This window comes from Bos indicus, chromosome 8, assembly GCF_029378745.1.
Source record: "Bos indicus isolate NIAB-ARS_2022 breed Sahiwal x Tharparkar chromosome 8, NIAB-ARS_B.indTharparkar_mat_pri_1.0, whole genome shotgun sequence".
NCBI lineage: Eukaryota > Metazoa > Chordata > Mammalia > Artiodactyla > Bovidae > Bos > Bos indicus.
This window is the reverse complement of record NC_091767.1, coordinates 43960879-44208631: the sequence shown is the minus strand read 5'-3', so window position 1 is coordinate 44208631 and position 247753 is coordinate 43960879. Positions and strand designations below refer to the sequence as shown.

General features: G+C 41.0%; 1 protein-coding gene and 1 pseudogene across 4 annotated transcripts; both read left to right on the top strand.

Annotated features, from left to right (window-relative positions):
* Positions 1–5053: 5053 nt before the first annotated feature.
* On the top strand, positions 5054–238551 carry DOCK8 (dedicator of cytokinesis 8). 4 transcript variants are annotated; one of them, XM_070794610.1, is made up of 49 exons: positions 5054–5623; positions 6132–6661; positions 58931–59033; positions 72333–72508; positions 75170–75241; positions 94885–95008; positions 99198–99410; positions 103446–103531; positions 108663–108729; positions 111415–111564; positions 114887–114967; positions 116310–116469; positions 118352–118482; positions 120017–120110; positions 120838–121000; positions 151905–152022; positions 155736–155806; positions 156866–157004; positions 157604–157705; positions 160793–160888; positions 161529–161763; positions 164798–164962; positions 166067–166236; positions 168884–168979; positions 173412–173507; positions 178808–178957; positions 180794–180907; positions 184999–185154; positions 187006–187145; positions 192581–192750; positions 196226–196368; positions 198343–198525; positions 198863–198995; positions 199925–200012; positions 203734–203830; positions 205864–205998; positions 206991–207143; positions 208194–208352; positions 208972–209072; positions 209830–210022; positions 214595–214738; positions 216155–216286; positions 216742–216876; positions 218502–218591; positions 220620–220856; positions 223315–223458; positions 224693–224799; positions 234270–234440; positions 234815–238551. In XM_070794610.1, exons 4-49 carry the CDS (start codon positions 72381–72383, stop codon positions 234873–234875), a joined length of 6093 nt encoding a protein of 2030 aa, XP_070650711.1. In that variant the 5' UTR covers positions 5054–5623; positions 6132–6661; positions 58931–59033; positions 72333–72380; the 3' UTR covers positions 234876–238551. The 4 variants fall into 4 exon arrangements, with proteins under 4 accessions (XP_070650711.1, XP_019821592.2, XP_070650712.1 ...); XM_019966033.2 differs by lacking the exon at positions 6132–6661; XM_070794611.1 differs by lacking the exons at positions 6132–6661; positions 58931–59033.
* Positions 136097–146735, top strand: LOC139184543 (tetraspanin-3 pseudogene; annotated as a pseudogene).
* Positions 238552–247753: the final 9202 nt, after the last annotated feature.

Sequence of the window (247753 nt, the reverse complement as noted above, 5' to 3'; positions counted from 1 at the left end):
ACTGACATGTGGGAACCACTTGATAAATATTTTGGGAATTAAAGGAAGGTACATAAATGATGAGAGGATTCATTCAATCATTCACAAATTAATCCAAGGTCCTTCTTTCTAGTTATAAAATGCTATAGCATGAATATTTCCTATTGATGAAATAGCATTGTATATTAGAATATGGCCTAATTTATACTTAAAATACTTATATATAGTAACATAATCGCATAAGATACATACATACATATATGTGTGTGTGTATACAGTAGTTCCCCCTTATCCAAAGGGGATATGTTCCCAGACCCTCAGTGGGTGCCTGAATCTGTGGATAGTATTGAACTATAGCTATACTATTTTCCCTAAACATACATACTATGATAGTTTAATTTATAAATTAGGCAAGTCAGAGATTAATTACGACTAACAATAAAATATAATGATTATAGCAATGTACTACAATGAGTTATGTGAATGCAGTCTCCTACTTTTTGCACAAATTTAATGGAGTTTTCATATTCATAGCACATATCGTGTACTGTGGTCATAACTTTAGTAGTTTAAAGTGTGACAGCAAAACTAGTGTGAATTTCTTTTTCCTTTTTCACAATTTTATGGATAGAATATTCGTTCTTACCACAGATCTTACAACCTCAACACGTGATTTTTTTTCTTTCCTTATTAAGAACTTTCACCTTTTGACTTAAAAGCAGCACTTTGTGGCTTCTCTTCGGCATAGCCAAATTCCAGATAGCTCTTCTTGCACTTTGTGACTGTTAGTAAGTCAAAAGCGAAGCTTGAACACAGGCACTGTGATACTGCATATGATAACCAAGAGAGTTGCCAAGTGACTACGGGGAATACACTGAACAAAGGGATGATTCATGGTTGAGGTGGGAAGGAGCAGGGCAGCGGCAGATTTCATCATGATACTCAGAGCAGTGTGCATTTTAAAACATGCTTATTTCTTGAACTTTTCCTTTTATATTTTCAGACTGTGGTTGACTGAGGGTAACTGAAACCATGAAAAGTGAAGCTGTGAGGAGAGGGACTAATATGTACATATTAACGAAGAGTTTCTTAGTTTTATTCTTTTCATATTTGCAGATTTCTTTTGATAACACAAGGAATGAGGCGGAGGAAGTTAGAAGTTCCAAATTCTAATATTTGCACCATGGCTAGATTTAAATGCTAGCACACAAGTCTTTCTGTATCTGTCCTCAATTACAAGAGGACAGTAAAGAGACTGACTTGCTAGCAATAATCCATGTGCTAGTTTGATTTCTCAACTCAAGAAATAAACACAAAACAGAGCTGTAATATATTCATAAAAAGGTACAACCAAAAAATTCAAGAGCGTAAAAAAGGCTCTAACTTCCTCCTGAAAGGCACATGAATTTAGCCACTCCCATTCAAATTCAATTTAACAAATATTTATTAAATGTCCACTCTATGTTCAATACTGGATCAACTCTTCATTCATTTATTCCACAAGAATTTTTTGAACATTTACATTGTACCAGGCATTACTGCAGATAATAGAGATATAGAAAGGAATAAAAATCCCTGCCCTCATGGAAATTATATTCTACAAGCATGAGAGATAATAAAGTTGCAAATAAATAAAATATGCAGTATGTCAGATAGTAACAAGTGCTATGGAGAAAAATGGAAGTTGGAAAAAGAGCTAGGGAAAAGGCATTGCAATGTTAAGTAGATGGTCACAGAAGGTGATATTTGAGTGAAAGCTAACGGAGGTCTTGAATGGCTTGGGTGATGTGGAATGAAATGTACAAATGCCACCCTTTTCTGTATAGACCTGCGGACTTTGCAGCCCACTAGACTGTGGAACGACCTGGTAATGACCTGCTATTTACTGGTAATGATGTATTCAACTAAACAAAGGGTGCTGTCAGACTGAATGAAATGCTCCTTTAGGCAGAAGTGGACCTTGACAACTTAACTCAAACTTTAAAGAATCCAGAGAGACTGCATATGATTTCTGGTGAGGATGGCAAGAAGAATGATGTAAGTAAAGGAGATTCCAGGCAGTAAGAACACTGATTTCTGTAGTTGAAGGTCTTCCTTGCTTCAACAGAGGTAACGGATAGTGGCTCAACGGTAAAGAATCTTCCTGCCAAGCGGAAGAGTTGGGTTTGATCTCTGGGTTGGGAAGATCCCCTGGAGAGGGAAATGGCAACTTACTTTAGTATTCTTGCCTAGAAAGTCCCATGGAAGAGGAGCTTGGCAAGCTAGTCCGTGGGCTTGCAGAAGAGTTGAACACAATTTAGCGAATAAACAGCAGAGGCAAGGGATAGCATTAGTTACACGAAGTGGAGAAACCACAATAAGTCAGTTGAAGAAAGTCACACTTGGTCATAGAGGCTATTGGAAGCCACCAAAGTTAATTGAGAAAGGAAGAAATATGATGAAACAAGTATTTTAATAAAATTAATATAGCAGTAGAGTCAGTTGGATCGGAATAAGGAGAAGATAGAGGCAAGGAACCACTTAAAATCTTATTTTTGTTTGTTATAAGGGTGGGTCAGAATGGAAGCAGTGAGAACAATAAAGCAGTGAAGTTTATACAGAGTAAATGGCAGGCTTAGTTAGCCGATTAGATGTGAAGGGTAAAGAAGAGTAAGTTAGAGCTGACACATTATAAAGAGGTGAGGAGATGGGGTCATTCTATGACCAAGAACTCTGTAATCCAAACAGGGTGTGACTTGCTCAGGATTACATAGTTAGTGAAAACCTGAAGCCAGAACCCAAAATCCATGCTTTACTCTCCATTAAATGATGCCAAGGCGTTTAAATGGCAAGTGGAAAATAGTGCCTCCGACAGAAATGAGTGATTATGGAGGGATAGCAAATTTGTACAATTGAGCAGAGAAGATGGAGAGTTCCTGTTTTGTATCTGTGGAGTTTGGAGATATTTGAGTGGAAAAATCTGGGAGACAGGCAACCCTTTAGGGCTGGAAATGCCCTGTAATAGTCTGTGATCTTGCTCCAGTCACTTAACCTCTCTTAGCCTTGGTTTCTCCATTCACAAAGTGAGATAATGTTATTAATTAAGGGTTGTTATCAGTTAATTAATATTTGTAAAAAGTTTGAAACAGGCCCTAGTACAAGATAAGTGTTATTTAATTATTTGTTGTAAGAAATAAGTAAGATGCAATGTAAAGAAAGACAGTGGCTTTCTGGAGAGGTAAGAAGAAGATATGGGGAAAACTATAGGAGAATTTGAGATCATTGGTATAAAGTCTGTCATAGAAGGGAGGAATTTTATAAAGGTGAGAAACAAAACCAAATGATGCAAAGATGCAGAGAAAGAGGAAGGTCAAGAGAGGCTATACAGTATGGAGAGAAGGAGGCCTTCCAGAGTAGGTTGATTTTCAACAGAGTAGCAAGTAGGAGAGAAGCCCTAGAGGGAAATCGGGAAGAGTGAGAAAGGGAAGCAAGGTTCTATAGTATTTTTCAAATTTGCCATCAATTTGTGACTGTACCCAAGAGGAGATAAAATTTAAAAATAGGCATTTGCCTAATTTAGTGGATGACACATTCATGGTGAAAAACTAGAAGGCTATTAAATTTGGAGTCATTTCTAGCCATCATTTCTAACCAGGGAATTAATATGTTGGAGGATAATCATGCTGACCTTACTTTTCATAATTGTGTACCAAACACCAAGGTCAATGACCTGAATGTAGCATGAGCTGACATAAGATGGGAGATTTTAAGATTTCTTCCTCTCCACACACAAAAGGTTTCCTTAACTGCAAATTCTGAAAATCTGAGATATTTCTATTATACTTTATCTTTGTGTGCACATCAATATATTTTGCTCTATATGTCACAAACACACAGAAACAGAGAAGCCCATCCAAAAGGCTGATTTAGCACACAGTGGACTGAAGATTCCAGAGTAAAACAATTTTATACAAATCATTTATTTGTTCCCAGTTTGAAGAGGTACTTGAATTGTTCTGTTAGTATTTTTCTACATAAATCTTTGCTTATAAATTCCAGTGTGGTAAACATACCTGGGAGAATTTTGAAAGTCAGAAACTCCACATTTCAAAAACCTTCTTTCCCTTTGGATCTCACTTCATAGTCTATGTAATGTTAGACTTATTATCTTTGTCTTATACAGTTCTTATAGGCATTGATGTCTGAAGGGGATAGGATATAACAGCTCTGAAGAATTATTATACTACCTGAGAAGCTGAAACCAGAGAAAAAAAGATGGTAGGCAAGATATAGAATTCAGTTTCCAGGCATTTTAATATTAGGTGGCAAACTAGGGACTATTGGACCAGCACTATCAAATAAGGATATAATGTGAGCTAATGTGCAATTTAAAATTTTCTTTAATGAGAGCCACATTTTAAAGAGGGGAAAACAAATGAAATTTTGTATTTACCTAATAATATATGCTAAGTATCATTTTGCCATGTGATCAACGTAAAAATCAGTGACAGGATGGTCTGCATCATTTTTTCTGCACTGTCTTCAAAATTCGGTATGTATTTTACACACTCAGCACATCCCAATTCAGAATAACCGCAATTGCAAATGGTCCATAGCCACATATGGCTAGTGGCTACCACACTGGACTGTAGTGCAGTTCTGAACCAAACATATCTCGCTTTTGGATTTTTTTAAGCGTCAGCTGGCAAACAGAGGCATTATATAGGGAGTGCTCTAGTACAGTAAACCTTAGGGCAAGTCGGTAAGCATGGACTTTTCCACTCCAGTAAGCACTGGGACTTTCTGACTTCTTTCTTGAGTTTGGGGTTGAACTTTTTAGTACACTTCTCAGTATGCAGCAGAAATAAACAGTGCTGCAGCATACTCTTGAACCACAGGAAAGCGCTGTGGACCGTTCCCCCAGAGAAAAGCACTTACCTCCAGTTATTTAAAAAATTGTTTATTCCTTGCATGGATTATTACATTTATTTAAGTCACCCCAATAAGGATGTCGGATATATCGTTTGCAAAAGTTGGTATGTATCTCGAAGTTTCTACCAACTTTTTTTTCTTTTAAGTTGCTTTCCCCCGGGCATGGTGTAGATACTTAATAAGGCCTAGCGCAAAGAATTCCAGGGTTGGTTTCCCGACCTCGCCAATTTTGCGGGGCGGAAGGCGCGGGTTCCCAGCTCTTGCCCACAGGCCCTGGCAGCCTCACAGCTTAGGGCAGATGGAGTTTCCGGCCTCGCTCAGTGGTCACCGGGTCATCCGCCTGCGCTCCTTTCTGCCTGAGGTCTGGGCCCCGGGGAAGAGCGCGCCGGTGGTGCAAGCATCCGGAGGGCAGTTCCGCGGTGGGTCCACACCCTCCTCGCGCGCCGCTCCCTGCGAGTCAGGCCGGGTGCCGTGTGGCCCAGCTGGCCGCCGCAGCTCTGATGTTGGGCCCTCCCCCGGGGTGATTTCAGCGCTGAAGGTGGAAATACGGAAGTTTCCAGCTGCGACTGACAGATGAGGCTCGCGTCCAGAGCGGCATGCGCTGCAGCGGCTCTGCGGAGTGCGGGGGCCCGGCTGTGCGCATCCTGCGACCCTAAAGGCCTACGAGCCGCCGGCGCGCCATGGCCACGCTGCCGAGCGCAGAGCGCCGCGCCTTCGCGCTCAAGATCAACAGGTGAGACGCGCCCCGCAGCGGACTCGCTGCCGCACAGCCGCGGGCGATGGAGCGTAGCGTCCCGGCTGCTCCGAGGTGTGGGGGTGGGGTTGAGGACGACGCCCTCAGGGTCCCTGGGAGTCAGCCGGCGGCGCCCCCGAGACCCGGTGGGGCCCGGAGCCCCCAGGCGGCTGTAGTGGGGCCACTGAGCGCAGTGGCCCGAAAGCTGAGCTCAGTCCTGCTGGTAGCCCTCAGTCTCCAGCGTCTCTACCCGGAGCCACCTCCCCAACCCCGCCTCGCCCGCGCCGCCTCGGGGTTGACAGGTGGCCGGGCCGGGTAGTGCGAAGGGCGCGGGGTTAGCAGTGCAGGGCCCGCCGCCGAGTTTCTTGTAAACTGCTCCTCCTTTTGAGGCTGCCCTGAGAAGGGGCGAGAGAAGTGAGTAAAATGAGGCGAGTTTTGCTCAGGCAGCTGCTTCAAGACTTGGGTTATTCTGAGGAGGGCTCTTTCCCCTCTCTTTTTATTTTTCCAGAAAAGAAGTTTGGCTCCTACCGACATCGCTATTTTTATTCTCTGGTCCAAAGGAGCCATGAAGTGGAAAAAGTGATTTTTTAAAAATTCTCCATTTAAATAAACAAGAAAGGAATGGCCTGTGGCTGACATTTTTACATTTCTAGCGCTCCAGTAAAGAAGGACATAGATCTAACCCACCATCCAATTCATAATAAAAATTGCACAAACTAAATGTAAGCATATTTACTGCTCAAAGTTCTCACCAGAGGTGCTTTAACTGCAGTTTTTTTTTTTCCCTCCACTGAAATTTGCTGACAAGTGTTTGAAGACATTTTTGTCATGCCCTGAGAAATCTAGACTGTCTGGTTAAAAGATAATATGAAATTCATCCCGAAGGGTCAACTTATTATTTTACGGCCCTCACGGGGCTAGGATTAGTCAGTCTTTGAGCCGAGCCTGTGAAAGGCTGGTTCCACAGTCCATTTTTGTGCTGCTAGACTTTGAAGAGGTTTGAACGACCAGGAATTGGAAGCCCAGAAAAATAAGGTGGTAAGGACTTGCTGAGGGCATGTTGAGCTTTATTAGGCATTTTATTTCCACCTGTTGTGTAGCTGTGAGCAAACCATTTCTTTTACCTTACTATTTCTTATCTTTAAGGTAGTTAATTAGTATTGTGTACTGTGTATTAATGTTGTATTAAAGGTAGTCAAAGGTCACAAAGTATATTTCCTTGTGGCCAGTTTTTCTCCATTAGTTTTCATGACTGTTGCCACTCAGGAGGGGCAATTCGTTTAGGGGCTGAGGGGGATCAAACTGAAGTTCCTGATGGATGTACCACTTGCTATAGCTGCTGCTGTTCTGTCTCTGTGAATTTTAGGTCAGGTGGTGTAACTCTGACAGAAAGATTTCTGTCGGACGGGTGCAGTTAATCTAAGGAGAGCTGTAGGACCGGTGCTAATCACTACAAAGGATAGTGAAGTGGCTCAGTCGTGTCCGACTCTTTGTAACCCCATGGACTGTAGCCTACCAGGCTTCTCCGTCCATGGGATTTTCCAGGCAAGACTACTGGAGTGGGTTGCCATTTCCTTCTCCAGGGCATCTTCTCGACCCAGGGATCGAACCCAAGTCTCCCGCATTGTAGGCAGACGGTTTACCGTCTGAGCACAGGCAGTCTCTAAAGCAGCCGAGGGGTTGGTGTAGTCTGAGGGTTAAGAGTAAAGGCCCTGGGTGGAATCAGATCTGCTTGCTGATTGGCTCTGTTTCAGACTGGACATGCTATTAATATTTAACGCCTCTACACTTTGAGTTAGTGTCTGTGGAATGGGGACACTCCTAGTACCTACCTTGTGTGACTGTTGAGAGGATTAAGTGAAATAATATATACAAAGTGCTTGTAGTGCCTGGCTCAGAATCAATGTTAAATAAATGTTTGCTATCCTCATCCACATTACTATCAGTTTTATCATTGTCATCATCATCTCCGTTGCCACTATCTTTAAGATCTTAAGAAAAAAAGTTAGCAAGGAAAGCTGAAGCTGGAGAACTTCCTGTGCAGAGATTCCTTTGGGCTAGGTGTGATGATGCCAGTGGCAGGTTGGAGTTGCCTTGGGGTGGATGTTCTCTCTCAAATGGCTCCCATCTCTGTGCTGAGAATGCCAGACACGCCTTGTGAAACAGAATGTGTGATGGATCTGAGCAAGAAGAGCCCCGCTTAAGTTAAATAAAATATCAAAGGCTCCCTAATACTCAGGCAAGAATAAGGATTGGATATTCCTGTTTGGGGGGGGGGGGGTTCAGTTTTCCCTTTGGAAGCATTTTGTATATTGGGTAAAGAGTTATGCTAAGGAGCTTGGCAGAAATTAATGTTCGATGCAGTGGATTAATATAGACATATGTAGTATTATTAACATAGTATTAAAATGTACCACTTTTTGTTCATTTACTATGTCTCATACACTGTGTTATGTGCTTAACAGATTGTATCATTTTATATTATATATTATATTATATCATTATTATATCATTAGATTCTTACAAAAACCCTATGAGACTCACCTGAAGTCTCCTATAAAATAGGAAGATGAAGCTTGGAGATGTAGTTGCACAAGGCCATATAATTTGTTCAAGGCCATGCAGACAGCAGAGGCAGAGCTAAAGTGCTCTAAAGTATTCTTAACTGGTCATGTGCCATTTTGAAATTCTTAAGAATTTCCTTTAAAAGCAAACAAGGAATTGATTTTTAAAAACACATCAATTCAGTAGCAGCATTGCAAATTGTTCTAATCAGTGTTTAATATGTAAATAAACCAACAATGTGATGTTCTGCAATTTTGAAGTTGAAAAAGAAAATATTTTCTCTTGCATGCCTATGTACTATTTTTTAAAATAAATCGACTTACAAAAGTAAGGCAGTGTTGAAATATGGCCATCAGTACATTCAGCATGGGTTCATATTTTTTCATCTCTCTACCCCGAATGATACAAACTGCCATTAAAAAATGTTTGTGGGGGTAAAATCAATGTGTTTCCTATCAAGGAAATATCCAAATCTGATATATTAAAATTTTTACTTGTAAAGAGCTTGTTCTGCCCACACCAGCCTCAAAAAAGAGTGAGCACACTACCTCACAGTAGGAAAGGAATGATCCCCACTGTTCCCAAATTCTGTAATTTCCTGCAAGCAGCATTGTTCAGTCTAGGGACAGGGCCAAAGCAAAGGAGGAACCTGGGAATGTCCGCTAGTGCCTGTTCCTCTGTGATTGCCCTGGCTATTTCATATTTTTTTTCAAAATTAATTAATTAATATTTATTTTTGGCCGTACTGGGTCTTCGTTGCTGCACAGACTTTTCTCTAGTTGTGGCAGCGAGCGGGGGCTACTCCTCAGCTGTGGTGCTCCGGCTTCTCATTGTGATGGCTTCTCTTGTATTGGAGCACGGGGCTCCAGAGCACCTTGGCTTCAATAGCTGGGGCACGTAGGCTCAGTAGTTGTGGCTCTCAGGCTCTAGACCATGGGCTCAATAATTGTGGTGCATGGGCTTAATTGCTCCATGGCATATGGAATCTTCCTGGAACAGGGGTCGAACTCCTGTCTCCTGTATTGGCAGGAGGATTCTTTACCACTGAGCCACCAGGGAAGCCCGCTCTCATATTCTTATGAAGCCTAAATTTCCATGTGTTAGAAATCATCATAGGCCATTTTGTGTTTCCTTTTGAGCACCAAGTATAATTGTATGATGTGGTTGTGTGACTTAGAACAGTCGAACGTTTCTCTAGAACCCACAGTTTAGGGAGATCCAAGAGAAAAGATCCACCACTGAATTTTTCTGAGCTTAGATTCAGTTTCTTATAAGTGTTAGATGTTTGCCTTCATTTCAGTTTAATTGTCACTGACTTCCTGTGCACAAAGGAAAGACTAGATTTGAATTAGGCAATTCATAATAATGTTTGCATTGGGGATTTCAGGCACTTCTGCATTCAGTGTCGTGATACAGTCCTTGTATGAGTGCCAAGTCTCACCAACTACCCTTTTTTTCTTAGTAGCATTTAGGGCTTTTATGTATTATAAAAATTATTATTACTCTTCTGAAAATTCATTAAACAAAATCTTAGATTCTTTCAAACACAGAATGGATACAGAACTAGATCAAATATTAAAGTAAAGGACCTTGGGTAAAGAGAAAAGAAGTGCAGAATGCAGAAAAAACATTAATGATCCTTTGGACATTCAGTTGAAAGGATAAATAATAATGGCTTATGCTTATATAATGGTTACTGTATGGCAGTCTCTACATGTCATAACTTATTCACCCCTGTGAGGTAAGAACAATTACTGTCTCCATTTTAGAAATGGAGAAACTGAGTACAAAGGAGTAATGAAAACCGTTCAAAGTCACACACAGCTAAGGGCAGAGCTAGGAGACAGATGCAGGCAGCTTTGCTGCAGAATCCTCTCCCTTTACCCCATCTACCATGCTGTCATCTCAATTTTATTTTAAATTTTAAAGTAATTTAAAATTTTAAAATTTTATTATTTTAAAGTAATATTTATTGACTACTTTCTATGTGCCTATTATCATCTGGGCTTTGTATAACTTTATTTCACCATTATAGAAAAGGAGCAAAATGTGATGTATGATAAGAATCATTAGAGAGTGATTTTATGGAAGATAAAACCAAGCATCCAAAAAGACATATTGTTTTCAAGAACAATCCTAATAAAAGATAATTCTAACAATCCTAAAACAAAAAGATACAAATGAAACAGACCCACAGACATGGAAAACAAATTTATGGTTATCAAAAGGGAAAGGGAGGAGGGCTAAATTAGGAGGTTGGGATTAACACATACACACTATTATATATAAAATAGATAACCAACAAGGATCTACCATATAGCGCAAGGAACTATACTCAATATTTTGTAATAACCTACAATGGAAAAGAATCTGGAAAAGAATATATATATGTGTATATATACATAACTGAATCACTGTGCTATACACCTGAAACTAATATGATATTGTAAATCAACTATACTTACGTGAAAAAAGAACAATTTCAATAACTTTTGGCATAAAGACCAGAACAGGAAGAAGATATTGCATTGTTCCTGAGAAGTGTTCGCTGATTTTGTCCGTAAAAATGATGCAAGCATTAAAATACATGTATTCAAATGTCTAAATGCATGTTTGCAATGGAATAGTGCTATTCTTTTACTAGTGATGGCATATAGCACGGTGTGGTTGCTTTCAGGAATTACTGCATTTGTCTGATGTGTTCTAGACCAAAGACCATGAGAAGAGGCTTCAGGCAATTACACTTAGAATTTTGGTCTTTCACATTCAGAATCACTGTTTTTTTTTTTTCCCAGATTCTTGGAAAAGCCCCACATAAACTTTAGGAATCTAGTACAATTGAAAGAACCTTCTGCCAGGGTGAACTTTTCAATTAGAGTTTTTTGAGCTCTGACAATTCACATGTATGTATAGAGCCAATGATTACTTTAGCATAGAAAAGAAAATATAATTACATCATGTGGTTACCTAGGAAGAGAGGGAGAGCTCAGGGAACCAGGTCTCCCATTTCTGCTTTCCACACAGAGCTAGTGATGGAGTGAGATAATGTTAAAAACACCTCAACCTTCCCTCCTCCTAACAGGCAGGGATGTAACAATACCCAGAGTTCTTGCTGGAGAATGCTAAGATAAAAGAGTGCTTAGTTCTTTTCAGTGGTGTACACCAGGTGCTTATTGCTGTTGTGGTCAATAATAAGTGGCTAAAGCAACAGGAATGTGCCATCCCTGTTCCCACAAATGTTCAGTCTGATTTGTTACCAGTCAGTAGATACAAAGGTTCTCTGCTGCTGCTAAGTCACTTCAGTTGTGTCCGACTCTGTGCGACCCCATAAATGGCAGCCCCACCAGGCTCCCCCATCCCTGGGATTCTCCAGGCAAGAATACTGGAGTGGGTTGCCATTTCCTTTTCCAATGCATGAAAGTGAAAAGTGAAAGGGAAGTCACTCAGTCGTGTCCAACTCTTCGCGACCCCATGGACTGCAGCCTACAAGGCTCCTCTATCCATGGGATTTTCCAGGCAAGAGTACTGAAGTGGGGTGCCATCGCTTTCTCCAACAAAGGTTCTCTAGGCTCCAGGAAAATACAAGAGTTTATACACTGTGGTTATGCGTAGTTCCTGTGCTTCTAGAGTTTGCACTATAGTAGTACACTTTGCTGTTTGGGGTACATAGAATAAAAACAGAATAATATCTCTGAAAATATATAGGAAGACATCTGTATGCAGGGTTCAGTGAAATCAAATAAATTGGTAAAGTTGGCCTAGGGTATAAGATCATTATATCGTGTCCCACTGTGTTCAGATCAAAGGCAGGATTAGAAAATCAGAAATGGCAATGGTAGAACCAGTGTTTTATCTTTGTTCTGTTCTTTCATCTGTGTTCATCATTAAAAGTAAGAAAGTACAACAAGCAAAAATTTGTTTTAGTTACAGCTGTTAATATTTGGATGTGTCAATGCATCTTTCCATTTTTACAAAAATAAGATCATACTGCACATCCTGTTTTATGCTGTATTTTTAAATTTAAATATGAGCGACTCTTCATCCATGTAGGGCTACATTATAATTTACATAGGCTGTGTAAAATTGTGTTGATTAGTATGCAGTGATTTATTGAATTAATTCTCTATGATTGGGTTTTAAGATGCTTTCGAAGTTTTTACAATAATGTACATAGCTTGATGAATAGCTTTATGCATACATCTTTATGTGTTAGTGCAAGTACTTCCTTCACATTTCTAGAAGTGAGATTCCTTGCTCAAAGGAAAGAAATGTTTTTCAGACGTTTGATACACATGACTGAGTTGTTTCCCAGTTCAGTAATACCTCTTTACATTCCTGCCACTGGCCCTACGAGCTCTCATTTCCTCACATTCACACCCCTGCCTGGTTTTATCATTCCTTTAAATCTTTATTAGAAATCTTGACCCTTTCTCCTTAATATGTCTTACCTTTTCCTGTTCAGTTTCTCTCCCAGATCCCTGTATGACCTCTGAAGTCATTCTTTAGGGATTAAAATAGTTGTGCATTTCTCCTTTTTCCTTTGCCTTATGTATAACTATTGACGGTTTTAATTTCTGTCTTTCTCGCTTTCTGTGAGAGATTCTTTTTGTACAGAGAATAGGTGGATTAATTGTAAAGGTAGAGTGTTCTAGCAACTTAGTTCTTCTTGCTTCTTTTTGAGACTCTAGTTGGCCACACTTTCATTTACTTTTACTTTTCTTAACGATCTAATTCCATTTACCCATCCTTTACATAAACTAGCAATTTTAAAGGAAGTAACAAATAGAAAATCAAGGTCTGTGTTCCTCACAAATATATTGGAGTGGGTAGACTTTCCCTTCTCCAGGGGATCTTCCCAACCCAGGGATGGAACCTAGGTCTCCTGCATTGCAGGCAGATTCTTTACCAGCTGAGCCACAAGGGAAGCCCCTGACATAGCTCACTGGATGTGTTTTCCCTTGGATCACAGTATAGAGACAGGGACTTCTTTCATGCTTTGGGAGTTTCCTCTTCCTCTAGGATTGGATTTGGGGCTTACAACATGTTAGTATCACTCTGCTCAGAAACTTCAGAAGGCTTCAGGAGTTCTCCTATCATTCTCATTATACAACTGATAATTTTAACTGTTCTTCCCTGTGAGAAGCCAAATGTTAAAATAGCAGAAGATTAGGCTAAAGAGGAACTAGATTGAGAAATGCAGAACTGTAAATAATCACCCCCTTCTTCTTCCTCCTATCTCTTGACTTTCTGATGCACAATAAGTTAGTAGGCTTGTAAATCCTAGGTTGGTTAGTTTGATCGTTCATTCTTTCATTCATTTACTCACTCCAGCTATTGAGGGTCACTATGTTCCAAGTGCTGTGCTGGGCCTTGGTAATACAGAGCCAAGCAAGTCATGATATTGCTGGCAAAGAACAAAACAGTAACTCACAATATGGATCAGAAAAAGATGGAGCTGTCCCTTGCCTCCTAACCCTTCATCTGGGTGTTGTGCCTTCAAAGTGGGCCTCTTTAGGGATGTGCCATTTATTCTAACGATACTAGCATTCTCCAAAACATTTTGAAAATCCTTTTAGGATTCTGCTCAGAGAATGGAGTGTATTTATTTTAAAAAATAAACTCAGTGGTATAAAATCTTTTCCCTTTGACAGAGAATCTATTTTTTTCTTGTTTTAAAATGTTTCAAAAATAAAGACTATATAGGTGATAATATAGCAAGTACCTAAGGGCCCACTGACCAGATTTAACAACGTTAACATTTGGTTCTTTTTATTTTAGATATTTTTAAATGAAAAACTAGAACATTACAGATAAATTTGAAGTCCTCTGGTATTCTGTTCTCCAGTTCTGTTCTCCCTTCTCCTTCAGAGGCCAGGATTATCTCCAGGTTGTACACTTAGTGTATATGTGTGTGTGTGTTTGTTTGTACATATCAATAAATAATATATTATGTAGTTTCTGGAATGAGCCACAATCATTAGCATTTAAGCAAGTCTGTTAAATTAAGTAATATTCGATTGAGTTAAATGGAGCCGTGTTTTTAGATTACTCTTCAAATGGCTCTGAAAGCTATTGCAAGGAGGACTTTCAAAAGTGATTACAGGAAAACAGCTCTATCTGAATAAATCACATGGCACTTTTTGTGTAAATTTATAAAGAACAATAGTTATTTAGATGTATACACTCTGGTAATGTTTTTCAATCACCCCTTACATTACAGTCACATTACTCATTTCCTGCAGTGACCAGGAAATTTTTCAAAAACCTTTTTTTCTCCATCAGATGAATGTACCTATGATTTGCATTTGACCTCAAATAAGCAATGAAGTTGATAACATATTTATTTTTAATTACATGGTTTTAAAAGCACAGAATAAAGAAATCTTCTCATTGCCTGGACAGTTGATTAGGGAAGGTAGCAAGAGGGTATGATATTTCCTCAAAAATCTTTATGGGGCTACTTGTGAGTGAAAGTTGCTCAGTCATCTCTGACTGTTTGCGACCCCATGGACTATACATACAGTCCATGGAATTTTCCAGGCCAGAATACTAGAGTGGGTAGCCTTTCCCTTCCCAAGGCCCCAGTTGGGCCTTGGTAGAACAGAATGGTTGGGCTGGATTCTCCCATTTGATCAGGGAGATGTAGTTCCTCTATTGTCCCATACCTCAACTTAGACAAACTGAGAAGAATGTCCTTGGAGTAGAAAGGCTTTTCTCCAAGTCTCTCCTTTGCCTTGTGGTTTCACAGGGGCAACTCTCAGGACGGAGCAGACACCTTCTTGGATGGAACTGTTTGTGTTCTCTACAGTCAGTTCTGTGCTGTGTACTCTGAACACTCAGGAGAAGTTGGAGTCTCACCAAGAAGTTACCACCCTGAGGCCCTGGTTGTTAGGGAGGCAAATTAGAGTTGCCCACGGAGAAGGCAATGGCACCCCACTCCAGTACTCTTGCCTGGCAAATCCCATGGACAGAGGTGCCTGGTAGGCTGCAGTCCATGGGGTCGAGAAGAGTCGGATTCGACTGAGTGACTTCACTTTCACTTTTCACTTTCTTGCATTGGAGAAGGAAATGGCAACCCACTCCAGTGTTCTTGCCTGGAGAATCCCAGGGATGGGGGAGCCTGGTGGGCTGCCATCTATGGGGTCGCACAGAGTCAGACACAACTGAAGTGACTTAGCAGCAAGGAGTGCTACAGAGAAGGCAATGGCACCCCACTCCAGTACTCTTGCCTGGAAAATCCCATGGACGGAGGAGCCTGGTAGGCTGCAGTCCATGGGGTTGCTAAGGGTCAGACACGACTGAGTGACTTCACTTTCACTTTTCACTTTCATACATTGGAGAGGGAAATGGCAACCCACTCCAGTATTCTTGCCTGGAGAATCCCAGGGACAGAGGAGCCCACTGGGCTGCCCTCTATGGAGTCGCACAGAGCTGGACACGACTGAAGCGACTTAGCAGCAGAAGAAGGAGTGCTAGTCCTCATGCAGTAATTTACACCAGAATGACCATCCTCTTTCCCTTAGGCTAGGAGAACAGCCTCGGGTTCAAAGTCCACTAAAAATGCACTTTATCCTGCTACATAACATATATGTTGCTTCAAGGCAATGCTGGCCATCTGTTCTCTTCCTGTTGACCTTCTATCTGGTTTGCTTTACCTACTGGTGTTTCACTCTTTGATACCTGTTCTCATAGCATCCCTTTAGAAGCGATCTTCAACTTGCCTGTTTTTTTAAATTAATTTTTACTGGAGTATAGTTGATTTACAATGTTAGTTTCTGCTGTACAGCAAAAGAATCAGTTATACACATACATAAATCCACTCTTTTTTAGATTCTTTTCCCATATAAGCCATTACAGAGTATTTAGTAGAGCTCCCTGTGTTATACAGTCAGTTATTATTAGTATTTTATATATAGTAGTATTTATGACTCCAGTTTGCTTGTTGTATCTTGTTGTGTACCCAATAATTTCATTCGGCTCACATGAATTTTTTGATTGACCATGACTTACTCTAGGCATTATGAGAGACAAATCCCCTCAAACCCCCGACCCAACAAGTTTTTGCCTTCAGAATTCAGCTGGAATGAGCCGATTAACATAAGTGAAAACTGGAGATGGAGCTGAATTGTGTGGCCTGGTAAGGGTTAAGGGCAGGAATGGAATGTTGACATAACTCAGAAGGGAAGGAAGGAAGGTGTAGCAGTCCTTGAGGGTTAGGAGGTAAGGCTTCAGCCAGGCCCTGAAGGACAGGGTGAGGATTGACAGCTGAAACTGGTAGAGTGGGAAGAAGGGGTAAGAGGGGCTCCATGAGAGGGAAAGGGAGGCAGCCACAGTCATTCTGATGGGAGGTGATGTCTGGGATTAGGTTGGGGCAATGAGCATGGAAAGAAAGGGGTCTGTGTCTACAGATACTTCAAGGGCGATCAGCTGGACTTGAGAAACAACTAAATATTCATTCGCTCATTTCGTGAATATTGACTGTAGTTGACACTATGTCTGGCTGGTGTGTGTTTTAAGAGGTGAGGATAGAGCAGTGAATAAGCTGACAAGGTTCTTGTCTGAAAGAAGTCATTTTATAATGGGAAGATAATAAACAAATAAACCAGGAAATAACAGATAAAACAGGTGCTATGAAGAGAATGTAAAAGGGCCATGTCAGGTGTATGGGTACCTTAGAATGGTCAAGGAAGGCATCCCTGAGGAGACGACCTACAGGCCTGGATCAGGCAGGGGAGTTAGCAAATGCCACACCCAGGGCAAAAGTAGGGCTGATGTGTTGGGAGAAAAGACAGCCAGTGTATATGGATAGACTGAGCGGCAGGTGGGGGCAGAGGGGAGAGTGGGAGAAATGAAGAGAAAAGGAGGCAGAAACAAAATCGTAAAAAGCCCTTAGGAGCCAAGCAAGATGTTTAAATGTTATTCCAAGTGCGATGGGAAGGTTTTGGGAACACAGGCACATTGTGATTGACCTCTGTGTTTAGAAGGTCAGTTTGGCTCCCTTAGAGAAGTGGAGAGCAGAAGCAAGGTGAGCAGGTAGGAGGTAGCACAGGGCCCAGGGGAAAGGGGATGGTGGCAGGACTGGGGAGCTGAGAAGAGAGAGGGAGAGAAGCCGAAAGCTCTGCGATGTATTTCGGAGATTGAGTTGATGTATTGGATGTGGCGTGGAGGACAGTGAGAGGAAAAAATGAATATTGATGGATATTGATGCTTTTAACAGATAAAAAGACTGGATGAGGAACAAGCTTTCAGGCTGAATCATGAGTTTAGTTGGGGACGTACCAAGTCTAAGATTCATATTACAAATTCAACTGAAATTACCTACTAGGTAGTTTTATTCAGGAATCTGAGGTTCAGGGAAAAGGTCAAAGCTGATATTTAAATTTGCAAGTCATTGCCCTGTAGATGCTATTTTAAAATAATCGGGGGTGGGGTGGGGTGAGGAAGAAGACATTAGAGTTATCTTGATGAATTTTTTAATAGCCACAAAGCTAAATGTGTAATGTGATATCATTTTTATGGCAAAATGTGTATATCTCCCTACAGAGATTAAATAGATTGATATATGTGATAGGGATATGAACAGGACATGTGCCAACTTGTGATAAGTGTTGAATACCTGGGTGTTAGGATTATTAATGATTTTTGTTTCCTTGTATGTGACATGTGTATTTGTATTTTATATATACATGTAAAATTTATAAATATATTTTATTTATATATGTGTATTTTACAAGTTTTCTTCAAAGAGTGTTTTTGTAATTGGGAAAGGTAAATTTTATAAAAGAGATAACAACACCAAGATTTATATTCTAGGAAAATTGGATACAGATGATGCCAATGAGAAATTATGAAAATTAGAAATTTCAGTTAGTGTTAGGATGACTCTGTACTTCTCTTGTAGAGTTTTTGTTTAACAGGCTATAGTAGATTTCACATTTCTATGTATTTGCTCTGTCTCCCTGCCAGAGGATTTTCCTTTTTACCTTACAGAATTTGATGTGGTCACTTTGCGGTGAGCTTTCAGAGCTGGCCAGCCCTTTGTTATAGCATCTCTTCCTATTCTGTACAACCAGCATTGTTCTAGACAGAGGCTCATCTCTCAGGTTGTGTCCTGGTAGGTATGTGTGTGCTCAGTCATGGCCAACTTTTTGCCACTCCAGGGACTATATCCCTCCAGGCTCCTCTGTCCATGCAATATTCTAGGCCAGAATACTGGAGTGGGTTGCCATTTCCTACTCCAGGGGATCTTCCTGACCCAGAGCTTGAACCCACATCTCTTGAGTCTCCTTCATTGGCAGGCGGATTCTTTACCATGTCCTGGAGTAGAAACAGAGCAGAGCTACAGTGGCTCTCTGGAAGTCCTTGTTTTTATAAGCCACTAAGGTATTTGGATTATTTGTTATCACAGCAAAACCAAATCTACCCTAACTAATACAGATGAGCATAACATATAGAAAATTTCTAACGAGTGGCTTGAGATTGAAGCTTAAGGCTTGAATGATAGGTCAGGATGGAAACTATTGCGTAGAAAGTCATCAGTGAGGTGAGGATGAGAATGGAGAACAGACACATTTGCTAAGTAGGAAAGTAGAGTGGGAAGAGGAAAGAAATGGGCCTTGGGAATCACTGCAAGTTAGTGTAAGAGAAGAGCTGCACAGAGAGGAGGAAGCATTTGGCCAAGATATGGCAGTCTGGGTTGGTATTAGAAAAGGGAGCTAATGAGGCAGTTAAACAGGTCAGATGCCAAATTAGGAGGACAAAGAAAGCCATCGAATTTGCCATGACGATGGTCACTGTGAACCTCTGAGACAGCAGTTTTAGTGTAGTTGTGGGGAAGGAAGTCAGACTTCACAGGTTAGGGAGGGAGTCAATGCAGAGGAAATGGAGGAAGCTGGCGGAGACCACTCCTTCCAAAAGTTTGGATCAGGCAGGGGAGAAGTGGGGCAGCGGTAACAGAGGCTCTAGCGTGGCTTTGACTTTTACAGAAATATTGCGCACAGTGCTAACAGAGGACTCTTGGATCTTAGAGGGAAAGCACATGTTTTTCCACCCCATAAAATAAGTTTTACATGTGGATAAAGATACTCACCCAGTACTGTCTAATATATCATAAACTTTGCTTGACACTAACAGCAATTAAAATAGTCTACTTAGATACTTTCTTCCTGAGAACTTTGTAAACTTGCTGTCATTGATATATATTATCTTTAAGAACATGTTAATCCTTTCTATTTTATTTTCTTTATATTTATCTTCATGTGTCTAAAGTACAAAAAAATTGTAGAATAGAGTACCAATATTAGTTACATTTTGCTGTTTAACAAACCATGTGTTGTGGGTTGAATTGTGTCCCCACAAAAGATTCCTAAGTCTTGGTGTCCATGAACATCATCTTATTTTGGAAATAAAGTCACTGTAGATATAATCAAGTTAAGAAGAGGTCACAGTGGATTAGGGTAAACCCTAAATCCAATCACTGGTGTCCTTATGGGAAGAGACACGGAGCCACAGGGATACAGGGAGAGGAGGCCATGTGAAGACAGGAAGAGATTGGAGTTACGCCACCATAAGCCAAGGAACACCATGGTCTGCCAGCAACCACCAGAGGCTACAAGAGCCAAGGAAGAATTCTTCCCTTGAGCCTTCAGAGGGAGCAGGTCCCGCTCACACATTGATTTTGGACCTCTGGCCCGCAGAGCAGTGTGAGAATAAATTTCTGTTGTTTTAGGCCACCAGGCTTAAGACAATTTGTTATGGCTGCCCTAGGAAACTAATAGAGTACCCCAAAGTTAAGTCACTTAAAACAACAGCAGTTTAGTGTTTCTCATGATGCTATGGGTTTGCCATTTGGGTTGGGCTCGGTGGGGCGGTTTTGTTGGTCCTGCTGTGCTCATTCATGTGGCTGCAATTCCCTGATGGCAGGACTGAAGCTGGAGCGTCTAAAATGGCCTTACTCACAAGTCCAGAGCCTTGCGGGGCGGCGGTGCTGGCTGTCCCTCTGTATGTGGTCTCTTTTCCTTCAGCAGTCTGCTGCATATTCCTTACATAGTGAAGGGAACATTCTCAGAGGATGAAGGTGGAAGCTGCAAGATTCCTTGAAGCTTATTCTAGCGTTCATACAACAACACTTAGACACCACATTCCTTGGTCAAAGCAAGTTAGAAGGCAGCCCACCTTCAAGGAACAGGGAAACAGACTCAGTCTCTTGATGGGGGGAGCTGCAAAATATTTTTCCACTTTAATCTATTACAATACCCAACAAAGAAGGTGATCATATCCCATTTCAAACCTCACATATTTAAGCTAAAGGTCTTGTCATTCTCCGTTCAGATCATGATACCCATTTCACTGGCAGAGAAGCTGAGAAAAGATTAAACTGACTCCTTCAGAGTTAACAGTGAGTCATGCTTTGTGAGAGACTTTTTTGGCCCGTGGAAGACAGCTGTATGTCTGGAAGAAGTAACCACAGCCTTGCCTGGAGGCAGGTGAATGGACTTAATAATTTCTTCGGTTTCTCTTAAATCCCATAATTACACTGATGGAGCCCAGATTGCAGAGCTCTATGGTCCAGAGATGAAGCAGCAGTTTGAGGATATCAGGGAAAGAAGGTGCTTGAAAATTGCTATGTGGCATTCAAAGGAATAGGATTTGAGGCTAAATTAAATGATGAGGAAAATGGCCAATGAGCTCTTTATCCAAAGAGATACCAAACAGGCTTAGAAATTCAGTGATTGCTCTGGTCCTGTGTAAGTTCTGGGTTGGAAAGAATTAAAGTGAGTAGAAGAAAAGGATGGAGCAGAGAGGCAGAGACATCAACCTGTCAGGTATGTGCCATGGCCTGTTTTAGGAGGTTCGCTCTTGTATAAGTTAGGATTGCTTTTTAGCTGCTACAACAAATAGACAACCCACTAAACAGTGGCTTAAATAAATTAGGGGTTTATTTATTTTTGTTGAATAAGGAGAATTCCAGTGGTTGGCAGTCTAGGCTTGGTGTGATAGCCCAAGATACCATTGGAGACCCAGATTCCTTGTGTTTTTTTTGTCCCATCATCCTTACTGTGTAACTCTCATTCTCATGGCCAGAATATGACTCTTGAAACTGTTCCACATTGAAAGAATATTGAAGACAGGAAGTGGGGAAAGGCCAATGAGGCATATCAGATAACTGTTCTTTTTTCAGAAACTCACACAATGACATTTGCTATATACCTCCTTGATCATATCTGTGTTACTTCTACTTACAAGTGAGTTTGGCAAATGTAAGTTTTTATCAGTCCAGCACATTACCACCTCCAACAAAACTAGGCTTGAGTTAGAAGGAAGGGGATAATGTCTATTGATGGGCAACTTAATGGTCTCTGCCATTGCTCCCAGAAATTACTGTGGGTACATATGAGTGACAGAATTTCCATTATGGCAACATGCAGCCTCCACCCCTTGAACCTCCAGCAGGTTCAAGCTCCTCTAATTCCCTGACATAATGAGGAGGGATATCCAGGCTTATAGGTCTAGTATTAAATTGGCTGTTCTAACAAGTAATCCCAAGATCTCAGTGGATTAACCCAGCAGAATCTTACTTCATACTCATGTCATTGTCTGATACAGGTTAGGAGGCTCTCCTCCAAGCAGTGACTCAGGGACCCAGGCTGCTTCCACCTTACGGCTCTGCCATCTTGGGACTTTTAGATTTTTCTGGTATCATCAGCTGTTGACCAGGAAGAAGAAAGAGTGAAAGACTGTGCCTCCAGTTCTTTAATACCTCAACTCCATAGTACTTCCTCTTACATCCCATTGATGAGGACTACTTACAAGTCCACTGACGTGCAGAGAGGACTGAGGAATATAGTTCTTGTCTGGCAGCCACTTAACAGCAACAGATCATCACTGTGAAAGGGGACATGTTCTTTGGGGGTCAGTTAGACGTCTCTGCCACAGGGTCCCAGTCACAAAGGAGGAGCCGTTACCAAAATGTCAAGAAGCATGTCTAGGCTTGTTTGCTGTGTGCACTGTGCAGTTGGTGGATAGATAAGAGCCCTGTGGTCACAGTCACAGCATGGATGTGGAAGTTCTAAGGGAAGCAAACTCCAAAAGCATATGCTGAAACACCTGAAATTCCAGAAGGCAATAGGAATGCAGGGTACAATTATCCTGTGAGGCAGGTAGGTGAAAGTTAAACTACAAAATTAAAATCTAATTGCAGTCAAGGCCACCAGAAACGTCATGTGCAACTGAACACTCTGAAAACTCTGAAGACTGACAGGAGCCAAGTTGCTCAGCCTGTCATTGTTGTTTTTTCCTTTTCTGAGAACAATCAGCTCTAAAACATTTTAGGAAAAACCACAAGATGAAGATATTTTTTAAAGCTTTTGAGTGACATGGTTAGAATGAATATTTCATTTGAGAGGAAACAAGATGTTTCGGATGTTAGAGAAAGAGGCATTATAAAACACTGCACTCCTACTGAGGAGTAACGATACCATAGTCCACCCTACCCTCTGTGACAGAACTTTGATGAGAAACTGAGTCACTTTACTTTTTGTGACTGCTTCCCTTTGAGTTGGTTGAGTTCTTTTGTTTATTTGCCTTTTAATGTTTTAGTAATCTGTGAAATCAGTCTTCCTTATTCATGCTAATAGTGTACTACTAATATTAACAACCCACAGGGCTTACACTGCAGAGAGAAAACAGGTTAAACCTTGAAGTAGGGATTTGAGGAGGCAAACAAATCTGATTCCTATCCCAACTCTACTGATTCTCAGCAGGAGCATCTTCCAAAAGTTCGTTAACTTCCCTGAGTCTTAGTTTTCTCATTTGTAAGATATAAATATTAATAATAGCAATATCAATAGGGTCAAATGAAGTTATATCTCTAAAACTGCTCCATAAATTAAAGACCACTGAACACTTATTAATGAAATACCTATAAAATGGGAATAAGTGCCATGTTTCTGTAATTACTCGATGAAGTAACATATGTCACAGACCTGACACAGGGTCTCACACTTGGTCACATAGGGTCTTAAAAAAGAAAACTAAAAGCAAATATGGACAAGTAAAATACGCTGGAAATGAGAGATGGAGAAATGTTAAAAACAGACACAACAATGTAAGGAAAGGTTTTAATCTCATTTGCAAAGCTAGTGCCCCTAAAGCATACATGCATATATATGTACTTTTTCCCAAAATAACTTTTATAGAAAATGTTGGCAGTTATGTAAGATTACAGAGGGAATTTGTTAGAGTAATTTAGGTAATGCATGTCATGTGATCACCAGGAATGTTTATATGTGAGACGGAAAAGAAAGTAAATGTTGAAAAAGTAGAACCATTCAGAAGAAATGATTCATCCTGAAAAACAGCGATTATACTTACAGATTGGTGACCCATAAACATGTTTCCTATCCTTTTCTAAAGTGAAATTGGCTTTTTATTACAAAAGCTATATATGTGAATTACAGAAAAAGCAGAAGTTCAGATAAGCAAAAAAATTATTTCCAGTTTTTTAACCTATAATCACTTTTAATAGCTTGATCTATATAGTTTGCATACATATACACATACATGCATATTTTCTATAAAATTAGAAGCATGCTTATATACTGCTTTTTATTTAAAACTATATCATAAGCAATTTTTCATATCACTGAATATTTTTATAGTACACTTCTGAATGAATGCATAACATGCCATTGTAAGGCTAGTTCATAATTTAACTAATTCTCTTTTTATCTATACTTATTTCCAGTTATTCACCACTAGAAATATCACTTCACTAAGTAAATTTATGCACTTAAATTTACTTACATTTTTAATGATCCCTTATGATAATTGCTAGAGATGGAATCCCAGACTCAAACATATTCATTGATATATATATAAAACTCCATATGGAAAGAGAGAGATGGAAAGAGAGACACACACAGAGAAAAATACATAAATACTTCCTTTATACTGTTGTCCTTCTCGGAGGTTTTGTGTGATATCTGTCTTTAAAAAGAAATTTAAAAATATTTGAAAAAAATGGCATCCCTGAACTTTGCCTTAATTCTTGGGGAAGGTTATTGAAAGATGATTTGTTTTCAAATAAGTATAAACTGGTAAGGTCAATATTTTATAAAATACATAAAAATTAAAATTAACCTCAGAACTGAACTGAACTGAAACCATTATTATGGTTCAGTCAGTGAAACTAAAGGTAAATTTGATTTGGACAAATACTATTAATTCGTTAGGTTTCCTTGTGGCCTCAGTTTTTAAAAATAAATGCTTCTCTGGATAATCTCGGTCCTTTTAGAGGCTATCTTCATAAATTTACTAACATTTCCAGCTATAACCAGGAATCAATAAAGTATCCCTTTTAAGTCAGTGAAATGTGTATTTTATTGAAGAGTAAAAATTATACAGAAATGTAAGATCACCTAGAAAAACTATGAATTTGTTATATACAAATTATTTCTTATTGCCATTTATGTATTATTTACATTTACCTGATATTTAATTTTCTATTATATCTCCTTCAGTTCAGTTCAGTTGCTCAGCTATGACCGACTCTTTGCAACCCCATGGACTGCAGCACGCCAGGCTTCACTGTCCATCACCAATTCCTGGAACTTACTCAAACTCATATCCATGGAGTCAGTTGAGGCCATCTAACCATCTCATCCTCTGTCGTTCCCTTCTCCTCCTGCCCTCAATCTTTCCCAGCATGAGGGTCTTTTCTAGTGAGTCAGTTCTTTGCATCAGGTGGCCAAAGTATTGGACTTTCAGCTTCAGCACCAGTCCTTCCAATGGTATTCAGGACTGATGTCCTTTAGGATGGACTGGTTGGATCTCCTTGCAGTCCAAGGGACTCTCAAGAGTCTTCTCCAATACCACAGTTCAAAAGCATCAATTTTTCTGCACTCAGCTTTCTTTATAGTCCAACTCTCACATCCATACATGACTACTGGAAAAACCATAGCTTTGACTAGACAGACCTTTGTCAGTAAAGTAGTGTCTCTGCTTTTTAATATGCTGTCTATGTTGGTCATAGATTTTCTTCCAGGGAGCAAGCGTCTTTTAATTTCATGGCTGCAGTCACCATCTGCAGTGATTTCGGAGCCCCCCAGATTAAGTCTGTCACTGTTTCCATTGTTTCCTCATCTATTTGCCATGAAGTGATGGGACCAGATGCCATGATCTTAGTTTTCTGAATTCTGAATGATGACTTTTAAGCCAACGTTAAGTTTTTAAGTTTTTTAAGCCAACTTTAAGTTTTAAGTTTTTTAATTTTCTTCTTTCACTTTCATCAAGAGGCTCTTTAGTTCTTTCTGCCATAAGGGTGGTGTCATCTGCATATCTGAAGTTACTGATATTTTTCCTGGCAATCTTGATTCCAGCTTGTGCTTCATCCAGCCGGGCATTTCGCATGATGTACCCTGTATATAAATTAAACAAGGAGGGTGACAATATACAGCCTTGACATACTTCTTTCCCAATTTTGAACAAGTCTGTTGTTCCTTGTCCGGTTCTAACTGTTGCTTGTTGCCCTGCATACAGATTTCTCAGGAGGCAGGTAAGGTGGTCTGGTATTTCCATCTCTTTTAGAATTTTTCACAGTTTGTTGTGATCCACACAGTCAAAGGCTTTGGCATAGTCAATAAAGCAGAAATAGATGTTTTTCTGGAACTCTCTTGCTTTTTCAATGATCCAGCGAATGTTGGCAATGTGATCTCTGGTTCCTCTGCCTTTTCTAAATCCAGCTTGAACATCTGGAAGTTCATGGTTCATGTAGTCTTGAAGCCTGGCTTGGAGAATTTTGAGCATTACCTTGCTAGCATGTGAGATGAGTGCAATTGTGCGGTAGTTTGAACATTCTTTGGCATTGTCCTTCTTTGGGATTGGAATGAAAACTGACCTTTTCTAGTCCTGTGGCCACTACTGAGTTTTCCAAATTTGCTGGCATATTGAGTGCAGTGCACTTTCACAGCATCATCTTTTAGAATTTGAAATAGCTCACCTGGAATTCCATTACCTCCACTAGCTTTTTTCATAGTGATGCTTCATAAAGCCCACTTCACATTCCAGTATGTCTGGCTCTGAGTGAGTGATCACACCACTGTGGTTATCTGGGTCATGAAGATCGTTTTTGTATAGTTTGTATAGAAGATCTTTTTTGTATATCTCCTTATTAATTCACAAATAACCAATTTATTCATTCATCTATCCATTCATGTGACAAATATTTTTTGAGCAGTTACTATGTGCCAGGCACATAGTACATAGTAACCTGATGCAGAGAGTCAGCTCTTTGCATCAGGTGGCCAAAGTATTGGAGCTTCAGTTTCAGCATCAGTCCTTCTAATGAATATTCAGGATTGATTTACTTTAGGATTGACTGGTTTGATCTCCTTGCAGTCCAAAGGACTCTCAAGAGTTTTCTCCAACACAGGTATTTGATAAATGTTCATTTCTCTTTCCTCTTCTCTTTTAGAAAAGGGAAAATGATTTGATATAAATAATTGAATTCTCTTTTGAGATTAGGAAATAAGTACATTATTTATTCCATATTAAAGGAAGGGGTAGGTACATTTTTAAAACATTGTTTTGTTTTCTGAGCAAACTTAAATAGCAATTGCTCCTCCTCCACAGAGGAGGATAGCCTTAGTCTTCATACCAAGTAGTCCTGGTAATTCAGGTTTTATTTTGCCAGAAGAGAGCTGTCTTGAGGGGCTGCACACTCCACTGGGGCTTAGAAAACGCATACATTTCATCTTTTTGGTTCTCAGTTTCTTCAAGACAGAGTTATGATAGATGATTTCTACAATCCCTTTCAGAGTTAACATCACTTTTAAAATATTTATTTATTTGGCTGCTAAGGGTCTTAGTTTGGCACTTGGAATCTTTGATCTTCATTGGGGCATGCAGATTCTTTTAGTTACAGCATGTGGGATCCTTCAGCCTTGGCATGTGGGATCCAGCTCCCCAATCGGGGATTGAAGCCCAGCCCCCACACTGGGAGCACAGATTCCCAGCCACTGGACCACTAGTCAAGTCCTTGTTTTATTTTTTTTAAATAAATGCTTACCATACTAAATCCACTCAAATGGATGAATGCCAGGTTCCAGAACAAATTTGAGACCCATACCTATAAAAAATGATAACTATATATATATATAACTATATATATATATATAACTATATATATATAACTATATATATATATATAACTAACTAACTATATATATATTTTTTGAAATTCTGTTTAACTGTGAAGAAGTAGACAGATCAACTGTATAATTTGTTTTCATTGCCAGAGGAAGACTGTCCATTGGAAACTGAGAAATCAGTGGTATATTTCCTGTCACATCAGAAGGAAAGAAATAGACACAATATGATTAATGATCACTATTTAAAAAAATGAATTCTTGTTTTTTTGAATATTTTTTTACCATGTCCTTCACATGTGTTACTTGTATAATTCTCATAACAGCCTAAAAGGTTAAAGATGTTTTTATTATCTCTAGGATGTAGATTTGGAAATTGAGGCTGAGTGAGGTTATACAGTTTACCCAAGAATGTAAGTGGTAAGCTGTAGAAACGTAGGTCTAGCTGAAACCAAAACCACGTTCTTAACCACTTGCTGCTTGCTACTGCCAACTAACCAGCTTTCTCACTGAAATAAGTTTTCATCATGGCCTTGCCATGGAATATGTCACAATTGTTTTTTCCATATGCCGTAATATGTTTCATTTCACCTCGGATGGGTCAGAGGATTAACTTTCAAGAGAGATGGACTGTGTCCACTCTAAACAGAACTAGAGGTAGCCTTACAGCATCTGCAAATTCTGTGCTGGTGTCTCTTCATCACAGCTTGAATATGGTCTTATGAGTTTGTTTGTTTGTTTTCTATCTTAGAGTAGTCCAAAACAACTTGATTTTTCTCTCAATTTAGCTGTGAACACAGATGCATTTTCAAGCTAAAGGTTATTTATTTATTTATTTTTTGCCTCCTCCACATTATCAAAACTAGATACAATCCATTAAAAGTGGCTGCCCAGCCTCAAGGGCTTAACCAGCTTAGTGGCATAATGCATGATATTTGATTTTTCAGGTGGAAGAGAGAATGTTTGGGATGCTGGGAGGTGTTGGGAGACCTCTCTCTGTTTTGGTGTGACATATAGAAAAGGATGGAGTTATTTCATTTATCTTGTTGCCCAAAACCAGATGACTCTGACAGCAAAAGTGTTTGCCATCCTACCCTCTAGAAAGGACCCCCTTTCTCTCCACAATTCTGTCATCCATCCTCAGAGATGATCTGCGGTACCTACCACTCCAGTCTTGGTCTTGAATATTAGCTTCCAAAGTTTTTTCACCACTATCCACAGAAAGAAATGCATGGTACGTCACAGTCTCTCCTTTTCATACACACAGAGCACTCTATTCCCCTTTCCAGCATGTATCACCATTTGTAATCCTAAATTTGTGGGATTGCTTATTTCATGTCCCCTGTCTCCCCACCTGCCCCTCGTGGACTGGAGGCTTCAGGAGGGTAAGTTTTGCTAACTTTCCAGTGTTTAGAGCTTAGCATGCATGAGTGCATTCTAAGTCACTTCAGTTGTGTCCAACTCTTTGCAACCTTGTGGACTGTACCCTCCAGGCTTCTCTGTCCATGAGATTCTCTAGACAAGAATACTGGAGTGGGTTACCATTCCCTTCCCTAGGGGATCTTCCTGACCCAGGGATTGAACTTGCGTCTCTTGTGTCTCTTTCATCAGCAGGCAGGTTCTTTACCACTAGCACCACCTGGGAAACCCAGAACTTAGCATAACACCTACCATATGTGGTGGCTCAGAACATCAAGAATCTGCCTTGCAGGAGACCTGAGTTCGATCCCTGGGTTGGGAAGATCCCCTGGAGAAGAAAATGGCAACCCACTCTAGTATTCTTGCCTGGAGAATTCCATGGACAGAGTAGTCTGGCAGCCTCCAGTCCATGGGGTCACAAAGGGTCAAATACGACCGAGTGACTAACACACACACACACACAATTCCAAATAGTAGATATTTAATAAATATTTATTAAAGAATTAATAAACTAATTTCTGTGGCCAGCCTTCCCTAGGTCTGCAACATTCCTTCATAGAATTCTACCACTCTTCTCACGTCTAATGTTTGCTCCCAGCTATGGAAGTTTGAAGCCCAAAATTATTGTCAGTGCTTCCCTACCATAGCCCCTGAAGACCCTACTGGTGTTTTCTTCCTGGTCCAGCTGTGGTTGGTCATGACATGTGGGCCAGTGAATTTGGAAGGTGACTGGCTACTGTCTCACGGAGTTCTTAGGGGCAGGTGCATCCCTCCCAGGGAGCTGATGGAAGGGCTCTCAGTGCAGGGGACAGACCTCTAGGAGTCATAGGACACCTGGGTTTTCTGACTGCTGGCCATTTGTTTTGCCTACATCAGGTTATCATTAGAGGTCACACACCTTCTGAGGCTGCTTTTCTGATTGCTGACTTCACGTCCTAGGCTGCTAAGGCCTCACCCAGCCTGACATGTACAGCATGGTAGGCCATCTTCAGTTAACAGCATGGGTTCTTTAGCCTTTTAGGATACTTGCTTTTTTTAAAATAGGCAGCTCTCAGAGTATTCATACTACACCTCTCCTGATGAAATCACTAGGCATCTTGAAAAACAGTGAAGAAGCTGAAGGGTTCTGTCCGTAGGACTCCAGTGAGGCTGACCTCTGTCCTACTCCCTACCGTAGGCTTGCTGCATTTGCTGTATTGCTGATGAAAGGAAGAAACTGATAAATTGAAATACCTGTGCAAAGTATCAGGCATTTCCCCAAATCTCTCTAACCCTGCACAATTCCAGATCATTGGCAGAGTAGAAATGCCATCCAACACATGTTGTATAGCACTAAGATACAGATGTTAAAACTGCAAATTCACTAGACCAAGTGATATAGGACTTTAAGGTGATCATTCAGATAATTTCGGCAAGCAAACAAAACAACTAAAAAGAACACACAAAAAATGTGATTTTTTTGTACCTGTTTTTTATATGACAGGGCAGGAGAGGCAGAGTAAATGGACTGTAGGAATACTTAAGGGATTATTTCTTATGGTGGAAGGAGGGGCAAATTTGAAGGCTTTACAATATGCCTATAAAATGATTCCACTTTTCTAAGTGGTCTTGCTGTCGAATCCAGAGATTGTGGGTATGTAATTCACAAGTAATTTATCAGTTTTTAAATAAGACCTTCAACAAGTCCAAGAAAGTTAGGTAAACTAGATGATGGTATCATAGGAAAAGTGAAATTTACCAGTACTTTTTCTCTTTGAGGTTTCAATTTAGAGTCTCCTAACTGGCATTGAAAATCACATATGAATATTGAATATTTAAAAGGCTTTATGTGACCTGAATATTTTCCCTTTGACAGTAAAAATATTTTATACTTACAGCCAAAATAGAGTATAATAGGGCATATGTTGTCATTCATACCTGATGTATGAAAGAAGTATATTTCCTTATTTAGCATACGATTAATTTGAATTTGCTGTTTACTTTTAATGTCTGTTTGTCAGCTGGAGAAATAGATTATGAATTGCTATTTTGTACCTTTTCAATGTTTCCACATTTTGAAAATTAATCAAATATGGCAAGTTACTGAACCTGTAGAATTTACACAAATTTTCTAATCTTTTCATCAAGAAGGGTATTTTTGACAGGAGATCTTTTTTGGTGTTTGTCATTTTAAAAATATTCCTACTAGTTTTATGGCAGAGAAATCTTTGTTTCAAAAGTGTGGCAGTCTCTGGGGGAAATAAATATTTCCAGCTTAAATTCTGTTGATAGTATTGATGTTAATAAGTAAACTAAAGTATTTCTAATTCCATTCTGTTTCCTCCACATGAAGTATATTAAAAAGTTCTTTACTGATCCTCTATAAATTAAAAACAAAAAGGAAGAAAACAGAGTCAAACAAGCAATCTGTGCAGACTTTGTGTTGAGGTTCTTCAGGACCTTCGAGAAAAAGAACCTTGTTCCCTGGTGACTGTGGAGAAGGGAATGGCTGCCCACTCCAGTATTCTTGCCTGAAGAACTCCATGGACAGAGGAGCCTGGTGGGCTACTGTCCATGGGTTGCAGAGTCAGACATGACTGACCGACTAACACCAACACTTGACTTTGAAGTACTCTGGTGGGGTGGGGCCTTACTTGAGGTGACTTTTATTGGGGATGCCAACACTGAGATGTGACCTGCTGCCACACTCCCTCTCCCCTCAGCCTTGTGTCTCTAGAGCCCCAGAAGGGAGCCCTCGGTTCTCCTGGCTGTCTTGTTTTTCCCTACACTCTGTTTTTTTTTTTTTTTTTCTGCACTCTTTTTGACCTATGCCTTAGACAAAACACTAACATCATCCTTTCTATCATCTTGTGACCTGACTCATTACCAGATGTACTTGGTCAATATTACATTTCTTCCTTTCAAAGAAATACCACTTAATGTCAAGTGGCTCTTTTATTTTTTCTCTTTTCTCTGATTCAGTTACAGGGTCTGAGGAAAACTGAGACATAAGTGATGTTGATTTAGATTCTCCACCTTCCTATTCATCCCTCCTTGGCTTCACCCACTTCCAGCATCTTCTTGGATTGTGATCCAGACATAGCCTGCAAGGGCTCTGTCTTTGTGTACCTGCCTTTCTTCTAACTCAACCATCTTCAAAACCACCACTCAGCCAGCCCATTCTTCAACATGAATTGGTTCGCGGCTGGTGAGCATATAGTGGGTTATTGCTCATAGAATTAGTTGCATTTTCACTGAGATAAAGTTCTTACCAAATGCAGGGTCACGCTTGAGCCAAAGCAGAACTAACTCTGGAAAATGGGACTTTCCAGAAACATCATAATCTCGTGGAAGAGAATTTGTGGCCTGATACCATTACTTCATTCGAGAGGACAGAGTGAGGTGAGAGCAAAACTGAATGCAGTTTATGCCCCCAGGCCAGGCAGGGGACAGGGAGCTCAGACCCTCCCAACTTGGACCCAATGTCCCAGCTTCTCGTTTCTCTCTTTGTACCTGCTTGTGTTTGTATCTATTGTCACTGCTGTAAACACTTGCCTTACTGGGCACCTCGCAGGGTGAGGCGAAGGTAGAGGCAAAGGACTGCTGGGAAGTTGCCAGCTTCTTAGGCCAGTGCCAGGAAATGGCAAATTTTCATGTCCAGAAATAGCCCTAAGACATGACTTCCAGTAGTCATATACAGATGTGAGATTTGGACTATAAAGAAAGCTGAGCACCAAAGAATTGATACTTTTGAACTGTGGTGTTCAAGAAGACTCTTGAGAGTCACTTGGACTGCAAGGAGATCCAACCAGTCCATCCTAAAGGAGATCAGTCCTGACTATTCATTGGAAGGACTGATGCTGAGATGACACTCCAATACTTTGGCCACCTGATGTGAAGAACTGACTCATTTGAAAAGACCCTGATGCTGGGAAAGGTTGGAGGCAAGAGGAGAAGGGGACGACAGAGAATGAGATGGTTGGATGGCATCACCGACTCAATGGACATGAGTTTGAGAGAACTCTAGGAGTTGGTGATAGACAGGGAATCCTGGTGTGCTGCAGGGGGTGTGATCCATGGGGTCGCAAAGAGTCAGACACGACTGAGCGACTGAACTGAACTGAACTAATGACTTCTGGGGAGAGAACTGCCTCCACCAGAGTATTCACATCCTAAATTTGTTGTGCTGATATTTACTCTTCAGCAGTAGCCTCTTTAAAGCTGTACACAGATAAGTCACCATCCAAGGCTTAGCCTGCCTCTGACTGCCATCCACAAAGGTAAATGAAAAAAGACCAGTCAGTGATGTTTTCTGTACTGTCAGCACCAATCTGACAGCCTCAATAAATTTCCCTTCAAAAACTTAATGTATAACATCAAACCTTTCTTTGTTCCTGGTTGGTCAGAGTGTATCACATCTACCAGGCCATTTTTGGCTTTTCTAAGGATGCTGCTGCTGTTGCCCTTTAGTCACTAAGTTGTGTCTGATTCTTTTGCGACCTTGTGGACTGTAGTCCGCCAGGCTCCTCTGTCCATGGGGTTTCCCAGGCAAGAATACTGGAATGGGTTGCCATTTTCTTCTCCAGGGGATCTTCCCGACTCAGGGATAAAACCCATGTCTCCTGTTTGGCAGGTGGATTTTTCTAAGGATGTACTATTTAATTGTAGCGTCGAAAGAATTTGTTACACCCCGAAAACTCGATAAAGTTGCTATTGGCATATGATCCTCTCTGTTATTTTAAACCACAGGCTTTGTAAGCAGGAGTCATGGCTTGTGACCATCTGATCTCCTTGACTGTATCCCACACACTAAGGATCTTTTAAGTTGTCATTATGTCCTGACACAAGCATTTACCATATCTTTAGGAGCATGTGTGGTTCAAGATGAGAGAGCAAGAAAGGGCTGTATTGTTTATTATTAAACTGACAGGAAACAGCCATGGCTCATGCACTACTGGTTTCAGTTGGGCAAAAGAGGATAAAATAATTGCTTTATAGAAATTCTTTTCTGCATTCTTTAGGGAAAAATTTTCTATGTGGGCCAAATTATTAAACTGGGCAATTTTGAGTTCAATAGCTTTGACATTGTCCCTTGGAGGAATGAAACAAACAACTGATTTCATTTGAGGAAAAGACCATTTATAATAATCTATCTACTTTGCAGATAATATTCACAGTAGACTCATCACAACAGAATCCCCTAATAACCCCATAATACTGGGGTTTTCATTGTTGGGACTCTCCCCTTTTTTTCTTTCAATTTAAATGCTTCCTTGTGTTTGAGGAATAAGATTTACTTACCTGGAGCAGCTGCTGATTCTTCTCCTCTCAATCCCAAATTTATTCAAATACTATCGGTTGGGAATTAACAACATCTGGCGTGCTGCGATTCATGGGGTCGCAAAGAGTTGGACACGACTGAGCAACTGAACTGAACTGAACTGAACTGAAAGGACATAAAGGGGAGGAAAACCAATTTTAAAAAGTAAGGACTGTTGGCTAGGAGGGTTGATGGTATGTGTGTAATTCCAGGGAGGGGCTTCACGAAGGATGGGGAAGTGTGTGATGAAAAGAAAGGTCAACTTAGAACAGCATGGAAAGAGGTCACTAGCTGCCTAATGTATCAAAGACAGCTTCTGCACGGAAGCCTGGATTAAGGATGGGAGGGACTGGAGGAAGGGAAGGCTGGGTGGTCAGGGGATGAGGAGAGATAGGGAGCTTGAGGATGAAGGGAAGGTTTTCTTCTCTGATAGAACTTAGTTGAGCAAGTTTCTAGGAAGAAGTGAGGAGTTGAGTGGAAAATGCTCGTCAAGATTGTATATGAAACATCTGATGAGGAAAGATCCTGAATGAAAACTTGAATGACAATTCTATTTCAGTACGACTTTTGCCTTCTCCATCCCACATCACCCCACCATAAAACATTTGGTGCGTGAACAGATTTTGGATTTCAAAGGACTTCACTTCGAGATTTGTTCCTTGGTGAAATGTGAAGAGACAGCTCTGCACAAAAAAAGAGAATCATAGTTAATGAAAAGTCAACCTTCAGAAATTGCTCTTAACTCTTTTACCCACTGCTAATATGGGTATTTGAATTATGTTTGGAACATATTCCAAAACTACTTACTTGTGGAAGGATTAATGATAGTGGAGCTGGGTTCAAAGTCTCAGTGGCAAGCTAAAACCTGTTCTCTTCAGTAGTCAGGGTAAAGTTTAATAACCCTTCTTCAGAAAGCCTACACATGCTGGGCTTTCCATTGCTAAGCTGCTGGAACAGGAAAAAGCCAGAAATTTAACCCTTACAGCAATTATCTTATGCAAGTTACTTAACCGTTGTTGGCCTCAGTTTCCTAATTTGTAAAGTGAATATAACACCTATCTCCTAAGGTTGTTGTAACATTAACTGGGCTAATTAAAACAGTCCCTGTCAAACAGCAAGCACCAAATAATTGTGAGCTAGCCTTATAATTGTAGCAATAATAGTTGTAGTTGTAGGCTTCTCCAGGTTACAAGGATTATGGATACTAATTACCTCTGGTAATGGTGAAGGACCAGGATACCTGTTAATGGTGAATTCCTTTAAGGATACAACACAAAGTAAGGAAAACTATTGGTTTTTAGCCCGCACATTAGGTCTGCACGCCCAAGGGAAGTTGTTTTTTTCCCCTAGCCAATACTTACAAACTGCAGATTTCGTATGAAAATTCAGATGTCTAGTAACACTAGGTGTGCACTCCTGTGATGGCCTGAAGCCAAGTAGTCCCTCACTTCTCCAGATAGGTCTGTGGTCTCAGCTTTGCCTAGATTAGTGCCAATCCCTACTATTAGGCATGGGCCTAGGACCTCCACATAAGGCTGTTCAGGTTGCTCACTGCACAAGATACCCAGCGATGGAGCCAAATAAGGGCTGAATTCCTCCAACCTGCCATGGCATTTCTTATAGCCTGACAGGTTTGGGACTCAGGTGTCCTTCTTTCCTCCTTTTCTCTACCTGTTCCTCCTTCCTCCTCTGCTAGAACCACTGACATTTTTTTCATTTCATGGCTTCTGCTCACCTGTGGCTTCTACTGCTTTACAACTTCTTCTTTTGGCCTCGTCTTTGTGTGTCTCTGTACCTCTATCTACACCACCATGTTCAGCAAGGTCAACTAATTTGCCAAAGATCACACAATTATTAGGTGATGAAGCAGGATTTGAATCAAGGTTATCACTTGTTGGAAAATTATTACTATGCAAGTTAGCATAAGGATATTGAAGGTAAACTTCTTATTAAATATTTTTTATTAAAAAATTCCTATGTAGACTTCCTTGGGAAAATTAGGACAAGTTTTATTGTTGACTTTTATTCCTAGCAACATGCAACATGCATTTAAACTAATTTGTTATTTCCTAATCTAAGGAATACTGGAAAATGGACGAAATTGGTCCTAGAGTGTCCCAAGGCACGTGTGTTTGTTCTGTCCCTGAGACAAAGGTTTGATTTAAGATGCATGTCTGAGACTAGCCTTGAAAGCTTGATTATACTTTCTCTACTGTCCATCCCTCTTGGAAGAAGAGTGGACTCCCATTCCCACCATTGCTTTGTGGGACTCGTTATCTCCTTCAGACCCCTGAGCTAACCATGGGATGGTCTGGCTCCATTTCTTCAGTGTCCCTGTATGAGAGACTGGAAATAGATTAAACTGATACAGTGACCTGACGTCACAGTAGGTTTGGTGCGTGTGTGCTAAGTCACTTCAGTCATGTCCAGCTCTGTGTAATGCTATGGACTGTAGCCTGCCAGGCTTCTCTGTCCATGGGATTCTTCAGGCAAGAATACTGGAGTGCGTTGCCATGCCCTCCACCAGGGGATCTTCCCGACCCAGGGATCAAACAAGCATCTTCTGCATCTCCTGCATTGCAGGCGGATTTTTTATCACTGAGCCACCATAGTAGGTTTCACTTACATATTATTCTCTCAAGCGACTACAGTGAAACACTTCCTGTAATGCTTTAGAGTGGCAGAAGTTACAAGCACAGCAAGCTACAGTTGGTCAGGGATTTTTGACCCCTTTAAATCGTAGCACCCTGGTGTCTGCCTGTTGTCTTGTGCCTCCTTAAAGCAACTTTCTTAAGAAGAGAAAGACCATAATCTACTTTCTGGAGCATTGAGAGAATTGAGTTCTCAGCTGAGCTTTGCCTCTTACAAGGCTTGTTAGCTTTAGGTAGTAGCTTAACTTTGCTCTTTGCTGACTTGTCCCTTAACTACCTCCCTGAGTGTTGTTGACTGGTCTTGCCTACTTCATAGGCAGTGAGGCTCTGGATGGGGAAGGAGAGCCTAGTAAAGCTCTAAAAGTTTTGCCAAAATAAGATACTGTCAGAGGTGGATACATGTTCAGCAGCCTTCTTATGGAAACACATTGCCCTTGACCAAAACGGATGCCACAGGATGGGGTGTGTGAATTTGGCCCTGTGCCCATCATGGGGTACCTCCACTAGGTATGAGGGCTTCATGTCACAAACTTGTTTTAGGTTTTTTTGTTTCCAAAATCTCATTCCTTTTAATTGCTATATTGTAACTTACCCCTAGTATATTTTGTGCAGTCACCTGGTACAAAGGCATTCAAACACTTTTAGGAATTGTAAGTACATACTGATGCTTTGAGCAAAGAGGCTGGGTGTGGCCAGGATTTTGAGATGTGTTCAAATGCAAGAAGCTCTTAAAACATAAAGTGTTCTAGAACTTCAGGAAGCTAAAACTAAGAGTTTTTCCCTTGTAGAAGGCCAAAAGTAAGGCTGTTTTCAGGAAAGTGCTTTTTCATTAGAACCTGTATAGGAGAACAGTCTAATAGGAGCCAAGATATCAATAGTAAGATACTTATTAACGTAATAGGCAGATGCAGAGCAGAATCTTCAAACCCTTGGTAGGCACACAGATGACTGGAGAAGAATTTGGTCATCAAAATCTTACTGAGAGATGCAGTTCCACTCCATCATTTGGTATGGATTACGATTTCTGAACAAGACCATCTTTCTAAATGCTCATGGACTCTGCAGAAAGTATGAGGCCAGAAAATGAATAATTCCAAACTCTTACTATTAGGTTACTAGACAGTATTCTGGATTAGCTGAGTAAATGCCTTCTGAAGCAGACCCTGTAATTATTCAGACCCTGTAATTCTTCTTTTCCATCTTTCCTCCTTTCTCCTTCTTAACTTTTGTAACCTAAAACCACCTGAACTTGTTTACACGAGTGAGAGGGAAAATATTTACTTAGATTATCTGGGGAACCTTGACTTTACTGCCTTGTGTATAAATCATTCCCCTGTTGGAGGAAGTGGGAAATTACAGACTGGACCGCATAGATACACATTTTCCTCCTAGTTCCATCCAAGTGAGCACCAAATAGGTATCATTACCTGAGATTTTAAGGTTGTTTTAACATCTAGGTTTCCCATTGTCTTTGAGGTCATTGCTTGTTCTCAAGTGTGCTTAGATGGACAGCTCTGGAACCTTTGTGGCTGTTGAAAGTGCAGATTCTAGCCAGCTCTGACACACATGACGCCCAGACACCTACACTATTGACCAGTTTCCTGACTGATTCTTATGTATACTCAAATTTGAGACTCACAGTTGGAAGGAAAAGGATTGCAGGACAGAGATAGCAAAGGAGGTGTTCAAATTTTGGTCACGTTATCCTTGTTGTTATGGTATTAACTTGAATATCAGAAGGTTTCATATTAAAGTTTTCTAAAAAAGAAAAAAAAATCTCACTACATAAAAGGAAAGGTTCATATATGGGCCTAATTATAAATATTTTGCATAATTTTCTAAGCATCTAAACAGAATGTGTTAAGGTCATCTTTATAATTCCTTTGAGACTCTTTGAACTGTTTTGATTTTAAAATGAGTAATAAGAAAGAATCATCAATTAATGGAGGAAGAAGGAAATTTCTTTCTATACAATCCTTACTTTTTACCACTGTCTCTTTAAAAAAAGTTCTCGTAACCTTACTGTGCATGTTCTCTAGTTGTTCTTACTTCTCAGTATTAAGAATATACCCAATAGTGTAAGTTTTTTGCTGTACTTTCATTCAGTAAGTACGGTATCGTTTTTCTAATATTGCACACGGGGGAAGTACCACATGAGGAACCTGTTCTCAGGAGTTCCCTGGTGGTGCAACGGTTAGGGTTCCACACTTCCACTGCAAGGGGAGTGGATTCAGTTCCTGGTTGGGGAACTAAGATCCCACATGCCACATGGAACAGCCAAAAAAGAAAAAAGAAACCTCTCCTTCCCCAAAATTAGATGAGCTAGATCTAGTATTTTTAGCCAGTATTCTTGACTTGAACTATTTCTTGGTCTATAACTCAGGCTTTGCAATTTTGACAAAGCAACTACTCTAATAACCATCACCTTGGGTAACTGTTTAGTGCACAGAGTATGCTCACAATTATTAGGGAGTGATTTAAGGGACTTTTACTTCTGTGTATATCACACTAACATGCCCAACATTTTAGTAAGGGATTAATAAAGGAACTTATTTTTTTTTTTACTTAAACTTTTTATTTTGTATTGGGGTATAACTGATTAACAATGTTGTGATAGTTTCAGTTGAACAGCAGAGGGACTCAGCCATACATACAGATGTATCCATCCTCTCCTGAACCCCCCTCCCATCCAGGCTGCCGCAGAACACGGAACAGAATTCCATGTGGTATACAGTAGGTCCTTGTTGTTTATCCATTTTACATATAGCAGTGTGTACAAGCAACCGTAAATTCGTAAAGGAACTTATTTTTATAACTGGATAGGAATTTTATTAAGGATATAGCTTTAGGATTTTTATGCAAATAGTGGACAGAGTCCCCAAATGAGTCTCTTTCTGAGACCAGCAGGAAAGAATATTTGCAAAAGTGATAAAAGACATGGTGGTTTCCTAGGAAATATTGGCAGAAGACTGGGCCTCGCTTCTGGAACAGGACGAGTGCTAAAGCTAAGTGAATGTAAATATGCCCATTTGGCAAGGAAAAAAAAAAAAAAACTGGGAGAGGAAGACTTGACTTTTTAGGTCTGAACAGCCTCTGCATCAGAACTTGATCCAGTTACCCAATTCTTCTCTAATTCAGTGTCCTTTTCTGGACATGGGAAGAGGTTATGAGGACAGATTTGGATTTGTAGAATGTATGTGATACTAGGAACTTAGAAATAAAATTCAGAAACCTCCTTTGCTCTCTAAGAGGCTAAATTTGAATTTACTTAGTTGAAAGGAGTCTGATTACCTTCCCTTTTGAAACAATTTCCCCTCACTTTGGCCATCTCTTCCCCTCCCACAAAGGCACCTAAAGATTGCCTTGCCTCAGACACCTACTGTCATGAACCTAGTAGAAACATGAGCTGAAAAATCACTGAATAGGGCAATGCTTGGGACCCACTAATGGTGCAGAAGCTCAGACATCATTGCACATTCAAATGTTAGCTTCCCAACCTAGATATTCGTTGATAGATGAATGGATAAAGAAGCTGTGGTACATATATACAATGGAATATTACTCAGCCATAAAAAGGAATGCATTTGAGTCAGTTCTAATGAGGTGGATGAACCTAGAGCCTATTACACAGAGTGAAGAAGTCAGAAAGAGAAAGAAAAATATCATATACTAACGCATATATATTGAATCTAGAAAGATAGTACTGATGAAATTATTTGCAGGGCAGCAGTGGAGACACAGACATACAGAACAGGCTTACAGACCTGGGTTGGGGGAGGAAGGAGAGGGTGAGATGTATGGAGTAACATGGAAACTTACATTACCGTATGTAAAATAGATAGCCAATGGGAATTTGCTGTATGGCTCAGGGAACTCAAAAAGGGGCTCTGTAACAACCTACAGGGGTGGGACGGGGAGGGAGATGGGAGGGAGGTTCAAGAGGGAGGGGACATATGTATACCTTGGCTGATTCATGTTGATATTTGGCAGAAACCAACAAAATTCTGTAAAGCAATTATCCTTCAATTAAAAAAGAAATAAAAATTTTCAAAAGTCGGCTTCCTAACAGCAGAGAGTTTTATCTGCTTTCGTCTCTGTAGAACCTTGAGCAGTAGGTGCTCAACAAATATTTGCTGAAAGAATAAATCAGTGTCAGACTTCTGGGCTTACACCTCATCTTTCCTTTCTATTCTTTTCAACCAAGACATTTTCTTCATTTTGCATCTCTTCTCACCTTGCTCTTTCTCCGGAATCTTTCCCTTCCTAGTCTCCACTGCCCCTCACTTCAGAGCTTTTTCCTAATGTAAACAGTAGTTCACTCTTAATAGCTTAGTAACTTAGGAACAGTGTAGTTTCTTTGATTTAAGGGAGCACTGTTCCCATCCTCCAATCTAAAATAAATTTTGAGCAGATGGTTGGGCTCAGAGGAAGAAGGGACTGGGAGAGGTGGTTATTTTGGGGTGCAATAACAATTTGTATAAAGTGGCATATTTTAGTTAAATCTGATCGGGTAGATATTTAAGCATCATTAGATGAATGTCTATCAGAATCTTGATCTTCAAATTAACCAGCTAGGCAGAGTTAGATAGACCAAGGAAGGGTGTGTGCATGCTAAGTTGCTTCATTTGTGTCTGACCCTTTGCGACCCCGTTGACTAGTGCACCAGGCTCCTCTGTTCATGGAATTCTCCAGGCAAGAATACTGGAGTGGGTTGCCATGCCCTCCTCCAGAGGATCTTCCCAACCCAGGGATCAAAGCCACGTCTCTTATGTCTCCAGCATTGGCAGACAGGTTCTTTACCGCTAGAGCCACCTGGGAAGCATCAAGAAGGATGATCACATGGCTAAGTCCAAGGTCTGAGGGGAAGCTAGCAGGTAGAGCTGGGATTTGTCTGCTACCATAGACCTGAGATTCTCAGACATGAGAGCAGTCAGAATCACCTGGAGGGCTTGTTAAAACATAGACTTCTGGACCCCACCGCAGAGTTTAGCATTCAGTAGGCCTGGAGTGGGGGCTTCCCTGGTAGCTCAGCTGGGAAAGAATCCGCCTGCAATGCAGGAGGCCCCAGTTTGATTCCTGGGTCAGGAAGATCCCCTATAGAAGGGATAGGCTACCCAGTCCAGTATTCTTGCCTGGAGACGCCCCATGGACAGAGGAGCCTGGTGGGTTACAGTCTGTGGGGCTGCAAAGAGTTGGATGCAGCTGAGTGACTAAGCACAGCACAGGCCTGGAGTGAGGCCCAAGAAGGTGCGTTTCTAACGGATTCCAGAGGAATGTTATGTTTTTGTTCTGGGGTTCACACTTTGAGAACCATTGTGATATAGGGCATGCAAGAAGATACAACCAGTCTTACCGTCCGTTTGTGCGGCATAGGTTGAGGCTGTGTTCAAGGGTAAACCAAAATTTTCTCAGTCACCTCAATAAATTAAGCTAAATTCCACTTAGCTTTGTGTGAGAAACTCACAAAAAAGGAAGGTGTTAAAATCACCCCATTTTATCTCACAGTAAAAGGCGTTTGTACTTCACAGCTGCAGTTACATGGGTAGCAGAGTCCAGAAGGCTGTCAGGGTCTTACTGAAGGAGCTGGGACAAATAACTTAGATAAATCACAGATCAGAGTGGAGAAATGAGGTGCTTTTAACAGCACCCAAAAAGATTTGTTGAGATTAATTGAATCCAGATGATCAGGAGTGGATACAAGGGCTCAAAATATACTGACACAGTTTTATTTATAAATTGCAAGAGGCTCAGAAGCAAAATAATGATTAAGGGGGCCCTCAAGAGACTCTTAAGATAATTTAGACTCATTCCTGTGTGTCTCAGCAAAAGAATTTAAAGTACTCAGAAAGTTGACACACGGGAGGTTAAAAATACGTGTGTGTGTGTACATGATTTGTTATAAGATTATGGCAACCATAGCATAAACAATTTGGAAAAAGAAAAGAAAATGAGGGGGTAAAACTTTTATTATCCTGCCTCTCTAATACAACTGTGAATACTATTTCCTTCTAGTGGTTTTTATTCTGTATATTTTTAAATAGTGCACTTAAATTTAAATACATTTTTTTTTGAGCTTATGTAATCATAGTGACTAAGAGCACAGTCTTTGGAGTCAGATAGCCTTGGGTTCAAATCCTGACTCCCAGACATTTCGAGCCCTGATAAACTCAGTTTCGAGTGTTGATGTGAGGATTCAGTGGGATGGCACGCATCAGTGCTCAGTGCAGGGCCAGGCATAATGTAAACACTTATAAATAGCAGCATGGTTTTTCTGTTCTCACTAAAAAGCTGTGTCATCTTTCCACAGTCCTAATAATTAGGATGTTTTTCTCAGCATTTAGAAACCTATTTTTATTTCATGAGTTTGCAAAATTTTGTTCCATAAGTTCTTCTGTGTTCAGACACTGCTTTGAGAATCCTTTATGACTGGCTTATTGGGAGCTCTTGTGACCTGGGTTTTCTCAGAGTAGACTCCCTGAAGAGGACTCAAATAGCAGTTGGTTCAGTTGCTCTCTAGCAAGGTTGTATGGCTTTGCTCTAGGACCGCAGTTTCTGACCACATCACTGCAGGTACCACATACAGCCATCTGTGTGATGGGTTGCTAGGGAAATGAGTGAGAAACCATAGGTGGAGAGGTATAGGGCTCTCACCCCTGCTGGGAAAACAACCCCTAGCTCAAACCTGACCAAATTTACATCTGCCACCTGACCTCTCATAGTTCTGCATCAGACTGATTATCCAACTGCCAACTTTGAGTCCTTTTCATTGAGACCACAATCTCAGTATATATAGATCAAATCTTCAGTCTGATGGGAGGTAATCAACCTTAGAGCCCTGAACTTTACAGTTGCCCTGTAAACGAAGGGATTAACTTCATTAGATGACAGCTTCCTGCCCACAAAAGGCAGAAAAGCTCCTCAGTGAAGATTTTGGTTTTGTTTAATAATGCAAACAGATCTTGACTCTACAGGGTAGTTACAGATAACCATAGGCAGAATAGCCAATTAGTTCATTGACTCTTAAATTTGATGAAACTATTTTGTATATTCTTACATTGCTGGCTCAAGTATTGGTAAAATACTAAGAAGGACAAACACAAATCCTTTGACCCAACAGTTCCACTTGTAGGACTTTATTCCAGAGATATACTTATAAATGTATAAATTAACAAATGTGCAATTTATTGAGCATCATTTGTGCTGGCAAAAGTATAGGGACAACACAGGATGTAAATTGGTACAGCCAATTTGGAACACAGTATGGAAGTCCCTCAAAAATTTTTTTACATGCTGCCATTTGTGACTGACTACACAGACGGATCTTGAGGGCATTATGTTAAGTGAAGTAAGTCAGAGGACAAAAAATACCGTATGGTCTCACCTATGGTAGTTTAGTCTCTAAATCATGTTCAGCTCTTTTGCAGCACCATGGACTGTAGTCTACCAGCCTCCTCTGTCCATGGGATTTCCCAGGCAAGAATACTGGAGTGGGTTGCCATTTCCTTCTCCAGGGGATCTTCCCGGCCTAGGAATCAAATCAGGGTCTCCTGCATTGCAGGTAGATTCTTTACTGAGTTACCAGGGGAGCCAGATCTTATCTATATGTAGAACCTAAACCAAACAAACTCATAGATACAGAAAACAGATTGGTAATTACCAGAGGCAGAGGGTGGGGAGTGAGCAAAATTGGTGAAGGGAGTCAAAAGGTACAGACTTCCAGTTTTAAAATAAATAAGTCATGGGGATGTAATGCACAGTATAGTGACTATAGTTAATAATACTGTGTTGCATATTTGAAAGTTGCTAAGAGAATAGATCTTAAAAGTTCTCATCATAAGAAAAAGATTTTGTAACTATATACGGTGACAAATGTTATCTACTTATTGTGGCAATCACTTCACAATATTTACAAACACTGAATCATTATGTTATATACCTGAAACTAATATAATTTTATATGTCAGTTGTATCTCAATTAAAAAAATTAGAAACAACAAAAATACATAAAAGACACTAGTTGAGAAATCATTTCCCATCTGTATAATAGAATACATATACAACTGCAAAAAGAATGAGGGCATTCGTAACGTCCTTATCTATTAGGGGAAAAAAGCATAATGCTGATCACTAGTGAATGGATAAACAGGTTGTAGTATATCCATATGATGTAATGCTTCATCAAAAAAGGGATGAACTATTGGTACACATTACGACATAGATGAATCTCAAGTATTCTGTTCTCATTGTGTAAAGAAAATGAAGGAAAGCATATATACATGTATTGTATGTACACTCCATGTGCACAAAAGGTACCCAAGAAACTTATATGGATTGTCTGTGGGGAGGGAACCTGCATAACTGGCAGACAAAATTAGGATGGAGATATTTTGCAGTGTTCTTTTTAATACTTTTTATATTTAAAATAAGAAAATACTACATACTCAAAAATGGAATAGTTGATAACTATTACTATGTCTAGATATTATATATGATTTTTCTTTTTTTCTTTAGTTTTTAATCAGTTTTTAAAAATCCATTTATTCAACCTGTGTGCACAGACATAAAGAATATGATGCTTAATATTCTGCCATTGGCAAGAATAAGAAAATACTTACAAAACTAGCATGTTTTTGTTGACTTCTAGTTTAATTCCACACCACTGTCAGACTACGTGCTCTATATATGATTTCTCACTTTTGAAATTTGTTAAGATTTGCTTTATGGTCCATTATATGGTCAATTTTGGTAAATTGTTCATTGTACACAAAAAGGATGTGTACTTTGTCACTAGAAGTTGTGTTTTCTATGTAAGGTAATCATATCAAGTTTATCATGTTCAAATCTCATATATCCCTAATTTTAAAAAATATATCGCTTACTGAATGAGGTATGTTAAAAGTTTTTCACTGTAATTGAGGATTTGATATTGTTCCTCTTCTGCAGTTCTTGCTATATACATTTTGAGCCTTTATTATTTTGTATATACATATGTAGAATTGCTATATCTTTCTGATGAATTGATACTTGATCATTTAGGAAATGTCCTCTTTGTAGTTATGTGTCTAGCCCTAAAGTTCTTTTTGTCTGGTACTATGGTGATAGTCTTCCCTGGTAGCTCAGTTGGTAAAGAATCTGCCTGCAATGCAGGAGACATTGATTCAGTTCCTAGGTCGGGAAGATCCCCTGGAGAAGGAAATAGCAACCCACTCCGGTATTCTTACCTGGGAAATCCCATGGACAGAGGAGCCTGGCTGGCTACAGTTGATGAGGTCATAAAAGAGTCAGCTACAACTTAGCAATTAAACCAACAATAACAGCTACTATAGTTGCACAAGCTTTTTCTTGGCTATTTTTGCATAACTTTTTCCTACTACTTGTAAACAGTTCATCTAGGCATTTACCCAAGAGAAATGTAAGCGTATGTCCATATAAAGACTTCCACAGCTTTGTAATAGCCAAAATCTGGAAATAACTCAAATGTCCATCAACAAGTGGATAAACAAATTGTGGTATAGTTATGCAAATGAAATATTTCTCTATAATAAAGGGGAAGGAACTATTAATACACACTATAACATTGGTGGATCTTAAAATAATTAAGCTATTCTACTTATTTCCCTAGGTCATTTTGAGGAGTGAGATCATTATACATAAAAGTCTCACTATGTTATAAATCATTACAGTTTTCAGTTTCTTTCCTGGTTTTCAGAAATAAGCAAGATGAATCCTAGGTAAAATTCTAAAGTAGATGTCCCTTTTATATTGCTATACTTTGAAACTGGGTATGATGTCCTGTTCTTTTAACCTTTGACCTGCTTCGCCCATTTCTTCCATCCCCATGCCCACTGTCAACCACTAATCTGTTTTGTATTATCTATGAACTTGGTTGTAATGGAGTTTTTGCTTGTTTTAGATTCTACATATAAGAGAGATCCTGTGGTATTTGTCTTTCTTTCTGAGTTATTTCATCTAGCATAAGGCCTTTGAAGTCTATCCATGTTGTCACAAATGGCAAGATTTCATTCTTTTTTGTGGCTGAATAATATTCCTGTGTTTAATTTCATTAATCATTTATCCATTGATAGAATCTTAGTTGTGTCCGTATCTTGGCTGTTGTAAATAATGCTGTGGTGAAAATGGCGTTTACTTATCCTTTGGGATTAGTGTTTTCATTTTCTTTGGATGAATACCCAGAAGTGGAATTGCTGGATCATATAGCACCTCTAGTTTTAACTTTTTGAGGAAACTCCATACTGTTTTCCACAACAGCTGCATGAATTTCCCACTACCAGTGCACACAAGGGTTCCCTTTTCTCCGCATCCTCACCAATGCTTCTTATTTTTGTCTTTTTGATTATAGCCATTCTAATGGCTGTGAGGTGCTGTCTCATTGTGGTTGATATGCATTTCCCTGATGATTAAGGATGTTGAGCACCTTTTCACGTACCTTTCTTTTTTGGAAAAACATCTATTCAGATCTTCTGCCCATTTAAAAATCAGATTATTTGTTTTTGTTGTTGTTGAGTTGTTTGAGTTATTTATATATTTTTGGATATTAACCTCTTATCATATATATGATTTGCAAATATTTTCTCCCATTTCTCTCATCAAGTTGCCTTTTCATTTTGTTGATTGTTTCCTTTATTGTGCAGAAGCTTTTTGGTTTGATATAGCTCCACTTGTTTATTTTTGCTTTTGTTGCTTTTGCACTTGGAGTCAGATTCAAAAAGACATCACCAAGACCTATGTCTCAGAGCTTATTACAATGTTTTCTTCAGGAGCTTTATGGTTTCAGGTCCTATGTTCAAGTCTTTATTTGAGTTTAAATGTACACTCCTACTTTGGGGTTTTTTTTTTTTTTTTTCTATTTTTTAACCTAGTCTCTTGTTTCCATAGGATTACAACACTATATACATGACTTATTAAAATTCTAATATTAGTATTTTAATCATTTTGCACACAGTATAAGAACCTTAGAACATATGAACCCCATTTTGTGTAATTGCTGTATATTTTAATTCTATGTATATTTAAAATTCCATATTATTATCATTTTGTTTTATAGTCACTATCATTTAGATTTACTCACTTATTTACCCTTTTGATGTATTTCGTTGCTTTCAGCACTTCTGTGCCTCCAGCTGGGACCACTTTCCTTCTGTCTGAAGAACTCTCTTCACTATTTCTTTGAGTATGACTCTGTTGGTAATAAATTCTCTCAGTTTTTATCTGATGAAGTCTTATCTTTTATTTATGAAGGATATTTTCACTGGGTAGAAAATTCTATTTTGGTAGTTGTTTTCCTTCAACACCTTAAAGATTGGTTTTGGACTTTACTTTTTCAGTTGATAAGTCAGTTATTAGTTTTATTATTACATTTCAAAGGTAACATGTCTTTTTCCCAGATGTTTTTAAGAGTATTTAAAACTTCTCTTTGATCTTCAGCTTTTACTATGATGGTTTAATTTTCTCTGTATTGCTGTGATGGAAGTTTGTAGAGCTTTACAAATCCATGTCTTGGTTATTTTTCTCAACAATATTTCTTTAAATATTACTTCTGCTCCTGTTATGTCTTTCCTCTTTGAGAACATAAATTTACCTGTGTTAGATCTGTTTCTTTATATCTCAGCACATTTTTCTGGGGAACACCCCCCTTTTAGCCAACAGTTACAAATAAAAAACACTCAGTATTTACAGGTGTTTTTTTTGGTGCCTGTGCTCCCTCACTAGTAGGTGGTGTTAATGCAGGAGAGAAACTAACTTACAAGGTGGTATCTGGGGACTATGGGGAGGAGATCCTTTGGTGAATCGCTGAAGACAGTGAGTGATCCTTCTTCTTTAGGCTTGCTGCAGGAATCCTCAAACACTAGTCATCTAATAAATATTCTTCTGTATTCAGAGGAATTTTCCGAGTGAAAGGGATCTGGGACTCCCCTGTGAGGAAGAAACATAAGTTCCACAACTTGTTAATAGGGGCAGACTTCTCTTTGTAGTCCTGTTTCCACCTGTTGAATCATCTTTGCAGAAGTTGTACATTTATGGCATGTCTATGAGAAGAGGGGGAAAATATGAGAAACTCTAAAGCTTGAAATATTTATTTTAAAGCCTCAGACTGATGGACTTCTGAGGAATTCATTATTCAAAATGTACGCATTTATGTATATGCAAGGATGGAGATAGATGTATACATAGATATAAATAATATGTATAATATTATTAATAGATATGTAATATATAATATATCTATCTATATATTATATATGTTATAACATTATATATTATATACATATAAAATTTGTTACAGAAATTAATTTTGTAACCTTTCAAATTTAAAGGTATGCTTCACTGAAAGTATCTGAGGATACATCTCAGAAAAAGCCTTAGATCATTTTTGTAGGGTCAGTTCCAGGAATTTCTCACTCTGTGCTAGCTTAGTGCTATCAGACTTTATCCATGCCCTGAACTGTGATCCAGCTATGTGTTATTTACATCATTCAGAGCTAGTTTTTCCTACATACATACAACAAATTTTAAAAGCTTTATTATTGCTTTTATATGACAGTGCCCTAACCTTATACTTCAGGAAGTTTGGGGAGGGACATTCTTTCACCGTTTATTTGGTGTAAATCATTTCCAGTCCTGAAAAATGGCTATTCGGCAAGGTTTAATTATACTCTGTGCTTGTGACTACATCCGTATATATGCCACCCACTAATGTCTCTAATTATTATTTATTACCAGCTGTGTACTTTACACTTTGTAGTTGTTGAGTGTTTTATAGTCAGTAGTTAGTTACTAAGAATAACTATGGAGATATCCCACATCCAAGGGCAAAGGAGAAGCCCCACCAAGATGGTAGGAGGGGCAAAATTGCATTTAGAATCAAACTCTATACTCGGCAGAGACGCTTAGAGGGCTCAAACATACCTTGTGCCCACCAGGACCCAGAGACTGAGAAAGTACTGTGTTTGGGTGTCTCCTGAGGAGGTACGAGTCAGCACTGGACTGCTGTGGGGGCAGAGGCTCTGGGTGCAGTAGACCTGCAGTGGCCCTCTTGGAGGAGGTCACCATTAACCCACCATAGAGCCACCAGAACTTACACAGGACTGGGGAAACAGACACTGCGAGGGCACAAACAGAACCCTGTGTGCACTAGACCCAGGAGAAAGGAGCGATGACCATACAAGAGACTGACCCAGACTTCCTGTGAGTGTCCAGGAGTCTCTTGCAGAGGCGTGGGTTGGCGTTGGCCTGCTGAGGGTCGGGGTCACTGAGTGAGGCAGTGCCTGCATGGGACCTTTTGAAGGAGGTCGCGGTTATCTTCATTACCTCCACCAGAGTTTGGCCTCAGGTCAAATAACATGGAGGGAACACAGCCCCGCCCTTCAACAGAAATTAAATTAAAGATTTACTGAGCACAGCCCTGCCCATCAGAACAAGACCCAGTTTCATGATGGAGAGGTCTGACAGAATGTGTTCCACTGGAGAAGGGAATGGCAAACCACTTCAGTATTCTTGCCTTGAGAACCCCATGAACAGTATGAAAAGGCAAAATGATAGGATACTGAAAGAGGAACTCCCCAGGTCGATAGGTGCCCAATATGCTACAGGAGATCAGTGGATAAATAACTCCAGAAAGAATGAAGGGATGGAGCCAAAGCAAAACAATACCCAGTTGTGGATGTGACTGGTGATAGAAGCAAGGTCCGATGCTGTAAAGAGCAATGTTGCATAGGAACCTGGAATGTCAGGTTCATGAATCAAGGCAAATTGGAAGTGGTCAAACAAGAGATGGCAAGAGTGAACGTTGACATTCTGCTGCTGCTGCTAAGTCATTTCAGTCGTGTCCAACTCTGTGTGACCCCGTAGACGGCAGCCAACCAGGCTCCCCCGTCCCTGGGATTCTCCAGGCAAGAACACTGGAGTGGGTTGCCATTTCCTTCTCCAATGCATGAAAGTGAAAAGTGAAAGTGAAGTCGCTTAGTCGTGTCCGACTCTAGTGACCCCATGGACTGCAGCCTACCAGGCTCCTCTGTCCATGGGATTTTCTAGGCAAAAGGCTGGAGTGGGGTGCCATTGCCTTCTCCGTCGACATTCTAGGAATCAGCAAACTAAAATGGACTGGAATGGGTGAATTTAACTGAGATGACCATTATATGTACTACTGTGGGCAAGAATCCCTTGCAAGAAATGGAGTAACCATCATGGTCAACAAAAGAGTCTGAAATGCAGTACTTGGATGCAGCCTCAAAAATGACAGAATGGTCTCTGTTCGTTTCCAAGGCAAACCATTCAATATCACAGTAATCCAAGTCTATGCCCCAACCAGTAATGCTGAAGAAGCTGAAGTTGAATGGTTCTATGAAGACCTACAAGACCTTCTAGAACTAACACCCCCAAAAGATGTCCTTTTCATCATAGGGGACTGGAATGCAAAAGTAGGAAGTCAAGAAACACCTGGAGTAACAGGCAAATTTGGCCTTGGAATACGGAATGAAGCAGGGCAAAGGCTAACAGAGTTTTGCCAAGAAAATGCACTGGTCATAGTAAACACCCTCTTCCAACAACACAAGAGAAGACTCTACACATGGACATCACCAGATGGTTAACACTGAAATCAAAGTGACTATATTCTTTGCAGCTAAAGATGGAGAAGCTCTATTCACTCAACAAAAACAAGACTGGGAGCTGACTGTGGCTCAGATCATGAACTCCTTATTGCCAAATTCAGACTTAAATTGAAGAAAGTAGGGAAAACCACTAGACCATTCAGGTATGACCTAAATCAAATCCCTTATGATTATGCAGTGGAAGTGAGAAATAGATTTAAGGGACTAGATCTGATAGAGTGCCTGATGAACTATGGACTGAGGTTCGTGACATTGTACAGGAGACAGGGATCAAGACTATCCCAATGGAAAAGAAATGCAAAAAAGCAAAATGGCTGTCTGGGGAGGCCTTACAAATAGCTGTGAAAAGAAGAGAAGTGAAAAGCAAAGGAGAAAAGTAAAGATATAAGCATCTGAATGCAGAGTTCCAAAGAATAGCAAGAAGAGATAAGAAAGCCTTCTTCAGCGATCAATGCAAAGACATAGAGGAAAACAACAGAATGGGAAAGATTAGAGATCTCTTCAAGAAAATCAGAGATACCAAAGGAACATTTCATGCAAAGATGGGCTTGATAAAGGACAGAAATGGTATGGACCTAATAAGCAGAAGATACTAAAAGGAGGTGGCAAGAATACACAGAAGAACTGTACAAAAAAGATCTTCACGACCCAGATAATCACTATGGTGTGATCACTCACATAGAGCCAGACATCCTGGAATGTGAAGTCAAATGGACCTCGGAAAGCATCACTACGAACAAAGCTAGTGGAAGTGATGGAATTCCAGTTGAGCTATTCCAAATCCTGAAAGATGATGCTGTGAAAGTGCTGCACTCAATATGCCAGCAAATTTGGAAAACTCAGCAGTGGCCACAGGACTAGAAAAGGTCAGTTTTCATTCCAGTCCCAAAGAAAGGCAATGCCAAAGAATGCTCAAACTACTGCACAATTGCACTCATCTCACGTGCTAGTAAAGTAATGCTCAAAATTCTCCAAGCCAGGCTTCAGCAATACGTGAACCATGAACTTCCAGATGTTCAAGCTGGTTTTAGAAAAGGCAGAGGAACCAGAGATCAAGTTGTGAACATCCACTGGATCATGAAAAAAGCCAGAGAGTTCCAGAAAAACATCTATTTCTGCTTTATTGACTATGCCAAAGCCTTTGTGGATCATAGTAAACTGTGGAAAATTCTGAAAGAGATGGGAATACCAGACTATCTGTCCTGCTTCCTGAGGAATCTGTATGCAGGTCAGGAAGCAACAGTTAGAACTGGATATGGAACAATAGACTGGTTCCACATAGGGAAAGTAATATGTCAAGGCTGTATATTGTCACCCTACTTATTTAACTTATATGCAGGGTACATCATGCAAAATGCTGTACTGAACGAAGCACAAGCTGGAATCAAGACTGCCAGGAGAAATATCAATAACCTCAGATATGCAGATGATACCACCCTTATGGCAGAAAGTAAAGAACTAAAGAGCCTCTTGATGAAAGTTAAAGAGGAGAGTGAAAAAGCTGGCTTAAAGCTCAACATTCAGAAAACGAAGATCATGGCATCTGGTCCCATCACTTCATGGCAATTAGATGGGGAAACAGTGGAAACAGGGACAGACTTTATCTTTTTGAGCTCCAAAATCACTGCAGATGGTGACTGCAGCCATGAAATTAAAAGACTCTTGCTCCTTGGAAGAAAAGTTATGACCAACCTAGATAGCATATTAAAAAGCAGAGACATTACTTTGACAAGAAAGGTCCATCTAGTCAAAGCTGTTGTTTTTCCAGTAGTCACGCATAGATGTTAGAGTTGGTCTATAAAGAAAGCTGAGACTGCAGAATTGATGCTTTTGAACTGTGGTGTTGGATAAGACTCTTCAGAGTCCTTTGGACAGAAGAGATCCAACCAGTCCATCCTAAGGGAAATCAGTCCTGAATATTTATTGGAAGGACTGATTCTGAGGCTGAAACTCCAATACTTAGGCCACCTGATGTGAAGAACTGACTCACTGGAAAAGACCCTGATGCTGGGGAAGATTGAAGGCGGGAGGAGAAGGGGAGAGCAGGGGATGAGATGGTTGGATGGCATCACCGACTCAATGGACACGAGTTTGAGTAAACTCTGGGAGTTGGTGATGGACGGGGAGGCCTGGCGTGCTGCAGTCCATGGGGTCCCAAAGAGTTGGACAAGACTGAGCGACTGAACTGAACTGAGCTGAACTGAAGCGTAACTATATGTAAACTCAGAGTAAATTATATGTTAGCTTTTCTTTATCCCAGTCCTTTCACTGTTGTTTAAAACATGTCAGATTCAGGAAAATCCTAAACCTCTTTAAATACTTATAGACAAGGTTGGTTTTTCTTTTTTTTCATCACTTATAAAAATCCTTCCAACCTTTTTGGCTGCTGGCCACACAGGGATAGAGTGAAAGAATTTTCCTTTTGGTATGAAAGCCAGAGAGAAGCCTTCTGGAGCTGTTCAGTTTCCTAGCACAGCTGCTGATGTAGATGACAGTGCTCATTGTTCCGCTTGGAAAGTCTTAGGCATCTTTGCCAGTTAGAGCTGGAAAGGTGCCCAGGAGATCATATAGCCCAGCCCCTTCATTTCCCGAGTAATGAAACGAAGACCCAGCTTGGTTAACTGATGTACTTGAAAACAGAACAGCTGGCAAATGGCAAAGCTCAGGACCAAGTCACTGAGTTCAGACTCTTTTTCTTTGCTCTTCTAGCTATGCCTCTTGTTAAGAATAACAGGGTAACCCAGTGGTTAAAATACTTGAAGTAGGAGTATAGAAACCTAATGTCAATGAAATGTTAAAAAATGTTAAAAATGCTTGAAATGCATTGTTTTTTTCCCCCATCAGTCTTATTCCTACTGACTTCTTTTTTTTCTTCAAAATATGATCCCAAAGTTTCCTTTTCCTGGAACAGGAAGCATTCCTAAGTATTCCACGGCTGAATTATTAACTCTCCTCTTTGCTCACAAAGCACTGTGCACATTCCTGCACAATATGCATATCGTATTGTATCCAGGAGCAGCAACGGTGTCTTATTGGACTTCACTCCCTAGCACTTGACAGAGAGTCTGGCACTGTGTATGCCCTCAGTGTTTTATGAATTAATGAATCAACCAACCACTCTCTCATAGGCTTGCACAGCAGTGAATCTTAGGCTTTCTGGGACATAAAAATCACCTGAAGTTCCTGATTAAAAATTTATTTTTCCAGGCCATACCAGGAGACATGTTGATTCAAGACTGGGGTGGGGGTCTAAGAATCTGCATTTTTATTAAGCAGCTGATGATTTGGTGCAAATGGTCCATGCTGTGAAGTGTGCTTAGTTGCTCAGTCATGTCCAACTCTGCGAACACGTGGACTGTGGCCAGCCAGGCTCTTCTGTCCACGGGGATTCTCGAGGCAAGAATACTGGAGCGGGGTTGCCGGGCCCTCTTCCAGGGCATCTTCCCAACCCAGGGATCGAACCATGTAGGTCACATTTAACAAGCTCTGCTCAGTCATTAATTCTGCTCATACTCAGTCCCAGCTGTATATAACACAACAATGTGTCAATCTGAATAAAAACATGCAGCTTTGCTACCCACTTGATTTCACCATTCTGACCCCAGATCAGGGGTATTGATTGATATTTGTGAAAATAAAGAAGATAATATTTATAAAGCAGTTCAAGTTATTAGAAGAAAGGTATCTTAGCTCATCAAGGAAATATGATATAAATCTAGCATCCTAAAAATTATCTTAGACATATTGAATTTGATCTGAGTCTCAAATGCAGAGGAAATAAAACCCCCACATAATACATGGATGGACACCATACCTGTATGAGCTCTTTCCTTGGTTGGGTTCTCTTATTTTTTGTTCCATATTAGTAAACGTAATAGCTAATGTTTACATAACTTTTAAAAAAACCCAGTAGTACATCTAAGCCTGCATGACACTTTATATGTGTATACTCTTTTTTTTAAATGATGACCTTAAGCAACTTTATAGGAGAAAAAGCTGAATTGGGGTAGTTATTAAACTCCTTTTATATAACTACTAAAAAGATTTCTGAACATTCTGGGATATTTATTTGTACACGTGTTGTTGAATATTTGTATTCAGTTCCTCATGTTACGTTTTACTTGTAACTTACTTCTTTATGCACATTTCTATACAAATATTTAAATGGTCAAATAACTTTACTTGTATTTTATCCTGTTACATAGTCAGTGTTCACCGTAATGTTCTCCACAATAATGTTGGTTATTTTCAATTATTTGCTATCATATACAGAGTTCTTATGCTCATTTCTGTTCAAATTGTATTTTTGTATGAATTCCAGGGAGTATGTTCCCCAGGTGCGATTGATTAGGTGAAAGAGTAACAAGTTTTGGAGCTCTTGTCACCTGTTACAGTATTATCTTCCAGAGACACTGAACCAATATAGAACCCACAGGGGTTTTCCCATAGCTGGGCCAACATATTATTATCCCAGCTTATTTTGCTAGTTTAAATGTGCATAGGGCCTCTCCAGAACTATTTTATTTGGAAATTCTTTAAGTGAACACAAAGCAGTTCCTTTCTGTGTGGGAAAGTTCACTGTTATAATTTTCAGGACAAACAGTTCATCTCCTTATTTGACAGTTTTGAAGGGACAGGTTTAATTGCCTTTTGTAGAGACAGGAAATAGGATTGGGGCAGGCTTGAGAAATAGGATTGGGGCAGGCTTGATGTGTCAGGGAACAAAATCAGTTGCATAGCTCTGAAGTGGAGGATTGCAGCAGGAACACCAGCTGTTTATGTTGGGTTGGGGAGCAAGCACATTGTGATGACATGATGAAAAAATTATTGGGCCTTTGTTGGACAACCAGTTTTACTTCAAAATGAAAGCAAGAACCTGTCCCTCCCACCATTGTGTAATTCTCTCACGATGCCACTTTCTTTCATGAAGGTTTTCAGATATTCAGGTGGACCTCTCTGGTCTATGACAGGAAGGACTTTAGAACGGCCAGAAAACTAAAACTCATTATTTGAGAAGCCTGTTGGGGAGGACCTGGAAGCAGAAGTCACAGGGTCAGTTTGTCAGTCTTACGTGTGAAAAGTCAGCTCCGAAACAGAAAAGGACCTTTGCTTAGTTCTCTCCACCCTTTGTGACTATGGCCACCTTCTGAAATAAGCAAATAAGTGATTGCTCTACTGGTTTGGGTCCCTGTGCAGAAAAACAAGATGCAGTGTTGTTTATGAAAGATGGGCCTTTTGTTTTGGATTTCTTGATTTTTTTTAAAAATTGGTGACTGTTGAATTTGTAATGAAAATCAGCCTGTTGAGCACTGTAGATCAAAATCAAAGTTTTCCTCCATTCTTGGTTATCATGCTAAATCCTTGGCTTCACTCTTGTCTCTGTAGAGCACTCACTCACTCTCTCTCTCTGTCACACAAACACATATACTTGTATCTGTTATCCCTCATGTTTATTTAGAAATTATTCAGATGGCACACAATTCACATATTTAACATGTATGAATCACTTGTTTTCAGTATATTCACAGAGTTGAGCATCCATTACTACAATTAATTTTAGAATGTTTTCATCACCCCTAAAAGAAACCCCATTCCCAATAGCAGTCACTCCCCATTTGTCTTCAATCCTCCCAGCCCTAGGCACTCATCTACTTTCTGTCTCTATAGATTTGCTTATTCTGGACATTTCATATAAGAAGTTATACTATATGTGGTATTTTGGTTTAGCTTCTTTGACTGAATGTAATGTTTTCAAGGTTCATCGCTATTGTGGTATATATCACTACTTTTTTTGTTGCTGAATAATATTCCATGTATGATATACCACATTTTGTCTTTCCATTCATCATTCAGGATTCCGGGAAGGAGAGAGAATTGTCTTGTATTGGGTTACATGTCCATCCCTTTGATTTGTAGTTTACCTGTACAACATGAGGGTGTCAACCCTGAAAGGAAACTGAGGCACTCTTGGGTTGGGAAAATGGATGCCACAGGTGGGATCAGGACAAGTTTCTTGCCTCTCTAGATGCACCACATTGCTGAGATTGGGACCCAAGCAGATTATGTTAGAAACCTCATCATGGAGGAAAATTAATAATTATGTCCTAACATACTTTATAATGGAGAAAATATAATAAGATTTTTTATAATATTTAAATATGTTAAATTATAATTTTTAATGTGTATATATCTCTATGTTGGATGTATAGCATATTACAAATATAGGTTTTCATTTGGTCTTCAATAATGTTAGTTTCTAGTTATTTTCTATAGTGGCCTCATTGTGGTTTAAATACACTTTTATGAACTAGCCTTAGAATCCAGCCACCAAAGGCTGACAATGAGAAAATGTGTTCCAAGTTACAAATGACTAATGAATGAACGCTTTGACTTTTCCCACACAAAAGTCAAGTTGCTCAGAACTTCCCCAGTGATTAAGAAACTGTCTTGCAATGAAGGGAACACAGGTTTGATCTCTGATCCAGGAACTAAGATTCCAAAATGCCCAGGGGGGCAACTAAGCTGCAAAGAGAAATACCACATACACGACGAAGATGCCTCATGCTGCAACCAAGACCTGACACAGACAAAGACATATTCTTAAAAAGAAGAAAATAATTTATTTAATCTGATAATAATAATAATAAAAGAAAGCCAACCTGTTTGTTGTCCGGGTTATTGCTGGTCAGTGCCACACGCCAGTGGGTGTGGATGGTGGAGCAGGACTAGCCTGTGCTCCTTCTGGCTGCAGGGATGTTGTCTGGGGGCTCAGCAGGGTCACTTCCACTGACTTGAAGGATCACTCACTTGGAGCAGTTTGGAACAAATACAGCCCTTTCAATTCCAGGGAGCACCTAAGGTGCCTGTGGGGAGGTAGAGATGTCCGTAAAGCAGTTCTCTGGCATTTTCCGTGATAGCAAGCAGCGACCGGAAGTGCTCCACCGCTGAAAGGAGAGTGACTGGTTCAAAATGGTGACTCTGGGCTTAAAGGACTGTCGTCTGAGGCCAGATGTCCTCGCACGGAGACTGTGCCTCTGAATGGCCTGGGAAGAAGGAGCCAAGCGCGCTGGGTCTTTTGTTTGGGCTCCAAACTTTTTTTCCTACTTGTGCTTTCATCCTTCAGTGCGTGCCTGCATGCTGAGTCGCTTCAGCCGTGTCCCACTCTTGGCGACTCTTTGGGCTGTAGCCCGCCAGGCTCCTCTGTTCATGGGATTCTCCAGGCAAGAATACTGGAGTGGGTTGCCATGTCCTCCTCCAGGGGATCTTCCCGACCCAGGGATCCAACCGGGGTCTCTTACATCTCCCACATTGGCAGGCGGGTTCTGTACCACTAGCGCACCTGAGAAGCCATCATCCTTCCAGTATTGGGCAAGTGCCCTGTCTGCAGGCCTCCTGGCTTCTGTGAACTTCTCAAGGGAGTATATGATCACCCTAAAGCTCTAGTGTCCACCCAGAGGCCACTGAGGACATTTTAGTAAGTTCTGCCAGTCACCCAGCTAAGGAATCAGTCTTCTAACGTGACATCAGAGATTGCATCTATAATTGCAGTGATGCTTTAAAATAACCACTTCATTTAGATGTTTCTGTTTTAACCCAAGGTATTCTTCTGCGGAAATAAGGAAACAGTTTACCCTCCCACCAAACCTTGGCCAGTACCATCGACAAAGCATAAGTACCTCTGGCTTCCCCTCTCTTCAACTAGTAAGTATAAGTTACAGGTTTGCTTAGAGACTGATCAAGGGCAGAAGTGCCCAGCTTATGCTTATGCTTCCTAAGTCTTCTAAGATTTTCTCACCTCTGCCTTACATCACCAACCACCAGTTCCTAATCCTGAGTCTACTTTTTGACATCAGTTTCCCTCTCTCCCTTGGTCTGCGTGCATGCCAGTCGTTTCAGTCATGTCTGACTCTTTGTGACTCTGTGGACTGTAACCTGCCAGGCTCCTCTGTCAATGGGATTCTCCAGGCAAGCATACAGGAGTGGGTCACCATGCCCTCTGCCAAGGGATCTTCCCAACCCAGGGATCCAACTTGAGCCTCCTGTGGCTCCTGCATTGCAGGTGGGTTCTTTACTGCTGAACCACAGGGAAGCCCCTCCTTCCATTAACTAGGGCTTGAAGTGCAAAGCAAACCTAATTCTGTAGTTTCTGGACTCAGTGGACTTCCCAGGCTACTTGGTTTCACCCAAATTATGATTCACATTTTGGGGAAAGGAAGGATTAGCCTGGAAACTTAATCACCATTTGTAACATGCTTTTATTGGGGGAACAAAAATTATTCCACAGTCTGAAAAGTCAAGTTATGAACCTTAAGCTTTTAAAGTAATTTTTTGGAATAATTTTATTGTAATTTACTTACAATAAATTCACTCATTTGAAGGTGTACAGTTTGAGGAATTTGGCCAGTTTATAGTTACTTTGTATAGTCAAGATATAGAATGTTTTACCCTGAATAACCCTGCTGTGCCCCTTTCTGTGGGTCTTCCCTCGCAATCCCCAGCCAGCAGCACTAGGCAATCACCAATCCACTTATGTCATCGTGATTTTGCTTTCTCTGGAACTTTGTATCATTGCAGTCAGACAGTATGGACCTTAATTTTTAGAACACCCCCCCCCCAATCTTTTAAGTTGAAGATTGCCCACGTTTTTATACTAACACCAGTTGTTGAGTGTGTGTACATATGTTATATTATTTGAGGAGTAAATGCCAGACGTGACCAGTGGGTTAAATCTAAAATGAGTTGGTTGGTAAAACCAGAAGTGAGCATTCACAAATGCCAGACGTGACCAGTGGGTTAAATCTAACTTAAATGAGTTGGTTGGTAAAACCAGAAGTGAGCATTCACTTCCTTTGTGAGAGAGCTGCAGCCTCCAGTGTACTCACTTCCTCACACACAGCAGGGCCCCACTTTCTGGATTGTACTAGTGGTTATCTTGAGGAGGTTAGGTTATTTTTTCTTTCTCACTTATTACTTCAAAACCACTTCTGCTCTTAGAAATTTGGTAACCTGCCGCTCAGTTTCCTGTAGCCGCCATTTTGTCTCCTGTGGCAATTTCCACGCCGTGTAACTGTGTATCTTTCAAAGGTATGTTTGCTGGAGGGATTTGTGATTCTTTCAGTAGGATAATTTGTGGTTTATGTCACTGATGAAATAGTAGTACTAAAAAATGTACAGCACCTTTTACTGCAAAAGATAATTTGCAATGACAGTGCTTTAAAAAAAATCTATTTATGACTTCGGTAGCATGTTCAACTGCCCTTTTTAGTTGTACTTTTTCTGTTTCAAAGTCACAGATTATAATAAAAGCATATCAAGTGCATAACATCCATGATGTATTAGATACACTTTAAGATAAATTTGGTATGCTTTTTGGTTTCATTGGTGCTGATATATATTTCATTTAAACAAATCTTTTTTAAATTTCTGACCTAAATTGTCTTATAGAATATACAAATGCAGTTAAAAAGTGACTGGATACAGTTTTAAATCTTAAACAAGGTGGGGGATGTGGGGTTTGGTTCTTTGCTTCTCTGTAAATTTAGATTACAGCTTTCTGCAGTAGCTGCCTTGAGAAATAGTGTGGACCTCACTATTAAGAGGCTTTAAGGAAGTTTAGCTCACAGACGTTAACCCCTTAGCTACACACCACCTGCAGCCTGAAATTTCTTCAGGAGAAATTTTTTTAAACTCACAAACTTTAAAAAGTTGTTTCCTATTTGCAGGCGTTCTCTTGGCAGTTACGCCTCCTCATCACTAGGTTTTGACAAACGTGAATTTGGATGAGTTATTTCATTAGCTAGGTGGTAGGATTAACGTGTGGCTTAACTACTCGTTTTCTAATAGAAGATCTCAGAGAAATAGCAAAAATGTTTAACTATACATGAGTCACGTATAATTTCTACCTGATTCTATTTGCAAATGAATAGCCTTTAAAACGTGTTTTTCCTGCTTAATTCCATTTTAGTCTTCTGAATATTCTCCCCCAGGTCTCTACTTCAGCTTTAGCACAGTATGCAGACCCTGTTTCTTCTGGTTAACTGTGTGATGAGCAGATGGCAGGAGAGGGCCAAAATCTGCCTGTGATTAATCTTTTGTTTTTTAAATGCATGGCCTACTCAGAAAAATCCGATCACCCTAATGTTTACCTGCTGGTCCTGTCGTACTATCGGAATGAAGTGGCTGTTCTTTCCCTTGAGTCATCTTTCTGAATGAAGGTTCCTCCAGCAAAAATCACCCACTTACATGATAATTGCCCTTTTCCTTAAGAAATTATTTCCATTTCATAGAAAGATAATGAGACATTTCAGGGAGATTTATTTCTGGAAAGGCAGAGGAATAGTTTATCACCTAAAGATTCTCAACCTGAAGCAGCTCTTCTTACATGAGAAGCCATAGACTGTTCATTGTAAGATTTTAGATGATTGAAAAATTTGACTAAGTGCATTTTGACTTTTATTTCCCTTACCTTTGTTTATGGAACCACCATTTCAACAACCCCACATGCTGATATAAATAATTGTTTAATTTTTAAGAGTATTGAATTGGCACCAAGTTATTTATTATATTTTTAAAATTTAATGTTTATTTTATAGTGGAGTAGAGTTGATTTACAATGCTGTGCTAGTTTCAAGTGTACAACAAAGTGATTCAGTTATACATGTATCCATTCTTTTTCAGATTCTTTCCTCATATAGGTTATTATAGAATATTTGGTAGAGTTCCCGGTATACAGTAGGTCCTTGCTGACTTTCTGTTTTATATATAGTAGTGTGTATTACTATATATACACATGTTAATCCTAAACTCCTAATTTATCTCTCCTCCACCCCCTTGCCCCTTTAGTAACCCTAAGTTTGTTTTCAAAGTCTGTGAGTCTGTGTCTGCTTTGTAAATAAGTTCATTTCTATCATTTTTTAAGATTCCATATATAAGTGGTATCATATGTTTGTCTTTGTCTGACTTACTTCATTTGGTATGATCATCTCTAGATCCATCCATGTTGCTTCAAGTGGCATTATTTCATTTCTTTATGGCTAAGTAATATTCCATTATGTGTATGTACTGCATTTTTATCCCTTCCTCTGTTGATGGACATTTAGGTTGCTTCCATGTCTTGGTTATTGTAAATGTGCTGCAGTGAACATTGGAGTGCCTGTATCTTTTTGAAGTATGGTTTCCCCAGATACATGCCCAGGAATGGGTTTGTTGAATCATATGATAGTTTTTTTTTTTTTTCTTAAGGAACCTGCATACTGTTCTCCATAGTGGTTGTACAAATTTACATTCCTACCAACAGTGTAGGAAGGTTCCCTTTTCTCCGCACCTTCTCCAGCCATTTATTGTTTGTACGTTTTTTGATAATGGCCATTCTGACCTGTGTGAGGTGATAGCTCATTTTGGTTTTGATTGCATTTCTCTAATAATTAGTGATGTTGCAAAGCTTTTTATGTGCTTTTTAGAAATAGACATTATCTAAAACCCAATCAATTATAAGCTTCTTGTTGTTTTGCAAGAGGCAGGAACTTGCAGTCAGGTGGATCCGGGGTGGAGTATAACTATCACTTACTTAGGGGGCAAGTTACTTAACCTTGACTAGGGCCTCAGTTTCTTCACTTGCACTCTGGGCATAGTAATGCTACCCCTATTAGGGTTAATACAGAAGGATAAAATAGATTCTGTGTAAATAGAGGCTAATGCTGCTGTCTGTGTATTTGGCACTATGGAGACACTGTGGGAGATTTCCAGAAGATGAATAGGAGATGCTTTTGCCTTCGAAGGACCTTATGATATATTTGGGAGGGCAGATAAAATAGAGAATCCAAACTGGCTTTGAGTATGGTAGGTATTCTGAGGAAAGAAAGATCTAAGATTAAAAAAAAAAAAAGAAGTAAAGGCTTGAAGTGGGAGGCTGAGAAGATTTAGAGGAAGGTTCGCAACCCTGGCTCTAATTAGAATCACCTGAGACCTTTAGAAACACACCTGTGTCCTCTCATAGAACAATTACAGCAGAATCCCAAATATCATTATTTTAAAGTTCCCTGGGACTTTTACATGTGGTCCAGATTGAGGATCATTTAAAGAACCTATATACATAGCAGTAGTCCAGATGTTGATAGGAGGAGGAACATAAGAAAGGCAGAGTTCCTTTTGTGTCCTGGCTGCTCTGCATTTCAGAAAGTGAGTAAGTGAAGGCTACTTGCTAATCCTGTAGATATACTTTTATATGCCTATAGTGGATTCTGTCATAAATCTGATAAATCAAATGAGAGGAAGGACGTGTTTGATTTTGTGGGTATTTGTGTGTGTGTGTGTGTGTGTGTGTAGTGTTATTGGGTTTTTGTTTTTTTAACTCTAATTGTAAATGTTAGCTGTGATGATTGTGTATACATACATTTTCAAAGTAGATAAAACAAATAAAAATTTTGCATTTTTTAATATGAAGAGGATCTACCATTTAGATTTGGTTTTATAGACAAAATGCAATGATGCAGACTTACCCTGGGTCTTTTGTGACACTCTTAATAGTCCTGTGCCGTGGGCATGTAAATAGGTTGCATACCCCCTGATGCCAATCACCTATAAAAGCAAAAAACTATGTATTAGTGTCTTCATTAAGAAGAATCTGTAAAATATTAAAACCATTTTTTCTGATTATTCAAAGTAGAAAGGAGAGTGAAATATACAAGAGTAGAAAGGTAGGTCATCTTTGCCCTAACTTAGAAAGAATTTGAGACACTATGTGCATAGTTAATAACTTAACCTACATTTTTATAGAGGGAAAATCTTATTTTTAAAAATGAGAATAGAAAAATTGTGAAGTAAAATGGAATGAATCAGCTGGGCCAGAACAGTTCTTGCTAAAGAGAAGGATGTAGAAAGCCACATCCTGGATATAAACGAAAACACCATGGTTACACGACGTGCTTGTGTATAACAGTTATGAAGGAAAAAAAGGAGGTCTCATACTCATTTTTGTTACATGTTTAAGTTTCTGTGTAATCAAGCAACCTTTTTGTTCTGTTACCAAGGATGATCTAAATGATGGATCACCTGATGAACATGGTGATCTTCTTTTATTTTTCCTTTGTGCTTCATCTTTCCAGAAGTTGGGCTGTCCTTAGGTTTCAGTGATTTAACTGGAGGGGACATGATGGAAAATGAAGATGTCATTATAATTTTCACGGACATTCACAATGGAAGGTCAAATGAATGCCACCCTGCATGCAGAGCATGAGTTTCATTACTGTCATTGTAAAGCACAGGAATCAAACCAGTCTTGGTAAGATTAGATTGATGTCCATTGTGGCATGTCAGTATCTTCTGTGCAGTGGCATCGGTGGAAGATTGCCACTGGTGGAAGCAGAGAAGTGTTCCTTAATCTAAGCCATGAAGTGCTTTGAGATATTGAAGCCGGAGAACTTTACTGCCTTATGCTCTGTTTACTTCAAGATAGTAGAAGAGCCAAGAGGATTGCTTTAGGTATTCATTCATTCAGGAAATATATATAGGTCTCACTCTGTGCCAGGAATTGCTCTAGGAGCTGGGGTTACAATAGTGAATGTAACAAAGCGTCTGTCTTCATGAGCTTGCATTCTAGAATGAGAGACATAGACAAATAAGTGAATGTAGAGTATATCGAGGGATAGTAAGTGCTTAAAGAATGAAACATGGATAGGGAATAGAGAGTGACACAGAAGAGGGGACTATTTTGGATTGAGTGGTCTGTGAGGGCCTGCAGGTCTAGAAAGGAGACACTTGGGAAGAATTATGAATGAACTTGACAAGTATTTGAAGGAAGAGTATTCAATTTAGAAGAAACAGCACATTCAAAGTCCCAAAGCAAGAGCACGTGGCATGCTGCAGGAACAGTCAGGATGCAGACAATGGGCTGAGCAGAGAGGGCAGTAGGAGATGAGATGGTAGAAGAATCAAGGCTGAGTCATAGGCCTCTAGAAGAATTTTGGCCCTTACTTGGATTGAAATGGGAATTTATTATTGGAAGTGCTGGCTTAGCACAATTTGCATTTTTATTATAAAGATTGCTTATAAGGTTCTTTTTTATAAAGATCATTCTTGCTGCTATGTGGAGATAGATTCCACATAGGTGGGGAGGGCAGTTAGGAAATTGACACAATAACTCAGGAAAAATGATGGCAGTGCTTTGGAAATGGGTAGTCGCAGTAGAAAAGGTGAGAAGTGGTTGGATCCTAGATAGATTTCAAAAGTAAAGTGGATGGGATTTTCTGACAGATAATATGTACGATGTGAGAGAGAGAGAGATCGACATTGACCCAAAAGATTTTCCCCTGTACAGCTGGTGGAATGGAATTGCCGCTTGCTGAGATGCAGAGACTTGAAAGATATAAGAAGAGCAGATCAGCAAGAAAATTAAGTAATTTTGAATTTGTTATGTTTGAGAGGCCCTGTTAGATTACCAGAGAGTGATGTTGAAGTATAATTGGAAAAATCAATCTGAATGTCAGGACAAAGATTGAGGCTACAGATACATACCTATAGTTTTAAAAAGAAAAAAAAATTATTTAAAGTCATGGACATAGATGATATCATATGGGAGTAAATTCAGACTGGGGAGAGAAGCTCTTTTAGGACGCAACCTGAGGGCACTGCAAAGCAAAAGGAGAACCTAGAAAAAGTGGTGTCCCAGAGGTGGAGTGACCAAGTGTCTGCTCCAGTTTGCTGGACTGAGGGGTTTCCTGGTACATGGACTTGCAGAACTTGGGATACACTAGGACAGTTTGTTCCTCTCCAGGTGAAGAAAGTGCTTCAAGGAGAGAGTGATTAACTGTCCAGTGCTGCAGATAAACCAGGAATGAGCAACAGCCATTGAATTTGGCGACGTGAAGGTCTTGGGTGACACTGACCAAGACTTGTCTCTCATGAACAGCCAAGTCAGTTTGAGGACCACTCAGTGGCACCCCACTCCAGTATTCCTGCCTGGAAAATCCCATGGATGGAGGAGCCTGTAGGCTGCAGTCCATGGGGTCGCTGAGGGTCGGACACGACTGGGCGACTTCACTTTCACTTTTCACTTTCATGCATTGGAGAAGGAAATGGCAACCCACTCCAGTGTTCTTGCCTGGAGAATCCCAGGGACAGGGGAGCCTGGTGGGCTGCCATCCATGGGGTCACACAGAGTCAGACATGACTGAAGTGACTTAGCAGCAGCAGCACCATAGGGATAAACATGCCTGATGGTACAAGGACACGGCACCTAGAAGAATCATGCCTCCTCCCCTACCCCCAGCCAACGGGCATGAAGCTACCCTCAAGCTGTGACAAAGTACCCGGTCCCTTGTGGTCCTTTCTGGGTGGTGCAGTGGTAAAGAATCTGCCTGCCAGTGCAGCAGATGCAAGAGACACCAGTTCAAAACCTGGGTTGGGAAGATCCCTTGGAGGAGGAATTGACAAACAGTTTCAGTATTCTTGCTGGGAAATCCCATGGACAGAGGAGCCTGGTGGGCTGCAGTCTGTGGGGTGGAAAGAGTTGGATATGGCTGATTACACACACGTACATCCTTATGATTACCTGTGTGACTTGGGCCAAGTCATTTAACCTCTCTGTTTTTCATTATCCTTATTTGTGAGATAATGACCAGATTTGTCATTTTAATCTTCTATCAGGGTGTTGACTGCTGTGCTATGGCTACATAGATTAATTTTCAACAGACATGGTTCTGGTGCTGTAGAAATTTTCAATTTCAAGTTGAATCGTACCCCATGTCAGGAGAACTAGCCATTGATGTACATTAAAGGACAAAGAAAAATTCAGACCCTCTTCATTTAAAAAATGAATATTTGTGAATAATTTAAGCCTTTAAAGTATTTATACTATTTTTGTGTATTCTAGTCTTCTGTTGATCAGACCTCTGAGGAAAAAAAAAAAATAGCTAGAAAGAAAGACTGCACAAATCTTCACTAGAGGAGTGTTGAAAATTGATTGAGGGCATTGACTGTGTCTCCTTGGCCTACTGCTGGACTGCTTAGGACACCAGTGAGTATATGTTGAAGGAGTGAAAGTAGGTGTATTCGTCTGGATTCAACTGGAGCAGTGGAGCTGGTAGGGGATGTATCTTCACGTATGATAAGGAATTGATTACAGGGCATTGGCTTAGCCACTGGTGGTGGCTGGCCAAGCAAGCCTGAGGTCCACAGGGCAATCAGGAAGACAAGATCATAACAAGCTGGAACTCCATGGGTGAGATCTAAAGCTTAAAGTCCTGGAAATTCCAGAGAGCCTCCAACCTCTTTGAAAAGGCATCCAACTGGTTAAGTCAGGCCACCCAGGCTAATCTCCTTTTTGATTAATTTAAGTCTGTAATGTCTGTAATGTCACATTACAGCAGCACTTCAAATGGTGTTGATTGTATCAGTAGGTATGTGTATGCTACCGAATAACTGCAGCCTCCCTTCTGTCCTCCAGTTCTGGCAAGAGAACACCCTTGTAGCCCACCACACCTGGAAAAATACTAGGAAGGGAATCTGGAGGAATGTAGTTCTGCAGAGCCAAGTTGACACATCACAAAGCCATTGCAGTCAAAGTCTGATTTAGGATAATTTGCTATCTTAAGTTATTCTTTTGTTTTGTTTTTATTTTGATTATTTAGGTTTTTTTCATACATTATTTTAACAAATGATAATTCCTTGGATAAGTACTTTGGACCATTCAAACTAGTCTGAGTCTCCACTGATTAGAAGGTCACATATAACTCAGTAGCAGAGAAAACAAAAACAATAAATTTTCATGTTTGACTTTTATTCTCCCAAGAGGCTGAGGGACTGATCTTAGAACATCCCCCGCTCCCCCGCCCCACTCCATTCCCAAACTTCAGCCCAGTGAAACACAATACCACTGTAAATCTCCTCAATATTTGTTTATACCTAAATAGCATTGTGTATGTGGGTATGTGTTGATCGCTTCATAGTATATAAAACTCACTCTTGAGATTGACTTCAGATAACTTGGAGAACAGAAATCTCTTTTGGTTCCTGTTTATTATTTGAGTATGCAAGAGGAGCAACTTGCTCAGAGGCCTAGTTAACAGCAGCTGGCATCTCCACTCACTTGCCAACAGCAGGGCTAGTTTATCTCATCTTTGAAACAACAGTTTCCTCCCTTGTTAGTTTCAGCATAGAAAGTGTAGGGTGACTAGTTATTTAATGCTGGCTGTGTGTAGTGTTAGACTAATGCTCAGTAATTCTATCATTATGGCTTATTTTTATAGTCTCTTCAGTCCTGAAGTAGATTCACACCTTTAGAGTATTATGACTTTATGATCAATTGTGCATATTGCATTTGGCACATTGGCCACACAGTGTTCAATGATGATACTATATACTTTTTCATAGCTCCCCCCTCCAAAGATAGCATTATTTTATATGTGAGAAAGTGTCAGACTTCCCTGTCCCACAGTTGACTCAAGATCTGTAGAAAGAGCAGCTCCATAAGGGCCAGCTCAGTGACTTGTGTTTGTTTATTTTTTTTAAAAATATTTGTCTCTATTGATTATTTATTTGGCTGCACTGGGTCTTAGTTGCAACACTTGGGACCTTCTAGTTGCAGCATGCAGGATCTAGTTCCCCAACCAGGGATCAAACATGAGCCTTTTGCATTGGGAGTGACACTGGACCACCAGGTAAGTCCCCCAGTGACATGCATTTAATAGATGTTCAGCAAGTAATTGCTGAATGAGGAAATCAGCTGTCCTTTTTCCCTGGCTCTTGGGCAGCCTGTCCAATAGGTGACAGGTGCCATTATCAGCCAGGCTTTTTTCCTAATCCTTGTGACTTTGAATTTTAAAAAGTGAAAGTATTAGTTGCTCAGTCTTCCAGTGTCTAACTCTGTGATCCCATGGACTGTAGCCTGCCAGGCTCCTCTGTCCATGGAATTCTCCAGGCAAGAATACTAGAGTGGGTTGCCATTCCCTTCTCCATAATATCTTCCCAATCCAGGGATCAAACCCGGTTTCCCATATTGCAGGCAGATTCTTTACTGTCTGAGCCACCAGGGAAGCCCTTTAAAATTTTAGGGATGTGACAATTATAATACTTAGACTGGACCTAAATTTTTTTTCTCTCTGATGATTTCACACAAATGCCATTTCTTTTTGGAGGCTTCTACTTACTAGTTAGGCAATGGCACCCCACTCCAGTACTCTTGCCTGGAAAATCCCATGGACAGAGGAGCCTGGTGGGCTGCAGTCCATGGGGTCGCTAGGAATCAGACACGACTGAGCGACTTCACTTTCACTTTTCACTTTCATGCATTGAAGGAGGAAATGGCAGCCCACTCCAGTGTTCTTGCCTGGAGAATCCCAGGGACAGGGGAGCCTGGTGGGCTGCCATCTATGGGGTGGCACAGAGTCGGACACGACTGAAGTGACTTAGCAGCAGCAGCAGCGCTAGTATCCACATTGCTGCAAATTTTGCTTCAGTGTAATTTTTCAGTGTATCTTTTCAATGCCTCTGCTTAAATAATTGATATTCCTTATGGTAAATTTAACATTAAGTATTATTTTAATAAATTACTTCACGATTATTAATTTGAGGAGCCAATCTCATGAGAAGTTCAGAGTAGAGCTTGTGGATGGTAATAAATGGATTTTTCACTGTCTTCTAAACACACTTACTGCTGTCTCATGTTTTAGTTATTTCTGGAAATCTAGGTTCCATGGAGAACCTGCAAGAGAAAGCAAAATTAGGAGTCTGCCTAGATTTGAATTCCACAGTGACTACTTCCCAGCTATGCAGTCATGCCTGGGTGAATTCTTAAATTTCTAGCCTTCAGTGTCCTCATCTGTAAAGTAAAACCTTACAGAGTTCTGGTGAGGATTAAATGAGATAATGTCTAGAATGACAACTTCTTGGCACGTAGTGCACAACAACTTCTAGTTCAGGGGTGTAAATTTAACAGTAATAAGGTGAAGTATGCAAACAGTGCAGCCTCTTCATTTCAAGGTGAAGTCATTTCAGTCCCTTTCCCTGAACTCTGTGCCATGTTGTGGTAGGGAGTGGGAAAGTCTGCTTTCTTTTTGGGGGTTGGTCTCATGACAGTCTACAGTAGATTTTTTTTGGTTCCGTGCATGTATAGTGCCTGTTGTTCCCCCTGGCGGATGTCAACAGTGTCTTTTTGCAAACTCTGTCCCCACCTGCTTCTGCATAGGCTGACCCCAGGCTCTCTGAGCCTGCCTGCTGCTGGCCCCAGCTGATTCATTTGGAGAGGCCCACTCTAAAACCTGTGCTCCTCTTCTTAGTGACCTCCAGGTCCCCAGTCAGAGCCCAGGGAGACTTCTCTGTCCCCAGTCATGCCTCATAGAGCCTTGGGCTGCCAGGGGAGTGTCTTTGCGCTCTCCTAGTGAAGGACTTCCTGTTCCCTTCTCTTCGGGCCTCTTTGATCCAGCTGCCATAGGGCATTATGTGAGCCAGCCCTTCAAGAATCTCAGACAAGGAAGGCCTGTGTTTGCTCCCTTGTCAGCTTTGCCCTCACTCTTCCCTGTGTCACTCACGTCTCCACCACCACCAGGGACACAGAGGTGAGAGGAGACGGGGCAAGCCACACTTACATTCTCTAATCTTCTTGCCTCTTCCATGACACTTTGTTCCCCTTCTCCAACCTAGAGCCTTACATCTAGTCTGGTGTATGGTTTCAGGATGATGAAAAACCGGTTTTGTCAGCACTTTCTTTGGATCTGTCCTTGTTTCAGAGCGAGACAGTACAAGTCAAGAATCTGGGGTGTTTGCTGGACTGATGACTCCAAATTGTCTGCCATAAATGAACACCACGGAGCTGCTGCTATTGCTGTTGTTATTACCACTATTTATACCACTACTACACATGTCAACTTGATCTAAATTATCTTTATTCCATTAAGGCAGTGGTTTCCTAAGTCTAAGTGAGTTTCACAAGGTAGAAAAAATATTTGTTGAATTGCCAACTTTTTCTTTTATCATCTGGTGGCTCAGAGGGTAAAGAATCAGCCTGCAATGTGGGAGACCTGGGTTCAGTCCCTGGGTTGGGAAGATCCCTTGCAAAAGGGAACATCTGGGGTATTCCAGTATTCCTGCCTGGAGAATCCCATGGGCAGAGGAGCCTGGTGGGTTACAGTCCAGGGGGTCGAAAAAAGTTGGATGTGACTGAGAGACTAACACTTTCATATTTTTCTTTTATCACCTGAGGAAAATTAATTTTTCAATTACCATCTATTTTTAACATTTCTTCCCCGCCCCCTCCCCACTGTGGAAGGATATAATTGAAGAGCAAACAAAAAAGTAAATACCAAAACAAAAATCAACACGAAAACCCCAAAAAACAATCCTTTTAAAGCAGGTACATTTAGCCTTCCGAATACTTAGCCCGTTGTCCTTAGTTTGCTCATTAACTTCAGTCAGTCAGTGACAGCTTCTTCCCTGCCGGCACCAGGCAGCCCAGCGGTATTTGGAAATCACTGCCTTGGAGTGTCCCAGCCACCCAGGCTGGTTCACTGTGGGCTGTGATTACGAATGAAGTGGTTTCAAGAATCAATGTAGAGGATGACTTGGGCCAAATAAAACACTGTACCTGAATACTCTGAGTTGAATTTACCTGAATACTCTGAGTTGAGTTTACCTGAATTTCTAGAAAATTGCCTCCAGTTCGCTGCTTCACTATATTTGGGTAAACGTGGCCTCAGAGAGCTTTGGCAAGAGAAATTATAAAAATGCAGCAAAACCTTGTGATTTCATTTTGGATCTCCTTAGGAATCCTCATCAAGATGCAATTAAACAGAGAAAAATTCTGCCTTGGGGTGTGATTTTAATTACTCACCGTGTTCTGACTTGACTCTCCACGCTGCGTTTCTTTTCCTTTCCGTATCACCGCTTCTGTGTTTGACATCAGCCCCACTTAGCTGGGAGGAGAGCGAGGGCAAGGCATGCATCTGCTGTCACCTTAGCACTTTTATCCCAAACCGTGTGGGAACGTCCTTGTCCTTTCGCTGCCCCCAGCCTCAGTTCTATGACCCAGTGGAGCCAGTGGACTTCGAAGGGCTTCTGATGACACACCTGAACAGCCTGGATGTGGAGCTTGCCCAGGAGCTGGGAGACTTCTCCGAGGACGACTTGGATGTGGCGTTCACGCCGAAGGAATGTCGAACTTTGCAGCCCTCTTTGCCGGAGGAAGGGTAAATTGTTTTCTGAAAATGTGGATGGGATTATGCCTGTCGTGACTGTTTGTGGTAAGGGGGAGATACCCTAATTCTGGACTTTCTTACAAGTGACATTACTCAGATCTATCAAGATGTGCAGGATAACTTCTATGGTACTATCACTTCCAGGTGGATAGTTTTTGAATTGGTTTGACCAAAGGCTTTGAAAAGCCACTTGGGGTCTAAGTCAGTTAAAGGACGGCAGTGGGACAAAATGGACTGCTTAAGAAGAAGTGAAGAGCGCAGATTCTAGACCCAGACTTCCCAGATGTCAGCTCAGTGAGACCTCAGGAGATCTCAGTTTCCGAAAATAATAATCATTGAACTGCTTCCATTCAGAAGCATTTTAATTGTTTCCCATATATGAGACTGGATCAAGTCACAAAAGTAAGTTCAATCCACTTTTCTTGAGCATCTCCTGTGTGCTGAGAACAGGGATAAAAAGATGAATAAGGCAAAGTTCCTGCTTTTGAAGCAAGTTTTGTCAAGTGGAAAAACAATGGGGAAAGCTCTGTAGTGTGAATAAGTGAATAGCTACTTAGGGTTGAGTTTCTCCAGTGGGTTAATCCATGTGGTTACAGGTGTAGGCATTGGTATCAAACTATGGAATTATTTTTAGATGTAACATCTTTATGTCCGTAATGTAGAAAGCAGTGTCTCTTTGGAGGTTTAGGATGAGCTTTTATTTGCATTCATTTTCTAAAGCAGATTAAGATTCACATCCTCCTGGACATTTTCAACCTTCTCTTCTTTCCCAAAAAGTCCTGGAAAGGATACCATGAAACAGGCCGCTGCCCTCATTACTCGGGGATATTTCAGTTTTAGTTTGGACTTTATTTCATCACCGTTTAGGAAGTTGGATGACAATGACATGGTATTATTTTGACCCTTTATTCTTTGTTTAGATAGTTCTCATTCACATAGAAGAGCTGACCACATTCTCGGCTCTTAACATTTTGAAGACACTCACTTCCCAGAAAACAAAATCATGGTGATCCTTGGGAAACGTTCTTCCCTGTTGTCAGTCCATTTGTTCAGATGTGACTTTCACATTGGTAACATCTATAATTGTTACCTTTGGTAGAGAATCATTCAGTTTTGTTTTTTTGTGTGTAAAATATATGGTTGTCTTCAAAAGAGATCAGAATCTGGGGAAAGCCTGTTTAAAATACAATCAGTTTACATGTAGGAGGATTCTTTTTTTGAAATTTGATAGAAGAGATAATTATGCTCAGTTTTTGAGCATAATACTGCCCTGTCACCAGAATTGATAACTAACACATTATCTGTCTGATGGCTTTCACAATCTCTACTGTTTCAATCGTTGCCCAAAAGTCTGGCGTATAATTAAAGCCCAGGAAAGTATCACCATCATCAGAGCAAACAGCAGCTGACTCCTGTTGAACCCACTTGCCTACCTAGGAACTTGCTGTTGAGGTGTGATAGTGTAGTGGGTGTAAGCCTACACTCCTAAGTGAACAGCCTGGGTCAAGTCCCTGTTCTTCCACTTGCTGAGTGACTTTGAGCAAGATGTTTTCATCTCCTCCCTCTGCAAAATGAGAATAATGTTAGTGCCTGCTCTGTGGAGCTGACTGATACTGAATTAATACACATAGAGGGATTGCCCTAGTGTCTCGTGCAGAAGGAATGGCACACGAATGTGACCTGTCACAGGGAGGTCTCACTATGTGCCAGACGCTCATCTTAGAGCCTCACAGACTTCATCTTCGTCACAGCTCTCCCAAGGAGCACTGCATGATTACTGCCACCACGTATGATGAGGAGACTGAGAAGGGCTCGGTGACGGGCCCAGGGTCACATAAGGAATAAGGAATGGGCTGGGGTGTGGGTACTTAGGGCCCGGAGACCACACATCTGACGTTTACAGTATTCCATCTAAAACTAGCAGGCAGTCCACAAGGCAGGTACTGTCCATCTTTCTACAAACCAGAAAATTATAATTTAGAGCATTTAGACCTGTTTATCTATAGTACCAACACATTTGGAAGAACAGCAAAACAACACAAAACAAAACAAAAAAACCCACCTTTGCTATTGTGGGGAATTCATGATTTCTAATTTCCAGACTCTGAAGTATTCCAAGAGTCTATCTCACGACTCACTCTATACCAGTAGACAAAAGCCACCCGACTTAATAATCACCAACCAAAGCCAGGGCCCGTCAGCTCCTGAAAACACAAGACAACTCCTCTTTCATGGACTTCCAGAAAGAAAAACATGCGTGTCCTAACAGGGTTACACATGAGCAAAAAATATGCCCAGATCACCCTTGGGACAGATTGGTGTTTATACTTATTCTTCTGTTTTCTATGTGATTACAGCTAGCTCTACCTGTCTTGTGTCAGAATGCCTTCAGGGATAGGTACAGTCTAACACGGTTCTCTGTAATAAAGAAAACACACAAAGCATAAAATGCCAACATGTTTGTCTCATCAAGGTAAAAATGTTACTGCCTTAGGAATATTTCAGATACTTGAAAGGATTGGAAAACAACACCCTTCCCATTCTCAGTTGATACAGCTTTGAAATCATGCTGCTCTCCTTGGTTATGATAAAGGATTGCTTCATTGTTTTTATCTGGTGATAACTTGTTTTATGTTTTTTCCGTCTCACTAGGGTTGAACTCGACCCACACGTCAGGGACTGTGTTCAGACCTATATTCGGGAGTGGCTAATTGTGAATCGGAAGTAAGTTCATTTTTTTCCCTCTTCACTTGTATATTTACTTTATATTGTTAGTTTTTTAAATAACTTAAAAAAATTAAACTTTAAAAAAAAGTTTAGGCTTGTAAGAAAATTGATTAGAAATACTGAGAATTCTCATATACCATGTCTTACACATTTCCCTTTATTTTTAACATATTAGGATTTTTTTTTTGTCCTTAAATGGCCATGACCATTAATTTTGGAGATTACAAATAAATTTTACCATAAAGGTAAATTTGCAAATACAATATCCATTAATAGTGAGCATTTGACTATATTTTGTATCACTCTCCTGCTCAAATACCTTATAAGGCATCCTATTTTCTGCTGTATCAAATATAAACACCACCTGCTTGCCTTTCAAGGATTTAACAATCTGGCTCCACTCTATCTACTGAAACTAATATCACCTAACTCCTGGAGCCCTATCCTTTCTCTGGGCTGACCTCTTTCTCGCCATTGCACCATGTGACCAACTCAGTCCTTCCCCCACACCTCTGCTCTTGCTGTCTCCCCTCTGGGCATGCCATCTCTTCTTTCATCTATCTTCCAAATCCTACCTGTGGATAAAAGATCAAATCAAATTTTTATTGTGCAACTTTCTCTGACTAATTTATCCTTCCTTGATAGAATTTTACCTAAGTATGGAACATTTGATACAATTGATGAGCCAGTGTTGATACATTATTATTAACTAAATTCCATAGTCTATGATAAGGCTTATTTTTTATGTTGTACGTTCTGTGGTTTTGACAAATGTATAATGAGGTTTATCTGCCACTGGAGTATCATCCTGAATTGTTTCACTGCCCTAAAAATCCCCTGTGTGCCATCTGGTCATTCCTGCCTGGCAACCACTTATGTTTCTTCCATGTCCCTCTATGTCTTTTTGTGACTTGATAGCTCATTTTGTTTTTTGCTGGATAATATTCCACTGCATGGATTTACTCATAGTTTTATTTATCCACTCACCTATTGATAAAGGACAGAAATGGTAGGGATCTAACAGAAGCAGAAGAGATTAAGAAGAGGTGGCAAGAATACACAGAAGAACTGTACAAAAAAGATCTTCACGACCCACATAATCACGATGGTGTGATCACTGACCTAGAGCCAGACATCCTGGAATGTGAAGTCAAGTGGGCCTTAGAACTACGAACAAAGTTAGTGGAGGTGACGGAATTCCAGTTGAGCTATTCCAAATCCTGAAAGATGATGCTGTGAAAGTGCTGCACTCAATATGCCAGCAAATTTGGAAAACTCAGCAGTGGCCACAGGACTAGAAAAGGTCCATTTTCATTCCAATCCCAAAGAAAGGCAATGCCAAAGAATGCTCAAACTACTGCACAATTGCACTCATCTCACACGCTAGTAAAGTAATGCTCAAAATTCTCCAAGCGAGGCTTCAGCAATACGTGAACTGTGAACTTCCAGATGTTTAAGCTGGTTTTAGAAAAGTCAGAGGATCCAGAGATCAAATTGCCAACATCTGCTGGATCATGGAAAAAGCAAAAGAGTTCCAGAAAAACATCTATTTCTGCTTTATTGACTATGCCAAAGCCTTTGACTGTGTGGATCACAATAAACTATGGACAATTCTGAAAGAGATGGGCATACCAGACCACCTGACCTGCCTCTTGAGAAACCTGTATGCAGGTTTGGAAGCAACAGTTAGAACTGGCCATAGAACAACAGACTGGTTCCAAATAGGAAAAGGAGTACGTCAAGGCTCTATATTGTCACCCTGCTTATTTAACTTATATGCAGAATACATCTTGAGAAACGCTAGGCTGGATGAAGCACAAGCTGGAATCAAGATTGCTGGGAGAAATATCAATTACCTCAATAAGCAGATGACACCACCCTTATGGCAGAAAGTGAAGAACTAAAGAGCTTCTTACTAAAAGTGAAAGAGTAGAGTGAAAAAGTTGGCTTAAAGCTCAACATTCAGAAAATTAAGATCATGGCATCTGGTCCCATCACTTCATGGCAGATAGATGGGGAAACAGTGGAAACAGTAGCTGATTTTATTTTTCTGGGCTCCCAAATCACTGCAGATGGTGATTGCAGCAATGAAATTAAAAGACGCTTACTCCTTGGAAAGAAAGTTATGACCAACCCACTCTTGAGAGTCCCTTGGACTACAGGGAGATCCAACCAGTCCATTCTGAAGGAGATCAGCCCTGGGATTTCTTTGGAAGGAATGATGCTAAAGCTGAAACTCCAGTACTTTGGCCACCTCATTCGAAGAGTTGACTCATTGAAAAAGACTCTGATGCTGGGAGGGATTGTAGGCAAGAGGAGAAGGGGACGACAGAGGATGAGATGGCTGGATGGCATCACTGACTCGATGGACCTGAGTCTGAGTGAACTCCAGGAGTTGGTGATGGACAGGGAGGCCTGGCGTGCTGCGATTCATGGAGTCGCAAAGAGTCGGACACGACTGAGGTACGGAACTGAACTGAACTGAGACAGCATATTAAAAAGCAGAGACATTACTTTGCCAACAAAGGTCCATCTAGTCAAGGCTGTAGTTTTTCCAGTAGTCATGTATGGATGTGAGAGTTGTACTGTAAAGAAAGCTGAGCGCTGAAGAATTGGTGCTTTTGAACTGTGGTGTTGGAGAAGACTCTTGAGAGTCTCTCGAATTGTTTGTCTGTTGGACTGCAAGGAGATCCAACCAGTCCATCCTAAAGGAGATCAGTCCTGCGTGTTCATTAGAAGGACTGATGTTGAGGCTGAAACTCCAATACTCTGGCTACCTGATGCTAAGAGCTGACTCATTGGAAAAGACCCTGATGCTGGGAAAGATTGAGGGCAGGAGGAGAAGGGCATGACAGAAGAGGAGATGGTTGGATGGCATCATCGACTCGATGGACATGGGTTTGGGTGGACTCCAGGAGTTGGTGATGGACAGGGAGGCCTGGTGTGCTGAGGTTCATGGGGACGCAAAGAGTCGGACCCTACTGAGCGACTGAACTGAACTGAATTGAAGGAGAAAGTTACTTTTTAAACACAAAGAATAGAGTTCTTTTGTTTCTGCTCTGATGAATTTTGGGAGGTTGCAGGGGTTAATGAATCAAAATTTGACCTCAGATTTAAAGGTAACATTTAAATTTGTGACCAAGAAATAAATTACTTGTCTTCTAGTCACTGTTGGCTCAGTCAATAAAGAAGCTGCCTGCAATGCAGGAGACCTGGGTTTGATCCCTGAGTTGAGAAGATCCCCTGGAGAAGGGAATGACAATCCTCTCCAGTATTCTTACCTAGAAAGTCTGATGGACAGAGGAGCCTGGTGAGCTACAGTCTATAGGGTCGCAAAGAGTCAGACATGACTGAGTGACTGATACTTTCACTTTCTAGTAAAAAAGGTCCTTCTCTCTTGTGTTCATCAGATGTTCTTTGATATTGTCCTGAGCTTTATGTCTCCATGCCAGTGACCTTGACAGTTGCCTCTAATGAGAAACATCTACCCACACTAGAATTCTCAGTGTGTTTGTGTATACATGTTAGGGTGCTGGCTGGGAAGAGTCAGCAATAGGGGGCATACTCCACTCACCCGGCTAGAGAAACATCAGAGAGCCTGTAACAACACATAAGTAATTTGAAATTCTTATTTCCTCACCTCTCTAATACTCCAGTAAGAATTTTTGTTCTGTGGGGTAAACAATGAAAGACTTTGGAGACCGGGTTTTATCCAGCTCCTGGAAGGGTGCCATTGAATTTGTGCTGATGTGTTTTGGAGTAATGTCAGTATGCATACTATTTTCAGTAGCTGACAAATAGAAAGCTTTGCTTGTATGAAGTAATTAAGAGAAAGATGTTAATCTATCGTCTATTCTAAAGTGAATGGAAAACCAAGTTTGCTGGGCAGTCAGATAAGATTATACTTCGCTGATAATAAATAAAAGATTTCAGAACAAGTTGTTCTCATGCTTTTAAATGTTATAATTAGAGATACTTTCTGGATATGAAGGTTCTAAAAAAATCTGAGAAGGGACAATAAATAGAAAGGTCCATTTTGCTGCATTTGGTTTTTATTTTCTGTTTGGGACAGTGCGCTTTTTCATTCTTCATGGCAATTCCCATTGGAATTTTTTTTCTCTATCTTGAACAAACTTAAAGGACTCTTCTTAGAATACTCATTGTAAAAATTTTAGAGATCATAGGGAAACAAAAAAACTCAATTTCACTGTAGACAGATAACCATCATTAACATTTGGTGTGTTACCTTTGAATCATATTTCTTTGTTTATATTTATATAAAACTTAAGTCAGATTATTATTTGCAGCATGCTTTTTCAGTCTTTGCAGTAAGTGATAATTAGCTCTTTGCTATTAAATATTTTCTTCAACACAGTTTTTAATAATTGTATAATATACATAGATACAAAGATTTATTTAACCAATTTTTGTGTTTAGATGATTCCCTGTTTTTCAGTGTTATACCCAGCAGAGCAACATTGTTGTGTTTAGTTGTGATTTTTTTCCTTTGGAATAAATTCCTATAAGAGAAGTTTCTGTGCTTAAGTGTATGCACAAATTTAAGGATTTGGGAATAAGATATCAGAGAGATTATTAACAATATATGTATGAATCCTCAAGAATATTGGATGTTTTCTTGTCACAAATTTCTAATTTTATTTGTGAAAAGGTAGTCTTTTATTTGCATTTCTTTGGTTATTTAGATTTGGTATCTTTTTTCTGTAAATTTGCTGACCATTTGTAAGTTTTCCTTGGTGCTCTGCTTATTCATTAAATTCATGTATCTCTATTAATGTTTTTGTCTGGTCATGTTTATCTTTAGGACTGCTTTCATTTGCTAAAACATTAACTCTTTGTCTTTCATATAATACAAATTCCTTACCCAAGAATACTTTTTTAACATTCAAAATTATTTATTAATGAAATCTATATTAGTAAGTTTCCTAATTGTTTATACTTTTGCTGTCATGCTTAAGTTTAATCCACAAACCTAATATTATTTACTAAGAATTTTGAATTAAACTGTTAATCTAGATAATTAGCCCCTTTGATTATTGCTTCTGTTCCCTTGTGTGTCTCCACTTGTTTTTATCTCTTCTGTAGGAACAGTAATTATTCATATATTTATTCTATTCAAGTTTTGTATCTTTTTATTTTCACAAAACAAAGCAATATCTGTTTTAACATTATGTTTGGCAACATATAAAAGATGAGACTTGTCATTGGCCCTGTTATCTTCACATTTGGCTAGTGGACCAGTTTGTTTCCCAGAAATTCGCTAATGGACAGGTTGAAATATGCAACTTGGAAACTCATTGTCAGTTTCTGGAAAGCTTTGACTAGTGTTTTGCTGAGAAAGCATCCTTTTCTACTATTTGACCCTTTGGTACGCTAAATCTGATACTCTAACATAAAGGCTATAATTCCTAGCACACACCCCTCCCAGGATCATTCTGCCCTCATGTGTATCCATAATACTTTATTTGCAAGGAGCATCCAGTACATTATTGCCAGATGCCCTTCATCTCCTAACTCTACATATGTTTTAGGCTGCTTGTTTTCTGTGAGTTGTTTCTATACGGTTGCAGATTTGATGGTAGAAAGAGAAAGGCGAGGAAGGTGGTGGTTCTGGTGATGTCAGTAAAACCAGGTGAAACCTGTGAGTGGCTTCGTAGATAAACCACTACAATGAAGAAGGAGAATTTAGATTTCTGACTATTATTATAGACATCGACTATTTAGGGACTGGCAAGAAGGAAAGTACAAAATGCTATCCTCTGTGTTCCCCTTTGGGGAGACAAAGTGTGGTACATCCTTCTTCTAGCTTCATTGGATCCACAGAAATTCTGTCTACACTTAGGCATTAAGTTTTCTGTTTTGGTGAGTTTCCATTTTTCTGTGTCTTCATAGGCTGGGAAGTTCGAGAAAGTCACATAATGGTTGCTGACCAGTTGTTAATTGGTGATTAATGAGCTTTCATTTGAATTTGTTATTTTATGTGTCAAGTAGTGTGTGCCTGTTTTGAAAGAAACCAAGCAATAAGGAGTGTACTAAGTAGAAAGAAATCAAGCAATAAAGAGTGTACAAAGTAAAACACTAGTCTCTTGCCTCACTAATCGCTTGCTTCCTGTCCTCTTCAACTCACTCTTCTTTTTAAAACTTTTTCTCAGATTTATTTTTTATTGAAGTAACATTAGTCTATAACATTGTATGTTTTACATATACAATGTTATATTTCTATGTATGCTACAGTATGCCTACTACCAAAAAAATTGGTTTCTATCCATTACCATATGGTTGATCACCTTTACTCATTTCATCTTCCTTTTGCCCCTAAGCCTCCACCACTCTGTTCTCTGTTTTGGAGAGTTTTTTGTTTTTTTCCTACTGACTCTAAACTGCATAGAGATCATTGGGTAGCCTTCCAGATCCTCTTTTGATCTCCTCACAAACACATATGAATACTTGTATTTTATATAAATATTTATATATGCCAAATATAAACACACGTACATATTTTACATACATGCATGATTGTTTTCAATAATGTGTTTGGCATCTTCCCATATCAAAGACCTATCTATCCCTTTCTTTTAAAACGCTGCCTGGCATTCCAGGTGTGAAGGAATATACCATAAATTATTGACTTCTTTTCTGTTGTTAGACACTGCAGTTGTCTCCATTTTTCATGATATAAATGATACCATAATGAAAATCCATTCACATTTGCCTCTACACATGTGTGAATATTTCTGAAGGTAGAAATGGAATCATATAGTCTAGTAAGTACTTCCAAATTCTTCTCCAGAAAAATTGTGTTAATTTATTCCATCACCACCTGGACATGAAACTGCCCTTTCTCCCCATATCCTTGCCAATGCTGGATATTATTGATTAAACTAAAATTTAAATTCCTGTAATCTTATTCTAGTTATTGTTTTTAAACTGGAAGCTGTTGCTGCTGCTGCTGCTGCTGCTATTAAGTCGCTTCAGTCGTGTCCAACTCTGTGCAGCCCCATAGATGGCAGCCCACAGGCTCCTCCGTCCCTGGGATTCTCCAGGCAAGAGCACTGGAGTGGGTTGCCATTCCTTCTCCAGTGCATGCATGCATGCTAAGTCATTTCAGTTGTGTCCAACTCTGTGCGACCCCATGGACAGCAGCCCACCAGGCTCCTCTGTTCACAGGATTCTCCAGGCAAGAATACTAGAAGCTATTATACTCACTTTAATAAGATTGTTTTCTATCATGGAGTTTTCTTCTCTTACTCATCCTAAAATCCCATTTAAATATACGTCTACCATACACCCTTTTTTCCTTTGCCTTTTGATTCTCTACTTTTCATAGCTGTTTGTAAGGGCTCCTCAGACAACCACTTTGCCTTTCTTTTTCTTGGGGATGGTCTTGATCACTGCCTCCTGTACAGTGTCACAAACCTCTGTCCATAGTTCTTCAGGCACTCTATCAGATCTAATCCCTTCAAATCTATTTGTCACTTCCACTGTATAATCATAAGGGATTAGATATATGTCATACCTGAATGGTCTAGTGTTTTCCCTACTTTCTTCAATTTAAATCTGAATTTGACAATAAGGAGTTCATTATCTGAGCCACAGTCAGGTCTCAGACTTGTTTTTGCTGATAGTATAGAGCTTTTCCATTTTTGACTGCAAAGAATGTCAGTTCAGTTTGGTTCAGTCGCTCAGTCACGTCCGACTCTTTGTGACCCCATGGACTGCAGCACGCCAGGCTTCCCTATCCATAGCCAACATCTGGAGTTTACTCAAACTCATGTCGAGTCAGTGATGCCATCCAACCATCTCATCCTCTGTTGTCCCCTTCTCCTCCCGCCTTCAATCTTTCCCAGCATCAGGGTCTTTTCAAGTGAGTCATTTCTTCTCATCAGGTGGCCAAATATTGCAGTTTCAGCTTCAGCATCAATCCTTCCAATGAATAGTCAGGACTGGTTTCCTTTAGGATGGACTGGTTGGATGTCCTTGCAGTCCAAGAGACTCAAGAGTCTTCTCCAACACCACAGTTCAAAAGCATCGATTCTTCTGCGCTCAGCTTTCTTTATAGTCCAATTCTCACATCCATATATGACCACTGGAAAAACCATAGCTTTGCCTAGACGGACCTTTTTGGCAAGGTAATGTCTTTGCTTTTCAGTATGCTGTCTAGGTTGGTCATAGCTTTTCTTCCAAAGAGCATGCATATTTTAGCTATTGTAAATAGTGCTGCAGTGAATATAGGGTGTATGTATCTTTTCAAATTAGAGTTTTCTCCAAGTATATGCCCAGGAGTGGGATTGCTGGATCATATGGTAGTTCTGTTATCAGTTCTTAAAGAAGCTTCTATCCTGTTTTTCACAGTGGCCCCACCAACAGTGCAAGATGGTTTGTGGAGACCTTTTCAAGCAATATTTCATAAGAATTGACTCTTTGAAAATTTAATGAAAATGATTTTGGTTCTAGTTTGCTTTAAGTATGCAAATGGTAGTGATAAAAAAAGAGTAGATTTACGTGTGACTAAGCTCCATCCCAGGGATGGGGGAGCCTGGTGGGCTGCCGTCTATGGGGTCGCACAGAGTCGGACACAACTGAAGTGACCTAGCAGCATCAGCAGCAGCAAGCTCCATTTTATAATATTTATTTTCTACTTTCTAACAGATTTTTGAGAGACAGCCTCATATGGGATTTCATAAACTTGCTAGATTTTTCAAAGTTGTTCTCGCCAATATAAATAGATTCAGCAACATGTATGTGTAAGCTGGTTGGGTAGGCTTTTCTAGTGTATGAAATCCTTAGGGGACTGTCCCTCGTGATTCAAATAAAAAGTTTCATATGATCTAATGTCCTGGCACAAAACCACCCAACTCAAAATAGTGGAAAATACAGGCAAATTCTAAGTTGCTTCCTAAGATTACACTGCCCTAAATGACAGCACACTGAATTAGTGAATGTTTTTCCTGAGAAATCAAATTTTAAGGGGAAAAATTCGAAAGGAATTAACTAACATTAATTTGTTCTAAGGTGGAAAGAAAACAGTGAATTAAAATTCATAGTTCACACTTGCCCTTTGTCTTTCTTAGGACATGTGCACCTTAGAGGATGTTGATGTCATAGATTCAGTGTCACGCTTCTTCATGGGGAAACTTGCATGGGCCACAGAAATAAAAATCAGGAAACAACCTAGTTTAAGACCTTATGTGTGGTAGCCTTGGAGACCAGAACTATATCTGCTTTAGCTTTCTTTATTGTTTCATAAAATACACAACTTATTTCCAAAAACGTTTACTTGTGAGTGAACCCCCACAAATCCCCTCCGCAGCACACACATAATTACAGCCATGCGCCTGCCCTCCACCTTTCTCACGTCATCTCTCTCTGTGCCTCTGTTCTCCATCAGGTATGGGCATGGCCATGAGGTGAATTCTAGGACATTTCCCTCAGATTTAAAGATAAAGAGTTATATCTATGATTTAAAGGTAAAGACTTTGTATACTATATCTGAAGAAATTCATATCAGATTTTATCCTCAAAAGAAATTTAAATCTAGGAGAAATGAGACTTCTTGGCTGTTGTTCTTTTGCTATTTTATGTAAGTGGATGCTTTCTTTTCTGTCCTTGGTTTTGTTAGAATGTTTTCTGAAGTCCTTTACATGGATCCCCAAAGACATAAAAAATGGGCATTAAAAAAAAAATGAGGTACAGAATAGTGTTAAAAATTCATTTCACAACATTTCTACTCTAACCCTGTATCTGTGCCAGCCCTCAGGGTTTGGGGATGAAAGCATGAAGACTAGGTGTATTCCATGGCTGTGGATTTGAAACCAGAGCAAACCATGCTCCCCTTCCTCATTCTAGATTTAGCATCTACTTCCCCATTTTAGCGTCTCAGAAGGTTGCAGAGCTGCCGGGTGGCAGCACGGGTAAAGCTGGCTGGAGAGGAGAGGCCAAGGGTTGGCAAGCATGTAAAGATGACTCATTTCAGAAGTGCCAGCCACAGAAGGCAGAAACCACCATGAAGTAGGTAGTGAGACTGATGGCTGAGTGCCACCAGCTACCAGAGTGCCAGCCTCATTACCCAACCCGGGCATCTGAGCCAAAGAAAGCCATGTTCCTGTTGAACCTATTTGCAGACAAGAAGAGACGGAGAAGTAGCCAAGTGGTAGAAAGACTCATTCTCATGAAAGGAACACAGTCTATTCCTTCTCCAGAGAACTGTGTTCCTTTTTTTCAAATACTGCTGCCGCTGCTGCTAGGTCACTTCAGTTGTGTCCGACTCTGTGCGACCCCCTAGACGGCAGCCCACCAGGCTCCCCTGTCCCTGGGATTCTCCAGGCAAGAACACTGGAGTGGGTTGCCATTTCCTTCTCCAATGCGTGAAAGTGAAATCGCTCAGTCGTGTCCGACTCTTAGCGACCCCATGGACTGCAGCCCATCAGGCTCCTCCATCCATGGGATTTTCCAGGCAAGAGTACTGGAGTGGGGTGCCATTGCCTTCTCCTTTTTCAAATACTACTGTTAACACATATGGGGACAATCCAAAGACTAAACATATTTTGAGAGTGTTCTCTTTAGGGATAGTGTGGTGGAGTACACAGAATCTGGACCATAGAGTCTGGGACTTGGGTCCAGATGCTGGCTCCTTATGTAATGGCTATGAGACCCTGGGCAAGTGAGCTAGTCTCTCTGAACCACAGTTTCCTCAAGTGTGAAATGCTGGAGGAAATGTTGCTCACTTTGAAAGCCTGAGTAAGGATCGGAAAACAATGCGTGTTCCTTTTCTTCTTTTTCCTCTTTCCCTTCCTATACCCTTTTCTCTTTCTTTCCTCTCTTTGTTGTACAATTTGGTGTGAAAACCACAAAAACAAGTTAGCCATCCCTGCCTCAGGATAAAGATGAGCTGAGGAGGGCCGGAATAATGAGCTGAAGGCCAGACAGGGTGAGGAGGGCACACATTTAGGAGGCCTGTCAGGCACAGAGAACCAGAACCTACGTAGTGTGAGGAGGGTGTGTGAGCCTGGGGCAGCCTGGCATGTGGTAGCAGAGCAGACGTTCTGAGTGGAATGAGGGGAGCACACACGTGGAGGAGAAGCCCAGCTTGAGGGGTCAGAGTTCGGTCAAGGATGTCCTCGTGGGGCGGGAGTGTCGCCTGGCACTAAGCGTCAGCATAGACTGGAGAGGACGTCACATCACAGGGACAACCCTGGTGCAGGGTGGCAGAGTCAGAATTTTAGGGAGGCAGCTGGATGGGGGAGGGGCTGATGTTGGCAATGGTTACATATAAGGGGAGTGATACGTATTAGGGACAGTAGGTGGCAGATTTTTCACTGCCTGAGAAGTGAGTTAAAAATATGGGAAGGAAGAAAACTACAATGGATACTGTGATGTCAGATTGAGATTGCAAGGATCAACATGAATTCCTGGCTTTCAGCCCACACATGCGTAATCACACACACATACCCTCCCTACTTAACTCTGTTCACTGAAAAGACATAGGAGGATCAATACTTCCATAGCAATAAGCACACCCAACACCAACATCTTGGCTCCTAAGAATCATTTTCCACTAAAAAGAAGCACAGTTTCTTGGAGAAATGACTGATACCAGATTTGAGGGGGAAAAAGAAGTAAGATCACCTTGGAATGTCTTGAGGTGGAAAGTAGGATGTGATCAGTGCCTGCTGGGGGCATGTGAAGAAGACGTAAGAGCAGCTGAAGGGATTCACCCTGGTCAAATTAAGGATGATTAGAGCACCAAAATAAGTAATAATAGAAATGGAGTAGGATATGTTGAATAAAATAGGAAACTATGAATCTGTAATGATACAAATAAATAAGCTGAAAGCTTGATGAGGCATGAGGCATTTACAATAATCAAACCCAAGTGGAGGGAGTTTCTAAAATATAACAGGCCTAAAATTTCAAGGTCATGAAAGTCAAGGAAACACTGAGGAACTGTTCCACAGTAAATAAGACTAAAGGCATATGATGTGCATGACTTTGGATAAGATCCTTTTGCTCTAAAAGGTATTTCACATTCGGTGAAAGCTGAATGAGGTCTGAAGATTAGGTAGTGGCGTGCTGTGATTCATGGGGTCGCAAAGAGTTGGACACAACTGAGCGACTGAAGTGAACTGAACTGAACTGAATGTGTCAATGTTAATTTCCTGAATGTGGTGGTTGCATACTAATTATGATGGATAATGCCCTTGTTTATATATGCTCAGTTTCTGGACTGTAGTCTACCAGGCTCCTCTGTCCATGGAATTTTCCATGCAAGAATACCTCTTCTTGCCATGGCAAGGTGGCAAGAATACCTATTCATGGCAAGGTAGGAAGAATACTGGAGCAGGTTGGATACTGGATCCTCTAGGGGAATCTTCCCAATCCAGGGATGGAACCTGAGTCTCTTGAGTCTCCTGCATCTCCTGTATTGGTCAGCGGACTCTATCATCAGTGCCACCTGGGAAGCCCCTGTTTGTAGAAATGACACACTAAAGTATTCAGGGGTAATGGAGAATTAGGTCAACTACTTACTCTCAAATGGATTGGGAGAGGGAAAAGGCTTTTCTAGTATATTTTCAATTTTTCTATAAATTCGAAATTGTTTCAAAACTAAAGGAAATTAATATATGTTGGGTGCCTGGCATTGTAATAAAGATCGTTAGTATGTCCCCTTTGCCATCTTGTGCATTTATTTCACAGCTGCTTTGAGTATATAGGAGCTGTTGTGCCCAAAGAAATTTGAGCAATTCACTCTGCCTCTCAGCCCCTAACCTCCCACTTTGGGTTGGTTGGTAATAAGCAGTGCCCGACTGGCACAACAGCACTGGTACAAGGGGTATCATAGTCCCATTTCTTGCCTCAAAGTGGGATAGTAGGACAACTTTGCAATGTGAACATTCCAGAGTACCCTGTGTATAATGCCAAGAATTTATCTGAGCCTGCTTCCTTAGTTGACTCCTGTAAGAGTTCCCCATCTCCCTTATAGGGTTTTCTTTTCCAAAAGTGCACACTCTCAAAAATCACATGCACTTGAGTCCTTGTCTCAGGATCAGTTTCTAAGGGATCTCAACAGACAATCACTAGTCTAAGACAATCTCTAAGACAATCACTAGTCCAAGAAATGATAGCTGTATTAGCATCAATGATAATACCATTAGATGCAATACCAGTGCACATACTATAGTTCTAAATACCCTTAATTTGTGGATATGTTGAATTTAAAATCTCCTAAAGCTAGTGGAGGTGATGGAATTGCAGTTGAGCTATTTCAAATCCTGAAAGATGATGCTGTGAAAGTGCTGCACTCAATATGCCAGCAAATTTGTAACACTCAGCAGTGGCCACAGGAATGGAAAAGGTCCATTTTCATTCCAATCCCAAAGAAAGGCAATGCCAAAGAATGCTCAAACTACCACACAATTGCACTCATCTCACATGCTAGTAAAGTAATGCTCAAAATTCTCCAAGCCAGGCTTCAGCAATACATGAACCGTGAACTTCCTGATGTTCAAGTTGCTTTTAGAAAAGGCAGAGGAACCAAAGATCAAATTGCCAACATGTGCTGGATCATGGAAAAAGCAAGAGAGTTCCAGAAAAACATCTATTTCTGCTTTATTGACTATGCCAAAGCTTTTGATGTGTGAATCACAATAAACTGGAAAATTCTTCAAGAGATGGGAATACCAGACCACCTGACCTGTCTATTGAGAAATCTGTATGCAGGTCAGAAAGCAACAATTAGAACTGGACATGGAACAACAGACTGGTTCCAAATAGGAAAAGGAGTACGTCAAGGATGTATATTGTCACCCTGCTTATTTAACTTCTATGCAGAGTACATCATGAGAAATGCTGGACTGGAAGAAACACAAGCTGGAATCAAGATTGTCGGGAGAAATATCAATAACCTCAGATATGCAGATGACACCACCCTTATGGCAGAAAGTGAAGAGGAACCAAAAAGCCTCTTGATGAAAGTGAAAGTGTAGAGTGAAAAGTTGGCTTAAAGCTCAACATTCAGAAAATGAAGATCACGGCATCCGGTCCCATGACTTCATGGGAAATAGATGGGGAAACAGTGTCAGACTTTATTTTTCTGGGCTCCAAAATCACTGCAGATGGTGACTGCAGCCATAAAATTAAAAGACACTTACTCCTTGGAAGGAAAGTTATGACCAACCTAGATAGCATATTCAAAAGCAGAGACATTACTTTGCCAACAAAGGTTCGTCTAGTCAAGGCTATGGTTTTTCCTGTGGTCATGTATGGATGTGAGAGTTGGACTGTGAAGAAGGCTGAGTGCCGAAGAACTGATGCTTTTGAACTTGGTGTTGGAGAAGACTCTTGAGAGTCCCTTGGACTGCAAGGAGATCCAGCCAGTCCATTCTGAAGGAGATTAGCCCTGGATTTCTTTGGAGGGAATGATGCTTAAGCTGAAGCTCCAGTACTTTGGCCACCTCATGCAAAGAGTTGACTCATTGGAAAAGACTCTGATGCTGGGAGGGATTGGGGGCAGGAGGAGAAGGGGATGACAGAGGATGAGATGGCTGAATGGCATCACTGACTCGATGGACATGAGTCTCAGTGAACTCCGGGAGTTGGTGATGGACAGGGAGGCCTGGCGTGCTGCGATTCATGGGGTTGTGAAGAGTCGGACACGACTGAGCAACTGAACTGAACTGAACTGAACATCCCTATTTCTGCTGAACTATGTTATTTCTATATGGGACATTTACTTTCTTACCAAAACTGAAAGTAGAACTCTGAAAAGCATTCACTTTAGGATTCCACTACTAGAATTCTCCCCCTAAACAAACACCTGCATGCAGCTGTTTTCCTGGTTAAACTTGTTCCATTTCACCCCCTCCAGGAAGTCTTTGTGGATTTCCTTCCCCAGGTGTGTTGCTAAAACTTATGATTTAAATTGGAATTGGAAATTCCAGTTTTCTGATGTGTTAGTAGCAGTGGCTCTCAATGAGGGTAGTTAAGGTTTCTGTTTTTTATCATCTCAATGACTGGGGTGGACTACTGCGTTTCACACCCTGAAGTGCACTGGACATCACACACAATGAAGGATTGTCCCAAATTCAGCATCCAACACAACGATCACATGTCTTTCTGGACTTTCAGGCCCGTGGAAGTCCAGTCTGTAAATATCTGAGCTGAGCCTGCATGCCTTCTTACAAATACTTTTGAACTGAATTTTCCAAGGAAACAGCTTTCATGTAAACATAGGGGAAATTAAGCTTCATGCTGGTTAGAGCTCTACAAGAGTTTCCCCCCATTTTAGAAAATCACATTACTGCCAGCAATGCTGCTTGGTGGCGTTTGAGTCACCCGTGCAGCATGTCTGTATTGGTTTTGCAGGTGTTCTGTTGACAACAATTCTTGCCACAGGTGCAAACAGCTATTTCATTATATTCTCTGGTGCACTCATGTCCAAGCATTTGCATATTTACACACATGCTGTTTTATGCATTATGTTTCTTTTATTTCTCAGTAAATAACAGCTGGGACATTTTTATTGACTTATAAAAATAAAAGTTGAGTTATAAAGATGGCATTATTAAATATTTGTTATAGAGAAAGACGACAGTGAGTCTGAGAGATTTGAAAACCCTTGTGTGAGAGGAGTATGATGTGACTATTTGCTTGTTAGAGTTTCATTTGTTCTCCCATTCAACAAAGGTTTAGAAAATACCTCCTGAGGAATACCCAGCAATCCTAGCTCAAAGGAATCTATGTCTTTGGTGAAGTTATAGTCTAGTGAGGAAGAGCACATATTTAGCAGGGGAGGTAAAAATTTAGACAAGTAATTAGACTGTAATATAGAGCATGATGTAAGCTTGTACGAGAAGTACAAGCAACATGCTTTGAAAATTCACAGAAGGAAGCATTTAGTTCTGGCCAGGTCAGGGAAGGCGGGTGCAAGGGCTGGCCTGTGGATTGGGCTTTCATGGGAGTGGATTTGTGGGGATGGGGAATCTGCGCATAACAGGTCAAGAGTGGCTCAGTGATTTCCACAGCTGGATTGCTGTTTGTAACTGTAGAGGCTGATGAGCCTGGATGGCTTTCCATACTTTTAGAAAGCAAATAGCTAAGCACCTTGACAGCCAGCATAAGAAATGCATGTCATAATAAGCAATTATTGATCAGGGAGACATTTTTATGGTGTTTTGGGAGTAACTGAATTATATGCACTGATGTGTTTGAATTATAATTGTTTACCAGTTCACTGGGAGTAAAATATGGAGTAATAAAACAGATGATACCCCATTCCTTGATATCCCAGCTCTCCTTGAGCATGACCTTCCTTCAGAATTACCTTAATCACCCAGGATGAAAGACAAAGTCTAAGGGCTTTTATGATGCTGCTCATAACACTCATCAAATGTTTCACTATGGATAATAGACCAAGAATAAATAGCATGTAAACAAGTTTAATTACTTGAGAGCTCCACTCTCCACCAAGACACCAAACACATTCTTAAGTTATTCTCTCTTTAGTTCATTAAAGAAAATTACAGAGGAAATAATGATTAAAATGTTTACTGTGACCCAAAGGATGGCAGTAAACAGCAATCCATACAAAATTATCAAAATATATGGGAATAAGATGAGATAAGCATGCAGCCATGGCACTGTCTATTCATTAGATTTATTGATCATTTTCAAAAATCATGAAGAGAAAAAGCATGATTTTTAGAGTGGATACAGTAAACTTTGTGCTATAGACAGTATAAAGGTAGAATGAAATTATCAAAGGCATAATTCCAGTCTAAGTAACACAGACAAACATTTCAAGTAGGAAAATATATTTCTCTCAAAAGGAAAGCATGAATTTTGTGCTTCTGTGCAATTTCATCTTTCCCTAATACATTAAAAATCTAGAAGTTTCCCCTATCCTTCATGAACACACTATTTGTCTGATTTAAAAGTCTCAATTATAGAACCTGAGTGGCAAATGTCCTATAGCATTATGAGAGTGGGAAGGAACACAAATGGCCATTACTCCACTCCCCTGCCCCCTAAGTGGGATTCAAAGCCATTATCATAGATAGCAAGGACATAAAAGACTATCCCTAGATATTACAGAGAAATGTAATATCAGCAAGGAGATAATTGAGGAATAAAAGAGCAACTAAATCAGTGTTTGACTATATGGTTATGGATAACAAAGGCATGTCCATAGAAAACTAAGTGATCAGTGTTTGACTGTGTGGTTATGGATAACAAAGGCATGTCCATAGAAAACTAAGTGGCTTCATTAAGTATGGTCCTCCAGAGAAAAGTTGTTTTTTTCCCTGTGATGCCTTAAAACATGAGATAATTTTGGGTTCATTCCTCTGACATACTGATATAAGTGCTTTTTCTGAAGTCCTCAGAATGAAAGGAATATTTTGGATTGGTTGAATTGGAACTAGAATAGCCCTAAAATACAATTCTTAAGCTTTTTCAAATCTTATCTTTATTCCATGAATATATGCATTGTAGTGCCTATCCTGTAAAATGTACCATGGACCATTGTGTTAAAGGAAATCTTCAACAACACCGAGTTGTACCCTTTTTTCCCTTTGCTTATAATATCTTATTTATTGGTCTAGTTTAGATTCTTTGTCAGTTGACAGGGACAATTGAATGATGTTCTCTAATACCATTTAATAAACATCAAGTAGTTGCAGATATTTATTGAATTATTGCCATAAGCCAAGAAATTTTCTATTTTACATATGTGAATGTATTTATTGCATGCAATAGAACTGATGAAATAGGTATTAGTTTAATTCCTATTATTCTGATAACAAAATTGAGACACACAAAAATAGAGTAATTTAGCCTAGGTCATAGAGCTTGTAAACTGTGGAGCCAGAACTTGAATCCATTTACTCCTGCTCAACAAAACCCATCATTCTGTAAAGCAATATAATAAACCATAGCAAAATATCAGACCTTATGTTTAATGAGTATTAAGTGTAAATAGTATCCTAATCAATGTTAGGCATAATCCTAAATTTCTGTCCATTGATTTTGAGGTACTTGTAATTCATGCTTTTTAGATTACAGTTCTGTGAGTTTTGACAGATGCATACAGTTGTTAACCACTATTACAATCAAGACACAGAACAGTACCAGTACCCGCCCCCCTAAATTGCCCCAGGCCTCTTGCGGTCACTGTCTTAACCCCCAGACTCTGGCAGCCACTGATCTCTTTTCTGTCTCTATAACTTTTCCTCTTCCAGAATGTCATGTAAATGGAATCACGCAGTTATCTTTTTATTTTTTTCCTGACTCCTTTCGCTTAGCATTGAATACTTGCTCTGTGCCCCTGTGCATAACCCAACATTTCACCCCTCCCAGAGAGTTATAAACTGTATTTGGATTATTGCTAGTAGCTCTCTTACATTTCCTGCTTTGTCTGTCTTCTGTTTGATCTGTGTAATAAATCCTAACCTCGTTTTACATCCCTTTACCAGCTTCCTCAATGGTTTTCTAACAGTGTGGGAAATCAAACAAGACGGGTGCATGTTTGTGTGGTTGAGTTTGCAGCATGTTTTCCAAGAAGGCTTTGAGTCATAAAAATAGGGAATGCACATGTTGGTTTCTATAGTTATTATTTGACAACTTATATCTGTTGCTCTTTTTGTAATGGTCTAACTTCTTGACACTCCAATGACAGTGCTAGACATTACATTAAACCCTTTCCATAGCAACACATTTTTAAAAAAATTGAAGTGTAGTTGATTTACAGTAGTGTGTTAGCTTCAAGTGTATAGAAAAATAATTCAGTTATATATGTATATCTATTTATATATGTATGTTTCAGAATATTTTTAATTATAGGTGATTATAAAATATTAAGTACAATTTCCTGTGCTATACAGTAAATCCTTGTTGCTTATCTATTTTATATGTAATAGTTTGTTAACCCCATACTCCTAACTTATTCCTTCCCCCTTTCCCCTTTTTAGTAACTATGTTTTTCTATGCCTGTGAATCTGTTTTTGTTTTGTATATAGATTGATTTGTATTATATTTTACATTCCATATATGTTATATCATATAATATTAGCAACACTTATTAAAACAACTTTAATGACATGCATGGAGTAGCAATTGAGGATGGTAGCAAAGATTTTCGGTACATAGATCATTTAATTCTATTTTTGTTAACCATGTCCTGCCCTTTTTATTCTTTACTAAGAACATTGATTTGAAGATTAAATGTTTTCCTCTATTTTTATCTTCAAATGACCTTTATTCCCTGCTTCTGCACTTTGCTAGATTTATTCCAGCCTCTTCCACTGGGGTCATAGTTCAGCTTCAGCTTGGAGCCAAATGCCCCACAGCTGAAATGACCACACCTCTGAAGTGGCATTTTCCCAGGCCACTCCTGCCTTTAATAGTGAGCCAGTGAGGAGGCAAGTTTGTATCTCTTTACAACAGAGCCTTGTGTTAGTCCTGGTACACAATTAGATGTGAAGAATTACAATTGGTCCTCTCTTTGCAAGATCTTTCAGAAGCATGATGGGTCTGCACTTAAGCCATTACTTTTATTTTTAGACTAATGATTTTGCCTCTCTCTCTCCCTCTCCCTCCTTCTGTCTCTTATTTAATAACAACAATGAAAGGAACCAAGGAAGCTCAGAGGTTTGCAGCTTTAAAAAGACTGGATCCCGAAAAGATTTTCACAAGACGCTTCAGAAACAGACGTTTGAGTCAGAAACCTTGGAGTGCAGTGAACCCAGCGCTCAGGTATTTCCTATCAACAAACACGGTTGCCAGGTTACTGGACTGTTCTGCCATGGCATGCTGTTGATTTTTTAAAAAAGTAATAAAAAGGCTATACTCATAGAATATTAGAATAGAAGGAGCTCTACCATTTAGTCAGTGATATTTTTTTCACATTTGTTTGTAGCTATATAAATGGGTGTTCAAATAAAAGTAGATAAAAGTGGAGGGGCTCTAACTTGAGGGGGGGATTTGGGCCCATCCCTGTAATGATTCTGGCAGATACTCAGGGGTGCCCCCATGCCTCAGGCAGCCTGCAGTGTGATTGAAAGCTCCACCCTGAGGCAGACTGCCTGGCTCTCTGTGATTCTACCACATACCTACTCTAACCTCAGACAGGATAACTCAGCTCTCTGGTCTTCAATTTCTTCCCCTGGAAAACGAGGATGATAAAAGTACACAACTGGTGAAGTTGTTTGAGTATTAAATGAGTTAATATGTGTGAAGCATTTAAGACAGTGCCAGCTCACACTGTGTGTCCAATGAATGCAGTTATTATTATTATTACCATTACAAAGTAGTTACAATTTAAAAGTCAGTACTCTATACACCTGTTTTCATAGCAGCATTATTCACAGTGGCCAAAAGGTGGAAACAACCAAGTGTCCATGGACAAATGAAGAGATCAACTAAATGCGGCATATCCATACAGTGGAGCACTGCGTGTGTGTGCTAAGTGGCTTCAGTCATGTTCGACGCTTTGTGACCCTATGGACCGTAGCCCACCAGGCTCCTCTGTCCATGGGATTTTCCAGGCAAGAACAGTGGAGTGGGTGCCATGCCCTCCTCCAGGAGATCTTCCTGATCCAGGGATTGAACCCCCATTACTTAGGTCTCCTGCATTGGCAGGCGAGTTCTTTACTCCTAGCAGCACTTGGGAAGTCACAGTGGAGTAGTTATTCAGCCTTAAAAAGGGGGGAAGTTCTGACACATATTCTGTGACATGGATGAACTTTGAAGACGTTACACTGAGTGAAATAAGCCAGTTACAAAAGAATCAATACTGTATGATTCCATTTATATGAGGTACCTGGACTAATCAGATTCATAGATGTATAAAGTTAAAATGGTAGTTGCCAGAGGCTGTGGAGAGGTAGGAATAAGGAGTTCTTATTTAATGGGTATAGAGTTTCTGTTTTACAAAACGAAGAGTTCTGGAGACTGGTTGCACAACAATATAAATGCACTTAACATTACTGAGCTGTACACTAAAAAAATGATGAAATTTTCATATTACATGTATACTTACCACAATTTACAAAAGATTTTAAAAGCCAGTGCTCTGGTCCAGTCTGTCCATTTTATAGGTTAAAAAAAATAAAGCATAGAGGAAAGAAATGTGTCCAAGTTTGCACAGGACTTCTAAACCAGTTTTCAGCTTTCAGGTGCCCGCATAACACAAGCATCTCACCATGCTGAATATGACTAGAGGTTTTAGATAATACCTATTTCAAACTACAGCCAGGCTGACTACTTATCTCTGCAGCAAAATCAGGCATCAATTCTAGAGCTGAATCTGATGGGCTTACTGAAACGTGGAATATCTTTATGCCATCCTCTATGGGAAATTTCAGGGGGTTTTCATTGGTAATTTTGACTGAATTCTGCTTTCATCATGCAGATGACCAACTAAATTGTTCCCTTGTTTCAGTCAGACAGAAACCACACTAGATATTTCCTCTGAAGAAATTTTACATAGGAAATTAGTCGAATGTATTTTTGAGGACTGAGAGAACCAAAAAGAAAAATTGAAGTCTTACAGAAATTGTAACTGCAAGAAACAGCACACCTCTCTAGGGCTGGGGTCTGTGGCAGTGAGTCTCAAACCTGAGTGTCATTGGAATCCCCCTGAAGGGCTTGTTTGAACACAGATTGCCGGCCACACTCCAGGGTTTCTGTTTCACCGCAGCTGGAGCGGGGACTTGAGAATTTGCATTTCTCATGAGCATTCCCTAGGAAATGCTGATACTGCTGGTCCCAGGACTGTGTTTGAGAACCATGGGTCTAGTGGGAGGAGCTTGGAGTTATCAGAACCTGCAAGCTCAGAAGAGAGGCCTCAGAGCTGGCACTCAAATACCTGAGGAGGGGGCATAGCCTAGCCAGTGGTGTCATCAGAGGAAAGACCTCACAAGGGCTGAGAGTCTGGACTCAGACCTCCTGGGAGAAAGAATTGCCCAGTTGATGCTGGTACCTCCAAGGAAGGTAAGATGAGGGTTTTTCTGGAAGTGCTGGAAGAAACAGAAAACTAGAAGCAACTGCCACAACCAAGATGAGACCTGCAGGCAGAGAGGAAGCAGCCAGTCCCTTCTCCCTCCCCCAGCCATGCAGAACCTAAAGGGGGAAGTAGCAAAGCAGAAACAGGATTTGCTAAATGCAGACCCAGCATCACAGAGCAGAGTATAAAGGGTGGCTTCAAAAGGTGAGGAGCAGCACACCCATTCCTCACTCCTCCAGCACACCAAGTCATTGGCTGGGTTTCAGAGGCAGGTTGTACAAAAGTGTGTGTTTTTAAGTATTAAACTAATACTCGTCATGGAGAGATGGTCAGACAGGCAGCATCTTCCCCTTTCAGTCATTCTTAGGAGCCTTTTTAAGTGGAATTGTGAAGTCAAATGCCTGAATTTACATAATTTATATATATATATATACACACACACACACACATATATATATATGATATGACTCCATAGTACAAATATATTTCATAAAAATTTGATTGTATAATATTATTTAACTTCTTTTTTCTTATTAACAAGGAAATATACTATGATCATCTTTCTCTTCTAATGACAGCATGTTCTTCTTTTTGTTTAAAGGCTGAATAACATTCTATTGTATGAAAGTTCCAAAATCTCTTAATCTCAAAACTTTCTTTTTTGGGGGGATGCTTAGGTTGTTTTTATTATTTTGTTACTACAAGCAGTGTTCCAGAGATACTCTTGTCCTCACACCTTTGCTTACTTGTCCAGTTGTGGCCTTTAAATAAATTCTGGAGACAGATATAGATGTTGGTCCTTTTAAAGAGTCTTGGGTAACCCAATTAATTTTCCCAAGAATCTTATAAATTCTAAGATGAACAAAATTTTTAATAACTTAAATATTAATATTGGTTAATATTGTGTGTGAATGTGATTGTTAACACAGTCAGTTTACATAAAATTTATGACCTAGGAGAGTAGGACTTTTATGAGGTAGACAGATATCACCAAAAAAATTTTTTTAATAATTTTGTTTTTGTTTATTTTTTCCTGTACCAGGTCTTCATTGCTGCTCAGGACCAAAACTGTTTTACAGAGTTATTGCACAGTCCATTTAATAATACTTTGAAAATAACATTTTACCATATATTTTACAGATATTTGTAATAGATCTATCTATGTTCTTACAACATATTATTGCTTTTGGTTTTATATTTTTTGCCAGGTCTCGAGTTAGGCATCCAGTTTGCAATTTCCAAGACATTTCTAATGGAATAAAGCATCCTCTTTTTGACTGAAATTTTTTCAAGCATGCTGCAGCTGAGTGAATACTGCTGAAATAGCAAGTGTTTTTTTTCCACCTCTGGTACTTATTCCTGTAACTGTTACTAAAGTCCTGTAGGAAAGTGTTCCCATGCCCACATTTCTGTCTTTGGAAACATGCTTTCGAGTTTATATAAAGTTTAATTTGGAACGCTCCTCACAGATCATCTTATTTTCCAGTTTTGAAAGCCAAGTTCTGGAGTTGAGATTAGCATGAAGTCTCTTTATTCCCCAGTCCAGTCTCTCCCCACCCCCCCACTTTTTTTTAACACCTTATTCCAGTTCTGTTCTGCTTAAGCACGAGACATGTGTATGGTTCATAGGAGGCTTGGCTCCCAATCTCCAGAAAAGAACACCCCCTCAAACTAATAGCACTACAGAATTATTGTCAAACTTTTCCTCAAGAATGGGTGTATCTACATCTGATGAGTTAATCACCTGCTTCCAGGCAGGAGAGAGACATCTAAATTTAGGATATTCAGTCCAGGAAGCTATGATGTGATTCTTGTCAGAGACTCCTTGAGGCCTGATTCTGCAGTCCCCCGTTGGAGCCATCTTGAGACATCCCAAACCCTTAAGTTCTCATTTGAAGCCCATGATCTCTCTCATGAAGCCATGTCTTTTTCTTACAGGCAGGTCCCCGCCACCTGAGCGTGCTGTGTGATGTCTCTGGGAAAGGTCCCAACACTGCCTGTGACTTCGACCTCCGCAGCCTGCAGCCTGACCCGAGGCTGGAAAACCTTGTACAACAAGTGAGCGCTGAGGACTTCGAGAAGCAGAATGAGGAGGCCCGGAGGACCAATCGGCAGGCCGAGCTCTTTGCCCTTTATCCATCAGTGGATGAGGTGGGTATGACTGTCTCCACACTGGAGAATTTCAGTGAAGACACAGAGAGCCTCCCAGGAAAATACTATTGCTTGTCATTATTGTATAGCAATGTCGGGATGCTTAATTGTGTGATTTCTGGGCTGTGTATTTCAGGAAGGCAAGCCTGTGTAACAACAGAGCAAATTACTCTCAGTCATACCCTCGTGGATCAGTGGTAAAAATCTACCTGCAATTCAGGAGGCTCAGGTTTGATCTGTGAGTCAGGAAGATCCCCTGGAGGAGGGCATGGCAATCCACTCCAATATTCTTGCCTGGAGAATCCAATGGACAGAGGAACCTGGTGGGCTACAGTCCTTGGGGTCGCAAAGAGTCAGATACAACTTAGCAACTGAGCACACACCCTACCAAGTCTGGTGGCTTACTTACTAGTGTCCTGAGTTTGCTTTAGCTTTATTTTTTTCTCATCCATATTTTCCAACTACCTTGGTTTTATCATCTATTTATTTTTTTTGCAGTGGCCTCAAATCCTCATTTTTCATTGTCAGAAGGGCTCAAATCCTCTTCTGAATGAGGAAGAATAGATATGAATAATATGGACAGTGTTATCATCCCCATCCTTCATATTGCAAAGTAAGAATCAGAGAGGTTAAATAACTTGTTCATGATTCAGCAGGCAGATTGAATTATAGAAGGGGATCACAACACATTAACTCCAAGTTTTATGTTTAACTGTTTATCTATATATGACTATACCTAATGTAAATCCAAAGATGACATAAACAGTCACATCTTGTAACTCTCGGTTTCCACCTATAGATTTAGAACTTTTTACCAAATTTGTCAAGAAATATTATATCTGACTGATACGACCTTCACATTCCTCTTCCTCCCAGTTCCCTGATGGAGGTGCCAATAGGTAATAATGACCCAGAATGGATACCAGAAGAGAAGAAACAGTTAAGGGGTGAGGAGGAGACTTACAGTGAGACATCAGCTCATTAAAATCTCTTTCACTAGATTAAATGGGAGGATATCCAGGCTTGATTACAAGGATGAATCATAGACCATTTTGAAGGAATTGTGTTTTATGGTCTCTAAACGGTGCAGAAACTCAGTTGAGACTAAAAGTTATGATCTAGCAGACATCCTAATGCGGCCTGCTTTACTAACGAGAGGACTTTGTGATTAGTGTATAGGATATTTGGAAATTGGAAAGTCTAAAATACTTGACAGCTTCTATACTGGCCCTTGAATGTGCTGAAGTTATACACACAAAAATTACATTTGCTCTTATAACTTGTACTTTCTCCAAAGAAAGTCCTGTAGAAAAAAGGGATAACTTTCTTACCTACTATGAAATGACTACAAATGCTGATTTTTTTTTGGACAACACATTCATGAAATTATTTTATATTATTATTACTTTATGTCCTTGTGAAGAAAATTAGAAGAGAGGTGAACTATTATATCCAAATTACAACTGAGTATACAGGGGAGGCAAAACTAGAATTCAACCACCAAGCTTCTATGAGGCGAGTTCTTTCCCTGATTCACTCTGATTCTGTAAAAGGCATATGCTGGTCCCTAAGAGAGGTACGCTATTCTCCAGATCATAGGGGAGTTTGCACTAGGACTCCTCTGGGTTGCAAGTGATAGAACCCAACTAAAAACAACTAAATTTTTTTTTAAAGTGGAGACTTATTGGCTTGTAATGAAATCTCAAGCAGGGAGATGTGGAGTTGGCCTCAGGTTCCACTGGGTCTGCTGACAGAAGAACCTCATCTCTCATATTATCCCTTTCTCTCTTGTGATCCTCTCTCTTTCTCACTGTAAGTATCTCTCTGTTTTCTCCCAGGAAGAGGAAAACAAGAGGTGTCCATGACTTCTGCTTCATTGACAATTCATTTTTATATCAGATAACTGTAAAAGTGCAAGAAATTCACATAGTTTAGAGGAGACTTGGGAAACATATGAACATATAGACCTTGTTTGGAACCTGAATTAAGAAACTAACTATAAAAAAAAAAAACAGACAGTTGGGGAAGTTTGGAGCTGACTACATATTTCATTAAAATAGGAAATTATTTTTAAAAATTAATAGTAGCATTATAGTATATGTTTTTAAAAGTCCTTATCTTTTAGAGGTCTCTACTGAAGTGCTCACTGATGAAATTATATGTTCTCTGTGGCCTTGTTCTGAGCTATCCAACACTGAGTGGGGGAGTAGTAAGTGAGAGTACATGCTGTGTGCTATGTTAAGCTGTTTCAGTCCTGTCCGACTCTTTGAGACCCCATGGACTGTAGTAGCTCACCAGGCTCCTCTGTCCGTGGGATTCTCCAGGCAAGAACACTGGAGAACCTTCCTGACCCAGGGATGAGACCAAATTGCCCATAAGTCAAAATTGTTGAAGCTAGATGATGGTTGCGTATGATCCATTACAGTATTTTCTCTACTTTTGTATATGCTTACAATTTTCCAAATGAAGAGCCTTTTAAAAGTATACCAAAGTTTTGAATCCACACCAAAAGCAGAGTGTTTTTATAGTGAGGCTGTTTTCCAATAAGGGGCCCCTTACCTTTCAGATGTGTCTGTCCTGATCACCCTGAAAGTTCCAGCTTGCTCTGAGGGCCTTCACCTCAGTGTGGGCATCAGAACAGCACCTCCTCTGAAACAACTCAGCAGTTCCACCCACCAAACTGTTTAACACAAAGGGGAATTGAAAGTTAGAGTGGTGGTGAGTTTACACTTGGGAGTATTCCACCAAACTGGGCACAGATTTAATAAGAAGATGACTGTATTGCTATTTAGAAAAATTCTTCTGGTTGCTATCGGGTATTCGGGATGTCATTTACAGCCCAGGAATTGAGAGAGAGTAGCACAGAAACATATACATTACCATATGTACAGTAGAGAGCTAGTGGGAAGTTGCTGTGTAATACAGGGAGCTCAACTTGGTGCTCTGTGATGAACTAGAGGGTTGGGGTGGTCGGGTGGGAGGGAGGTTCCAGAGGGAGTGGACACGTGTATACTATAGCCGCTTCATGTCGTAAGGCAGAAACCAACACAACATTGTAAAACAATTATCCTTCAATTAAGAATAAATTTTAAAAATATAATTAGACATGGACCTATTTGTTGGACACTTGTGAGCTGCAGACCATTCATCAGAGTTTGTGTACCCACCACAAGAGCAGGAATTAAAGTTCTCAGGACGACTTGCACTGTCAGTCTTTGCATCTATGACTATAATTAAGATACTGTGATAGTTCACATTTGAATTTTTTAATTAATTTTCCTTGGAGTATAGGTGCTTCACAATGTTGCATTAGTTTTTGCTATATAGCAAAGTGAATCAGCTGTACGTATACTTGATACTTCCCTTTAACTCTTCAGTCCCTATGTCGTAAAATAGACAGACATATCTCTTAACATGTCATTACTAAGCTTTTCAATTCTTAGAACTTTATCAAGTTCTAGCTGGACATGTCTATTTAGAACCTATAAATTCAGCCCCAAATCTCTATCATCTGTTTAAGGAAACTGTGAACCAAGAAAGCCACTGTATTACAGTATTAATGGTTTACAGCTTTAGGTGAAAATTTCTGATTCAGATCTCAAGTCTGAAACTCACATATTTACTGGTAAAGCCCTCGGCAGGAGAAATATTCTGATTGTGTCCTTAAAGCCAGCAAAAAAAAAAAAAAAAAGTCAACAATAGGTGTAAGATTTTGCAATGCCATCTGGTGGATGTTACTAAGCCTTATCTATGTTCACATTTCCTTCCTTCCTCTTTTGGTCTCTTTGTCTTAAATGTTTGGTTGTCTGAAAGGAGAAAAATCTTTGCTGTAAATGCTGACTTTGAAGCATGGGGGTTGGATAATAAACTCTTATAAAAGTTAATGTATTATTCTGTGATTAGAAATAAAGCAAATGCAGCTTGTCTTGCATGGTAGATAGCAGTCTTCCCTTCCCTTGGTTAACTGCTGATTAATTCACTACTGATTTCATGGGAATTCACTACTGATTTCTTTTACAATGTGGTTAATAATAGGAGGATGCTGTGGAAATACGTCCGGTACCAGAATGTCCCAAGGAACATCTGGGAAACAGAATATTGGTTAAGTTGCTGACCCTGAAGTAAGTATCAGCAAACACTACCTACTCGATTGAGATCTGTCTTGCCTTTCAGATACAAACTGTCTTTCTCATCAGAGCTTGAGTCGGGGAGGACCCCAACACACTTTTAATAGTGGGCAGCTGTGAAGTAGTAGAAAGACCAGAGTTCAGAATCAGGTAGCCCCAGATTATATTCCTGCCAGGCCTTTGACCGTCATTCTACTATGAAAAGGAAGACGAACACTAAGGTTAGATGTCTAGGTAATTAATTGAGTGAAATGTCCTGCGTTAAGAAAAATAGCAGTAAAAGCCAGTGGTGTGCTGGAGTCCACTCTAACTTCTGAGAGCTCAGTGTATGCTTCTCTTCCCAGCTCTTTATTCAGTGAAGTCACATTGGTAGTTTGAAATTAGCCATGGTATAATGGTAGAAATATTTACAATATTGAAATCAGAAAATGCTACAAGTTACTTTTTATTCTTAGAGATTTATATGTATTTCCCAACATACCATTATTAAAACACAATGAAAAATGCAACTAAAACTCAGTTTCAGTGCCAGAGGACATTAGAGTGTAGTGGGACTGTAGCAAACTATCCTCTGGGGGCGCTCACTACTAGCTTGGGCCAACTCTTGCCGTCCAAATGAACTGACCCATTTTGATCAGTTGTCTGATTTTTTTTTTTAAAGAGAAACTAGAAATCCAGATTTTTCTGCATGATTTCCTGGTTTGTTAAATATTTTCTCATTTCCTTCTTTGGTAACACACATTTCAAACAGCACATGTCTGAAATCTGGATTCATCTCATGTGTCACGTTTGCTTGAAAGCAATTCTTTTTTAGCTTTTTAATTGTATTTAAAAGTCACGCATCTTCTATATGTGTATTAATTTTGTACTTGTGTATTAAATATTATATGTATTACAAAACAAGCATAAGTGAAACATTTTGAAGGATGAACTCAATCAATTAAAATAAACTATAGTATTTTCTTCCTGAGTTCCAGTGGATTGTCTTGCCTAACCCTGGAGTGCCGGCATGCCTCTCTTTCCTCTTTATAGACGATTGCTTTAGAGAATTAGTTCTTCCACTTTTTCAGATGATAGGCACTTTTGAAAATATTGAGTTGTAACTGCTCTCAGTTCAGTTCAGTTCAGTCCATTGCTCTGTCGTGTCTGACTCTTTGCGACCCCATGGATTACAGCACTCCAGGCTTCCCTATCCATTGCCAACTCCTTGAGCTTATCCAAACTCACGTCCATAGCGTCGGTGTTGCCATCCAACCATCTCATCCTGTCGTCCCCTTCTCCTCCTGCCTTCAATCTTTCCCAGCATTATGGTCTTTTCAAATGAGTCAGTTCTTCGCATCAGGTGGCCAAAGTATTGGAGTTTCAGCTTCAGCATCAATCCTTCCAATGAATATTCAGGAATGATTTCCTTTAGGATGGACTGGTTGGATCTCCTTGCAGTCCAAGGGACTCTCAAGAGTCTTTTCCAACACCACAGTTCAAAAGCATCAATTCTCTGGCACTCAGCTTTCTTTATAGTCCAAGTCTCACATCTGTACATGACTACTGTAAAAACCATAGCTTTAACTAGACAGACCTTTGTTGACAAAGTAATGTCTTTGCTTTTTAATATGCTGTCTAGGTTGGTCATAGCTTTTCTTTCAAGGAGCAAGCATCTTTTAATTTCATGGCTGCAGTCACCATCTGCAGTGATTTTGGAGTCCAAAAATATAAAGTCTCTCACTGTTTCCATTGTTTCCCCATCATTTGACATGAAACGATGGGACCAGATGTCATGATCTTAGTTTTCTGAATGTTGAGTAAAGCCACCTTTTTCACTCTTTTCTTTCATTTTCATCTAGAGGCTCTTTATTTCTTCTTCTCTTTCTGCCATAAGGGTGGTGTCATCTGCATATCTGAGGTTATTGATATTTTTCCCAGCAGTCTTGATTCCAGCTTGTGCTTCATCCAGCCCAGCATTTCTCCTGATGTACTCTGCATATAAGTTAAATAAGCAGTGTGACAATATACAGCTTTAACGTACTCCTTTTCCTATTTGGAACCAGTCTGTTGTTCCAAGGCCAGTTCTAACTGTTGCTTCTTGACCTGCATACAGATTTCTCAGGAGGCAGGTCAGATGGTCTGGTATTCCCATCTCTTGAAGAATTTTCCACTGTTTGTTGTGATCCACACAGTCAAAGGCTTTGGCAGAGTCAATAAAGCAGAAGTAGATGTTTTTCTGGAACTCTCTTGCTTTTTCCATGATGCTCTACCTAGGCAAAACTATGTAGGCATAAAAATTTTTCATACCCTATTAGGAAAGTCATCCATCTGTTGAAGTCAATTCATGAACCTCTTAGGCAGCACTTGGTTTGCCATTAGGGCACTTGGATTTTGGATTCAAGACTGTATGTCAGCCTGGGGACTTCTCTGGAATTTTGAGTTCTTATAAGTAAAGTAGTTAGACCAGATCATCCCAAAGTTCCTACGTGCTGTAAATTTCCGATTCTAATGTGGAGCCTCCCCAATTCCTCTCCTCAGGACACAAGCCAGCATGACTGCTTACACAGTTGTGGGGCTCTCTTGGTGGTGTAGCACTCTCCTAGAGTCAATGCTACCAGTTGGTGGGGGAGTTAGGACTTTTTGTCTTGTACAGAGATGAGCAGCCAATAAGCCAGCTTTGTGTTGAGCAGTGGGTACATAAGGGCAAACGCTGGTCCCTGGGATCTGACCCAGCTGGGGGAAACTCTTAGCCCTTCAGCAGGAGGACTAAGTGGAAGTGGCTCTTCCATCCCCCTCTGCATTCATCATTCAGGAAATCCACCCTATTGTCTGAGTCTCTCACCCACTCCCACAGGAAGTGCATCAGGCCACTGTTGGCTGCAGTAACTCTGCTCTTTGGGATTGGAGGAATTCTACCCTCTGATGCTTGATACTCAGCCTCCTAGAGGTTTTCTCTAAGTAAATGGCAGCTCTTCTCACAGATGGGAAGACATGGCCACTAAGACTATTGTTAAAAAAGTAATCATGTCACTTGGATTTCTCCTGACGAAATTTGTGAAGTGTAGTTTATAATGATATTTTCCCCAAACTGCCAAAGCAGAAATTAAAGAGAACTGTAGTGTTTTCTCAGTCTTTGACCTGCTCCAGTGTCTTAAATTGTATTCGTACCAACATATACCTGCAAGAGGGGAGATGTATCTTTCACTACTTTAAATAAACTGGACAAACGAAAGCAAGTTCTTATAGGTAAACCTGGAATGTTTAAATATGAATAGTAAAAATTATGTTAATGATATGTAGTAAAAAAATATTAAATGATAGTGTTAAATTTTATTTGTGGTAAAATACAGATAACATAAAATTTGCTGTCATATCCATTTTTCACTAGTATTTCAGTGGCAGTAAATACATTCACATTGTTGTACAGCTATTGCCACCATCTATCTCCATAATTCTTGTCACTTACCCAAACTGGAATTTTATACCCACTAAACAATAACTCCCATTTCTCTCTTCCACCATTCCCTTATGGGAGTGGAATTATACAGTGTTTGGCCTTTAGTGACTGGTATATCTCACTTACACAGTTTCTTCAACATTTGTCCATATGGTAGGATGTGTCAGAATTTCCTTTCTTTTTAAGACTGAATAATGTTCTGTTGTATGCACATACCATATTCTATTAATTCACTCATCTTTGATGGACACCTGAGTTTGGTTCCACCTTTTGGCTACTGTGAATAACGATGTTCCTTGACATTGTTTATAAAGTATGTTCACACATACTGTCTTTCAGTCCTTACAACAATCCTAGGAAATGGGAAGAGTAAGTATCCTTTCCTCATTTTAGAAGTAAGTGGAACTGGGGAAAGTCAGTAACCCAATGAAGATTCCAGAATTAGCCAGACTGGGAGAGGGGAGAGAGCCCAGGTCTCTCTGACTCAGTGTCTGTGGCTCTTCTATCATGCCCACTGTCTCACTTCCAAGGTGTCATTTGACCAACTCTTTTGTCTGGTTACCTTTGTCCACATATTCTTTAAAAAATTCTCTTTTTAGACAAAGCTGTGATAAATCGATTCTCTCACATACATTTGAAAACAGAATTTGACCTAATTTGTGTGACTTCTGCAGTGGTGGTGGTCCAGGCTTGACTACTAGGGCTCTTAGCTGGTAGCATCATAGGTTGTTAGTGAAGTAAAGTTGCTCAGTTGTGTCCGACTCTGTGTGACCCATGGACTGTAGCCCACCAGGTTCCTCCATCCATTGGATTTTCTAGGCAAGAGTACTGGAGTGGATTGCCATTTCCTTCTCTAGGGGATCTTCCTGACCTAGGGATCAGACCCGGGTTTCCTGCATTGCAGGTAGACAATTTACCGTCTGAGCCACCAGGGAAGCCCTGTATGTTAACCTGAAACATTTAGAAAGTGCATGTCTGTTCCATGTGCATCCTATAGCAAGCAGGGTTGTGCTTGGGGTTGCCTTCTCTTGTCTTCAGCCCACCATTTCTGGGGGCATTGGCCATTAGGGCCAGTATGAGAGCTGCTCGTTCTAGCTCTCATTGGACCCTCACACCTCAGTGTTGATCAGCTGTGCTCAGCTCCCTGTCTCCACCTCAGTTCAGAAGCTCCCCTGGCAATGGAACGACCAGACATTCACACACATCGTAACCTTATTTCCTTCTGGCAGGTCCCACTATAAATCTAAAGAAAAGCAACTTAACTTTTCTTTTTGTACGAGCTGAAAGCCGCAGCCCTTAAAACTGAATAATAAGAGCTACCTATTCTGGCAGTAAAATGTAAACTGTAAACAAGACCTTTAGCTAAGACACACTCAGTCCTCTGAAAACCCAGCAGCTACAACAGTAAGAAGTGCCATGTGGGATCAGATGGAGAATCTGTTCCACATGCTCTCTGTTGCAGGGCCACCAGCAAGCACTTTCATGATCTCAAATGATTAGGAATTTTCTATGAACCTCTCATATTGCTCTATTAATATTCTCATATGATTCTCATATGCGTGGAGCTACCCAAATACTTCTGGAAACTACTTACATTTTTAACCAGATTATGTATCTTGGCATTTTCAAAAATCTCAAAATTATCAAAGTTAAATCCATATAGACTTTTCTCTCTTTCTCTGACAGGTTTGAGATAGAAATTGAGCCCCTGTTTGCCAGCATTGCCCTCTATGATGTTAAAGAAAGGAAAAAGGTAAGTAAACAAAAATAACTCAGCCCTGAGGGCATCGTATATTGTTCATGGAATCTTTGGGTTCATTTCTTTAAATATCATTTCTATGCAGTAAAAACACATTAGATTTGAAAGCAAATGACCTTTGATATGTCCAGTTCTATTGCCTTTGCAGTTTTTAAAGACGTGACCTGGAAATGTTTGTCGTTTATGTTCCTTGAAGAATCTTGAAGGAAAAGTTGATAGCCTGGCTGAATCAGAGAACTGATATAGTGACATATGGGGTTACACATAAAGCAAAGCAATTTACACACGGCTGTAACAAGCTCAGTGCATGTAATGTTTCCTGAGTTTGGGAGTTTTTGCATTTTATTGTGAATGGAAGGCATCTGGTGCAATAAAAGTCTAAATTTGCCATTGGGTAGAGTCCTCACCAAGTGTAACATGCTTTTAATTGAAAAGACTTTTCCATGAGTGTTTTAATGTTTAGTCATTTTGTAGCTCCTAAAGAAGGACAGAAATAGCAAAACCAGGGGAGACACTTCTGCCCCCTTGCTCAAATACTATAACCACTCAGTATTTAAGAAGTGTGTTGTGTATTTTTAAGTAAATATTAATAATTATGAAGATTTGTATTAGTCAGGATAGGTTAACTGCTAAAACAGGAGAACCCACCACGAACACACACACACACATATTCAATGGTTTAAAACTGTAGTTCTCAAATTTGTACAGGCATCAGAATCCCCTGGAGGGCTTGTTAAAACAGTTGCTGGGCCCAATGCCAGAGTTTCTGATGCAGAAAATCTAGTGGGGCCTGAGAACTTGCATTTCTAACAGGTCCCCAGGTGATGCTGAAGCTGTTGGTCAGGGGGCCACATATGGAGAACTTGTGGCTTAAGGAAGGAGAACTTTATGTTGTTTGTTTCTTAACAATCCAGGGATTTTCCTAGTGGTGCAGTAGTTAAGAATCCACCTTGCAGTGCAGGGGACTCAGGTTTGATTCCCGGTTGGAGAACTAAAGTCTCACTTGCCCCAGAGCAACTAAGCCCGCCCCTGTGCATCACGAGGGAAGATCTCGCTTGATGCAACAAAGATCCAGCGTACTGCATCTAAGACCCAAAGCTGCCAAAGAAATAACTAACAGTCCAGGGTAGGGGCAGGGGCACAGGGTCAACAGTGGTTTGCTCCACTCAGTCATTCAGGAACCCAAGCTGGCATCTTTGGTATGTGTTCTCGCAAATCATTCTTGTCACTGCCACTGCAGCTCCCAGAAAAGGGGAAAAGATAGCAGAGGGTGGAGGTGGGTAGAGTTGAAGCCTGGAAGTTTGACCCATCACTGCTCCTGCTCACAGTTCTGTATCTAGATTGGAGAGAATCTAGTTACATGCTTCCCAGGAGGCGCAGTGGTAAAGAATCTACCTGCCAGTGCAGGAGATACAAGAGACATGGGTTTGATCCCTCGGTCAAGAAGATTCCCTGGAGTAGGAAATGACAACCTGCTCTAGTATTCTTGCCTGGGAAATCTCATGGACAGAGGAACCTGATGGGTTACAGTCCATGGGGTCACATACAGTCAGGCACAAGTGAGTGCATGCATACACACACACACACACACAAACACATATACAAACACACACATATGCTTACTCCTAACTGCAAGGGAGCTGGTAAATGCAGTCTCTGCCTGGGAGCCTCTTCTTGGCTGTAAATCTATTAGTGGTGAAGGGAAAACCAATTCTGCGAGGGTTCTTAAGTAACACTGTACTATTTGGACCGCTCGTCCAACATGAGTGTGCCATCCATGGAGCTCTCATCATGTCACACTCTTGCTGAAAATCTTTAATGGATCCTCACTACCTGAAACATTAAAAACAAACTCTTCACCTTCCATACCTGGCTTTCTTCAGTATGGCTCTCACCTGCTTTCTTTCCCTCGAGAGCCTAGGCAGAGTGAAGCTGGATTTCTCAGTATTAACTAAAGTCACTGCAGATTTTCCAGCTGCTGAGACATCTGTGCTGTGCTCTCTTCCTGGTACCTGTCACCCTCCAGCTCTGCCTGGTGGAATCTTCTTCCAAGGCCTATCCATCTCACTCACCTCCCCCTTGGAAAGCATTCCCCATCTGCCCCACTGGATATGACCTCTCACCCTCAGGAATTTACACAATGCTTTTTCCTCTGAGTGTGGTCACTGTGCTGCTGCTGCTGCTAAGTCGCCTCAGTCGTGTGCGACTCTGTGCGACCCCATAGACAAGAGCCCACCAGGCTCCCCCATCCCTGGGATTCTCCAGGCAAGAACACTGGAGTGGGCTGCCATTTCCCTCTCTCCTACAGTGTGGTCACTGTAGTTAGTACATATTTGCCTTTTCCCTCCTTCTTGAGTGTAAGCTAATTGGGAGCCCAAGTAATGCCCTGATTTTCTTCAGTGCAGTACCTGGCACATCACTGTATTCAGGAGATATTGGTGGGATAATAAAAATTTAAATGTTTCAAAGAACATCTCTCAAATGACTCAAAAATACCTAGAGACTATGACAAAATATGTATCAGATTTTCCAGCAACCACTGATCATAAACCATGTCTATGATTACACTTACTTCTTGTGAAATTTGGTGGGGCTTCTTCACTCTTTTTTTTTTTTTAAACATGTTTAGACCATGAGAACAACTGTAACTCATTTTTTCATTTTGCCGCTCGTTTACAGATCTCAGAAAATTTTCACTGTGACCTGAACTCTGACCAGTTTAAAGGATTTCTGCGTGCTCACACGCCCTCTGTTGCCTCATCCAGTCAGGCAAGATCTGCGGTGTTCTCAGTCACCTACCCATCCTCGGACATCTACCTAGTAGCCAAGGTGGTTCGATACAGTCTGATTTGCACATTCTGATGTTCTCATTGTTGCATTAGTCCCAGTGCCTGTTTAGGGTGAAAGAAGTGTCAGAAAGTATTACATGTCCTCTGTGAGATTCACTTTGTTTCCCTCTCAACTGTCCTCCTTTTCCTTTTCAAGCAAATTGTGTTGGATGCTGGAATGACTCTGAATTTTGAAGTCATACAGTCCTAGGTTTCAGTCCTGGCTTTGCTACTTAGCACCTATATGACTTTGGGCAATTACCTAACCTTTCTGAGACTTAGTTTCCCCATCTGTTAAATTGGGATAATAACACCTCCCTCAATGAGTAGATGTGACTACAGAATAAAGCCTGGTATGGATGAGCACCCTTCCTCCTAACAAGGAAAGCCCCCTCGGCTATCCAGCTCTGGGAGGCTGCTGTGGAGAAAATCTTGGATAGAGTCTCCTAATCATGTTCATGATTTTGTAAAGACCCAGAGTTAAATGCCTGCAAATATCTAGGCTCTGACAGTTTGAGATGTGGGTTTTAGTTTCCAAGCTTCACTCTTCCTGTTTTTATCACCATTGTAGGCAGTGCTAAATGGAAGGACCTTTCATTCTAGGTTGTGCTCTTTACCACTGTAAGAAGGCCAGAGACTTTGTCTACACTCCAAATGGCTGGTTAGAAGTTAATGGCACACATTGAGTATTTTACCTGCCTTAAGCCAAATAATTAGTCTCATTGACTCTTGACCCTCAAATTAAACAAAGTTCAGATGTTTTGATTTCATGTACACCCAGCATTCTAGGTTTGGGACATTGTCTAGTTAGCATAGTGTTTTGTGTATATAATCTCATTGATTCCTCCTTGATCACATGGGAGTAGCATACAGATTCCAAAAAGTTCAGGTGATATTGAAGTCACTTAAGTGACAGATGTATTTCCTTTCTTTCTCCATTTACACCATTTTGAAAAGATTCTGAAGGTCATTATAGTTTGAAGGGAACTTGTGTAAGTTTTTGGAAAATATAGTTAAAATTCTGTTGCTGAAAAGACACATATGTTGTTATTAAACTTAATATGTATACTTTTCATTGCAGTATTACTTAGACATACAGGAAAATTAGCTTAAATGCATTCTAGCAGCCTTTCAATTTGGAGTTGATTTGTAAATTCTCTCCAGCCTGAGAAATCAAAGAAGCCAACACTAGTTCTGTAGATCCAAATTTTACTTCCAACTCCACTTCTCAGAGGATGACTTTATTTTGGCTAACCCATGGTAGGTAGTATACTAAATATCAGTGGTTACCTGTGGGTGACTATTGCTTACTAAATGTATTCCAAAATTTTTCAATGTATAGATGTATTCATTTGGCAATGATAAGCATTCTCTAAATTGTCTGGGTAGAGTTAAGAAATTTAAATCTGTCCAGTAAGAGTCCCTAGTTTTCTTCTGATTTGTTTTTCTTTACAGTAAACCACAGTTGTTGCTTCTTTCCCTCTAAATAGGGCTCTTTACCTCCAATAAATCCCCAGGCAATTCTGATATGCCCCATCGCCTACCTGCCATGGTTATGCGGACTCATGCATCTCTTTTACACATCAATCATGAAGGACCATATAGTAACCTGTCATATCAGGGTGCAGCTTTGACTCACAAAGTAGTCACTCCAGTAACTCACTGGAGTTAGCCTTGCCCAACTCGGTGAAGGGAATAGTGTCTGCTGGTCTCAAATGTGGATTCTCCTACTTCCAAATTCTGGAGACCCCTCTCTTGTGCCACACTATACACGTGAAGTCATAGCATTCCAGTTTTTTGCTTCAGTGTCCCAGTTAAAAGATTCTTTGTCTCTGTTCAAAGTTCATTTTAAAGACCACATTTTAATTCCTTGACCTCATGGAAAAATTAGCTTCTTTCTTTCTAATTTTCTTTATAAGCTCCTGACCATGAACTTGAGGAGAATAGGGCTCAGGTCTATCACGTTCACCACCTTGTCTCCCTAACAATTACCCTGTAGAAGGGACTCAGCAAATATTTATTTGAATGATAGGTGAATGATCACTGACTAATAGGAACACGGGTCAGTCTTTATCTCACGTGTTAAATGTCCATGGTCTCAGCCTGGCATGTCTCTCAGGAGGATCAGCCTTGTCTTCAGGCTATGGCAATGGGAAGGGGATTTTATGTTCTTCTTTGAGAAGAGAGACTTCCTGCTTGCAGTCTTCCTGATACAGATGTTCACTAAACAGCCCCATGCCACTTCCTTTGAAACTTCACAAAACACCCCTCCATCACCAGGGTATTTCTGGTTTAAATACTTTTTACCTAACTGACAATGCCTGTTAAGAATGTGTGCCTTTTAGGATATATTGACCTAAATTTCTTCTTCAAGGATTGTCTCAGCTAAAGATACAGACAAATGGGACTAAATCCACTTGTTTTTTACTTCCACGTCTAAGTTAAATTTTTTTGAACAGAGAGTTAGGCAATTTTAAATTTCTGCTTTTCTTTTTTTCTTTTTTTAATGTAAATTTATTTATTTTAATTGTAGGCTAATCACTTTACAATATTGTATTGTTTTTGCCATACATTGACATGAACCCACCATGGGTGTACATGTGTTCCCCATCCTGAACCCCCCTCCCACCTCCCTCCCCATCTTAAGGTAGTTGGAAGAAAATGCTTGATGGTGGTAGCATCCATTCATGTTACCAGCCAGTTAGCAAAGTGAAAAGCTGCACCATCCTCCTGCTTTCAAGTTCCTCTCCAAGTCTCTTAAATCCAGAGACACAGCCATAATAGGAAATACAAAGGAAATGATTACAGATAATTTATTCTGTTCATTTATTCATTTAGTGGAAGGTTTTAGTCCCCAACCTAACTTTTACAGAGGTCATATCTCTTTTTTACATTGTAAGTAATAATAAAGAAAACGAGCTATTCACTTCCTACATATGTCTTATGGGTTTTGTATTATAAAATAACTTTTATTGCATTTTTTATTGTAGGCATAATACATGTTTATTGTTTAAAAACAGAGAATACACATAAGCAATAGGAAGAAAATATAGTACATAATCCCACCATACAAAGATAACTACTGTTAACATTTGCTGTGTATCTACTCTCATCCCTTTTATACGCTTTTATGATTTTCTTTTTTATAAAACTGTATACTACTCTTCATACTAATTTTTAAAATAAAAAACATATATTGTGGACATCTTTTGATGTCATTAGATACTGTCATAAAGCACTATTTTGATGGTTGCAAAATATGGATGGATCCCCATGAATGGATTAATTCATGTCCTTTGTTTTAATATTATTTTTGTTGGTAGATTGAAAAAGTCCTTCAGCAGGGAGAGATTGGAGACTGTGCAGAACCCTACATGGTTATCAAAGAAAGTGATGGTGGAAAGGTATGCTATTTTGACTGTTGCTAATTGGTAACATTTTAGAAGAAGCAGATATCTTTCAAAAGTCTTCCACAAAATAGTTAATGGAGTTTAGTCCATAATGTGTCCCTATATGAAGCACTAATCAATTATATTAAAACAAAATAAGGAAGGGAAAATGATCAATGATGATAACTTTTTAAAGAAATAAATTGTTAAACTCAACAAAGTCCACATGTGATGATGTACACACCAGTGTCTAATTACAGAACTTGACCAGGACAAAGACACTTCCTGTTGCCTTGGTTCTGAGGCTCCAACTCAGTTGGTTGAGAGGGCCACAGACACCCCAAAACTGTACACTGCCAGAACTCTCTTAGCCTCATTACAGCATGGGCCACTGCCCTTTCTGGTATGACTATTTAAAAGTTATCTGAGACTGCCATACATCAGAAATTTATTAGTACAACATAGGTATTGAGCCTATGAAAAGGACATCTCTTCTCAGTACCCATTTCCAAAAGTTTCTAATACAAGTTTTAAAACATGGCCTTTTGGGAAATAAGACTTGCCTTACAGCATCCCTTCTCAGACAGTAAAGAATCCATCTGCAATGCAGGAGACCCAGATTCTATCCCTGGGTTGGGAAGATCCTCTGGGAAAGGGAATGGCTGCCCACTCCAGTATTCTTGCCTGGAGAATCCCATGAACAGAAAAGCCTGGCAGGTTATAGTTCATGGGGTTGCAAAGAGTTGGACATGACTGAGTGACTAACAATTTCACTTTGTTTTCACTTTCAATAGTATCCTACTGCAGACTCATAAGTAAGATTCAAGTTAAGATTTATTGAACTCAAGATACTTTTTTTAAATCTGAAATTAAAATGAATACCTTAAAGGTGTTGTCAACCTAATAAGGAAGTTGTGAGAAGCCCTTACAGATGTCTCTGGAATCTTCCAAGGCATCTTTGGAAAACAAGGCTCTCTAAGGGCTTGAGAGGTGATGTACAGAACTTTTCATCCCCACATTTCTTTATATGAATCCAATGTAGCTAACCCCTAAAAAAGGTACTTATTGATAAGCTGGTATAACAAGCCCAAGACTGTGGGGAGTTTTTTGTTGGTTTAGCTGAAAATGTATTCAATAGTTAATGCAGCCTTTCTTTTCCTTTCTTTAAATTCCCCCTTTTCTATTATGTGTTTCATCAGTGGCACTTCTGGCCTCAGTTTGCCACTTTTCTGCCTATTCACTCTTTAATCAGTAGAATGGGGGTTTTGGAGATGGCTGTCAGATCCATGGCAGAGGCAGTTGACCTGATGCTAGTGTCTTACTGTTTGTTTCTGCTGTCTCTTTCATTTTCTGCTAGAGTAAAGACAAGATTGAAAAACTAAAACTTCAAGCTGAATCCTTCTGCCAACGTTTGGGGAAATACCGGATGCCCTTTGCTTGGGCTCCCATAAGCTTAGCAAGTTTCTTCAATGTCTCTACCCTGGACAGGGAGGTAACCGATGTGGAGTCCATGGTTGGTAAGCTTTTCAATGGTGTGTGAAGGGAAGGGCTCCCCAGTGTACCAGCCATGAGGTCAGCTGCTGATTGGTGGGAGTAGGGGTGCAGTAAGGTGGGGGAGTGGGGAGGGAGAAGCAGGTGAATAGGATGAAACACAATCAGAACCGGAATACAAATGCTTGATTGGGCAGTGATCCCCAAGACAATTATCATAACTTTGTGGAATTGAAATATAGTAAGATTTTTGGTTGGAATTTTCTGTACAGTTAGACGCTTTAAAAAGTTAATTTACTTCTTAAAAGCAAATCCTTGAAAAAACAAGAAAATATAATAATACAGTCTATAGTGAGTTAAACAAAGGTACTGTAATTGGCTCCTAAATATAAGAAGAGCAAGGGCTTCTAAAAGTACAACTCTGTTTGTTCAGTAAAATTTTAGTTCCTTAAAGTTTGTTTTACCAAAAGCAATGAAAAAAAAGGGGATGCCAAAATAATATTTAGTTACTGTTCTGATTCATTTAGCATATTTCTCTTTTTCATTACCTAACCCTTCATCTGAATTACGAGCTTCCTCAACAGTTTGGGTTTGGAACTATTGAAAAGGGTTACAGAGTTCTCAAGCATATCTCCCCTCACCTAGTGCAGAGTTCCTGCTTTTTAAAATGTCTTTGTATCTAGCAAATATTTATGTCTCCACTCACATTTTTGGGACATTTCTCAGGACATTTCTCATCCATCCCTTAGTGTTGCCACTTCCAAAATGTTGCCTTTAGCAGAGGAGTGGTGGAAAAGGGATTGTATTGCTGCTCTCCTGGAGTTATTCATGCATAATTACCAGTCAAACTCCTGGGTTATTTCAAAACAAGCTCTATTTTCATCCATCCTGATCATCACACCACAATATATGTAGGTTTTTTTTTTTTTTAATGCCACTTTCTATGTAGACCCAGGTAGCCTTATTCAAAAGAGTTCTTCATAGAAAAGAACACCTTTCAACTAGATAGATAAGGCACAGAGCTTGCTGGATCCTCAGTCATTTCCAAGCAAGGAGAAATTAACCTGACTACAGAGACTGATTCTTAAGAAGCAACCAAAGATGCCGTGTGTAATCCTGAGCAGCGTGGCAAGTTTAGGGGGCTCAGTGGTAACAGGAAGCTCCAGTTCAGCATCATGACAAGAATTCAGGGTAAGAGAATGTGCAAAGACAGGGTTGGACCATTAGAGTTCTAGGCACTTTGACCATTCACAACAGAACCCCTGAGTTTTGGAGTGTAAAAGCAACAAGAGCTTCACCCAAATCTCCAAAGTGGGTAAAAAGTACTCAAGCAGACTGTGAAAGAGTTCAGATTTGGGTGTGACTCCATTCTAATTGCCGTTGGGCAGGTCAGCCTAGGCAGAAACTCAGCTCTGCTGCCGGGCCCACACTGCAAGAGCAGAAGAAAGCTCAGATCCAGAATGTGCTTAGGCTTACATAGTGTGTTTGGGTCACAATCCCAAATGCCTTCAGGGGCATTGGAGTACACACGTCTCCCAATGGAATGTAAATATACTAATAAAACAGAACTAAAGACTGTTGACTAAATAAAGCTTATTATTTAGCCAGACTCTGTTCTGGCTGCAGTTCTGGACTCCAGCTACCCTGATCTCCACCTGGGAGGGCACTGCAGTAGCTCCTGGGCTCTCACTATGATCAGAGGAAGATTAGGGGCTGCACAGAGGAGGTAGGGGGGTAGGGTCTAAGAACCAGGACAAGGGGAGGGAAACCATTATTCAAAGCAAGAATGGCCATGTTCAGTGTTGTCATTCAGTGAGTGTCAACATACCTTAGATATGGTAAAGTTAATAACTGTTATGTATTCAAACAGGAAGGCAAACTTTTGAATGACAAGTGTTTTCCTTAAAGGGAAAGGCTCTGCGGGTGAGCGGAGAACTTTGTCCCAATCTCGAAGACTTTCTGAAAGAGCCTTCTCCTTGGAGGAAAATGGGGTTGGATCCAACTTCAAGACTTTAACCATTAACAGCTTTTTCAAGCAGGTATCTCTTCATGTTACAGTGTGTCTGGAATGGTCTCCCCATAATGGCGTGAGGGCAGGAGCCCAAAGCAATAGTATATATAGTGACTAAGAGGATGAGTTACTCATCCTCACTAATTATCTACAAGACAGGGCTGATGGCACTTGCTTCTTGTGGCTGTTGGGGGTTGAGAGGACGAGACGTGTAAAGTGCTTCCCAGAGTGCCTGGGATACAGCCAGTGCTAAGTGAATGTTAGCTCTTTTAATTAAGAGAAAGATCGGTTCCCATTAATACAAACTATCCTATTTGAACTGTCATGGGCAATTCATTTATTAGGCTATGAAAACAGTCTGGCTAAAATATCCATTTCCCTTTTGGTTCAGGGTTTCTTGGCCTGGAAGTTGTCCATCTCACCCCTTTTCCAAGTGCAGGCTTTCTCCACATGCCTACTTCCTCACTGAGTATGACCATTATAGATTATATTCTTTGTTAGCTCAGAAACTTTTGAGACTACTTAAAGGATGAAGAACTTCCTAGTGTCATCAAATTCATAGAGACAGAAAGTGGAACGACAGAAAGTAGAATGAAGGTGACTAGGGGCTACAGGAAGGGGAGTTGTTTAATGGGGATAGAGTTTCAGTTTTGCAAACTCCAAGTATTCTGGAGATTGTTTGCACTCAAAAATGGTAAATTTTACGTGATATGTATTTTAGTACCCAAAACACAACTTGACTTATACTTAGTTTGACTCTGTTTTGGAAAATGTTCCGAAGCTCAAGCTGTTCTCTTGGGACATGTCAAGGGGTTATGTAAACAAGGGGTTATGTTAACTGAAGTGCAGAAGAAATACTGAGGTTTCTGCATGCCATGCCTCATGATGGAGCTCACAGGGAACTGAAAGGATCTCTATTGGGGGAATATTCACAATTGTGTTGCCTTGGGGGGCAAGGTATTTGGCATAACTAAGTCAGAGTTTTCTCATCTGTACTTAGGAATAGGACACACCTACCTACCTACCTTCCTTACTGGGCTGCTCTAAGGGTTAGCACGGAACTTGGGCACACATATCCCTTGGCAGCATGCCTGTCCCATGCAGGCACATGGAGGGTAGTGTTTATGTTTACCTTTCTTAGCCAAAACAAATGCGGAAAATATGAGGATATTTGATATATGAAAAACATGAGGGAAAAGATAGAAAGATGCTCTCTCCATCTTCAGATCTTTGAAGAAAGATATAAACTTACTCTGTTTTGTTCCAGGGAGTAAACAAGTATCAGTGGGTTGAGTTATATGGGGAGGAGCTTTTGGCCTAGATCCTCGATGGTCCTCACAATTACAGTAAAAGACCGGTCCCCAGGAGGACTGAAGAGCCAGGATGAGTTGGGAGTGGTAGAGAAATAATATTTGACAAGAGGATGACTAATGGTTTCAGAGTTGCCTTATATCTATGAAAGACATGTTACAATAAAACTTAAAAATTTTCTGAGAAGTCCTTGGTCCCAACCCCAGGAGTCCGTGATGCATCTACACTAAGCCTGACTTCTCTCTTGGCAGGAAGGAGATCGCCTCAGTGATGAAGACTTATTCAAGTTTTTAGCTGACTACAAAAGATCTTCATCCCTACAGAGAAGAGTCAAGTCAATTCCAGGTGTGAATGGCTGTCTTTATCCTCTCTGATGCCAAAGCTATTTATTTAGAACTAGGCACTTTATTCATGTAATGCTGCAGTTTTTTTGTCAAGTGAAATATAGGATTTTGCATTAGGAGTTAAGATCTAGTTCCAGGGGCAAATTTGTTAATGCTTTCTATTTTATTAAAGGGTTGTTTAATAAATAAATAAACATCATGCTTTATATTTGCTCACTCAGAAAATCAGATAACTGTGTGAACAGAGAAGCCTCTTTTATCATATTGTATGGAACTCTTAGCATAAGAAAACAGTGAAGTGCCTTGGTGGAAGGTGAGGGTGTACCCTCCTTATTCTCAGCCTGACAGCCCCTGAGGCACTTCTGCAGCTCCCTGGGGGTACCAGGGAACCCACTGTGAAAATCACCAATTTTTAGTGCTTGTGATGAAGAGAAATTACTGAATTATGCACTTATGGTGTAGTAGTTCTAGAAGGGACTTTAGAGATCCTCTAATGTTCTTACTCATTTTTACAATTTCTTGCTTTTTTAAGTTATAGAAACCAAATCTCAAAAATCGTCATGACATGCTTTTTCTCAAACTATAGGAAATAATCTGAGCATGCCAAAATTCTCATACTTGTACAACTTATCCTCATTTTCATAAAAGAAATATAGTATAGCAGTCTTTCTTGATCCTTTGTATATGATGTCTTCACTAAGACAGACCTATTTTCTCCCCAAATTTAGGCTTGCTCAAACTGGAGATATCTCTGGCTCCAGAGACCATCAATTGCTGTCTGACTCCTGAAATGCTGCCAGTGAGGCCCTTTCCTGAAAACCGGGGACGCCCACACAAAGAGATACTGGAATTTCCAATCCGAGAAGTATATGTCCCTCATACTGTGTACAGGTAAGAATAAAGGCTCTTGGAAATCCACTGAACTACAATTTTGAGTCTTGTTTGGTAACACTTTCATCATTCTTTGATCTGTTTTCCTACTTGCTAAGTTTTGGGGAAATGAAATATGATGCTTACAAAATTACAGATAATGGCTGGATCACTTTCTAAAGATGATTTATCTCAATTTTTTTTTTCCACAAGAAAATGTTAGTTCAGTCATAATTGAAATATAGAATTATAGTGGGCATATTCCTTCTAGAAACAAACAAAAAAATCCTCCTTAATCGTTACCTTGGTTTTCTTATGGGCAGAAGGATATATTGGGGAAAGAGTAATGACTAAAAGAGTTCAGGTTATCTGAAAGACAGGTTTTTAGCTCAAGATCCGCTCTGTCAGTAGACTTTAGAGGAACGATAGACATGTTCTATATGGTAGCCACTAGCCACACGTGGCCATTCAGCATTTGAAATGTACCCACTGCAGTGTAGGAACTAAAATTATCATTTTATTTAACTTTAATTAATTTGAATTCAAATTCAAGTACCTACATGTGGCTAGTGGCTACCATATTGGATGGCATGGAGCTAAGGCAGTAAAGGTCCAAAAGGTTAGGTTGCTTCAGTTTCTCGGAGGTCTTTCACATGGGGGCTCAGAGGGAGCTTGTCAGCATCCATCTGCCAGAAGTATTGCTGCTCATATACTTTTATTTTGAGAAGATTTTTTTTAACAAAGAGAGGAATATTGTAATAAGTACATTTTCTCCACTAGAAATGACATTTCGTAGTTTTGTGTGTTTTTGTTTCGTCATTCTTTTAAACTACTATATAGTGTTCCTTTCTGTAAAGAGGTCATATTTTTATCTATTTCCTATTTTCATATTGATATTTTTTTCAGTGTTGGGCTCTTGTAAACACTGTGCAGTGAGAATTGTTGTCTTTGTGTCTCTGTGCACGTATATGAAAAGTTCCCTAATTATTGGATCACAGTAATATGTACTTTCAGTTTTATTTACCCTACCGCTTGTTTCCAAAGTTGTGTCAGTTAGCAGTCATGCCCGCAGTGTAAGAGAGTTCTGATTCCCAAGTCTCGCTCCTAGATAGATAAGCATTCCTGGGATGCAGTAGTTTCTGTTCTCCATTCCCTAGAGGGAGATGAGGATGTTTGCTTATGGATGCTGTGTGTATCTTTTTAGAAACCTGTCCTATAACCGGCAAACAGAATGCTCCTGCCATTGGAATGCACTTGCACCCAATGAATTCTATAGTTATTCAACTTCCCCTTAGCATTTAATCACCCCTGGGAGACATGTACAACTCTCTGTACTCCGTGCTGCAAACATTATCCTTAATTACATCACAGCAGGACTCGGAATGCATTAGTGCACCTACTGATTCAGAAATGTAGGAGTGCCGAGGAGGACAAGTCTGAACGGATTACTCTGGACCCAACTTGGCATCATGAGAAACAGACCCACAAGTGCAAAGTGAATATTCTTTAGCTATTCTGTGCACTGTGGAAATGCCAAAGCCACCCCATTAAAAACCAGGTCTCTGTTCAGGAGATAGAACACAATACATCTCTTTAGCTTTGGTCTTCTTTTGGCTCCCACACCACCATATTTTATATCTTGTTTAAGGAAGGAGAGTTTATGGTAAACTTGGCTCAGAATCTTACTATGTGAAAATGTTAAAGAACTGAGAGAGCATCTTGTCTGAATTTCTCACGCTGTTGTTAAATTTTTAGTGTTTCTTTAGTCTACATATGCTTTGTAGTGGTTTTGATTAGGTTGGTCTTGACAGTAACCCCGTCCTAGAATAATTCTTCCCTTTCTTCCATCACCACTCCCATTTCACAAAACAGAAATGAGAGACTCAAGTCAGATCTGAACCCAAGTCAAACTGGGAAGCTGACTCAGTTTACCCTTGGTGACCTCATCTCATTTTTGTTGAAACTGTAACCTCATGACTTTTCTGTCCCCTCCTCTTTAAATCAAAGTCTCCTTTCAGACAAAGGTCTCTAAACCTCTTTACATTATGATATCAGTAGCAGGTGTGGTCTAAAGTCTTACCTCTCCCAAGACTATTATTTCAGTTGTTGGTGGTGGTCAATCAGTCGCTAAGTCATGTCTGACTCTGACCCCATGGACTGCAGCACATCAGGCTTCCTTGTCTTTTGCTATCTCCCTGAGTTTGCTCAAATTCATATCCATTGTGTTGGTGATGCTGTCTAACCATCTCATCCTCTGCCAGCCTCTTCTACTTTTGCCTTCAATCTTCCCCAGCATCAGGGTCTTTTTCAGTGAGTCAGCTCTTTGCATCAGGTGGTCAAAGTAATGGAACTTCAGCGTCAGTCTATTCAGTGAATACTTGGGGTTGATTTCCTTTAGGATTGACTGGTTTGATCTTGAGGGCCAAGGGACTCTCAAGAGTCTTCTCCAGCACCACAATTCAAAAACATCAATTCTTTGACACTTGGCCTTCTTTATAGTCCAACTCTCACATCCATACATGACTACTGGAAAAACCATAGCTTTGACTATACAGACCTTAGTCAGCAAAGTGATGTCTCTGCTTTTAAATATGCTGTCTAGGTTTGTCATAGCTTTTCTTCCAAGGAGCAAGCGTCATTTAATTTCACAGCTGCAGTCACCATCCACTGTAATTTTGGAGCCCATGAAAATAAAATCTGTCACTGCTTCCACTTTTTCCTCTTCTGTTTCCCATGAAGTGATGGGACGGGATGCCATGATCTTAGTTTTCTGAATGCTGAGTTTTAAGCCAGTTTTTTTTGCTCTCCTCTTTCACCTTCATCTAGAGGCCCTTTAGTTCCTCTTCGCTTTCTGCTGTTAGGATGTATCATCTGCATATATGAGGTTGTTGATATTTCTCCTGGCAATCTTGATTCTAGCTTGTGATTTAGGATGTATCATCTGCATATATGAGGTTGTTGATATTTCTCCTGGCAATCTTGATTCTAGCCTGTGATTCATCCACCTGGCATTTCACATGAGGTACTCTACATATAAGTTAAATAAGCAAGGTGACAATATATAGCCTTGTCATACTCCTTTCCCGATTTTGAACCAGTCAGTTGTTCCATGTAAGGTTCTGGGTAAGGTTCCATGTAAGCTTCGAACTGTTGCTTCCTGACCTGCATACACGTTTGTTAGGAGACAGGTAAAGTGGTTTGGTATTCTTCTCTCTTTAAGAATTTTCCAAAATTATTTCAGTAGGGATGGCAATTCCTGTTTTTCTGGATGTTATCTAAGAGTATGGTAGGTAGGGTAGCTTTTCCTATTGATCTTGCTGTCGCCATGTCTGTAATTCCAGTTGTTTTTGTATCCCTTAAAGGAAATCAAATAAATGAAAATTAAAATTTACCAAGCAGATCAATTTGGGAATAATTCTTTGTTTGATAGTGGATTCACCTCATAAATTTGAAATATGGCTTCACATAAAAATTTGATCTACACTGGTAGAGAATATATGTATTGGACCAAGCAAGGAATGCCTATAGTGACAAAGCCAGGATTCAGCTTTCCAATTTGTGTACCTTTTGCATGAACTTCAGAGCCCCCTTGAGTGGGGGGGAGCTATTACATGGACGCATGGCAGGTGTCTGGCCTTAAGTGTGAGTTGTGGCTAGACTCACATTTTACAGGATTCTCAGGTGGTTAGGGTTTCTGCTTAATATCATATGAATAGAACTCAGGTTCTTTACCTCTCTTAAAGGAGTAGCTGCCATGGAGCCTCAAATAAAATTGGTCTGGGATAGACTGAGCTGCCTTCTTGCCCTCAGGCTCCCTGTCCTCCGACCTCTCTAAGTGCCTGTTTTAACAGCCCTGCCCCTCCAGGTACCCTCAGTCAGGGTCACAGTGTTGCCCGCTATGGGCACCACCATTCACTCTGTATTCTCTGTGGCTGCTGCCCTGCTGCCCCTCTCTGATGCAGATTGCTTTGAGAAATAATCTATTGACAGACCAGTTATAAAAGAACTGGGCCCGGCTGTGGAAGCATCCCCATGAACCAAGGAGGGTTGATCACGCATAAAACAAACACTTGCTCTGAGGAAGAGATGAGCTTCTAGAGCCAAAAGTACCCATTCCAGGAATGGCCAGCATCTCCTAGACCAGGGGCTGGGGCTTCCACAGTGCCATGGGTAACCTCTGTGGGTCAGACAAGCCTGTCCCGAAGCAGACCCTCACCAGAGCTTTTTCAAAAATCACAAAAAGGATAGTCATTCTGAAAGCAGAGCAGGAACAGCTGGAAAAATTAGGTTTATAAACAGGATTAGCCAACTCTGAGTTTGGCATTCTTTTCTCCATGCCCAGATTAAGAAAATACTGGTTGTTAGGCTAAGAACACGTCTGAAACCAACTCCTGGCTTATTTTCCATGTGGGCCAGCAGCTGGTAACGGGAGACGCCAGCTGCCTGCTGATGGGGGCAGGATAAAAACCCTGCGGCTTGAGGCCAAGGCCCCGCGAGGGCTTTAAGGGAGTTTTATCCTCTGGCTGTTACAGGGGTTTGTGGGGAGATCACAGGCGCTGAGGTTGTAATGAGCTTGTTAAGTTCCTTGCTGTCCCTGTAACTGGTGATTACATTAGAGAAATCCACATAAAGTGTGTTTTCATCTCTCATCCCAGCCCCCAAGAGCCTCTGAGGTCTTTTTATCCAATTATCAGACTCGCTGTGGAGGACTGTGCTTGCTGAGAACAAGCATATCAGTTAGAACATGATTTCTTTGATGGATAATTAGCTGTTTTCAGGCTGCCTCCTTTTTAGCTGAATATTCTCGGACTACAAGTCTGCATTCTCAAAGCTCGCCTGCTCTCTGGTCTAACAGGGAGGTGCCCCCCGAATCACAGTGGCATTCTGAGGAATGCTCCCAGGCTTGCATCCTACGGGGCAAAATAGAATGGCATAGGATAAATGTGCAAACTGGTCTTGAATGACGAACTAGAGTTAAAATTTAGTGAATAGCATTTCTAAGGAAAGGAAGAAATGAGAAGTAATTCTGGGTGAGGTATTTAGGAAGGAGTCAGGGAATGGATGATGGCATCCTTGAGAGGAACTTCATTTTGTCCAATCTGAGCCCAGTTGTGTCTCTGTCCGGAGTGGATCTTTTCAGTCTTGGGGGTGGGGGGCAGAAGGGTAATGTGCCTTAGAGTTAGTTTGTAGAGCTTTATAGAAATGCAGGTGTCCAGCCCTACCTGGAGACTCCCATCCAGGAGGTCTGGGGAAGGCCTTAAGGGTGTAACCCCTTCTTTGAGAATCAACGCCTCTCCTCCCTCCCTTTCATGGTCACTCTTAATGAATTCTTCTGCTTCTTGGAGCCATCCAGAGGCCCCCAGTGAATCAAGTCACTGGGAACTGAGGGAGGGCTCCTTGCAACTTAATCCTCCTGACCTTGAAAGCATGTGCCTGGACCCCAGGTAGATGGCTTTGGCAAAGAGCAAGTACCTCTCTGTAAGGAATTTGCAACACCCAGAAAACCTTTCCCTGTGAGGACAATTTTTTTTTATGGTTTAATGCTCCTCATATGCTGTAAGTATTCCAAGGTTATTGCTAATCAGTGATTCATAGTTTTATGATGTGATTGACCCTGTCTAAATCACCATCAAAACAATGCCTTACTTAAATAACTATTCCAAATAATAACTCCCCATCCTTATTTGTTTCTTTAGTTGTTTGAATTTTACCTTGGAATAGGTAACCTATTCTAATAGTTCAATATTTTAAAAGTACATGAAAGCACAATGAAAATTCTCTCTACCATGCTTGACCTCCAGCTGTACAATTCCCCTCCTTGGCGATAGTCTATGTGTGTGTGTATCTGTGTGTGTGTGTATATGTATATATGTTTGATTTTATTCATTTTTTCCACAAATATTATTGAATCCCTTCAGTGTTCCAGGCCCTTGTCTAGACACTGGAGAAATACTAGTGAACAAAACATGTGAAAATTATGTACACATCACAGCTCAATTCTATTTTTGGCAGTTGGAAACAGCCATTTAAAAAATCAGTTTCTTGTTTATCCTTCCAGAAATAAGCTATGTATGTATAAGCTAGTACAACCCTGCATTTTTCCTCTCAGAATGCAAGTATAACATAATTTTCACACTTTGATTTCTCACTGAACACTGTATTATGGAGAGTACTTCTATATGAATAGAGAATGCTGCTGCTGCTGCTAAGTCGCTTCAGTCATGTCCGACTCTGTGCTACCCCATAGACGGCAGCCCACCAGGCTCCCCTGTCCCTAGGATTCTCCAGGCAAGAACACTGGAGTGGATTGCCATTTCCTTCTCCAGTGCAGGAAAGTGAAAAGTGAAAAGTGAAAGGGAAGTCGCTCAGTCATGTCCGACTCTTCGCAACCCCATGGACTGCAGCCCACCAGGCTTCTCCGTCCATGGGATTTTCCAGGCAAGAGTGCTGGAGTGGGGTGCCATTGCCTTTTCCGAATAGAGAATAACCTTGTGCTTTTTTTTATGCCTGCACTAAATCTCATCATATGGGTGTATCAGGATTCATTTAACCCCAGACTAATGAGGATCTAAGCTGCTGTTGATATTTTAACATTATAAATGATGTTACAGTGAAGAACCTCATATAAACTTTCACACATGTGCAAATGTATTTATTGTATAAATTCCTACTTTTCACCCTTTAAAGTGAAGTGAAAGTGTTAATCACTTAGTTATGTGCGACTCTTTGCGACCCCATGGACTGTAGCCCACCAGGCTTCTCTGTCCATGGAATTCTCCAGGCAGGGATACTGGAGTGGTTTGACATTCCCTTCTCCACGGGATCTTCCCAACCCAAGGATCAAACCCTGGTATATCACAGTGCAGGCAGATTCTTTATTGTCTGAGCCACCAGGGAAGCCCTTCACCCTTTAAAGAAATGTCTAACCCCGTTTTAGCTGTAAGACAGCCCCAAAACCGAATCCTTGATTTTTCTAGACTTAGAAGGCAGTTGTTTGTGAAACACAAATCTTATTATAAAGAAACACTTTCTTAAAGAAGTAGTGGTGACAGCCCAGGCAAAATCTAATCATTTGAATTAAGTGAATTCCTGGTGCCAAAATTATCCAGATAATTAAATTCCCACACTTTTCTCTGGCAAGTTGGTCTCAATAATAAGTCAGGAGCACAATCCCCACTTTTCTGATGCTTTGCTCTAAAATTCAGTCATCCTTTTTAGAAGAATGAAAACACACCCCCTGAGGGAACTGATTACCTAAGATTACTTAGCAACCATGTCAGGTTTTGCCCGGAGAAGGCAATGGCACCCCACTCCAGTACTCTTGCCTGGAAAATCCCATGGATGGAGGAGCCTGGTAGGCTACAGTCCATGGGGTCGCTAAGAGTCTGACAGGACTGAGCGACTTCACTTTCACTTCTCACTTTCATGCATTGGAGAAGGAAATGGCAACCCACTCCAGTGTTCTTGCCTGGAGAATCCCAGGGACGGGGGAGCCTGGTCTCTGGGGTCGCACAGAGTCAGACACGACTGATGCGACTTAGCAGCAGCAGCAGCAGGTTTTGCCACGGTCTCTTTGCAGTACAACATTTAGCCACTTGAGGGCAGAATTTACTCACTTTCTAGATTGAGGCCCACCTAGGTATCTTTTCCATTTCAAAGCAGATGGAGTCATGGTTTATTAAAGGAAAACAGGCATTTTATTTTTTGCCCTTGAAGCGTAGGGCCAAGGAAACTGGGAAAGTATTCCAGTGTCACAAGACATCACTGTTGGCACTTTTTGCAAAGAATTTTCTCTTGCCCTGTCAGCTTCTTTCATCATAATTCATACCTTAGAAATCTGGCACTTTGTTGAAAGATGTGCTGTATCGGAGGCTGCAGAAATATACCCTGTGGTATAGAGAGAGTAAAATCTCATTTGGGGGTTGTACTGTTCATTACTTACACATCCTTACATCCATACTTACACATCCTCCCCTCCCCGCTTCAGATATAAAAATAAAAGAATGTGGGTCCATCATCAGTAATGAAATAGTGTTAAGGAGGTTCTGTGTACACTGATGTCATTGATTCCATGAGTCACAACCTCTCACTATCTTTTTCTTATATAATGTATTTATTTATGGCTGTGCTTGATCTTCATTGCTGTGCTAAGCAGGCTTTTCTCTAGTTGCAGCAAGTGGGGGCCACTCTCTAGCTGCAGTGCTTCTCATTGCGGTGGCTTCTCTGGTCACGGAGCCCGGGTGCTAGGGCGTGCAGGCTTCAGTGGTTGCAGCTCCTAGACTCTAGAGTTCAGGCTCAGTAGTTGTGGCGCACGGACTTAATTGCTGCAAGACATGTGCAGTTTTCCCGGATCAGGGATCGAACGTGTGTGTCCTGCCTTGGCAGGTGGATTTTTTTTTAACCACTGAACCAGCAGGGATGCACCCGTTAATCTATAGTTTATACTCATTCACTTTGAGTCCATCATGCTTTAGTGTTACTGCCTGTAAACAACTGTCCTAACAAAAAGTCCTGCTCTGTTCATTCACTTGGCATGAATGTCATTTCTTTTCTCCCCCAGTGATCCTTTACATAGATTTCAGCATGAAGCTTCATGAAGCATCCTGTTTTTACCTGGGGTGGGAGGGTAAGGTTGGTGGGAGCAGAAGCAACAGAGAAAGGGTGATGAAAGGACAATGAACCTGGGTCTGCTTTTGATGATGATGCTGAATAGTTAGCCTAGATTAGAAGCATCTTCCTAAAATTCAAAAAGCCTTCTTTCTTTGATTTCCCTACTTCTGTCAGTTTTTTTAATTATTATTTTAAAATTAGCTCTTTGAAGTGGCTTGTCTTCTGATGGGCCATCCTTCGGGGAATTGTTCCATCTTATTTCTTTTGCCGTTTGGGGGAGGGAGGAACCTTCTCCACGGTTCAGTTTTTCATTCTTTGTTCTCACTTTCCTGTGTACTTTATAGAGCCACTCTTCCCATGAAGTGCTTGGCCGTCTCTCCAGTGATGTATGTCCTGTGGTTTTAGGTCTCAGACAGTCTGCCCTTGACCTCTCTCTGCAGAAGCCAGAATGCCCTGGGGTTTTGGGTGAGGGCAGTTCAGGCTGGTCCCACAGCACGAAGTGAAATAGAGCAATGAGTAGGGAACGGCTGAGTTTTGACAGTGTAAGAAGGTAATTTTTTTAAAAACCAGGGCTTATCAGTCACATGCCATGTACCTTTTATAATTAAAAAATGAATTTGATTTTTCCACTGGCCTAAAATCCAGAAAGGTTATAGAGCTTTCAAAACTGTGCTATTCCACCTCACTTCTTTAATGTTCTTTGTTGGACAGCCTTCAGAATGTAAACTAAGAACCATGTAAAATGTAAACTAAGAACCATGTGAAAATATAAATATTACAGTTTAGTGAAGATAAAAGTTGAGTGAAGTTGAGTTCCTCAACTTAATGGCTCATTTTAATTATTTTTAAGAGATTTCCATGCCTAGGCTAATAATTATATATTTAATAATAAGACCATCTCAAAGACCCTTTTTCATCTTTTTCTGGAATTACATTTTTTATTTTTATTTATGTATTTAACAAAGGAACATGCTTTTTAAAAATTAATTTTTATTGGAGTATAGTTGCTTTACACTGTTGTAAAGTTTCTACTGTATGGCAAAATGAAAAGGCATACATATACATATATCCTCTCCCTTCTGGACTTTAGAACATCCTTTTCCAAACTGAAGTGTGAGTGACTTACAACATTAGATTAATTTCAGGCTCTGGGCACGAGAGTCCCAAGCAGGATACATCTTCTGTGGTATGCTCTCTAATGTCTTCTCCCAAAGTTTAGTTGAAATGAAACCAACTCTAGCATGAAACCCTTGTGTATCCCAAGCCAGCAGCTGACAAAGCACTGCCTGTTTCTGTTTCTAAGTCAGGGAGAAGTGAAGTTCATAACAACAGCTGTTACTCAACCCTCCAGTTGGTCTGGGAGCAGGCACAGCTCCTTGTGGAGTTGTCACCCTGGTATGAGCGTGGGAGCAAGGACTCTTCCCCTCCTCTTTCCTCACCCTCTGCCATAGAGCAGGCTACCTGTCCTTTGAAAATCTTGCCACCTAAGCAGTACTTCTCACCCTATGAGTAAAGATGATGCAATCACCTAACCAGTAATTTTGAGTCCCTACCATATGCCAGGCACAATTCTTGGTGCTGAGAGACAAAGAGGAGGAATGACTACCTCTCCTTGGAGGCAAACCCCAGCCTCCTGAAGACACCGGAATGGCTCACAGCTGAGTTGATGTATGGAAAGACACATGTGCAACTTTGTCCTGCAGGCACCTGAGATCTTGCAGGTTCTCCCACCTCCAAAACCCAGACAAGCCTTCTCCCTCACTAAGTACCCAAAGCAGGGATATGTTTCTAGAAGTCGTTGGGGGCATCTGAACAATTTATTTCTTAGTAGTCCTGCTGTTTCCTTCAATTCCAATATTTTCTTCAACATGAACCAAGACATCTGCCAATATTAAAATCAGGCATTGTAAACAATAGTATTGGTTTATTCATTGGCTTTCTTTTTTTTAATAAGTAGGGAACTAATAAAGGTTCTGCCTCAAACCAAAAGAAAGAAATTCAGTTTCAGCAACATAAAAACTTGGAAATTTTCTTATATGTGTATGAATTTTTGTCAGTTGGCAGATTTGTTTTAGGAAACTATTTGCAAAGCCTGGAAAAAATGTGCTCCCTCTGCCTCTCAAAAGAACATGCAGGTTGGTTCATGTTAGCTTTCCACATGACAGTTCTGCCTCATGGCCTTTTTAAAAATGTAACCCAGATTTGGCATCAAAATGGTATCTTTAAACTTAAATTTTAAGTCTCTCACAAAGCCAAATATTGTTGAAATGTTTGTTTTGTTTGGGGGAAACTTTCATTAAAATTTTATGTTTCAAGGGAAAAGGAAGGTATTTGTGGTAGGTATTTTTTAACATTCTTCTTCACTTTTATTTGATCTGTCACAGCCTCTTTAAGAAACATTAATTAATTCAGTGAACAGAATCAAAATGAGAACTGAAGAAAAATTATTTATATATTTTTAAATGCTCAAGGTTCTATAGTTAGTAATTGGATGGGCTCCATGGAGGCTACTTTGCTCTTAAGATTATTTTCTCAAGGTAGTCGTGACATTATATCCCATAGAGAAGCAATAATAACCCTGAGGTACAGTTAAGAGACAGAAATGCTATAAGGTAAAGCATTTTTAAAGGAATCTCATGTTTAAATATCAGTGAATACCTAACATGCTTTTAAAAAATGTACATACTCATATTAGTTACTTATTGCTACTTAACTGAAACTTTGCAGCATGAAACAACAGACAGCTGCTATCTCACAGCTTCTGTGTTTTATCCAGATGTGTTTTAGCTGAGTGCCTCTGACCCAGGGCTCTCAAAAGGCCATGGTCAAGATGTTAGTCAAGGTTGGGATCACGCCAGGGGTCAGCAAGGGGAGAATTCACTTCTGAGCTCACTCATGAGGTTGTTGACAGTGTCCACTAAAAAAATGATGAACAGCTTGAGAGTTGTGGGTTAAGTTTTATTTGGGGCAAAATGAGGACTGCAGCCCTGAAGGCAGCACCTCAGATAGCTCTGAGAGACTGCTCCAAAGCGGCAGTGGGGGAAAGTCAGTGCACAAGGTTTTGTGAAGGGGGAGTGAATACCATTAAGCATTCATTTGACAAAGTTTGTTGCTAGGATCTGATGTCACCATGAAGGGATTTAGTGCTTTTCTAGATATGAGGAGATGCAAGGATTGGTATCATAAAATCTGTTCCTAAAACATCTATCTAAAGACATGTCCCACCAGATTGCCTGGTGCACAGAGTGCCTTACTCCACCCTGAACTCCCTCAGCGGGTGTTGAAGGTCAACAGCTTCAGCAGTGCAGGTTTAGTCTCCGCAGAGGCAGGTGGTGAATGCCCTTGTTGTTGTCGTTGGCAACCATCTTGGCAAGTGCCAATTTGTAGTTGACAACAGTATTCGGTTCCTCTTGGTTTGTTAAGCTAAAGGCCTTAAGTCCTCACTAGCTGTTGGCAAGAGATCCCCTTGAATTCCTTGCTATATTGGTTTCTCAGTAGAGCGGCTCACAACATTGATGGCTTCAGAATAAGCAAGAGAGAGTAAGAATATACAGCTAGGGTCTTTTTTGTAATGTAATCTCGCTTAGATTAGTAGATTAGAAAAGTTTCTAGTTAGAAATGAGTCACTTAGGTCCAGCCCACACTCAAGGGGAGGGAACTTTGGAGAGTAAGAGCAGCAGGAGTCAGGCATCATCAGGAACTGCTTCCCTAGTGGCTCAGATGGTAAAGCGTCCACCTGCAATGCGGGAGACCTGGGTTCGATCCCTGGGTCGGGAAGATCCCCTGGAGAAGGAAATGGCAACCCACTCCAGTACTCTTGCCTGGAAAATTCCATGGACAGAGGAGCCTTGTAGGCTACAGTTCATGGGGTCGCAAAGAGTTGGACATGACTGAGTGTCTTCACTTCACTTCACCAGAGTTCTTAACCAAGCTACCAAAAGTTGAGGCACTCCAGTTGTATGAATTTGAAGGAGTGTGGGGAGGTGGGAAGGTGGGTGAGGGAAAGTGGTTTACTTCCTCCAATGCTGAGGACCAGGCTCCCTGTGGAGAGTGTTCCCATCAGCCTGGTGTATTTCTAGGACATCTGCAGTACATGCTCCCTATAGAAAATTAACTGCTTCTTCACACACCCTCTAAGGTGAGAGGAGTCCCCATCCCCAGCCCTCACTAACACACCCTCCAAAGAAACAAGCCTGTTATGTGGGACGACGTGTTTTGTTTTCTTTTTTTTTCACCCAGGTTAAATCAGGTTTCCCAAGTTGTCTTAGATTCAGAGTAGTAGGGAAAAAACCCTAAGCTGTATATATTGGGTTAGCCAAAAATTTCGTTCTGGTTGTTCTGTAAGATGTTACAGAAAGAACCCAAATTTTTTGGCCAACCCAATTTTAAGGAATGGGGTCATTTATCCTGTTTCCCATCATGTAGCACCTTACCTACCCCACACCCCCTTACACCCACCACCGACTCACCTCTGAAACATCTATTTATATGCATGTATGTATATATATGTATAATTTATATAAATTTTCTGAGTGAAATGCAAAATATAGCTGTGGAGGGAGAGTTTTTCAAGATACCTGAAATGTATATTGCTAAAGTAGTTCCGATCTCTGCTTGTGTAGAATTAATGTAAAGTATTATATTACATTAATTTAAATAAAAAAATAATGTAATGTATTTTCTTTTCATCCAAAAAGAAACCCACTGAAAACAGTGTTCTACTAAACCAACTGAAGCTTAACCTATTTAACAAATTTCTGAGCCCTCCCTAAGTGAGACTTACAAAGAGTATACAAATAACATAGACCTTAAAACCACATTCTATGGTGTTAGCTGGGAGTTGGAAGAGCTGCAGTTATCCAGTGAACATTTTGACTATATTGTCAGTGTCAAGTTTAAGGAGGTTATAGAACAAATTTTGGGATAAAAAATCTGGATTTGAGAACTTTCCCAGCTTCCCCTTACTTTGTCACTCTCCTTCACACCCAAAGCAACTGAGGGTCTTCTCCAAAGCAGTGTCTCATGGTTAATAATCACCCCACAATCCTAACAGAAGCAGAAGATATTAAGAAGAGGTGGCAAGAATACACAGAAGAACTACAAAAAAGATCTTCACAACCCAGATAATCATGATGGTGCGATCACTGACCTAGAGCCAGACATCCTCGAATGAGAAGTCAAGTGGGCCTTAGAAAGCATCACTACGAACAAAGCTAGTGGAGGTGATAGAATTCCAGTGGAGCTATTTCAAATCCTGAAAGATGATGCTGTGAAAGTGCTGCACTCAATATGCCAGCAAATTTGGAACACTCAGCAGTGGCCACAGGACTGGAAAAGGTCAGTTTTCATTCCAATCCCAAAGAAAGGCAATGCCAAAGAATGCTCAAACTACCGCACAATTGCACTCATCTCACACGCTAGTAAAGTAATGCTCAAAATTCTCCAAACCAGGCTTTAGCAATACATGAACCGTGAACTTCCAGATGTTCAAGCTGGTTTTAGAAAAGGCAGAGGAACCAGAGATCCAATTGCCAACATCCGCTGGATCATGGAAGAAGCAAGAGAGTTCCAGAAAAACATCTATTTCTGCTTTATTGACTATGCCAAAGCCTTTGACTGTGTGGATCACAATAAACTGTGGAAAATTCTTCAAGAGATGGGAATAACAGACCACCTGACCTGCCTCTTGAGAAATCTGTATGCAGGTCAGGAAGCAGCAGTTAGAACTGGACATGGAACAACAGACTGGTTCCAAAATGGGAAAGGAGTTCATCAAGGCTGTATATTGTCACCCTGCTTATTTAACTTATATGCAGAGTACATCATGAGAAATGCTGGACTGGAAGAAACACAAGCTGGAATCAAAATGCTGGGAGAAATATCGATAACCTCAGATATGCAGATGACACCACCCTTATGGCAGAAAGTGAAGAGGAACTAAAAAGCCTCTTGATGAAAGTGAAAGAGGAGAGTTAAAAAGTTGGCTTAAAGCTCCACATTCAGAAAATGAAGATCATGGCATCTGGTCCCATGACTTCATGGGAAATAGATGGGGAAACAGTGGAAACAGTGTCAGACTTTATTTTTCTGGGCTCCAAGATAACTGCAGATGGTGACTGCAGCCATGAAATTAAAAGATGCTTACTCCTTGGAAGGAAAGTTATGACCAACCTAGATAGCATATTCAAAGCAGAGACATTACTTTGCCAACAAAGGACCATCTAGTCAAGGCTATGTTTTTTCCAGTGGTCATGTATGGATGTGAGAGTTGGACTGTGAAGAAGGCTGAGCACTGAAGAATTGATGCTTTTGAACTGTGGTGTTGGAGAAGACTCTTGAGAGTCCCTTGGATTGCAAGGAGATCCAACTAGTCCATTCTGAAGGAGATCAGCCCTGGGATTTCTTTGGAAGGAATTATGCTGAAGCTGAAACTCCAGTACTTTGGCCACCTCATGCAAAGAGTTGACTCATTGGAAAAGACTCTGATGCTGGGAGGGATTGGGGGCAGGAGGAGAAGGGGACAACAGAGGAAGATGGCTGGATGGCATCACTGACTCGCTGGACGTGAGTCTGAGTGAACTCCGGGAGTTGGTGATGGACAGGGAGGCCTGGCGTGCTGCGATTCATGGGGTGGCAAAAAGTCAGACACGACTGAGCAACTGAACTGAACTGAATCCTTTGTGTGTGTGTGTGTGTGTGTGTGAGACATATGGGGTTATAGTTCCCCAGCCAGGGATCAAACTCATGCCCTCTGCATCAGAAGCAAGGAGCCTGAACCGGACCACCAGAGAAATCTCCTGTCGTCCTTTTTATTTCCTTTCTCCACTCACACTACAGTCCATAAATCTAACCTTTTTGTAAGAAGAGCAGGAACTGAGTAAACTAATTCATACTAAAGTGAGAGTGAATGATATATAAACCACATAATATGTTCAATCTGCTAAGCAGAGTTTCAAAAAAAGTATTTGGTAATGTGGATATCTTAACTGGTAAAATTTCAGCTAGACAAAATATCTTTAAAAAAACGTTTCAAGCAAAGTTGGAGGGAGATATATTTTGTTCTTAAAGCAGTCAGTTTTCTCCAGCATGTTTCAAATGCTTGGGTATTTGTGATTCTTTTCATTGGGAACCTCATCTAGATAAAACCTAAGACCATAAATATCCCAACTTTCCCTTTAGGTCTTTTGTGATTGAAAACCAACTGAACTTTTTCTCAACAAGTAAGTGGGTTTTATGGAGAGCTCAGATGCTTTTAACTCTTTCTAAAAGGTAGCATTCTCTTTGTCCCAGCTTGAGGTCCTGCTTTATTTTATAAGAATACTGGCTTACCAAGCTCTCACTAAAGAGCAACTTTTAATCTATCTCATAAAAGAAGGGATGGGGGAAAAAAAGAAGGGATGAGGATTGATGTAATAGAAAAGGTAGTCTGAAATACAGGAGCTGTGAACATTTAGTTAGTTCAAGTTCAAAGACGGATTCTTTGTAGTTATAATAGGTATTCTATACAAAGACCTCATATTTGATGTTCAAATTGTAGTCCATCCATGAGAAAGTGTCGACAGTTCCTCCCCGCCCCTGCCGTAAGTCTTTAACAGTAGTGTAATGACAAGTCCTAGAGTTTGCTGTTGTTTTCTGTTTCTCTCTCTCTCATTCTTAGTCTGTTTTTGAGTGTACTAATTTAACATGACGAGTGTGGAGAGAGCATGTTGGATCATTGTAGTGTTTCTAAACAATATGGTAACATTTTGTCTCTGGCTTCTTAACTGCATTTGCTTTTTGTGGAGGTGAGAGGTAGAGGTCCCCAGTGTCCAGAATACAGTACCAGCGTTTATACAAGACATTGCAGCCTAGCCCTCGGAGCACAGGGGTGACCGAGGAACAGTTGTGACTCATTCCCAGAGTCCCCTTCCATTCTTGTGCTGAGGCAGGCAGTCCTTGTGTGGACTCTGGCTGGTGTCCTACAACAAGTTGTACATTCTATTTCTCTTGCTCTGATTTCTGAAGGTGGAATGTTCCCTTCACCCTACACAGTAGGCGTTTTCTTCTCCTTTCCATTCTTCACTGATTCCTTTGTGAGTTTGTGCTTTCATCTAAACTATAGAGTATTAGAAATAGGAATAAACATAAATTAATGGCATGAGACCATGGAATGACAAGAGAGGACATAGCAAATATTTTATTTTTATGCATGTATTTATAAACATTCTCATGGTAAAAAAAAGTATGTGAGGCAGATTACAGAGATTATATAACAAGGTATAAAATTTCTGGGTGAAAGGAAAATTTGGAGAATATACCAGGTGCTAAACTCTGAGATTTCCAACTTCATTTGCACTCAATGTATTTAAAATACCAAAACCTCTATCTAACACCTTAAGGGACAGTACTCACTCTCATCCTTAAGTTATTTTAAACTTTTTAAGCTTTTATTTTAAATTAAAAAAAAACTCTTATAATTTTCTTGGGGAAGCATCCCTTAGTGCCTGTAAACCATTTAATAAAAGACCACCTTATGATAAAGTTCTGGTGAGCCTCATTGTTGACCAAAGAAACTGTTTACTGTTCTTAGAAGCAGCAGTGGCTATGGGCACTGGATCTAGTATGAGCTGCAGGGCGCCTGGATTTGAATTGCGCTGTGCCTTTTGCCAGCCGTGTCGCCCTGCGCAGGTTATACAGCCTCTCTGGGCCTCAGTTTTACCATCTGCCTAAAGAGGCTAAATAGCAGCACTGTCATTGGTACTGTTAGCTACTGTTAGAATGGTGCCTGCACATAGTAAGAAATACGTGTTGTTAGCTACTTTTGCTGTTACATCTAAAATACATTTTTCTGGCAGTGAAATGTGAGTGATATACAAAACCGCCTCTCCGGCTTCTCACTTTGGATAGATAGCTCAAAGTAGTATCTCTAGATTTGCTTTTTCTTTGGAATGCTTGAATAAAAGACATCAGATAACTACAAGACATTACTTATATTAGTAGGCATTTGAATTTCATTCTGCTCAACTCAAAGTCTGTTGCTTAAAAGAAGTAAGAGCCACTCGCCCTTTTCTGTAGTTTTTGAATGAGGGCATCTTATTCATACAATTGGTATGCTACATTTCCACTTCAGCAAATAGTTTACCAATTCTTTGGCTCTGTCTTTGCAAAAATGGTTAGAGAGGGAGACTTTTAAAACACCAGGGAAAGAAAAAGAAATTACTTTGAAATTGCCAAAGTAGTTAGGTTGAAAGTGTTTATTTAGAAACCTGGAGAGCTTTTTATATCAAAAGCTGTTTCAGTAGTGTTGCATCAAGAGAGGTAGGTTCCAATTTACTATCCCATCTATTTCAGTCCAGTGCATATTGCTAACGGCCTGCTATTAAACCAGCACTTGTGTCTCTAGCTATAAGAAAGCTAATAAAACAGAAAAACCAATTTATCTGATATTTTATTCATCCTTTCTCCCATTTCAACAGCCATGTTCCTTTTAGGACTTCTCAAAGCACCTGTGTTGCTGTTGTTTCTCAGTCACTAAGTCGTGTCTGGCTCTTTGTGGCCCCATGGAGTTCAGCATGCCTGACTTCTCTGTCCTCCACTATCTCCTGGAGTTTGCTCAAATTCAAGTCCATTGAGTTGGTGATGCTAGTTAACCATCTCATCCTCTGCCACCCCGTCTCCTTCTACCTTCAGTCTTTCCCAGCATCAGGGTCTTTTCCAGTGAGTCGGCTGCTCACATCAGGTGGCCAGAGTAATTTAGCTTCAGCTTTAGCAGCAGTCCTTCCAGTGAATATTCAGGGTTGATTTCCTTTGGGATTGACTGGTTTGATCTCCTTGCAGTCCAAGGGACTCTCAAGAGTCTCCTCCAGCACCACAGTTTAAAAGTATCAATTCTGGGTGCGCGACGGTGCCGGGCGCTGCGGTGAATGCCTCACAGGCCGTGCAGTTCCCTGCGGGGAGGCGCCGTCGCCATTGCCACCTCACTCAGTGAGCGCGTCCCGCTCCCCGAGCAGGGCCGCAGCCGACCGCCGGCACCATGGGCCAGTGTGGCATCACCTCCTCCAAGACCGTGCTGGTGTTTCTCAACCTCATCTTATGGGGAGCCGCTGGCATTTTATGCTATGTTGGAGCCTATGTCTTCATCACTCACGACGACTATGACCACTTCTTTGAAGATGTGTACACTCTCATCCCTGCTGTGGTGATCATAGCTGTCGGGGCCCTGCTCTTCATTATTGGGCTAATTGGTTGCTGTGCCCCAATCCGGGAAAGCCGCTGTGGACTTGCCACGTTTGTCATCATCCTACTCTTGGTTTTTGTCACAGAAGTTGTTGTTGTGGTTTTGGGATATGTTTACAGAGCAAAGGTGGAAAATGAAGTTGATCGCAGCATTCAGAAGGTATGTAAGACCTACAATGGAACCAACCCTGATGCTGCTAGCCGGGCCATTGACTATGTTCAGAGACAGCTGCACTGTTGTGGAATTCACAACTATTCAGACTGGGAAAATACAGACTGGTTCAAAGAAACCAAAAACCAGAGCATCCCTGTTAGTTGTTGCAGAGAGACAGCCAGCAGCTGTAACGGCAGTCTGGCCAACCCCTCTGATCTCTATGCTGAGGGGTGTAAGGCTCTAGTTGTGAAGAAGCTACAAGAAATCAAGATGCATGTTATCTGGGCAGCATTGGCATTTGCAGCTATTCAGCTGCTGGGCATGCTGTGTGCCTGCATCGTGTTGTACAGGAGTAGAGATCCTGCTTATGAGCTCCTCGTCACCGGCAGAGCCTATGCATAGTAGAAAACTCAAGCCTGAGCTTTTTCTTCTTGTTCTGATTTGGAAGGGGGATTGAGCAGGTCCACTGCTACTGGTCTCCTGAGTTCGTTTAGTTAAAGCACACATGCACAGGTGTTGGACGGAGCAGCTTGACTCTTCATTTGTCTACCTTCTTACCTACCCACCTATGACTTTTTTTTTTCCCTTTGTTTTAGCTGACTCTCCATGTCTGTAAGTGTTTTGAGTACGGTGGTAAATGTTCTAATCTCAGAACCGTTTGTGAGTTGCATGGTGTGGTAGAATTAAAGGTTGACGTGGCCCTGCTTCTGTCACCTCCAAGCATAATGGGACTGCTGCTGTAGTATCACCAGGTCCTTTCAGTCTTCACAGTGGAGAACTCTTGGCCAAAGGTTTTGCGGGGGAGGAGCAGGCAGTCAGCTGTCTGGTTAAAGTTAATACCAGATAGTGCCCCTCATCAGTGTCCTTTTTAAAAATATATACTATAGTCCAGTAAGATAGCAACTGTACAAAATGGCTAAGATAGATTTTAGAATCATACCTCGTGTATCTTGGTTCATCTTCAAAATCAGACTGATCTTTGAAACTAGCGGTTTTTAATCAAAGCTGGCTTTATAGGAGGAGTATAATGTATGCACTACTGTTTTAAAACAATTAGTGTGAGTGTGTGCGTGTATTTTTGTATAATTGAGCCCATTCATCGTAAGTCTAAACTTGTTAGAAATAATGTACCCATGTAGACTAGCAAAATAGTATGTAGATGTGATCTCAGTTGTAAATAGAAAAATCTAATTCAATAAACTGTGTATCACCCCCTCAAAAAAAAAAAAGTATCAATTCTTCAGCACTCAACCTTCTTTATGGTCCAATTCTCACATCCATACATGACTACTGGAATAATCATAACTTTGACTATACAGACCTTTGTCGGCAACTAAAACATATTAAGATGTATCCATTTCTATATTAATTACATATACCCAATGTGTAATTTTATAACAACCTGCAAAATTAGGGGGGGGATTTTTTTGCTTATTGTTAAACTCAGTAGAGTTACTGTCAACTGATAAAATGTTGCATTTGGTAAGCATTTAATTTTAATTTAAAATTCATTAATTTTTGTCTTGAGGTTTTACTTTTTATATTTTGGAGTTAATCATTTTTGTGGGTCTCAGACATTTTTGTAGAATTCTGAGACGTTCATAAATCTTAGGCTCTGTGTCTATCATCCTGCCTACAACCGAGGCCCAGCCCAGGGTGAGAAATCATCAAACGCTTGCAAACTCAGAAGAAAATGGATTTTAGTGACTCAGTGAAACTGAAGGAGTGCCCCTACAGCAGGAGCATTTTGCCATTTTCTGAGAGATTGTGAGGGAGATAAAAGGATGAGAGAGGGTGTATCAGAAAGACACAGAAAGAGAGAAACTGAGGGACACTGAAAGAGAGTCAGAGACACATACATGGATTAAAGACAGAAAGAGAGAGAGGAGAGAGAGGGAGAAAGTGAGCACCACCAAGAGATACATGAGAGACATCAATTGAAAGATGGAGAGAGAGACCCAGAGAAATCGATCCATTCGTTAAGTGACATGTTTTAAGATCTCACTGCCCTGCAGCATGTTTAAGGTTGCACTGTAAAGTCCACTAGCTGTTTTACATTTATAGTCTTGATAGGAAAAGAATCTTCATTTGTATCATATCTTGCAATTTTCTAAGTTCTTCTTGAGTTTCATTGCATTTGAGACTTAACTCCAGCCTTTTTATGTAATGAAAAGGTGAGGAAATTGACTTGTCCACCTTCTATCTGTAGACCATTTGGTAGTTTTGCTTGCTTTTAAGATAACTGTATTTACTTTGGCTGCGCTGGGTGTCTGTTGCCGCGTGGGTTCTTCCCTAGTCACGGTGAGTGGGGGCTGCTCTCTAGTTGTGGCGTGCAGGCTTTGCGTGGCGGCTTCTCTTGTGGCGCACAAGCTCCAGGGCACTCGGGCTGCAGTGCTGGTGGCATGCGGGCTCAGGAGATGCAGTTGCTGGGCTCTGGAGCACAGCTCAGGAGTTGTGGCCCACGGACTTAGTTGCTCCTCGGCATGTGGGATCTTCCCAGGTCAGGGATCAAACCTGTATCCTCTGCATTGGCAGGTGAATTCTTTGTGACAGAGCCACCAGGGCAGCTCCATTTTGTAGTTTTTTAAAAAGGATAGTCTCACTCAGAATCTTACCTGATGAGGATCACTAATCATACAAGCTCACCTTCCCTGATATAAAAGCAGCTTAGGTTATATCATTATCCATTATCTGTCAATGAACATTTAGGTTGCTTCCATGTCTTGTTGTAAATAGTGCTGCAATGAACATTGGGGTGCATGGTATCTTTTTGAATTATGGTTTTCTCCATATATTTGCCCTGGAGTGGGACTGCAGGATCATCTGGTAGCTCTATTTTTGGTTTTTTAAGAAACTTCTATGCTGTTCTCCCTAGTGGCTGTACCAATATACATTCCCACCAACAGTGTAGAAGGGTTCCTTTTGCTCCATACCCTCTCCAGCATTTGTTATTTGTAAACTTTTTGATGATGACCATTCTGACAGGTGTGAGGTGGTGCTTCATTGTAGTTTTGATTTGTGTTTCCCTCCTTATTGCCAAATTCAGACTTAAATTGAAGAAAGTAGGGAAAACCACTAGACCATTCAGGTATGACCTAAATCAAATCCCTTATGATTATACAGAGGAAGTGACAAATAGATTTAAGGGACTAGATCTGATACATAGAGTGCCTGATAAACTATGGACAGAGGTTCCTGATATTGTACAGCAGACAGGGATCAAGACCATCCCCATGGAAAAGAAATGCAAAAAAGCAAAATGGCTTTCTGGGGAGGCCTTACAAATAGCTGTGAAAAGAAGATAAGCGAAAACAAAGGAGAAAAGGAAAGATATAAACATCTGAATGCAGAGTTCCAAAGAATAGCAAGAAGAGATAAGAAAGCCTTCCTCAGCGATCAGTGCAAAGAAATAGAGGAAAACAACAGAATGGAAAGACTAGAGATCTCTTCAAGAAAATTAGAGATACCAGGGGAACATTTCATGCAAAGATGGGCTTGATAAAGGACAGAAATGGTATGGACCTAATAGAAGCAGAAGATATTAAGAAGAGATGGCAAGAATACACAGAAGAACTGTACAAAAAAGATCTTCATGACCAAGATAATCACAATGGTGTGATCACTCACCTAGAGCCAGACATCCTGGAATGTGAAGTTAAGTGGGCCTTAGAAAGCATCACTACGAACAAAGCCAGTGCAGGTGATGGAATTCCAGTTGAGCTATTTCAAATCCTGAAAGATGATGCTGTGAAAGTGCTACACTCATTATGCCAGCAAATTTGGAAAACTCAGCAGTGGCCACAGGACTGGAAAAGGTCAGTTTTCATTCCAGTCCCAAAGAAAGGCAATGCCAAAGCATCAGACTACCGCACAATTGCACTCATCTCACACGCTAGTAAAGTAATGCTCAAAATTCTCCAAGCCAGGCTTCAGCAATACGTAAACTGTGAACTTCCAGATGTTCAAGCTGGTTTTAGAAAAGGCAGAGGAACCAGAGATCAAATTGCCAACATCCGTTGGATCATGGAAGAAGCAAGAGAGTTCCAGAAAAACATCTATTTCTGCTTTATTGACTATGCCAAAGCCTTTGACTGTGTGGATCACAATAAACTGTGGAAAATTCTTCAAGAGATGGGGATACCAGACCACCTGACCTGCCTCTTGAGAAACCTGTATGCAGGTCAGGAAGCAGCAGTTAGAACTGGACATGGAACAACAGACTGGTTCCAAATTGGGAAAGGAGTACGTCAAGGCTGTATATTATCACCCTGCTTATTTAACATATATGCAGAGTACATCATGAGAAACCTGGGCTGGAAGAAGCACAAGCTGGAATCAAGATTGCCGGGAGAAATATCAATAACCTCAGATATGCAGATGACATCACCCTTATGGCAGAAAGTGAAGAGGAACTAAAAAGCCTCTTGATGAAAGTGAAAGAGGAGAGTGAAAAAGTTGGCTTAAAGCTCAACATTCAGAAAACTAAGATCATGGCATCTGGTCCCATCACTTCATGAGAAATAGATGGGGAAACAGTGGAAACAGTGTCAGACTTTATTTTTGGGGGCTCCAAAATCACTGCAGATGGTGATTGCAGCCATGAAATTAAAAGCCTCCTTGGAAGGAAAGTTATGACCAACCTAGATAGCATATTGAAAAGCAGAGGCATTACTTTGCCAACCAAGGTTCATCTAGTCAAGGCTATGGTTTTTCCAGTGGTCATGTATGGATGTGAGAGTTGGACTGTGAAGAAGGCTGAGCGCCGAAGAATTGATGCTTTTGAACTGTGGTGTTGGAGAAGACTCTTGAGAGTCCCTTGGACTGCAAGGAGATCCAACCAGTCCATCCTAAAGGAGATCAGTCCTGGGATTTCTTTGGAAGGACTGATGCTAAAGCTAAAACTCCAGTACTTTGGCCACCTCATGCGAAGAGTTGACTCGTTGGAAAAGACCCTGATGCTGGGAGGGACTGGGGGCATGAGGAGAAGGGGACGACAGAGGATGAGATGGCTGGATGGCATCACCGATTTGATGGACATGAGTTTGAGTGAAGTCCGGGAGTTGGTGATGGACAGGGAGGCCTGGCGTGCTGCAGTTCATGGGGTCGCAAAAAGTCGGACACGACTGAGCAGCTGAACTGAACTGAACTGAATAATTAGCATTGTATAGCATCTTTTCAGGAGAAGGCAATGGCAACCCACTCCAGTACTCTTGCCTGGAAAATCCCATGGACAGAGAAGCCTGGTAGGCTGCAGTCCATGGGGTTGCTAAGAGTCAGGCACGACTGAGCGACTTCACTTTCACTTTTCACTTTCATGCATTGGAGAAGGAAATGGCTACCCACGCCAGTATGCTAGGCCTAGAGAATCCCAGGGATGGGGAGCCTGATGGGCTGCCGTCTATGGCGTCGCACAGAGTTGGACACGACTGAAGTGACTTAGCAGCAGCAGCAGCATCTTTTTATGTGCCTTTTGGCCATCTGTATGTCTTTTTTGAAGAAATGTCTGTTTCGATCTTCTGCCCATTTTTTTATTAGGTTGTTTTTTTTTTTTTTAGTTATATGAGCTGTATGTATATTTTGGAGATAATTCCCTTGTCAGCTGTATCATTTGTAAATATTTTCTTCCATTCTATAGTTTGTTTTTCTGTTTTGTAGGGCAGCTTTTCTCTTTGTTTCCTTGCACTGGATGAAGGATAGGCTAAACGGAGGAGAAACCAAAGTGATGTTTTTGGCATTGTGGCTTTCAAAGATGTCAAGGTCCCTTGAGTTAACCTGTTTTCAGCAAAAGAAATAGAGGATGATCCCAAAACCATAAAGAGCAGAGAGAGTTTTGTCAACAATTGGATCTAATAATGGTCAGATTCCACAAGTTAACTTCTGACTTCCTAGAGCTGCTCAATGCCAACAGTTTAAAAATAAGTTGAGGGGCTGTTGCTGAATCAATGGAAAGAATTTGAAGTTTCTAAAATAGTTTATAATCAAGAGAAGCCATCTGAAGTGGCTTTGAAAAGAAAATTGTTGATGAATACTAAACGTCCCCTTCTGTGCTGTGATGCACCTGACTGAAGAGAAGGCTTTTTGCCCACATTTGGGAAAAGATGAGATTATACTAAATGCCTACACTTACATCAGGCCTGTAGTTACTAAAACTTCTGAAATAACTTTGCAGTAACAAGGGATTCCTAGTTCAGTTATAGTTGACATTCTCAAAAATCATTAGATAATGTAATTCTCGGTCTTCCCTGGTGGCTCAGACCATAAAAATCTGCCTGCAGTGCGGGAGACCTGGGTTTGATTCCTGGGTTGGGAACATCCCCTGGAGAAGGGAATGGCTACCTACTGTGGTATTCTTGCCTGGAGAATTCCGTAGACAAAGGAGCCGGGCAAGCTACAGTCCATGGGGTTGCGAAGAGTCAGACACAACTGAGCAACTCACACACACACACTTATAATTTACCATATATAAAATGTATGAGGCTGTTTATCAGTTTATTGGTAATTTTTCATATCTGGTTGAGGCTCTGTGGATTACTGACCCTGTAGGTAGATCTTTCCTTCCAAGAGAAAACACTTATTTTCTTACATTCATTTCTTAGAAATCATGCAGATTTAACAAAACATATCACTTAGCATTCTTGCCAGTAAGAATTATGATGATCCTTGGAAAATGCATATTCTTAAAAAAATTCTTAGGCAAAATCATTTAACCTCTCTGGGTTAGTCAGTCTCTGGTCGACAGAAAAGGAATGTGGACTAAATTCTCTGGATGTTTCTTTCCTGCTCTGTATTCTGCAGAAAGTACATTCATACAGGGCAGAATGCTGAGTGCCCATGATAATGATGTTTGAATGTAGGGGCCAGCAACCCCTTTGGAAGCCACGTGCAAAACTGTCGACTGGTGTTGGGAGACGTGTAGGACAGGTAGGTGGTGCCCTGGCTTGGGATGTAGGAGACAAGTGTGCTGACAGCTGACTTGCTTATCCAGGCTTTTCCATTGTGATTTACACAGACCCTTTCATCTCTCTACTTCAAAGCATTTTTACGAACTCTGGCTCATTATTTCTTCTAGCACAGCATAAAGAAAGGTTGATTGGTATCTTTTCAATTAATTTAAAGATGAAGAAACTGAACTATTTAGAATTAAAAGGGATTCTTCCTGAATTGCAGAGAGGCAAGATATAGAAAGTGTTCATTCTAACTTTAGAATTGAAAAAAAGAAAAGGAAATAATCTTACTGCTTATTTTTTGAGACTGTGGAAATGATGGCACATTCATAATATGGGATAATATACATCCATTAAAATCATGTTTATTGAAACTATTTAATGACTTCCCTGGCAGTCCAGTGGTGAAGACTCTGCCTTCCAGTGCAGGCGTGAGATTCGATCCCTGGTTGGGGAACTAAGATCCCACATGCCATGTGGTATGGCCAAAAAGCAAATGTTTAGTGACACCAGAAAATGATCATAACTGAACAGTGTTAAATGACAACAAAATTTTTTTAAAAGTTTTGTGTATAAATATGTAGATAAAATATTTAACATATAGAGGGGAAAAGACTAGAAGGACATATGCTAACCTTGTCAGTAATTTTATGTTGGGATATCAAATTGTTGTTGTTTTATTCTTTCTACTTTTCTGTACTTTTGCAAGTATTCAAGATTGAAGAGAATGGATACATATATTATTTTCATAATCATGTATTTTCGTAATCATTATTCATAATCAATTATTTTTGTAAGCATATGTATGTATGATCATCATATAATTATAAAAGAGAGAAAATATGTGAATGGAGTGGCCCAATTAAGTAGGATGGGAGAACGACCTCTTTGAGGATCTGACATGTGAGGTAAAACCCCAGAGATGAGAAGGAATGAGTCAGTTAGAGAACCAGGAGATGCCCTTCTAGGCAGAGAAAACTGCAGGTATAGGAACCCCCAAGGTGAGAATGAGTTTGAAATATTCTGGGCCTTAAAGAAGGCCAGTGTGGGAAAGTGATGCCTGGTAACATCAGAGAAATTGCCAAGGGCCAGATCTTGTAGGCCCATGAGAAGACGTTTAGGAACTCTTGTAGGCACCTGACATCATCCGTTTTACACTTTGGAAAGATCCTTCTAACCAACATATAAGGAGTCCAGTGAATGGGGCAAATCTAGAAGAGAAAGCAATGCAGAAAGCACTGTGGAAATCCAGGTGAGAAATGAGGATAATCTGGAGCGGAGGGTGTAGGTTGGGGTGTGTATCTCACTTTAGCTCTGTGGAAATAATACTCATCACCTCGCTATCACTAAGTTCTTCTTCATTAACATTCCCTATGGCCCTAGGAAGTGGGTGCAATTACTAACCCCACTGGGGTTAGCTTAGGAAAGGCTTTGGAAAGGCTAAGCAGCTTGCCCAAGTCTGACTTCAGAGCCCTTAACCACTCCCCACACGGCCACTCAGTAAACATTGGCTCTGCTGGTGGGTTTGGTGGCCGCGGAGATGACGGAGAGCAAGCAGAGAGGAGTGTATAAGCCACATGGACACCTGTGTTGCCAACCATGAACTGCCTTCTGCCTTCATTACTAATCTGTGACCCTTCCTGATGGCCTCTGAAGTTCAGCTCCATCTGCCTGCATCGAAGGTGGGGTCCCTCAGTGTGACTGAGCAAGATTTGCAAGGCATCCCTGAGACAGCCATTGTAGAGTCAGCGCCGAACTGGACTCTGTGCCCACTTGGAGGCTAATTCATGGAGTGAACTGTCACTTTACCTCTCAGGGCCTCAGTTTCTCATCTGCGTGTCCATCAGACGGAGGTTCACTAGCCTAGTCCTTGAGACTTTGCAGGGTTGTGGTTATTAGTGTTGTCACTGTTGATACTGTTGTAGCAAGAAAGATCCATGGGGTAAATTCATGGATTTATGTAAATATTGGTCCAGAAGACTATTTGCTTGCATTTGTGCACACACACAATGCACACCCACAAGGGGGAGGTTATCATGAAGAGGATAGAACTGAACAACAGTGTCAGTCAAGTCTTTTTCTTTTGGTTTTTCAGTCCCTGACTACCTCTGACATCATAAATCAAACATTAAAAATTTTCTTCTGCCTAATTCTTGAGTATTGACTTTATACTTTTCCAATGGAAACCCTTTACATGTGAGTATGGACCCACTAGATGCACTGATTGTATCTGTTAAAGATAGGAAATTTGCCAGCATAGTTATATAGATTTGTAATGCAAAATTCACATGTATAGGTCAGTGGTTCTCAAGTGAGGGTGACTTTGCCGCTCCTGGGGACATGTGGCAATGTCTGGAGACATTTTTACTCGTCACAGCTGAGTAGAGGGGAGATACTACTAACATCTAGTGGGTAGAGGCCAGGGATGCTGCTAAACATCCGACAATGTGCAGGAAACTCCCCATGACAAGGAACTATCCAGTCCAAAATGTCAGTAGTGGTGAGGCTGAGAAGCTCTGGTATGGATTAATATGCAAACCCTTGTAAAGTATCATGAGAACCTTTATTCACAGAGGGAAAAATCTGGTCACCTGGTCCTCCTTCTTGATCACTGTTCTCTTGATAATCTAGTTCACACAAAGGTTGTTTTGTCATCTGAAGCCTTTGGGGCCAGAATATGTCCTTTTGGGGAGAATGTGTAATTAGGATTTAGAATCGTGGACCAAGAGTGAGGAAGACAGGAGACTTTCCCAGCATGACACAGTCAAATCAGCCTTTGGTGTACTGTTGACGCTCAGCTGTTAATGAGATCCCGAGAATTAAGGCAAGCTTGCCTGAGAGATGTCATGAATAGTCTGAAAAGGCCATTCTTATCATTTTATTTAATGGGAGCCTTATCTGACAAGAATAGAGCTTGAATAAGGTTAACAGAGTGACTCTGTATCCAGAGTGCCTGACTTCAGCTCTTGATTGCCGTTTCCTAACTATATCATTTTTTTTTCATTTGTGTTGTGGGGGTGTTGCCATGAAAATAGTATCTATCTATAGGATAATTTTGAAAATTAAAGAAACTACCCATCTTAGGATAAATATTCAGTTCAGTTCAGTTCAGTCGCTCAGTCACATCCGACTCTTTGCGACCCCATGAACTGCAGCACACCAGGCCTCCCTGTCCATCACCAACTCCCGGAGTTCACTCAAACTCATGTCTATCGAGTCGGTGATGCCATCCAGCCATCTCATCCTCTGTCGTCCCCTTCTCCTCCTGCCCCTAATCACTCACAGCATCAGAGTCTTTTCCAGTGAGTCAGCTCTTCGCATGAGGTGGTCAAAGTACTGGAGTTTCAGCTTTAGCATCAGTCCTTCCAATGAACACCCAGGACTGATCTCCTTTAGGATGGACTGGTTGAATCTCCTTGCAGTCCAAGGGACTCTCAAGAGTCTTCTCCAACACCACAGTTCAAAAACATCAATTCTTCGGCACTGAGCTTTCTTCACAGTCCAACTCTCACATCCATACATGACCACTGGAAAAACCATAGCCTTGACTAGACGGACCTTTGTTGGCAAAGTAATATCTCTGCTTTTGAATATGCTATTTAGGTTGGTCATAACTTTCCTTCCAAGAAATAAGCGTCTTTTAATTTCATGGCTGCAATTACCATCTGCAGTGATTTTGGAGCCCAAAAATATAATAAAGTCTGATGCTGTTTCCACTGTTTCCCCATCTATTTCCCATGAAGTGATGGGACCAGATGCCATGTTCTTAGTTTTCTGAATGTTGAGCTTTCAACTTTTTCACTCTCCTCTTTCACTTTCATCAAGAGGCTTTTTAGTTCCTCTTCACTTTCTGCCATAAGGGTGGTGTCATCTGCATATCTGAGGTTATTGATATTTCTTCTGGCAATCTTGATTCCAGCTTGTGCTTCTTCCAGCCCAGCGTTTTTCATGATGTACTCTGCATATAAGTTAAATAAGCAGGGTGACAATATACATTCTTGACGTACTCCTTTTCCTATTTGAAACCAGTCTGTGGATAAATATTAATGATACTTATAAATATTAGTACCGCTGTTGTTTCTTAAAGTCAGGAATATGATTAATTGAATGTATATACATTCATTCTTTTGTTCAACAAGTAATTTTTTTAGCACCTACTATGTCCCAGGCACCAGTGTAGTGCTGGGAATACATCAGTGAATCAAAAACATCAGATAAAAATCTCTGCCCTCATGGAGCTTACTTTTTAGTGGATTATAGTAGTACTAATGCAAATAGAAAGAAAAAATATACAAAGTTATAGTCAGCCTAGTATTTGTCCTATAGTTGTTGAATGGATGAGTATATTATTCATAGTGTTGTATTATTATGTTACATAGCTAATTGGGCTTAGATGAACTGTCATCTTATAAAAGAAAAGAAAGTTAAACCAGTGTAATATGTCATGACAATAAAAAAATTGAAACTGTGGGTACTTCCCTGGTCGTCCAGTGGTTAAGACTGCTCTTCCACTTGAACCAGGGGGCACAGGTTCAATCCCTGGTCTGGAAACTAAGATACTGCATGTAGCATGGTGCAGCCCAATTAAGATTCTTTTTTAGAAAAGTGCTACATGGGATTAGAAAGGAGAAATGAAATTAGGCCATTGCCTGTGGCCATGATTTCTTTTTAAAATGATCGGAACCTTTTTGTTTTCTTATCTTTGTATCAGACATATAGTTACCTCTGGGCGGATTTCCACATTCCAGGACTTTCTCAGCTGCAGCAGACACCTCTGTCTGTGTAGCAAAACAGAGAACAGTGTTGGTTATTATCAGATCACTGCAGTTGAAGACAAAGAATCAACAATAATGCATTTATTCTCCAAAGGTAGTTCACTTCTGAGAGGAAAATCTCCTTCAGAACAGTCACCTTATGAGTGCAGATTTCAGCATCCCCCGAACAACTTGGTTAAAATAGACTCTAGATCTTACTGATTGGCTCCTCATCTTTTCTTTTCCAGAAACCTTCTCTATGTCTACCCACAGAGGCTGAACTTTGCTAACAAACTAGCATCTGCCCGGAACATCACAATCAAAATCCAGTTTATGTGTGGAGAGGATGCCAGCAGTGCTATGCCAGTAAGGAGGGGAATAAACATTTGCCTCTAAGCAGGGTGGGCCGAACTTCCTTGTCAGTTCACACAGACAAAATCCAGGGCTGGTCAAGCTACAGTATGTGTTGATTCAGGCCAGTACCACTGAGGGTGTGCAGAGCACTTTGTGGCTGCTCCATTACTGGTTCCAGGATACTGGTCCCAGGATACTGATAGGGAATCCGGGTCAGCCTAAGTCGAAACTTACTCCACAGTGAGCTGTGAAATTCGGAAACGCGTATCATTTTAGAGGACTGAAAAATATCATGAATTTGTTCCAACCATCCTTACAGCATAGGAAGTAGAGAGCCCGGCCCAGGGAGTCGGCCGTGTTTGCTGTACTTCCAGTTGTATGCTGTGGTACACATCTCCTCAAGCCCCCGTCCACATTTGCCGCTAAGTCGCTTCAGTCGTGTCCGACTCTGTGCGACCCCGTAGACGGCAGCCCACGAGGCTCCCCCATCCCTGGGATTCTCCAGGCAAGAACACTGGAGTGGGCTGCCATTTCCTTCTCCGATGCATGAAAGTGAAAAGTGAAAGGGAAGTCGCTGAGCCATGTCCAACTCTTCGCGACCCCATGGACTTCAGCCCACCAGGCTCCTGTGTCCATGGGATTTTCAAGGCAACAGTACTGGAGTGGGGTGCCATTGCCTTCTCCGAGTCCACATCTAGAGATGTGAAAAAAAAAGTGATGCCTAGTAACAATAAAAATACACCATCTCAACACCTTCTAGGAATGGATCTTCATCCTGAGGTAAAAGATAAATCAAATAATAATATGTAATGCAGTGTCCCCTAAGGAGCCCCAAACCCCAGAATTTGTGTTTTTTTTAACCAGCTGCCTGTAAATGAAATGGTGGTTAGCTATTACTGTTTTAAGTCATAGAATTCTATTGACATTTTTTCCAGTGCTCCCATTCTTCAAATATTCACTTTTCATAAAACCATATTTTAATTAATTAATTTTTAATGGCCAGATTGTTTTAAATTGAAGTATAGTTGATTTACAGTGTTGTACCAATGTTTGCAATATATACAGTAAAGTGATTCAGTAAACCATATTTTAATGTCCCACCTACCTTCCCAGCACAACATATCTTCTTGCAATGGTTGTGGGGAGGAAACCCTAGGAGGAAGACTCCCCTAGTTCTCACTGCTCTCACCCCTGGCAAGTCTATCAGGGCTGCTGGGTACAACTCTGCAGATCCTGATGGTAGCCAGGGTTCCCAGCCAGGGACAAGTAGGGGCCAGACTCCAGCCTGTTCACCACTCATCAAGCTCTGGGGCCTGGCATGGACATTATTGCATCTAGAAGGGAAGGCTCTTCAAAAAATGAGTCCACTTGTGAAGTCATGGGCCTTTTGGGCTAATGTGTGTCCAAAGAGGAGTCTTTCTAAATAGCATAAATATGTGGCCAGTGAAGATCCCAATGACCAAAGCAACCTAGGAAAAGAGGCTGGAAAAGGGATCTCACTGAGGATGCAACCCTTTGACATTGCCCTGTAGTACAGACCTCTAGGTGGAGAGGCAAATGGAGAGAGCACTGGCTTTCTAGTCTCACAAGCCTGTGGCCCTCGGTCACTGATGTAGCCCCCTGGGGTCTCAGTTTATTTTTGTAGCCAGTTCTTCTGCATCAGTTGGGTCACATGTAGAACTCAGCGCTCTTAATGGGATCAAGACCATCCCCATGGAAAAGAAATGCAAAGAAGCAAAATGGCTGTCTGGGGAGGCCTTACAAATAGCTGTGAAAACAAGAGAAGTGAAAAGCAAAGGAAAAAAGGAAAGATATAAACATCTGAATGCAGAGTTCCAAAGAATAGCAAGAAGAGATAAGAAAGCCTTCTTCAGCGATCAACACAAAGAAATAGAGGAAAACAACAGAATGGGAAAGACTAGGGATCTCTTCAAGAAAATCAGAGATACCAAAGGAACATTTCATGCAAAGATGAGCTCGATAAAGGACAGAAATGGTATGGACCTAACAGAAGCAGAAGATATTAAGAAGACATGGCAAGAATACACAGAAGAACTGTACAAAAAAGATCTTCACAACTCAGATAATCACGATGGTGTGATCACTGACCTAGAGCCAGACATCCTTGAATGTGAAGTCAAGTGGGCCTTAGAAAGCATCACTACGAACAAAGCTAGTGGAGGTGATGGAATTCCAGTTGAGCTATTCCAAATCCTGAAAGATGATGCTGTGAAAGTGGTGCACTCAATATGCCGGCAAATTTGGAAAACTCAGCAGTGGCCACAGGACTGGAAAAGGTCAGTTTTCATTCCAATCCCAAAGAAAGGCAATGCCAAAGAATGCTCAAACTACCACACAATTGCACTCATCTCACACGCTAGTAAAGTGATGCTCAAAATTCTCCAAGCCAGGCTTCAGCAATATGTGAACCGTGAACTTCCAGATGTTCAAGCTGGTTTTAGAAAAGGCAGAGGAACCAGAGATCCAATTGCCAACATCCACTGGATCATAGAAAAAGCAAGAGAGTTCCAGAAAAACATCTATTTCTGCTTTATTGACTATACCAAAGCCTTTGACTGTGTGGATCACAATAAACTGTGGAAAATTCTGAAAGAGATGGGAATACCAGACCACCTGACCTGCCTCTTGAGAAATCTGTATGCAGGTCAGGAAGCAACAGTTAGACCCAGACATGGAACAACAGACTGGTGCCAAATAGGAAAAGGAGTTCATCAAGGCTGTATATTGTCAACCTGTTTATTTAATTTATATGCAGAGTACATCATGAGAAATGCTGGACTGGAAGAAACACAAACTGGAATCAAGATTGCTGGGAGAAATATCAATAACCTCAGATATGCAGATGACACCACCCTTATGGCAGAAAGTGAAGATGAACTCAAAAGCCTCTTGATGAAAGTGAAAGTGGAGAGTGAAAAAGTTGGCTTAAAGCTCAACATTCAGAAAACTAAGATCATGGCATCCAGTCCCACCACTTCATGGGAAATAGATGGGGAAACAGTGGAAACAATGTCAGACTTTATTTTTCTGGGCTCCAAGATCACTGCAGATGGTGACTGCAGCCATGAAATTAAAAGACGCTTACTCCTTGGAAGGAAAGTTATGACCAACCTAGATAACATATTCAAAAGCAGAGACATTATTTTGCCAACAAAGGACCGACTCGTCAAGGCTATGGTTTTTCCTGTGGTCATGTATGAATGTGAGAGTTGGACTGTGAAGAAGGCTGAACACCGAAAAATTGATGCTTTTGAACTGTGGTGTTGGAGAAGACTCCTGAGAGTCCCTTGGAGTGCAAGGAGATCCAACCAGTCCATTCTGAAGGAGATCAGCCCTGGGATTTCTGTGGAAGGAATGATGCTAAAGCTGAAACTCCAGTACTTTGGCCACCTCATGTGAAGAGTTGACTCACTGGAAAAGACTCTGATGCTGGGAGGGACTGGGGGCAGGAGGAGAATGGGATGACAGAGGATGAGATGGCTGGATGACCTCACTGACTCGATGGACGTGAGTTTGAGTGAACTCCAGGAGTTGGTGATGGACAGGGAGGCCTGGCGTGCTGTGATTCATGGGGTCGCAAAGAGTCAGACACGAGTGAGCGACTGATCTGATATGATGAGACCAGAGCATCCCACTGGGATGATTGTTGATTTGATTTACTCAAATATCACAGTTAATTTGACACTTTCTATACTGGCAAACAGGTCATCTTTGGGAAATCCAATGGCCCTGAATTTCTGCAGGAAGTATACACAGCTGTTACATACCATAACAAGTAAGTGTATTTCCCAATTCTAAACGTATGCCAAGCTTGTTTCGTTATCTCCTTGATTTTCTGAATCTTCTAGGTGATTCCTCCTACCAGTTTTTAAAATTCAGGGACTAGGGGACAGAGATAGCCCATGCCAGTTCCCTGATTCTGTGATGCAGACGGACAGTTTTTGCCAGTAACTGTGATCGGGAGAATGTGTCTTCAAGAACCTAATACTGTTTTGACTTTTCTGGAAACTTCTACCCTAGTGTGATACTGAGAGGTTTTATGCTGTTACATAAAGAAAAAAGTGTCCTGCTTAGCTTTGAGATACTGGAGGGGCCAGAAGCAAAATCCAGTCCTTGCTGTGTCTCCTTGTTTTCTATACACCACTCCACACTATGCCACTGCCTGCTTTAAGATTTAAGTTGACCAAAGGAGAAATGGAACACTCATTTTTATGTGGGTAAATTGAGTCACAGAATAATGTCTAAACTGTTATTCACATTTTTGGGACCAGACGGACTTGGATTTGACCCCAGCCTGGTAACCTTGGCCCATTTAAGTACTTTTCTGAACCTATCCTCTTGGACTGAGATGAGGGTTAAATGAGTAATGTACATGAAGCTGTTAGTAAACTCCCGGACTTCATAATTCAGTAAAATCAGGTCCCCTTTCCTTCCTGCATCCTTCATTTGTTTTCTCCAAATTTTTGTCGAGTGCCAGCCAAGTGTCATACCCTGTTCTTGTGGTAGAAATAGACAAGGAGGTTAGAGCAGGACTCTCTACCTCATCCCTTGTCCAAATTAAGTTGTTGGAGTTTTCTATTGTATGCAGGGATTTTTTTTTTTTTTCCTGACAAAGCTTTTAGTTTGTGAGCAGCCTTATGTAAGTGAAGTGTATCCAGTGACATAAGCTTGATCTCAAGGACTTTCAGCTAGAAGCAGGCTGATGTACAATGAAGAGTGAAACACCAAGCAGGCAAATCCTGAGGGGCAGAGGGTCCATGATGTTACAATTTATAGTCAGAGCAGCCATCATTCTTGCTAAAAGTTATTCATGTATAATGTACTTTTGAAACAGGTCTCCTGACTTCTATGAAGAAGTGAAAATTAAGCTCCCTGCTAAGCTTACAGTAAATCACCACCTCCTGTTCACCTTCTATCATATCAGCTGTCAGCAGAAGCAAGGAAACTCAGTAGAAAGTCTCCTGGGATATTCAGTGAGTTGTTTTCAACTGGCAAATTCACACTGCGGTTGCTGGTGTGTCCAGGGTACCTGCAGAGATAAGCAACTATTCTCTTCACTTGCTTTTCTCCTGTTAGAAGTAGCAGAGCGGAGATGACTTGACTTAGCAAATGACAATTTCAGGAATGAAAGGTAGTAGGTGATCGATACTGAAAGAATACTCATTTATAAAAAAGCATTACAATGTGCGTTATTTCCAAAGTGTGTGTGTGTGTGTGTGTGTGCGCGTGCTTCACATATAAAAATAACTTTTTCCTCCAAGGAGAAAGAGTTATTTCTTTAAAATATATAAAAGATAAACTGAACCTTGATGTTTAGACGCACACAAACATTAGCCTTAAAGAAAAAAATGCTACTAGTTTGGCTCTGAAAGCAGTGAATCATTGATAATACCATCTCAGGAGCTCTCTAGGAATTTAAAATGCAAAGAACTTGACAGAAATTACTGCCCAAAAGAGCCCTGGTCAATATCTAATCATCATTTAGTTGCATTTGATTATTGTGAGCTAGACAAATTGCCAGAATTATCTGCTGTGATAAATACCATTTTATTCTTTACATCATCTGTTTCAGTGGCTGCCAATTCTCTTAAATGAACGTCTTCAAACTGGATCCTACTGTCTCCCAGTTGCCTTGGAAAAGCTGCCACCCAACTACTCTATGCATTCTGCAGAGGTAACCAGCGAGCTGGCCATCAGCTGTTTCCTGTCCAGCCATGGTCTTGGACCACCTTTCCAGACCCACTTCCCATTTCTTTATACATGACCAAGGATGCTCAGTGCATTTTGGGCAGCTGTCATCTGTCAGCACAGGAGGTCTTCAGAGAGCACATTGTTCTGATAGGATGGGAGAAATAACTGACTTTACAACCTCATTCATTTAAATTATTACCAATTCAGAATGTTTGATAAATTCAAGGCAGCATTGTACCTTATATTATCTATAGCAGAGGGATTTTCAGAATAGTGTATTTTAAAAGGGAAGCAAATACAGTCCACTTTGCTAACAGTCACTCTCAGCTCCCTTCCTTATAAAAGGTTCCCATGCTAGATTCTATCAGTTTCTCCTCCGGGTCAGTTGTTACAGTCCTCAGGTGGATATTGGGGCTCTTATTCCTCTAAAGATACCAGTGTCAACAGTCTTTCCCTCCTGTTTCCTGTGCTGCCTCTTTTGCCCACACACTCAGCTGCAGTCCATTCGTTCAAAGGAGCCCAGTGAATGCTCCGTTCTGCCTGCACCAGCATCAGCTCTCATGCTTCTCAGTCTGGTTGGTGTGGGTTTACATCAATAAGAATTATTTTGAAGCAAATACCAGACATCATTTCATTTCCTGTATAAATATTTCAGTATTTTACCTTAAAAGGTAAGGGATTTTTTTTTAACTATCACAGTACCATTGTCATACCTTAAAAATTAACAGTATTTCATTAATATCCTCAAATATCCAGTCAGTGATCAAACTTCCAATTATCTCATTAATGTCATTTTTTTTAGAGTTTGTTTGTTTGTTTATGTATCAGGATCCAAATAAACTCCATACATTGCTATTGGTTGACATACATGTCTTTTAAGACTCTTAATCTATAGGTTCCTCTTCATCTCTTTTGTTTTCCTTGCATATTTCAAGTTGAAGAATTTCCGAGGAATTTGAATTTTGTTCCAAATTTAGAGTCAACTTTCTTCCCTACTCTGACTGCACAGCACCCATCCCCAGGCTATCCCATTTTATGTTTTTCTTTTTTTCCCCCCAGAGAGAAGCTTCCTTTGCTCTGGGCCACAGGCATATTCCCTCTTTAGATCAAAACTGGTCTCCTGAATGTATTCACAGGCATTCCCTAATGGCTTTTTATGATTTGGACATACAGCCCCTTGTTGAAGTCCTTAAAACCATCTTTTCAACATCAAGCTATACATTCTAACTCCCTAGAATGCCCAATTATCTTTTTAATGATGCCAAACAAACCTGGATTTGGAGACAGATAAATCTCTATTCAAAACTCAGATTCTGCCATGCCCTAGTGTGAACATGGGTGAATTGCTTACTCTCTCTGAGGTTCAAAGATGAAATCTAGCCCATATCTGCCTACAAAGTTGCTCTGAACATTAAATGAGATCATGGATATCAAGCAATGCTTAAGTAAATATTAGTTCTTTTCCCTACTTGCCCTAAGCTATCTATCAATATGCCCTCAGCATCTCCTAATATCCTTTAGACCCATACTGTCCAGTATAGTTGCTACTAGCCGCATGAGGCTGTTCAAAATGTGATTTGTCCAAATTGAATGTGCTATAAATATAAAAATGCAAACTAGGTTTCAAAGACTTAATAGAAGAAAAAGAATGTATAATATCTCATCCATCATTCTGTATATTGATTACATGTTGAAACCATAATCTTTAGGCTGTACTGGGTTCAGTGACGCTAGTATTAAAATTATTATCACATTAAATATATTTTAAAATATGGCTACTAGAAAATTTTAAGTGACATAGATGGCTCATATTATATTTTTAGTGGTCAGTATTGCTTTTTGTTTTTGTCGTTTAGTCAGCAAGTCATGTCTGACTCTTTTGCGACCCTGTGAACTGTAGCCCACCAATCTCCTCTGTCCATGGGATTTCCCAGGCAAGAATACCAGAGTGGGTTGCCATTTCCTTTTACAGGGATTGAACCCGTGTCCCCTACATTGGCAGACAGATTCTTTACCACTGAACCACCTGGGAAGTCCCTGTATTGCTTTAGCTTACTGCAAACTCCAGTGTCCACAGGAATCAGACTCTTTAATGAATGCCAGTTCCTGGTGGAATTTGTTCATGTTGGAGACTGTCTTCCCATTCAAGGTCCCTCTGCTCTTCAGATCAGTGCCATGCTGGGATGCAAGACCAATGTCTTCATATCTTCCAGTTCTCGAAAGATGTTAGAATAGCAGGCTTTCATGTGAATTTGTCTGATTTTCAAATGTTTGGCTACTAATTCAACAAAGTTTCCAACACTGGGCCAAACAGCACTTGTCTGCGGGCTGGATCAAGCTTTGGACCCCAGTTTGTGACTCTCTCTGAGATGTGTCCAGAGGTCCCCAACCCATGCATACGTCCTACCCTTGCAAGTACAGCATGCACCCTTTCCTTAAAATGCAAGAGACACAAAACCCGCACTCACATGGCTGGGTGAGCCTGGGCCCTCTTCCCTCAGTGATGTAAGATGATAATTCCCTCAGGATTTTAAGGCAAGAAATGGTCTCGCAGGACTGCGGGGCTATTGACATATGAATGGTATAAAAAGTCATTTTGAGTAATTAAAGCAGGAGCATAGAAGGACTGCTACTCAGATACATTTTGTTAAAAGGGAACAAAACTGCAGTCACTCAAAAGCATTAAAATTTCATGCCTTTTATTCTACACTTTGTTCTGGCATTGTCCTGATTAATAGAGAAATCATTAGGATATTACTTTAATTCTTAGAATCAGGATTACCATCTGCTGATAGAAGCTTAAATTTGACAGATCACTCACTTCAAACCTCTCCTTTCAGCATGAGAAAACAAAGTCCCAGAGAGTCTCACTGACTTGTCAAAGTAAAAATAATTAGTTTGGTATAGAACTGAACTTGAATCCAGGGCTCCTAACTCTAAGGCCAAGTTGTGTTTTCCAGGAATTTTTGTATTTGTATAACCCTGATATCTATTGCCAAGTCACTTTACTCTCCTTGTTAGTAATGAGAAAAGGGAATTGAATTGCTTTTATTTTTCCCTTTTAATACAGAAAGTCCCTTCACAGAATCCTCCCATTAAATGGGCTGAAGGACATAAGGGAGTATTCAATATTGAAGTGCAAGCTGTTTCTTCTGTTCACACCCAGGTAAGGAACATCAAGGTCAAGTTTAAATCAGAGCAAAAGACTAATAATGAAGATGGGGTGCAGCAGAGAGACTCCTAAGGACAGGTCAATGAAAGATCAATGAAAAGCTTTGTGCACGGATAAAACCAAAAAAAAAAAAACCTTTTAGTTCTGTGTGGGAAATTGAAAACCTGTTAGGTTTTATTTAATGTTGAAAGAAATAAAGACCTTATAAAATTTTTGAAGCAGCCTGGTACCTGCACTGTCAGATGTTTCTGTCTGTAATGCTGCCATTTTTCCTCCAGCATTTTTTTCAGTTCTACTTTCCCTTCTTTTCCTGCCCCTGACTGAGTTTTGCATCGGCTTAGGCCCTTATTTTGGCATTGTGTTTGCCCGGTGTATTTGCCCTTGCCTATAAACAGGTCAGAGTACAAATTAATGTTTCTTCAGTTAATAATTATAGAGAGGATCTATGTTATGCACACCACTCTGTGAAGAAGTCATACATAACCTAGGTCTGAAACATCCATGTCTTAGACCCCCTGCTCTGAATCACTAGATGAGTGGTTCTTACTAGAAGTTGCTATTTGATTGTATTTATGAATCCACCGGTGAGGGTTGATGGGATGAGACCCACGAGGCCTGCCATCTGCCTTCCCAGGACAACCATCTAGAGAAGTTCTTCACCCTCTGCCACTCTCTGGAGAGCCAGGTGACCTTCCCCATCCGTGTGCTGGACCAGAAGATCAGTGAATCGGCACTGGAACATGAGCTGAAGCTCAGCATCATCTGCCTAAACTCCTCCCGCCTAGAGCCCCTTGTGCTCTTCCTGCATCTGGTGCTGGACAAGCTCTTCCAGCTGTTTGTGCAGCCCATGGTCATCGCTGGTCAGCCAGGTAGGAGGTTTGGGGGGCTGGGAAGAGACAGGCAGTGCCTTATTTTAGAAACATGGGAGCAGGGCCAATGGGATCTATCGAGGCTGTGAGTCCAGAGGAGACAAAGTCCACTGCTGTTTTTTTTGAGACTCCCTGGGTGTTTGAAAAAAGAAACATTAATATAGGATGCTTAAAGTTACAGATTTTTAAAAAAAAAAATAAATGTGTTGAATGACTGAAGGCAGTCCTTTAAATTCCATTCTTAGTAATTGGTGGGGGCTTCCCCGATGGCTCATCAGTGAAGAATTTGCCTGCAGTGCAGGAGATGCAGGAGACTCAGGCTCAATCCCTGGGTTGGGAAGATCCCCTGAAGGAGGAAATGGCTACTGACTCCAGTAATCTTGCCTGGGAAATCCCCTGGACAGAGGAGCCTGGCGGGCCATAGTCCATGAGGTCACAGAGTCAGACACAACTGAGCACACCCGCAGTAACTGATGGATTCCTTTTATCTCTGAACTATTTTTGCTGATTTGACAACAAGGGAATCCAGTGTTTTAAAGAAATAAGATAACACAGATTAAATGGAAGTAAAGGAACACTGTAAATTGAAATTCATTGTGGTGTGATCCATTTTTTATTGAGATATAATGTCATACCATAAAATTCACTACAGTGCACAACTCAGTGGTTTTTCGCATGTTCACTAGGTAATGCAACTGTCTGCTGCTGCTACTGCTGCTAAGTCACTTCAGTCGTGTCCAACTCTGTGCGATCCCATAGACAGCAGCCCACCCAGCTCTGCCGTCCCTGGGATTCTCCAGGCAAGAACACTGGAGTGGGTTGCCATTTCCTTCTCCATTGCTTGAAAGTGAAAAGTGAAAGCGAAGTCGCTCAGTCATGTCCAACTCTCAGTGACCCCATGGATTGCAGCCTACCAGGCTCCTCCATCCATGGGATTCTCCAGGCAAGAGTACTGGAGTGGGGTGCCATTGCCTTCTCCAAATGCAGCTATCACCACTACCTAATTCCAGACCATTTTCATCAGCCTCAAATGAAACCCCATGCTCCTGAGCAGTCACCCCATTCTCCCCTCCCCTCAGCCATGGCAACTGCTCGTCTTAAATGCTTACTTTTAACAAATGAACCCTAAATACAATGTGTAAGACTTCCTTTGGAAATAACATGGTGTAGTGCCTGGGTCCAGTGGCTTTTCTAACTGCTTCAGAAATAGACTGGCTTCTGTAGGCGTCTTTGTTTGCCACTGTTTTCAGCAGGGCTTGTATTATTTTGTGTTTTCCAGCTTAGCAGTTACCTTTGAGTATCCTCCATGCTGCCAGTACTGTGCTTAGAGTTGTAGGTTTTGCAATAATAATCAATAGGACTTACAATAAAATATAGCAAAGAGCAGCAGCACAGGACGCAAGTCCTCAAAGGAACACAGCTGAATATTGTTGGGAGGATGGTGAATATCCATTTGGGAGGAAGAAGGAGCCCCCAAGAAGACTGTGTTTAGGATGGCTTTAAAGGAGGGATAAAAGGAGAGAAGCCAAAATGAAAACAGTGAGATGAGATGAGATTGGCAGAAGCAGAGAACCAGAGTGTCTGGTTCACCAAAAGAAGTGGTTCAGAAAAAAGTCTCAAAATACACTTTTCTGGGAGTGTCATTAAAGAAGGAAATAACACTACTGGGCCATGTAATAGGAGTAAGTCGGTGGGGAGGGAGCAATGAACGTGTAGCCTGGGACACACGGGGGAACTTTCAGAGCTAGGGAAGAGCGTGACCTCTGAATCCCTGGGTGTATTGTATCCTGGAGGGCATCTTTTGTACCTGCACAGACAAGGCATCCTGTGTTGTCAGGTAACTTCTCTTACGTGTAGCTGGTGCCTCTCCAGCTAGATTCCTGCGGAATGGCCATCTCTTTCTTCCCTGGATTTCTTTCTACTTTCCTCCCCTACATGTTTGGTATACTACATCCCCAGCTGCTAGACAAAACATTCATACACACATTTTGAGCTGACATTTGGGAGTCTAGGGTGTTGAAACAGGCAGAATTGTTTAAGGTGCTTATTCTCAAAGTACTTATTCAGAACTTACCTGTGTCAGGCATAATAGAAGGCACAGTGGGGAGACCACAAAGTATGAGAAATGCACTTTGCCCTAGAAAGGCTTCCAGCCTATCAGAGAGACAGAGTTTACCACTGGACATAGTCTAAGAATCTTGTGATATGGTGTCAATTAATCCCGGGACTGAGTGGAGTCAGAGGCTTCCTTAAGGAGATGGGAGTGTGCCAAGCATTGAAGAGTAGGCATGATTTAGTTGGTGGGAGCAACATGGGCTTTCTAAATGAGGACAACAGCATGAGCAAAATTGCAGAAGTGAGAAGCAGATGTGATGGGGACAATATAAAGACTGCCTTAGTTTAAGGAAGTTGAATTTGAACAGGAAAGGGTACCAGGTGGAATAAGTAGGGTGGAGCCAAATTGTGGAGGGCTTGAGCTCCTAAACACAGAGCCTATACGGTGAAGCATTGTTTGTACAGGACCAGGGACTGACATAATACACATAAGTTTTTAGGTTAATCTGTGCACCAAGAATCTGTGTTGTGCAACAGCCCATCTCAAACCAGAGTGCGTAAGAATGACGTGGGCATCTGGTTAAAATGCAGATTCTGACTCAGTAGGTCTGCCGTGGGGCCTGAGATTCTATACTTCTAACAGGATCCTAGATGATACTGGTGATGTCAGAGCAGTCCCCACTGAGTAGCACCCATTAACCGCATGGTTTCCAGAGGGGAGGCTATCTGGACACGCTCACATCTTTGTCCTGAAAAACCACAGCACTGGCAGAAGGAGAGATGTGAAGTCCTTTGCAGTAGCAGAGCCACACGCTGGAATTTACTAAAACAACTCACCCTGCCCCAGGCCACCATCTTGACTGGCCTGGTTCAGCTGGTCAGTGGCCAGGACTCCTTGTCACTGTCCCCAAAGAATGTTCCACCTCAAGTTCATTAAGGACCCACCGTGGGGCCACCCATTTTTCTCTTGGTTCCTCAGCCAACTTCTCTCAGTTTGCCTTCGAGTCCGTGGTGGTCACCGCCAACAGTCTGCACAACAGCAAGGGCCTGGGCAAGGACCAGCACGGGAGGAACTGCCTGCTGGCCTCTTACGTGCACTACGTCTTCCGCCTGCCGGAGCCACAGAGAGACATGCCCAAGTCAGGTACCGTCACCCCCCAGCGTGGGAGTCTGGGGGGCAGGGCACCCTCACCCCACCCCACTGCTACAGAATTCCAAATAAAATTAAAAGCCCAGAAGTTAAATTTTATTTTTCAGAGTGAGAAAAACTTACATGAATGTTGAAATTGAAAGCTTATTTCTAGATTTTTCTGTCTTGCTTTCTATAAGCCTTCCTCCTCTTTTTTTGTACTCTGAGCACTAATTTTTTTCTGCTTGTTTGATAATCCATCACTGATCTTTACCCAGTTGGTAATTTCTAATTCAGCTGAGAATCTCCTTTTGTAAGAGCTGGGGAAGTAATAACAGATGCCTACAATTCTAGGAGAATAATGATAAGGAAAAAATATGTCTTTGATAGCAGTGGTAAGCAATGGCTCCTAAACTTTACATTATGAAAAAATAAATCCTTTTTCTCATTTCCTCCCAAACTAAACAGAAATAATAATTCATTTCTCCACTCAACCAGAACATCTGGTCAGCATGATATAAAAAGTAGCGTCAATCAGTTAACAAAATTCCAGGCCCTAACAAAGGAACTTGGCATGTTTATTAGTCCATGTAGCCTCATTTCAAGTAAACCTATAATTTCAAGTGTTTTTAAAAATACTTGTAATATTCACAGACTTACATAATCACCTTTGAATATGTAAATACTTAAAGGTGAAACACCTTGCTATATATAGTGTGTTCTTATTCTTATAAGGCTCAGAGGGTTCCTTGGATTCTCAAATCTCAGAAATGCAAGACTTATAAATCTGTCATCGTTTAAATATTAATAAATAAAAATACCCCCATTTCCAGCTTGTCTTGAGAAATAATAAGCCAGAGCTGAGGAGCAGCCCTTGTCTTTGGATGAGACATGTGCTCGCAGTTTACCACAGTCCTTAGCTCTACCCACTGCCTTACACCCTGTCTTTCCCCCCAAAATTGTCTCCCTTAGGTATTTGCTGATAAGACTCTAATTCCAAGACCTAATCTGTTGAGTGTCTGCTCTACTATCTACCCCATCCCTCCTTGGTTCCTCCTCAAATCCAGTAAGTGACTCTGATCCCTTTGTGTTGACACGTCTGTACCTGGTGGGTTGCAGGTGGCCCCACTGTCCTCCCGGACCCTCGCTACCACACGTATGGACGCACATCTGCTGCAGCTGTGAGTTCGAAGCTGCTGCAGGCCCGGGTGATGAGCAGCAGTAACCCAGACCTCGCGGGGCCACACTGTGCAGCAGATGAGGAAGTTAAGAGCATCATGTCTTCAAAGGTAAGGCAGGTGTCAAGCCCTGGACTGAGACGTAGGCTATTTAACTTCTGACTAACACCTGGAGAGACAACACAAAATTAACCACTCCTGCTGCCTACTGTCTTGGTCAAATGTACAGCTTTCAAGTTATTAAAATTCTTTTACTTTGAAATTACTGAGACCATTCTGAAAGATATAGAGGCAAGACTGGCATTTGGGGGTCTGAGCAGAGTTAGTGGACTTCGGTGGGAAGTTTCTTGAGCATAGCTGGTTTAGCCCCATGGCATCTGTGAATACCTTGAGTTTTATTTTCAGGGAAAAAATGAGTTTTAACTGTTTTTGATGCCTAGAAAGGGTTTTTTTTTTTTCATTTTTTTGTATTATTTTTTAATACCTGCCTTTCAGATTTATTAACATCCATAGATTGATTATCCCATGTAAGAACCCCAAAGATCAAAGCCAAGTTTTGTAAACAAAAATTGAGATCCTGAGAGGGTCAGTGACTTGCCCTAGATTGTTTTCCTTTCATGAATTATTTTTTTTCATAAACTTTTTATTTGATAAAAGTTTGGGATATATAGAGTTGCATCTATATATAACTGAAAATTTTTGTGTGCTCAATAGTTTTCCGGTTATTAATATTTTACATTAAAATAGCAAATTTGTCACAATTAATGAAACACATGTAACATATTATTACCTAAAATTAATGTTTTATTCAGATATTCTTAGTTTTTCCTGAATGTATTGTTTCTATTCTATTCTATCGCACCTAGGATACCACATTATATCTTGTAGTGATATCTCCTTAGCTCCTTTAGGTTATGACACTTTCTTAGATTTTCCTTGTTTTTGACAGTTTTGAGGCATACTGGTCAGGTATTTTGTAGAATGCCTCTCATTTGAAATTTGTTTTAATTGTGATACAATTCACATACTAAAAAATTCATCCCATTAAAATGTATAATAAAGTGGTTTTTCATGTATGTACAAAACTGCCATGAATTCTTAATCTAATTTTCTTTCCAGTTATCTGTGACCTCAGGGTGGCTAGTCTTTTAGAATAAAGTCATTTTCTCTGATGAAGATAAATCAAACTCTTTAGGTTTTGACATCATTTCCCTTGAGACACGCACTTGAGACAGTATGTTGTGAGACAGAAAATCTGGAGACCAGGGTTGGGTCTCGATCTGATCGCACTCCGGCCTGTGGTCATGGGCAAGTCTGTTCCTGCCTTGAGCCTGATTTTCCTTGGCTCTGCAGAGGTTCTGAACCCTGGATAAATGTAAGAATCATCTACAGATTCACTCCTAGAGATTCTGATGATATATAGGTTATATCTTATGAAATCGTGTGAAATACCCTTTTTGATATACCGAATAAATGCAAGGATGTGCTAGAGCTCGTTCATATCAGTTTCTGAGAACTAATTGTTAAATTTCCAGGAATTTTCTGAACCAGTTGTTAAACACAGACATTATTAAAAATTAAATTGTATCAATTAACACATAAGTTATATGAAAAACAAAGGTAATCTAAATGCATTGTGGTCTTCTGGAACAGAACAGGACACAAGTGGAAAAATTGGTGAAATTTAAATAAAGCCTATGGTTTAGTTAACAGTTAATGTGCAATGCTAATCTCTTAATTTTGACAAATATACCATAGTTATGTAAGATATAACATAAGAGGAATTTGACGAAGGGTATCCAAGAACTTTCTGTGCAACATCTGCAACTTGTCCATAAATCTGAAATTATTCCGTTTTTACAAGGGAGTACTCAAATCTCATCCCTTCATAAGTATTTTACTATATTTTATTGTTATCTGTATTTTCGAGGTTATTTATGTCTGTTGTTTCTGTGCAGTGGAAATACTATATGGTTGGTTTGCTACTGCGTATCTCTTCCCAACCCCATATTCAGTAATGTCTTGTTAACTTAAAATCAGGCATGACGGAAGCATTCACAGCACAGTAATTGGCAAATTCTACAGATCAGCCCCTCCCCTCTGAGAGCTGGTTGTTAAGCATTTGCCAGCGCACCCTGGTTCAGTTTCACATCTAAGTCCCCTTTAGGCAATATCACTTCAGATTGCCTAGGGGAGAAGCGGATAGCACCTGTTACTGACAGATTTGATTTTTACAGTTTCCTTTAATGAAAGTGAAGATTTTTAATTTGTCTGTGGAATGGGTTAACAGTTTTTAAATTATTTGGTAGTGAGGGGAGAAAATTTTGTCTAGAAAAATCAAGCCTCATCTTCCTTTCAGAAGTGTTTTTTTTTTTTTTTTTTGACAAATTAATAAATAGTGTCGAGGAGACTGGGAACAGTACCATGTTAACCCACAGAGAGGCACTGTTCCCACACATATTTTTCCCCTTCTCTTCGAGTTAAGTCAGAGACTTAGTTGAAGGGACTGTTTCTTAACTAGGATGTGACTCTAGGTGGCTCCATACCAGCTAACAGTGAATATCTCCAGAGCAAGTAGAGTTAGGTATACTTTACCTTATTTGCTTTGTTTTATGTTTATTTTTGGCAATTGTTTTACCTTTGTAACCAGAAAAAAAAAATACATTAACAATGAATTCTAAGCTGATTTCCAGGCCATTGGCTCATCTTTCTGAGGACCACTGTGGGTTGACTGTGGAGTCATGGTTGTGTATTTCAGATTGCTGATCGCAGCTGCAACCGGATGTCTTACTATTGCTCCAGCAATAGTGATGCTCCAAGTTCAACAACAGCCCCCAGGCCAGTCAGCAAAAAGGTACCGAACAGGGCCATGTGAGGATACGTTGCCCACCTTCTCACTGTTATTAAAAATAGTACTCTCCTTCCTTGTTCCTGCTCTTCTAATGTACATACAGAACACACACACACACACACACAAACACACACACACACACACACACACACACACACTTTGGCAGCCCTGTTCCAGATCCCCCATCTTTTCACCACCCAATTACCTCCTAACTCAGTGGTTTTCCAACTTACTGTGCATCAGAAGTACTTGGGTGGTTTGTTAAAACTGACTGCTGGCCCGTAGAGTTTCTGATTCAGTAGATCTAAAGTAGGGTCCAAAATCACTGCAGATGGTGATTGCAGCCATGAAATTAAAATGCTTACTCCTTGGAAGGAAAGTTATGACCAACCTAGATAGCGTATTCAAAAGCAGAGACATTACTTTACCAACAAAGGTCCGTCTAGTCAAGGCTGTGGTTTTTCCAGTGGTCATGTATGGATGTGAGAGTTGGACTGTGAGGAAAGCTGAGTGCCGAAGAATTGATGCTTTTGAACTGTGGTGTTGGAGAAGACTCTTGAGAGTCCCTTGGACTGCAAGGAGATCCAACCAGTCCATCCTAAAGGAGATCAGCCCTGGGATTTCTTTGGAAGGAATGATGCTAAAGCTGAATCTCCAGTACTTTGGCCACCTTGTGCAAAAAGTTGACTCATTGGAAAAGACTCTGATGCTAGGAGGGATTGGGGGCAGGAGGAGAAGGGGACGACAGAGGATGAGATGGCTGGATGGCATCACTGACTCGCTGGACATGAGTCTGAGTGAACTCCGGGAGTTGGTGATGGACAGGGAGGCCTGGCGTGCTGCGATTCATGGGGTCGCAAAGAGTTGGACACAACTGAGCGACTGAACTGAACTGAAAATAAGGTCCAAGGGTTTACATTTCTGACAAGTTCCCAGCTGATGCTACTCCAGGAACCATACTGTGTTAGCTTCTTTTTTAGTAAAAGGAGAAGTGGGGACAGTTCATCCTCAACACAGTGAAGGCAGTAACTAGGTATCATTTATTTCACCGGCAACCCACTCCAGTATTCTTCCTGGGAAAATCCCATGGACAGAGGAGCCTGGCAGGCTATAGTCCATAGAGTCACAAAGAATCAGACACGACTGAGCATGAGCATTTCAATACTGTATCAGACATGAAAAGCTTCCTTGTAATTCTTTCTAATCAGCCTTACCTATGAATTCAGAGACTTGACAAGCTGTTAAACCGCTCACCAGGTCTCTTTATATTAATAGAATTCTTCAGTTGTCACATGTTGTGTGATCTAAGGGTGGGGAATAAAAAAAAAACCTGTCTGCCCCAAGTTTTCACCTCTGCCTGGTATCCAAGGGTCTCACCAATTTAGTCACTACTTAAGTTAATGCCTTGAGTGTCTTTCAAGACCCTTATAAAAATGTAAATATGCTGATTAGAAGGCTAATATAAAAAAATAAAAAAAAATAAAAAAAAGAAGGCTAATATAGGAAACTCTTTGCAGAAGCTCACAGGGAAATATGTGTATTCAACAGGCCCCAAGGGAATGAGCCTCAGCACAGCTCACTTTGGCCTAGGTGGGGGAAAGATCAGGCATGGGGAGGCCCTGGAAGGTCCGGTGCTGCAGACTTGGCACAAATCTGGGCCCCGCTTGTCTGGAAGGAGGTACCAGGAGTTAATTCTAAAAGAAGAAGTGAAAGAAGATGTATGAAGTGTTGAAAATAAATATGTCACTTACTCTAAACCTTAGCTTTGGGCTTTGCGGAGACTGGTTACAAGTACTATTTTCCTTCTTAAGGACCATGATTTGCCTACACCTGTTTTCTTCAGGCAGGGCCTGATTTCTTCTGGGAGCAATTAATTTGTTTTGATTTTGTTTCTGGTCATTTCAGTGACCAGCAGAGAATCATTTCATTTCAGGGGGAGGTCTAGCCAGTGTGTCTCCTTAGTTGCTCAGCAAACAGGGTTTAGCTGCTTGGCTATTTTCTGTAACCTCCAGAGCAAGGTGTTCTTGTAATAATGTTGCCTGGTAAGCAACATAAATTACTTTAAGAAGCAGCTTATCGTCCTCTAATCTCCTCTTGCCATAAGACTCTGGCGGTCAAACTGACCTATTTTCCGGCAGTTACCTTTGAAGCTCGTGGAGCGTCTCTTTCTTACAATGGGAAGATCCGGGTATAGCTGAGTTATATCACAGGCGAGCTTAGACCACCTGCTAGATTAACATGCAGCCCTGCACCTCTCCCAAGAGGAGGAACTTCCCTAAAGTCTCAACATGTTTTCATATGTATTAAAATTGTAAAGGCTTGACTCACTCAACAGAATGAAGTGGGGCCAATGACAAGCAGAAACACTTTAGCATTCTCCATGTGTCCCCATTAATCATCCAGGGATGTCGTCAGTTCAAATACCCAGACATCTGCACAGAGAACTTTCTGTTTGTCTCCTTTTAGTTTATGTGAGTAACTCTTCAATTTTACTGTACTTAAGAATCAGTAAACTGTGTTGCATACTTACCATACAGTGTGGGTAATTTAAAGGTTTATCAAGGGTAAGCTTTGCTCTAATTAATTTTTACTCTGAGTGTTGACTTTAAAACTTTATTTTCACATATGCCATTACCCTAGGATGTGATATTAGGGTATTCAAGTAGTTTCAGCTTTCTTACCCACTGAGCAATTTAAAAAAATGAGTTCATCTGTGTTTATTCTACATTTTATGGTTTAAGATAAATGAAATCCACAGAAAATGCTCAGATGTCATTTTTGCCATCAGTTAGAGTAACCAGCTATCCCAGTTTTCCTGGGTCTTGGGGGGTCCTTGGGATGCAGGGCTTTCCATTTTAAGGCCAGGATAGTGTTGACTGGTAAAAAAATGCACAACCTAAAATTTGAGAGTTATGTTTTATTGGGGGACATTATTGAAGACTGAACCCTGGAAAACAGTCTCTCAGTTATCTCTGAGGGACTATTTCAAAGAGTCAAGGAAAGAGCCAGGATTTATAGGAGGTTTTACTGGAAAAAAAAACCAAAAACATGTAGTTGCACATCAAAAGATGTTCACAAAAACAGACATCTTGAGTTAATGATTTTAGTGTTTTTCTATATATGGGAAGCTACAAGAGTCTGGGCTCATTGAAATTATTCCTTAGATATGCACCTTTACTATCTAGAGTCAGTATCCTGTCTTTCTCCATCCTGACTTCCCCTCCGGGTGCACTGTCTGCTCCTTCATAGTGACTGATGACTTGATGGCCTGGAAACATTTGTGGCTTAGTGAAATGACAGGCAAACTGACATGGGTTGGTTGCCTCACCTTTATTGTTAACCTTGTTTGACATCAAAGCTGTTGTCAAGAGTATTAACAAGTATCCAGATAAACTAGGGAATAGGGAAGATGCAAAAGGTGTAAAAAATCACTGCTACATTTGCAGTCAGATGAGCAGTCTCATGACTTGGTGAGAAGTATAGACATAAAGTGGAGCATCAGACCCTGGGACACAAGTTTAGAAACTGAAAGAGTTCAAGCTGCTACCTCTATACTTTTTAACACAGATGATCTACTGATAAGACTTCCCTTGTAGCTCTGCCTGCAGTGCAGGAGACCCAGGTTCAATTCCTGGGCCAGGAAGATCCCCTGGAGAAGGAAATGGCAACCCACTCCAGTGTTCTTGCCTGGAGAATCTCATGGACAGAAGAGCCTGGTGGGCTATAGTCCATGGGGTCACGAGAGTCGGACATGACTTAGTGACTTCACCACCACTACTCATAAACTGAACTCATTTCATTTCCCACAAAGCCATAGATGGATTATAAAAACAAAAATTGTTCTCTCTGGAAGGAGTGGAGTTACCATCTTGACAGTGTTTCTCTAATCGAGGTTCCCAGCACATAACCTCAGGCCCTATTCCAGACCTGCTGAATCTGAAACACTGGAGGTGGGCTCAGCAATCTGTTTCTTAGCAAGCCCTCCAGGGGATTCTGATGCACATTCAAGTCTGAGAACCACTGCTACCAATCGAGTTTATATATGAGAAAACTCGGGGTTAGGAGAGGAATGCTTTACACATGGTCACGCAGAGGGTTTACAGTGGAACCTGGGAGAAAGATGACAGACAGCCCCAGTTCCAACTGCTGCCCATGAATGCTTCCCCCATAGAAGCTTCATTTCCCTGATGAGGCCATTCCTTCTAGTCTAGCTCTCCAGTACAGTACCACCACCAGCCTTCTGCCTGCTTAAAATGCCCTCCAGTCTCAGATTATTTCAGCATTGACTTTACTATCCACAGTGGTCTAAGACATGTGGGACAAATGCATCAATACTAACAGACTATTACAATTGGGAAAAAGGAAAGTTGGCAAATAAAACACCTAATACAGACTGTCATTACATACATATAATGTTTTTGTGTTTGTTGTCCAGCATTTCCATGAGGAGCTTGCCCTACAGATGGTGGTCAGCACTGGAATGGTGAAAGAAACAGTCTTCAAGTACTCCTGGTTCTTCTTTGAGCTTCTGGTGAGATTCTTGCACGTGTATATCTGTGCTCAACAGGGCACGAACAGCACATTTAGACAGACAGTGAGGTTCCCTGTAGTAGGAACTGACATCTTCTCTACTGAATTGCTCCTGCAGAAAACCTGGGCTCATTCTTTCAGTGTTAACTCTCCCTTACCCCTTCATCCACCTTCCACCAAACTTTACTGATTCTGCCTTGAAAATGTGCCTGCACCTGCCACATCTCCCCATCTTTACCACTCCCCGTCTGCTCAAGCTGCCATCGTGCCTGCAAGCACATCCTCTTTGCCCACATACACTCATTTTTGCCCTCTGCCCATCCAGTCTGTATAGGGCAACTCAGTGTTACCAGATAATGACACTTTCCTCTTTAAAACGTTTCAGTTTCAGAGTACTGGAAATAAAGTGCACATTTTTCTCATGGCCTAAAAAGCCCTTGGATGATTCTGCTTCCCTTCATCTCTAACCTTGTCTTAAGACCACTCCCCCCCTCATTCAGCCACATTGTTTCCAGTTAGGTCCTTTGAAGATGCTGAGGCTTTTTCAGTCTCAGAGCCTTTTTAAGATGCTCTCCCCACTCCCTACCTTTCATTCCCTCATCTCCTGCACACGTACACACTTTGGAGGCGGGGGGTCGGGGAGCGGGTCTTCTCTTTAGGTCTCAGCTTTAATGTCTAAGAGGCCTTTGCAGACTTCCTCATACCTTAATATGTCTACCACTCTATTCCTCTCTTTTTAAACACCCTCTTTATTTCCTTCTTAGTGCTTATCACAATCTGTTTTTCTCTCTTGCCTATTGGATTGCTAGGATTTGGGTCTATCTTCTTCATTATTCTATCTTTAGATGCAGAACATGGCTTGACATCATACAAGCACCGACTAATACTCATTGAGGGGAGAAATGAAACTTGTAGATACGTTTACCTGCAACTTCCATCTGTTCTTTAGCAGAAAATCAAATGGTATAACATACTTTTTAATTTAAAAATGAAAAGAATAATAGTAATACCTATTTTATACTGGAAGTGAAAGGATTTTACCATAAAGCCACAAGAATAAGCATTTTGTCAATGTTTATAAATAGAGATGCATTGTGAAATTAGCTTAAATGAAAAAGTATGAAAACACAGACACTAACTACACAAAAATACACACACAGACAATCCAGAGGATAAAGTGGATTGAAATTTAGTAATAGCGTTAGCTTCACATTGACTGGATGTTTTTCCTCTGTGACACGGTTTTTAAGTGGATAATTTTTTTTAAGAGAAAGGTGGTAGGATTTTCACCTGAGCTCTAGTTTATCTGTGTAAGTTCAAGCCCAGGTGAAAGAGGACAATACTGAACATAGAGAACAAGACATGTTCTCTATGAACATGGAACAGGACATAGAGAACAAAAAGGTCAAAAGAAACAAAGCATACATTGTTGAGGAAATGGGAAGTAATGTGCAGTAGAGTTGAAAAGAAGTCAGGCCCCTGCAGCAGAAGCACATCAAGGGTTCAGACCCGCTAGAGCAGCAGTCCCCAGCCTTTTTGGCACCTGGGACCAGTTCTGTGGAAGACAGTTTTTCCATGGACCAGAGGTGAGGGCAGGTGGTTTCAGGATGCATTACACTTACTGTGCACGTTATTTCTCCTATTATTACATGAGCTCCACCTCAGATCATCAGGCATTAGGTCCCAGAGGTTGGGGATCCCTGCCCTGCCTTAGAGTTCCACCAATTTCCCACCCCTCACTGGAAAAAAGTATTGCTAGCGATGTCTTTTCAGAGCACAATGCCAGATGCCTGCAGCAGAATCACCTGTGGGTGCTTAATGAGAATCACGCAGATCTGGACCCCTCCCTAGAATACTGACTGCGATGAGGAACAGGGAGCTGATGGTGCAAGTGCCTTCCAAGCGGGGAGTCTACCCAAGTGCCTTCCAAGCACGCTGAAGATCCATTAAGCCACACTGCCTCTGCCCTGTGAGGCCTGAACAGAGCTAAGGGTCTTTATGTGCAACTAGCACCAGGAATTTGCATTCTAAAAGCCAAGCTGATTCAGGTGGATGGCTGCAGCTCACAAGTCTTGGAGCAGCAGCATTAGCAGTGAGACACAAGCTTTGTGCTTTGGCAGGAAAAGACTGGCCATAAACCCTTGAGGGAAGAAAAGAATCAAAACCACCACTACCATGCCCAGTACATCCTGCTTCTTTGTACCCATCCCACCCACCATCAAGTTTCTCCATAAAGATTTACTCTGCTCATAATCCATCTATAGATAATTCATACAAATAATCTTCAACTGAGTTGATCTTCCATACTGCAAATTTTGAAAGACATGAAGCAAAAGCTCATTTTGATATTATAGAATCTCCCTGATGGCTCAGATGGTAAAGAATCTGTGTGCAATGCAGGAGACCCAGGTTGAATCCCTGGGAGAAGGGAAGATCCCCTGGAGAAGGGAGTGGCTACCACTCCAGTATTCTTGCCTGAGAATTCCATGGACAGAGGAACCTGGCAGGCTGTAGTCCATGGGGTCACAAAGAGTCAGAAACAACTGAACGACCAACAGATTTTTCATTTAGAAGAGAGTCCCAAAGGAAAGCAGTATCTCGATTCAAAGATGTTTCATGTTGGGAATTCCCTGGCAGTCTAGTGGTCAGGACTCTGAGCTTTCACTGTTGTGGCCCTGGGTTCAATGCCTAGTTGGGGAATTAAGATCCTGCAAGCTTCATGGTGAAGCCAAAAAAAAGCAGAAGCCCAAGTTCAAGGAGTCCTGAATGATGTAGTCTGTAGAGATCAGCTTCCTAGGGCTCAGAGGTAGACAGAGAAGGGCAAGAAAAGGAGCTAGGGTGGAGGCAGATGGAAAAGTTGCAGCCCCAGCCAGACTTTGCAAGGAAACTGATCTTGGATTCAGACTGGGTGCCCAGTCCTCCACACGTTGCTTATGCAGTTGCCTTACAGATGCATGAAAAGGTGTTTCAACACCAAAACAGCTGTTTTCCCAAGAAGCCTGAAGAGAAAGGAACTACAACCTCCTTGGGTTTAGCCAACTGCCTAGGCGATTTAACACTCTTTAGTTATATTAATGCCCACGTGCTAATGAACAACCACTTTGGCATCATCAGAGCTGTTGAAAACAATCCTTGGGCAGATTTCACAGTTGCTAATGAATAAATCCCCATGCTTCCAGAAACTGCTGAGCCAGACTTTGGGGACACAGAGGTAAATGGTGACTGCTTTACTCCAAAGTCTACACCAAGGGTTTCTTAGTATCCCTGCTTTGAATGGGTCACAGAGGCCCATATGGAGGAAAATATCTTCCTGCCTTAACCCACACCACAAATAATGACCACGAATCCACTACTGTTTCTAATGTGTGTTTCTCTCTGGAGATGCAAATGACACAGTAGTTGGCAAGTAGCTGACAGGAAGTATGGTATTGTGAGGATTATCTATTTGGTTGTAGAATGGCCAAACTCAGCAGGCAGGAGCCAAACACAACAGTGAGTGCTAAAAACCCAGTACTGGGGTGGGTTAGGCAGTGGGGAATCAGGAGCAGGTGGCCCCCAACAAAGGGGCTTGTCTTCCTCGGTCCTTAGTTAGGATCATAGTGAGAGAGGTACTTTGTGGGACAAAAATTAGGTCCAGTTCCTACGTCTCATTCAGGTCCTCCACTGAGGATTTGTAACTTTGTGGGGTACAGACACGTCCCTGTGTCCTGAGCCAAAAAGGACTCTACTGTGAGAAGAAACTGGGGTTCTTACCCTGGGCTTTAGGATTTTAGATTTTTAGGTCTTCCCCAAGCTGGCTATGGCATTGTCTTAAAACATATTTACCTATCTATCTGCTTTTGCTTCATAGTTTACCTTTTTTTTGTTTTTTTTTGATTGTTTGTTTCTTTTTTTTTAATCTCTGTTTATCTCAGTACTAAAGAAAATTGCCAGCCCTGGCTTCTTAGAAACAGAAATCTGCTATTAGAGCTCTTAGAAAGGTGAAAGTATTAATCATTCAGTCATGTCCGACTCTTTGCAGCCGCATAGACTGTAGCCCACCAGGCTCCTCTGTCCATGGAATTCTCTAGACGAGAATACTGGAGTGGGTTAGCCATTCCCTTCTCCAAGAGATCTTCCCAACCCAAGGTTCACACCCAGGTATCCTGCACTGCAGGCAGATTCTTTATCATCTGAGCCACCAGGGAAGCCCAGTGCTCTGAGGAGTGAAAGTCATTTTCCCACACACTGTCTTTGTCCCCTCTCCTTCCAGTCCTGACCTAGGGGGTCACCTTGAGGCAAGTGTGGACAGTTTAACATTCTGGGGCCATTTGTTTTTGCAGTGTCTCTCAGACTATCATGGACACATTTATAGAAGGGGCAGACACCCAACCATTCCATCTCCCAGCCTTTCCCATCCAGCTGTTTCTAATAGCTCTGAGAGTTTCCAACAAGGACAGGATACAACCTCAGACTCTATCAAACGGACCGTATTGACCCAGGAATCTCCTGGCCCAGGAAGAAGTCCAAAAAAATAAGCATGATGTTGATTTGAAATTGTGGTAGGCATTGAGCTGGTGTTGTCCTAGTCATAATGCAGGCTATCACTGATTGATATATAGGTTTTTATTTAAACTACATATACATTAAATATGTATTTTAAATATATAATTATATAAATATTTGCATATGTATATTTAGCAAGCTAGTTTTATAAAACTCACAATGTAATTTCTCCTAGAGACAGTGTTCCAAATAGTGGTTAAGTTTCCAGCCTGCATACTGTAGAATTGTTTTTGGAAAAACTTTTCTCCCGTTCTACTTGAAGCTGACATAAGAAGGACATTTCTGTCTTCTTCTCACTATAGTTTCAGAGACAGAAATGACTTCAGTTTACATCAAAAACAGTGTCATAAACAGTTCCTTTTCCTGTAAAGTTGTGTGCCGTGGTAGGACGGTGCTGCAGTGGTCCTGGCGGGGCGGGGCGCAGTCCAGGTCTGCCTTCCCAGTTGAGAGAAGGGGAGTCTTGTGACACTGCAGCTGAAGAATTAAGCTCCCTGGCTTTGTCAGCATCAAGAAGGGAGCCCCCTGACTTGGGGTCAGGAAGAGGGCACCCTTCCCACCTCCTGCTGCCATGGTAACCATCAGGGTGTCAGGAGCAATTTTCAGACCAGAGCCTGCATGGGCAACCAACCACCAGCACAGATAAAGTGTTAGAAAGTCCATTGTTAATGAGCTTTTCTTCCAGGCTTTCCCCTTTTTCCATAGTGTACAAGCAGGTCACCAGTTTCCATGTTGACATTTCCCCCATCTTCTCTGTAGGTGAAAAGCATGGCCCAGTATGTACATAACATGGACAAGCGGGACAATTTTCGGAGGACTCGTTTTTCTGACCGTTTCAAAGATGACATAACTACTATTGTTAATGTGGTCACCTCGGAGATTGCAGCCCTTTTAGTAAAACCTCAGAAGGTAACTGTGTCATTTTGCTCTTCACTGTCTGAAATTTTTTACCCTGGGCATATATTATTTTCATAATCAAAGAAAAATAAACAGTAATTAAAATGTAACTAACTGTACATGACAACTAAATTCACTTTGTTATACTGGAAAGCACCTTGTGGTGGGGCTGGAGCATTGCTGTCGAAAATTACAATGTGGGGAATTCCCTAGTGGTCCAGTGGTTAGGACTCTTGGCTTTCACTGTCAAGGGCCCGGGTTCAATCCCTGGTTGGGGAACTAAGATCCCACAAACCGAATGGAGCTTGTACAAAATGAAATTATAATGTGGAATTAAAGCAGTTTAAATTATTGTATCAACACACTATGAGAGGGAATATTTTTGTTCTTAGCAAATATACCCTCAAGTTTTATGATATTTGTAACCTACTCTCAAATGGTTCAGGAAAAAAAAAAAAAAACATGAACATGAAGAGAGAATGATAAAGCAAATATAGCAAAATACCCAGCACTGATGAGTCTAATTAGAGGAGTTCTTTTGACTATTCTTGCTCCTTTTCTGTAAATTTGAAATTATTTCAAAGTAGAAAGTAAAAAAAAAAAGTAAAATGAAATAAAACAAAATTCTAAAATTTGAAGCCAAATTAGAAACTCTATAAAATTTGAAGCAGCAATGATCATTATTAATACCTGTATCATTATGAAGAATTTGTTTGCTACTCTGTACTGAGGAGAAGAAACTTCCACTTGGTCATTTCTTATGGCAGACTTTATGAGATTGGCAATGGTGTCTCATTTTGGCAGGCATGAAAAATGAGGCATAGTGAGGTTGATAAATTTTCCAAAAGTCAACACAGTTAGCAGCAAGGTCAAGACTGAAGACTCCAAGCCCAGCATATTCAGACAGATACTTAAGTAGTGGTCCAGGTGGAGGATGCTAAGAGCATGAGGGCTTGCCACTCCATGGTAGCTGTGGAAACTTCTTTACCAAGTCTCCACCCATGCCAGTGGCTGGTCAGCGTGGCCTGAATTTGCAAACTGCTCATCATAACAAGAGGAAAACATTTCAAATCATATTTTCAATAGTTCAGAGCCAATTGATTTATCATTCTGAGAATAGAGGGCATAAACATGAAAAAGTGAATCCCTGATTGCTCTGAAGTGCTGTAAAATCCCTCATAAATATGAGCACTGAGAAGTAGTAAAAACTAAACCCTGGCCTCAATTCATGCAAGAGTTCACTCTACTGTGTATGACTCTGCCCTCTCTTAGGCTAGGAATGCTGTCTAATTGGAGAAAAAAATTCCTTAAGTAAAAACCGATTTTTTTAATCTTGATTACATTTTCTGCAACAATCCTTTCAAATTAAGAATCTGTCTCATTCAAGATAGTAAATACATTTCAAATTACTTTTGCTAAAACAGTCATTAGCAGAATCAAATTATAGTAAAGCAAAATAAAGAAATTTAAGAAAATATGAGAAACCAGAGTGTAGGAAAATGTTCATAATATAATGGTTGAATGAATAAATTCAGGACCCTATTGTATACAGAGAATAAACTCAATTATATACAGATAAATATGCACATAGGAAAAAACACCTAGAAGCAAATATACCTAAATACTAACAGTAGGTAAGGAATTACTTCATTCAACACTCACGACATCAATTAGTTTCTAAAGTATATCGCTGTAGTTTTGCAGGGTTCCCTGCTTTGCTCAGAATCTTCCAGAGGGACACTGGCTGAAAAGATATGACCTGCCTCTCCCAAATTCCGCCCCCCTCCAGGGCCCCAAGGTTTACTAGCAAATGATGGGGGTGTTTGTATCAATATGCTTGTTTTTAAGGAAACTGAACAGGCCGAAAAGATCAACATTAGCCTGGCTTTCTTCTTGTATGACCTCCTCTCACTCATGGATCGTGGCTTTGTGTTTAACCTCATCAAACATTATTGCAACCAGGTGAGTGTTCCCTCAGACCTAGCCCTGTTGCTCCTGGTTCCTTCCTATCTGACGTGACGCTTATTGCCATGGCGTGCTCCCTCGTTCATTGCCAAGTGAGACAGTTTGACTCCTGTACATTCTGGGTTTTGTGGTACATTCTTCAAGTCATTTGTTTTGTGCCTTGAACTTTGGTAGACACACTAGTTTGTGCAGATTCCTGGAGCATTTACCAAACCAGCACAGAAGGGCCAACAAGGTCCGTGGGCATTGAGACTTATTAGTGATACAAACTGCTTTCTTCAGTTTAGCATTTAACAGAATTACATGACTGTGGGATTCAGTTTTTGACCAGGTATATAATTGAAAGTATGAGGTCTCTTTTCACACATTAGGGTAATTAATTAAATTGCAGTTGTGAAATTCTAACATTAAAGAACTTTAGTAAAATCAGTCAAAGAGACTGAATTTCACTGAGCAAAAAGCAAATATTGTCATCTGGTATACCTGCAGGGTATTAGTTTTAAGACCCTTCCCAGAACCCCCAAGGATATCAACATTTGTGGATGCTCAAATCCCTTCAATAAAACAGTGTAGAATTTGCACATAATTTACACACATCTTCCCATATACTTTAAGTCATCTATGGATTGCTTATAATATCAAACATAATGTAAATGCGGTGTAACTAGTTGCCTGTGCAAAATCAAGTTTTGCTTTTTTGGAATGTTCTGGAATTTTTTTCCCAAATAGTTTCAGTCCTCAGTTGGTTGTCTCACAGATGCAGAAACTGTGGATATAGAGGGTTGACTGTATTTTGTAATTAAAGAGCATATCAGTGCTGTCTCCCCAGATTTTTCAAATGGAATCCTACTTTTGTTCACTCTTCTCCTCAAACTATCCCAATAATAGAAATATAAGTAGCAGTTACTGTTGCTGCTCCTTTTCTTTCGTATTCCTGTGTTTTAGGACCACCATTACTGTCACTGCCACCAGCATCATTACCCACCACCTTCACCATCAGCACCACTGTCACTACCCTTAGTTTCTTCCTATGGACAAAGCTCTGTGTTCACATTACAGAAATCATCTCTCTTGATTCTTGCAAGGTGTTATTGTCAACATTTTGCAAATGATAAAGCTGAAGTTTAGAGGAGTTAATATTGCAACTTTTCCAGGGAAGAAAGAGCCCTGGCTGCTTTACTCAAGGTACAATGAGTTAATCATTCTGTTCCACCAGAACTAATAACTCTCTGTAGTTAATCCCTTAGTGACCATAAATAAGTCATTCAACTTCTTTGAGTCTCATTTCCTCATTTGCAAAATAAAAGTATCTCCCCTCCCTTGCTAAAAAGACCATGACTGTTCTAAAGAGACTCCTAATAAGGAAGATGGCTTACAAAGAATCCTAAGGAAATATCAGAAGTACCAGAGCAGGAACATCTTGTATAGCCTGACCTCCTGCCCCTGCTTGGATCTTCTGGCCCTGTCCTACCAGAATGGTGGGAGGAGGTGGTGGAGGAAGGTGCCATTTCCCTTTGCCATCACTCTTAGGTGTTTAGGATGGCAGATCATTGGATGAATTGCAAACACGAGTTAATCTGTTTTTCAAAACTTGATGTTGAATATATGGAAAGAAAGGACTGGAACACCACTGTAAGCCCAGGGTTCGCCTCTGGTATAAAAAAATGTATCCATGACACTTGTTAAACTGTAAAGCAGACTCTATTCAGGACCATTGTGATAGGTATAAGGACCACTGCATTGGATATTTCAGTAGGGGAAAGAGATTGCATTCAACTCTGAATACAGAAGGAAAAATGCCAATTTATAGCCAAGGAACAGGGTAAGAGTAGTAAGTGGATGAAAAACTACTAAGAGAAAAATCAGGGGTAAAGGGAGAATTCTGGTCAAACTAACCTAACAGGATTCTTGCTGAAGGCATGTTAGGGTGATCAGAACCACCTGGGGAACATGAGGGGTGAGGAATTTGGTCAGATCTCAAGGGTGAGAAATTACAGCTGAACTGACTTAGCAAGATGGTTGTGAAAATTGGGCCACCGAGGCTACAGCTTTGGGCCCTGACCTTTGCAAAGGATGTTTGCACACAGGATGCACCTTGCCTGTGTGCATGCTAAGTCACCTCAGTCCTGTCTGACTCTTTGTGGCCCCATGGCTTTACACGGCCCTAGAGGGACTGTAGCCCTCTAGGCTCCTCTGTCCATCAGATTCTTCAGGCAAGAATGCTGGAGTGGGTTGCCACGCCTTCCTCCAGGGGATCTTCCCGACCCAGGGATCAAAAGTGTCTTACATGTCCTGCATTGACAGGTGGGATCTTTACTATTAGTGCCATCTGGGAAGCCCAAACTGCTCTTTACTCTTTCTTAAACATTGCTAAAATTATTTTTGAAATTTTTGTCTTCATTGAAGTTTCAAGGGACTTATGAAAGATGCCCACAATGTGGCCTTCTTTCAAATGCAGGTATCTTGTGCTTTCAAGTTCTGATAGCAGGCTTGACCCAACAACTCTTGCGTGGCCATTGAGTGAAGGGCATAAAACTGAGTTTTAATTAGTATAATTTGCTGATGTCCCTGTTCAAAATCAGCCAGTAATACACATTGATAAGAGTATGGGTTCTGGTAAAGGTTCATACACAGAAGTCATATATTCTATTTTTTCTATAGTACATAGTGCATTCATTTTTTTTCCAATAAATGTCTACTAACTACAGATTCTATAGGTAAAATGCCATAACACAATGGTTTTTTCCTAAAATGGTTTAAAATATGTGCTCATTTAAATTATATAGTTTATAAAACTGCTCTTAAAGTGCATGAAGAGGAAGCATGGCCATTTGTAAGGGTGAAATGCTTGGCATCCTGTGCTGGGCCAGCAGAGTCCTTGTGGTGATATCCTGAGGTTGAAGCTCCATCCCTGGTGGCTCAGACAGTAAAGAATCCGCCTGCAATGTAGGAGACCTGGGTTTGATCCCTGGGTCGGGAATATCCCCTGGAGAAGGAAATGGCAACCCACTCCAGTATTCTTGCCTGGAGAATCCCCGTGGACAGAGGCGCCGGGTGGGCTACAGTCCATGGAGCCACATAGAGTCAGACACAGCTAAGCACGCACAGCACAGAATGTCCCTCAAGCCCTTCTTTGCTTACTTTGTCACTGCCCGTAGCGTCTCAGTCCTTCAGATGTCAGCCTGCCTGAGGGAAGCAAGGGGTCTCTTCCAGACTGTCATGTTTGCCAGCTTTTCATTGCTTTTTTCACAGTTGGTTTGTTTGAAAAGATTTTTCCTGAAAATTCTCCCAGCTTTCTCTTTCTCCTTCACTTCCCCTTCTCCCATGTTGGGGCAAACTCCTTGGCTTTTACGCGGGGACTACATACTTTCGTAAGTAATTTGATTCTTTCATCTAGGGACTGGTTTGAAAGCTTACCAGTGCGGCCTTTAATTAGAAACCACAGAGAGCACTTGTGGCATGCAAGTCATCCAGGCCCATTTCATTAGTTTTGTGTGGCCGCATGTGGGGTCAACTCCTTTCCTTTAGTTTCTCAGACACGGTAGGATTTTTGTGAAATTTTATTGTGTTACAGCGAAGACATACCTCCAGATTATTTTAGGCATGAGCTTGCCATCCATCATATTAGAGATTTAATGAGGGTTGGGTTGAGGCAAGCATTCTCATTATGGCCAGCTGTTAGACTGGAATCCTAAAAAGAACAGTAAAGTGGCTCAGTGGTAAAGAATCCACCTGCAATGCAGGAGACACAAGTTCGGTCCCTGGGTCAGGAAGATCCATTGAAGTAGGAAGTGGCAACCCACTCCAGTATTCTTGCTTGGGAAATTCCATGATCAGAGGAGACTGGAGGGCTACAGTCTATGGGGTTGCTAAAGAGTCAGACGTGACTTAGTGACTAAACAATGACAATGGATGAAAACTTACTGGACCTTCCCATAATGCAGAGCTTGCCATCTGTTGCCCTGTCCCACTCATTTTTATTCCACTGATTTCTGTAATCTGGGGAGAAAAGATAATTTTGTGTCTGTCAACCTCAACTCCATTCACCATAGAATAAAACCTCTTTTCCCTCCTCATTTTCTTACCAGCTGTCAGCCAAGCTCAACAACCTTCCAACGCTCATTTCCATGAGGCTGGAGTTCCTGAGAATTCTCTGCAGCCATGAGCATTACCTCAATCTGAACCTCTTCTTTATGAATGCGGATACTGCTCCAGCATCTCCCTGTCCCTCCATATCTTCCCAGGTAATCAGCTAACTGGAAAGTGTTTAAGCTATTTTGTTGAATTAGCTTGGCTTAGTCATTTATTCCTATACCAATTAAGATTGGTCTTCTTAATTAGAAGAAAAATTGAGTTATTCAAACCAATTGATACACATTGTATGTGTTAATCCAGATACACATACGTATGCTACCCAAAGTTATTTCATCTAACTAATCATTTACAAGCTATGTGATTGTTTTCTGTCTGGGTTCAAGGGTCCCTGCTGAGGCCAGAAGAGCACAAAATCTATATGCACTATGAAAAATGTCTAATTCATAGAAAAATCACAGATCTTTTGCTGACAGTCTTTACTTTAGCTTGACAGTCTCCTTTGCTCACTTCCCTTTTCCTAAACCTTATGAAACCTTCCTTTCATAAAATTTATGAAATTACAGTTAGTTTCCTTTATATTGATTCCCAAATGATCTAGTAGTAGTTTTTAACATGGATACTGTATTGTATCTTTAAATGATCCTAGAACTTTCTGCTGATTCTGATATAGAATGAAATTAAGTACAAAATGATTCCACCTTGAATCATATTCTCGAAAATGTAGCTCTTGAAACACTAAAAATATCTCCTTGTAAAATAATCAAATGGTCTGTTTTATAGAGTATATTTCTAAAAATTCTTTTTCTTAATCAGCACAGAAGAGTAACACTTGTATTAATATTTAGAAATGAGGCTTTGACAGCATGGCCAGTCTCTTTTTGTAGATCAGTATTATGCAGGTTAGGTTTGGTGGGCCCCACATTTCACAGGATGTTAGGAGGTATTATACAAATATAGAATTCTGAAGACAAATCCATTTTAGAAACACTGTGTTAAAAGGTTTCTTTGCAATAGGCCATTCAAGAGTCTCTAACTTGTTTATATAAATTACAATGCCCCTGGGGTGGCAAAGGAAGGAGGAGGAGGAGGTGAATGATAAGCAGTACTTCCCAAAATGACTGGACTCTGGAAATCTTTTTTTTTTCCTCCATCAGTTTGGGGGACTGGTGTTCTGTAGAAAAACTTTATAAAGTACTGCTGTTTAATAGTCATATTCCATATATAGGGAACAAATCAGTAGCTCAGAATAGCAGGCAAGATTTCTTCTTTTTAGGTTTTCCTTCAGATGCATTGTCTTTGATCCTAGCACAAAGGAGGAGGCTTATCTTAATAATTCTTTTAAAAATCTTAGCTATTCATGCCAGATGACACTCAGATTCAGATGTGCACCGCATGACCATCTTCCTGTGAACTGGGGAAGAGCTGACTTACAAGCAGCTGTTCCACACCTGCCAGCTCTGCCCCTCGTCCTCCCCCATATTCACCTTCTGACCACCTCCCAGCATCACCAAACTGGAAAGGCTGGCTAGAGACATTTGTAGCCTCTTAGTGACATATGAAGTACGCCCTAAAATAAGAACACAGGTATTGGCCAGGACTGGTAAATGTGACACTTCCCTGCCTGATGCTGCTTCTGGTTTCCAGGCCAGCAAAATTCAGGCAATGTAGGTAAATCATATTCAGAAGTGTAAACAGGAACCTTAAATAAAGGTGGCAGTCTGTTATAGAGGAATCACCAGCTCAGAGCCATAACATGGGGTAGAATCCCCATTTCCCTATCCAGATGTGACCCTAGGATTTTAGTCTTCTTCGCTAGTTGAGCAGAGTGGACACTCTAAGTCCCAGTTTCTTCATCTGACACGTAGGGATGTGAGCAGTAACTGCTTCACTGCGTTGTGCCTACAGAGCCTGGCTGGTAGCATATGCTTGATGCATCCTCACCATCGTGGTGTTAATTCCAGTTCTTGTTACTTAGAAAACTGCCCCTTACATTTCTATAGAACTCCAGCTCCTGCTCCAGTTTCCAGGACCAGAAGATTGCTAGCATGTTCGACCTGACACCGGAGTACCGCCAGCAGCACTTCCTCACCGGGCTTCTCTTCACCGAGCTGGCTGCTGCCCTGGATGCTGAAGGGGAAGGGTATGTCTCAAACATTTATAGTGGAACAGAAAGCAAAAAAAAAAAGGATGCTCCTTACCAAATTTTTGCACTCTGACTTATCTTCCTTGGTGAAAAACTCCACCATTCACCAGTTCCAAGGAATAGAAGCAGCCACGTTTTTAGAAAGTGGTGCCAATAGGAACGTGGAAAGGCATGAGGGATGGAGAGTAACCATAAAATAGCTCTTTTCAACCGCTTATTCATTATGAGGAAGTTGCCAATTCTACCAAGGCCTCCAGTGGCTCAGACTGTAAAGAATCTGCCTGCAGTGTAGGAGGCCCAGTTCGATCCTTGGGTCAGTAAGATCCCCTGGAGAAGGAAATGGCAACCCACTCCAGTATTCTTGCCTGGAGAATCCCATGGACAGAGGAGCCTGGCGGGCTACAGTCCATGGGGTCCCAAAGAATTGGACATAACTGAGCAGCACAACTAAGCGACTAACACTTTCACTTTACCAATTCTACTAGGGTTCCCCGGGATGCTTGGCTAGTGAGCTGCTTAGAAACAAAGCTGTTTTTAAGGTGTACCTTGGGTGACCTGTATGCACAGAGGCAGCAGCCAGATGCCACTTGGCACACTGCTGACAGGGGCTTAAATCCAAGGAGTGTTAGGATTGGAAAATAATCTAGATTCAGCCCTGTTAGTGTTCAGGTTAGGCCCATGGAATTGAAGGAACTTGCCCAAAGTTACACAGCAGACTCAAGTCCAGAGACCGTGGTCTCCAGAGTCCTTCCCTAGGGCCCACCCTCTTGTACCACATTAGCTCTCTGCCTGAAAACCTACTCCTACAATGCCTACCTTCTTCCTCCCTCTGTTCAAGAAGTTTCTGAAATAGAATGTGCTGATTAGTGGCAGCATTGCTGTATGTTATAGATTGTTGTCTAATTCAAGATTCTGAAGTTTTCTCGAAGTATTTATAATTTTGTGACAAAAATAGGACATCTCTGTATGAAACAATTACAAGAGCACAAGTTTATATAACTTCAGTAACAAATGTGTCCCAAATGCTTTGTCCGTACTGATAATGCTTAAGGGATGGTAGGTCTCTATCTCCCAGCAGGTCATGGTGGGAAGTCTGATGTTCTCAGCTCTGAATTCTGCCCCCTTCCAGAAATTCAGTCACCAAGAATATCCTTAGCTTCGTTTTCAAAGGCTTCAGTTTCATCAAACTCCTCCCAGTTTTCTCAGTGGAATTTTATACCCTATAGCTAACATGAATTTCCACAGCAACACGAAGTGCCTTGACACATAAGCTGAGAATGTGCTGAGAAGGAGGCTTGTGCAGAAAGAAAATTGCCTTCACACACACACATGCACACATACTTTATCGTGATTGTCCTTTGATAGCAGAGATTTCCATGATTTCTGAAAGCATGATACGCTTTAGTATCTACATGAGTGGTAGTCTCTGTTTTCCATTTCTCTTCTAGTGAAATGTCTAAGCAACCAGGCTTTGCATCTGTTTTGATTCCTCGTAAGATCGTTGCTATTATTTTACTAATAAGAGAGTAGAGTATGTTCAGAGATCATCATGTAATTATGTTTAATCAAATAGGTCTATTTTTTCAAACACATACACACACACACACACACACACACACACACACACAGTACCTTTTCTACCCCCCAAAGGGTAACTAATTAAGAGCGTCACTCCTTTGGCAAAACAATAATTCCTGATTGTTGGGTTGTCAGTTGTTCTCCTGGAGAGTCATTAAAAATACCATCATGGACTTTATATATGAGCAGAAGTCTCAGAAACAATTTATTTTCTGATAATACATCCTTTTGATCAGTTCTTCCTTTGGCTGCCAAAGCAATTAATAGTCTCACCAACACCCACCCATCTGAGGCACAGGGCCAGTGGTACACATCTCAACAGCTGAACTCCTGAAAGGAGCCGTAGCTCTAGAGTCTAAGGGATCGCTGTGGAACCCTTCTTACCTGAGGGTATAAGAAGGTAACATCCGTACGTCACTAAATCTATAGTGATTTTTAAGCATGTGTAAATTATCTAGCATTTTTGTGCTGTGCTACCAAATGTTTAAAGAAGAATTAACTCCAATCCTTCACGTTTTTCCAAAAAATAGAACAAAGGACACCTCCAATTCATTCTATGAAGCCAGCATTACCTTGATGGCAAAGCAGATAAAGATATCACAAGAAAACTGCAGACCAATATGAATATAGATGTAAATATCCTCAATAAAATATTGGCAGACTGAACTAAACAACATATATTAAAAGGTTATACACCAAAGCTGCTGCTAAGTCACTTCAGTCGTGTCCAACTCTGTACGACCCCATAGACAGCAGCCCACCAGGCTTTCCCATCCCTGGGATTCCCCAGGCAAGAACACTGGAGTTGGTTGCCATTTCCTTCTCCAATGCATGAAAGTAAAAAGTGAAAGTGAAGTCGCTCAGTCGTGTCTGACCCTCAGCGACCCCAAGGACTGCAGCCTTCCAGGGATTTTCCAGGCAAGAGTACTGGAGTGGGGTGCCATTGTACACCAAGGCTAAGTAGGATTTATTCTAGGAATGCAAGATTGGTTTAGCATCTGAAGGTCAATTGATGTAATAAAGGACGAAAACCCCACTCAGTCATTACAATAGAAGAATAAAAAGCATCTGACAAAATCTAGTACCTCTGGAAAACACTCCACAAACTCTGTAGGAATATGTGAGAATTTCCTCAACCTGATAAAGGCATCTATGAAAAACCCACAGCTAATATCATACTTATTGGTGAAAGATTGAATACTTTGCTTACGAGGTCAGGAGCAAAACAAAAATGTCCACTCTTTCTTCTTCTGTTCAACATTTTACTGGAGGTTCTACCCATGGCATCCATGTTGGAAAGGAAGAAGTAAAGCTGTCTCTGTTCACAGGTGACATGATTTGTTTATAGAAAATCCTAAACTTCCCACTAAAAAAGCCATTAAAGGTAATAAATGAGTTCAGCAAGATTGCAGGATACAAGATCAATATACAAAAATTAATTGTATTTCTATACTCCTTCCATGAGCAATATAAAAATTTTAAAAATATTCCACTTAAAGTAGCATCAAAAGAATAAAATTCTTAGGAATAAATTTAACAGAAGAAATTTAAGACTTGTTCACTGAAAACTGCAAAACACCTTAGAAAGAAATAGATCTAAATAAATGGAGGGACATGACATATTCATGGATCATAAAATTTAATATTGTTAAGATGGCAATAGTCTCCAAGTTGATGTACAAATTCAGTACAATTCCTCTCAACATTCCAGCTGGCCCTTACAGAAATTGACAAGCTGATACTAAAATGCATTTGAAAATTCAAGGGACTCCAATATAACCAAAACAGTCTTGAAAAAAAAGAACAAAACTGGAGAACTCACACATCCCACTTCAAAACTTGATACAAAGCAAAATTAATCAAGACTATGTGGTTCTTATCTAAAGATAGATGTATAAATTAATGAAATTAAATTGAGTCTAGAAATGAATCCTTACATTTATAGTCAAATGATTTTTCAATGAGAGTACAAAACAATCAGTGGTGAAAGAGTAGTGTTTTCAAGAGACGGCACTGGGAAAACTGGATGTCTACATTCAAAAGAAGGAAAGTGGACCCCTATCTCACACCATATACAAGAGTTAAAGTATATCAAAGACCTAAATGTAAGTGTTAAAACCATAAAACTCTTAGATGAAATCATAAGGGTAATCTTCAAGAAATTTGATTAGGCAATGGTTTCTTAAATCTAACATCAAAAATAAACCCAGCAAAAGAGAAAAAGAGGTAAGTTAGACTCCATTAAAATTAAAACTTCTGTCCTTTAGAGGACATCATTAATAAAGGAAAAGGACAGCAAGCAGAATAGGAGAAAATATTTGCAAATCATTGATCTAATAAGGGATTTATATCTAAAATATATTTTTTATGTCCTACAGCTCAATAATAAAAGAACAAATAACTCAATTTTTTAAAGAGCAAAGGATCAGAACAGACATTTTTCCAATGAAAATATGACCAATAAGCCCATGAAAAAGTTTTCAACGTAATTATCCATCAGGGAAATGTTTATCAAAACCAGTTAAATACTCCTCTGTCTTTGTTCCTTTGGGCTGCTCTAACAAAAATAGATTAGGTGGCTTATAAAGCACAGAAATTTATTTTTCACAGTTCTGGAGACTGAGAAGTTCAAAGTCAAGGAGCTGACAGATTTAGCGTCTGGTGAGGACTCACTCCCTAGTTCACATATGGGCATCTTCTTGCTGTGTTCCCCTGTGGCAGAAAGGGTTAAGTGAGCTCTCTGCAGTCTTTTTTATAAAGGCACTAATTCCATTCATGAGGGCGCTGATGTCATGACCTAAAGCACCCCCTAAAGGCCCCACCTCCAAACACTATCACATAAGGGATTAGGTTTCAACATAAGAATTTGAGGGGAGCAGATCATAGTCAGCTCTTAGCACCTGGCTATAATACAGAAGACAGATAATAACAAATGTTGGCAAAGAGAAGATAGAACTGCTGGTGGGAATGTAAAATGATGTAGTTCCTCTAAAGATTAAATACAGAGTTGCCATATGATCCAATAATTCTGCCCTGTGGTAGATGTCTAAGAGAAATAAAAAACCTATACCTACATAAAAACTTATACAAATATTCACAGCAGTGTTCATAATTCATCATAGCCAAAAAGTAGAAACAACCCGAATGTCCATCAGTTGATGAATTACATAAATAAAATGTAGCCAGCTGGTAAAGAATCTGCCTGCAATGCAGAAGTCCCCGGTTCAATTCCTAGGTCAGGAAGATCCACTGGAGAAGAGACAGGCTACCTACTCTTGTATTCTTAGGCTTCCCTGGTGACTCAGATGATAAAGAATATGCCTGCAATGCAGGATACCTGGGTTTGATCCCTAAGTTGGGAAGATCCCCTGGAGCCAGGAATGGCTACTCACTCCAGTATTCTGGTCTGGAGAATTCCATGGACTGTATAGTCCATGGGGTCACAAAGAGTTGGACATGATTGAGTGACTTTCACTTTAGCTAAATAAAATGTGATTGGAATATTATTTATTTAGCTAAATGTAAGTGTTAAAACCATAAAACTCTTAGATGAAATCATAAGGGTAATCTTATTATTTATAAGATTTATAAACACATTATTTATTTAGCTAAATAAAATGTGATGGAATATTATTCAATGATAAAAAGGGGTGAAGTACTGATTCTACAACGTGGTGAACTTTAAACATTGTGCTAACAGCAGAGCCAGGACTAGACCACAAGCAGCTTGTCTCTGGATTCTGTACACCTCAACCCTACTTTGCTTGGTTTTCATATCATCACCTCGTTGTTTAGGAGCATTCTGGTCAACCTTGCTTCACTATGGCCTTTGGCTTTTTGTGTTGTGCCAACAGGATCATCAAAGTACAAAGGAAAGCTGTCAGTGCCATCCACAGCCTGCTGAGTTCTCACGACCTGGACCCGCGTTGTGTTAAACCAGAGGTGAAGGTCAAAGTTGCTGCCCTCTACCTGCCTTTGGTTGGTATCATTTTGGATGCTTTGCCACAGCTCTATGACTTTACAGGTAATGATGCCTTCTGTTTCCTTCTTTGGATTGATGGGGGTTCCTGCCAGATTCACCACTAAAATGAGGTTTCCATTGCTGGCTCCAGGGCTGATATGCTAGCGTGAGCCCTTCCCCCTACAACTGCTTTCCAAACCTTTTCAAACATAGGCCCTGGTAAGTGTATTTTTTAAGCCACATGTATATGTGTTTTTTTTTAATTGTTTGCTCATTCATTCATTCATTGGGCTGTTGGTACGTAAACACTAAAGACCGTACACCACAAAGGATGAGAAAATAACAGAATTACTCCTTTTAGTGATCTGTGGTCTGACGTCTTGAAATAAAGTGTTTCTTCTCTTTTATTTTATGAGCACTTAAGGAAAGAAGCAGACTCAAATGAGTCTAAACATTTGTACCATGCCAAAAAATATATATATCATGTTGTCTGACACTATTAGGAAATGCTGTTATGGCAGAGGAATTTTGCCTTTAGCATTAAAAAGCTCATTAAGGTTGGAATTCAGTATCTCCCACTTGGCCACCAGAGGAAAGCATCAATTGTTAAAAGGCACCTCCAGAGTTTATTTGCATGTTACAGTGTGGATTAGGGAATGTAGACAAACAAAACCACCCTCACTCAAAAACAGCATCTTATCTGAGACCTGAGAAAGACAAATCCCATCTGCCTGTCCTTCCCATCTGCCTGTCCTTCCCCTAACACACACACACACACACACACACACACACACACACTGCTGACTGCTTCAGGGTGCTTTTTGCTTTTTCCTCAGCGAAGGGAGGTTCGTAGAAATTACCGTGCTATTCTTCTAACTGACGCGTGGTTAAGTATAGAATCCTTGTAAGGAATCATGCTTGGAACCTTAGAACTATCATGGTTTCCTGCTTCCTCCAAAAGCAAAATGTCCTGTGTGACAATCATTTCTAAACTCCTTGTGGTGACAATCATTTAGCTCATAAAATGAGGGGGAAAATGGGCAGGGAAGTTACGGAAGCTATCTTAGCCCACCAGATGAGCTGGCTGCTCGGTAAGATGCACAGAGCTTCCTGTAGCAGTGCCTGAGTAAAGGGCAAACGGAGAAGATAGTTGTCTTCGGAATTTAAAGGTGCAATTCAGAGTATGGCTTTGCAGATCCCTTGTAGAATTTTGCATGGACATTTCAAGAAAGTTTCATTTGAGGATCTGTTATTTGTTTGTTCCCAAAGCAAGGGAATCACGTTAACACACATTATCCAAAGTTTCATTGTTGATTAAAATTTTCCAAATCAGCCACTTTGGATCATAACTTTTTAGCACTTGTTTGTTTGTGGGTTTTTTTTTGTTCCCAGTACGTATGAAAGTTATGCTTTCTCTGTATTGTGGTCTATTAAGCGAACAGTAGCATTATATCTTTTTAACTACAAACCTTATTTTTTTGTTTTTTTTTTCAAAATTAGTTATTTAATTGAAGGAAAATTGCTTCACAATACTGTGCTGGCCTCTGCCATACAGCAGCATGAATCAGCCATAGGTATACATATGTCCCCTCCCTTTTAACCTCCCTCCCACCTCCTGCCCCTTCCCACCCTTCTAGAGCACTTGGTCTTTTAAATCTCAATGATTTCTTTATGTATGCACTGAACTTTATAGTCGTGATGTAGCTAACAAGTGGGAAAACAATGTAAATATTCTATTATTAAAGATAATATAGTATATTTATTAGATATGAAATCTTTTGATTAACAAACTAAGAGTATAATATTTTTTAAAAAATACAACAGAATTCAAATTCCAGACCGTTTATTCTGTATGTGACCTTTGGAAATTTCCTCAACCATTTAATGCCTTCCCTTCCTTTCCTCAGCTGTAAAAATGTGATAGCAATGTCTATATCTTAGGGTTTTGATAAAGAGGAAATGAGAGAACTTCTGTGAAAGCATCTTGGCAGCAAATATTTCTATCCTTCTCTCCTCTCTTTTTCTTGTAACCATGAGCCTATGCACATTTAGGAAAAATGAGAATGTATCCTCAAAGTAATCCTGATAATGTTATCAGGTCTTGAATAATTGCCACATGTTCTTCATTTCACTCTGTGCTTAAAAATTCTATTGACTTAAGAACAATAGTGAATTATTTTTTAAAAATTGAGTTCTGTTTTTACAAGTTTGGCAGGTGAAAATCTGTTCACATGGCTATTTTTCTGAAAAATTGAAAGTCAAGAAACTATAATGTTGACAGGTCTATAAAATTATGAGTTTTTAATGGATCAGTCATACATGTTTTAACACATTTTCCTCAGAACTACTTAAACAAATACTTTCTATGTGTAATTTATCATGGTCATAAAAATAAACCTTTTCAATTGTGGGTCCCTATTTTGTTTGCATACATCTATACCTATATATAAATACATTACATGAGTATAATAAATTAACATTTATTTCAGACATTCAAAATCTAATAAATGATTGCTGAATTTGTAATAATGGCTTACTACTCTATAAGATAATTATTTAATTCTGTAACTTTGTATTCCTTTCTATTTGGCCATTATTTGAAATATATAAATGAAGTAAAAATACCATATTATAGAAAAGTATTATGAAAGCTTTGAAATTTTTTGTTTTCACAGTTTGAAAACTTAATTTCTAGCCTAATCTTGTGGGGGACATTTTGTCTCTTTTATTAGACTGCCTGCTTTTCACTATAGATGGTAACAGATAAATAGTGCTAAATGTCAGGTTTAAAATTACTATGCTGAAATCCCTCTACTAAGCATATTCCCAGAGAAAACTGTATTTCAAAAAGATACATGCACCCTAATGTTCATAGCAGCACTATTTACAACAGCCAGACATGGAAGCAACCTAGATGTCCATCAGTAGATGAATGGATAAAGAAGATGTAGTACATATATAAATGGAATATTACTTGGCCATAAAAAGGAATGAAATTGAGTCATTTGTGGAGATGTGGGTGAGCCTAGAGACTGTCATACAAAGTGAATTAAGTCAGAAAGAGAAAAACAAATATTGTATGTTAACACATGTATGTAGAATCTAGAAAAAATGGTATAATTGATCCTGTTTGCAAGGCAGAAATAGAGACACAGACATAGGGAACAGATGTATGGGTACCAAGTGAGAAAAGGAGGGGTGAACTTTTTCCTGTCTCCATAGTTTTGCCTTTCCAGATAGACTTCTTTCACTTAGTAATATGCATTTAAGTTTAATCCATGATTTTTCATGGCTTAATAGCTCATTTCTTTTTAGCACTGAATAATATTTTATTGTCTGAATGTGCCACAGTTTTTTATCCATTCACCTATTGAAGGACATCTAGGTTACTTCCAAGTTGTAGCAATTATGAATAAAGCTGCTGTAAGCATCTGTGTGCAGATTTTTGTGTGGACATCAGTTTTCAACTCCTTTGGGTAAATACTAGGAAGCATAATTGCTGGATCATGTAGTAAGGTCAATAATATTTTGATTGCAGCTGCAGAAGCTCGAGGTGGAAAAAATCGTGCCAATGGCTCAGATGAAGAACAAGAAGGGACCAGTGCAATTAATCAGAATGTGGCATTGGCTATAGCTGGAAATTTTAATTTGAAGACAAGTGGAACAATGTTGTCTTCCCTGGTATGTTGGTCCACATTTCTCCTGTTTATTTTTTGTTTTGAGTCTTTTCCCATCTATTAATGGATGTGTTCCTAAATTCACCTGCCAGAACCCAGGATAGAGCAGGCAATGAGATTTCTGCCTTATTGCTCAATGCTGGAAGAAATTGTGTGAGGCTAGTAGTTGAGAAGGAAAATGACAAAGGGGAGGTAACACAGAGCCAGACAGGATTCTGACAACAGCAAGAGCCTCACAGAACAAATTCAGGCAATTTCAGTAGTGTTAAGTTCAAGGTTTGGAAAACCAAGAAAGATGAACTTGGAAAATCTGAAATATTGCAAAGGAGATCAAACCAAGGATCCCTCAGGTGGGAGGCTTGCACTCTGTGGAATCTACCTCTGTTCCTTGCTGAGCTCTGACAATCCCTTTGCCAAGACAGAGCTGCATTCTCTTGCTTAATATAAGTTTGCATTTCAGTGTAACATTCATATCTGCAAAGAACTCAACCCAGTTCTTTCCTGGGAAGACAGCCTCTCAACCTATAATTCTGCTTTGCTGAGTGACTGCCTTCTCTTCCCTTTAGCACTCCCCAATTCCACACCCCCCCCCACCACCCTCTAACACACACCCATAAGAGTTGAAGGCCAGGAGGGGAAAAAGAAAAGACATGGATAGTTGACATTACTCATCCTACAGCTGAACAAATATGATGTACTTTCTGACCTCCTCTACCTTTCTAATATCTGTCTTACCAAAATTGGCTGCTTCAGGTGGTATGTGCCTTTTACATTCTTGTTTGTCTCCAACAGAAACTCAAAAGTCCAAGGTTCACCTCTTAGAAGATATTTCCTATGAAGTTATAATACATTTAAAAATATTACTTCTTGTGGTCATACTCAGAAAAACTAATGTTAAAGTAACTTCGTAAGCCCTATCCTCCACATTCAAACCGACCATTCCCCTCACATGTGAACTAACACCTCTCTGCAGCTTCACTCCTACGTTCAGTTGGGTATTAGCTGCGCCGCGTGAATCACATGTTGTCCTTTGTGTTGTTTGGATGAGTGACAGAGAGTGTGCTCAGCGCTCTAAAATGAACACTGTGGCCAAAGCATGAGAGCAAATAGCCTGAGCCCCCACACCCTGTCCCCAGGAAAACATAAATTGTGGTTGAAGCTCTGTTCTAAAGGACTCCACTGAATTATGTATTTGATTCATTTGCTGAGCAGTTCATGACCCTTATACTTTGGACTCTGACAAAGAAGCTAAATCTTGAATACTTAGGGTATTTTGGGAACCAAGCCAGGGTAGTTATCTGCTATAAATCCAACCCTGCAGTTTCCGGTGTGAAGGAGATATACTTGATTTTAGCAGCTTGGAAGCCCTTGTGGATTACTGAGATTGGGTAGGGGGAGGGCATGGTCAAGGTCCAGGGCAGACCACCAGACCACACTGCTCTTGAAACAGACTGCTGCTGCTGCGTCACTTCAGTCGTGTCCGACTCTGTGAGACCCCATAGACGGCAGCCCACCAGCCTCCCCCGTCCCTGGGATTTTCCAGGCAAGAACACTGGAGTGGGTTGCCATTTCCTTCTCCATTGCATGAAAGTGAAAAGTGAAAGTGAAGTTGCTCAGTCGTGTCGGACTCTTAGTGACCCCATAGACTGCAGCCTACCAGGCTCCTCCGTCCATGGGATTTTCCAGGCAAGAGTACTGGAGTGGGGTGCCATTGCCTTCTCCGGCTCCTGAACAGAGGGTGTCCACAATTATGTGGCTGAAAGCCTGGTTAGAATACTGCCCTGGACCAGCCCCTTTTCCCAGCAGCTCAGCTCAAAGAATACAGCTTCCACTGCCAGGAGAAGGCAGAGTTCCCCTAAACAGACCCCAGCCCAGGAAGAAGTACAGACACTGTGTATTAAGAAATCAGCATTCCTTTCATTATGTCTGCTGCTCAACCTCTTCCCTTGCATCCATCTCCCAATCTGCCTCCTTCCAGCCCTACAAGCAGTACAATATGCTGAATGCTGACACGACCCGAAACCTCATGATCTGCTTCCTGTGGATCATGAAAAATGCTGACCAGACCCTCCTTAGGAAGTGGATCGCCGACCTGCCATCCATGCAGCTAAACAGGATTTTAGATCTCCTTTTCATCTGTGTCTCATGTTTTGAATACAAGGTATCTCTCAAGTTCTGTCTTGTCACTGTTCCCCCTCTGTTTGGACAATGGCAGCATCCTTAATTTTGTCTTATTTCTGTATTTAAGTCTATAACCTATTTGCATATCTGTATCCTATCTAGATATGATAATTCCACCAGGAAAGGATCTCTGTCTTCTTCAGAGAGAATGTCATTCCCATTGACAGAATTTCAGCCAGAGGATCCCCCAGAACAGGGTGTCTTTGTAGCATATGTCCAAACTGGCTGATGTCACCATGGGTGTTCTGTCTTTAGGATTCTCCCCGTGAACAGAGAGCTCCCCAAACTTAATGTCCTCCTGCCTCTGTCCTGTCCAGGGAAAACAGAGTTCTGACAAAGTCAGTACCCAAGTTCTGCAGAAGTCGAGGGATGTCAAGGCCAGGCTGGAAGAGGCTTTGCTCCGTGGGGAAGGGGCCCGAGGGGAGATGATGCGGCGCTGCCGGACTCCAGGTGTGTTGGGTCAGCCCTTCCCTGCTCTCTGTCAGCAGAGTTTGGTACCCTTTGTGGGAAGGAGCGTCCTCCCCACATGATGAATAGACACCACCACTTTCTTAACACGTGTGGTAATAGAGACAAGCAGATTCTGGGATTCGGCGCACGATGTATGTGATGTTAGCCACATTCCTCTAAGGGAAAGCTCCTTTCCTGAGATCACAGGAGCCCTGAAAATGTCCTCAGATGGCATCTTCTGTTTAAAACTTACTGGTGGTAAAAGATCCCATCCAAGAATATGAGTCGTGGGATGATGAATGGTGTCTCCCTCATTTCTCCCTGGGATATTTGAAGAGTCTATGTAGATAGTCCTACTGATAGTTCTGGTTCCAAGATCATTTCCCCAAGTCATGCAGGGTTTACTAGAATAGGTCCAGTCCCCTCCTGCGGTGGTCTTAGAGGGTCCTACCCCACAGTCTGAGAGTGATCTCCAAAAGGCTGAGTTCTTCTTTTTAGGGCATATCAGCCTTATCCATTGTGCTCAAGGAAAACAAAGTGATGGTTCCTGCTCTTCAGTGGGACGCGGTGGCAGGGAACTTGGAAGGAGCTGAGCTTCTCAGGGGTGGTTGAGCACCCTTTTTCAACACCAGCACTCTTCATAAATAAATAATATGGGGAGAAACCCTGATTTCACTGAAACCCTGTGTCCATGGGAGATGTGCTTGCCAACACTCCAGAAAGGCTTCTGAGGTCTGGCCTGTCAATCAAAGAGCAGACTAACCCATCCCAGACTTGGTTATGAGTTTGGCCTCCCACCAGCACCAGCATGGATTCTAATTATCTGGAGAAACAGCACTGAGTCCCTTCAGTTGAGCTTGTTACAAAACTTCTGGTTATCTTGCTACTACTGCTAATCAAATTCCTGTTGTGCATTTCTTAACTCCTAGGGAATGACCGATTTCCAGGCCTAAATGAAAATTTGAGATGGAGGAAAGAGCAGACACATTGGCGGCAAGCTAATGAGAAGCTAGATAAGTAAGTCACTCAGCAACTTTGTGCCACTTTTACCTAAAGTTCAAAATGATTTTTCCCAGGCTACTTGTGTTACTGAAACAACTACATCCTTCCAAGGGTAAGAAACTGAAACATCATTATCTGTATACATTTAGTTCATCCAGGGTTCCAGGATAATCAATGATATAAAGAGTTATGATATCCAGCTCTTAAACATTTATCACATTAATAAGCATTTAAAGAAAACTAATGTTTAGCAATCTCAGCTAGCTTAACAAAAACTGCTGATGAGTCAGGACAGGGTACCCAGGACCACATCATTTCAATCCATATTTCCACTCCACAAATGTGTACAAAGATGTATATTCAGGGATATTTATGTCAGCATTACATAAAAAAAATTTTTTTAATTGTTGTTTAGTCACTAAGTCTTGTTCAACTCTTTGCAACCACATGGACTGTAGCCTGCCAGGTTCCTCTGTCCATGGGATTTCCCAGGCAAGAATACTGCAGGGGGTTGCTATTTCCTTCTCCAGGGGATCTTCCTGAGCCAGGGATCAAACCTGAGTCTCTTGTGTCTCCCAAGTCTCAGTGTGCCTGCATTGGCAGGCAGATTCTTTATTGCCAAGCCACCAGGGAAGACCCACACAAAATTGAAACATTCTAAATGCTAATAGGGAAATAGATAATGAAATATTAGGTTGGCATTTAAATATTTCCAAATCATTTTAATGATATGGGAAATGCTTTTGATTCAATGTTAAGTGAACAAAGCAGAGTAGACATTTGTTTTAAGAGTATAATTTTAAATCTCTACACATAGTAGATATAGTTTTTAAAGACTGGAAGGAAATTTACCAAAACATTAACCACGATTTTCTTTGTGTTGAGAATGTTTGTGAAGGATGTTTTCCTTTTTATACTTTTCTGTATTTCCTACAATGAATGTGTATTATGATATATTATTATCAGAAAATAATGCTAAAGTAAAAGAAGAAAAACCTGCTTGGATTGCAATATATGCTATATCCATATTGTAGTATACACAACAATTTGGACCTATGAGGGCTCAAACTAAATTGTCTGAATAGATAGCACATATTAGTATCTGCTGTTCCTCTTAGCAAGAGGTAGCTTAATGAATCCTGGGGTTCACTGCTGAAACATTATATGGCTTAAGACAACCCCTCCCCACATGCATACACTTGACAAGGCATACACAGGGTATCCCCATGGTATATAAAACATCCGTTATAAGGAGGGGTGGGGGATGAGATGGGCTTGAGTAGCAGTGTTTTTTTTATAAATAAATATGTTGCTATCTTTGTTGTTATCACAAGAATGGATCATTCTGGTTCATTTATGGGACTTTTGGAAGTCAAGTTTATTTTAAAACATTAAGGAGATAAATATTTTAATTATATGTGTTGCTTGTATAGCCCAGTTGTTGCTCTTAGGAATCATATCCATTTGCTTTGGGTATTTTGTGCTTGTTCTAAGTTCCCTGAACTGATTTATAAACTATTGATTCTGAGAGTCTGTACGTTTTAATTTAGGCATTGAACACCACCCCGCCCCCCACCACCATCACACACACAAATTAAAGAACTATTGCATGTAGTTAATTAACACAGAACTGCTTAGGCAGTTAGGCCATCTACTCCATGAGATTAAAAGAAGAGCTGAACAGAAAGCACGATTGCCTGGGCTGTGTAAGTGGGTGTTTGGGGAAATCTTCCCCTTTTGTCACAGAAACAGCACAGTACTGAGGCTTTCCACACAGGGCACACCAAACCCCTCCAGGTCAAGTCAGCCCTGAGCTGCGCTTTGGGCTGCTTGTTGCCAGAGGTAATGATTCACTTCTGATCATCTTCATGGGTGATTTTTTAAAAGCGAAACCGTAGTGAATTGTAACCGTGCAAGTTAGCTGTTTAGGAAAACTTTTGTAATTATACCAGTGGTGTCTTTCACCTTCTTTTAGATCACTATTCAATGATTTTGGCTCTGTTTCTTTTAGAGCAGTCATTTTCAACCCAGCTGTACATTAAAATTGCCTGGGGAGCTTTAATAGCCCCCAGTGCTCAGATGTACCTCAGGCCAGTTAATTCAGGATCTCCAGCAATGTTACTCAGAAAACAGTATGTGGTGAAAGCCCCATTTGATTCTTGTGAAGTCAGATTTGAGAACCATTGTTTTCAAGAAATAGCTGATAGGCTTTTTAAATCCGTATTAGTGGTGATGATAGTTGTACAATATGAGTATACTTGGGACCACTTAACTGTACACTTAAAAATGGTTAAGGTGGTAAATTTTATGTTGTGTGTATTTTGCCACAATTGAAAAATTTGGAAAAAAAAAACCCAGATTAGGTCACGCTAGATCTTCACTGTCTAGTACAGTAGCCATGGTAGTGCAGTAAGTGAAAATATACATGTCAGATATTGAACTTAGCACAGGTAAAAGAATGTAAAATATCTCATTAATAAATTTTATTGTGATTACACATCAGCAATATTTTTGATATATTGGGTTAAATAAAAATATTAACATTAATTTCACCTGTGTGGCTACTACAAAATATAAAATGACACAAGTAACCCCCCATTATGTTTCTGTTAAATAGCTTTGCTCTAAATCTAAACCTACCAGTGAATTAATAAAAAGAAGCTTTTCTGTTTCACTTATTTTACATAAATATTGTCATTTGGAGAATGAGGAAAAAATATAGAGCAGCTTGGGACCACAGAGCCTATTCTAGGCATGAAAACATTTAAAACATAGAAAGTGTCAATTCTGAGTCCTTGATGGAACATAAGCAACAGCAATGCCCCCATCATTGGGTGAAGGGACTCGAGCACAGCTAAGGGATGATCTTGGACCAAGACTTTTGAGCTTATATCAGGATGCCTTAGCCCCTGTGGCAACACTTCAGCACTGGGACGTCTTGAGAAAGTCAGTTCTTCACACTTCCCTTTCCTGGCCACTAAATTTGAAGATACGAAATCTCTCTTTCTAGCTTCACTTGAAATTTATGAGAATGGATGAATTAATACATAAAATGCTCTGATTCCTTAAAAAAAGAACCTAATAGAAAGGTTCCGCTAGGTAATTTCCCATTCCCCAGTGAGTAATAACCACTGACATCCAGCAGGAAGTTAGACGGTGTGCCTGACAGGAATGCAGCCTTGCTTCCCATTGGAAAAGGACAAAAGGCCCGTACTTGACTGTGCAACCCCAAAGTAGTCTTTGGAAAGTCAAGACACTGATTCTTCCCTGACCGCTTCTGAAACATCATCCTTTCCTAATCCAGCAGCATTGTGATTAGCCAAATTCACATCAAACCCAGTCTTGCGTCCTCTAGCTTGTTGCAGGGGCTTCTTGGCTCAGGTTGGGAGATGATTCTCACAGGTGAAATGCAAGAATGACCCTCAAGCTTTAAGCAACAATCTGATTGGCTGGCCTAATTGCTAGTAATAACCAATAATTGCTCTTCTACCCATTTGTTATTTTTATAATTGTCATCATTCTTCGTAATAGTGGGGATGAGAATGGCCTGGAGCCTCTACCTAGAAAATCTTTTAACCAGGCTCCAATTACACAAGTTGCCAGTGACCAGCTGCTTTGTTTTCACTCCTAGATTGACTCTTCAGAAGATTTCTTTACACTTGGCATGTGGATTACCATCATCAGGAGATGACCAGATTTGATGTGCGCTTTAATTTGACCTCTTTTTGTTTCTTAGAACAAAGGCAGAGTTAGATCAAGAAGCCTTGATCAGTGGCAATCTGGCTACAGAAGCAAATTTAATCATCCTTGATATGCAGGAAAACATTATCCAGGTGAGGACAACAAACACCTGATCTGTTCAACATGAATATGTCCACTGAAATTTAATAAGAATCCTGTATAGAAAATTGTGAAAAATAAGCGTGATAGAAAATGCTTTTTGTTTAATGAAGTCAGGAAGTTTACTATTTACAATGAAAGTGAATCACTCAGTTGCATCCGATTCTTTGTGCCCCTGTGGACTGTGCAGTCCTTGGAATTCTCCAGGCCAGAATACTGGAGTGGATAACCTTTTCCTTCTCCAGGGAATCTTCCTGACCCAGGGATCAAACCCAGGTCTCCCGCATTGTAGGTGGATTCTTTACCAGCGGAGCCACAAGGGAAGCCAGATAAAGGAAGTGACATTGCAAGACTATTTACAGTAGTGAAAGCTACTTACAATAGCATCCACCTTAGAAATTCCAGAAATACTCAAACAGGACATTCTTCTGGATGCATTGACTTGATGTTCACTTGGAAAGACTTAGGTGCTTGACAGACTGACCCTCATAGTTAAATCTACTTGAGCGTATGCAAAGATTATAATGTGAGTGGTGGGCTTATAATTCAATACCTATAATAGTTGTGGTAGGTAGGTTTTCGTGTTTGTTTTTTTGCTAGGTCAACCGCCTTTGAATTATGGTTGATGTCTGTATGGGAGCTAAGATTATGACTGGACGAAGTAAAAAGAGGGCAAAGTGTGATTAATGATGTCTGTTTTGGACACAAATTAATGAAGAAAAATAATCTGTACCAAGAATTTGCCAACTGTGCTGTAGAAAAGTATTATATCACTGTGAACTTTACAGTAATGTAGTTCACCATACTAATTTCATCTTCTAAGTGAATGTTTCCAGAAATTCTCAAGACATCTAGGTGATAACGTTTTTAGTTTAACCTCAAAAATGAGTCCGTACATGTTTCCAATGAAAAATCATTTATTAGAATGGATCCAGTATTGTTTCTAGGGCCAGAAAAGGAAATATCATCAAAACACAGTTGAACCTTAGTAATCCAACTTTTGTCTCTTAAAATGTAATTATTGTATAAAAATAAAGACAAAAAGTATATGGTATCTTTGATAGATCAGATCAGATCAGTCGCTCAGTCGTGTCCGACTCTTTGCGACCCCATGAATCTCAGCACGCCAGGCCTCCCTGTCCATCACCAACTCCCGGAATTCACTCAGACTCACGTCCATCGAGTCAGTGATGCCATCCAGCCATCTCATCCTCTGTCGTCCCCTTCTCCTCCTGCCCCCAATCCCTCCCAGCATCAGAGTCTTTTCCAATGAGTCAACTCTTCGCATGAGGTGGCCAAAGTACTGGAGTTTCAGCTTTAGCATCATTCCTTCCAAAGAAATCCCAGGGCTGATCTCCTTCAGAATGGACTGGTTGGATCTCCTTGCAGTCCATGGGACTCTCAAGAGTCTTCTCCAACACCACAGTTCAAAAGCATCAAGTCTTCGGTGCTCAGCCTTCTTACAGTCCAACTCTCACATCCATACATGACCACAGGAAAATTATATCTTTATACAATACTGCTTTGAGTGCTGTCTTCTTAACATCGGTACTCAAAATGTACTTGGAGTTTTCAAAGGCAGTTGAAAACTGTTATTGACATTGGTGGTATTAGTCCTGCTGCAGGTGATGAATAAGCTTCTCTTTAGGAACGTCCACTGCCACAGGCAGCCCCTGGGAGGCCCACAAGGAAAGCTGTGCCTTGTATACAAGGAAAAAGACCTTTCCAAAAGCTCACCCAGGATGAGGGGAAGGTGTGCTTTATAGCTTGAGTTAGCAGCCTGGAATAAGGTGTAAATCCCAAATCAGTTGGGAGTTTTGGAATAAAGTCATGTGGAAATAGGGCTTCAGCACTCCTGGTGATGGACTGTATGCAGGGTACTTTCTCAAACCCTTAAGATCATAGACCAAGAGATGAAATGTCAGCGTCACTGTGCTAATTGCCAGAAGTACCTACTTTTGTCTTCCCCTCTCAGTTCACGGGCATAGCACAGGGATTCATCGATGCTGTTCTTCTCTTCCCCCAGGCGAGCTCAGCTCTGGACTGTAAAGACAGCCTTCTGGGAGGCGTGCTAAGGGTCCTTGTGAATTCTCTGAGCTGTGATCAGAGCACCACATACCTAACTCACTGCTTTGCGACGCTCCGTGCTCTCATTGCCAAGGTAAACATGGGATGCTTATTCTCTTACTTTTTATTAAGAGTTAAGATTCTCATCAGTCTAGCTTCACATTTCTTGCTTCAGGTGCACGAAAACCCACAGACCACCATTGCGTTAAGTGACACTGGGGTAAAAGTCTTAAGTCTCGTTAGGAAGGAAGCAGATACACTGATTCTGTGAGACTCACCAGTGCCTCTCACATTAGAAATGTGGGCCCACTCACTGAAGACATGAGAGTGGAAATCAATTGAGCAGATTTGTTTTTCACCTTTTTTTCATTAATGTCTTACGTGAATGAGATTCAGTTCCTCTGCATGACTCCCATTAGTGAGTCTTACAAAATGTCACATCATAAAATGCCAGAAAGTTTAAAAATAAATTTCTCATAGCCTGAAGAATATAGATTTTCCTAAAGTAAAATGGTGTATTGCAGATTTCTGTGCTCCACACTCCACCCCCCGCCAATCCCTTTATTGAAAATCTTGGTTGTTGACCTCTACCTGGTATCTTTTACATTTAGAAAGTGGACTCCTGGGGCTTCCCTGGTGGTCCAGTGGTTAAGACTCTGCATTTTCAGTATTTCGATCCCTGGTTGGGAAACTTAAGATCCCATAAGCCATGAGGCACAGCCGAAATAAAGTGGACTATCTCTGCTCTTACCTGTCGGGATCATTTGCTCTTAGTCACCAATAATTTCCAGGGAAACATGGAATAATTCCTTCAGAGCTGTGACTTCACCAGGGAATGCAGCCTGGCTAACCATGCAGATAATTATGTAGCCTTGCTCTTTGTAAGCAGTTCCTAATGAGATCAAGTCAACTCCATTGCTTTAGTTCATCTTCTGACTCAAGTAACTCATTATCTTTATGAAGCAGTGCATTAACTCTTCTGGGCTTTGCTTGTCCAAGCAGACATTTACATATCTCAACAGGCATCTGGTCCAGAAAGGGTATGAATGTGCCAAGTGATGTCTAATGCCGCTGCGTCTCTCCTAGTTTGGCGACTTGTTGTTTGAGGAGGAAGTGGAGCAGTGTGCAGACCTGTGTCAGCGAGTGCTGCACCACTGCAGCAGCAGCATGGACATCACCCGCAGCCAAGCCTGCGCCACTCTCTACCTCCTCATGAGGTTCAGCTTTGGAGCCACCAGCGTAAGTGCTCAAGGGGACCTAGGATCAAGAGTCAGTGCAAAGCACTGGTAGAGGAAAAGTGTGCACTATTGCAGTTGACTTCTGCCCTGTGTGAAGGGAACAATGGACATGTAGATGGATAGCAGCTTTTTTCTGAATTTCCATCTGGAAGTAAATTATTAAGACTGATGAAAGCAGTGTTTTCCATCAGTGTGTTTCCATAAGAAATGAATGGCTGTGTGTAGATTCAAGGTTGTCATCTGTGGGTGAAAAATACAACAGAATTAGGACTTTGGAAAAGCTTCTCTTATTTCCACATTCTGATTGACTGGTGCCAGAATGACCTGTGGAAGAGAATTTGAAATGATCACTATCATCTATGCCTAAGTGTTCACTGAAGCTTAGTAGCCTTTGGAATTCAGCCTTATTACAGCATAGTCTTAGTTGGTCTAGATTTTGGTGTGCTGTTTTGCAGTTTACATTTGTGGTCATGTTAATGAGCGTGTTCAACTATATTCAAAGATAATTTGGTCCATGGAAGAAAGGCAGGGTCCTCAGAATGTATTAGGTATAGCTATTGAAAAGCCTTTAGGACATTTATCAGAGCCCCTTGGAATCACCATATTTTTCCATGGGCCTAGAAGGAAAAGAGAAACAGAATGTCACTGCCTACCCAGAGTCCAGAAATCTCAGAAATCTTGCCCATGTAGATTCTGCTCCTCTTTGAAGTTTAAATAAAGTTCCAAGAAGAGGAATCTTGGCACGAAAGGAGACATTCTGTAACCCAGCTGTGTAGGAACCTTTCAGCGTTACTGCACAGAGCTGGCCCAGTGCTCAATGAAAATTTAAAGGGAGCTGACAGATTTATGTCAGAGCAATACCCATTTAAACCATTTAAACAACAATATGAATCATGAGCAAAGTATGGCTCACATTTCATTGGGAAAAAAGGAAATGATTGAGCTTGGGTAAAGGAAACACTAGACAGTTATTGCTATCTGGCTCTACCTCCTCCAGTTATCTCCTAGCTGACTGCTTCTTGTTTGTTCCACCATTTTTTCCCTGACTCAGAACTTTGCAAGAGTAAAGATGCAAGTAACCATGTCTCTGGCATCTTTGGTGGGAAAAGCACAAGACTTTAATGAGGAATACCTGAGAAGATCCTTGAGGACAATTTTGGCCTATGCAGAAGAGGACACAGCCATGCAGACCACTCCTTTTCCCATGCAGGTAGACCGAAGAGCATGCTTTGTCTCATACGTGGGTCTGGGGTCAGCCAGTTTTAAACCTCTGTGTGTGTGTACACACATACATATACATATGTATATACACACACAAACATACATATATATGTGTGTGTATAAGATATATAACATAATATATTTTATATATTATATAACTTTTATTAAATATAATTATGTCATATGATACAGATAATTATGCAAAATATTGTCATACGCATTATATGGAACCTAAGCTGAGGTCCTAAGCTGCCTCCTCGTTGTTATAAAAAGCCCTGATGTCCAGAGTACAGTCGAAGGCTTACATGTTACAAAGAACTGAAACTAATTTCACCAAAAGAGTATTGGAGAGGGAAGATAGTATAAGGATTCAGGACTAATACATGGATGTCAAAGGCCAACTCACGTATAGGCCGTGGCAGTGCCTGGACCTGCAAAGATGAAGGTCAAAGAGGAGGCAGTCTAGACTTCCCTCCACCTGTGATCTCTCCTGTCTTAGCAAAGCCTGCTCATGACTGCCCCTTGGACTCTCAGTGCAGTCCTCACTTTTTGTTACCATGGACTACAATGCTAAGGTTGTTTGGGGTATACACTTTTTTTTCTTCCAGGTGGAAGAACTTCTCTGCAATCTGAATAGCATCTTATATGACACGGTGAAAATGAGGGAATTTCAGGAAGATCCTGAGATGCTTATGGATCTCATGTACAGGTGAACTTTTCTGATAAAATCAAAAGTGTGTTACTTAAATATCAAGGGTTTGCCCCTATGGAGTTTTTATGAATATAATTATCATAGGAAATGTCGCTATACTAATTTGGCTGACATCCAGAACTGTACTTAGAAATTGGTAGAAAATCATCATTTGGAGGGTGTTGATTCATGTACATGTTTTCAGAAACAGTTCCCTGATTTAAAGGGAGGTGTATATTTTTAACATTATTTTCTACTTACCATAGAATGAGAGAAAAGAACTATCAACTGTTACATGAATTATATCTGAAATTTTTTCCACTTACATTCAGACATGCATGTAAGTTTCATTTAGAAATCATATTTTACTCTGTAGTTTAAATTTTTGCTTTGTAATCCTTGTTTTAGGAGAAACTACTTACAAAGACAAAATTGTTCTGACATGATGTCATAAGAAGGGTAGTACTTTTTGTCTTCTGTTATTATTTTGAAATAAAGGAAAGTAAAGAAAGAACAGTTACTAGTGCTCCATTCAAATAGACATCGTTTCATCAGGTCTTTTCTTCCCCCATAAATCTTTAACTAAATGATACATTCTTAGGGTCCTACACACCCTAGACGTGAAATTAAAACAGTTGGACTTATACATGTTTGCCTTTTCTCTTATTTTCTGAACATGCAGGCAAAACTCTCAAGGGAAAAAAAGTGTCCATACCCAATAGAAAAACAGTATCACTAACCAGTTGTCTTTGAAACTTTCGAAACCCATCTTCAGAATTGCCAAGAGTTACCAGGCCTCTCCTGATCTGCGGCTGACCTGGCTCCAGAACATGGCAGAGAAACACACCAAGAGGAAGTGCTACACGGAGGCCGCCATGTGCCTGGTCCATGCGGCTGCTTTGGTGGCGGAATATCTGAGCATGCTGGAGGACCACAGCTATCTGCCCGTGGGCAGCGTCAGCTTTCAGGTGGGGGCAGGTTCACCTTTTCCTTTGGTGCAGTGGCTCTCATCTGGGGGCATTTGCCAACCTCTGAAAATATTTTTGGTTGTTACAACTGAGGGCGGGAGGGTGGATACTAGTGGCATTTAATAGGTATAAGCCAGGGGTGCTGCTAAACACCCTACAATACATAGGACAGCTCCCACCACAAAAAAATTATCTGGCCCCCAAATATCAATATTGCCAAGGTTGAGAAGACCTGCTTTAGTGTATTACATTTGCCTCTTCTAATAGCTTTACCATCTCGGGTTTTTTTTAGATTATTATTTACAGTAAATATAGATTTGATAGGCATTTTGACATTCCTAAATACTTTCATATCCATGATTTCATTTGACCTTCTCCATAAACCAGTGAAACAGACAAATAGAGCAGATATTATTACTCCTGCTGCACAGATAAATTGAGAGAGCAACTTTTCTAAGGTCATTTAAACTCTTTCTCAAAGACTTGTAACTGGCACAGTATACTGACAAATGTGAAAGTATTTTTTCCAAATATTGGAGAAATTATTCCCATCCAGGCCCATTCCTTTGATTACACTCCCCAACTGTTTAACATCTTCCTCTCTAATCTAAAACTGAGAAAGAACCAAACTGACCTGGGAAGGAAAAAAGGGCTGAATCAATACTGTCTTAGGATAAGCTGAATATTACCCATAGTTAGCAATGGGAAATTGTCTGCTAGGTCTGAAAGTTGGTTCAGGTTGCAATGCTCAGTGGTCACTTGGACTGTTTTTGGTGAGTACTTTAAACAGTCTTTAGAGGAAACAAAAATTTTATGGGTACTTTTAGAGGCCTAATCCATAGAAATGACCATTCCTGAAACCTGTAACAATATAGTACAGAAAGAGAGCCCTTTTCAAGGCAGACTCACAGAGTTGTTTACAAGCGTTTGGATTATTCCTGTTTGAATTTACGGGACTGATTTTATAAAAGGCTTTATTCTCATTGTTGCTCTTCAATTCAGTTTTGTGATGCTGTGTGAACCAGAAAGAGGAGATAATTCAAAGTAGCTTTCCCAGGCTTAGAAAGTAAGACACAAAAACGGCTGTTGGCAGAGCCAGGAGTTTCTGATTTCCTGGATACTGTTCACCAGGCAATCTGGGTATTGCCTCATATTATTAATTCCTCCTTTCTTATGGTCTTCAATACCAATACTATTTGTCATTTCATTCTCAGCAAATAAATTTTATTCTCAATTCAGAAATGTTCATTATAAAAAGCCAAAAATTTAATTCTTACCCCAAAAGCATAAAAATATCACACCTGATTTTGAATCATACAATAATGAAGAAAGGTATAAAAACCAATTTTAGATATATATTTTTTTTTGCCAAATTTTTTTGCCAAATATTTTTTTGCCAAATTTTTTTGCCAAATTTTGACCATTTGATATTAGCAAGGAAAAATATAAGTACTACTCTTGCAGTTCCCAGAAATCTTTGGGCTTACCACTTAATGTGGAATTATATCATCCTTTTGTCTTGTTTCATTAACTAAACTATTACTTATAAACTTTAATGCCTTTTTCCCACTTACTGTATTTTATTTTATATTCATCACTTAAATATTAATGGCATTTAATTATTGTTTCATGTTTAGTAAGCCTTGCAATTCTTATTTCACCTAGAATTCTATTGCTTATAGAAAGTCATACCAAGGTGAGTAGAATCGTTATTCTAGAAACAACAGAAAAACTCCCATGTTGTCCCTATGTGGGGGCATATAGCTCTACTTTTTCATAGATCTTTATTCACTCATTCATTCTTTTAGGTGATATTTATCGAGCATTTATTTTGTCCTCACGGACTTTACATTCCAGCCAGAAAGTGAGATCATATAGCTAATTCTTCCATTTTTTATTCAATTACAATTATGATAACTGCTGTAATAAAGAGGTACAAGAAACTGTGAGTATTTATCATGTGACCCAGCTTGGGGGCCATGGAATGTTCAGAAAGACAAGGAAGGGGAAGGGGAAGGAATTGTGAAGAGTGAGGTCTTCAACACACAGAACATGGTGAGAAGAGAAGCCAAATTATGCTGATGCTTATGAACCAAGTCTCCTTTCTCTTGAATGAGACATAGCAAATCTTTTAGGAAATGTGTGCTTGCACATGGCAGAAAACCTAACCCAGACTGACCTAAGGTAGAAATGGAATTTATCAGCTTACGTGAGAGAGATGAGTCTGGAGTAGCACCTGCCAAACTGGACCTAGGGGCCCAAACAATGTCATCAGACCTCAGTATCATCATCACTTCCAGTCTCTGCTTTCTGTTATGTCAGCTCAGCTTTTTTCTTTACCGGCTTCCCACACTCATGGACAAATATTTGTTTACATCTCCCTAGGTTCAAGTCCAGGAGAATAGAGAAATGCCTTTATTTCCAGAAGTTGCAGAGACAGTCTCAGTGCATCTGTTGGTTCTGACCGGGTCATGTGCTCATCTCTGAACCAATCATAGTGGCCAGAGACATGGAACGCTATGATTGGCTGGACCAGAGTTGAGGTCCACACCTGGAGTTATGGATGGTTTCCCTGGAGGCTTTACTTTACAGAAGGATGAAGGAATTTTGGGCAGCATTAACAACAGATGTTCAGTGTTGATTCCTTAAATGCTGTGTGCTTTAGTTTTCAACTTTGTTCTGCTCCAGTAAAATTGAAATTTTGGAAAGGAATTATAAACTGGAGATAAATAAATCTGTGCAAGGAAAATAATAACCCTGAGGCCACTGAATTCCAAGGAGCTGAGATCGTTGAATCTGTGCCCCAGAGTGCAATATTTATTCCACAAATGTAGATATGTCTGCATTCTTAGATACTGATGTTACTTTTACCTCCCTGATTCTGAAGCCAGAAAAATCTGCCCAGAATCTTTTTCCTCTGACTACGGCTGATAAGATTGCTGCTGCTGCTGCTGCTGCTGCTAAGTCGCTTCAGTCGTGTCCGACTCTGTTCGACCCCATAGATGGCAGCCCACTAGGCTCCTCTGTCCCTGGGATTCTCCAGGCAAGAACACTGGAGTGGGTTGCCATTTCCTTCTCCAATGCAGGAAAGTGAAAAGTGAAAGTGAAGTCGCTCAGTCATGTCCGACTCTTCGCGACCCCACGGACTGCAGCCCACCAGGCTCCTCCATCCATGGGATTTTCCAGGCAAGAGTACTAGAGTGGGGTGCCATCGCCTTCTCTGGCTAATAAGACTGCATAACTGCAGCTATATTCCTCTACACGTGGACAATTGCATCCAGTACTAATGGTATTCGTTTCTTGGGTCATTAGATTTTTTCAACGAAATCTCTTGGACCTTCTGTTATTTCTAGTTTAGAAACATCGTAGAAAAAAGACTGTCACAAGAGGTTCTGAGAGTCTCCTGTATTCCAAAAACTACCTTATCAGAAGACAGAGGACTGGAACAACTCTCTCTTCCTTGACGCTCAGGATGAGTCACTCGATCATGCTAGCCAGGCCAACAAGAGGCAGACAGATTTTACTTCAGTAGCCAACCCTGGTCAATTGATAGTGGTTGATTGGAGAACCATACTGAGAGGAATTTTGAAAAAAGCTTCAGGAAAAAGAGTACTATAATTAATTAGTTCTGTCTGCTACGAGTCTAGACATATGAAGAAATAGCATGCGTGCTACCTGTTTGCCAGCCCTAAGCTACAAAGGTTTCCAGTTTTTTTAATGCACCATGTGCATTTTTTCTATATCCGTGAGACAGACTGAAGAAAATGATTCTTGGGCTGTCAAAAGTATGAGAGTCCCTGCCAGAGCCAGAACTGGGGTGAGGTGAGCAAGTCATGTGAAGTGCAGAATTTAAGGAAGCACTCCGCTCTCAGGGTCCAGCGTGTTCCAGGTCATATCTTACAGAACCCTGAGAGTGAGTGTTTCCTAAATGTATGACCTGGGGTTTTCACCTTGCTCACTTTAGCCCTGGCCCTGATCACTGCATTCTCTACGAGAGACTTTCAGCTTTATGGTTTATGTAAAAATAAAAGTGTATAGAAAGGAACAAAATGTTTGAGGGGAGAGAAAAAAACCAGTAACTGCTGCATTGTCATAAAGATTCCCATAAAGAAGGCCTTCTCATTTGCAATTGTCATGTGATATTATGACTGTTCACCTACAAGCCAAGTCAGTAGTAGCAAGTACCTTAGAGTTTCACTCAGCTGGTGAAACAAGGAGTCTAATTAACTTTTTAAAAAGTTAATTTTAAAAACCTCACTCCCTGCTGAATGTCCCTTAGGGTCCTTTCTCTAAAGCAACTCAGCTGTTGTTACGTTGCGGTAAGTGCCCTTTCTGTATCTGCCAATGGTTAAAAAGAAAAAAAAATCTTGAGTTTTGAAGGCCAGTGTTTCTATGTGTTCTTTCAAAATGAGTGGCAGCCAGAGGCTGTTCTAGATGGAATTACAGACCTTTTACAATCATACAAGGTGACGCTGTCGGAGTGATGGCTTCCTCATCCCTACTATGGACTCCTGTGGTGCCTTGTTAGTCGGGTTCCCCAATTCTCCAGGCTCACACTTCGTTCTCTTACAGAATATTTCTTCCAATGTACTGGAGGAGTCTGCCGTCTCTGATGACACCCTGTCGCCTGATGAGGATGGGGTGTGCTCCGGCCGGTACTTCACAGAGAGTGGCCTGGTGGGCCTACTGGAGCAGGCGGCCGAGCTCTTCAGCACGGTCAGTACACACCACCCTCTGGGTCGCCGCAGTCAGCCTGAACTTCAGTGTGTGCCCTGTGTGTGGGTTTTAGTGCCCAGCCAGTCAGTCCCACTTCATGACGACACCACGTGCAGGGATGCACAGGGCATGGGAGGGGCCGGAGGACTTTGATGTATGTAAATTGGCTCAGCTCTCAGGGAGGTGAGAAAGCCTTTCATCACTGCAATATTCTGGCTTTCACTACATGCTCATTAGCTGGGCAGCAGTTTCACAGTATTATTTCCATTTAATAGAGGTGGAAACTAAGCCACAGCAAGGTGAAATGGCTTGCCCAGGCTTACACAATAAATCACAAGGCATGTTCTCATTCTCTCATTTACTCTCCTTGAGAGAACTCCTGGGGTGGAGCCTCTGGGAGAAGAGAAAAATAATAGACAAGAGTTTTCCTGACAGCTGAGTAATCCTCAGGATTGTCACAGACCACAGACAGCTCAGAGAAATGTAGGAGTGGAAACCACAGACACTCCCCTCACTAACCTAATCTGGGTCTGTTGTTGTTGTTCAGTCATGTCCAACTCTTTTGAGACCCCATGGACTGTAGCCCTCCAGGCTCTGCTGTCCATGGGATTTCCCAGGCAAGAATATTGGAGTGGATTGCCATTCCCTCTTCCAAGGGATCTTCCCGACCCAGGGATTGAACCTATGTCTCCTGCATTGAAGATTATTCTTCACCACTGAGCCACCTGGGAAGCCCAGTCTGGGTCTAAATACTCCAAATTAAAGGAAAAAAGTGTATAGATTAAGTTACTGAGTTTCAGGTCAGGAAAGAAAGTCTGTTGTTCATTTTCATAATTTCCCTACTCCCTCAAATTTTAAGCCAAGTAAATATTTAATACTTCACTCAATTTAGCTGATCCAATTTGTTTTCATCCTAATATTTTTCATTCTTCTCTACTTTTCATTTCCAAGTTTCCACCTACAGCCTATGTATTTTAATTGTTGTTTTAATTATCTTCTGTTTTTCAGCTTTCCCTTTCAGAATCCAGATAACATCCAGGATACTTTGTTTTCCCTGAAATTCAAGAAAACCAGCTAGTTAGACTCTTAAGTATTTTCAGGCATTCAGTGAACATCTGCATATATGAGGACCCCCATCTGGCTATATGATGCCCAAGATTGTCTTCCTAAATTGTTCTTAGTCCCTGCTGCCATTCTCCTGTCCTATTTTTTTCCCAGGAAACCCCTTTTTCCAACTTAACATTATCAGATAGGACCACTTAGCATGTGTCTAGTTCAGTTTGAATGCTACAACCATCCCAAATATACTCAAGAGTTTATTCCTGCACTGTAAGATATTATGATGCCAATAATAAATCCATTCCCTAGTGCCCAGTGGATTAAATTCTCTTCAATTTTTTTCCTCCTCTTTCCAAGGGAGGACTGTACGAGACGGTTAATGAAGTCTACAAGCTGGTCATCCCCATCCTGGAAGCTCATCGAGACTTCCGGAAGCTGACCTCCACCCATGAAAAGCTGCAGAAGGCCTTTGACAGCATCATTAGCAAGGTAGCTGAGGATCTTGACTAACAAGTCCAATGGTCTGATAGCAGGTGACTGTCTCAGAGATGCTGAGACCTTCTTCCTCTCTAGGGAGTGACTGACCCGACGGACATCAGTACTGTAGCTCTCTCCTATCAAATGGAAAAGGGCTGCAAATAGAGGACTGTCATTCAAACTGTGAAAGAAGGCAGTTGAATTACTTTGCAACCAGGAATGTGAAAATCTCTTAAATTCACTTAAAAGAAATCCTAGAACTCTTTCGTGGGTTTTTTTTGTTGTTGTTGTTGTTATTAATTCCCAAGTTTGTTCTATAAACATCAAATTTTTAAAGGTGTTGTTTGTATTTCCCATAGGAATAAAATGCCTTGTAACCCAACAATAAAAGACTCCTGCCCTTTGCAACCCAATGGATCCTCATGAATTACAAAACTAAGGAGAGGTTTTCTTATTCTGTCCATCAGGGTCATAAGAGGATGTTTGGAACCTACTTCCGAGTTGGTTTCTATGGATCCAAATTTGGGGATTTGGATGAGAAGGAATTCGTTTACAAAGAGCCTGCAATTACCAAGCTTCCTGAGATCTCTCACAGACTAGAGGTAAGACAAGTGATTCTGGGTGATTAACATTGTATACTTTACAAAAAGCAAGTTGTAATGGGTCATTACAACAAAACTAAGAGTCATACATTCATCATTGATCCATATATAAAGTTTCCCACATTGCCTGTATAAAAGCAAGATACTAGGTGAAATCATGAGATAAAGTAAGGTAAGGATGCCTGTGTGCATGCTAACTCTTAGTCACATCTGACTCTGCAACTTCTTGGACTGTAGCCCACCAGGCTCCTGTGTCCATGGGATTCTCCAGGCAAGAATACTGGAGTGCATATCCTCCTCCATAGATCTTCCTAACCCAGGGATCAAACTCGAGTCTCTTAAGTCTCTTGCGTTGGGAGGCAGGTCCTTTACCACTAATGCCACCTGGGAAACCCCATACTCTTCCAAGTTTGCAAATTTATATGGTGAATATTTTCAAGAATATCCAAGTCAATGTCATGTGCTTTCTTGTAAACCTTTCCAAATTTCAGTAATAGTTTTTCAGCTTGGAGTTTATCATCTTGACTTTAAAGTCATCTGGCAAAATTATCAAATTTCCCCTAGAAAATTCTGTGGTCGTCTTTTTGGTGTTACCAAGCAACATTCCGACTTATGATTTGGTGGTGCTCGACTGTGGGCCCACTGTGTCCTGGGCACAGTGAACTCTTCCTGTTGATCCAAGGAGCACCCCTCTCTGGATAATCAGAATCAGCACCTAATCCCATGTTCTGGCAGCTGAAATCCAACCTGCTGTTTACATTTGATCAAGAATGTAGCAGAAGAGAGCAGGATGTTCTTGGAGGAAAAGCTGGAGAAAGGGAGAAACAACCTAGAGAAAAGAGAGAAAGAAAGAAACAGACATGGAAAGGGCTAGGCACTAAGAACTCAGGAGGAAAGTCATGGGGTGCCCCCTGAGCAAAATCATCTCAAGCTGAATAACTGGGTCCCCTGAAATGCTGATGACAATTAACTGGAAATTCGCTTTTTGCTTTCTTGCTATTGCTTTGAATTTATGTCCTTTCATGACTGTCAAACTTAAAACACTTTTGTTGTCAAATTGCTCCTTATATTGATACTATCCATTCATGCCAAAAGAGACAAGAGGCTTTAATCCTTACTTGACCCAACGAAGCCATGGTTCAAAGTGAATGGGTGACTTGCGCAAAGTTTTTCAGCTCATGAGAGGAACTAGCAGTTGACCCCAGGCCACTTGGTTTCCTAATATGTTTCCAGTTTAGAACTAGAAGCCTATATTTTACCTTCCTGTGACTGGTTTGTCACACTGTGGGAAGCCTCGTGACCTCCACGTTCCTAGGGTACAAAAGGCGAGAAGTAAATAGTTCTATTCCCCAGAGCATCTTCTGGAAATAGATGATGCTGTTAAATTAGATGTCAAGCATACATTTTATATGGAAGTACAGATCAGTTTGCAAATGCTGGACTTCCTTTTATTTTTATTTTTGTCTCAGGAAATGCTGAACTTGCCTCATTAGCTCGGAGGGACTTTAAATAATTCAGAGAGCACATTGTACCATACATTTGTTCCAAACTTATTCCGCTTCTAGAGACAAAGAGTTGCAGCATGTTAAAATAACCTTTATAATCTGTTGGTTTCTCTTGCCTAGGCATTTTATAGTCAATGTTTTGGTGCAGAATTTGTAGAAGTGATAAAAGACTCTGCTCCTGTGGACAAAACCAAGTTGGACCCTAACAAGGTATGGGAATATTGCAAAAAATAGCCATCAGGCTCTGATTCCCTTTGTTCTACCCCCAAAACATAAGATGACCTCCTCTGTCTGGACTCCACGTCATTTCAATGCAACCAGATTTTTGTTTTGTTTTGTTTACGGTTTAACGGTTAAGTCTTAAACCATACTCAATGGCAGGGATCTTAATAGGAGCCACCATTTATTAAAGACCAGCTGTATGCCTGACACTGTATTAGACCCTTTACATACACTGTTGCATTTCATCCTCCTATAGCTCTTTGATGTAAATATTGTTATTCCCATTTTACAGATGAGAAAAGTAAGATCTAGAATAGGTAAGCAACTTCCAAGATCATGCAAGTGTCAAAGCCAGTATTCAAACTTGGGGTCTGTGATCCTTAAACTTGCACTTCTAATCACTTCTTTACTGCCCTTCTATTAAAACTTTGAATCCTCAGTTTAAAGTGTGTTGAAAAGATACAAACTTCTCACAGACGCATTTGGTGGAGGCATTCTTTTCAGCCAAATACAGGGTCATTGTGCTGTTGGAGGAATGATGAAAAGGGCTTGGACTTCAGTTTCCTCACTTTTCATATGAGGGTGTATTCTGTCTCACCCCCAGCTGGGTGTACCACAGTGCAATTCTGATGCTCAGCATGCAGAGTTAGTGTCAGACTCCGCCAGCTAAGGCTCAGTCCTGCAGGAGCTTGCACTCTTCTTCATAGTGTGTTGGTATGGGTGCATGTGTATGTGCATACATTTTAAAATTAAATATATGCTATAAAATTCCCTTTTTTGTGTGTATCTCTATGAATTTTAAATCAAGAGATAAATTCCATATATTTATTCCAAATATTTATTTCCCCATACCTCTTTGTAGGCATCCCCTCCCTCTGTTTTTAGCCCCTAAAAGTCATTAATCTATATTCTGCCTTTGTAGTTTTGTTTTTTCCAGAATGCCATATAAATAGAATCATACAATAAATAAATGGAATTATACAGCCTTTTTGGAGAAGGTAATGGCACCCCACTCCAGTACTGTTGCCTGGAAAATCCCATGGATGGAAGAGCCTGGTGGGCTACAGTCCATGGGGTCGAGAAGAGTCAGACACGACTGAGCGACTTCACTTTCACTTTTCACTTTCCTGCACTGGAGAAGGAAATGGCACCCCACTCCAGTGTTCTTGCCTGGAGAATCCCAGGGACGGGAGAGCCTGGTGGGCTGCCGTCTATGGGGTCTCACACGGACACGACTGAAGCGACTCAGCAGCATACAGCCTTTTGAGTCTGACTTCTTTCACTTAGCACACTGCATTTGTGGTTCACCCATATTGTAATGGTTCATTCCATTTTACTACTGAGTAGTATTCTGTTGTATGGGTGTACCAGAGTTTGTTTATCCATTCCCCACTTGAGGGACACTTGGGTTGTTCCTATTTTTTGTCTATTATGTATAGTGCTGCTATAGACATTTGAGTCCAGGGTTTAATATAAACACAAGTTTTCATTTCTGTTGGCACACACACCAAAGTGGGGTTGCTGGGTCATATGATAAATATAATTCAACAGTATGAGAAACTGCCAGTCTGTTTCGTAAGGTGGCTGTGCCATTGTACATTCCTACCATCAGTGTATGAAAGCTCCAGCAGCTCCCTATCCTTGTCAGCCCTTGGTATTGTCAGTTTCTTTAGTTTGGCCATTCTAATAAGCATGGTTGTTCTGAAAAAAGCCAAGTTTTGCTTCTTCTGAATAGCAGTTTGCAAATTCTCATACCAAGTTTCAGTTGGGTCATGAGCTGTGCTAGGAGGGTCAGCTTGTGGACCTGACTTCACCCTCCCTTCGCCTTTTCCCAGTCCTGTCTCTCATCTCCTTGGGGGTGGAGAGGAAGGATGGCTAACAGCTCATGTCTCCCCTAGTTCTCTCAGCTTTGTGAGCACAGAGGGGCGGTACTACCTCTCTCTGTACCACAGGCCCCCGCAGTGTGCCCTGGGTGGTCATGTGCAGACCAGCTCATCCTTCCCTTTCCCCACTCAGGCCTACATACAGATCACTTTCGTGGAGCCCTACTTTGATGAGTATGAGATGAAAGACAGGCTAACCTACTTTGAGAAGAACTTCAACCTGCGGAGGTTCATGTACACCACCCCCTTCACCCTGGAGGGCCGGCCTCGGGGCGAGCTCCATGAGCAGTACCGGCGGAACACCATCCTGACCACCCTGCACGCCTTCCCCTACATCAAGACCAGGATCAGTGTCGCCCAGAAGGAGGAGGTGAAGGCACTGGGGGGAACGGGCTTGGACGGTGGCCGTGGCTGAGCCAGTGGGCCTGGGTCTCCTCCCAGGATGACACACAGGCTGCCTTCATGCTCCTTCACAGCAGACTCACATAAAAATCTAGAAAGGGATGCCTTTGAATTATTATTAAGGTGGTTATCCTCTCACTGTCATGGTGGCTGGGAATCCCATTTAGGCAACTGCATGCTTTATAGCACACTTGATATTTAAGTATATTCTATTTTAAAGTTATATCTTTAATGGATATATATGTACACAATTGTAACATTTACTTTGTATTTATATTTTAATGTTAAATTACATGAAATATCAAAATTTTAAAGATTTTTTTTTAAATTTTTACATATTTGAAAGCTTCAGGTGATTCCAACAGCATTGTGTTGTTAATTATCAGAGACAGGAACAGCAAGTGAGTAGCCCCAAGGAGTTGATGTTGAGCTATAGGAGGGCACCATGCCAGTTAGACAGGGGATCAGTTGTCTTCTAGTCCCAGCATCCCCCTGTGACGAGTGCACAAGGCACTTATCTTCATCAGTTTCCCTATCTAAACGTTGATACAGGAAAGACCTCTTTCTCTCTCTCTTCTGGTTCCATGTGTAGCAAAAGACCTCAAATTCATGGATCAAGAAAATGTCTCAAGCTACAGAATTGCTGAAAATTAGACATAAGCATTTTCTTTTAGTTTAAAAGATGTACATGTGCATTAATTTGTCATTCATTTTGTGTAGAGTCACTGCCTTGCCTGTGATTTAGGGTTGGCTGATCACAATTCAGCATTGTCTTTCTTGTATAAACCTCACCCATGATGCAATGTCCATGTGTTCAGTTTTGGTTTCTGCAAAGCAGAGTGAGAGCTTAAAGAACTATGGAAAACAGCGTGAGAGCAGAATGCTTCTAGATTTTATGACTTTTTTTTTTCTGCCCGTAGCTTTTGACCGTTGTCTTGAGCACACCTAATAAGACAGGAATCTTTATAGCAACTCAGTTTCACAATGTCTTGCCCAAGCATTAGCTTGGTTTTCATAGAAACCACTCTTCTTTCCACACCCATAGTTCACCAGTTTATGCATTACTGAATTAGATTAGGTCATTAAAATAACAAGTATGACAGGCGTAAGCAAGTTGGTGAACAAACACAAATGAACTGTGGTGAATAACACACCTCCTTGTGCAGGAGCACAGGGACCGAGCTTCCTGGAGAGCTGCCCGCCCGCTCATGTGTTCAGCAACCACATCACAGTATGGGTTTCACAGAGGGCAAAGAAAGCCGAAACTGATGACTTGCCTAAGAGAAGGTTCACTTAAGGCATCTGCTGTATTTCTTACTCTTTTAGACTTCTGAGCACTGGGACAGGTTGGTACAGCACAGAAATAAAATCATGGTCTCAGTAATGAGTCCTCACAATTTTTCTTGGCCATTTGTAGTTCCTCCAAGAATGTCAGTATGTTAGTTTGTTAAGGCTAATATAACAAAGTACCACAGATTGGGTGGCTTAGAAACAGAAATTAATTGTCTAATAGTTCCGGTGACCAGAAGTCAAAAATCAAGGCACTGGAAGAACTGGTTCCTTCTGAAAGACATAAGGGAAAGTTCTGTTCCAGACCTCTTTCCTTAGCTTGCAGATGGCTGCCTTCTCTCTGTGTTTCTTACATCATCTTCCCCCTGTGCATATCCATGTGTCCAGATTTCTTCTTAGATGGACATATAAGTCATGTTGGCTTAGGCCCATCCTAATGACTTCCTTTGAACTTGATTACCCCTGTAAAGACCCTATCTCAGTTAAAGTCACATTCTGAAGTACTGGGGTCTAGGACTTGAACACCTGAATTTGGAGGGGACATGACTCCACCAATAACATTTACACCATACTCCAAACCAACAGAACTTAACAACTAGATTGACCCTGAACACAATTCTGTTTATCAAGAATTCACCTTCAAAGTGATTTTTTAGAGAAAGCACACATGATGCAAAAATCTTGTGTTATTGTGGAGAAGAAAGTCTTGATTACTGTGCTTTCCCAATTTTAAGTAAAGTAACTTGTTCAACAATAGGAAAGGAAACCTAACAGTGTATAAGAAACATGGATTTTGAATGTGGATATTATTGTGGTCAAAATCTGACCTCCCCACTTATGACTGGTGTCATTTTGTGGCACTTCACCTTACAAATCCTTCTTTGATTGTAAAGTAGAGAGAACAGGAGGTTGTTTTAAAAAGTAAATGATAAATGTATGTAAAGCTTCCAGTACATAATAAGTACTCAAGAAATGTTAGACTCTTCCTTCATCTTAACCTGTCAAGATTATTCTAAATTGCTCTGAAAGCCTTCACTGATGCTTCAAACCCAAGTGTCCTCTGTCATAGCACCATGCTTGCTCATGGCTTATAAGACCCGACAATGACCTTCCCTACATTTATGTCTCACGTTCAGTTTGTTTTGACACCAATTGAAGTTGCCATTGAAGATATGAAAAAGAAGACTCTGCAATTAGCAGTTGCCATTAACCAGGAGCCTCCTGATGCCAAGATGCTTCAGATGGTGCTGCAAGGCTCTGTTGGAGCTACTGTCAATCAGGTAAGCAAAACTAGCTGGTGGCAGCTCCTCTGGTTCTCGTTATTTTGATTTTCATTATATGTCTGCACCCTCCTTCCTTGAAGTCAATGAGAAGTCTGATCAACATGCCAAAAGTGTTCTTAAACTTAGACTGAACACCTGAGGTCTCTTCAGCTTCATGTAACAACCAAAGGTAGGTAAGAAATCCTAGAGCTGAGTGGCCCATGTCTCAGCAGTACCATTTCCTTGGAGAAGTCTTCAGCTGGGGCCAGTTCTGGCATATGATCCAAGTGGAGTGCTTAGTCATCTCCACTTTAGGCAGAGTTGTTGCAGGGCTTGAGATGAATCTTAAGAATTCCGTAGGAGAGAAAGGAAAGGGTCTAGAACATCAACCTCCTACGTCAGTCAGATGAAACCAGTACATCAGGAGCACTGCAAAGCAGGAGTGACCGGGAACCCTGCTTCTTGGGCCTCTTCAAAACGGACTGAGTCTTCTCAGATTCATTAGAATTCTAACTCCAGTCTCACCATGGAACTGATCCAGCCTCAGATGGAGGGAGTTCTAACAGTTCTCTCTGTCCAGTGTGCTTCTTTAATTTCAGAACTAAATCTACACACCTTCACACTCAAAACTCAATGAGTATCATGACCCTTTCCTCACCCTGCACAGCTGAACTCCCCTGCAAAAATTCTGTGCCCAGAGAATATCAAAGTGACAGAAATGGTATTCATTACATTTCCAAGATCAGAAAATATTAAGAAGCTTTTGCTTTTTTGTAATTCCCAGTCTTTTAATGAAAATGGAAGACTGTATAAGCCCGCAACCATGTGGATTATGCATATAATTTGCATATCTCTGACTCAAGCCAGAAATTACACAAGATGGTGCTTGCCACTAGGGCAGCTAGACAAATGAATATGAATGGATGGATCAAGACAATCCCTATTTTCAGGAAAGCAACTCTAATCATATACCATTTGATGTAGTATATTACCTTTATATATGAAGGAAAATCTATTATTAATAGCATTTGATTAAGGAAATACATTTATGCTTTTGAATATTCTCCTAAATCTGTAGACTCTTCATAGGGAATCAACATTTTCCTAAGTTCAAGACCTTCCTTGATTTTTTGTTTCAGTTTAACTAACTACAAAATTAAACGTTCAAACTAAGAAGTTGCTCCAACATGTTCTCCCAAGTAATTTCACTTTCTTTCCAACATCAGTAATGTTTTTCACTTTTTTCTATCAGGGACCACTGGAAGTAGCCCAAGTATTTTTGGCTGAAATTCCAGCTGACCCAAAACTTTATCGGCATCACAACAAGTTGAGATTATGCTTTAAGGAATTCATAATGCGGTAAGAGGGGAAATGACTGGGAGTTCAGTAGAGCTGTCGTTCTCAAAGTGTGGTTCCCAGGCCAGCAGCTTCTGCATCCCTTGAGAAATTTGCTAGCGAGGCAGATTCTCAGATACCAGTCAGACACACTGAGTAAGAATTTCCAGAGATGGGGCCCAGCAACCTGTATTTTAACAATGCTCCAGATGATTCGGATGCGTGCTCAGTCTGAGGCCTCTGCAGAGCAACACGACTTGCACTAGTAACTAACAAACTGCACGGTGCTTTCACGTTTATCGTCTCTCACGTGCCCCACAGTCACAGTGTAAATAGAGTAAGTCTTCATTTTACAAAAGAGGAAATGGAGGGTCAGAGATGGGAGATGATTGACTTAAGGTCACACAGCCAGTCAGTAGCAGAGTTGAGTTCACACCAGGTCTTCTGACTCCAAAGAGCCCACACTCCCTTCAGTTTGCTGATATTCCACAGTGCATTAGAGCCTGAGATTTCCTGGCATTGGCAGTCTTTGTAATTTCCCAATATACAATAACTGATTTTTAGAAATGTAAGACACTGCCTCAAACTGAGAGATAGAGTCAAGACTCTGTAACTGGAAGTTTACAAAGCTGTCGTTGCGATGGCAGTTCCCACTGGCAGACAAGCCTCATCTCCACTCTTGAATTCTGCAGTGGAGCTGGCTGCCAGCGCAGCCTGTTGAGCCTAGATAGGAAGTGAGTCTTGGGGCAGTCTTGCAAGCTGCTGCAGTGCAGACCAGTGCAGAACCTTAGAGCAGCATGTAAAGTATAGGAATATCTTTGTTTGGCAGATGGGGTAAAGGAGGCTAAAAGTTAAAGCTTGCTGAATTCAGTGAAAACTCACCAGAATGCTGTCAGGCCAGGTTTCCCTCCTTCCCAGGCTTTAGTGAGGCGAACATAAATTTGCTATGTATAAAGGAGACATTCTTTGTCCTACAGCGAATCACAACTGCTTAGTAATAGGGGTGTGTGTGTGTGTGGCTGTGTATATGTGTATGCACGCATCCATATATGCGTACATACATACACATACAGAAATTATATTTATTGTTTTATATTTTAATTGCTTCCTGTATTTCCTAGCAATTTTGACATTATACCAAAACTAGATATTCTTCAGTAAATACTGCATTTTCATAAAAAAAAAGCCTAGAAGAATATTGGGAGAATGTTTAAAGAATAATGTATTTCCCACATATTTTCATTTAAAATGAGCTATGGGGGGATTCCTCAGCAAACCAGCGGGTAAGGTTCTGTGCTTTCATTGCTGAGGATGCAGGTTCAATCCCTGGGCAGGGAACTAAAATCCCACAAGCCATGCAGTGTAGCCAAAAAAGTAAATAAATAAAAACAGTCAATCTTAGTTTAACAATGAGTTATGGTGAAAGGCTCCTGATGGTGACAGTGACCTGGGCCTCTCTGGACCTCTGCAAGGACCTGTGAAATGGTCAATGAGCACATACACTGGGACTCAGGTGTGATAGTAGTTGTGGGAATGCAGGAGCTGGGTATTCCTCAGCTCCTGACAAGAGGATTTTTATTTGGCTAAACAGCAAAGCTATGCAGCTTGTGCTAAAAACTGTGGAGAGTGCAAGAAATACAGGGTTACGAAGTTCAGAAGAGAAGAGTTGGTTGCAGGCTGGAGTGACTGGGGAAGGCTTTATGGGATAACATTACTGACACCTTGTCTTGAGTATGTAGGTGGTAGGAAGAGGACAACGGGAAGATGGAGCTATTACTGGTAAAGGGACCGACAGGAGCACAAGACGCAGAGGCAGGGGTGTCCTTGGTGCTTCTGGGCTCCTCTGAGCTGGCAAGAGCAGTGCGTTCTGTGGGCACGCCAGCACAGGGAGGAGAGAGCCTGGGAAGACAGTGGTATTGCTAAATAAAGAAGTCTCTGAATAGAATATAAAATGTAAAAGGAAGCTTGCTAAGAGAAGCGATTTTCTGTTTCTTAGTTAAAATGTCCTTATAAATCTACTGAACAAGCATTTCTAATTAGCTCCCAGCCTGAGGACAAGTGACTACAAAGAGAACCAAGGCTGAGTCAAACCAGTCCCAGGCCAGATACACAAAAGGAGATGAATTTTCTTAGGGATGATCCTCTAGCAAAGTCATGTATTAGACTTTTGGTGGTGAAGTTATCTTTCTCCCCAGATGGCCTGCAAAACTGGTTGCTTTCCAAAGTCAAATCCACCATTTAAAATGTTGTTCTCCGACCCTTCCAGTGATTCCTATGGGAAACCAAGCTGTAGTCCTTCCCCTGTGCTGGGTGGGCTGCTGCCCTGTTCTGGGAAAGCCTCAAGAACATCTGTTGGTGCTTTTCAAACATTTGCTGTGCAAACAGATGACCTGGGAATCTTGTTAAAATGCAGACTCTGATTCAGTGGTTCTGGGGTGGGCCTGAGACTCTGCATTTCTAACAAGCTTCCAGGTGCTGCTAAAGCTGCTGATGGAACTGAACTTTGAGCAGAGACTGTAAAGATGTAGAGGTTGCTTGATTGCCCCATCTCACATTTTCTCCTCCCCTCCCCCTCCCCAAGGGCTCCATCCATCAGGTCCTGCCTGTTGTCACTCAGCATTTTCTCGCCTTTCCTCCCTTTAAAACAGTGAACATGCCATTACTTTTACACTTTTTAACAACTGTAGATGCCAGTTCATTCATTCAACAGTTATTGAGCCCACACTTTGTACCAGGCACCACACTACATGTGTGCCGAAGCGAAGTCCTAGTACAAATGAGACAAGGCCACAGGCGATACAGTACTTCTGCTCACTACTTCACTGTCAAAGTCAGAGGACAGTGACTTTCTTTCCACTTTATTTTACATGGATCAGAAGTAGTGGGCGAGACTGTGGGGAAGGTTGCATAACCATATTAAACTATACATTTACAGTTTAATACATAAATGATGATTAAACTCATCAAACTGTACATTTACAAGGGTGAGTTTGATGATCTGTAACTTATACCTTCAACACAAGTAGCAGCTGAGGAAACCTTCCTTTCCTCCATGGCTTAATTGCTTCTCAAGTCCAGTCAGCAAGCTGCGGCTCTGCAATGAATAGAGAAACTGTTCGCTCAGGTTGTCTGTACCAGTGTATTTTCTCCCCCAACTCTGCTGTCTGCAGAGGTGACACAGGAGTGGGAAATGTTTGGGCATGAAAGTGTTCCTGGGTTTGCCTTGAGTGAGCGCCAGCTTCGCAGCAGGCTTAGGCCATAGATATATCAGTAAGCCCAGATTTCCAAGGTGAACATAAATGAGCCTGGAAAAGTGAAAAAGTGTTAGTTGCTCAGTCGTATCTGACTCTCTGTGACTCCACAGACTGTAGCCCGCCAGACTCCTCTGTCCATGGAGTTCTCCAGGCAAGAATACTGGAGTGGGTAGCCATTGCCCTCTCCCGGGGATCCTCCCAACCCAGGGATTGAACCCAGATCTCCCACATTGCAGGCAGACCATGTACCGTCTGAGCCACCAGGGAAGCCCCCTATCAGTAAGCCTTCCGATGCTGACTGCTAATAGCGGAAATGTACGCTCCCGGTTGTACCGCACCTGGGTCCCACTGCTGGGAGGTGGCCTTTCTGACTCAGCTGTGACAGACTGGCTGGAGCGGTAAGGAACCTGGCAGGCTGACCTGCTGCGGCTGATGCTCATCCAGCCAGTGCTGCAGCTCTCCAGATGGTTGCCAAGCTGGGGCCCTGACCCCCTTCTGAATCATCTCCGGGTTTCAGAAGCCAGGATGGAGAGGTACAGCATTCTGTATCCCTCCTTTGCTCCCCAGAGCATGCAGACCATTTAAAACACTGAAATCTGTGCCAGTCTGTATTTTTAATTTTTCTTCTTGTATTTCTTAGCTTAAGCCGCTATAACAAATTATCCCAGATTGAGTAGCTACACAACAGACATTTATTTCTCACAGTGGCAGAGGCTGAGAGACCAAGATTAAGGGGCCAGCAGATTCAGTCGAGGTTCTCCCTCTTGCTGTCTTAACCATCTTCTCACTGTATCCTTACATGGTAGAGAGAAGCAGCAGACAGTTCTCTGGTCTCTTTCTATGAGGGCATTAATTCCATCATATGGGTCCCACCCTTACAGCCTAATTTTAACCTTCATTCCTCCTAAAGGCCCTACCTCCAAATCACATCACATGTGGATCAGGGCTTCAACATGTGGTTTTGGAGGGGACACAACCCTTCAGTCCATAACATGTACACTTTCTTATTCCTATAAAGACTAAATGGTTTTTAAATTTACTTTTATATTTAAAGAAAAGATAGCAGGACTCAATGACACCAGTCCCAGATTGCCTTTAAGGGATATTGTCTCAGATACATCAATAGAGTCTCACTGCACAAATGGTCATAGAGTCTTAAAAGGACTTCTGGTCTGTGAAGAGGAAGGAGAGTGAATTTGTCCAAGTGGCCAAAAAAAAAGCAACTGTGCAGTGTGGGTGATAAAAGAAACAGTTGGTGAAAAGTGATCTGAGTATTTGGTGGGAAAACAAAGCCTTAAATATCATGAGAGGCTGCTCCGGAGCAGGTCTGTGGTGGGAATGTTTGAAGGACTTGTGTCCCTTTTCCAGGGTCACAGAGACCTGTCTCAGTGGGTGTAGGAGGTTTGACAGAAAACTGAGAGCCGAGGAGAGCAGCACACGTGTGCACATGCGCACGCGTGCGCATGCACACACACACACACACACACACCTCTTTGGACCCCACCCCCGCCTGGGTTCTGGGATGTTGCAGAAGGCCCTCAGAATCTGCTTCCAGGTATCAGACTCAAGGTTGGACATATTCCCAAGCCCATAGTCCCAATCTTGCCCCTTAAGAGGAGGAGACAGGGCCACTGTGGCTTACCCAAGGGAGGCACTTCATGGGCCCCTCTGGGGCAGCCCATCCGAGGTGGGTAGGGGTGCTTGGGAACACGGGTAGACCCAGCCGCAGCTGCCCCTTCTGCCCTGGGGTGCGCCCCCTGCCCCCACAGCGCCCTGTACTTTCACACGTGCCTCCCCATCTGTGTGATGCGGACGCCCAGAACTGTGTCTTCTGTTGGACCGTTACCTGCTCTTCGCCCTAAGAGAAGCAGGCCACACTGGCTGCCCAGGACTCCCCACTGGCAGCCACCCAGCCAGGTCTTCAAACACCAAGACCATTTCATCCCCATAAACCCACTGTATAGATGAAAGAAACGAGGTTGAAGGAGACTGTGATTAGCCCAAGGTCACACAGCAGCTAAGTGGCAGAATCAGGAATTAGACTAGTCTCCCAGTGAGACAGGCTTCCCCTGGGGTCTGGGGTTTGGTAGAGGTCAGGCTGGGAGGGAGAAAATGCTGGAGACGGGGTTGGAGAAAGCCACAGGGAGGTGTCCAGCTGAGGTGGCTCTGCCCATGGGACCCTCATATCCTCTGAAGCTCCTCCTGCAAAAAGGCCAGATGTTCTTTTAGCGCCTTGCCCCCAAATAATCCTTCCTTCCCTCAAAGGGCCTGGAACATATGTGTCACTCCAGTCATGGGAGATTAGATCAGTCAAGCCAATCTGATCTTCAGCATCTCTGTCAGATTCTTCCCTCATTGCAGCAGCTCAGGTGGAACTTGCTAAAGTGTTACCGGGAAGATGAGAAAAGCAGAATACCACAAATTGGGACTCCAGAGAGAACAGTTCCAACTTGAGACCAAAACCGCATGCCTGGCTTCTAGCTGGCAGAGCCAGGGTCTTTCCTAGGCAGCATTTGTGGTGTTGGGGTCAGGACTGTGGGCTCTTGAGCCCAGTCACCTGGCCTTAAATACCCACTCTGCCTTAACTAGCTTTGTGACCTTGGGCCAGTTACCCAACCTCAGTTTCCCAAGCTATAAAACGGGAATAAAATAGTAACAACCTCTTAAAGTTAGTATCAAAACAAAGAGAGTCAGTTCATAGAGCTTAGAATAGGACTTGGCACATATGAAGTGACTGATAAATATAAAATTACAGAGCAAATAGAAGTTGGATCTATTTGAGTAGGAAAGAGAATTAATCTGAGTTAAACGTGGATATTATTTACCAATGACTCATCTGCCTCTGTAAGGTTTGTACCATAACACATGATAGGGCTGACAAGACGTTGGCCTGGGAGCATGAGGATCTTGGATTTGCATCCATGTTTTTTGTCTCCAAAGTTATGTGATTCTGGACAGGTTACTTGATCTCTGCATCTTAGTTTCATCAACTGTGAAAAAAAATGGACCGGAATATAAAATCTCTAAAAGTACATCCTCATTCTCACACAGAACAAATAATTTCTACACATGCTAAGCATTTTATATATTTAATTCATTTAACCTTTATAAAAATTTGTGAGGTAGGTTATTATCACCATCCTGTCCCAAGTGAAGAAACTAAGGCATGGAATGCATAAGTAACTTGCCTAATAAGACAATAAGTTGCAAAGCAAGATTCAGAGGTGAGTACTCCAGTTCCAGAGTCTGTCCTCTTAACTATTATGCAGTGCAGTTCTCTCTAGGCACTACATTCAGTTGCTAGTAACAGAGAAAGGAAGTAAGAGTGACTTAAGATAGAAACTTATTTTTCTCTCATATAAAATAAGATCAGAGATAGCCATCCCACAGCTGTGTGTTAGTCACATAAAGTCATCAGAGATCCTGGCTCTTCCCATTCTTTTGCTCTGCTGTCCTGGTTTTAGTGTATCTATCCTCATAGTCACAAAATGGCTGCTAAGGCTCTGGCAATCACAATCACATCCTGTTCATTTCAGGAATAGAAATAAGGAAAGAGCAAACATCTACACTCCTTTTAAGAGCTTTCCTAGTGACTTCATTTTATATCTTATCAGACATCCCTTTTTATAAAGGAGGCTAGGGAATGGAGTTTTCCAGGTGCGTATACCACCTGTGTGTGTGCATAGCCGCTCAGTTTTGTCCAACTCTTTGTGATCCCGTGGACATAGCCTGCCAAGCTTGTCTGTCCATGGAGATTCTCCAGGCAAGAATACTGGAGTGGGTTACTGTGCCTTCCTGCAGGGGATCCTCCCAACCCAAGGATTGAACCCAGGTCTCCCGCATTTGGGTGGATTCTTTGTCTGAGCCATCAGGGAAGCCCAGGTTTACCACCTAGAGTTCTGTTGTTAAGGAAGACAGGGAATGGATGTTGATGAAGCAATTAGCAATTTTTTGTCATACTTAGCGACTGATGGGTGAGCTGTGCTGAAGGAGCATTGCAGAGGAGGGAGGGCAAGAGATCCAGTGGGTGAGGGCTCATGGCCACCCTCTCTGTAGAAAAAACATCTGACTCCTTAGTTAGAGGCCTATGAGAGTTACTCCCCAAAAAACCAGGAACAGTGTTCTGAAAGCACAACTTCCTGTCCTTTCTAGTCCCCATCAGTCTGGTTTTTGTAGGACTCTGCTGAAAAACCCCAGCACATTGACTGTAAGAAAATGCTTGTGTTCAGTGAACTTGTCAACAAAGTGAACAGCAAAGGAGGGGGCCATCTGGAACAGTGGTGTCACTGGCTGCACAGTTGAGATGTTTGTGGACCTAATAAAAGTGTTACAGATAAGACCATTGAAAAAATTATTTGTAATGTACTTATATGATCCTGTATACATTTCCCGAGAGATCTGGCTCTTCTCTAGGAGGGAAATTTAATTCATGGCTCTCTTTCATTTATGAATTTAAATTAACATAATGAAAATTATTTTAATTTTAGTAGGAAAACCTAGAGATTATAATCCAGATGGAAGAAAGAAATACAGATAACATCTATGAAATACTTTGTTATAAAATTTGTTAAAATATAAAGTTACTTTATACAAATATGAGTCTTTTTCATTCTACCTATTAATATATTTGTCTTTTTAAAACACTATGTGTATCTGTAGATATTATGTCTTCTGATAACAAAGATCGTGGAGAGTATAGTTACTTCTGAAGTTTGCAGAGTAGCCCATCCCCAAGTTAGCAATTCACTTCTACAGGCCTCTCATCTGCCAAGGTTACAAAACTGGGCCTTGAAACTGATTTCATTTTACACATGGTGGTAGCTCATAATTGTTAGTTAAGGGGCAATAAAAAAATAATAAGGGGTGATGTAGATTTCTCAGGATTCAAAGACTATATACCTCCCCTTCCTACCTCTTCCCTGAAACCTTTGATATACAACCTTGGGTATACTACAATTTGCTTCAATTAATGTCAGACTTAAAAAATAGGTAAAAATCCAGTTGCAGAAAGCTTCTAGGGTGCATCGAATCAAACTTTTCTTCTAAAGCAGCCTGATTCCATGATGAAGCTGTGTCCATAGGTTTAATGTTGCTTAGGCCAGGTGGCTTTCCCCTGCCCCACAGCTACATGCCACCTGATTACTTTGTCATCCTGAACATGTGTTCAGTGCTAATAGGGAGGATTTGATAGCAAGGCCTGGGTATCCTTGTTGTTGCTGTTCAGTTGCTAAGTCATGTCCCATTGTTTGTTACCCCATAGACTGTAGCCCTCCAGCCTCCTCTGTTCATGGGATTTCCCAGGCAAGAATACTGGAGTGGTTTCCATTTCTTTCTCCAGGGGATCTTCCCTACCAGGGATTGAACCCACATCTCCTGCATTTGCAGGGAAGTTCTTTACCACTGAGTCACCAGGGAGGCCCAGGTATCCCCAGTTACACTACCCAAATCAAGCACCACTATTAGGAAAACAGTTTAAATCATGTTGATCATGGGAATCCAATGCACCTGAATCATACTAATCATTGTTGTAGTTCAGTCACTAAGTCATGTCCAACTCTTTGCGACCCATGGACTACAGCATGCCAGGCTTCCCTGTCCTTCACCATCTCCCAGAGTCTGCTCACATTCATGTCCATTGAGTCGATGATGCCATCCAATCACCTCTGTCACCTCCTTCTCCTACCCTCAGTCTTTCCCAGCATCAGGGTCTTTTTCAATTAGTTGGCTCTTTGCATCAGGTGGCCAAAATATTAGAGCTTCAACTTCAGCATCAGTCCTTCCAATGAATATTCAGAGTTGATTTCCTTTAGGGTTGACTGGTTTGATCTCCTTGCAGTCCAAGGGACTCTCTCTCAAGAGTCTTCTTCGGCACCACAATTCCAAAGCATCAATTCTACTAGTCATTGCATGTCGGCTAAGTTTCAACCATTGTGTTGTCCCTTCAAGGTTTGTTGATAGTAAATTCCCTTGGGTAAAACAGTATAAAAGGAAAGGAAAGGCTTCGTTATGTTTAAATAAGATAATTTTCTTCTTTGGTATGTAACATCCCGCATGGGAGACAGACTCTGGAGCTGGCTTTGCGGTTTATTGACTTTGTGACCTGAGGCGAGTTAGTTAAGCTTTCCATGTCGTAGTTCTTCACTGGAGGTCGTTATGGTTATAGCATACCTGTCTGAGTTAAATATACAAAATTTCTTTGAAATACAACCTCCTTTTCTCCCCCCTGATTTTGCTTCTCAGATGCGGGGAAGCCGTAGAGAAAAACAAACGTCTCATCACGGCAGATCAGAGGGAGTATCAGCAGGAACTCAAGAAGAACTATAACAAGCTGAGAGAGAACCTCCGACCAATGATCGAGCGGAAAATTCCGGAACTCTACAAGCCAATATTCAGAGTTGACAGTCAAAAGAGGTAAGAAGAAGGCAGGGCAGGGTAAAGGACAGTCAGAACTGCAGAGCCCCTGGGGGTGGGCGCGGGCCCTGGAATCAGAGAAGATGCCCGAGCGTGATCTGTCTGCCCTGCTGGCGTCCCGATCCTCCTGCGCCTTCTCCTTGACCTCTCGGGGCCCCTCCGTGTGGCCTTCTGCCAGCATCTTCCCAGGGCCTAATTATTGCCTGGGTTTCTCCTGGCATAGTGCAGAGGCATGGCCGCACTTCCCCTTGCTTACTTATTTACTGAGTTCCCCATGACAGATGTCCTTTTCTAGTGAATGATTTTCCCCCTCCCTCTCTTTAAAAGGCTAACTGATCTTTCTTTCCTCTGTTCTCTTCCCTCCTTAATTTCAGAGACTCCTTCCACAGATCTAGTTTCAGGAAATGTGAAACCCAGTTGTCACAGGGCAGCTAAGAAAAACTATCCTCACCCAGGAAGACTGGAGGCTCTGTGACCCTGGAGAAGGACCCGCTGGTGCCTAAAACAGGATATTTGCCACACAGGACACACCACACACTCCCTGAGCGGATGTACTCTGAAAGCTTTGGGACCCAAGTGACTGTGGGAGTTATACGCAAATAGGGTGCGACCAGACTTCAGACATTTGGCAGATGGAGATGCTGGAGGCTGGTTCATCAGGGGTGCCTGTGTTATTTGTTAAGGCGTGCTTTTTCACATAATTGTACAAAACAAGGCATAAATAACATCTCCTGCTGAGTGGTCAGGCACTGCCTAGCCAAGGGATGACTTCCTCCCATCTGTTTTTTAATTTAACCTGTATTTAGATAAATCCAAATTGCTCAAGGGAAAATGAAAAAGTTGTCCACCGACCTATTCAGAGTGAACTTGTCCCATCCCCTTTTTATGGGAAAAGCTGAGCTTGTTGGAGTACAAACATTCCAATGACTCTGTGAGGGGAGGGCCCACTAGAAATCTTAAGATCATGAAGGCTGGAAATCCGGGGATCGATTATTTGTGGACTTGCTTCCCTTTGGTAACGGTGGACTCATTGTTGTACAGTTATTTTTGCTTTCTTGTTCTGTTACGTTGTTAATTTAACACACGTTAGAGAGGTGCACACTCCAGCACTGATGGAGGAGATAAATGGTACTCTGAGTGACCCGCTCAAAGTTGTAGATGCTGCATTTACTAACATCGAAACAATTCTCCTCTAAAGCTTGGCTTTTTTTTTTTCTTACACTCACTCTTGTATCCCTTTTTATTCTGTTCTCTGGGACCAAGTTTATTTTTATAAAAGAATAATACTTCTGCTTTCATTTCTGAACATTGAGCTGTCCGTCAGCATGTGTACATCAGCTAGAGAATATATTCAGCTTTGGATTCTTTGGACAAAGATGAACAAAGTTATTATTTGATAATTAAATTATATATATTTTTAATATGACTGATTACCTTGACTGGTACTGAAAACATAATAAGAATTGCAAGCAAAATGTTTCCTTTTACCACTTGTCTTTTTTGATTTTGACAACTCACAACTCTTTGGTAAAGCATTTCAGAGAAGAAGAAAGATGCCTAATTATGGCCTTGGTCAAACTGCTATCCAGGGTCACTCACACCTCATATATAATATTTAGTCTTGGTGGTCATGAGAGAGAATTTTGTTTGGATATCACAGAACTTTTTCGTTTATATCATCAGGTATGCATGAATTTATATTCTGAAAGAGGACATTTTTCTTTTAATTACTGAAACTTAACTAGTTTACATGGCAGACCTTTTGTTCTTTAGCCATTTGGGGAAGAACTCTTCCTAAAGTATATGATGTATTTAATTGTTTTCTTAAATGAGTACATATGACATGCTTTAGTTCCATGTGTTGTTTAGTATTTTCTGTTTGGGAGACACTGGGTGGAGATCAAGGTCAAAGAATATTGTCACTGCCCTCCAGAGCCCCTCGGGTTAGTGAGGAAGAGCATCTGTATGGCTGTAGCCATAATTCACCGCAGACTACAAGAGGCAGTGTGGAATATAAACTTTTCTCAGTGACTCGAGAGTGGCCATTTTTATCAACTCCAATTATATAGTGCCTTCAGATATAATAAGGGTTAGGTGCTAAGTCATGTAGAGCTGGCTTTTAACTCTAAGGGTCCTAAAATCCTGTGACCTAAAATATTCCAGATTAAATGTCCCCTGCGTTCACTTTCCGGAGAAAGCAATGGCACCCCACTCCAGTGCTCTTGCCTGGAAAATCCCATGGATGGAGGAGCCTGGTAGCCTGCAGTCCATGGGGTCGTGAAGAGTCAGACACGACTGAGCGACTTCACTTTCACTTTTTCACTTTCATGCATTGGAGAAGAAAATGGCAACCCACTCCAGTGTTCTTGCCTGGAGAATCCCAGGGACGGGGGAGCCTGGTGGGCTGCCGTCTATGGGGTCGCACAGAGTCAGACACAACTGAAGAGACTTAGTAGCAGTAGTAGTAGCTTTCACTTTCAGTCTCTCTTGTGCTACAGTGGGTACCGCACGTTTCATAGGTACAAAAACTTGTGTTCACTGTTGCATTCCTGTCTCCTGGCCTAGAACTCAACACACAAAAGACACTTAATAAACATATGTTGAATAATTAAATGAATGACTGTGAGTAGGCCTGCTTCTAGACCAGCACTGTCCAATAGAAATATAATATGAGCTGCATATGTTATTTTAAATTTTCTGGTAGCTACATTAAAAAATCAGGAAAAGAAACAAGTGACATTAATTTTCACAATACATTTCATTTAACCAATATATACAAAATATTATCAATATGTACTCAATATAAAAATTATTGACAAGGTATTTTACATTCCTTTTTTCATACTAAGCCTTCAAAATTTGTATGTATGTATTTTATACTTACAGATTTTATACTTTACACCTAATCTCAGTTTTAAGTTCAGCCACATTTCAGGTGCTCGTAGCCAGATGTGACTAGTGGCTACTATATTGGATGGTACAATTCTAGAAACTCTCAAATTTTATGATATGATGCCTCTGATCTGTGTGCTCAGATCATAGAATGGCAAAATAGGAATAGTGTCTAGAGTAAGAAAAAAATTCTGACTGCGAGCCCACGGGCTTACCTAGAAGTGAAGCTGGTAGAGCTGGCAAGTATGAACTCGTCACACTGGTTTAACTCACACTCTTCTTGAACTAACCCTGGCTCTTTTCTCAGCTCCAGATAGTTTAGTTGTTCTGTGGGGGTGTGCTCTGTTGTTTCTGACTCTCTGCGACCCTGTGGACTGTAGCCTGTCAGATGCTTCTGTCCATGGAGTTTCCAAGCAAGAATACTGAAGTGAGTTATTATTTCCTACTCCAGGGGAGTTGTTCTTTCTGTAATGGTTATAAGTGAAGTGGAGGCATTGCACTTACCCGAGTAATGGCATAAACAAAGAACTTGCACGTTGGTCCTCTGATTGATGATGATGAGTGATAGTCGCTCAGTCCTGTCCGACTCTTTGTGACCCCATGGACTGCAGCCTGCCAGGCTCCTCTGCCCATGGGATTCTCATGGCAAGAAAACTAGAGTGGGTTGCCATTTCCTTCTCCAATGATTATGTATCCTAAATAGGGGATTAAGAAAGAAGCATTTCAGACATTCCTAAGAGTAAAGCAGATTAGGCCTTTTGTGTCCTGAAAGTTAGAGAAAGCTGCTATGCGGTGATAGCCCATTTGATTTTACTTTGCAAACTTCTATACAAGCTTATGGGAGAAACCTTCTGATTAGCTTCATGCCTCCTTTCCTGTAACAAGGTGTTGAGTGCAACTGTCACCAGCTCTTAAGAATCTCAGGAAAGTGAAACCTGAATTTATTGAGTAGACCTGATTGGGTTTGTCTTAAATGCCATAATGCTATTCACTAAGAAGTCCTTTCCATAACAATACATTAGTTATAAAAGCAAAAACTTTTAGACCTGTCACTGATAATTGTGTTTGCAAGTATGTTTGCAAAGACAGGGAGCTTTTGTTTTGCTTTAAATGTATTTTTAAATGCTTGTTATCTCAAATGTTGTAATGCTGCTACTAACTAAGTATTTTGCAAAAAAAAAAAAGACTAAAACTAAAGTTTCTCATATATTGCTGTGTATGTCTGCAGTAACCAGTGTACTCTTTTTTGGATTTAAAGCAGTGTTTCTCAATCTTTTCCACATTTTGGGTGTAAATGTTATCTACTAAGGCATAATGTAACAGCCAGCCAGCCCCTAAACTCGTTAATGTAACACAGCAGCAAACGACACCTGAGGCAGTTCCAGTGGATTAGATCAGTTTAGATGGGCAGCGTGACTTACGGTCTTGCATGGGAGGTTGCAATCAAGACACTGGCCAGAGCTGCTTTCATCTGAAGGTTTGACTGAAGCTGGAGGATTCTGTTCCAAGGTGGCTCATTCATAACTTTAGAGAGTTGATGCTGGTCATTGATGGGAGGCCTCAGTTCTTCTGCCTGTGGACCTCAACCCCTTCTGCGTGGGTACTCACCGACTTCCCCCCAGAATGAGCAGTTCAGAAGCAAGCCAAAAGTGGCAGTGTCCTTTATGACCTAGTCTCAGAAATCATACTCCCTCATGTCTGCCATATTCTAGTTTTCAGAAGCAAGTCACAAAGTTCAGTTCACTTTCAAGGAGAGGAGTAGCAGGCTCTACCTTTGGAATGGAGCAGTCTTATAAAATTTTTGAACATATTCTAAAATCACCATAACGGGGCACATTAAAAATTTGCATTTGTTGTCTCACTGGGGTAAATGCACAAAGCTACTTGCTTCCAGAGATGACCATCCCTGGCACTCTGGCTGTTCTGAGCCCCTCCCACGGGCTGGGGTCATCATGCTCAAGTAATATCTATAACTCAGCTAACAGGTACACCATGGCACCCCATTTAGGAAGCCTTAGCCTAAGGATAGTACTTAGCTGGCAATCTTTTGTAACGGACAGAAAACCAAACTCGAATCAGTGTTTTCAAAGGGGATAGTGGAGTTAATTGGCTCACTCAATAGATTAACCCAGATGTAGAATTGGTTCAGACCCATCTGGATTCAAGACCCATACCCCATGTCCTGGGCCCATCTTTCATCTTTTGATTTCTCTTATTTGGCTCCATCCTCAGGCTTTCAGCAGTGCTCCCTGAAAATTCCAGGCTTATCCATCATGAAAAAGGCAATTGTGAGCCTCACAACCTCACACAACTAAGCTCCACAAAGAAAAGAGATTTTGTGTTCCAGGATTCCGAGGCAAAGTCTTTGGGTTCACTCTGATCGGAGTGGCTTAAGCTGAGCAAGGTCTCCCCTCACAGCAGAAGCAGGATGAATATCAACTCCAACCACAAGGCCACTGATAGAGAGACTAGTGGTTTCTCAGGTAACCAGGAAGAAAGAGGGAAAGAACCACAACAAAGCATTCTCCCTGCAGAACATTTCTTTCTCTTTAGTCGCTAAGTTGTGTCCGACTCTTGCGACTCCATGGACTGTAGCCTGCTAGACTCCTCTGTCCATGGGATTCTCCAGGCAAGAATATTGGAGTGGGTTGCCATTTCCTTCTCCAGGAGACCTTTCCAACCAAGGGATCGAACCTGGTCTCCTGCACTGCAGGCAGATTCTTTACCAACTGAGCTATGAAGGAAGCCCGCAGGATATTTGCTTTAAGGTAAATGCATTCAGAAGAAGAAACTTAAACTTGTCTGGCAATCAGGAGTACAGCTTATTTCATTTCATGTTCACAACCATTGACCTAGAAGCACCTTCTCTAGGAGGGGAGATGCAAGGGGATAAACAGTACATGAAGGAGGACCAGGAGCTAACCCTATCCTGAAAGAGTGGGGAGTAGGACAGATGGATGTGGGCAGTTTTGCTACATCAGGAATTGATCCTCTAGAATGTCTTGCCAAAAATGATGCAAATGACCAAGAATCAAAACAGCTGGGAGGGACATTGGGAGAAAAGTGAGAGCAAAAGGGAAACGGAATAAATTAGGTTTGAATGGAAAAAGTCAAGCATCAAAACTATGTCTTTCATCATAGTATGCTCAGAGCCTGGCCCATCATGGGTGCTCAAAAAGTGTTTGTAAGTGATGTCAGTCCTAAAGGAAATCAACCTTTGTTTTTCATTGGAAGGACTGATGCTGAAGCTGAAGCTCCATTACTTTGACTACCGGACGTGAAGAGCCAACTAATTGGAAAAGACCCTGATGCTGAGAAAGATAGGAGGCAAAAGGAGGAGGGGATGGCAGAGGATGAGACGGTCAGATAGCATCACTGACTCAATGGACATGAATCTGGATAATCTCCGAGAGATAGTGGAGGACAGGGGAGCCTGTCATGCTGCAGTCCATGGGGTTGCAAAGAGCCAGACACAACTTAGCAACCAAACAACAACTGAATGAAGGTGGCCATCAGCGATGATTTCTGTCAGACTGTTCCTTTTCTGCATCTCTGGGTGAAAAGCACCAAACAGGGAAGACAATTAGGGTCAACTCACCCCTGAGGAATAGCCTTCTATTCCCTCTTGACTTTATCTATTATGAATGCATGGGCAAGAATTAAGAGGGTTTCCCCTCCTTTTCTGCCATTTTCCCTTAAATCACCTTAGACCTTATCCTTAATAGGAATCACAGAGCCTGGTTAAAAAACCAAAGCTCTGATGGTCGCTATGTTTTCTGCCATAGTATGACTAGAGGAAGTTCAGCATAGCCTCCGTTGAAGACCATATGGAGAGCGGTCAGTCCACATTCCTGATCCTTAAGGCCTTGACGCTCCCGCACATCTTGGGGAGGCAGAGCTCTCTCTCAAATGACGCTACTGAGTCCAGCGCAGTTCCTGCTCTCATGATGATCTCTGTGGCGTTAGCTTAGTAGCTTAATGATTTTCACCTTTGCCATTTTTCCCATATATTGGAAGGTGGCAAATCACTGGTAGCCTGGATAAGGGAGTGATTGACATGGTGGCAGAGCTCTAAAGGATACAACTGAGAAATCAGTTCTCTTGTCCCTTATCATTTCCTTTATGCAATAAGAGAACATGGCATGGATGAACAAATTGTTCTGTTATCCAACAAGATTACTAGGGTGATTAGTGAGATTTAAAAAAAGAAAGACTACATGACTGTCAAAGGTTTCTGCAGCAAGGAGCAGAAGTTCTACTTTCTTACTCTTCTACTTTCTACTCCTGCAACTGCCAAGTCACTATACCTCTCCAAGTTTCAGGTTTTTTCACTGCAAAATAGGGATGCATTGCTCCATCTTCTTTCATCCTATTGAGGAAATCCAGTGAGACAATTACTGTATGGAAACGTGTTTTGGAAACTCGAAAGTGCTGCCCCAAATGTAAGGAAACACTATTTATAATCGACACATCTAGAAAGTTTACACATGTTGTATTCACTGCTGGAAACATTTATCAAAAGCAGGCCAAAGTGCAGGCAGGACAGAGACCTGATTTATCAGAAAATAAATGCCTAGTCTATTCAACTTGCAGTGCCGGTTTACATGATCTGGCCAAGGCCAGCAGCAAGGGCCCTCAGGGTGGAAGAAGAAAGGGTATTGGTGGAACCTAGAGGGTACACAGGGGCGCTTGGAAACCCAGTCCAACCTGGCTTCACTTCTCCTCCTGTTTCCAGTGCATTCCTCTAGAAGGTAAATACAAGGATTCCAATAGCCCACCTGTGTCCCCCAGCCTGTAAGCACTCCCTGAGGGTATCAAATCACGCCAACTTCCGCTTGAAACAAAGCTACTGAGTGGCAAGGTTCCCTGATAGGAAGAGAGAAAAAAGAGAGGACTTGGCAGCCAGGACAAATCTGCAGTGAATAAGCTGACATTGGAGAAGGAAATGGCAACCCACTCCAGTATTCTTGCCTGGAGAATCCCATGGACAGAGGAGCCTGGCAGGCTACAGTCCATGGGGTTGCAAAGAGTCGGAGACAACTGAAGCAGCAGAGCACAAGCTGACATTGCTTGTTTAGAAGCCCAGTGTTAGTCTGCTTGCTCCACTCCATTGGCTCCACTTTGCAGCTAAACACAGACGTCATCAGACACATATCAAGCAAAAGGTTTCTAAAGAGGATTGCATGGAGCCCAGCAGCTGATTAGGAAACTTAATGGTCCTAATCCACAGAGAACTGAATACAAGACACCCCAGCAAAACAGCTGTTTACATACCACTTAGAGGACTTCCCTGGTGCTTCAGCCCATGGTGCTGCGAAGAGTCAGACATGACTTAGCAACTGAGCAACAAAAACAACAGTGGATAATAATCCACCTGCCAACGCAGGGGACACAGTTCAATCCCTCATCTGGGAAGATCCCACATGCCCTGGAGCAACTAAGCCTGTGTGCCGCAACTAGTGAAAGCTGCAGTTTCTGAAGCCCGTGTGCCAAGAGCCTGTGCTCTGCAACAAGAGAAGCCACCACAATAAGAAACCTGAGCACCCACAACTACAGAGTATCCCCCTGCTCACCATCACTAGAGAAAGCCCACACACTGCAAGGATGACCCAGCATAGCCAAAAATAAAATAAATGAATAATTTGAAAAAATATGGCTTAGAGAAATCAAGCCCCGCCCAGGAGGTTTTGCTGTGTGTGCGCACATGTTGGGTGTCTTCTTGATGACATCAGGAGCAGAAAGGCGCTTCAGGCCATCTGGCAGTGAGTAGCTAAAAATTTGGGAAGGGGAGATGCTGCAGAGTATCAAGGGGGGATTCTTGGAGGCCCAGCTACCTTTTTACTCATGAATTGTGAAGCTGCAGGATAAAGAATTCAAAATGGGAATCAAGTAAAGTAATAGCGCAAAGTGGGCTCCTTCCCAGGCCCCCTCCAGCTGGAGGAACCCAGAAGGTGCAGCTAAATGCGTACTGGGGTTGAAAGGGTGGGAGGAAGCGTGTGTTGGGAGTGAGGGTGTCTAGTCAAGTCTCCTGAGCGGACCCTCCACCTGGCCTAGACTAGTTGCCACCTGCCTGAACTCTGAATCTTTCGGCAAGCCCATACAGTGGAGAGAGTAAGCTGGGCAGGCTTTCCTGCGACTACGGAGACGTGACACAGCCTCTGTCTTAACTCCTGCTGGGCACTTGTGTGCAAACAGCTATGGTCGCAGTTTGAAAGGGTCCCAACCCTCCATTATGCCTGAGCTCCAGCTTGGAACCCAGCTGCAGGGTAATCCCCACCCATACTTGTTTCTGCTTTTTCACCATCCCTCATTGCCCCCTCCCTCTCTGTTTTTTTTTTTTTCTGAGTGTAAGACTGTCCCTTCCACTTGACTGGAAGTTCCTTGAGACTAGGACTTATCCCTTTGATCAGTGAAGAGATCGATGATCATGAAGTTCTTATTCAAATAGACACCAGCTGCTGGGTAGTAAAGATGGACCTATGCCTAGTCCTTGGATGATTCTTATCATATAAAGTACATGCCACAAAAACAGAAACATAGACCAATGGAACAAGACAGAAAGCCCAGAAATAAACCCACGCACCTATGGGTACCTTATTTTTGACAAAGGAGGCAAGGATATACAATGGGGCAAAGACAGCCTCTTCAATAGATGGTGCTGGGAAAACTGGACAGCCGCATGTAAAAGAATGAAATTAGAACACTTCCTAACACCAGACACAAAAATAAACTCAAAATGGGTTAAAGACCTAAATATAAGACCAGAAACTATAAAACTCCTAGAGGAAAACATAGGCAGAACACTCGATGACATAAATCAAAGCAAGGTCCTCTATGACCCACCTCCTAGAGTAATGGAAATAAAAGCAAAAGTAAACAAGGAGGACCTGATTAAACTTAAAAGCTTTCGCACAGCAAAAGAAACTATAAGCAAAGTGAAAAGACAACCCTCAGAATGGGAGAAAATAATAGCAAATGAAACAACTGACAAAGGATTAATTTCCAAAATATACAAACAGCTCATACAACTCAATACCAGAAAAACAACCCAATCAAAAAGTGGGGAAAATACCTAAACAGACATTTCTCCAAAGAAGACATACAGATGGCTAACAAACACATGAAAAGATGCTCAACATCACTCATTACTAGAGAAATGCAAATCAAAATTACAATGAGATATCACCTCACACTGGTCAGAATGGCCCTCATCAAAAAGTCTACAAACAACAAACGCTGGAGAGGGTGTGGAGAAGGGAATGCTCCTGCACTGTTGGTGGGAATGTAAATTGATACAGTCACTATGGAAGACCGTATGGAGATTCCTTAAAATGCTAGGAATAAAACTACCATATGACTCCTAGCCATACACCCTGAGGAGACCAAAATTGAAAAAGATACGTGTATCCTATTGTTCATTGCAGCACTACTTACGATAGCTAGAACATGGAAGCAATGTAGATGTCCATTGACAGATGAATGGATAAAGAAATTGTGCTACATATACACAAAGGAATATTACTCAGCCATAAAAAGGAATGCATTTGAGTCAGTTCTAATGATGTGTATGAACCTAGAACCTACTATGCAGAGTGAAGTAAGTCATAAAGAAAGAGAAATATCATATTCTAATGCATATATACAGAATCTAGAAAAATGGTACTGAAGAATTTATTTACAGGACAGCAATGGAGAAACAGACATAGAGAATAGACTTATGGACATTGAGAGAGGGGAGGAGAGGGTGAGATGTAGGAAAGAGTAATATGGAAACTTATATTACCATATGTAAAACACATAGCCAACGGGAACTTGCTTTATGGCTCAGGAAACTCAAACAGGGCTCTGTATCAACCTAGAGGGGTGGGATGGGGAGGAAGACAGGAGGGAGGCTTAAAAAGGAGGGGACATATGTATTCCTATGGCTGATTCATGTTGAGGTTTGACAGAAAACAACAAAATTCTGTAAACCAGTTCAGTTCAGTGCAGTTGCTCAGTCATGTCTGACTCTGCGACCCCATGGACTGCAGCACACCAGGCTTCCTGTCCATCATCAACTCCCAAAGTTTACTCAAACTCATATCCATTGAGTTGGTGATGCCATCCAACCATCTCATCCTCTGTCATCCCTTCTCCTCCCACCTTCAATCTTCCCCAGCATCAGGATCTTCTCCAATGAGTCAGCCCTTTGCATCAGGTGGCCAAAGTATTGGAGTTTCAGCTCAAGATGAAAATTCCAATGAGTATTCAGGACTATTTTCCTTTAGAAGGGACTGGTTGGATCTCCTTGATGTCCAAGAGACTCTCAAGAGTCTTCTCCAACACCACAGTTCAAAAGCATTAATTCTTTGGCTCTCAGCTTTCTTTATAGTCCAACTCTCACATCCATACATGACCACTGGAAAACCATAGCCTTGACTAGACGGACCTTGGTTGGCAAAGTAATGTCTCTGCTTTTGAATATGCTGTCTAGGTTAATCATAACTTTTTTTCCAAGGAGTAAGCTTCTTTTAATTTCATGGCTGCAGTCACCATCTGCAGTGATTTTGGAGCCCCCAAAAGTAAAGTCTGTCACTGTTTCCATTGTTTCCCCATCTATTTCCCATGAAGTGATGGGACCAGATGCCATGATCTTAGTTTTCTGATTGTTGAGTTTTAAGCCAACATTTTCACTTTCCTCCTTCACTTTCATCAAGAGGCTCTTCAGATCTTCTTCGCTTTCTGCCATAAGGGTGGTGTCATCTGCATATCTGAGGTTATTGATATTTCTCCCGGCAATCTTGATTCCAGCTTGTGCTTCATCCAGCCCAGCATTTCTCATGATGTACTCTGAATATAAGTTAAATAAGCAGGGTGACAATATACAGCCTTGATGTACTCCTTTCCCGATTTGGAACCAGTCTGTTGTTCCATGTCCAGTTCTAACTGTTGCTTCTTGACCTGCATACAGATTTCTTAGGAGGCAGGTCAGGTGGTCTGGTATTCCCATCTCTTTAAGAATTCTCCAGTTTGTTGTGATCCACACAGTCAAAGGCTTTGGCATAGTCAATGAAGCAGAAGTAGATGTTTTTCTGGAACTCTTGCTTTTTCAATGATCCAACAGATGTTGACAATTTGATCTCTGGTTCCTCTGCCTTTTCTAAATCCAGCTGAACATCTTGAAGTTCACAGTTCATGTACTATTGAAGCCTGGCTTGGAGAATTTTGAGCATTACTTTGCTAGTGTGTGAGAATTTATCCTTCAATAAAAATTTTTTTAATTAAAAAAGAACTGCTGCTGCTGCTGCTGCTGCTAAGTCGCTTCAGTCGTGTCCGACTCTGTGCGACCCCATAGATGGCAGCCCACCAGGCTCCCCTGTCCCTGGGATTCTCCAGGCAAGAACACTGGAGTGGGTTGCTATTTCCTTCTCCAATGCATAAAAGTGAAAAGTGAAAGTGAAGTTGCTCAGTCATGTCTCACTCTTCACCACCCTATGGACTGCAGCCCACCAGGCTCCTCTGCCCATGGGATTTTCCAGGCAAGCGTACTGGAGTGGGTTGCCATTGCCTTCTCCTAGAGGCCAGAAAATTTTAATTCTCCAACTAAATAATGCCAAGTTTACTGTTTTCAAGGAGCTAGTCAAAGTCAGGTTAATAGAGAAAAAGATCATTTCTTCAAATAAAAGTAGAGTGTGTTGTTACTGGGAAATTTTTAAGTTCACTTGGTTGAAGTTGCTTGTTTTTTAGGTAATGAATGAAAACTATCTCCCACAGCTGTCAGTGGTGGAAACTGCCCTGGGATCTGACCCCCCACCAATGTCTTCTTCACCAACTAGACCAAACCTTGTCTTTCAGAGCCAAGAAAACTGGGCACAGGAAAACCCCAGCACCAGCATAGGCCATAAACATTGGATTTTACCAAAAAACACCAACAGAGGAAGGTCAGTATGTATGAGGGGAAGTAGGTGGGGTTTCCTGAGAAATGGATGAATACTTTAGATGAGGGTGTGAAAGAAGGAACTATTGGGAGTGAAATAGGAGAGGTGGGATAGGGAGCACTCTGAGGAGAGCGTTCAAGAGATGGGCTGTCCATGTAGGAATCCCTTCTTCTGAGAGCCCAAGTCAGCCATCTTCCCTGAGGTGGGACAGAATCAAGTCAGGAAAAGTCACAATTTCTGGTTCATCATCACTCAGCTGTTCTCTGAGGCTAATTGACATTCTTCCGAAAAGAGAATGCATCCTTCCAAACCTCCCTTGTAGGTGGGCCTTGCCACTTGATGTCAGATGAACCACCCAACAAGGAACAGAACTGACTTCCAGGGCCCAAGGAATAATAAAAAGAAATATCCCCACACCCTCCTCCTCCTTTGCTTCAGTAAAAAGTAGTAAGAAATTCCTTTATGTGACTGAAAAGAAGTGGTCCTCTAGGGCCAAATTTTATC

What these genes read in the sequence shown, in the direction of transcription:
- DOCK8 (XM_019966033.2), top strand. Translation starts at nt 5,571, where the DNA reads ATGGCCACGCTGCCGAGCGCAGAGCGCCGCGCCTTCGCGCTCAAGATC. An exon ending in GTCCCTCCATATCTTCCCAG is followed by an intron (nt 185,155 to 187,005) that starts GTAATCAGCTAA and finishes ACATTTCTATAG; the next exon opens with AACTCCAGCTCCTGCTCCAG. An exon ending in GCTAATGAGAAGCTAGATAA is followed by an intron (nt 200,013 to 203,733) that starts GTAAGTCACTCA and finishes TTTGTTTCTTAG; the next exon opens with AACAAAGGCAGAGTTAGATC.